The sequence below is a fragment of the Equus przewalskii genome, chromosome 2, assembly GCF_037783145.1.
Source record: "Equus przewalskii isolate Varuska chromosome 2, EquPr2, whole genome shotgun sequence".
Classification (NCBI taxonomy): domain Eukaryota; kingdom Metazoa; phylum Chordata; class Mammalia; order Perissodactyla; family Equidae; genus Equus; species Equus przewalskii.
This window is the reverse complement of record NC_091832.1, coordinates 76,188,662-76,477,019: the sequence shown is the minus strand read 5'-3', so window position 1 is coordinate 76,477,019 and position 288,358 is coordinate 76,188,662. Positions and strand designations below refer to the sequence as shown.

General features: G+C 36.4%; 2 long non-coding RNA genes across 3 annotated transcripts; one reads left to right on the top strand and one right to left on the bottom strand.

Annotated features, from left to right (window-relative positions):
- Positions 1-157,079: 157,079 nt before the first annotated feature.
- On the bottom strand, positions 157,080-278,046 carry LOC139081780 (uncharacterized). The gene is made up of 2 exons (XR_011537083.1): positions 277,777-278,046; positions 157,080-157,664 (listed from the first exon to the last, which is right to left on the bottom strand). It is a non-coding gene; the product is annotated as an uncharacterized lncRNA (long non-coding RNA).
- LOC139081779 (uncharacterized) lies at positions 175,860-252,511 on the top strand. Of its 2 annotated transcripts, none has more exons than XR_011537081.1 (3): positions 175,860-176,004; positions 226,429-226,542; positions 251,304-252,511. It is a non-coding gene; the product is annotated as an uncharacterized lncRNA (long non-coding RNA). The 2 variants fall into 2 exon arrangements; XR_011537082.1 differs by lacking the exon at positions 175,860-176,004 and adding an exon at positions 226,194-226,329.
- Positions 278,047-288,358: the final 10,312 nt, after the last annotated feature.

The window sequence follows — 288,358 nt, the reverse complement described above, 5'->3', positions numbered from 1 at the left end:
GACTCCAGACTCAGCCATCCTGGGAGGGGAAATCTCTGTATGACTCTCAATTATAATGAGGTATTAACAAGATAAAGGGAAGTAAATAACTATCTGATGCGTCTGTGGCCAAAATTTGATGGATGAGGGAGCAAAAAGGGGAGGTGCAAGAAAAGGAATGGGTTTAGAAAGTCTTGTGAAACAGCACATGAATCTGTACTAAAAGGAGGGAGCCATGTCAACTAGTGTAGATCTGAAATTGAATATTACCCCTGGGGTAAAACCAGGTCTTATCTTCACACCAAGAATCAGTCACTAAACTAGAACTTGATATCTTATCTTGAGAGACTATTATTATTTGAGGAGTGCTGTTAAGGTTATGCTATCCAAGAGGATGAAGACAAATGCTAGTTTTGCAAATCCACAAATCCAGAGTATCAATATCCTTATAATGGTTTAAGTGTCAATGTAACAATATTTGTAATCATTGAACTGTGTTGTGTCTATAAGATTTATTTTAAAAGGTTGAAGCATTTGAAAGATCTCCTGTATTAGATTCTTATTTTTATTGACATTCAGAACTTGCCTCGGGTTTAAGTAAGTTTTAAATGGTTAGAATATTGGATTTCTAAATGCATATGTTTATTCATTAGAAATTTAAGTAGTATATAAATGTATAGGGACTTTGCCTAATGATTTATGAGCTTAATAAATTGAGTGTTAAACAAAGCAAAAGGAGAAGTGAATGTTCCTTTCAACACACAATAGTCCTCCACACCTTACTGATGAGAAATGGCAATAAACAACAGTCCAGGTATTGGCAAACTTTGGCCCACAAGTCACATCTTGCCTGCTGCCTGTATTTGTAAAGGCTTGAGCTAAGAATAGTTATTGCCTTTTTAAATAGTTGAAAAAAATCAAAATAAGAACAGTATTTTGTGATACGTAAATTATGACAATCAAATTTATGTTATTCATTGTACTATTGGAACACTGTCATACTCATTCATTTATATATTGTCTCTGCTTTTGTACTATAATGGCAGAGGTACCTAGTTGTGACGGAGAGCATGTGCTGACGAAGCCTAAAATATTTTTTATATGGCCCTTTCCAGAAAGATTGCCAAGTTCTTGGGGTAGCAGTTATAACCTTGGGCTCCAGAAAAAGACAGACTGAGGTTGAATGCCAGATCTTCCCCTACTAGCTGTGATTTGGGGGAATTTCTTAAATTTCGAAGACCCCAGTGTCTCCAACTGAGAAATGGAGACAAATTTAGTGGCTACCTTGTAGGGTGGCTGCAGAGAGAAAATATGTAATACATGCAGAACACCTAGAGGAGTCCCTGAGTGAGGGAGTCCTTCAGAAAGGCTTTTATTAACACCAACTAGAACGGAGCTTACTTATTGCTACTTATGGAGTGACGGTGGAGGAGAGCATATGCTATCACCTTGGAACTGTGCAATTGCAAAGTTGCACACTTACTTACAATCATAATTTAAAGTTTATATACCTTCTAAATGTCAGACCCCTGACACAAAGCCAGTTGAACTTCCCTTGAGCTGGCCTTGGGTCAGAAGGAGTTGGTAGCAGAGGGGAGAATCAGTGTGTGGTGGAACCACATGGGCTTTGAAACCATACAGGCTTGGGATAAATTTTAACTCTTCTCCTAGCAATGTGGCTTAAAACAGCTCAGTGTACCTTTGTGAGCATTATTTTTCTCATCTACATAATGCAAAATATTATACCAACATCACAAGTGCCAACAGAGATCCCTGGACCTGCTGAATCTCAAAGGATGAGACCCAGATATTTGCAATTTTTAAAAAGCTAAACATATGCATTTGGTGTACATGCAGGCAGGGTGGACAATCACAAAATTAAAATGTTTACGTAAGATCTAAATGAAATAATCAGTGTCAAACTCCTAGCAGAGGACCTGAGACAACCAGTCTCCCCAAACCCAATACTTTCTAACATTCTGAACAATGTCCCTTTAGGGGTAATGGAAAACGTGAAGCTGGACTGGTTGGCTTCATCCCAGAAAATTAGGAAGGATCATTTCTGTGCACTAACAACAGGTAATGAGCAGACCTCGCATACAGATGTCCCCCAATCTCTGGAGGAAAAAAATATGCCTCTATACAAGAGTCAGCATTTTCTCAAACTTTTCATACTGGAAAACAAAACTACTCCCAGAACCTTACCAAGTCAGGTTAATGATTGATAGCATTAAAAGTTTGAATATAAAAAGGACATTCTCTGTAAGGGTGTTATTTTTATTAAAATTAGACCCTTTCCCCTTAAGCACCATTGTGAGCTTATTAACAATTTAAAATCACTGGAGAACCTGTAAGGCAGTGCTTACATAGCCCCGCTCTACTCTAAATGGTTCAACATCAATACGAAGTCTCATTAACCTTATCTCTTTCTAGTCCTTGAGCACAATGGGATCTGTCAGGCAGCTGCCACTGTCAGTGTGCTCCAATGCATAAACTTAATGGGGTTGGAGAACAAGACTTCCAACAGTGCCACGAGCTATTCGGAGGTACTTTTCAGCTGGCAATATGTTATTCTGAACCATCCAGCTATTATTGGAAGGTATGGAGTCTTTAATTTTGGTTTAATGATGTTTTTGTAAGGGAGACATCAATGAAACTTAGACCACATTTCAAAGTCCAAGAAAAATGAAAAGGGCTCTCCCTCCCGCACAGTCCTAGTGACATTAAACAATGCCGTGTGATGATGGCTTCACATTCCTCCTAGCTGCTGCCTACCTGGTTTTGAAAGATAACTTCACCTTGTGGGTTCAATTGTACAAAGTCTAAGTAAAAGTTCAAAAATAAACTCAATTCTCTTGGAATTATTATAAGAAAAAGAAAACATTTTTAACTGGACTTAATTGCTAGAGATGTCTAAAAGTTCCTTCTGAGAATAGAGAAAAAGACATTAGGGTATTGGACAAAGTATCATTATACGCAAGAGTCTAAAACCACCACCACCATCCCTATCCATTCCACACCCCTTAAGTATAAATCTCATTGATACAGTATGTCACACTTAAGATACGTTGAATATAAGAGCAAGAATAACGTTCTGAAATGGTGTAATCAAAATTTAGTTAGGAAAACAATCTTGTAGTTAAAATGATTTTGAAAAAAGAAAGAAAGGAAGATTTAAACAATCTACAAGATGAGGAAAGATATCTATTTTATGTTATTTATTCTCTTAGTGGTACCACTACCATTCTTCAAGGAAAATGAATTCTCATTTGTATAAAATACCACAATGCATTTTATAAATGGAATCAGACTGGATGTAAACCCAAAGAGCTGGGCCAGGGAAGATTAAAGCCAGGGTCAGTCCTAGACTGATTAGCTGCATTGTACACTTTGTTATTGACAAGTCAGTACAAGAGACCCTGAATCATCAAACAGCATTTCCCTTATTGACTAAATTGTAAAACTGGAAATGATTTTGGCTGCCACCTAATTGGGCTCTTGCCACCCTCTCCCCCATCACACATATACTGACTATATCTGTTTCTACTTTATCCCTGTCTGTGGGTAGTACTTGAGGACAAATAATTTAAAGAGAGTTTTCTGGACTTTTGTCTTTATGACTTTCTCCATATCCAATCAGCTACTAAGTCATCTTTATTATTATTTTCTTCTTTAAGTGTGTAGGGAAGGAAAAAATTTTTCTATACATTTCTAGATTTTTTTGGCTGGTCTAATAATTAAGTTGATGTAAGACAGATTAACAGGAGAAAAACAAATTTAATTTCATTTGTACTGGAGCCTCACAAAGACATGAGAGGCTCCCCAACAGTCAGGCAACTGAGGCTTCTATGCCATCCTGAGCTAACGACAAGGGAGTGGGGTCTAGAAGTTCACAGGGGAGGAAGACAATTTACAAAAAGATGGGAAGAGCAAAGATTTGGTAAACAAGTGTTTGCTATGCTATTCAGAGAAATGGGACACAGAGAAGACTTTGAACAAATAGGCCCTGCCAGATTTCCCCTAGCTTAGCACACCTAGCCCATGCTCTTTGTAGTTATCTCTGGTGATAGTTCTCTTCCTGGACCAGGCCCTCTGTCCAAATTCTTTTAGGCAGCAAAGGGGGAAGTAAAAAGCTCTTCCTGAGTCTTTTGGGCCTTGATTGACTTCAGCTCAAAGTAATCCACATACCAAAGTGGCACATTTTGGGGCGACACATTCTGAGTTGTCATGTGTCTTGTAAATTCTATTCTCTTCCAATCCTATCATCCAAGTGAAACTGGTAGACAGCCATTAATGATTAGGTAGCTAGTAACTCACGTTATTTTTTCCGGTTATTAATTGTAGTCTTTATTTGTTTGCCCACCCATTGTTAGCTGTGTTGCTTATTTTTAAAAGTTGCATAGATATGCAATATATTATGTAACGTCCACCAGGTTCCTCATAGATAACATCTCTCTGATGCTTGGGTCACCATGGTAATACGCTTGAATTGTTTTGCAGGAACTAAGAGTTGACCTTGGTCTGGTTCAGGCTGGTGGAGACTACTAACCCACCAACTGGACCTGTGCAGGTGTCCAACAGGCAACTTCCTGACATCAGAAGTCAAAAACTCCACTCTCAGATCTGTTAACGCCACCATTTTGTAAACATGCATCCTATGAAGAACCATGAAGATTGGCTATGCTTGCATGGACCATCAATTCCTCTCTTCTCCTTGCCTCCAATCATCTATTTCCACAGCTCAGACCACCCTGACCCCATAAGTAGCCCTAATCCCTATTTTGGGGGAGACGGATTTGAGATTTGTTCTCCCATCTCCTTACTTAGCTACCTATGGATAAACCCGTTCTCTGCTGAAAACTCATCATCTTGGTGATTGGCATATCATGCAATGGGCAAAAGGAACCTAGTTCGGTAATACAAGTGAAAACTCTTATTCTTTTTTCCCAGGCTAATGAAATACTCAATTTCTCTCTAATTATAATCTCTCTTCTACAGTACTCCTTAGTCAACGTTAAAACGTTATCTTTCTAAAATAGTACTTTGATCATTTGGCTGGGATATTCTGTCTTTGCCTCTTTGCATTCATTTTACCCAGTCTGCACTCTTCTCTGTGCCCAGAGAAGTTAACCTCTGCAGAACAGCATCAACCAGTAACCATGTTCTCTGGCTTTTCTTTGAGTTCACCCATGAGAATCATCAACAGGAGGTCAGGAAGTAAGAGGACAGAGAGGTGAGTATACCTTTTACCCTGGGCACCACCCTGTTGGGCTGTGTTTTGGTGGTAGCTGTATTTCTCTAAAGTAAGGACACAACTCTCGTAGGATGACAGTCTCCAATACCTTCAACTCTCTTCAAATTCTGGCAATTGCTTTCCCATCCTGCCTTTCCAGGTCTAATGTTGCTACTCTCAGAGTGGTTTTCCCTTAATTCTGCCCATAGTTTTCTAAATAGTCTCTTCAACTGTTTCCTAATAAGATTCTGACTGCTATAATCACACTACTTCCCAAACAGGTACTTTCCAATGTCTTCTTATGCCTGTAACATAAATTCTACTTTCCCATATCTGGTCTTTAACCTCACTAAATTTAGCCCTAATCTATCAGTCTTGATTGTTCTCTATTATTCAGTTACATGAACACTACTCTCTTGTCAGACTACATCACTCACTCTTTCCCTCCCATGTGTTCCCAAGTCCATTCTGTGATATAGAGGACATAATTTGGCTTGATTGATCAGCTCCTTTTCTCTGAGGTCAGCTCTCCATGTCCCCTATTAAACTACAAACAGTTATATTTCTGCCTTATGACCCTTCTCTCTGTCCATAAAAGATTGGGCCAGGCAAACACACAACGTCCAAGTTGGGCAATCACAGTCCTCTTCTCAGGAACATGGATTTCTGAACAGCGTTATTGGGACTAGATTCTGTGGGTACTGAAGTAGCATTAATAGGATTGCGATAAAAAAAGGTCCACAATCATCCACTCTGGGCCCCATCCTTGAGTTTTATTTGAAAAACTCTTCCGTGACTTCTATGAGGCACTAGAATTTCTGCTCTAATAAATTTGCTTATGCTCGCTAAATCTGATTTCTTTAACTGAAAAGCAAAGGAACTATCACTAACAGACTAAGATTCAACATTTCTTTCTCTTGGAATAGCAGCATGCCTCCCTCCATATATTTAAAGCAATGGTCTCCAAAGTAGGTTGTGAGTGCCAGAGGATGCACAAGATGATTAATTGGTGTAAAAAAAATATTGAGTATCTATTTTCTATCAAAATGATTTAAAATCAAGCTACATTAATATTTAATATGCAGATTAACCTTAGTGCCCTCACTCAACCTGTAGATCAGCAGATGAGGTGTCCTAAGGGAGAGATGCTGAGGGAAGAGAGGGAATTTTGTTAGGTGAAGAGGTTGACAGTGGTAGCAGCTCTTCTTCATTTGCTTTTTTGCAAAAGTTAAATTATAATTGTTTATGTATGTCTTTTTAAATTGGTTTAAATGCTAAAGTTTTTGCAAGACAATGACATGAGAAGGGAAGTGACCCTGATTTACTTTTATAACTTTCAGAAGTTCACTGTTTATGTCATGGCAAAGTACTTTAAAGAGTTGTGAAGCTTAAAGATAAATTAAGCATTTTTCTTTTAAAAAGATAAATGTTCCAAATATACTGAATTTTTGGTAATAAAAAGTTGCTATCAGCAGTGTTCTACCTAGCAGATTTTTTAAAGAAATTCGACCTCCACTGTACCCTTAAGTTAAAAATGATATTTTAATAATAAATATGAAAGTAACTTCACTTCGAAAGACTCTCCTTTGAATTTGGGTATTTGCTAGTTTCTTCTGAGATTTTATTGCAAAAGTAAATCATTTACATAAACTTTAATATTTGCACATTACAACATGGAAATAGATATTTCTAATCAGTTTCAAATTCTGCAAATGGACAGTATCATTGAGCTTTGAGCCATTTGCTTAAAATATAAAAATATAGCACCTCCCAAACAATTCAGGAATAACCTATAAACAGTGGTTAGGATAAAAATTTAATAGCTATATTTCAATTAAACATCCTTCATTATTAGAATAAAAAAATATGTAATTATCAAATATGGCCACTTATGAACTTCTCCAAGTAGATCTATATATCTTTCTCAGCTATGCCAGCCATCCCTTTAAACTCCAATATTGAAATATACTGAACTTCTAGCCAAAACTTCAAAATATTATTCAAAAACACAGGTTAAAATTTGTTTTTCAATATACTGAAATATTTTCAATAATATTTAGTAAGAGCAAAGAGGTTTGAGAATAACTAATAAAAAGAAATGTAATAATTTAAAATGTCTTTTATTTATCTTATATGAAATTTTTGTCTCATTTATATATACTATATAATTTATAAGTATATTACTACAGAAGTTCATGTAGCTGATTTATAAATGAATTATATAACTAATACAGCTTATTTATATATTGTTATTTTTATATTATTCATATAACATTTTTATAATAAATATGATTATATCTTCATAATTTGTATATAATTATATTCTGTAAATAGATAGTCATTGTTATGTAAATAAATCATACATTTATACTTATCTATACTTGCAGGTGTTCATTTTTTTTTCATGGTGAGGGAAATGGGATCAAAATATTTCAGAAATGTCGGAATTAAAGATGGAGTGTTAAAGACAAACACAAGACGCTCTGAGTTGGTAATTGTTGTATCTGAACCTGGGGTTTTATTTTGCTATTTTTTCTACTTTTGCATATATTTGAAATTTTTTAATAAAAACCTTCTTAAAGCAAGATATTCCTGAAATTATAGCTGTAATAAGTCAAATTTCTAAATGGGGGGATACTTTACAGATTTTTCAAATAAGGGGGAAAAATGCTTTGGGGGATCAGTAAAATGAAGATCCAAATCAAGTCTGTCCTCCACCAGGAAGGCGTCTGAACACAAACCATAGGGTTTCTCCCTTCACTGAATTCCATTCAAAACTCATTATGTAATTACTCTTAAGTTCCTTAATTTCACATTTATGTATTTTCATATTTTGTTATATTTTACAAGCATAGGTGTTACTACTTCAATTATTTTTCAAGGTCCTTGGGAGCAATCACTGTGTTTCCTGTATGTGTGTGTTCTACCTTCAGGCTGTCTCTTCTTTCTCCATTTTCACTTGGACTAAATAGACCCTGTTGGATTTGTAAGGGAGGAAGACATTTTCTCTACCTGCTCTCGATCCTTCTGGCCAGACAACAAATTAAATTCACATGAGACAGAATAACAGGAGAAAATTAAACAAAGCTTTATAACATGTATACATGGAAGAGGCTCAGGCAAACTGAGCAACTCACCAAAGTGGCAGAAGCTCTTACCTTAAATACCACCCTCAGCTAAAGACAAAGGAGGATGTTGGGGATGGGGGGAGTCAGTTATGGGAGATTACCAGATGAGTGCAGTAAACTAGAGTAAGATTATTATGCAGATTTAAGTGCTTGCCTTCTGGACTGATTAAGAGTTTCTAGAGATAAGGTCATCCCGCCTTCTTCCTGATACAGAGAGGGAGACAGCTTTACAGATGGAGATTTTCTTTACAAATGTAAACGTCTCTTAACAAAGGGTAAGTAAATTCCACTTTGCAGAGTTTCTCTCATGTGTGCAGTTTTAATTTATATGTAACCAGTCCAAAATAATCCTCATGCCAAAGAGAGGCATCTTGGGGTGGCCAATTCCGACACCCCACAAATTCAACTCTCAACCTGCACAGCTGAAAGTGGTTGGGAAGAACTATTCACGCAGCTGGTTGACCTCACTTTGAATTCAAGGTCACTGACCTCAAAGAGACTATGGTATATCCTTGGTCCTTTCATTATCCTGCTTTTCCTCATGACTATTTTATACTTTCTTTTTCTTTAGACTTTCAAAACCTCTTTGTTTATTCTCTCTCACAGCAGATGAACTTGCATTCTATTTCCTGAAGCAATCTGAAGAAAACTTCAAAACAAGTTCTAATAAATGCCTCTGCTCATGTTCCCGCATCTGTGACATCTTTTGCTCCTGTTGCTGTGGATCAATAGCCTAGGTCAACCCTTTCCCTCAACCAGATCACATCTTGTCTCATCTGCTCAAAGACTTAGCTCTCACAATGATCTCTTATCTTTCTCGCACCCTCAATCTCTTCATTAGCATATGAACAAGGCTCTGATTTCTCTCATCTTAAAAAGTGAGTTCTCTCTGCCTTCCATCCTTTTATTTCCTTAGGGTTCAAAGGAAGATTTCCTAAAATATTTGTCTATAATTGCTGAATCCTTTCCCTTTGAACTCTCTCAATCAGGCTTTACTTCCACTCCTACTAGGAAACTGTTATCAGTGTCACCAATGATCTTTTAATTCCCCAATTCAGTGTTCAATTCTTCAGACCTCAGTTTCCATGATCTATAAGCAATTTTGTCATGATTGATTACTCTATCCTTGTGAAACTCTTCCTGCATTTCCCAGAAGACATACTCTTTGGTTTTCCTCATTCCTCCTGGTTGTTTTTTTCTTTTTCTCCTTTATTTGTCACTGCCTATCTGGCTCTTAAACATTGGAGTCCTTTAGAGTTCTCTCTTCTGTTTTCTACATATGTGTAGCACTTTGGTGATGTCATCTATTAAAAACTATATATAAATACATATATAAATAAGAATATTTTAAAAATAGGAAAAAGAAAACAACTCATGTTGCTTTATAAGTAATGTATTTTTATTGTGATGTGGGCTTGGTGAGCTGAGGAATCAAAAGAAAGATTTCTTGGACTCTCAAGATCTGATGGTAGTGCTCTTTTATTCAGAGAATAGCATGGGGACAGAACCCATGGGCGGTGAAGAGCTGCAATGGGTTGAGGGTAGCGCTAAATTTATAAGGCATAGGTATTTGAGTTATTTTTTTACAAGACAAAGGAAAGATCACATAAAAAAGTCATTAAGATGGTGTCTGTGCAGGTGGGGTCTGGTTACTGTGTGGTCGTATAACTTCAGATATGAATCGGGTCACATAAATCAGCATGTAGGCCAGGATGCCTCAGGCTTCTCTCCCTGGGGCAGCCTTGATCCACATCATTATATATAATACCCTAACAATCATTGTTTACAAATTTTTTAGTATTTATTTCAAGTCTTTTTCAAAATAAAAATAACTTTGTGTTTTTATTGTAGAAATAACGTTCTGACTATAATAAGTGTAAAAATAGAGAAAAAATAGTGGTAAGTGAAGGCGTTATATGAAGTATCATTAAAGAGTAGTCATGTAAATGTAGACAGTAGTCTGTTATAAACATAGATGATTTTGATGCTTGCCAAATATACTCACCTTCCCACTGGCTACCATGCCCGCTCTCTGAAGCCAGAATATTAGAGACATTTCCTATAAATACATAGAACAGACTTAATGTGGAGCATTCAGTTGATTCACATGCTGTTATCACCCCAGTTTATTCATTAAAAGTATTTAAATATCTGTTAAGATTGACAGTGTTTATTGACTTAAGTAAATCAACTATTACTATATTTATATGCCAAATAGAGAAGTATATCATCAAAATCTTAATTTGATTGGACATTAATAACTTTCAAATATATCCAGAATGTAAGACCTGTTCCATGCTTGTACTCTTTCCACCATGATCCAAGCCACCATCATCTCTCATCAGGATTATTGCAATAACCTCTTGCTCTCTACTTGCTTCTCCCCTTGTCCACCCTTCAGTCTATCCTCCACAGGGCAACTGAAGTTATCCTAATCATAGCTGTCAGATTATGTTAAACCCATGGCCAAAATCTCTGAGTGGCTTTCCATCTTTCTTAAAGTTATAGTCAAATTTTTTTACCACGGTCTGTAAAGCTGTCTCCAATCTGGCTACCCCTTAGCTCTCTGACATATCTCCTACTGTTCTCAATTATTTCCTCTGCTCCAGGCATACTGGCCTTGCTGTTCTTGTCTGCATCAGCTTGCTGCTGCCTGCCTCAGAGCCTTTCTACTTGCTGTTCCCTCTGCCTGAAATGCAATTCCTTATGTATATAATAGGCATTCCTTAGCTACCTTCCTTGGTTTATTTTTTCCATTGCTTTTGGTACCATCTAACACACTATATATCTAAGTATCTGGTTTTTCCTTTGTCCAAAATTTTTATACTAAAATATAGGATCTACAAAGACAGAAATTATTTTATTTCTAAATAGAAAACTATTTTAACATCTAATGCAAGGCTTACAAGATCAGACCTTCCAAGGAAGGACACATTGAGCTTCACATATATTATTACAAAATGCTACATGAATATTATAAAAATGAATGATCCATTCCTCTTACATGTTCTCATGATCCTGTTTGTAGGGGAGGAAGAGAATTCCTCTACCCATTCTAAGTCTTTCTGGCTGGTCTATGAATTAAATTGACCATGAGACAGAATAATAGGAGAAAATCAAACAAAGCTTTATAACATACATACATGGGAGAAACCCAGGAAAACTGGGTAGCTCATCAGAATGGCCAAGCTGCCAGCTTAAACATCATCTTCAGCTAAAGAGAAAGGAAGGTGTAGGGCGTAGTGGTTCGGGGACTGCAAAGGAGAGGAAGGCAATTCACATGGAAATGGAAAAGCAAATATTTGGTAAACAGAACTTTGATAAGAGTGGTTTAGCAAGGATCCTATACTCAGAGTTATTTATGGTGATGGCCTGTCCTGGAGAGAAGCTTTTTATCTTAAATTTCTTTTAGGCAGTTATGGGGGAGGCCAAAATTTCTTTCAGAGTCTTTTGTTCTTGAAAATAATCAAGGCAAAGAGACATATTTTGAGGTGGCCAATTCTGATCCCTGACATGTTCATGCCTCTCTTACAACAGTCAGTGTGTTCACCGTAGTTGTGTTCATGTTTATCTTTCTTGATGCAGTAAGAGGTCTCTGAGTATAAGGCTGTGCTTTATTCACATTTGTGTGGCCAGATCCTAGCACAGAATTTGATATTCACTAAGTCAGAAGAATTGGTGTTTGATCCCTCTTTTGTTATTTTACTTATTTATTTATGTTTATATTTGGGGAGAAAGTAGGCATTAAAAAGTAAATGTTAAAAGCTACCCACGACCATGCAGTAAAGGAAGGCTGAATGAAGTCAAGCTTATGGTGCTGTGCTGGTTACACACTCCACTGAGTGAAGAGATCACTTCTGTCCTTTTTTCAAGTGTCTGCATGACTATTACTGACAATTCCCCCATCTTACTGTTTCTATATCAACAGGCCTTTCCAACCTCACTTCATTTCTCATAGACAAAAATACATAGAAAAGAGACACAGATAGGAATAAAAGAGAAAAGCAGAACAACTATGAAGTAAGAATAGAGAGATAAAGGGAGGGGAGTCCAGGGCAGAGGAGGAAGGAGGAAAATCCAGGTCTGGGGGCCTTTGCACAGGCGTTTGCACCACACAATTTTACTGCTGCAAGAGTCAGAACTACGTTCTGGAAAGTGATCACATTCAAATTGAGGTGCCAGGGAAAAAATGTGAGGGAGGTGTGTCATAGGGAAGAGGTATGCCATACAGTAGAGAGAGATGAATTCACACCTAATAGGTTTCACGACATCCTAAATCTTTTGGTGTATGTTTCTCAAAGCTTGAGTGACTGAATGGTAATGCTTTGAATAAGACTGTCACATTGGTGTTTTTTCTTTTTTGAGTGTGAATTAGCTCTGTTTTGAAAGATTATGTTTTTAAATACCTGCTTTTCTAAAACCTAAACTAAAACTTTCTTTATTTTGTTTAATTGCTGCTTTGTTTGTGAAGGGTTTCAAGGGAACAACAAAAGCTTATTTTAAGGAAGATCATTGTATTCATTAGTATTGTATTTTGATTTATTTATTAGTATTTATTTATTATTTATTAGTATTTATTAGTATTAATGTTAGTATTTATTAGTATTTGATTTTGATTTGAAACTTTGTTACATTAAACATTTAGTCAGTGACCTTGAAATGAGGCCAACTCCAACTCAAATGTCAGCCGAAAGAAATGCAGTTTTTTATGAAAATTTTGCTTATGAATTTTAAATGTGAGAATAATGCCCTTTGGTTTTTAAAAATAGTCCATTCTCTTTCACCTTTATTGTTATTATAACCTTTAATAGTTCAGACAAAGACTTTTCAGGTGTTTGAGTTAGTCAAATTCAGGTAGAGAGATCTTATGAATATTGATCATTAAAAGTTTACCATTTGCTATGCTAAAGTAATTTCTAGAACTAATTCTCTGACATTTAACAAAACTTCCAGGTGCACTCTCTGGGTTCCTTTATCATATGTTTTCCCTTGGAATTATTTATTAAATATTGTTTTATTAATAATCAGCATTATTAATTCAGTGTGATAAGGAAAAAACTTGGATTGGAAGCAAAAATCTAAAACATTCTCTCAACTTAATAAGTGTAGAATAGAAGAAACTCAATCACAAAATTCTTATAGAAGTGTGAAATAAAGGTGTGTGACCACAAGCTATTTATAATTTATTATAATTAATTAACCAGAAATTTTCTTCTGATTTTGTTATAAAAAAAGACATTGCATGCTCTCTCTTTTCAAATCCTTTCCCCGTCCTTGCTATAATATGAAAAGTAAAGACATATTATGTGAATTGCTAATGAATATTTAAAACTAACAGCTTCTATTAGTTTCCATTAGCCACTTGGGAAAATTTAGAACTACTATTTTCTTTCAAATATTTTACAGAATTTTATTATAATGCTAAAGAAACCAAAAGCATCAAAAAAAAATTTAAACAGAGCTTGACTATAATAATAGCTAACACTGGGTCTTTATAACTGTCTGGCACTATGCAAAGTTTTTATACGTATTATCTTGTTTAAATATTATAATAGCTCTATTAAAAAAGTACCATAGGGGCCGGCCCCGTGGCTGAGTGGCTAAGTTTGTGCACTCCATTTCTGCGGCCCAGGGTTTCACTGGTTCAGATCCTGAGCACACACCTAGCACCACACATCAGGCCATGCTGAGGAGGCATCCCACATAGAACAACCAGAAGGACCTACAACTAGAATATACAACTATGTAGTGGGGGGGTGGGGAGAAGAAGAAGGTAGGAAAAAAAAAAGAAGATTGACAACAGATGTTAGCTCAGGTGCCAATCTTTAAAAATAAATAAATAAATAAAAGTATCATAGAATAGAATAAAAACTGAGACCTAGAGAGCTCCACGTACCTGTTACACAGTTAGTTGCTGATCTGGGATTTGAATTCAAGTTTCTATGACTCCAGCAGTTGAGCTATTGACCATTCTGATAGGTGCTCTTATCTATTCAAAATATCTACTGCTCCTCCTGCAGGGGCCCTTGCTATGGGGGACTATCCCTTCCCAACCCAGTGACTTTAGACTTAGTTATGTGACTAGCTTTGGCAAATGGACGATGGAAACTGACATGTGCCGTTTCCAAAGAGAAGATTTACAAGCTATCATATGGTTCTCCACCTTCTTATTTTCCCCTTTCTCTTGAGCCTAGCAGTGTCCCCACTGGGGCTGTTCCTACATTCTAGGTCACAGGTGATGGAGACACTGAGTAGGGCCCCAAATAGTGATAAACTAAATGTTTATTGTTATGTGCCAGTGAGATCTACAGGTCATTTTTTGTTATCGCACAATTGAGACTAGCTTGACTGATAGCTACACTATTCCGTCTGTACCCCTATCTGCTTGTTCTTCCCTCTATGTAGAGAAGTGTATTTGTAATGTAAACTTTTTCCTTACTGCAAATAAACTACAACAAATCAAAATCTCTTTTCCTGTAAAACATTCTGAATACATCATAAAGTCTTTTGATAAACTCTGTAAATAACAACATAATTAAATTATGAGGGCATGAGAATTCTAAAATGCCCCCTCTGGTTGGATGCTGCATAAAGTGCATTTCAAGTAGAAGAGCAAATACTTTCAGAGATTATTTTCCATTATCCACTGTTAATAACACTTCTCTTGGTACTGGGTAAACCATTAAACTTTGTCTGCAAGCACATTTTAAAACAGATTCTGTTGACAGGTGCAACTTCAAAGACGGCTTCATTTTCAGTGAAATTATATTGCTTCCCCACTCATGCTCCTTCTTTTAAAGTGGTACTTACATCCACTGCCTCCCAGATGCTTTTATTGTAGAGGAAAGACTGAAGAGTGATTCATCTAGTTTTTAATCTCTTGGCCTTTTCAGTGGGATGCTAGAATCACAGGAATTAGGGATGAAAATGATCAATTGCTTTTGCATTTACATTTTTATACCCATGGTCAGCACCTTCCTAACAGTGTGGCTGAATAAAAAAGGATAGGTAGACCCACAGCCTCCGCTACAGATAATCAACTACCTACAGACCTAAGAGTGGGCGTGTGCTTTATTGAGAAGGATTACCTGATGGATGTCACTATCGTCTCATTTTAAATTCAGTCTCTTTTAGTTCAGCATGTATCCATTGATTTTGTTTTGGTTCAAATCTGCTAAAAAATAAGATAAACAACCACGAATTCCTCATTTGTAACCATTTATGTGTATGGGAAGTGACTTATGGATCTTCTAATTGAACGGTCATCGCTCACTCTTTATCAGACATGCCCTGCTATTTACCATTGTCCAGGTTCCTGACCTGATGTCCAGCTGTGAGCAACTCTGAAGACAAGGGTGCTGCTTCTGATGTTAGAGCAACCATATATCAAATGCCTGTATACAGACCAAACAGAAACTTCAGGTACAAAGTGAATATATTGTAAATGATTACTATAGCCTCTTCTTTATGGGTCTGACCTAGCAAAAGCAGTTTGTTACCTCCTGAGCCAGCACTTCTGGCCTCACTATCAATATTTTGGCAAATGTTTTTAATAAAATTGAAAGCAACAATAGTAAGGTCTAGATAATACAGGTAAATTGAAAAGGTATATGCCTCCTTTATATTAGCAGATTTTGGCATTTTTGAATGATTACTTCATGGTTAAAAGTAGTAAATATAGCAAATATGTTCTAGGAAATTCCACCAGAAGGAATATAAATTACAGCAATTGAAAAATATGTCAAAGGCTGGCCCTGTGATGTAGTGGTTAAGTTCAGCATGCTCCACTTTGGCAGCCTGGGTTCATGGGTTCAGATCCCAGGTGCGGACCTATACCACTCATCAGCAATGCTGTGGTGGCAACCCACATAGAAAGTGAAGGAAGATTGGTACAGATGCTAGCTCAGGGCTAATCTTCCTCAGCAAAAAACAAAGAAAAAAAAGAGTGTCAAGACTTACATTGATCATATACTCCTTCTTGGATATGGTGTAATGTGAAGTGGATTATTGAGTCTTCCATTAGAATTTTTCTCTTGCTCTGCTACTCATTTTACTTAGTTCTTCAAAAAAAAAACAATCTGTGTAGGCCAGCACTGTTCAATAGAGCTTTTTGTAATGACGGAAATGTTCTATAATTCTACATAATCCAATATATAGAGAGCCACTAGCCACATGTGCCTAATGAGCACTTGAATTCTGGCAAGCTCAGCCGAGAAACTGATTTTTAAATTATATTTCATTTTAATTGACTTAAGCATCTACCGGTGGCTAATGATTACCATATTGGATAGTCAAGTCTAGACCACACATAACAAGTTCTTAGAATCACAGAACTTCAGTGTTGAAAGCAGTTTTCAGAGAATCTAACCAAAGTTCCATTTTGTTACTCGACTCTTGGGAAGATGATTTCTAACATCTTTGGAAAGGCTCTGCTGTCAACTATAGTTGCTTGCTCCATCTAATCACTACAGGTGAGGCTAGAATCCAGTAGTTTCTCGGTTTCATTCTCACGAACCATAAAACTGTACTTGTCAACCATAAAACAGTTCAGATAAAATACTGTTATTAAAATACTGAATGATAAACATTTCTCAAAATGCTACAAATTATCTGAAATAATGTTGCTTGCCCTTAGAATTCACACACAAGTAAATACAAAAAATGAAGTTGGGTATGAGTGTGTATTTGAGGTGAAATGAAAGCAGAAAACATTATTTCTATTATTTCTGCAGAAACATTGAGAATTTTCTTTCTCTGCTGCTAGAAGCCATGCCATGTTTATCTTTGCCTCTTCCGTTCTGAGCACAGTTTGGTAGATGAACAATAAATGTGATAGTGATCTTTCGAACTTAAACAATCGCATTACAGAAGATGAATGGCATTCCAATGATTGGTATCCTGCCCACAATAGATTGACTAGTTAGTTTATCATTCCACTGCTTCCTGCCTCTGGCTTTGTATTTATATCACCTGGGAAATTTAAAATATGTCCAGCCCCAGCTCCAGAAATGGTGGGGGCTGAGGCATCAGGAGCTTTAAAAGCTTCCCAGGTGATTCTAAAGAGCAGTAAGAGTTGAGAACGATGGTTTACTTTGTAAATTATGGTAATAAGGCAAAGTTGAGATATATTTCAAAGACAAGATTAGGCTTGACTCTGATTTATAGCCGTAGAATATACCAAAGAGGATTTCAACTGGACTAATGAAAACACATTATCATTACTAAAAATAGGAAGATGAAGCTCTACTAATTTTTAAAACAGTCAAGCAAAAGACAATCAAGGACAAAATCAGCTAATTCTATTCCCATCAGGGCTTCACATAGCTATAGATATGGCTGAGAAACTGGAAAGGCGTACGCGACGGAATCAAATTTTAATGGCATAGGATGTGGGTCCTAAGACAGAAATCACTCTTGAAAATGAAACAGAAGGAGTTAGGCCCAATGAACTGGATTTCACAAACGGGCTTTGGCAGAAGGGAGGAAAAAGTATACATAGGTGTGTAGTTGATATTTGCATAGTCATATTTGTCAACAACTATTGTCACATATAGAACACCTATTCTGAGTCACACTCTACTCCAAGTTCTGTGAAGCCATTTTCTTTCTTATTTCGTGTAAAACTATTTCAGCATCAGGATTGTAAAGGACTGAACTCCTAGACAGCCGTGAGGATCAGCAGGAATCTATATGATAACTCTTCTCCCATTCTGGAGAAGGTAACAGAGTTTAGAGTGGTTGGTTTGTTCAAGGGAGAGTCTTTCCTCCATTATCTGCTTATCAAAAGCCTTTCTATCCAACGAGGACAATTTTGGAAATAAAATTCTCAACTCCATCAATAAAACTTTAGTTAAAATTTTAATTTGAAAACATGGGCCTCAATTTCCAAATGTAGTTAATGAAAATATTTGAGTAAAATAATTATTGATAGTGACTGCAAAGCACTAACGTAGGGAGGTTAGAAAATATCTACTTACTGCTTGTCATAAAATTTAAATAAAGACTATATTTATACTGTATCTATTCATTGCAAAGTTGAGTTTCTGAGTTGATCTCCTTTCCAAAAGAAAAGAGATTTACTGTAGTTTACAGAGATAGCTTTTAAGAGTCTCCTATCCTAGACTGTTTATTTGCTATTTTGAGATTATATTTTTATAGAGAAGTATATTTTTAGTAGAAAATTGTATTTGTTGACTTAAAGTCAAAGTAAGCATACTCTTTAAGCCCAGCTTAAAACCTTGAATATGTATGTGCATAGAATAAATATTTGCTGATTGACTGATTTAGCTGAAAGTAGGAAAGACTTTATATGGCAGTTGAATTTGGGGTGGCTTGGTAGCTCAGGAATATAATTCCCATATGACACAAATACGGGAAATTGTGTGTGTGTATTCACAGATTTTGGATTCAAAAAGAATTCTTAGCTTTGGAAGTAAGAAATCATATGGATGATAAATTTTTATTTTCTACGTCCATTTTTTTTGTATGTGTGTAAGGAAGATTGGCCCTGAGCTAACATCTGTTGCCAATCTTCCCCTTTTTGCTTGAGGAAGATTGTTGCTGAGCTAACGTCTGTGCCAGTCTTCCTCTATTTTATGTGGGGTGCCACCACAGCATGGCCTGACGAGCAGTGCTAGGTCTGCGCCAAGGATCCGAACCTGCAAACCCTGGGCTGCCAAAGCAGAGCATGTGAACTGAACCACGACACCACAGGGCTGGCCCCCTCTCTAACCATTTTGAACAAAGTAAACAGATACCAAACAAAAACCTTATAGAATATGACTATGATCTCTACTGAAACATTTCATGAAGGCCGCAGTCAACAAGAAAACTACAGGAAATTTACCAGATATAGACTGGAGAATTCTGAAACTGAAAAATAAAGGTTAAAATTGTTACTTATAATCACTAATCTTTTTATCATTTATAGAAAGGAAACATTCTTCTTAAAATATGGTCAATCGGCTTCCTTTCTGACAGACTCTGCAGTCGTTGGCACCAGTTTGAATACTGCATAACAAATGGAAGCTGCATTCCCTTATGCAGAGAAAGAGAATTTGATGAACAATTGTGAGAATTGCGGAGAGAATTACTCCAATCCCCGGATTCAGGAAACAAACTTGATGAAGTATATTTAGGTAAATGTATATAATTTTAATTTTAGAACTTTATTATTGAGGCAATATAATGTAAGATTTTGTATCCTTTCAAATAAAAACAAATGAAAATATTTAAAAAGAAACAACAGCTGAATTCTCTATATACATAAGAATAGATTAGAAACCACAGAGATCTATTTAAAACCCTGCATGTTGTTTTTATTTTCAGAGAATCAAAATAATGCCAGATAAATCTCTTTCATGTCTGATGAACAATATTATTGCTCTATTTGCATTTTGGATTATAGATGTAAAAGGAAACTATATATATATGCCTAAGATTTTCCAAAGAGTAAATGAAGAGCCAGGAATAAAACGTCTTTTATTCATGACTCCAAATCTCTTACTTCCTCTGCTTGAAAAGATGACAGCATACTGTTGAAAATCTGCAGAAAATCACATTCCGATTATGTAACTATCATGGGTTCAAATAACCAATGGTCTAAAAATGCATATATACTTAGTATTGAAAGTGAAAATTAAAAGCAGTATTATTCCAAAACCTGCGTTCATTTTTTGGAAATAACTTATTGGTAAAAAGTTATAAAAAATCAGACACAAATCAGACTTTTCTGAATAACCAAATGATTCCAGATGCAGAAACCACAGCCTTGATTAAAGAGCACACTCCAAACTTCAAATTTTCTTTGCTCTTAAATAACCTTCATGGCAATAAACATTATGCAAATATAGGCAATGAGGGAAAACCACTCGGAGGGAAAACTGCAATGTGTATTTAAGTAAACAGCCATTGAACAAGGAAATATGCTTTTCTGATTCTACTCAGTGATTTCTTTCTGGAAACTCCCAACTCAGGATGCTGATGCTCTTAAGAACTTTGATTGCAATTCAAAGTAAACAAAGGTAGGGCGTGACATTTTGTACAGATTTGTACAATTATAACCTAATAATTCACTATCATTTTAAAACGTACTTTTGGGACTTGTCCCATTTTTGGAAAAAAATTTGTAATTTTAGAGAATGAGATTATTCTTCTTGTTTTCTTGTGCAGTAAGTCCCTGTACAAGCCAGTCCTCATTCATCAGGGGCAAAAAGGTAGACCTCCTCACCCGGGAAGCTAAAGGATCTACTTCCTTCCATGGGAAGAATTTAAAAATCATGCGGGAGAGGCCTCCATCAAATTAGAACCATGGGTGTGCGCCCTCATCTGGCAGTCCTGCATCAAAGAGCTGTGTTTGCTTTTTGAGTGATTGCTCTACTTAAAAGTCTTTGCCTCTGGAAAAAAAAAAATTCCTTCTTTTTTTTGAGGCTAGAAAATCTGTTCCCCTCAATGGCACAATCATTGACTGTGTCCTCACAGTGAAAGTTAAATACTTGCAGAGCCTAGGCAGGTAAAGAACATATGATAAGCAGAAAGGTATAATCTTTCTGGAAGTGGTGGTTACAGGGTCGACACACCTAAAGCCATTCATATTTGGAAAAAATTAAAATTCTCAATCAACACACTAATTATTAAAAAGCTTACCTGAAAACTTTAGATAAAATGGATATAAATAGAAGTTTCCATATTTCTTTGCAAATCCCTCTATATCACCTCTATCTACACACCACATGTGTAAGCCATTGGGAGAACTCGGCCCCAAATTTCCCCATAAGGCTCGATATGCTACATGTGACCCTTTTTCCTCTGAGTAAGCCATTCTATCTTTGGAGACTATATCCCAAAGGGCTATAGGAGACCAATACAGCCATTTCCAAGTAAGGGCCCCAGGTAACATAACACAATTTGAAAATCGATATTTTACTGCAGGTCTCTGACCCAAGCAGTGATCTCTTTTCTTGTCTCCCCCAAATTCAGGGATTTTTGAGCATCTATCATCTATGGTAGATAATGTAACTATAGAATACAACTTTATTTCTTTTTTTCACTCTTTTTATCTCACTCCTTTCCTTTTATTTCCTTTATTCCTTGCTTCTTTTTGGGCAGAAGAGGAAGTCATGTTCATCAAATTTTCAATTTTCTATGTGGAGTTTGACTACGGCAAAAGAAACCTACTGACGTTCACATCGAATATAGTGTAAACTCAAACGGAGTTAGGCATTGTGATGTTACTAGAATGTAGATTTCATATTCTTTGTTATTAAAGTTTATAACATTTTTTAATGTATTAAAACATTTGAACAATGAGAAAATCTTCCAGGAATGTGTTTCCTTTTTTAAAAGAAACTTTCCACTCCATTCGATTGAGGAATTCTTTATACACAAGAAAATGTATGCATTTTAGGTGTACAAGTGGATGGGTTTTGACACTGGATACACTTCAATCAAGATATAGAACATTTCCAGGGCCAACCTGGTGGCATAGTGGTTAAGTTCCTGCGCTCCAGTTCGGTGGCCCAGGGTTCACAGGCTTGGATACCAGGCATGGTCCTAGCACCTCTCATCAAGCCACGCTGAGGTGAGGTCCCACATAAAGTAGAGGACGATTGGCACATATATTAGCTCAGTGACAATCTTCCTCAAGCGAAAAGAGGAAGACTGGCAACAGATGTTAGCTCAGGGCCAATCTTCCTCACACACACACACACACAGAAAGACAAAAACATTTCTCTTGTGCCCTTCAGCAGTAAATATCCCCAGCCTACAATCCTGGCCCCAGGTAAGTATCCTCTTCTTTCTGCCATTATAGATTAGTTTTACATGTTACACAATTTCATATAAATGAGTTTATACACTATGTACTCTTTTGTGTCAGCCTCCTTTCTCTTAGCATAATTTTTTTGAGATTTATGCATGTCATGTGTATCAGTAATTTATTCTCTTTTTATCCATGAGTAGCATTTCATTACATGTACCACAGTTTGGTTATCCATTCACTTATTGATGGATATTTGGCTTGTTTCCTTTTTGGGGTTAATATGAATAAAACAGTTAATCTATTCACCTGTTGGTTTCCAGTTCTCTCCTGGAACGTATATGCAAATATATGTTGTCACTTCACTTGGGTAAATACCAAGGAGTGGAATGGCTGGATTGTATGGTAAGCATATGTCGCCAAATTGTTTTCCACAGTGATTGTACCATGTTACCTTCTACCAGCAATGCACGAGAATTGCTAGTGTTCTGTGTCCTCTCCAATACGTGGTGTTGTCAGTCTTTCTAATTGCAACCATTCTCCTGGCTCTGTATAGGTATCTCATAATGTTTGTACTTTATATTCCCTAATAAATAATGATGTTAAAAATCAATTATGTTTATAAGAGCATACACGTTATTCTTCTAGGAAGCTTTAAATATAGTCTTAAAATATTAATGCAGCGGTATGACAATTAATTATAGGTATCAACGCCAAAAAAGATTTTAATTTTTCATTATTTTTCCATGACACAATAAAATACAGAACATATTATTTATGATGTATTAATAAACTATTTAGAGATTAATCAGTTCTGGTAATTTCTGTTTTTGTAATAATTTGTACATTTTATGTAATTGTCAAATTTAGGGGCACAAAATTGTTCATAATATTATTTTATATGTCTTGATAATTCTGTAAAATCTGGAGTTCTCTTTTTCATTCCTGATACTGATAATTTGTGCCTTCACTCTTTTGTTTTCTATCAGTCTAGCCAGAAGTTTATTCATTTCTGATCTTTGGAAAAATTCTTTGTTTTTATTGCTTTTTCTTATTTACTTGTGTTCTATTTCATTGATTTCTGCACTTATCTTTATTTTCTTCCTTCTATTAATTTGAATTTGTTGTCTTTTCTTTTCCTTGCTTCTTTAGGTGTTACTGTAGATTATTTTAGACCTTTCCTTTTTTCTAATATAATCATTTAAAGCCTTAAATATTCATCTAAGCATTGTACAAGTTGTATCTCCCAAATTTTGACGTTATGTTTTTATTTTTACTCAAAACAAAATATTTTCTAATACCTTTGTGAATCTCCCTTGACCCATGAGTTTTTAGAATTGTTTTGATTAATGTTCAAGTATTTGGGAATTTTCTAGATACATTTCTGCTGTCAATTTAAATTTCAGTTCTGTTACACGCAAAATATAATCTTTATAGTTTTAGTCCTTTTAAATTTATTAAGACATGACATAACTCAGTGTAGGACCCATCTTGATGAATGGTCCCTATGCTATTGAGAATGTTTATTCTGCTCTTGTTGAATAGACTGTTCCACAAATAGCAACTAACTTACATTGGTTAACACTGTTGATCAAGTCTTCTTTATCAGTTACTGAGAGAGACGAGTTGAAAGGTCCACACACAATTGTGGATTTTTCTATTTTGCTTTTCAGTTCAGTCAGCTTTGGCTTCATGCATTTCGAAGGTCTGTTAGTTGGGGCACCACCTTTAGGGTTGTGGTATCTTCTTAATTAATTTCCCACTTTATCATTTTGAAGTATCTTTGTTTCCAAATATAATTCCTTGTCTTAAAGTTTTTATTAATACATTAATTGATATTAATATAGTTATGCATGTTTTCTTACTATTAGTGGTATATTATGTATGGATATATATTTATATTTATTTTGTATTTATTATAAAGCCTATCTGTGTCTTGAATTTGAAATGCATTTCTTGTAGGTCATATAATTGGGTCTAGCTATCTTATCCAGTGAGATAATCTCTCCCTTTAATTGGAGTCTTTATATCATTTCCTTTAATCTAATTATAGATATTGCTGAGTTAAAATCTATCACTTCATTATTTGTTTTGTCTTTGTACCTCTACTGTTTTTCCTCTTTTCTCCTTATTTTGACTTCTAATTGATTTTTTTATTCCATTTTATTTTCTCGGTTATAGCAATAAACTTTCTATTTCATTTTTAACTGTTGTTCCAGGGTTTCTGAATGTGTCTTTAACTTACTACACTTTGCCTTCAGTTATTGTTACATCACTTCAGGTAAAATGTAAAAAAATCTTAACAACAATATAATTACATTCACCTCCCCCACCCATCCTTCATGCTTTCATTTTCATACACAGGAGTATAACATATGTTATACGTATGTTACAAACTCCACAATAAATTTTTTATTATTTTTGTTTTAAAGAATCATTTATCTTTCATAGAAATTGAAAATAAGAAAATCATGTTAATGCAACATTATATTTACTCACATCTTTGCCATTCTCAACATGCGGACTTTCAGTAAATCCAAATTTCCATCTGATGTCGCTGTTCTTCCAGTTCCTGAAGAACTAAAGCTCTTTAATACTTCCCATAGTGCAAGCCAGCTGGTGACAAATTCTGCTTTTGTTTGTTTGAAAAATCCTTATTTTGCTTTTATTTTTGAAGCATGTTTTTGCTGAGTATAGAATTTTAGGTTGATAGATTTTTCCCTCAGCACTTTGAAGATGACATTTCATTATTTTCTGGCTTGTCTTTACCATTCTGTAAATAATTTGTCGTTTGCTCTGACTCGTGTAAGAGATTTTCATTCATTGCTGCAACTTAACAAGTTGATTATGATGTGCCTAGGTATTTTTTCCTTCGTGTTTAGCCAATTGGGACTCACTGATCTTCAAGCAACTGAATATATGTGGCATTTATGAAATATGGAAAATTCTTGGCCACCATTTATTTACCTTTTATCCACTTCCTCCCCCTAAACCCTCTTTCTGGGACTCCAGTAACACGTTTCACTGTTTTGTATGGCTGACAGCCAATTGAGATACGAGGCCTCATAACAGGTCTCAGAGGCACTGTTTATACATTTTTAGTCTTTTTTATATTTTTCTCTAGGGGAGTCACTTTAGAAAAATTTTATTTCCATGTCTTCAAGTTCATAGATCTCTTCTGCAGTGTCTAGTCTGCTGTTAAAACCAACCAGTAAATTTTAATTTCAATAGTGCATGAGATATATAAAGCTCTAGATGCTCCATTTAGTTCTCTCACACGTATCTTAAATTTCTCTCATCATGAGGTTCATGTTTCCCTTTAAATACTTAAGTATATTTACCATAGTTGTTTTAAAGTCCTATCTATTTATTATTGCTGCATTTGGGAGTTTGTTTTCATTCATTGAATTTTCTCCCTTTTATGGGTCACATTTTCCTTTGTTTTTACATTGTTAGTGATTTTTGATTGGAAGTTGAGCACAGGTCTTGTGAATTTTACGTGGTTTATGTGGTTGTCTTTCTTTAAGGAAAGTTGGACTTTAATCTGCTGGTTTTTAAGTTATTGCTGATCAGCCTGATCCTTTTCAGGCTTGTTTTAAGTTCTGCTAACAGATCTGTAGTAGCTTTTACTCCAAGGCTAGTTTAGCCCTTATATTAATTATCTATATTTAGAGATTTATTATGGTAGCTCCCCACTTCCAGGTGGTTATCTATTGCTACATAAAAAATTATCCCAAAGCATAGATGCTTAAAAAAAACACACATTTATTATCCTATAATGTCTATTGGACAGGAATCTAGGCATAAGTTCCTCTGGTTCACTGTCTCTCTTAAGGTTGTAACAAGGTGTCACCCAGGGCTGCCGTCATCTCAATGCTTTGACTGTGGGAGGATCCTCTTCCCAGCTCACAAAAGAGGTGGTTCACAAGATTTGGTTGCTCATGAATTATTGGCTAGAGATCTCCCTCAGTTCCTTGCCACATGGTCCTATCCATAATGCAGCTCACAATACAGCACTAGCTTCTATCAGAGGAAGCCAGCAAGAGAGAAGACAAGTAAATTGCAAGCCAGCATCTTCTAATCTAATCTCAGAAGTAACATCTCATTACTTCTGCTGTATTCTATTAATTATAGGCAAGTCACTATGTCCCGTGCACACTTAAGAGGAGGACATCATGACGTCCCAGGAGGTATAGGTCATTGGAAACATCTTAGGATAGTAGCATACCCATACTACAGGGGCGTCACTGTTGTTAGGGATATCCAGAATGTTCCCTATGTTCAATGAGGACTCTTAAAGTCTGTGTGGTCAGACTCCATTATCTCCCACACCTGAATGAGCTCTGGGAATTGTTCACTTTACAGATCCCTGAATACTCTCTGTCTGACCTCAAGGCGTTAAGCCTCACACAGGTTTTGCTTAGTATTTAGAAACACGCTCAAAGGGACCCTTATACAGATCTTGGGAGCTCTATCTCTGCATAGCTCCCTTCTGTCTGGTATTATGTCTTCTGAATTACAGCCACCTCAGCCTCCCTGAGCTCTGCCCTCTGTCTCTTTCACTCAGTGAGACCCTGATGCTCTACTTTGCTTTCCCTTCCTGCCCTGTGATCTGGAGAGTGCCCCCAGGCAGAAGGCTGGGGCAATTGCAGGATTTATTTGTTTCCCTTGTCTCAGGGGTCATAGTTCATGCTGCCTGTTATCCCATATTTGGGCACAGATATGGCCTCTATTATGTTTGGTTTTATAGATACTTATGGAAGAATGGCAAATCTAGTCCCAATTACTCTATCATGTTCAGAAGCAGAAATCTTCCAGGAATTTTTGAACCAGATTTATTGTTCCTCAGATCCTATATGTAGTATAGTTAGAATATATTTTGTTTATACAAGTGCTAGCCCTATGTAAACAAACAACAAAATAAGACTTAGAGGTTGAAAAGAAACCAAATTAACAGGAGTATGAGTACCCCACCAAAGTGATTTCCATAGAGTTCATCAAGAGAACAAAGTATCTTTAAAATATAGTTTTAAAAAAATTTTCAGGAGCACACATTTTATCTACTTTAAAAAGTAACTGGGTGTGTGTGTCAATCTAATTGTGTCATAATTCATTAAAAATTCTTAAGTATGAAAAATTTAAGAGCTTCAAATCATTAGTTAATGTTGCCCATCTTTATACACTTTAAAATCCTAAAAATGTCTCTACAGGAATTTTTTTCCCCATGCTTCACTTTATGGTAATAGTACTTTCAAAGGTTTCAAGTGAAAAGTTCATCAGGTTAGTAACAGCTGATGCTGTACGCTGCTCCAGTTCCCAAGGTTTTCCGTTTACCGTCATACATTTATCACACAGCTACCCACAATGGCCAAGAGATTTGAGGCTAATTAAGCAAAAAGAGCACAATTTCCCTTTGCATTTGTTTGTTTCTTGCCTTCATGTCTAGAACATTATAGCCCTCTTCTCCCATCTCCCATCTGAGGCCGAAAGAAGAGGAGAGGCCTGCTCCCTCTGTTTCTGTGGAATGAAACCACTAGAGGATTACCTAGTTACTCTTACTTCTACACTGCTCACTCCACAGAGCCATTGCTCCTCCTCAGTGCAGGTTTGGAGTATAGACAAATTCAGCCTAAGTGTGTATGAAGTAGGAGAGACAGTTACTACCAAGAAGACTGTTGGATAGTTACAGATAGAAGACTAAAAAATTGCATATTCATCCTGTCTTCCCCTTACTATAATTCAGGCTGAGCCTGGGCAAGAAGTTCTAAAAAGTTCACAGGTTACACAGCCCCCAAGCTGCACCCATTAAGGCTTCTCAAGATGTATGTCACATATTTCATTCTAATATTGAAAGATTCAATATTAAGTATTTTGCAGTACATTTTTTTGCTGAGGAAGATTGTCCACTGAGCCAATCTTCCTCTGATTTGTGTGTGGGTTGCCGCCATAGCATCGCTGATGCGAGTGGTGTAGGTCCAAGCCTGGGATCTAAATCTGCAAACCCAGACCACCAAAATCAGAGCGCACTTAACTTAACCACTATACCATAGGGCTGGCCCCTACAGTACTTTTTAACACTGTTTTGTGTCCCTTTAAAAAATTAGTGGGGCTGGCCCAGTGGTGCAGCAATTAAGTTCACAGGTTCTGCTTCAGTGGCCCCAGGTTCACCAGTTTGGATCCTGGGTGTGCACCACTTGTCAAGCCATGCTGTGGCAGGTGTCCCACATATAAAGTAGAGGAAGATGGGCACGGATGTTAGCTCAGGGCCAGTCTTCCTCAGCAAAAAGAGGAGGATTGGCAGCAGTTAGTTTAGGGCTAATCTTCCTAAAAAAAAACAGAGTAAATAAAGGGTGACAAGTGCCAGGCAAACAATTATGCTGTATGTGCTACGACATTTGTAAATGGTATTTGCACTGAGCTATCATCAATAGCCCACTGCGACCTCGCTTTTTTGTATATCTGGCTCTTTCTGCCTGTCCTTCTGTGTCCTCTCTCTGCTGCCTCTGTTTATTGACCCACGTTCTGCTGGTGGGAAGAGATTTCTAAAATTTAATTTTTTGGTGAGAAGGCTAATTTTCAGATTGGATCTGAGTTGAAAATAGTTCCCAAATTGCCCTAAAGTTATAACTGTCAGAATGTCTCTATTGTAATATTTTTAAGCATGCTCCTGGGCTAGCATTGCTAAAGGTTTAACTGCATAATTGGCTTCCACTCACTGTCTAGAAGACTCCTGGAGTCTGTTGGCACAATCTCAGTGAGAAGGCACAATCTCAGTGAGAAGGCACAATGTCCAATTAATAAGGGTGAAAAGATGAGCAAAATTTTCTCACTGATGAGAAATAAGTACTATGTTTGGAAACTTGGTTTGATTAATAAATTCTGATGCAGTTCTTAATAAAGATCCTATTTTTAGTGAATGAGTTCAACTAGTAATGCTGGAATGCTAAACAGAACCTGTTTAGCTTCTACGTTCTCAGTGTGACTTATAATTGGCGATGTTTGCCTATTTTACGTATTTCAACCTTTTAGTGTTCCAAAGTGGAATATTAAAAAAATATCTGCTGCACAGAACTGGGCAACTGTGTTTGACAGCGAGTCCCTACTCCTGCCTGCTCTGGGAATTACTGAATTCTCTGCTAAATGTGTAGAGCGCAGGAAGCTACTTCTATTCCTTCTCTCTCCACAGCACAGCTACGAACTTAAACGCGCTGGTGGCATTTGAATACGAAGGCATATTCATTCTTCTCCTGACCAAAATTGAAGTACTAGCAAATATATAATGTTGTCTGACTTAATTGATTTTAATTTAATTAACCTGTTATTCTTCAAACTGGAAAATATTTGTTTTCCAAGCTAGAGTTAAATCGTCCTTTATAAATAATTTTTATTAGAATTTGGATTAAAACCATTTCTATCTCTACACAGAAACCTGGGATTGTAAGGTTTAAATTTGCTTTTCAGTTTACACAATTTAAAAAACACACTGGTAAAATATTTTAGTCTACTGAATACGGCTAAATTTCCAAATTTACCCAGAAGTTCTAAAAATATATCAGTTGCTCAAATGAAGATTAAATTTACACTTGGCCAGCTCATAACAGGAGTCTAGAGAAGCTAATTTCACCATGAAAGGTTTATTACTCATCTTGTTATTTTAGACAGATCTTAGTACGAAAAAAATGGATAGAATAATGGACTTTATAAAAATCCATCTTTAGCATCATTTTGGTAACTAAAATATTGAAAAGTTAGTTTCCTCTCAAAATAAATATCTATAAGTGACGTTGGAAATATATCATAAGTTGTTTCTTTATAATAAAGCATAGGATTTCTTTTTACTGTACTGGTATAGTGACATTTGTAATATTTTGATCTGCTATTCTATATTTATAAGCATATTTGCCAGTGGTTTCAAATTCTTCAGAGTAGAAATTAAGGCAATTCCCACAAGAGATCTGAAACAAGAAAATATAGTGTTCATTTGACGTAGTTCTCTCTAGACAACACAACGAGCAATTTCAATGGTTTGTTTTTACCTGAATTAACCAGTGTTTTTCATTTGGGTTCAGGTATGAGTTCTTGTAGTCAAAAAACAGAGAAGTCATCAAAAAGTGCTGTCTCACTAATTCATGCTGCTCTGAGACAGTAAATATCAAGCTTATGTCTGCTAGAGTGAACCTCTACAAACGATCCTTGACAGCCCTGTTCATCTTGCAATTAGCCCTATTTATATTTTCCATCTTGTAGAACTCTGAATTGGATATAATTGGGATTTTTCAATATTTGCAACTGTATGGCTCACGGTTAACCTCACATTCAAGAATAATTAGGGGCCAGCCCTGTGGCTGAGTGTTTAAGGTCCCAAGCTCTGATTTGGTGGCCCAGGGTTTTGCTGGTTCAGATCCTGGGCGCAGACCTGGCATCACTCATCAGGCCATGCTGAGGCAGCGTCTCACATAGCACAACTAGAAGGACCTGCAACTAGAATATATAACTATGTCCTGAGGGGGGGTCTTTGGGGAGAAGAAGAAGAGAGAAAAAAAAAAAGGTTGGCCACAGATGTTAGCTCAGGTGCCAATCTTTAAAAATAAATAAATAAATACAAGAATAATTAACCTGCATAATTCTAGCTTTCTGGTAAATTGACTTGAGATTGATTAGTTTTGTTTGTTTATTTAATTTTTTTTATTTATGCCTTCTTTGTTCCAATATGATTATAAATTGATTTGTAAAGATGCAAACAATACATGCATACATAAATAATACATACATACATACATACATACATACATAAAGATGCATGTAGAGATGCATACAATACAAGATAAAATATATTAAAACAAGAATATGGGGAAAAAGAGGCAGTGGGAGGTAAAAGCAGGAAAGCCATATGGAGCCAGGAGTTTAGCATGGAAAAATAATTCCAGAAAATAGTTTAATTTGGTAAATTTGAGTCACAGCATGGCTCTATGTTTATTTAACAAGCAGCATAGAAAAGGAAAAGGGTAAATTATAGAATTCCCAGTGTTTCTAGGATCAAAGCAAAGAAGCAGGGCAGCTGTGCCTAACTTGAACCTCTCAAGAGAATGTCACACAGTCAACATGCTGTGGAGGCCAGCAGTCTGGGTTCAAATTCTGCCATGTCACTCACCAACGATGTAACTTTGGACAGGTTACTTTACCTATCTGTGCCTCTGATTCATCGTCTATCAAATAGAAATAATAATAGCAATAATACTATTATTGGGTTGCTCTGAGAAGTAAATGAACTGATCTACGACAAGCGCTCTGCACAATGTCTAAAATATAATACATACTCAGTACCCAATGAATCGGATGATTCATAATGCTTAGTAATTTTCACATCTAAAACATGGGAATATTATTATGAAAAAGATTTGTTCATAACTGTAAGTTTACATTTAAAAGTGATCTTCAGATTATGAAGCAACAGCATTGGACCAAGAGTTAACCTAGTTACCTAGTTCTAATCCTCTTTCTTCTAGTACCTGATTGACAAGGGATCATTCAGTTAATATCTCAGAGTTTTAGTTTCCTAATCTCCAAAGATTGACTGGACAATATTAGCATTTGTGCCAGTTCTAGTATTTTCTTTTTAGTAAATCTTTTTTGCTGTTGCTATTGCGTTGTTGTAAGTAGATACTTTCAACAGGTATAATATTGATCAAAATCAAACTAAAAGAGATATGAAAAATGAAGATCACTCAAAATATTATTGAGAGAGGGAATTTGTAGTTTAATATTATAGATAGGGAACAAATTACTGGAAACCAAGAAAAGGAAATTAGAGCACAAACACAACTGAAGACATTGGCCTCACGTTAACAAACCTAGACATTGTTTCAATGATTACTATCTTCATATTTAGGAAAAACTCATAAACAAAGGGTTATTTTAAGACTCTAGAGATATTTTTTTCATGCCTTTCAGAGTAAAGTGGATCCATTGGAACAATGTAACTCAAAAATGAAAGACTTCATCTCTTATCTACTTTGCATCTATGAAACACAAGACCGAAAAAAAAAGAAGAAAATTATTACCTCATTGCAGATGCTATTAATGGAAACTCAAGGAAATTTGTCTACAATTCCACATAAAATTGAATGAAAGGTATTTTTTTCCATTCATTTTCTAGCCATTGTCCATGGACACCTTTAGTGAGTACATATTGTACTGATAACTAGATATATTTTACAGCCTAAATTTTTGCATATTTTTCCAGTTTATGATAGTCTCTTTTTGTGTTACAGAGATATCTGACCTTTTTATCTCACCTCCACTGTTCAACATTAATTGCCATTTGTGGATTCCCTACACTGCTCTCCATGCCTATACAATGTTTACAATAAAGACACGTGTAAAAGAAAAAAAAAGAAACACTTCAGCTTATGTTGCTAGAAAGGTAAGATTAGTTTAGCTTCTTTAGAATTGCTCAGGACTTATTAGACTCAGTTGACAAGAGGGTACCAAAACAAATGTGTCTGATGATATTTTATTCTTGAGGTTTGTTGTAACAGTCATTTGATAAAGGGAAAAATATTCACTAATATCTAATAAAACATGTGTCCACGTTGAAGTTTCTAAATTTTACATATTCACTAAATACTTCACTGCATTAGAGTCTCCATTGTGTGTTTCAGCATTATGAAAACTATGTGTGGCTATCATCAAACCATATTTTAAATATACCTTAGCCAGACCCTTTGAAATTATCCCCCCTCTCAGTATCTCTTTGTAAGGGTTTAATCAGTAGCCTGTCACATCAAGTAAAATGAAGGTAGGCTTGGCCTGTGCCTTCAGGAGGCCTCCTGTGGAATTGAGAGCCAGAAGTCTGCAATGAGATTATTGTGTGAGGGAGGTGCATGAACCATGGATGGATGTGGCGAAGATGCAGGGAAAACTGAAAGGGAACAAGTAGCAAGGAGTCACCAACTGATCTTGACCATATCGAGAGGAGATGCATAAGTTCACCTGCCATAGACATTGGCAGCAAATGTATACAAGGAACTCAGGAACAAGGCAAAAAACAAGGGCATCGATCTCCTCAAAAGCAGATTGAAGGATCCCCTCTCGATGGCAATGAGGATACAGTGAGGTACCCAATCCAGATGTCATCCTAGGAAGTACAGGAGGAGAAAGACAACTGGAGAGGAAGTTTGACTTTTAATTGACTGAATGTCTATCCCCAAAGGGACCACATAACTTGAAAGAATCCAAAAGCCATGCGTCTACAACATGACTCTAACTAGAAGACTGTAGACTCAGATAAATTTCTTGTACATCTAAGTTCGTAATATGCTCATTTTCAACCCACCACATGTTATGTTCTTATTATATCTAGGAAATATATACCATTAAACTAGGGTTAAGTACTTAACAAATAACTTAGTCTAACACATTTCCAGTTTCAAAGAGTATAGAGACATTAATTACTGTCAATGACTCCAGTGAGATGGCAGTTATATGCTGTAAGTACCCTGTTTTAGTTGACTCAAGTTGCCATAATAAAATACCATAAACTTGGTGGCTGGAACAATAGAAATTTATTTTCTCACAGTTCTGGAGGCTGGGAAGTCTAGGATCAGGGCAGCAGTATGATTGGTCTCTGCTGAGGACCCTCTTCCTGGCTTGAATATGACCGACCACCTTCTCACATGGTGCAGAGGAAGAAAGAGAGCAAGCTGTCTAGTGTCTCTCCTTATAAGAGCATTAATCGTATCTTGAAAGCCACATCCTCATAATCCCATCTAAACGTGATTACCTCCCATAGGCCCCATCTCCAAGCACCATCACACTGGGGATCAGGGCTGCAACATATGGGTTTGGAGAGGACATAATTCAGCCAAAGCATAGCCTGATCAAAAAAATACAGAAATTGCTGCATATCTGTGTTATCAGCAAAAATGAATAAGAAGGGAGAAGAATAATTTATAAAGGAAGATTAAAAGGAACTAAATATTAGGGACCCTGAACCGCAGGCATGTAATTGCCAAGGACTCTGACAGCTGCATGAATTCCCATGTGAAGTCTCGCGAGGGACCACTGAAGTCAGTCAGTGTACAAGAAGCAGCTCTGCTCACACTAGTAAAAGCCCACAGCATATTTAAGATATCTCAGGAGCATGCTGTGACCCACTTTATAAAGTACAGCGTTAGTTCCAGCGCTATCAAAATGAATGCTTGGCCAGTCTCCAAATTCTCAAAGAAGATACACAGGAATTTTAGCAGTACGATTTCAGCACTTTACCTGGATCTTGAATAGACTAGGAAAAACATGTTGGGAAGTAATCAGGAAATCTTGTGACTCATACTGCACTATCATTTTATATAATTTTTCTCATATTTGTTGCCATGATATTTGTGGAATATCAGGCATGGTTTTTATATAACGTCTATTTGAAAAGAGAAATATCCTAAGGGTAGGCTTAGTCAAATGATGAAAGTTAAGTTGCAGAGTCAGTCATACAGTGGAAAATGCACTTAGCTAAGAATCTAGATTCTAGAGTCTAGTCTCTCAGCTGTCACTAAATGCCGGTGCGACAATGACTTGTCATTTACTTTCCAAAACCATGAGTTTTACGATCTGTTAAGTGGCACTATGGCAACCCCTTTCCTTGCTTCTCTACTTGTCTTATGTGAATACTCAACAGGATAATGTCAGTTAAAAACAAAACCAGGACACAGTACTTAAGTACAAGGTGTTTTTTTAACCCTCTCTTTTTATTATACTACCTTGAAATGCTCTGATTGCTCTAAAACTGGGACAGGGATGGGGGAAAATACAGGTAAAAGTTAGAAACAAAGTGTACATGTGCCAAAGAACAGCTGGGTGTATATTGAATGGTCTGGGGTTACTTTAGTTTTACTCTTTTAGCAGTTGCTACAATGAACTTGTCACTGTCAAGGACTCCACCTTGTATTTCTGCCTTCTAAAATGCCAGAATATATCATGAAGGGCATACCTTTCTGGCTAGTAGTATTTCTGTCTGAATTATTTTACGATTTCTGGTGATCTTCCTTTATGCAAATAAGGAAATCCAATTCCATAGTGGATGCCTTGATGTCTTGAGATCAGCACCCTTAAAACATCAAGCTTGTTCGTCCTAAGCTCTCTCTTTCTCCAATGACTACAGCTTTAGTCAGTGGAACCCGAGCAAGCCCACTGTCCCTTAGCCCAAAACCTTTTGGCCAGTTATGCTTTCTAATTCAGAGTTTTTTGTAGATTTATAGACAGGCATACTCTGCACAAATTGCATGACGCGTTAACATTCTAGCCCCCCTCACCTTAAGGAGTGGATGGAGTACCTCATAGCCAAATACATTAATATTTTGGCAGCAAAGCAAAAGAATAGTCACAAGTGTGATAAATAAAGACTGGAAATGGTCTTCCATCAGTTTAGGTTAGTACTTGCAGCCAAATAAATTCAAGACAGGCCAGATTTTGCTGCCAAGTGAGTTTAAGAAGTTTTGGTTTTCAGAGTTGGTTGGATATCAGAACAGCAGATAAGAAAGTATACAGATCCACAGCAGGAAAGACCTGAGGTTCACTTTCTACACTCAGCCCCAAATCCAGCAGAACTGCCAACTTTTCCAAGGTAACAGATCAACTCTGAGTTTCCATATCCACTTCTCAAGTCTGTGGTTGATGGTAATCTTTCAAAGGTTGCTCATGGATTTCTTAAATATGTTTATATTTAATTTAGAAAGGACCTTAACGATCACTTGGTAAGTAGTTTTATTTTCCTAATAATAAACTGGGCTCAGAGAGTTGAGGTGAAGCTGCGTGCATAGAGAATCAAAGCATGAACTTTGGAGTCAATCAGATAGACTTGTCTTCAAATTCTTCCTCTGCTTCTTGCAGGTAGAATGAATCTGAGCAGGTTACTCCGTTTGCTTAGCCTCAGTGGCCTCATCTGTAAAGTGGGGTTATAGTCACTCCTTCACAGACCTGCACCTTCATTACTGAATGTTTACTGAGTGCCACGTTAGTGACAGGTGCTGTTCTAGGCACTGAGGATATATCAGGATGTTTTGAGGGTTAAGTGTCATGGTGAATAAAGAACTTAGCACAGTGGTGGGCACCTTATAGAAGATACCTAGTAAGAACTATTAATCAGCTATTATTATATCTAGTGGAAGAAACACAAAAAATCTCAGCCTGCTGGGTTCACAATCCACTTATTCTTTAACAAAAATAGGAAGAGGTTGTATAGAAGCACAAAATCTGGTTCCTCCAAGTCAATATGCCCCAGGAGTAACATTGGATGCGCAAGATTATGATATTAGTGTTTCAATGTTAGTAAGTCTCAGGTTCATGTTAGAGGGTTGCCTAGCTTTATAATGCCATTAAAATGTCCCAGTCTTGGGAAATGTCCTATGTAAAGGGGTGGAATCTCAGAGCCTGCCTGAGTTACAGGCTGCCCATGTTCGTTGGTTTGTCAGGATTATTCTTTTGATACACTTAGTCATTTATCTCTTCACTACTTGAGCCAAAATTGTATAGCTAAACGGAAACATAGCTATTTCTAATAATAACCTATGGTCCACAATTTTCATTACTGGCATAATGTGATAGCATTTTCTTGGGAGAGAAACATAATGTAAATATTTTGAGCGAATGAAAAGAGTTTTAATTGTTAGAACGGCATTGCTAACATCAATAAATTATTAGCAATCAGCATGCTTTGTTGGGTTAGGTGCTATACTAAATGAATCAGCAAGGTGTTATTTCTATTCTATATGAAATTGAATGCCTCTCCCTTATTTTTCTGCCTTTCAGTAAATTTTTTAAAATTTAACCATTTTCTGTGCAAGACAGTGTTATTTTAAGTTTAAGAAAGAAAGTATCAGGGACCAAGAGTACTTCTTACCCCCTATAGTAGATGAACTTTTCTTTTCACTGGAACTTTCCTGTAATTGAACAGTGGTTATGGAATTTTTAAAGCACGTGGGAGCAGACGGAGAGTCATCTTAGCAGAAGTATTCTCTGCTTTGACTTAAATCATAGAAACAAGTGGATAAACTGAAAGCATTTCCCTTCAATATAAAATAATGATATATTTAACATTCTGGATAAAGAGAATAAAATATCTGGGAGTCATAGGATTATGGTTCCTTAAAATGAAACACTACTCAATCAATGGATTTGAACTTTGTTTTTTGGTGGAAAATGACGTAAACTGTTTACTTTGTATTTAAAAAATTATTAGAATCCCTGCTGAGAAAATATGTTATAATATAACTGATACACAAGCTCCATTCAGTTCGCAAGATCCTATTTTTAAAAGGGCTCTAGTCTTTATATATATTGTTAAGATTTTAACATTTTTGAGGCATTTTTGTGGGATGGAAGACGTACAAGTAGTTTAGGGAAGTGCGTCACTTTTATTTTCAAAATTTTCTAACAATGTACTTGTTCTAAGTGAGTTTTGTTTCAGCATTGAGCAAGTGATATATTTCTCAGGGAATTTTTCAGAGATTTCTGAAAATTGTAAAAATTATCACCCCAGGTTTTGAAAACTTTGACAGTATGGGGGTCATGTTTTGAAAGATGGAAGGTTATAAAAATAGTCTGCAAAGGGGCTCTCAAATCATTCAGAATGTGAAGCAAAAACAAAAAGAAAGTCTAAGCCGATGTGTTTTTCCTTGGCCCTGTCTTTGAAAAACAACATTATGTATTGACTCTGACAAAACATTAGGGACTAGAAGCTCTAGAGGTACAAGAGACAGCAGCAGACTGCTGTAATACCCACTCTTCGAGCCCTCTACATGAGGCTGCATCCAGAGAAAATTTTAATTATAGCCACCAATTCCATGTTACTTAACATAAAGAGAGTCCATACAGGGAAGCATAGTCTAAATGAAACGTAGCAAGTAATAACCTCAGAAACCCAATGATATGATGACTTATCAAGGAATGCGTAATTTCTAAAAATATGTTGATAAATAATATTGGAGAGAATCTGCAAGTCTCTCTCATTGCAATTGCCTAATTTGAACATGTGCCCTAACTTTTACAATGTGAAAAATGTCATAAAATATTTTGGGTGTGATAACAACCTCTTTTTTTTCCACTTTGGTGATGGTGGTGGTGGTAAGAGAAGGTAGATAGTTGATGTAAACCTAGCTTTTTCATACTAAATAATGTTATTTACTGATTTAGATAAAATTCCCCAAGTGATTTTTTTTATTTATGTTACAAATTTATAGGTTTTCTTCTTGATGGTTTAGATTACTTTGAATATGAAAATTGAACTGTCACCACCTTAGATATTGTTATATTTACCATAGCTGCATAAAATATATAAATAGTATTTTATTCACTCTTGAAAACCAAGTAAGTGGTTTGAACAGAAATAGAATCACCATTTTTACATTCACATATTACAGCCTCTGAGAATACAATTTATGATTGTCTGAGACTCTGCCTTAATGCACAATTTCATCTTGTCAAACAGACCCACGAACTATTATATTAATGCATATTTATTTTTCTTTTCCAGTATCGTAAACTCCTATCAGCCACACTTAGAAAGCCACATGACAAGAGAAATTGTTTTTCCCTTTTTAAAGGAAAAATTGTAACGTTAACTGGATACAGTGGGAAACCAGCGTGAACCACACCCATTAATAATACAAACATCCCAAGGTGCATAACTAGCAGCAGTACCAGTAGAGTATAAATGACAAAAGCAAAATATTATTTCTAAAGATGTGACAGGAAAGTAGGTGTGAGAGAAGGAGGACAGAACCATCCTTCATACCTTGGTGGTGATACTTAACAGGCCAGAGGAAAATAAAAGAATCTGTCTCCAAGAATCAGAACCCTGCAAAAGTCCTAATTAGAATCTAGGTGACAGTGCTGAAGGCAAGTAATGGATTAAGTAACAGAAATGTAACAGCCCCTTTTACTGCAGTATTTTATTTTCCCTTGAGAAGTTACACAAATGGATTGAAAAGTACAGTGCTCTACTTTTAATATAGTTTAATAGACTGATCTTGAAGTTAGGAAGTTATTCTGGGCAGTCACTTGCAAATTATTCATGCCGCTGAAGATGCAGGTGTAATCAAGTCCTGAAATTTTTAAAAAATATCATTTGCACTTGGATATGGAATGTGTTAATATACTCCACTTAAAGAGAGAAAAATGACTTTCTAGGTGATCACTAAAAATAAAAAGGAAGCAAATGTTCAATATTGGTTGAGAGGGAGCTTAGAAGTCCACACTAACTCCTTTCTCTGAGCTCTTAACATTGAGCACGACTAGAAAATGGTCAACTCAGTTTACGACCCTGTGACTCCATGATGGTTAAAGAGCTCCATTCTCTTAAGGGGCCCAAGGAGGAGATGGAGGCAAATGCTTGTGGTTCTAAGGATGCTTCTCCCACATGAAAAGTAGAAATAAGCAGTCTGAAATATCAACAAAAGGTGTAATTTAATGCAGTAATTAATTACAATAAAAGTGATATACTTGTCACTATACTCAAGAAAATTGTAGAATAAAGACCAAGAAGGGTGTTCTAGATGATATTGATAAATAATAACTAAATTTTGTATTGGTTGACTACAGATATAGTCTGGAACAGAAGTTGTCAACTTTCATGGGACATTAAAAGTACCTGAGAAGCTTTTAAAATGTCGATGAAAATAACCCATAACCAATCTATAAATGAAAACTTGGGTGAGTTTATTCTGAGCTGAAATCTGAGGACCATGGCCTGGGGCCTTTCTTCCCGAAGGAAGAAAGGGCACCAAAGAAGTGAGGTATACAGAGAGGTTATATACCCCCATACAGGACATTTCACGTATGATTGAAATGTCCCTCCCACAATAGTCACAAGATCGCCCTGTTGGCACAGCGCTTGATGGACACAGCAGGTAGTGGGTCTGCTCTCTCGGAGGGCGTAGCAGGAGGCAAGTCTATTGTCTCGAGCTGGCTGGTCACAGGTTAGCGCAGCAATCAGTTCCTAGCCTAAGGAAAGATGCTTAATCCTTAAGGAAATGCCAATGTTGGGAGGGGGAGGGAAGTTGCACCTTTATCTCAAGGGCCTTTGTTCTTGCCATAGGGAATATCTAAAGCAGATATACAATGCATGCTCAACGGGCCTCGGTCAGGCCCTTTTGGAAAGACAAAGTCAGGCCGAATTAGGTTTACACCAAATGGCTTCCTCACAGACTCCAATATATCCTATTGCTTGCCATTTCTATTTTGTCAAAAACAACACCTAGATCACATGCTAGAATTTCTGAACATGAAACCTGGTGTCAGCATTTATTAAAAGTCTTCCAGGTGGTTGTAATGGGTGTCCTAGTTTGAGAATGACCGGTGTACACTGAGAATCCTTCTTTAACTTAATCCTGGGTATGTATCTTTTTGTTCCTAACTGAATCAAAAGTGTAAAAACTATCATTTATATGATTGGCCTTATATTTGAGAAATTATCTAGCTAAGATTTCTTCCAATCCTAACCTTTTTATTATATTTATGTGTAGGCATGACTTATTAGGATCTTTTCCATAAATGGCTGATGAACATATTAAACACAAAAAACTCTACCTCACAAGTAATCAATTGTGAATTGAAACAAATAATTTTTCACCTATAAACTTGCATATATATTACAGAAACGATTATATTTAGTGTTTCTTGGAGTTCAGGAAAATATCACTAAGTTCAAAAAAGCACTTTTTAAAAAAGAGTATGCCTAGTATGTTGTGATATTTGTTAATGAAAACTAGTCCATCGATTGACCTGGAAACCCATTTTATCACAAGATCTCAAGGACTTTCCTCCTCAGGTTTTTCTCTTCCTCTAATTTACTATTCCTGCTGAATCCTTAATCTTTCTCACGTATCATCTTCTCTCTCCACCCTGAATTATATCTACGGCACATCCTTGCTTCCTCGATTTCCCACAAACATTCTTCATACAGGCAGATTTAGCTAAAATTTCTGGAAAAGAGAGGGTACTGCAAAACTGCACCACAAAATAAACAATCAAACCTGAATTTTGAAAGCCCTGTTTAAATGCCTGAGTGACTACTACGTAAGTATGTGTGTATAACATACGTACTTTTGTTTTCTTATTTTGAGGATAATAATATTCAAAAAGTTGATAGTTTTAACTTCAAAATGAGGAAGAAGTAGAACAGTGCATATTAGGAACTATCTCTATCCTGACTAAGGAAAAAAATAACTTGATGCAATTTATTTAAATATAATATTACTAAAACTTTCCATGTTTCAGCTTCCTGATCTGTAAAATAAGCATAATGATGGATTTCTTGTGCAATTAAGGGTCAAGCACTTAGAACAGTGCTTCACACATTGTACCTACTCGACAAATATTAGCTACCATTCTTCTTTTCATTCTCCTTCTTCCATTTCAAACTCCATGATTATAAAGAATGTTCCAGAATCTATTAGCTATCCCACTACCCATGAATTCATCTAAATAATTCACTTTGCTTTTCCTCACCAATTTGGATTACAAATTGTCTTCCAATGTAGGTTTGTCAACAAGGAGAAAAGTTTCTGAGAAGCAAATGCAAGAACTGTCAATCTTCCTCATTATTCCGGGATACCATAATCATGAATTCACCTTCTTCGAAAATTTATTTGGAACCTGCAAATCAATACACTTTCAGTCATTTGTGGACAAATGCAGAGTGGGGAAAAATGTGTCACTGACATTCTCAAATAGGCTCTAACAAGTTGACCCTCTACCTTCTTGTTTCAGCTCTCCTGCTATAAAGAAGTGTCCTTTTCATGGTCTATTGCCATGATTTTCAATTCTTATGCTTTTTGTTGGTGATTGAGCTGTTTAAAATGACCCCCATCATAGAGCTGAAGCACTGTCTAGAGTTCCTAAGCATGAAAAGGCCATAGTGTGCCTTATGGGGAAAATATGTGTGTTAGAGAAGATTCATCAAGGCATGAGCTACAGTGTTGTTGGCTGCGAGTCCAATGGTAATGAATCAACAATACGCTACAACCAATAAAAAAGAAGAGGAAATTTGCCAGTCTGTACATGAGATCACTCTGGAAAGTGCTCAGGTAATATCTATAGTTCATAATAATGCTATAGAAAACATGTAAAAGCAGCTAAATTTATGGGTTCATGAGATGAAAACCCATTTGTAAAAAAAAGCATGATAAGCAGTATTGTTGTGAAGCTGAAATGCAAAGAAATTTATGGTCACATTACCCAGAGTCAGGAAAACGTTAAAGCCTTCTTGGCTACTACAGTCTGACTCACATGCTTCAAAGGAGAATCCTGCAGATCAAGAGGCTGTGGAAAATTTTTAAATTACCTGCTAAGTTTAAAAGGATTATGTGGAAGAGTAGGCTTTCAATGCTGATGAGACGGGAGACTGGGTTATTTTACAAGGACATTGGCAAATGAACCTGTATAATGCAAATGGCCGCCAAAGTCCCTGGCTGTAAATCATTCAAAAGCCATGTAATGAATTATTCATAAGAAACATATATTAAATAAGGTGTCTTTAAACAGAAGCAAACATAAAAAAAGATTATATATTGATTGGTTGATGAAAATTTTGTGACCAGAGGTTTGCAGGAACCTAGTTCTGTATTTCTCCTGGGAGCAAATGTTCTATATTTCCTAAGTTCAGTGTTTGTGGTGATCTTACAGAACACAATTTCTATCAATAATGAGAATCACTATGTTTGTCTTGATAGCTACATTTTAACTTTAAATTAGGGTCTGTCATTCTGTTTTTATTTTCACATATTTTTCTCCATGTCTTCATATTTTCTCAGTTCAGGGAATATCATTCATCATTCAATCCAAGGTTAAATCTTCTACTGCACTTAAAAAAATTTTTTTTAATGAAAAACATTTTTTAAAATTGGGACTTTTTTATTCATTGCTTTTATTGTTGTGGTTCTATATAAGCTTCTCAAATACTCATTTCCGATGTTCTTCACTCTTTCTCCAAGTTTCTATCTTTTATAATTCTCCTTCAGTCTAAATTACTTCCTTTTGCATTTCTTTAGTGTACGTCTGCTGGTCACAAATTTCTTCGTTTTCTTTTATCTAAAAGCATTTGTCATCATGCCTTCATTCTTGAGATATTTTTGCTGGATATAGAATTCTGGCTTGACAGATTTTTTGTTTCAGTATTTTAAAGTTATTTTTCGCTGTCTTCTGACCTCATTGTTTCTGATGCAAAGTCAACGATGCTTCAAGTAATGGTTCCCCTGAGTCTAATATACCATTTTCTATGGTTGTTATCACAATTTTCTCATTGTCTTTGGTTTTCAGCAATTTAAATATGATGTGGTTTTCTTTGCTATCACCCTCCTTGTGGTTTGCTGAACTTTTAAATTATAAATATTTATGTCTTTCACCAAATTAGGAAAATTTTCACCCGTCCTTTTTTCAAATATTATTTTCTTCTCATTCTCCTTTTTTCAGTATCCTAATTACACACGTGCTGGAGTTTATGGTATTGTCCCACTAGTTTCTTAGGTTCTTTTCATATCTCTTTCATTACTTTTTTGTCTTTTCTAATCTCTGTTCACCAATCTTCAATTTCACTGTTTCTTTTCTAAATTCGAAATTGTTAATAAACCCAGCCAGTGTGTGTGCATATATTCAGATATTATACTTTCAGTTCTAGAATTTTCATTCAGTTCTTTTTAAAACATTCTATTTCTTGACTAAGATATCATATCTTTTCATTTATTATGAGCATATTTTACTTTATGTCCTTGAATACAGTTAGTTAAAACAGCTGCTTTAAAATTCTTGTGTGCTAATTTCAATATCTGGGTCCATCTCCATTGATCACCTCTTCTCTTGATATTGGGTCAGATTTTTCAGTCTCTTCATATGTTTAGTGATTTTTATTCTACCTAAAACCTATGAATGATATGTTTTAGAGATTCTGGATTCCTTTATAGTCTTCTGAAGAGTATTGATTTTTGGTGTTAGCAAATAGTTAACTTAGCCATTCTCAAGCCCAGACTGTGAAATCTCAATTCAATTCTTTTACTAGGTGAGCTTCTTAATGCTCTGCACATGTAGAGTTCAGGGATCAATCGTAGATTTGGGTAGCACTCAAGCAAAGAAACTGAGGATCTCTCCTCTAGCTCTTTCCTTCTGAGATAATCTTTTCATTTACCAGGTGTAATAGTTGCCTTTCACTCTCTTTTCTAGTTCTCTTTATCTGTATTCTAGTCACTCCAGGTGGCACTGACTGTGGTCTAATCTTAACCCAAAAGCCCTAAAAAAAATCCAAAAAGTTTAAAATATGCTATTGCTTTATTTCAAGTTTTGATCCTCCCACCTCCAGTATCTTCTTGCTTTTGTTTACTCTCCAGTACTTTAGTCAATTGTTCTTTTTATATATGGTTCTCAGCTTGAAGTTATCTGTGGGAGAGTTGTTTCAATGGGAGCTACTCAGCCATAACCATAAGCAGAACCCTCATCTCTATATCCATTAATTTTTAAATGTATGTAAGTATATGTCAGCTTTTCTTCACATAAGCAACCACAAAAATATTAGTGGCATTCAACAATAAATCTTATTCCTTATTCACAAGTCTTCATGTTATCTGGGATAGCTCTGCTTTTGGATGCAAGTCAAATTCGGGTCTATTCTCTGTGTCTCATTTTGCACTTAGGCTAGAGGAGTAACAGCTATCTAATGCATGTTCTTCTCCCAAGGCAGAGGTTGAAAACATTCAAATGAGTACACCAAGTACTTTCCCAAGTAGTCTTTCAGGTTATTGTAATCCTTATAACATCGCTGAAATGTAGGCTAAGCAAATGTTTTTATCCTCATTTTAAAAGTAAAGAAACTGAAACACAATGAAGAAAAATGCAATGCTTCTTAAAGCCTAGACTTAAAACTGACCTACAGCCCCATAACCTCTTCCATATTCTGCTGATCAAGGCAAATCACATGACCAAGCCCAACAACAAAGGACAGGAATGTATAGCCTTTACACAGAGGAGGTAGAAGTTTATATTTACCAAACAATAACCTAATCTACAAATTAGCAATATGGCACTCAATTAAGCTATGAGAGGAGTAAGAGAATTCTAATCTTGAGGTCTGTTAAATCTAGTGAGAAAGGTGCATAGAAACTTTTTGCAATGTGGTAATTTTATGATAGTATATTGCACAATACTGGATCCTTTTTATTTTTATGAATATTCTTTCTATGCTTCTCTATCTGATAAAAAAAGAAAATGACATTATAAGAAAAGAAAACTACAGGCCAATATCCCTCTTGAGCATATCTGCAAAAATTCTTTAAAAACTATTCACAAATAGAATCTAGTCATGTATAAAAAGGGTGATACATAGTCACGATCTGAAGTTTATCTCAGGTAAGACATACACAAATGGCTACAATTAAAAATTATGAGAATGAGTGTTGTCCATTATAGGGAACAATTACATTGTTGATGGGGAAGTAAAATAATACAACCACTTTGCAAAATAGTATGGTAGTTTCCTATAAACATAAACATACATTTATACGTGACCCATTAATTTCACACCTAGGTATTTATCCAAGAGAGACGAAGACTTCTGTTCACACAAAGACATATAAAAATGATCACAACAACTGTATTTATAACACCCCAAAACTGAAAGCAACTCAAATGTTGATCAACAGGAAAATGGATAAGCATAATATAATATTCAGTGCAATGGAATACCATGCAGCTACAAAAGGGAACAAACTACTGAAACATGCAACAACATCGTGCTGAATGAAAGAAGATAGAAATGTGACGCTGAGTGAAAGGGGCAACACAAGAGTGTATACTTTATGATTCCATTTATATGAAATTCAAAAAGTTTCGAACTAATCTACAGTGATACTACTAAGAGGCATGGGAAATTTTAAGAGTAATAGAAATGTTCTTTATCTTAGGAGAGTGATTTTACAAGTGGATATCGCTGTCCTAACTCATTGAATTGCACACTGTCAATGGACACCAATTTTTTTAGTTAACAGAAAAGACTAAAGATCTGCAGCTTCATTTATTACTACCTATTTTGTGTCTTGAATTAACATTTGGTAATAATTATTAAACCCGTGTCAGGCATTGTAATAAATGCTTTATAAGTATGAATATTTATTAAAGTTGGTACAGGATTTTATTATTTGAGACTATACCAAGTGCTTTCCCAAGTAATCTTTCAGGTTATTGGAATCCTCACAACATCACTGGAATGTAGGCCAGGCAAATGTTTTTATCCTCATTTTAAAAGTAAAGAAACTGAAGCACAGTGAAGTTAGGTAATTTATTAAGTAAAGTCACTTAACTACTAAGGAGTAGATTCGGAAATCTAATTCTATCATGCTATCTGCTAATCATCTAATTCATCTGCAATTTTTTGAATTGTATAAATGTGTATTTTGAGTACTTTTCAAACTTGGAAAGTGCTGTTGTTTCATTTGTCCTTGCATTCTAGAGAAGGAGGCTTGCATAGTTGACTCATCACTACTTAGCTTTGTTCTTATTTAACTGCCGCTATTGTAAACAACTAGTCCCATTTGCAACCCACACATGAAAAGAACACTACCTCCCATGGACTGTGTTTGTCTTGGGTGGTTAATGATCCTGAATTCAACATCTACCAAGGTTATAGCTCAGGAAACTCTTCCAAAGCACCCCTTAAAGAGGGAAATTTTTTCCTCTCAGAAGCGAGTTCCATATGAATGTTGCTTTCTGACTCATCTGCCAAGTCCAGTACATTGCAATATGCCCCAAAGCCACCAGAGGAGTGAGGCAACCCATCAAATTCCTGCCATAAACTTAGCTTAAACCATGAAATTATTTCCCTTGGGAGGGATATTTCACACCCCTCACGCAATCCCCTGGATATTTTAAATATTTTTCTCTTTGTTTGAGTGCTTTCTATTTAAGACCAAGCAAGAATATATTTCTGAACTAGGTATTTTCTTTATCATTGAGTATTTGCTGTTAGTAGTAAGTAGTGAAGATTTGGCCGTGAGTGCATGCACGTGTGTGTGTGTGTGTGTGTGTGTGTGTGTGTGTGAAAGAGAGTTGGGACTGAAAGAGAGGGCCAGAGAGGAAGGGAGAGAGGGAGAGGGAGAAGAAGAGGAAGAGAGAGAAGAGGGGTATTTAAAATATATGTCTATTACTAGATATTCTGTGGAATAATTTCTGTGCCAATTAAGAATGTTTTCAGAACATTTTTTGCTTCTGAGACATTTCTGGGGGAGTTTAAAAATTAATTTATTTTAGAAAATAACATATGGCTATTAAATATATAACTTTATGGATACTACATTTCCAATCTAGATAGTTTTTCTGAAATACACAAGTGTAAGAAAATTTTCATATAATGTGGTAAGCGAGAAATGTTCCCCTCCAACATTTCCATATACTAATCCTTAGAACTTATAAATATGTTACCTTCCATGGCAAAAAGGATTTTGCACATGTGATGAAATTAGGGATCTTGAGATGGGGAGATTAGCCTGAATTATCCAGGTGAATCCAATGAAGTCACAGGGGTCCTTATAAATGAAAGGGGTGCAGAAAGGTTAGAGTCAGAGAGAAACTTGAAGATGCTGCTGGGTTTTAAAGGGAGAAGAGGCCACGAGCAAAGAGTGCAGGCAGTCTCTAGAAGCTGGAAAAGGTAAGGAAACAAATTGTCTCCCAAAGACTCCAGAAAGAATGCAGCTTGCCAAAAACACCTTGATTTTAACCTAGTGAAACCCATTTCAGACTTTGGAGCTCCAGAACTGTAAGATAATAAATTATTTTTCTTTAGTTACTTAATTTGTGGTAATTTTCTACAGCAGCAATGGGAAACTAATACACATCAGAATAAGTGTAGAAAGTACCTTGACCTTTTCATTTCACATCCCATTCTAAACCGGAGGTGACTCTGTTTTGCAGTCTTCATGGCTTGGAATTCTAATTGGTGGAAGATGGGATTGACTGCACCAATTTTTTTTTTTAAAGATTTTATTTTTTTCCTTTTTCTCCCCAAAGCCCCCCGGTACATAGTTGTATATTCTTCGTTGTGGGTCCTTCTAGTTGTGGCATGTGGGATGCTGCCTCAGCATGGCTTGATGAGCAGTGCTATGTCCGTGCCCAGGATTCGAACCAACGAAACACTGGGCTGCCTGCAGCTGAGGGCACAAACTTAACCACTTGGCCACGGGGCCAGCCCCTGACTGCACCAATTTTTAAGGTGACAAAACCGAGCTGTTTCCAGGAGAGAAGCAGCACTACCAAAGGGGCATTAGAGAATGTTACCTCACCTGAAATTTGAGACTATTTCCCAGGAGTGTCCTTCTATTGTATCTGAACTTTCAGGGTAAACTTAGGTTTCCAGTATAGAGTAAGAGCTTAATACTTTTTGAATTAATGGTTAGAGAAAATGGTTACCTATGAATAATTTGTAGTAAAGGGACTGGATAATGAGTAAAACCACCTCCTCTACTAGCTAGTCAGTGGCTGAGTGTCACTTTTTATTTCTGTGGGTTAAGAGAGTGCATTTTTGAAGAAATGCCAGTATAATAAGGAGCAATTTACATGTTAAGCCCATATGTTTTAGAGGCAAGTAGTATAATGATGAAGGGGCATATGAAAGAGACACAGAGTGTGGGGATCAAGGGTTCAGGCTTTGACATCAAACTGCATTGACTCTAACACTGAATCTTTTATTTATAAGCTATGTGGTTTCACAGAAGTTACTTAACATTTGTATCTCAGTTTCATCTTATATTAGGTGAAAAAATAAATCTGCTCCCCACACAATTTAACTGCGAGAAGTAAAAGACTGGGATGTAGTGGAGGTAGATGAGGATTCTCTGGCCTGCTGGCAGCCCTGTGCATGTGCACAACCACTCTCCCAGCTGGCACAAATGCCCATAGTACTGCTGTGGCCCCAAGGGTGGGAGTGCACCTTGGCACATCTGTGGGAAGAAGTGAGGGCAACCCTGAGCCCCAGGTAATCACTTTCCTGTCCGGTGGGAGAGCCCACAGTGCCACTGCCGCTGCAGGCACTGGCTCAAGTTTGGGTCCCATGGGGAGGACCCACCCACCAAGCACAGTGGCTGGGACAACCATAGGAAGAGGCGGTGGTAGATCTGCAAGGCTGGATGAATGATTTCCCAGCTGGCATGAATGGTCATAGTACTGTTGCAGTGTCAAAGGGGAGAGTGCATCTCGGTGTGACGGTAGGATCAGGCAGTGGCAGTGGCAGCCCTGAGCCCCTGTGTGATCAGTTTCCTATCTTGTGGGAGAGCATACAGTGCTGCTGCAGTCCCAAGGAGTGGCCTAGGCTCAGACCCCATGAAGAAGCTCCGCCCACCAAGCACAGTGGCTGGTACAACCATAAGAGAGGCATCGCAGATCTAAGTACCCAGGTGAACACTCTCCTGGCTGGCACAAGTGTCCATAATACCCCACAACTTCCAGCACACAGTGTGGGATCAGAAACACAGCTTTTGCTTCCCTCCAGCAGTAGCAGGTGGAACCTGCAACCTGATACTACCACAAATGCCCCAGCAAAAGATTAGTTCATCAAACACTGTATGAAACTACAGCAACAATTCAGAGCAGAAGGAGAATGATAATAATTCTCCAGAAACCAACCCTGAAATAACAGAAATTTACAATCTAAATGACAGAGAATTCAAAATAGCTGTCATAGAGAAACTCAATGAGTACACAAAACTCAGAAAGACAGTTCAATTAGCTCAGGAATAAAATTAATGAGAAGAAGGAATACTTCACTAAAGATATTGAAACTACCAAAACAAAAAAAGTAGAAATTCTAGACATGAAGAAAATAATTAATGAAATAAAAAATAATCTAGAATCCTTAACAAATAAAGCTGATGTTATGGGGACAGAATTAGTGATTTAGAGGATAGAAATATAGAAATACTTCAAGAGGAGGACAACAGAGAACTAAGATTTTTTAAAAATGAAGAACCTCTTTGAGAAATATCTCAGTCAACTAGGAAAGGCAACATAAGGATTATAGGTATTCCAGAGGGAGAAGAGAGGGAGAAAGAAGCAGAGAGCTTGTCCAGAGAAATAATAGCTAAGAATTTCCCAAACCTGTGGAAGAAATGAGACTCACAAATACATTAAGAAATAGAACCCATAATTACATCAAGGATAAAAGACCTTCTCCAAGGCATATAATAGTAAAATTGGCTAAAGTCAATGACAAAGAAAAAATATTAAGGGCAGCAAGGCAGAAGAAAATAATCTACAAAAGAGCCCCATCAGGTTTTCAGCATGTTTCTCAGCAGAAACCCTGCAGGCTAGGAGAGAATGTAATGATATATTCAAAATATTAAAAGAGAAAAACTTTCAGCCAAGAATACTCTATTCAGTGAAACTGTCCTTCAGATACCATGGAGAAACAAAAGCTTTCCCAGATAACAAAAGTCAAGGAAGTTCAAGGCCACTAGTTCTCCCTTACAAGAAATTATCAAGGATGTCCCCATACTTGACACAAAAATGTAAAGGTCTACAATACTTTGAGCAAGGAGATATAAATAGACAGACAAAATCAGAAAACTGCAGCTTTATTTCAGAACAGGGAAGGAAATACTTAATTATAAATTAAAAGATAAAGGGAAGGAAAGTGTCAAAAGTAACAATAACACTTCAACTTAGTCACACACTCACAACACACAACAGAATAATTTGTAACAATAATGATTCAGAAGGGGAAGAGAAAAGGGATGGAACCTACTTAGGCTAATGGAGATAAGAGGCTATCAGAAAATGGACTATCTCAGCTATGAGATCTTTTATAGAAACCTCAAGGTAACCAATAAACAAAAAATCAGAGCAGAGCCACAATTCATGAAAACAGAGAAAACTGAGAAAACCTCCACCCATAAAATGGCAGTCAGAAATGCAAGGAAGAAAAACAATGGAAACATAGAACAACAAGAAAATAAGACATAAGATGGCAGTATTAAGCCATCATATATCAATAAGCCCTCTAAATATAAGTAGATTGAACTTTCCAATCAAAAGACACAGAGTAGCTGGATGGATTAAAAAGCAAGACCCAACAATATTCTGCCTCCAGGAAATACATCTCAGCTCTAAAGGCAACCATAGGCTCAGAGTGAAGAGATGGCAGACAATACTCCAAGCAAATGGCAAACAAAAGAAAGCAGGTGTTGGTATATTTATATCAGGCAAAACAGACTTCAAAATAAAAAAGACAATGAGAGACAAGAGTCAATATATAATGGTGAAAGGGACGTTTCACCAAGAAGACTTAACACTTACTAATACAGGGTACCACAGTATATAAAACAACTATTAACAGACCTAAAGGGAGAAATTAACAGAAACACAATAATACTAGGGGACGTCCACATCCCACTTACATCAATGGATAGATCATCCAGATTAAAATCAACAAGGAAAGAGTGGATTTAAATGAAACACTTGATGAAATGGACTTAATAGATATATAGAAAGCATTCCATCCAAAACAGCAGAATACACAGTCTTCTCAAATGTACATGTAACATTCTCAAAGGTAGACCATATGTTAGCAAACAAGGCAAGCCTCCATAAATTTAAGAAGATTGAAATCATATCAAGCACTTTTCTGACCACAATGCTATGAAACTAGAAATCAATTACAAGAACAAAGATGAGAAAGTCACAAATATGTGGAGACTAAACAACATGATACTGAACAACCGTTGGATCAATGCAGAAATCAAAAGAGAAATTAAAAAATACCTAGAGACAAATGAAAAGTAAACATATCAACTCTTAGGGGATGCAGCAAAAGCAGTTATAAGAGGGAAATTCATAGCAATACAGGCCCACCTCAACAAACAAGAAAAATCTCAAATAAGTAATCTTAAACTACACCTAACGGAACTAGAAAAAGAAGAACAAAGCCTAACATCAGCAATTGGAGGGAAATAATAAAAATTAAAGCAGAAACAAATGAAATAAAGACTAAAAAAAAAAAAAAACCAGTCAAACGGATCAAGGAAACTAAGAGCAGATTCTTTGAGAAGATAAATAAAACTGGCAAACCCTTGCCAGACTCCCTAAGAAAAAAAGAGAGAAGGCTCAAATAAATAAAATTAGAAATGAAAGAGGAGAAATTACAACTGATACCACAGAAATACAAAGGATTATAAGAGAGTACTGTGAAAGACTATATGCCAACAAATTGGACAATCTAAAAGAAATAGATAAATTCTTAGACTCACACAACCTCCCAAAACTGAATCAAGAAGAAATAGAGAATCTGAATAGACCAATCATAAGTAAAGAGATTGAAACAGTAATAAAAACCTCCCAAAAAACAAAAGTCCAGGACCAGATGGCTTCTCTGGAGAATTCTACCAAACATTCAAAGAATATTTAACACCTATTCCTCTCAAACTATTCCAAAAAAATTGAACAAGACAGAATGCTTCCTAACTCATTCTATGAGGCCAGCATTACCCTGATACCAAAACCAGACAAGGACAACACAAAGAAGAATTACAGACCAATATCGCTGATGAACATAGATGTAAAAATCCTCAACAGAATACAGCAACACATTAAAAGGATTTGCACCATGATCAAGTGGGATTTATACCAGGGACACAGGGATGGTTCAAATATCTGCAAATCAATCAATGTGATACACCACATTAAGAGAATGAGGAATAAAAATCACATGATCATCTCAATAGACACAGAGAAAGCATTTGACAAGATCAAACATCCATTTATGATAAAAACTCTCAATAAAATCAGTATAGAAGGAAAATACCTCAACATAATAAAGGCCATATATGACAAACCCACAGCCAACATCATACTCAATGGTGAAAAACTAAAAGCTATCCCTCTGAGAACAGGAACAAGACAAGGGTGCCCACTATTGCCACTCCTATTCAACACAGTACTAGAGGTTTTGGCCAAAGCAATTAGGCAAGAAAAGGAAATAAAGGGAATCAAAATTGGAAAGGAAGAAATGAAACTCTTGCTGTTGGCAGAGAATCTGATTGTATATATAGAAAACCCTAAAGAATCCATCAGAAAACTGTTAGAAATAATCGACAACTACAGCAAAGTAGTAGGGTACAAAACCAACTTACAAAAACCAGTTGCAATTCTATACACTAACAATGACCTAGCAGAAAGAGATATCAAGAATACAATCCCATTTACAATTGCAAGAAAAATAATAAAATATCTAGGAATAATTTTTTTTTTTCTGTAAAGATTGGCACCTGGGCTAAAAACTGTTGCCAATCTTTTTTTTTTTTTATGCTTTATCTCCCCAACCCCCACCCCCCTCCACCCCGTACATAGTTGTATATCTTAGTTGCAGGTCCTTCTAGTTGTGGGATGTGGGAAGCCACCTCAACGTGGCCTGATGAGTGGTGCCATGTCCGCGCCCAGGATCCGAACCCTGGGCTGCCGCAGTGGAGCACGCAAACTTAACCACTCGGCCATGGAGCCGGCCCATCTAGGAATAAATTTAATCAGAGATATGAAAGACCTATCCACTGAAAACTATAAGATGTTATTGAAATAAATTGAAGAAGACATAAAAGAATGGAAAGACATTCCATGCTTATGGGTTGGAAGAATAAACATAGTTAAAATGTCCATATTACCCAAAGCAATCTACAGATTCAATGCAACCCCAATCAGAATCCCAGTGACATAGAACAAAGAATCCTAAAATATATCCGGAACAGCAAAAGACCTTGAATAGCAAAAGCAATCCTGAGAAAAAAAGAAGAAAGCTGGAGGCATCACAATACCTCACTTCAAAATACACCACAAAGATATAGTAATCAAAACAGCACAGTACTGGCACAAAAACAGACACACAGACCACGGGAACAGAAGTGAAAGCCCATAAATAAAACCACACATCTATGGACAGTTAATCTTCAACAAAGGAGTGAAGACATACAATGGAGAAAGGAAATTCTCCTCAATAGATGGTGTTGGAAAAACTGGACAGCCACATGCAAAAGAATGAAAGTAGACCATTACCTTGCAAGATGCACGCAAAATTAACTCAAAATGTATTAAAGACTTGAATATAAGACATGAAACCATAAAACTCCTAGAAGAAAATATAAGCAGTACACTCTTTGACATTGTTCATGGCAGCATCTTTTCAAATATTATGTCTACTAAGGCAAGGGAAACAAAAGACAAAATTAACAAAAGAGACTACATCAGACTAAAAAGCTTCTGCAAGGCAAAGGAAACCACAAACAAAATGTGCCACGGCCGGCCCAGTGGCACAGCGGTTGAGTTCTCACATTCAGCTTCTTGGCGGCCCGGGGTTCACCAGTTCGGATCCCGCGTGTGGACATGGTGCCGCTTGCCACGCCATGCTGTGGTAGGCGTCCCACACATAAAGTAGAGGAAGATGGGCACGGATGTTAGCTCAAGGCCAGTCTTCCTCAGCAAAAAGAGGAGGACTGGAAGTAGTTAGCCCAGGGCTAATTTTCCTCAAAAAAAAAGAAAAAAGACAACTCACTAACCAGGAGATTATTTGCAAATCATACAGCCAATGAGAGGTTAATTTCCAAAATATATAAAGAACTTATACAACTCAGCAACAAAAAGACAAACAACCCAATCAAAAAATGGGCAGAGGATATGACCAGACATTTTTCCAAAGAAGATATACAGATGGACAACAGGTACATGAAAAGGTGTTCAGCTTCACTAATTATTAAGGAAATGCAAATCAAAACTACAATGAGATATCACCTCACACCCATCAGAATAGCTATAATTAACAAGAAGAGAAATAAGTAGGGTTGGAGAGGATGTGGAGAAAAGGGAACCCTCATACGTTGCTGGTGGGAATGCAAACTGGGGCAACCACTAAAAAAAACAGTATGGAGATTTCTCAAAAAATTAAAAATAGAAATACCATACGAGCCAGCTATCCCACTACTGGGTATTTATCCAAAGAACTTGAAATCAACAATCCAAAGAAATTTATGTACCCCATGTTCATTGCAGCATTACCCGTAATAGCCAAGACGTGGAAGCAACCCAAATGCCCATCAACTGATGAATGGATAAAGAAGATGTGGTATATAGACAATGGAATACTACTCAGCCATAAGACAAAATTGTCCTATTTGCAACAACATGGATGGACCTTGAGGGTATGATGTTAAGCAGAATAAGCCAGACAGAGAAAGACAAACACTGCATGATCTCACTCATATGTGGAAGGTAAACAAACACATGGACAAAGAGAACAGATTAGTGGTCACCAAAGGGAAAGATGGTTGGAGGGTGGGCAAAAGGGGTAAAGAGCACATATATATGGTGACAGATAAAAATTAGACTATTTGTGGTGGGCATAATGCAGTATATATACAGAAACTAATAATAATGTACACCTGAAATTTCATAATGTTACAAACCATTCTGGCCTCAATAAATAAAACTAAAAATAAAAACAAAGAACTCTCGTCTGGAGCTAGTCCTGGGCATTAAAACAATCTGACATTAACACTATGCTAATTTAGGAATATTTTTCTTCTTTATCATCTCCCCATGAAGGTGTGGGCTTTTGATGAATTTTTACCTTTTTAAAGTCATAGATTCATATTATTGACCTCATTAGCAAGGGAAAAAGAGAAGTAGCATGCTTGGTTGACAATAAAATTTACTGCTGACTTCTAATGATCAAGTAATTGAAATAATATCTGCAAAGAGTTTAAAAGAAAATAAGCATGCAAAAAATATTGGCTGTTGTGAAATGGCTACTTGTGCATTACATCAAGTCAGAGCAGAGCTGCTCCTATCACAACATATTCTGTGTATGTTGCCACGGCCCTGATCACAGCCACAGTTTGTAGACAGTACAGCTTCAAGAGGCACATTTACATTATTTATGAAATGACTGTTAACATTAGATTGTCATTGATAAAATTTCTTTATTCCTTTTAATGTCCTTCTAATCCCATTTTTTAAAAAAACACTATTGATGTACAAGGTATGTAAAATGTACAGATTTCAGGTGTCCATTTTTATAGGTTTTGATCATTTATACAGTGTAACCACCACCAGAGACAAGATATAGAAAATTTCCATGATCTCAGAAAGTTCCTCCTGCTCATTACCAGTCAGTAAGAACTTGTCTTATCACCACCTCAGGACCAGAGTTAACCAGTTTATGATTTCTATTACCTTGCAATAATTGTTTGTTCTTGTACTTTATGTACGTGGAATCATAGGAATGTATTCTTTTGTGTCTGGCTTCTTTTGTACAAGATAATGCTTATGAGAGTCATCCCAGTTGTGAGTATGTCAGGAGTTCATTTCTTTTTATTGCTCGGTAGTATTACGTTGTGTGAATAAAATATAATTTGTTTATCTATTTCTTCTTCGTGGTAATTTGGTTTCCACTGTATGCTTATTATGAATAAGGTTGCTATGCATATTCTTGTTAATGATTTTATGTTGACATATGTTTTCATTTCTCCTCAGTAAATACCTTATTCAGGATAGATCCTAGGCCTAAATGTAAAAGCTGAAACAACAAAGCATCTAAAAGAAGCCTAGGAAAATATCTTCAAGCCATTAAGTGAAGCAAAGATTTCCTAGGTAGACACAAAAAGCACTAACCAGAAAAGAACAAAATTGAGAAATTGGACTTTGTCAAAGAAAATATTCTCCTTATCTGAAAGTATCATTTAAAAACATGAATTCACAAGCCAAGGAGTAAGAATAAGATATTTGCAATTTCTATAACTAACAAAGAATTTTTGTCCAGAATATATATATATATAACTAAGACAAATCAACAGCAAAAAGGCAAAGGTCCGGTAAAAAGGAGGCAAAACTCCTGATCAGATCATTGACAATGTAAGCATCTTTTAGGGGACTTGCATTACCTGATTTCAGGACTTATTTTACTCTACAGTATTCTGACAGTGTGTACTGGCCAAAAGATACAAAAATGAATGCATGATATAGAATAGACAGCCTAGGAATAAACTCAGACACATATTCAACTAATTCTCCTTTTAAGCCGTTCTTCTGCCACTTGTTGCCCCATCGTCTCTTCAACACCCCAGGATTCTCATCATTTTTCTGGTTGTATGAGCTCTTTCCACAATATAGCATCTTGGGCTCCAAAATCTCCACTTGCTCCTAAGTTTCCTCTTTTTCACTGGAGTATATGTTATCATCTATGTATTAAGAAATAATATTTTCTCACCAAAACAACTCATAACATGCCATACTTGGCTAGTAACTTATTTAATCCTATTTGTACATCAACAACTTATTTGTCAATACAAATATATGTCTCTTGGTTGGTTAAGGAAGGGTAATAAAGGGAAATAAATGCAAGAATGTAAGCTAACAGTAGAAAAGCTTCAGGAACGGTTTCTTGGTCTTCCTTATATCACACCAAATAGGAGACACTGACTCCACCTGCTGCTATTTCCAGACAATTCAAGCCTCAGACATCTCACTAGAAATGATAGGAAATACGAGATACACTACTTTATATCACACTAGAACCCACACAGGCCAGTCTTTGTTAACGTTAGATTTATTTAAATGGCCTCACTTTCTGATCTCAGTAATATGGTCAGCTGCAAATAGTATTTTTAATTACACGATCTACATTTGAGTATAAAAATGGAACTAAGCTACAGTAATCAGTAGTATCTGGAAAAAAATGAAAATCTAAGACTATAGGGTTATCAAATCTAATGCTTCAAAGTCATTTTTCAGGAGTATTATAAATCCTGATTTTGAGAAATAGTTTCAGTTCTACAGATTACTTCCAATAGTATGAATCAAAAAGGAAAACATCACTATGGGCAGGTTTCAAATGATTTTATTTGTTAAACTAAAGAATCCACAACTGGGGGCTTTCTGGGCATTTTTGAAAATGATAAAATGATAGTTCTTTAAGAGTTTTGCTTTTATATTTGAAAATTTATTGACATCATCTAGAAGCCTGAAATCAATAAATTAAAAGAAAATTTTGTGCAAAGAAAAACTGAAAGAAAAAAGACAGAAGGAAAGTAGAAGGAATAAAGAAAGGAGGAAGGAAAAAGAAAGAAAGAAGGAAAGATGCCATTTTCTTGGCCTTTTGGAGACAGGTGATTACAGCCACAGCAATAACAGTGAGAGCAGGGGCACCCAGCAGGAGGGGCTCTTCTTTTTAAATAGTACATTTAAAAATCAGCCAAGAGGAAAAGAATTAAACACTCACAATGACAGAGGCAAATCACAACATTGGAAGGGATGCTGTTAAGGCTTCTAGAATAAGACGAAACAATTCCCACTGCATGCATTAGCCCAACAATCACACCCCATCTGGTGTGTGTCAGGAACAGGAGAGGGGGTGATGTCCCCCACAGTGGCTGCCTCCCATTCAAATTGCAAAACGGAGAAAATACCAAGAAAAAGTGTTTCTGGTTTAGACATAAACTTTTCTGACACAGGAAGAAAAGTACTACCGATAACCAAGGACATAGTATGTCCTGATCAATATGCCAGGTGCTTTTATGTGTGACGCTACTTTTAAGCAACATGACAACCCTTTGCAGTAGGTATTATTCTGGATTGGTTTTGTATTTTCATTTATTTACTTATTTATTATCCAGTTATTTATTACAGTTGAAGATTTTAAATTTGAGAGAGGTTGAGGAATATTCTCCAAGTAACAGTCGGCACTGGAATTTGATCCTAAATTTGAGTTGGGTTAACTCAAACCCTGATTGTTCCCACTACTGAGGAACTATTGCCCCGTGGTTAAGGATACAGACTTGGTGGCAGGATTCCTGGGTGAAAATCCTGGCCCTGCCATTCATTCATTGTTTAAACTTGAACAACTCATTTGATCTTCCTAAAAATTACTTTTTTCATGTATAACATGGGAATAATAAAGAACCTATCTCATAAGTTGGTTGTGAGGATTAAATATGTCAATATATGCAAAGCCCTGGTAAGAGTTCCCTGCACAAAATATAAGCTCATTAAATGCCCACTCTTATTATTATGACATGCTGTATAAATTCTATTATATATGCATGTATTCATAGCATATTATAATTATTTCTGAATATCTTTTTTTTGGCTTTTTGCTGAGGAAGATTGGCCCTGAGATAACATCTGTTGCCAATCTTCCTTTCTTTTTTTCCTTCCCAAAGCCTCAGTACATAGTTGTATATCCCACATGTAAGTCTTTCCAATTCTTCTATGTGGGACGCCACCACAGCATGGCTTGATGAGTGGTGTGTAGGTCCCCACCCAGGATCCAAACCAGCAAACTCCAGGCCACCACAGTAGAGCATGTGGACTTAACCACCACACCACCAGGCTGGCTCCTGAATATCTTTTAAGTGAAATAAAATGTAATCTGTACTCCTCCTTGAGAGAGAAGCTTTACTTATTTATATTACACACTAAAATTTTTTGGAGAGAAGAGAAATGCTCATGGGACAGTGGAAAATGAGACCATAATTATGTTCTGACTGGATAAGTCATAGAACTGAATCATGTCCAGTTACTCAATTAGCTTGATCATCAAAACTATAGTTGCTTCCTTGGCATAACTGTTCACTTCTTTTGGTTGGAACATATGGAGTAACCATAGACAGCACTGTCTGATGATTAAAATCTGAATGATCATAGCGTTTCAAGATGTCTACCCACTAATTAGAAAAGTGATTGAAGAGGTATAATTTGTAAATTGGTCAGGATTAGGAATTAACTAATATTCTGCTATTACAGATTAAAGCTTACAGAGATTTATTTTCTTTCAAAAATTATTAGTTTCATCATCTGTTTTATAAGAATGAACTGAATGAACTTTAGAACACAAATCCTAAGCAATGATTTCTGTTTGTTAAGAACTTACTCCCAAAGTAGATGTTCAGATTTTTCCCTCAGAGCAATGTAAGTTCCTAGGGAAGCTCACTTCCAACAACGTCAGGACTGCATGAGTCACGTTTTTCTATCTTTTCCTTTTCCATTTCCATAAACTTTCCTTCTTCTTCCCTAACTATTCCACAGCATTAAAATGGCAGGGACAGCTTAGATTTTCTTTTATCCCTTGCAGTTCCTTATGAGGCTTTGAGAACACAGTTGCTAAGAATGTACATTTGATAAGCTTCTCAAATTACTATATTTTGGTTTTATTCTTTGCTTTAACCATTTTTCCTTTTGAAAAATACTTACTTTACTCCATGTTCTCTTTTTATATCTCTAGCTCAATTCTCCTTGGAGTTTCTTAATTCTTTCCCCTACTAGGCCAAAATACAGATCTATGATTCTTAATACTATCCTCAAAAAGCTCTTGAAAGTGAAACAATACATTAGGTATATTCATTCATTCATTCATAAAGAGTGAATGTCAACTATTTGCCAGGCTCTATTCCAGATTCTGAGAATACTTCAGTAAACAAAACAAAAAAGTGTCCTGTCCTCATGCTGCGAGGAAGACATGAAAATACATAAACAAACAAATCATCTTAACGAGGGATGTGATTGAGATCACTGGATAGGAGAAGAAAGGAATGGTGAGGATGGCTTCTTTGAAAGGCTGGTTCTAGAGCAGAGGTCTGAAGATGAAAAGAGTCAACTCTGAGAATATCTGTATTTGAGGCAGAAGGAACATCAAAGGAAGAGCCCTGATGTGGGGACAAAATGGCGATTTTGAAAAGACAGAAAGAAAATTAGAAAGTCTGGAATATGGTTCGCAATTGTGAGAGATTGCAAGTTCAGAGTTCTTTGCTGCAGAGATGAGAATCCATTCTAAATAACATTTAATAAATGATGAAAGGGTATTAGGAAGCTCAGAGGATCTCTAAGAAGGCTAGAGAGTTAGTCGGAGCAGCTTGGACCAGCAGACCAACCACGACCTGGAGGCTGCTTCAGTGAGAACATCACTGCCACTGCTGCTGAGCACAAGAATTGCAGCTCACATCTTTGAGTTTGGATACAGGGTTCCCGAAACTCTACAACTATCCCCACCGAAAGATAGATTCTGCGCTGTACCCACGTCCCCCATTGCTCACTTCCAAATCGAAAGTCTCACACAACTTTTGATTGACAGAGCCAAGGTCATGTAGACAAGAGAAAGGCTGAGAGAAAGCCTGAAGTTCTAGCATCTAACTTGAGAACAGGTGACTCATTATATCCCCTTGGAAAGGTGCTCAAAAGATGCCAGTTCATTGAACACGTGATAAATGCTCACTAGATCACGGAGAAAAGCTTGAATTTTTAAATGATAATGTAATTTCAAGTGTATTATATACGATTTTCATATTCTTCTCTAAATTCTGTATCAGAGAAATAAGGAAATTGAAAACTGCAAAATGTCTTTGACTTCCCCAGCATCACAGAATTAGTGAGAGAGAAGAAGAGCTGCAATGATCGGTAGCGCCAATGTGTGGCTTAATTTATGGAGTGCCTCTGAAGGATATTTAATCAGCAGGGCTGTCTCTGCCAACACGAGCAAAGGCTGCTCGCCACCATGTCAAATCTCATTAGTATGATCGACTGAAAGTGACGCCTGTGCCTTGAGAATAAGTACATCATTGCTGTAGGACTCTGAGGTGGAGATAATTGGCCACTGAAAATAAGCACGGATTATTAAGAGTCTGGCAGAAAATGAATGATTCTCACAAATGTCATTCAAATCTTACACTTCTATCGTTATGACTACCACATTGCTAACGAAGCCAAATTCGTTTCTAAAAAGGGACTTGAAAATGGAGACATTTAAAATTTATCAAATATACCAAAACCAGTTTTCTCTTTGTAAATTTAAAATGCATTATATTTACAAATTAACTGAACATGTTCAGAAGCCATGTTTTCTTTCTGTGACTAGACAAGAGTTTACCAGATATTTGTTACCAGATAATGTAATGAAGCAAACATCTGAATATTTTAGGACTCCATTTAATGCCTTAGATAAGAGAATGACACTTATTAGAGAATGATGAAAACCTTTCTCTCTGGGAAAGTCTGTAGAAAATTTGTCCCTTCCTTATACTCCTCTAACAATCTAAACACTTAGGAAAATATTTCAGCCTTTGAAGAGGTTACATAATGATAACAATAATAATAGTAATAACAAATAGGACAAAAAATAAATGAGGTTATAAAGTGATTGAAAAATTAATGAGGTGATGTCAAAAAACATTATGTCAATAAAAGCTAGAACCAATTTTTGAAAACCAGGAAAACAGACCAATCTCTAGGACACATAGTAAAAACGATAATCAAAATGAAAACAAAATTGGAAATGAGAATGGGACTATAACAATAGAGAGGATTTTTATACTGAGAATAATATTTATAATTATAGTTAATAAATACAAAATTCCATATGTTTTTTGAAAATGGATCAATTACCCAAATCAAAGCTGTGGAAAACTCAAGTCTAACTACACAAGAAATAGAGCAAGTTATCAATGGTTTGCTCCTTAAAAGAATTCTGGGTTATGTGGCTTTACACCTATAATAATAAAGCTTCCTATGCTACAGAATCTATTCCTGAGAGTAGAAATCAGCAATGATCCCTTCTGTAACAAAGAATCAATAAAAGTGATCAATAAAAGTTATTAGAAAGACAAATACTAAACCAAAACTGACTAAGGAAAAAAAGAAAAAGCCACAAATAAAATAAGGTACGCAAAACAGCATGTAAGAGATTGTTATGAACAACCTCATTGCAATGAATTGGAAACTTTAAAAATACATATAAGTTTTACATAAAAATACAAAATACCAAGGTCAACTCAAGAAAATATGGAATATATCTAAGTATCATCTAGGATTCGGTTTTTAACCAAAAATAAAAAAGGTTCCCCAACCAGGGCTCAAGTAAAGTAGAACTTTACTGCTTTTTCATGTAAAGTTCAGGCAGGTCAGGGCAGTGGCTGGCTCTGCTCCAGATCACCGCCCAGCCATTCCTAAAGTTTGGTCCTTATCTCTTCGATCTAAAATCATGTCTAGATCTGTAGCCATCACAACAAAAAAGAAGCAAACAGACAAGAACAGTTTTAGTTTAAAAAAACGACACGCCAATCAGGCTTATAAACTTAGGTGCAAATATCTTAAACAAAATATCAGCAAATTGAAAAAGGATCTATCTATACATATAGAAAACATCCACACTTGGAATATAACAGAAGTGGCACTAAAATCAGTAGGAAAAAGAGGTATTATGCAGTACATGGTCAGAGGCAGATGATGGTTGTCTGTTTTAAAAGCAAGTAAAACCAGATCATTTTTTCATATCATGTATCAATATAATAATTTCCATGTGGATTAAAGTTTGCAAAGCTAAACTTTAAAATGCTTAGGATAAAAACCATGTCTGTATGAATTTGGGACAGAAAATGATTTCCTTATTGAGATATATAATCTACAAATCATAAACCACATTATTTTGTAATAAAAATGTCTGTATTATAGAAGATATCAAAAACAAAGCATAGTGCTAAGCCACAGATTTTGAAAAGATATTTGCAGTAGGAAAAAAAGACGCTAACAAAGAGATAATATCTAAAATATATAAAGAATTTCATCAAATTAATAAGAAAAAAGAATAATAGAAAAAAGGGCAAAATGCTTGAGTAGTCATTTTATAGAAATGTTTGAATTGTCAATAGACATGAAAAGATTATCAATTGCCGTGAAGAAATACAAATTAAAACAAAATTGGGATTGACGAAACCCTTCAGATTGTAAACTCTAATACCAAGTACTAGTGAGAACAAGAGGGAAACAGAAACACACATGTTGCTCATGTGAGTGTAAAGTGGTATAAGCATTTTAAAAGAGAAATCGTCACAACCTAGTAAAATTGAAGACACATACTTTACAACCTGGCAATTCTACTTCTTTTCTTTTCTTTTAAGGTATGCTTTTTTGTGTGCATGTGAAGAAGATTGGCCCTGAGCTAACATCTGTTGCCAATCTTCCTATTTTTTTTCCTCTCCAAAGTCCGACCACCTAGTTGTATTTCTAGTTGTACGTCATTCCAGATGTTCTATGTGGGATGCCACCACAGCATGGCTTGATGAGTGGTGTGTGGGTCTGTACCCAGGATCTGAACTGGTGAACCCCATGCTGCCAAAGTGGAGCACGGAAACTTAACCACTCAGCCATGGGGCTGGCCCTCAGCAATTCTACTTCTATGTGTATACTATAGAGAAAAGTCCTGCTCATGCTGTTCAGACATATACAAAAGTATTCATCAAAGTTTTGTTGGTAAAAATAAGAAATTTAAACACCAATATTGGATAGGAAATTCTATTTTTGAATATTCATTAAATGGAATAACATATAACCATTACAACGAATGAACAACATCAGCATGCATCAATATGAAAATTCTTAGGAACCGTAGTGTACCTGAAGAGGTGCACCTTAGAGATCAGTCTGACCCAGTCCCCACCATACAGCCTAAAGACTCTAGGTTGTCTGGTATCTTAGTCTGTTCAGGCCGTGATAACAAAATACCATCAACTGGGTAGATTATAACAACAGACGTTTAATTCTCACATTTCTGGAGACTGAGGAATCCAAGATCATAGTGCCCACAGATTCAGTGTCTGGTGAAGACCCACTTCCTAGACGGCCGTCTTTTCACTATAATGTCACACGGCTGTAGGGGCTAGGGAGCTCCTTAGAGTCTCTTTTACAAGGACACCAATCCCATTAATGAGGACTCCACTATAATGACCTAATCAGCTCCCAAAGGCCCCATCTCCTAACACCATCATGTGACTCAGCCATTAGGTTTCAACATAAAAATTTGAGGGGGACACAAATATTCAGTCCATAGCATCTGGGGAGAGAGAAAGAATCTAAAGTCTGGACACAGCTGGTAGAATTCTTCAAGCAAAGTCAAGAGTTGCGTATCCATTTTCAATGCTACCCCAAACCTAAAAGCAGGAAATAGATCAACAATTTTAAAGACGTGCACATAATAGAAACCAATATGAATATAGGACTGCAACTCTAAAAATATTAAACCTATGAATAGATAAAAGAAAAAAAAGTATAACTGAATAATAAAAACCTGCATAATAAAGGGAAAATAATCTCTAATGCATAATATAATGTTCAGTTATAACTGAAGAAATGTAGAATACTAAAGATAATCATAAATGTTAATGACCCCAGTGAGACATGATTGGAATTGAGTACAAATTTATTCAAAGTAGGAAGCAGAAAGTGCAAATAGGATGCACATATTCAACAGAAGTTAATAGTAGAGAAAAACGGCAGTAGACATATAAAACTGATAAATTTTGAGAAATATTAAATTTAAATTTCTTATCTTACAACTGGAAAAGAATTTTAACAGTTTGCCCATTTGAAATATATCCATCTGCTGGGTTGACACAATGAGACAGTAATATGAATGGTAAAAAGAGACCAACATACACAGATCATGGCAAATGATGTGACAATTTATAGAGAGTTTTATATAAAGCAAGAGAAAACAGAGAGAGGAGAGGCTCCCGAGTCCCCATAAATTTCTGACAACCTACATATCCCTTATGATCTGGATCCTACTGAGCAAATAACCAGTGAAAAAGAACCATAGCCCATTTCTGGTGTTTATGGTGATACTGCATAGAGAGAATGTCAGTGCCCCAGGAGAATCACTCAGTATGTTCAGGCTTCAGGCTTGTCTCGTCTCTAACTGCATTTGAATCATTTGAATAGCTTAACATTTAACACTGAAATTTAACGTTTTTTTTTTTGTGACAAAGTTTGGTCCTTAGCTAACATCTGTTGTCAATCTTCCTCTTTTCGCTTGAGGAAGATTGTTGCTGAGCTAACATCTGTGCCAATCATCTTCCTCTATTTTATGTGGGATGCCGCCACAGCGTGGCCTGATGAGTGATGCTGGATCTGCACCAGGGATCCAAACCAGCGAACCCCAGGAGGCCGAGGCAGAGCACACAAACTTAACTACCACACCAGCAGGTAGGTCCCATTCTCTTTCCTTTTTTTCTCCATATCAACTCAACAGGTAAAATATTTTATTCAATCTCTCAAGCTCAAAATAGGTATTTGACATATCCAATTAAGGAAAGATGTTTCAGCAATGAAAACAAATGAAAGTATTCAACTTTCCTAATTTTTCTTATTTCTTACGATTTTTTACATAAAATGTTATATAAATCTGTTACTATGTAAAGCAACAGGTCTAATTCATGTCATTTCCACCAAATTTAAAATTCTTTGTTTTCTTTTTTTACTTTTATTCCTCTCATGGTCAGCATTTTAGAAATGTCTCCAAAGTATTCAGGTTCAGTATAATTTTGTTAGTTCTGTCTAACTACTAGCTGGTTGTGTGTAAAAGAAATCCCAAACTGTCTGCAATAGTCAGGACTTTGCTAAATAGAATAGAATCCATTCTAGCCATCTTGAGGAAGTAGTAAATGGTTACAGATTCTTTAGAAGGGCTAAAGATGTAGAACACAAAATGAGTTATCAAGAATACCTTGCAATGTCAAACTTTGCTGCCAAGAAAGCAGCTACATGTGACAGCTATTGAATTGAGAAGCTATTGGCTTCAGAACAGCATTGCTCCTGTCCTGATCCAGTGGCCACTGGAACTGGAAGCGGCCTGCTAAATTTGGAAGTTGGCTTCATACCTGCCTACTCCAGGACAATGATACTTCTACTGTGTTTCACAGCAACAAAATAGATCCCCAGATCCTGCATCTTGCCCCATATGACTCAGTTCCAAATCCAAATCTATCCAGTGTACCTCAGAGTAGCAGAATCTAAGTCTCAGCAAGAACTTTAGCCACAAGAGAGTCTAAGAAATGTAGCTTTAAGCTTTCTAGTCTCTGCAGGAAAGGAGTTTGGAATGTACATTGAAAAACCAACTATCAACATTGGCCTCACAAGCAGAAAACAGGCAGAAATGACTACACAATAAAAATGAAAGTGGGAATACTGACAAATATACTTATTTATAAATAAGAATATCATTTTTAATCTTTTACAAAAGCAGTTTAATATTGAATACCATTTTCTTAAAAGCTTTTGCATAAAGTAGATGTGTATTATTTTAATAAAGTATTAAAAGTCCATCAAGGTTGTCAAAAAGTATAGTCAAATTACTGTCAACAATAATTAAATAAAGTAAATATAAAAGGTTTTATATACACATATAAATATTTATAAATAAATATATGTTTTATAAACATATAGCATATATGGTATATCATGATCTTTTTTGTTAGATGTCTTTAAAAACAATTGAGACTATTGACTATTCTAGTAAAAATAAAAAATTATTGTGAGATTTTAGCCTATATAATAGTAAAATGTATGCAAACAAAAACAAGGGTTTGGGGCTGGGCAATAAATGGAATTGATAAGGTTTTTACACTGCACTCTAGAGCAACCAATAAAAACTAAGATGAAGAGGCATAGTCAAAAACACTAGTGTAGGAGATGAAATATTTTTAATTTTTAAAAACTTACTGGAATAAGGCAGAAATGGAGGAACATTAAAAAAGTGGGATAATTACAAAACAAATATGATGGGAGGCTTAAACTCAATCATATCAAAAACTACATTAAAGATAAGTGGACTAAACTCTCCATTTAAATGCAGAAGATTGTCAAACTAGATTTAAAAAAAGCAAGGTTCGAGTACATGATATTCACAAGAATCACGTTTTAATTAAAAAGAGAGAAAACTAGAAGTAAAGGCATGGGAAAAGACATACAATGAAAAATTTTAGTTTAAGAAAATTCATGTTGTTGTGATAACATAAGGCAAAATAGACTTCAAGACAAAGAAATAAAGGAAAGCATATTTTAATGATAAAAAAGATCAATTCATCAAGAATAGTAAGTATGCATATACCAGACAACAGAGCTTCAAATTACATGAAGCAAAATTTGAGAAAACTTCAGGGAGAAATTTAAAAGAATCTACATTGATAATAGAACATTTTCATACTTCTTTCTCAGAAATCGATAGTATAATCAGAGAAAATGCAGAAAAGATAAAGAAAAATTGAACATTAGTAACCAAGTTGAGCTAACTTATATGTATAGAATATTACAACCAAAAATCTGGTAAAAAAATTTTATTTCAAGTTTACATAGAATGTTTAACAATATAGATCAGATATTAGACATAAAATACATCTCAATAAAATTAAAATAATTGAAATCACACAGATTATGTCCTCTGACCATAACAGTATGAAATTAGAAATCAGTAAGATGAAGACATCTAAAAAAGAATTCCCCCAAAATTGAAGACTAACAACACACTGTGAATAACACACAGGTTAAAAAAAAAAAAGGAAATAGAAAGAAATCACGAGTAAAACTTGAAAATATTTTGAACTGAATAACAATAAAGGAATAATATATTAAAAACTGTAAAATGAAGCCAATGCTGGTTTTACAGTAAAATTTATAGCTTCATATGCTATATTAGAAAATGTTTTTTGAAAATAGTAAAATCAATGATTTAAGCTTCCATCTTAAGAAGATAAAAAGAGCAACATATTGCAAGCAGAATAAATGAAATAATAAACATAAATGTGAAATGAATGAAATAGAAAATAGATAAAAATAGGGAAAAATCAACAAAGACTGGTTCTTTGAAAAGATTTAAAAATACTGACAAACCCCTAGCAATAATAATCAATAGTAAGAGGGAGACAGACATGAAAAAGTTAATAAAAGAATATTTTGAGCAATTTTATCTTAACAAAATTAACTACTTAAATAAAAGAGAAAATTTCCTTGAAAAACGTTAATTTAAAAACTTCTAAAAATTTAAAAAATCTAAATAACTCTATATTTATTAGAGTTTTTAAATATGAACAAAAACATTTTCTAACACAGAACACTATAGGCCGTAATGGCTTTTTCAGTGAATTTTACAAACACCTAAGGAAAAATAGTATCAGTTCTTTTTAAATAGAAAAGTAGAGAAGTACTTTTATTAGTGCATCCTTATGCTAATACTAAAACCAGAGAAAAGTATTGCTCAAAAAAAAGATACAGAACTAAATAATTCATGAATATAAACGGAAAAACCTTAATGGGTAGAACAAAGCAAGACAACGAAATAAAAAGCGTAAAGTGTGGGGCGGAAGAGTAAAACTCTTATTATTTACAGACAAATAGTGTGCACAGAAAATCCAAAAGAATATACAAATTACTAGAACTAATAACTGAAAATAGTATGGCAAAGGATAAAAGGTCACTACATAAAATCATTTGTATTTCTCTATAGTTCAACTCACAATTAAAAAATCAAACTCAAAAAACAATTCTGAGTACAAAAACATATAATCAAATGCTTAAAAATAAGTAACAAAATATGTAAGACATCAAACAATACTATTAAACATTATGAAAGAAATTAAAGAAGATCTAAATAAATGGAGATATATAATATCTTCATGGGCCAGAAGACAATATTGGTAAGATGCATTAGTCAGGGTTCTCTGGACAAACAGAATAGAATATATAAAGAGTGAGAGAGACAGAGAAAGAAAGAGAGAATTATTATAAGTAATTGACTCACAAATTGTAAGGGGTGGCAAGTCTAGAATCCAGGGAAAGCCAGCAGGGCTAGAAACTCAGGCAGAATCTGGGTTGCAATCTTGAGACAGAATTCCTTCTTTGGGAAACCTCAGTCTTTCCTCATCAAACCTCCAAATGATTGGATAAGGCCCACCCACATTATGAAGAATAATCTGCCTTACTTCTAAAGTCAACTAATTTTAAACGTTAACCACATTCCACAAATACCTATCAAAACGATATCTAGACTAGTGTTTGACAAATAATGGCACTATAATGTAGTCAAGTTGACACATAAAATTAACCTTCACAGATGTCAAATCTTGACCTAATTTTTGGGTATGGACTGAGGTAAACGAGCCTTGACGCTCATGTCATTCCATACCCAAAACTTAGATCAAGATGGATCTTGGACCGAAGCATAAACTGTAAAACTTCTAGAAGAAAGCAATATTTTCACAACCTAAGGGAAGATAAAGAGTTCTAGGACAAAGAACAACAACACAACACAAATTCCAAAAGAAAACAAAGTTGATAAATTAGAAATCTTTAAAATTTAAGAATTTCTGCACCGCTCATCAAAAGATACCAACAAGAAAATAACATGCAAGCCACAAACTGGGAAAAATATTCCAGCTCCTGTGTCTAACAAAGCACATGTTTCCAGAACATATAGAGAACACTTACAAATTTATAATTTTAAAATGAATGTGACAAAAAGTAAGCAAAAGACTTGAATATACACTTTACATCGGCAGATCTATGAATGGACAATCAATACATGAAAAGATATTCAATGTCATTAGTTACCAGAGAAAAATAAATTGTAACCACAGTAAGACACAACTTCACACCAGCTAGAATGACTAAAGTCAAAAAGACTGACAAAATCAACTATTGGTCAGAATACTCCCACGTTGTTGGGAGTATAAAACGGTTCACCCCCTTTGGAGAACTGTTTGATGTTTATTTATAAAGTTGATCATACATCTAGTCTGAGATTCAGGCATCCAAGAGAAGGGTTATATATATACAATGGCATATTATTCAGCGATAAAAAGAATGATAAGCACGATAACTTATTGAGTGAAAAAAGCTAGAAACAAAAGAGTGCTTACTATATATTTTGTTTATATGAAATGTAAAAGCAAACTGAAGTGAGAGAAATTAGATAACGGTGTAAGGGGCACTGGAGAATAGAATCGGCTGGAAAGAGGCATCAGGAGACTTTCTGAGAGTTAGAAATGTTCTCAATCATGTTATAAGAGGTGTTCATAGGGTATACGCCATGTCAAAGCCCCTTGTAATGACCAGTTAGGATTTGTGCATTGTCTTGTTAAATATATCTCAATAAAAATAGAGGATTTTAAATATTTGGTGTGAAGTTTAAATGGGCAATTTATACAGCTCACAATATGTTCAAAATTGTGCATGGGTAACATTAGACCAACTAATAAATCAAACCTGCACTTTTGGATTCGGCAATTTTACTTGTGGTCTTATCAAACTTTACATTTAGAAATACCCCCAAATATTTGCAAATGACTTCTAATGAAAAGACATGGGAAATATGAAGAGACTTAGGGAGCACTGTGAAAAAGAAGGTTTATATCATGGTAGAAATAACTGATGATGTCTTTCAGAAATAAAAAAGAAAATCTCTCAGGAGAAATATTCACTGTAAAAATAATTGTGTTTCTCAAATATAAGCTTATCTTGAGGTATTTAAACAACCATAATAAAGGCATATTTATATTTCTAAAAGAACAACCATGCAACTCACTTTTGGTGTGAGAATTTGCATTCTAAGGTATATCACTGGATATCATATTTTGGTTGATTTATTAAAAACCTTTGAGATTAGAGGTTTACAAAGAAAATGCTGACACAGAATTGATTCTGGCAGTCAGATTGCTTGCATTATAATTAGATAAGAAGTTAATGATATTAACTGAAGCTGAGCAGGAAAGCACCTCAGATAAATTAGACAAACAGGATTTATGAGACTTCATTTCTAATGCAAAATCTACAATATGATTTAGTAACATGCCCAGTCCTTCATTATCAGCATTAAAGAAACATAGAATTGTTATCCATCTGGGGCAAGAATTTGAAAATGATGAGCTTTAAAATTCTAGAAATAACCATTGCTTTGCAACAGGATACAGATTTTAAATGAGTTCGCTTTCGTATCAGTCTTCACATCAGCTCCATCGAGACTGTACTGAGGAACAGGAAGCTTGTTAGATGAAAGACCAACGAGCTGCTCTCCAGAGGGATAAAAATAGAATGAGACTGACAAATATAACAGCCAAAAAATTAGTTCAGCAGTAGGTAGCAGTATAAAAGAATATTAATTGTCAGATATGCTGAAAAGTAATAGAAATTGAAGTGGGAGTAGTTTTATGGATTCGAAATAGCTAGGTTCACTAACAGGATGAGAGCGTGTATTAGATGAAGTGAGAATTATCCCAGGTTAATATTTTTTTTCACCTTTTAATCAAAGTAAATGTCTATTAGAAAATATCACTGATTAACCATGAATCAATTCTAAACTGCAGATAATTCTCCTGGGATTAATTAAAGGGAAATTAAAAAAAATGCATGCAAAGCCTCTTAGAATGGTACTGGCAGGCATTACTATCTCGTAAATTTTAAGAAAAATAATGAACAATATTATTATGCCAAGTAGAGGGAAAGGATTTAAATTAATTGTAAGTGATTTTTTGTTTGTTTCGACTTTAAACCTCCTTTACTCTCCCCTATAGCAGTACAATTTCATTTACTTTGGTAGAGTGAGAAGGAATGTTCTGGTTTTACAGTTTACTTCCAGGAAAGACTTTCTTTTCATCAACTTCATTTTTCAAACACAAAGGCACTTGACAAGTAGTTCTGTTGTGTAGAAATGAATGACCTCCTCTGTGGTGTTATAGGCCCCTTGATTATCTTCCTCTAAATTACTTTTGAGATTTCCAGAAGAGGAAGAGGTAGCTGAAACTCAGATATGTTCATTTTTATGTCGATTCTCCTGTTTTGTCAAATTATACAAATATACTCAAACTTCATCTAATTTTAAAGTACTGAAATAGTATCTAAAATATACCAATATATAATCCATTTATGTAGCAAACATTTTTCATAAAAATAAACAAATGCCTTCCAATGATACCTAATTTTGTTGATCTATCAATATCTACGCCTCTGGAGAATCCAAAACTTACTGCTCTAATCCAATAGAAAGCTGGCAATATTGTTGTCTGCAAAGTGGAAATTTAACAACCACCACCACCACCAAAAAGAAACACATTAATTTTTCTATGAAAATTATTTTATCAATATACCTATTGTCTATTTTTATGAGAACCTTGTTCATGGCAAATATTTATTTTTCTTCAAATGTATTAATGTAACAAATATTTCTTAACTAACTAGTATATACTTGAAATTGTTGAAGGAACAAAGCCAATGCCACACAAGAACTCATAGTTTAGTCACAGAGTCACGAGGAGAGATGTAAACCAAACACTAGGGCAATAGGAAAAGTGATGAAGTCAAAATATGGAAACAGAGGAGGGGGTTCTGACATGCTGGACGACGCCAGTAAATACAAATGCTGTTTTGTTTTCTCTTTTGTCTTTTTTTTTTTACCTAGAAAAGAGTTTACTGAGGAGATTGGAAAGGGAGAGAGAGGTGGGGAAGAGAGATATTCCAAGCAGAGGAAACAGCACCCATCTAAACAAGATAGACAAGAAGGAGACTCACACAGGGTAGACATTGGCAACTAACGACTCAGGCAGGGTTGTGCCATGGGAACCAGTGCAATGGTGAATGATGAGTCTGCCAGGGTAAAGAGGACCAATACGGTCTCATGTACTATGTTTATGAAATTGAATTTTATCTAGAAACACATAGGAAGCACCATTGATCAGAAGAGAATGGTGTAGTGGAATCTTTAAGAAGGGAGAGTTCCAATAAGTGGTAGAGTGGTCAACAGAATCAAATCTTACAGTGAGGTCAAGTAAAAATAGAACTAAGGGTTTTTTTCTTTTATAGTTAGGTAACTGGTAGACTTTTCTTTCAAAACTAGAAAGTGAACTAGATACAGACTGGTGACTGTCACTCTGAATTCAACCCTAGAGATGTCAGAGAAACAAAAGGGGAATCATAGACCTCTCAGCCACATACACGTGGAGAACATACATACACAGACATACACACACACACACCATACTCTATAACAAACTTGTGGGGATCCAGGAAGTGGTGGTATTCCTCCCGTGTATGGGGTGAGGAGGGAGGTGCCGGAAGCAGAAAAAAGTCAGGCAGGCAGATTGGAAACAGGATAGAGAGGGAAGAGTTTCTAGAGTGCCATGTTGCTCCTGTCAGATCATTGTCTGTCCTGAGCCCATGCAGCTTGGAACTAAACAGTATCTGAGCTTGGCTTTTGAGTCCACTCCTTCCCCCATGGATTAGATCATTTCAAAGAGGCAAAGATACAAGAAAGGGTTAATTCATCTGGTTTGTGTGTCTGTGTGTGTGTGGTGGTTGGGGACCAGGAGAGAAGACAACAAGAAATATAGGACAGAATTGTAACACCAGAAGCTCAGTGTCCTGAAGCACACCTATCACAGCCCTAGCCCCACTCCTTAAAGTTATCTGGAGAGTCAGCCGTTTGGACTCAGGCTTTTAAACTTCACCGCTTCCACAGTAACAACTATGAAAGTTGTTCGCCTCAAGGATATTCTGTGTACCAGACCATCTAAATAATCTAAACTACACACCTCCCTCAGTCTCTGCCAAATCACCTTGCATTATTTCCTCTTAGTCTTTGACTATCTGAAAATCACCCATTAATTGATTTTCTTGTTTGTTGACCATATGGTTCCCTCTACCACACGTCACTGCCACCTAACAGCTGGAGCCGTTTAGGTGATGTTTAACAGTACCATCTGAGAGTCCAGAACATGTTAAGAACTCAGTAACTATTTTCAACGAATGTGTAAATTAATGGAATGCAAAGTCTTTGAAAAATGTTGGGGAATGACCTGGAGAGCAACAGATGACAACAATGGGAAAGACTGGAAGGTGATGTAGCTGGTTATCATTAATCAAAAGAGAAGAGAATTTTACAGAGGCCTAGAAAATCAATATTTTAGAACTGACTCTCTTAACTCTATTAAAATTATCTATAGCAGATTCTAGCCTCTAGCTATATGAGAAATATCAATAGGCAAATAGGATTTTTTGTGAAGAGGTTAAGAGTTTAGGAATATTCATTGGAAATGTAAACCTAATGAGGAAAAATTGACAAAGGTGGATGAGCAGGTTAGTGCTGGGAGGATGGTGGGTAAGAGAGTTTAGAATTGTCACTGAGGGTTCTGCACAGGTGTGGAGAAGCTTGCATTTTGATTGTAGCTTAAGAATGACAAGAATCATTCATTCGTTATGAAAGAATCACTTATCGAGTACCTAGAAACAAAAGAATCAGTTATAAGCAAAAATTGGTATATTTTCAACTTTTATGGCCCTGACCATACAGTGGGATGGGAAAATTATCCCAGGATCACATTCATGAATGTCTAAATATAAACTGAGATAGGTGCCACACCAAATGAGGGGAAAGAACAAAAAGTACAAAAAATTTGTTTCTGTGAAAGCACAATGAGAAAGATATTTTGATCTCAGAGCTGAAGGGTAAGTAGGAGTTACCTATGGGGGGAAAGAAGGGAACAGTCAGAGGAAACATGCTCAGAAATACTGTTGATGTTGTTGGAAAAAGTTGGTGTTTAACATTCCAGAAGTTAAAAGACGGACAATACGACTGGTGCCAAGAGAATGGGCAGGTAGAGCCATGTGAGATAAGACCTGAATAAGTAGTCAGCGAGCACTAGGTCTTTCAGAGAAGTTTTGTTTTAACTATATTTAAAATTGTAGAATTTTTTACTCTGCAGTGAAAAGTGATTAAAGAGTTTTATAATCAAAAGTGGCCAAGATGTATATTTTGAAAATGTACCCTGGCCGAAATATGTAAAAGAATTGGAAGGCGGGCAGGATGAATGCACGGGCTCCTGTCAGGAGGCCAAAGTAGTGGTCCAGCAGAGAGGATGGTGGCTTGGGCTAGGATGCAGTTGGTAGAAGTATAGAAAGCAGCAAATTCAAAATAATATTTAGGAGAGAAAAATCCACAGGATTCAATGATGGATTTGACACAGAACAGGTGTGAGCAGGTAGGACAAAGAATGCACTAAAAATAATTCCTATTTCTGTCTTGCCTAACTGGATGGCATGTGTTGTGATTGTCTGAGGCAGAAAACCAGTCAAGGACCAGAGGTGGGAGGGAAGATTATGGGTTTGGTCATGGACATGCTGAGTTTGACATACCTTTGAAGCATCCATGTGGAGATGCTGCCCATCTCACAGAAGTCTTAGGTAGGGAGAGTACAAAGGAAGAAAAGCACAAAGGGCTTAGAAATCAGCTTTGAGAAACTTCAACATTTGACTACTAGAATAACATTAGCCATTAAAGGAGACAAAACAGCCGGTTAGACAGGAGAAAACCAGGGAATACAGTGTTGGAAATAAGGGAAGAGATTTTCAATAACGAATGAGTTGTCAGCAGTGTTCCATGCCACGGAGAGGTCAAGTAAATGAGTTCTGGAAAATTTCCAAAGCAGTTAGCTTCTTAAAAGTAACTGGTGCTATTAGTAGTCATAATGAAGGGGACTGAGGAAGTGTTAGGAAACGAGGAAAGAGAAATGCACACTCTGACCAATATGGGGGATTTTGGAAATAAGAAGGAAAAAAATAAGAAGTAGCTGGAATGAAAGGATTTTTCAAGATGTGAGAAATTTGAGCATGTTTGAATGTCTGGGAAAGATCCAAATCAGAGGTAGAAAAGGAAAACCTGGGGAAAGGATAGATAATTAATAGCAAGAGGGGTGGGAGACAGGAGCAGGGAAGGTTCCAAAGCATGGGTGGGGGATTTGCTATGTGTAGAAGGGATGCGTTCCCACATACAGATAAGAGATTTTAGCGTTCGTGCAAGGTTTTCTAGCAGGAAGTTAAGGAAGGTGTATGTCAAAGAAAAGCCGAGGTCAACTGCTTGGAATGAAGAAACAGGTGGTACCTGCAGCCATGGGAACCTCATGGTAGCCTGGTGTCCTCAAGGCTGCTCCCTAAGGCCCCACAGCACAACAGAGATCAGGCTGTAGGAGGAACACACTAAATATTTAATCTGAACTTAACATATACACATTCACAAGAAACAATATCCAGAGAAAAAAATAACAAGTTATAGGCATGGCTGCCATAATCCAGATTTAGGGAAAAAAATCCAACCCCCTAGGTCCCTATTTATGCTAATATACACACTTTATGCAACATGATGTCTCAGCCTTAAGCAGCTGCATAATAAAATGAGGTCAATAAAGTTTCCCATATCCTGTGGGCAACCTATTATACTGCACAAAATATATTAATTTAATTGATAAAATTCTGTAATAGTTCAGTTTTTCAGAATTTGAAATGGCATTTGAGATAATTTAATTTTATTTATATTTGCTTAACACACTGATCATTTTTTCACAGCATAAATAGGATGCAAGCCCCTTTTGTAGCTACATGTGTTTGATAATAAAGTAGAACTGGGCATACTTTAAAAACAAACAGGAAATATCCATCCAACCAAAAGTGTTATTGACTACTATGCCTGGTTCAGCTAGGTTATCACCAGAATAAACCAAAAAGTTTTTAGAAATGTAAGAAAATGTCCTGAAAAATTTTTTAAAACAATGTACAGATAGAAAAATAAAGGGGAGATTTCACTGATCTGGGAATAAAGTGAAATGTTAATAGATAACTGCAGGAGGACAATATCCAAACTTATATTTGCTTTGGTCCTTCTAAGCAAATGTTTACCATTTTTCAAATCAGAAAGGTGGAATAAACAACGTATGGAGGGACCTGGAGCCGGGGAAAAGACAATGGGACAGCAAGTGACCAACTGGCTAGTTCAAATGAATTAAAATCCAATCCCAGATGGAAAACACCTGGAGATAGAGGGAGAAAATATTTTTGTTATGATTTTCATGCTCTTAACAACTCTCTGCAAAAGATGAAGTAGGAGCAGTTTCCCCCTTTCCATCTCCCATCATCAGTCTCCACCTGACCCTCATTGCTCCCTTCCCAGAAAGAACCACAGACTCTCAGCTCTGGCGAAGACTTTGCAGATCACTTTCACGAATTCTCTTGTTTTACAGACAATGCAACTGACATCCTGAGAGATAAGAGAGTTGCTCAAGGACACCAGTTGATGTGAGTCAAAGTCACTGAAGAATGCAGACATCCTGACATTAAATGAAGAACGCTTTTAACTGTGACTTGGTATTTATGAAAACTGTTCTGAGCATGATTAACCAACATACTCCATTCCTGTTCCTCAATTTCTATAGCAATTTGAGATAATATAAGTGAAAATATTTTCCCATGAAACTAAAGACTGGCAAATATTGTGCATATTTAATGTGGATCACAGGTAAAAATTTAGAATAGATTACTAAACGTAAAAATAACAATCAATAAATTTTGAGGTGATTAAGGAAGAGTTTTACTTCAAGAAATCACTGTTGTCATTTTGTTTACACAAAATCAACCAAATTTGACATCAAAATTGTTAAGATATTAATGACTGTATGAATTTTCTATTGTTCTCACACAAATTACAAAATTTAGTGGCTTTAAACCCCATGCATTTATTTTCTCACAGTTCTGTAGGTCAGAGTCTGTGTTGACTCTGCTGGTTCCTCTGCTTTGGGTTTCACAAGTCTGGAATCAAAGTATTGCCTGCTAGGTTCTTATGGAGAGGGTCTGTAGGACCCTCCCTGGTTCATTCAGGTTGTTGGCAAAATTCAATTCTTTTGGTTGTAGGACTGAGGTCCCCAGTTCCTTGCAGGATGTCAACTAGGACCTCCCTTAGCTCCTAGGAGAAGCTTCTCTCCCATCTTTGCAAGTGAGCCCCTACATCTCAGAGCCAGCAATGGTGTGTCAAATCCTTTTTATGCTCAGAATTCCCTTTTTGCCATATCTCTCTTCTACTTTCTTCTTCTCGCTGAAGATTCTTCTCTGCTTTTAAAGTCTCATGGATTAGATTGAGCCCACACCAATAATCCAGGATAACTTCCCTACTTTAAGGGACACAAACCTATGTATATCTTCAAAGTCTCTTTTGTTATGTAAGATAACATATTCACAGATACCAAGGATTAGTGCAACAAAATCCTTGGAAGACCTTTATTCTGCCTACCATAGTTACCTAATTCCAGAACAAAATGTAATAGTCCTTCCGAAACTACGTTGTTGTGTAAGATCATATGTATTGGAGTCTATAGCCAGGTTTCCAGCTTCTCCTCATCCCAACTCTATTCTCTGCCTCTTCAGCTCTTACTCATGGATTTTCGTCAATTCTAGAGATTAGTTAGTCACAAGAAAACTAGGGAAACATGTTATGACTCTTCTACCACTTAAGTTTGGATAAAATAGTAGATAATCTCACTGCTGTGAACTGGAACTCGTGCAACCGACCCCAGTAAGAACTGCTATTGACGCCTGATCATCATGAAGAGAAGTCTAGTAAAGTGTCATAGAGCTTGACCTTTTCCTGTGCTGGCGCAATGAAAAGGAGAAAGGTATTCAAGACACACTCCTCATATTTGCACATGACCTAAAATTGGGCACAAAAATAATAGGGAGAAAATCCAGATTCAAGCTTATCTCAATAAGCTCGACTACCGAATAGAAACCAAATTAAATTCATCAGGAATGAACATTGTTATACATAATGCCATTCTAATAACACAAGATGGAGAAGATATATGATAGTAAAACTTGTGAAAAATCTTCAGAGAGTTTTAATCTGCTCCATATTTTAACCTTCAGAAGCCTTCAAAAATGATTTCTCATAAAAATCTGCTTCTCAGTAATGTATTTCTCTTTAAATGAAACTAAAAGAGAGAGAGAGAGAATGTGTTACTTTATATCTGCAGAGTGATGGGGGTGATGGACTCAAAGCACTTGCTTTTCTGAGAGTTTTATTTTGTGTCTTATAATAATTAGAGAGAAGTGAGTGGAGAGCTGTTCTTCACATCCTCTCTAATTACCACTACTTGAAGCAAATTAGAATGAAGCCGACTGTTTCTTACCTTGTCAAAGGCGATATTGAGGACAGAAATAATTAATTTTCAAATGGAATGAATTTCTACGGCTTTCATGTGGGTTGAATGCAAATTATATCAAAAAAATATGTGCTATAACTTTTCTATCAAAAATGCCATTTTTCATGACATTTTCAAAAAGATCAAATATACAGATATATGTAATTTTGTATATTTTTTTGCTTCTGTATACTAGGAATATGAATGATAAATCAATATGTAAACACATATACACAAGAACTATAGTTAGCTTCTTTTAGTTAACATTTTCCGTGGCAGATATCACCTACTTCAAAAACATATGCTCACTATAAAAAATCCATATTTACAAAAATGTATTAAATATTAAATGGTGATTATTTAGATTATAAGATGTCTCTTTTTCTTTTTGCTTTACAAAGTGATGCTCAAGAAAATATTGCTACATAATCAGCTTCTCCAATGAATGTAAAGTATAGTATCAGCTTATTTAAATTCAATTTATTCTATTTTAGGGCAAGAATCTACTTTTTCTCTTGTGAGGAAGATTGGCCCTGAACTAACATCTGTTGCCAGTCTTCCTCTTTATGCTTGAGGAAGATTGTTGCAGAGCTAACATCTGTGCCAACCTTCCTCTATCTTATGTGGGATGCTGCCACAGTATGGCTTGATGAGTGGTACTAGGTCTGTGTCCAGGATATGAACCTGTGAACCCTGGGCCACCAAAGCAGAGTGTGAGAACTTAACCACTATGCCACCGTGCCAGCCCCCAAAATCTACATTTTTAAATGATATATATCTCTTTGGGCTTACTAATCAAGTACAGAGATAACCAAAGCATGGAAAATTTGTGACTAATTGCTTTCAGGAATTTGCATTCATATCTAACCCGAAAAGTACTTGAAAAATCATTCAAAATTTGGACTTTTTTTCTAGAAATGTGGTGCAGAATGTTTACAAACTATGCCTTCACTTATATTTGATCAAGTCTCTTGCTTGTTTTCCCTCGATGACTATTCTGTTTTCCTTAAATTCTGACCTCCCCCACCCCACTCTCTATATCTCTCCTCATTCATAAGCACTCTTCTTCTTTCCATTGCATGTCTAAAGCAGAAGTGTCCCTCTTCCCAAATATACCTTACCTTCCTTCATTCTCCTCATTCTTAACATTGTTCAGAAATGAAAGAGCAGGGAAAGGAAAAGTCAGCCAAATCCATATCTAATTCCTGTCTATATTATTTATTAGTTGCTTAAACGTGGGCAGTTTATTTAAGGATTTTGAACATCTGGTTTCTCATTAGTTAATGGGAAGAATAACACTTACCTTGTAGAGTTTCTGCAAGGGTAAATAGTTAACACCTATACTTGCAGGCACAGCCACTGAGTAAAAATCAGCCCTCAGTTATCTCCCCTCTCCAAATACCCTCTAGACCTTTTTAGCATAAATCATTCATTTTCTCTCCTCTACAGTGAATCTCTCTCTCTCTACAAGGTCCAAATCCCCATAATATGTAAACATTACCCCTTCTAATCTTCAATAATAATAGCCAGCCCTCTCTTGATCTTGGGTATCATTTTGTCTCTTGTCCATTTTTCCTCTCTGTCTTCACAGCCAAGTCTACACATTTGAACAACATTGATTCATCTCTTCACAAATATTTGAATTCCACAAGATTCTGTCTTCAGTCCTCCTCTCGCTCAGTACACATTCATGAGTTCCAACACAATCTCTCAAAATGGCCTCCACATCTATATTACTTTATTAGAAACATCTATTGATTATACAAACATATAAATTCTCAGTTCCTGACCCAGATCCACTGAATTACAATGTCTGGCGACAAGATCCTGGAATCTATATGTTTTTAAAGATATTCAGATGATTCTTGGAATGGCACGGGTTTGGGGACAATTGGCCTAGGTATAACGCCCAAAGCCTTCTTTTCATTACTTCCCTGTCCTGAATTCAAAATCTATATATTCAGTCGCCCTCTAGGTCAATTCTTATAGTTCATAGAGTTAATAGTAAAACATTCCTCAAGACTTGAAAACAAGGGAAACAGGACTCCTCTGAGAGCTAAATTAGTTGCATCAATTTTTATTGAAACAAGATTTGTTATTTCTTGGAACAGAAAAATAGATTCTTGAGTGATCACCACTGCCTAACTTACCTGAAGAATATATGGAAGCAGAGTGAAGAAAAGCACAATTGCCGTTTTTGGTCATGACTAGTGAAAAGAGAGGCAGAATCTTGGTACACAAGTGTACTAATTGTTAGGGTTGTCTTTTCTCTTATAGGGGAGAGTGTTTCTAAATCTAGAAGGCTAACACTCTAGACTATGAGAAATTCATCAAAATCATGCTACTTAGTTGATTCTCTATCACAAAAAACAGCTGAAATTTTCCTGGACATAACCTCAGGCTCATGATCTTCAAAATGCCAAAAATCTTCATCTGGACCTGTCTTGGTAGCAATAAACTCATATTTATTCAGTTTCCTCCCTAAATGTTCCCATTATGCGTGGCTTATGGCTTCCAGTCCTTGAGGAATTTGTTTACTCCAATCTCTACTCCCCTTCCTAGACACACTCTTTTTCCCCACTGTTATCTATTCCTCACAGAGCATCACCTGCACCACATTTCTTTTTGTCACGACTTCAGTATTCTTATCTCCTTGTTTTCATGAGTTGGTAACTGCACTATGCCTGTCCTTACATCCTTCTCTTGTTTCCATGGAGGGGCATTCTTTCTTTCTACCAAAAACTAGCTATCTAACTGTGTTATTAATATCACTTCTCTACTTTTATATGATCGTGTTCCATCAATTATCCCCTCTCTTGTGTACTTTAAACCTTCCTTTCTTCCTCTTTATTCTGACTTCCTCCTAAGAATTTAATATGCCCAAGGCCTTCTGATCACAAAAGAAAAAGCAAATGAAATCAACAATGACAACAACAACTTGCTATCTCCCTGAGTAGCATGCTGAGTCTCCCATCCCTGTACAGCCAAACTTTCCCAGGCGATTTTCCTTCACTTCTCAACCAAGCTTGATAAGGAAGGCATTATCACCACTTTGACAAAACCACCTTCTCTGAAGACTCCTATACCCCCAAATAGTCAAATCTAAAGTCTGTTGGTAAGCCCTTAGTTTTATGAAAAATGTCAGAAAGGGCTATAGTGAAAGGATTAAACACTTTGCAGTCAGACAACTTGGGTCAAAATTCCAGTTCTGCCATTCATTGTGTATACAACTTTGAGCAAGTCACTTACATTTCTGAGCTTATTTTCCTCATCAGTAAAGTGCACATGAAAACAGTACTTCATGGTATTGTGAAGGTATGATACTCGAATAATGGCACCTACTCACCTGATACTATTATTGTTGAACTCCTTCTTTCCAGTACACGCACTAATACATGTATCATACCACGTGCCAAACCCTGCTGCATGTATGTATTGGAGCATAAAGATGGATTGTCCTTATATTGCCTTCTCCTGATTGTCTTCTTACTTTCCCCTAATCTCCACTCAAATACGGAAATACCTTTGTATTAGGGTCCCACGCATCTTTTCTTCTCACTTCTATGGCAGTCCACTATTTCATTCACTAAGTATTTATTGCATCAGGCACCAGGGACTATTCTGTCTGCTGGAAATAATGGTAAATGAGAGAGACCAGTTTCTTTAATATCATACCTGTTACATGCTAGTGTGAAGAAAGAGCAAATAAATAAGTAAACAGATGACTGTGATGATTTTATATTATAGGTGCTGTGAAGTAAATAAAGCAACACACTGTACGTCACAGTTATTAGAGCAGACTAGCCACTCTACCAGAAAAGGTCATGCAGACCTGATACTTTCATGACAAATAGTTCCTGACCAAGAAAACATTGGGAGCCCAAGCATTCAGGTAAGGAAATCAGCAAGCACAAAGGCCTTAAGGGAACAACGAAGTTCATATGTTGAGAAACAGAGAGAAAGCTAAAGAAGCTGGAGCTGGTAGATAAAGGAGGGAGAGTAGTAGATGAAATACGTAGAGATGGGAATTCATTCTGAGTGTGTAATGGGAAGCTGAAGGAAGTTTTTGTCCATGTAAATGTTCATGATTAGATTTGTTTTGACAACATTACATTTGCCTGCTTGCTGAAGCATAAAATATATAGGGGTAAGAGGAAGAACCAGAAGTCCTTGTAGGAGAATATGATGATAATTCAGTTAAGAACCAATGTTTACTTGGAATTGGGAAGTATCAGTAAGGATACAGAAAAATGGGAGGATACTGAATCTAATTTTAAACAGAGCTGAAATGTCTTGCTAATAGCCTGGATTTAGAAGATTAAGAAACAGGAGGAATCAAGGATGATTCCCAGGTTTTGAGTTTGAGCACCTGGAGAAACGATGTTGCCTGGAGGAATATGGTGAGGTGGTAGTCATCAAGAATTTTATTTGCTACGTTAAATGTGCAGTGCATATTAGACATCCAAATAGAATATCAAGTAGACAGCAAGCATGTGGGTTTGAAGATCAGTGGAGTTAAAAGGGTGGAAGTACACATTTCAGAATCATGAGCTTATAAAGTCATGTGATAGACAAGATTACAGATTAAAAAGCATAGGGAGAAGAGCAGTACTGAGTCCTGGGGCACTCCACCATTTATCAGAGCTAGCCAAGTAGAAAGAGATGTAATTGTCGATGTAAGAGGTCAACCCTCTTCTAAAGTTCAGATCCATTTCACTTCTATCTATGTAAAATTAAACACATCTTCATCTGAACCAAACCTGGGTCACCCTTAATGATGTCCTCTCTCTGACAATTCACATCCCTAGTCTGATCAATTTTACCTCTCAAATATCAATTGAGTATATCCTGTTCCTCCCTGTCTCTCTGTTTAACTGCCTCTGTTTTAGTTCCTACCCTCATAATGAACCCTGTGGATTAATCTTCTAAGTGCTGACTGTCTCCAGTCTTCCAGTCTTCAGGCTTTACTCCTTCCCTCCTCTGTGGTCATAATGGTGTTTTGAAATGTAAATTGGCTTTTACCATTTCCTTCTTAAAAGACTTCCAAGAACCCATTGCCCTTAGGGCTGGAAATTGCAAACTCTCTTGCATAGTTTTATGATGCTTTATAATTTGAAGAATGACCCTCTTTTCCCAAAGCATCTTATCAGTTCATACTTATATCAATAGAGCTCAAACTTACATGCCCCCTTCTATGCTTTTGTTCCTTTTCTAGAGTTTCACTTTGCAACATGATAGCTATTAGTCCCATGTGTCTATATAAATTTAAATTAATTAAAGCTAAATATTCAGTTCCTCAGCCTCACTAGTCACAATGAAAGTGCTTATTAGCCATCTGTTGCTAGTGGCTACTGTATTAGACGGTGTAAATATAGAACATTTTCATCATTACAGACACCATTCTATGGGACAGTAACAATCTAATACAACCTTTGGCCATTTTTCCACTAATTAATTCTCTACAAAATAAAGGCAAAATGTCACTGGAAGCAATACTTTATATCTTACCCACTCTCAACATCAGAAACACTAAATTAGATGCCACTCCTTTGTCGATGAAAATAATCCATAACCCATCTATAAATGAAAATTTGGGTGAGTTTATTCTGAGCTAAAATCTGAGGACCATGGCCCGGGGCCTTTCTTCTGGAAGGAAGAAAGGGCACCAAAGAAGTGAGGTATACAGAGTGATTATATACCCCCATACAGGATATTTCACATATGATTGAAATGTCTCTCCCACAATAGTCACAAGATTGCCCTGTCGGCACAGCGCTTGATGGACACAGCAGGTAGTGGGTCTGCTATCTTGGCGGCAGTAGCAGGAGGCAAGTCTATTGTCTCCAGCTGGCTGGTCACAGGTGAGCAGAGCAATCAGTTCCTAGCCTAAGGAAAGATCCTTAATCCTTAAGGAAATGTTGGGAGCGGGAAGTTGCACCTTTATCTCAAGGGCCTTTGTTCTTGCCATAGGGAATATCTAAAACAGATATACAATGCATGCTCAATGGCCTCAGTCAGGCCCTTTTGGAAAGACAAGGTCAGGCCGAATTAAGTTTACACCAAATGGCTTCCTCATAGACTCCAATATACCCTATTGCTTGTCATTTCTATTTGTCACCTTGGTGTTAATATAATGCCATGCACACACTGCTTTTACAGCATTTAAATTACTAACAACTAACTAACCTAACTTACTAACTTATTTACAAATTGTAACTGTCTTAATTTATTTTCTGTGTTTACTTCATAGAAATAAACTATGATATACGTGAAATCACTTCTATGTCTATAATGTTTTCATTGGACATTAAATATAGTAAGCATTCAATAATATTTGTCAAATAAATTAACAAAAAAATCAATGAATGAATGAAAGGAGAAATAAATAAATATGGAGTTTGAGACTTTTCTATTTATGGTATATTTTTATCAGTGTAAAACAGATTGTTCAAAAAGATAAATTTAAAAAGGAAAGAAAGATGAAAGTAGATTGTTCATTTTCAGTTTTTTAAAAATTCATTGGAAATAACTGAGCATAGAGTTTATAATGGTACAGAATAATAGAGATAGTGGTTGCTGATAGTAGTTGAAATACAAATTATTTATTTAAGGTAACAAGGAAACATTCCCAAGGAAAGGCAGTTGAGCTTATAGTCACAGATCTACTATTTGAGGATCAGTTAGAAGGAAGGCAAAAGGAGGGCACTATTAGGCATACATTATGCCATTAGTCTCTAACAAGTCACATCTTAGTTCAGTTGACTTAAATAACTTGTTTTTTTCAGTCCATTAGAAAAATCCTAATATAATATACTAGAGAATACAAAAAGCCAAAATTATCCTGAAAATAGTATACTATAAAAGGCATAAACATTGGGGCCAGTCCTGTGGCCAAGTGGTTAACGTTCTGCACACTACTTCACCAGCCCGGGTTCACAGGCCTGGGTACCAGGAGAGAACATACTCCACTCATCAGCCACACTGTGGAGGCATCTCACATACAAAAAATACAGGAAGATTGGCACAGGTGCTAGCCCAGGGCGAATGTTCCTCACCATAAAAATAAAATAAAAGGCAAAAATACCAGCAAAGTTTTTGTAGCTATTTCGATGAGTATATGACATTGTTTGTAAAAATATAATAGCAAGAATATTTAGTGGATAAGATGTTATGCATGAATAAAAATTCAAGTAAAAACATTATCTTTAATAGATTTTTCAATTTGGGAGGAATGGAGTATGAAAGACGTAGATATATTATTTCCCTAGGCTCTTCATACTGAGTACATAGCCCAAAATATAACTGGATATTTTGTGCAGCCCTGATAGTGCTATTCTTAAATATCAACCTTTACGTTCTTTGCTGAAAGTAACAGTATTCCCAAGGATTGGTTACTTAAACAAGGACGCCATTTAATAATCTTGTATCACAAAATGTCTGGAGATAGGTCATCTAAGGTTTCGTTCTTTCACTGAAGACTCTATATCCTTTTGTTGCACTTAAAGATTTAACGATTACTTCACTCAAGGCCTCAAAATTCCTGCTGCAATTGTAAACAACATGTCTTCACACAAAAGCGCCCCACATAGGAATGAAAGGCACAGGACAAAAAAGGTTTCTCTAAAGACAGCTCTCTTATATGTAAAGACAGTTTTAAAGCAGATTCTTTCTTATATCCTATTTCCCAGAAAAGAAACACAAGGCCCTTATCTATTCCTTCAGTAGAAAAATGGAAATGGATTGCTCTGACTCACTTAAACTAATCATGATTTATTCTCTGGGATAGGCTATCCTGCAATCCAAACAAAATTAGGGTTGGAGAGCAAGAAAGAATGAGGAAATGACTATTACGCAGACAACCAAAGTGTCTGCCACAATCACAAAAATTCTAATATAAAGCCATGGCAATTACTAAAACCGATATGCAATTATAAGTATAGGTACTCTGGGAAATGATCCTGGATATTGAAATCAAAAGAGAAGCAAAATACCCTGTTTTTCCTCTCTTGTATTATTGAAGTACTTCTCAGCCTTTCTTCAATGCTCTTATGTCTTCATGATGAAATTTTACCACTATAAAATGTCACTCTTTATATCTGGTAATAGTTCTTCTCTTGAAATTTGTTTTATCTGATATTAATATAGCTACTCCAGTTGCCTTATGAATGAGGTGCATGGTATATACATTTTCCACTCTTTTACTTTTAATCTATGAGTGTCTTTGTATATATTCTTGTCCAGCTTTATGGAGATATGATTGACAAATAAAAATTGTATATATCTAGCATATACAACATGATCTTTTGGTATACGTATACAATGTGAAATGTTTATCACAATCTATGTTGTGATAATCACTTCACATAATTGCCTTTGTGCGTGTGTGTGTGTGTGGTAAGAACTCATAAGATTTACTCCTTTAGCAAATTTCAAACACACAATAAAGTATTAACTATAGCCACCATGTTGTACATTAGGTCTCCAGAATTGCTCATCTTATAACTGAAAATTATGTTTACTCTGTGGCCAACATTCTCCCCATGTCCCAATCCCTGATAACTGCCATGCTACTCTCTCTTACTAAGAATGCAATTCTCTCATAGTCTACATATAAATAATATCACATAGTATTTGTATTTTGGTTTCTGGCTTATTTCATATAGCATAATGTCCTCCAGGTTTATCCATGTTGTTGTAAATGGCAAGATTTCCTTCTTTTTTATGGCTGCATAGTATTCCACTCTCTACATATACCACATTTTCTTTATCCATGCATGATAAACACTTAGGTTGTTTCCATATCTTTGCTCTTGTGAATAATGCTGTAATAAATATGCGAGTGCATATATCTCTTTGAGATCCTGATTTGATTTTTTAAAATATATAACATAAGTGAGATTGCTGGATCATATGGCAGTTCCATTCCTAAATTATTGAGGAAACTCCATACTGTTTTCCATAATGGCTGTACCAATTTGCCAATTTACACCAGCAGTGTAAGGGTTGCCTTTTCTCCACATCCTCACCAATGCTGGTTATCTTTTAACTTTAGGATAAAAGCCATCACAATGAGTATGAGGTAATATCTCATTGTGGTTTTGATTTGTGTTTTCCTCATGATTCATGATGTTGAGCACCTTTTTGTGTACTTGGTGGCCATTTGTATGTCTTTGGAAAAATGTCTTTTCAGGGCCTTTATCCATTTTGTAATGGAGTTATTATGTGTTTTGCTATTGAGTTGTATGAGGTTTTTAAATATATTTTGGATATTAATCCCTTATCAAAAACATGATTTGCAAATATCGTCTCCTAGGCAGTAGGTTGCCTTTTCATTTTGTTGTTGGCTTCCTCTGCTATGCAGAACCTTTTTACTTTGATGTAGTCTCACTTGCCTATTTTTGCTTTTGTTTTTGCTTTTGTTGTCAAATCCAAAAAATCATTACCAAGACTGATGTCAGGGAGCTTTTTTCCTATGTTTTCTTCTAAGAGTTTTATGTTTTCAGGTATTACATTCAAACCTTTAAACCACTTTTAGTTGATTTTGGGGTATGGTGTAAGACAGAGTGGTCTGTTTTCCCAACACTATTTATTGACAAGACTGTCCTTTGCCTGTTGTATATTCTTGGCTCCTTTGTCATAAATTAACTGGCCATATATGCATGGATTTATATCTGGGTTCTCATTCTCTTCCGCTGATATATGTGTCTGTTTTCATGCCAAGACCATACTGTTTTGATTACTATAGCTTTGTAATATAATTTGAAATCAGAAAGCAGGATGCCTCCAGTTTTGTTCTTCTTGCTCAAGATTACTTTAGGTTTTTGGCATCTTTTGTGGTTTCATACAAATTTTAGGATATTTTGTTCTATTTCTGTGAAAAACATCATTGGAATGTTGATAGAGATTGGTTTGAATCTGTAGATCACTTTGGTAGTATGGACATTTGAATAATATTAATTCCTCCAGTCCATGAACATGGAATATCTTTCCATTTATTTGTGTCTTCTTCAATTTCTTTCATCAATGTACGGGTCTTTCACTAAATTTATTCTTAAGTATTTTATTCTTTTTGATGCAATTCTCTTTACTTTCGATTTCCAACAATTTGACTAAGATATAGCTAAACATTCTTTTTCTGTTTTTTTAATCCTCTTTGGGCAATATTGAACATATTTTCCATGAAATTTGAAAAGATTTTGGCAATCATATCTTCACATATTTTTTTGTTTCTCAACTTCTCTTCCACCTCCTTCTGAGACTGTAATTATTTAATAGTAGACCACTTGATATTGTTCTACAAGTTACTGAGGTTCTTCATTTCTTTTCTCTCAGTGTTGCAGTTTCAACAGTTTCTATTAATCAGTCTTCAAGTTACCTGATCTTTCCTTCTGCAATGTCCAAACTTCTGTTAAGCCTATCTGATGATTAAAAAAATCATATAATGTTGTTTTGTAGTTTTTAGAATTTACACTTGGTTCTTTTTTTATTGTATCTATTGCTCTAATGACATCCTCATTTCTTTGATCATTATGCCTATCTTTTCCTTAAATTATTGCAATTTTTATAATAGCTACTTCAACATCTTTGCCATCTCTGGGTTTATTTCTATCAATTGTATTTTTCTCCTAGTTATAGATCACATCTTCTTGTTTCTATTTGTGTCTGTTATTTTTTATTGTATGATAGACTTGTGGATTCTACTCTAGCAGGAGTCTACTCTTTTCCATTAGAGGATGTTGAGTTTTGTTCTAGCAGTCAGTGAATTTACTGATGACTTTTTACTTATATTTATATCAAATCTGAAAAAAGTTGCTCGTGATTATTCAGTCACATAGACAAATCAGGATTGAAGGATAGTTCTTTGAAGACCTCAAGGAGAAGTACAGTGATTGATTTCCACTTCTACTAAAATGATGTCTTTGATGTTCACATGTTAATTGGTTTTTATCTGCTGAAAGTAAGGTGTTTGTTTTGTCTTGTTTAAAAGTAAAATCAGGAAAGAACTATCTTTGTATGCAAGTTAATTAATGATAAAGTGAATTATGATTTAACTAGTAAGAACGCACTCGAGCAAACTTTCTATAACTTTTTTTGTGAAAATAAAATATATATATAATGAGAAAAACAACAGGGTTTAGATTTAAGTTTTGTAAGGACAAGTCTAGATTAGCCCTTCCTTAAGGCTACAGCGGTCTACTCTTAAGGTTTGGTCTTTCTGGGGTCTCATTGGACACTGGAAATGTTACCCAGGATGTCTCCCTTCTGGCTGGTATTTTCCAGCACTCCGTGACTTCTGAGATCTCTGTTCAGCTCAGAGCCCTCTGGAGAATTTTTCTTCTTCCAGGTCACATGAAGTCTCACCCTGGGTTTATACATTTAGTGTTTGGCCAAAGACTCAAGAAAACACCTTTGCAGATTTCTGGGCTCTTTTTCTTGCAGAGCTAACTTATTTTGGTACCTTGCCCCATAAATCCAGACACCTCAGCGACTCTGACATCTGATCTCTGCTTTCTCTTCCCAGAAAGTCTACTGCTCTCTGTCTCGGCCCACTGCGCTGCGTCAGTGTTTGAAAAGTACTCCAGGCAAAAAGCTGGGGTGACTGTGGATCTTGCCTCTTAAGAGTTTCCTTTTCTCAAGGATCATATCCCTATGCTGTCCGTTTTCTCATGCCTAAAAGGAGCTGCTTCATAAATCTTGTCAAGTTTTACCATTGCTTACCGTGGAAGGGTAAGTATAATACCTTTACTTGGTAATAGTCCAATGCACTTGTCCAGTGTTCTAATAAATAATACAACTCCTTTGTCTTATATTGAGCAGCTTGTCCCAGACCTGTCACCTCACTTTAGTGAAAAAAATTCTGCTTTCCATTGTACTCTAACATCTAACTAGCTTTTATTTTAAAATAACAGACTAAAAATCAAAAGGATTCACAGGGTCTACGCTCAATGATACTTTAAGGGATTACCTTCCCACCAAAAGAAGCCACGTGGAACACGTGCAAAACACACATTTCAGCCATTGTCTTTAGTTGTATCACTTCCAATGCTATTGCTTCATCAGTGTCTGAGGCCCAGCAGTGGGACAGCTCACCAGTGACAAACGTGCTACGTTAAAGTCATTGTGCTTAGTTCCTGGGGAGCTCTGGTTTGTGTTCAGTGCTAATCCCCACCGCTGTCACATCGCCAAGGTGTCCTCTTTTTGCCTCGTTTACATTCTGATCCCTCTCCTCTTCCACAGAGACAGGGCTCAGCTCGGCCCTCTGCAGTTGGTGCTCAGCAGCAAACAGTGAGCACAGTGAAGAACTGCTAACTCGCAATTATTCTAAAAGAAAATAATTTGCCATTGCGATAATGGGGAGAATAATGACATTCAGGAATTTATATAATGTGCTGACTCTTTATTTTAGCCTACAATCCTCTGTTAGACTCCCTTGGGTTATATATTTATTTGTGAGTGTAATGCAGTTGCCCAGCACGATTGACAGGGAGAAGAACAAAGGGGAAAAATTGTTAGAGAAAAGGTAGCCATTATAAAATAGTCCTAAGACCAGTTACTCTGTTACCTTCATATTTCTTTTTTATCACCCAATGGTGCAACACATATTTCTTTTGCTTTCATACCTATAATTCATCTTCCAGCGGGTGACTGAATGGGTGAAAGTGGCTTCGATTTATTTCTTCCCTGCTCGCCATATCGCTATATATTTATTTGGCTGTTAAAGTTTTCAGCTACACTGTCAAAAACTTCAAGAGAAATTTTGACTGGATGGAAATAGCTTGAAGGATCTTAGAAAATATGATAGAAAGTCAAGACATAATTTAATGATTGCTTTCAGTTGTAGGGGGCTAGGAATTTAAGCGACGAAGATTTGACAGAACAAATTAAATTACTGTTAGTCTCATATATCAAAATGTCAATTAAATAAATAATACCTAACCATTGTAGTTAACATGTATATCTATTCATTACATACATTAACATGTCTATCTATTATTACGTATTCATATTATGATATATAAAACTCCTGAGTTACTAAATTTTCTTTCACTATGTATCCTTTATAATGTAAACATCTTAGCTCTTTACTTAATTCTATCTTATATTCTCTTTGTTCCAACCAATCATACTATTTTAAGTCCTTGAATACACACCACTCTCCATCTTGCTTTTTTCTCTACGTAGAAATCTTTTCCCATGTTTTCCATAGCCATTTTCTATTTATCTTCCAAGTGTCAATCTAAAAAATTTACTTGTTCATAGAATCATTTCCTGACTTCCCAACCAAGAATAGGGTCTATTTTTAGTTGCTTCATATACTCATAGGACCCTATGCCAAGTTTCCTATACGTTGATGTTCATCCTTTCAGATACAATAAAAACTCTTTAAAGGCAAAAAATATATTTATCTTGTTTACTGCCATATACTCAGCATCCACCATGTTGTCTTGCGTGTAATAGTCTCTCAATAAATACTTGGTAAATAAATGAATGGATTTTAGGATTCCTTTGAAATAATGATTCTGTAATTTCTCAAAAGATTCATTCCAAAAAAAAGTCCTTTACTATGGAACACTGGAAGCTCTAAGATAATATGTGCTGAGCCAGACCTGCTATTGACCTGCTTATCTGTGATCGGCCTACAATCATATTTAGGACATGAAAAAGCATCTGAATATAACCAAGCCACATACTAAAATATGAGAAATTTATTCAATCATCTATATTCTTATTCATATAATACTGGAAGCAAATTTGACTGTTTTTTCCTATGCATTCACTTAATTTATTGATTGGATTGGTCAGAAAATTCAGTAAGTTATTAAACCCATTGCAAGTATATATTTAATTAAAACTAAATGGGAGATACCAGCTTCAACGGTGTTAGAAGATTTTCATTTTAATATAATGACCTTTTTATTCTCTGAGGCTAATTTGGATCTTTAATTTATGTAAATAAAACTCTGACATTATTACGGGCTTTATTCTCTGCACACGTTTCCTAGTATGCATTACTATCACACTGGGAATTTTGCAGGACCCAAGCCTTGGTTAATATTTCCATGCTATCACATGAAGGGCAGTTATAGGGGCTAAGAGAAGACGGGAAAAAAAAAAAAACCCCAAAACTTAATAACATTTAAAACAGACCTTGATTCTTAATTTTGATTATTATACTGCTCATTTGGGGGGATTTCACCATGATTTGCCCCACGATCTATTTCCACTTTTGCACTCTAAGTCTGACTTAACACCTTGTAACACCTTGACTTTCCCTTTAATTTTCTTCTCTATAACTGTGCCCTGAGTTTAAGACAAAAAGTATCACGGGCCATCAAGATTCCCAGTAATCCCTCAGTTAAGATTCAAATGCTTATGTTTTCAAAGTGTAAGTTAGTCCTTTTTTCCCCCTATACCATTTCATTAAATAAATACTTTTTATTTATTGATTATTCACTATGAGTGGGATCATGTGGATTAAATATCTCCTGGATATATCCGATATCAGACAAATATTTACTGATATTTAGAAACGAATGGATAAATCAAACATTATAGTTTTCCCATAAAAAGAAATATATACATTTTCTTTTGGTACAGAACATACCAAATAATAATTGCATGCTTGAAATGAACACCTCTCCCAACATAATTTTTTTTCTCTCATGCCAAAAAAGGAATTAAATGGAGATGTCTTTCTAATTAAAATAAGTCCAAATGCTACTCAAGCAAAAATATTTGTATCTGATTCTAAAACATTCACAGTATGCTGCAAGTAACAGGCGTCTTAAATCTTTTTATTATATTGAGTCCTGTAACATAGCTTAAAACTTCTTCTAATGTTTAAGTAGATCCTATAAGGTATGACTGTGTAACTAATCTAGTTTAATGAATGCCATCCAAACACATCAACCTAATTGTTTTTCATTAAGAACATAATCTACCTTCCTATCTTCATTACGAAGAAGAAATGTTTCCAATGAAATATTTTGCCAAGTAGCTTAGTTCAAAATATTATAACTATGCATATGGAAAGCTGGAAACCCAAGTATTGGGGATTCTTTTTATATTAACTTTCAAATAGCCAGTGTATACACTGCACTTAGTAAAATCAAGGTTTAATTGTTTCATTGGTCCAATTAAAATAATCTTTATCTGAAGATATACTGGCAATGATATGTGCCTTAATTACAAATGCTTAGCATCACAAATCAGCATAATCTTTCATTCAAAAGCACAGCTCTTTGCCCAGTTAAATAATTAACTGGGAATTAGAAGGAAAATGTTATGATCCAGGGACTCAGGCAATGTAGCAGAAGTTCCAGGGCTTTTTTTAATCTCATCTTACCTGCAGAATGACTTTGGACAAGTCATCTAATACTAGTTAACTCCCCAAGTTTCATTATCGGAACATAACTGGAAAATGGGGAATCTTGTTTAACTATATGTTGTACAGAAGAAGCAAGTGTTAAGTCTGGTCATTACTGTTGGGAATGAACTCCGAGCCTATGCAAAATGAAACAGCAATATTATTTTCATCAATAACAGAAATATCGCTATTTTGCAACCAAAAGAACAACCCAGGGCCAGCCGGGTGGCACAGTGGTTAAGTGTGCACGTTCAGCTTCAGTGGCCCAGGGTTCACGGGTTCGGATCCCGGGTGTGGACATGGCACCGCTTGGCAAGCCATGCTGTGGTAGGCGCTCCACATATAAAAAAATAGAGGAAGATGGGTGCAGATGTTAGCTCAAGGCCAGTCTTCCTCAGGAAAAAGAGGACGATTGGCAGCAAATGTTAGCTCAGGGCTAATCTTCCTCAAAAAAGAAAAAAAAGAACAACCCAGGCATTGACATTGGCATCGGCAACTTTTCCAATGAGATAATTTTAGCTATGGGTTATTTTTTATTCATATACATTGGCCTAATTCTTTGTATTGACTCAAAATATTTTAAAATATTCATAAATAATCTCTACAATAATTACAATATGCCATGAATTAGAGGAAAAGCATATAGAACAGAGTCATGTCACGGAGAAAGGCCAGTACTTGGAGAGGTAAGATCTTGTTTCAAACCCATCTCTGTTACTGGTTGGATATTAAGCACGGGCAGCTCGTTGAAAATTTTTTCACGTTTCTACAGGTATGATATACAAAACACTTTGCCTCACTTACATCTTACAGCTGAGGGAATCCAATGAGAAAACATCTATAAATAGCAAAACCACTATTCAAACTCAAATTGCCATTATTGCCACGCCATATCCTTACCAATGGATAGCAACTAAAGGCAACATGGGGCCAGTTATGCCTAAATCAAGGATTCATTCTAACTCTGGGATTTGCTTTTATTATGGCCAACATACGAAACGTGCATAAGTGATTGTCTCATTCATGGTGAAAAAATATGGTTTCATAAGTGGATATGTGAGGATAGTAACAGGAAAGAGATAGAAAGGTTATAAATATTTTTCCTCTGAGATTGTCATAGCATGGAAAATGACCTATGCTTATCTGTTGGTGACTCTAAGAGTTGGTGTGGTTTTGTGTGACTCTTTCAGAAGAGGTGTCATTTTACTGTGGTCCACTTAGAATCACTAGAATTGTACTCCAATGTGGATCCCAAGACAATCAGAGTATTTTCCTGATTTTTGGAACATTTTCTATACTAGGTGCCTCTTGCTACCAGAATCAATTTCCTACAGACGTACGAATGATATCAGAAAAAGATTGTTAGTTTTTTGACTTAGATGGATTCTTAAGAGAGATTTATTATCCCATGAATAAATCTTTTTTAAATTGGCAGACTAAACTACTACGCAGAAAAAACATTATTTCAGATTTACCCTCACTTCATTGCTTTTCGAAAGATATTTTCATAATCAGTGTAAAAGAATACACCTCAGTAACTTAGCACCCATTTCCATTCTCCAAAACAATGCAGAAGCCATAGCAAGAACTCCCAAACACACTCAGTTAGTCATTAACTGAAATCTAGTCTTCTAATTATTTTGTATGTTTAGGTCATGAAGATTTATGGCTCTTTATCATTGTTACAAATCTCTCATTTGCCTCAGAGTTTTTTTAAAAAATTCTCTTTTTCCTAATATTTGTGTTAAATATCCATATTCTAGAAACCTCATCTGAACTTCTTTAACTGTTTATGTGTTTACATCTTTCGATTGTGGACACTTTCATACTTGAATTATAGATAATATAGTACATTTTATCCACTAACAGGTTTAAAATCCATGAAGACAGGAAACTATATCTTTGCAGCCTCTGCAAGAGGAAGCAGTGTGTCAGAGAATTTTGCACATCACAGAGTCACTAAGTGTTTTTTAAAAGAATAAGTGGATGAATAGATAAAACCAACCATTTAGAATTTGTTTCTAGATGTAAGAGTGTGTCTGAGAGATATTAGGTACTCATCAAAATAATATTTTTTGTGTATGTGCTTTTAAGCATGAAAACTTCAAAATGTTATTTTTTAAAAAACCCACAAAAACAGAATTCTAGGCCAAGGATTGATTGCCGTAAAATTTGCTTGCATAAAAACATGTTATTTGTGAAATACACATTAATTAAACAACATATTTCCAGGCAGATGTAAAGTCAATACAAGGAAACAGTTAAATGTTACTATTAAAAGCAATGTCTTTTTATAAAACAAAATGTTCTTTATAGTAATAAAAATGAGGCAGGTTTTTCTTCTCAAATCTAATATGTATATATTTTAGATTATTTTTAGTTATTGCTATCCATTCTCATACATGATAGAAAAATAAGGCACAAACCATCAATTTAGCTGCAGAATTCAACTATCTACATTCAAGAAAGAGAAAGAGAGAGAGGAAGGGAGGAAGGAAGGAAGGGAATAAAGAAAGAGGGAAAGAAGAAAGGAAGGAAACCAGGGAGAAGGGAGGAAGGAAGGAAAGGAGAGAGGGAGAGAGAGAAGAAGGAAGGAAGGAGGGAGAGAAAAAAAATTTTCTAGGGGTAGTACCAACATGCCCTAATTTTGACTCCCCATTAGAAAAAAAAAACCTCCCACAAATGAAGTAATTCTCAGACTTGACTCATCTGCATGTTAATGGAAAAGGATTTCAATTTTACCAGTATCTATTACAGACTGGGTAGACCCAGTTCCCTGCTATTTCAGAAATAGTCATCAGAATTGAATATTGCTGTGTGTTGCACTCACCATCTGAATATTTTAATACATAGGAGGAAATGATTCTGCTAGAGAGAATGCTTGAAAATGCTGTATTTAATTAATGCCCAAGGGAAGCCATGAAGAAGGAAAAAAACATTGTAGTTATCACATACTAATTTTAAACACTGTTTACCAGATTTACTTACATGAACTGCTCTAGCCTCCCACTCAGCAGTTTGATAATAGCAGAGCAGTTCCATGCAGAACAGATCCTTGGCTTCTGGAATTCAGTGTGAGTAATAGGGATCAAAGGATATTTGAAGAAGCTGTGTTTTAATGCAACTAAATTCTAAGGCTTAGGGCAGACCCTCAGTTATAAACACCTGCTCATAGACAAGCAGACGGAAAGGAGACTATGTGCTCAAACTGAATATCAGCTGTTTACATCCTTGCAAGGCAGTGAGCTATTTGGTTAATCAAATACAGTCTATACAGGCTTTATCAAACATTTTTAGTCAAATTCATCTTAAAAGATTAGTCTATAAATCTTTTTTCCTAAATAAAGAGACATTTTTTATAAAGAAAAAGAGAATGAAAAATTACAAGAGTTCTTTCTCTTTCAATCTTACTCTGTGGCTAGAAGAGACAGGTCTTATTTCCATCTCTACTCAGAAGGGGCAGTGACCCCTGACACTGGACCAGGTCAATGCATCAACATGCCCATATAAAAAGACGGGAAAAATAACTACTCTGGGAATTGCTTGGCTAGATGCCATGCACGAATGTTATTTCATTTTATATTCACAGTAATTAAAAGAGGTTAATTTTATTTATCCATGAAAATTCTTAGGAAAGCAATTTGCCAATCAGAATCCTAAATTAAATCTCTCTACTTCAAGCCAGTGTTGCTTCCACTCATCATGTGTCTCACGAAATTGACTCAAGCTTGTTGGAGGTAATTGTATTTATTATTGTTTCTCTTCCAAGTCTGCCAGCCAGTCCACAATTACATAATAAAATTGTGGTTATATATTTTCATGGCATCCTTCTCTCTCCAGGTCACTCTCTGATGCAGTCCTGAGTCCTGGCCTTTGACTTGTACTCTGCAAATATCCCTCTTCACAAAATTAGGCCATAAGGGATAAGATGCGGGGGTGGGGAAAAGAAAAGCAGATGTACTGGGTTGGATAATGTCCCCTCAAAATTCATGACTGTTTCGGAAGCTCAGGATGTGACCTTAGTTGGAAATATGGTCATTGTAGTTGTAACCAGTTACGATGAGGTCAGACCGGATGAGGGCAGCCCTAAGCCAAATGACTGAGGTCCTTGTAAGAAAAGAAGCAGCGCTGAGATGGACACACAGGTGAAGGCCACGTGAAGACAGAGGCAGAGATTAGGGTGACGCCTCTGCAAGCCAAGAAATGCCAAGGATTGCCATCAATCCTGAGAAGCTAAGAAGAGGCGGGTATAGATCCTTTCATAGAAATTTCAGAGAGCGTGGCCCTGCCGACACCTTGATTTCAGACTTCTAGCCTCACGGACTGAGAGACAATAAATTTCCACTGTTTTAAGGCTTGTAGTTTGTGGTGGTTCATTATTGCAGCCCTGCCAAACTAATGCACCAGGTAACTGGTTTTACCGACTGAGAAGCTTATTCCACATGTTCTCCTTTAATCTCTCCTGCTCTCTATGTATGCCTACCCAAGAACCATAACTTTTCTTCTCTTTTGCACTCTTTCTCCCTTCTCTTCCAAGAACAAATTCTTTCTTTTCTATGATAGAATTTCAAGCACTTTTGATCTTGTCTGTCCTTTGCCTCATCTTCCCTCAAACTTCTTGAAATCATTAATGCATAGATAATTTCTTCATGAAATCTCAAATAATTTTTCACAATCAGAAGAGTGGGAAGAGAGGCGAGGGACTGAAGACTCCTTTAAAGTTAGGGGCTCAGCATCCCAAGAGAGGAACATGCTCTCAACCCTTCTTGGTGTCTCTCTCACCACGGGCTGTCAGATGAGGAATTTGAATTTCAACTAGATGACCTCTCCGGACTGACTGTTCTGATTATTTATTCTTCTCTCAGGACACGCAGCATTTAGCAGAGAGAGGGTCACCTTTTGTGTTCTTTTATACTGCAATCGCTGAAATACCTTTCAGTCCCAGACCTGATAGGTGTTAAAACTGAACCCTATAACAGAGATTTGGCCGTCAATTATTTAGGTTGTTGACAACCTGCCCTTTTTGGACTTTTCATGGAAACAAATAAAAAGATGAACAAGAGTCACCTGCTGTCCTCTGAAGCTTCTTGTCAGGTAGGATGGTAACATGGGACTTTGTCAGTGGGTTTTGTGGCAGCACCATGACCCTGCTGAGGTACCATCTGCACTCTGAGACCTGGAATCGACAGAATTACCTGCCGCTGCCAAAGTCAGGGACAGTACAAGTCTCGCACTTATAGTGACAATATTTTTTACCCAGAAATCAGGACACAGTGCCCGACAGGTACAGCTATACCTATGGGAACAATGAAATGGGATATTTAAATGCAAGGCTGTCCTAGAAAATCTGAGATATATCTCAGCCTAAAGTTATCTGATCTGCTGGGTGCCTTTGGAATTGTGAGAGAAAAGTAAAACACGGATTCATTCGTCTTAAAATGAAACAACAAATGGGTAATTAAAATAATCTTAAATTACATCAAGTATTTTAACTGTGGTGTTAGAATGCTGAAAAACTATTTTTATATGAGATGGCATATATTATATAATTATATTTTATATAGATATTTAGTTATATCATAAAAATAATATTTCAAAAAGAAACAAAACTTAACATTGAGAAGCCATATATATGCCAACACCAGTAACTTTTTCATAGACTCTCTGTTAGTATTCAATTCAGATTCATGAAAATGATAATAATGATAGCTGTTAGTAGCAGTGGAGTGCATTCTGTGTACTAGGCATTGTTAGGTGAGATAAGACACGTATTGAGCATTCTACATGCATTATCTCATCTAATTCTCACAATAATTTATCATGTAAGCATTCTAACTCCACGAATGAGAAAATTTAAGCCCAATGTAACAGCTAAAAGACCACAGGGCAGGATTTGAACCCAGTTCTATCTAAATACAAACAATATGGCCTTTGCCACAATGGTAAAGAAGAAATTAGAGTTCACCTGAATATCACTTAAATGAAACTGTTCTCCACGTTTTTCTACTTGGTAAATAATGTCAATATGGCAGCCACTCCCCGTTTCAAACCCCAGAATGTTAGCCAGAGTTTCACTCCTTTCATCCCCACATAAAGAAGAATCATCAGAAAGTAAGGAAATGGGAATGAAATCAGATCAATTCTAAATCTGCTTTACTTGACAGAAAAAAAAAGATTTTTGGGGGCTAGCCCAGTGATGTAGTGGTTAAGTTTGCAGGCTCTGCTTCAGTGGCCCAGGGTTCACAGTTTCCAATCCCAGGTGCAGACCTCCACACCACTCATCAAGCCATGCTGTGGCAGCAGCCCACATACAAAAAAATAGAGGAAGATTGGCACAGGTGTTAGCTCAGGGCAAATCTTCCTCACCAAAAAAAAAAAAAAAAAAAGATTTATTTCACTTATTTGATTAAGAGATTATCTGAAACAAAAAGGATTAAAGAAATTAGTATAACACTTGAGGCATCTCTAACATGGGTAGACATTATTGCTTATGAAAGAGAATTAAAGAATGAAACAGATTTTGATCATGCACATTTTCATTTTCAGTGATGAGGAATTTATTTAAACGTGGTCAAAACATAAGAAATAAAAACATTTTATATTCAATATAGAGATATGCTATGGATCAGCACATGTATGTATGAAGGAGATTTTTGTTTCATGAACAAAACTGTAAATATTAAAAAGAGATAATCAGTTTTAGTTTTATTTTTGTGAGAACCTATTCTGCTTAATTCCTTTACCATACCCTCAAAATACATATAATTATATTAGTAACAATATGTGGTTGCTTTTTGACAAAGGACAATTTTACTGATTAAAAACCAAGCTGCTGTACTTAAATATGTAGCAGCTACCATGGAAACAATTTTACTTTGACTCAGAGCATATCTTGTTTTAGAGAGAGTAGCCTGTTGTTATGGCAATGGGAACTTGAGCATTCTTCCCAAGAGAAGAGTAACACAGCCTAGATAATAGGGTTGTCAGTTATGAAGCATATAGAAATACGAGCGTACTCACCTTCGATAGCTTATAGAAATCATAGCTGGTAAAGACAATAGATACCGTTCTAGTCTTGTTAGGAAAAGCTCTTGTCCCATGTGCCTCTCTTGTTTTATTTTTAACTGTAACAAATAATAATATCATAAGCTTGAAATTTTACTCACTGTAGGCAACAAATTCAAATTGTCATTTCTATGGGAACCATATGTGATAGTTTATTAAAACTTCAATAAGAACTACATTCAAGATACTATAAGAATCATAATTTGTCACCTATTCATGAAATTATGTCAATGATGATGATAATAACGATAGCCAAAATTTACAGAATGTTTGCCATGTGTCTGGAATGTTCTAAGACTTTTTGCTATGTTAACACACTAAAATTCTCTTAATATCTCTCTTTGAGTGGGACATTATTATTATCTCCATTTTACAGAAAACAAAACTGATGCACAAAGAGGTTAAGTAATTTACCCAAGGTCACACAGCAAAGAAGTGTCAGAGTCAGGAACCAAACCTGTGAAGTCCATTCTCTTTATTACTTTCTTATGATAGCATTTCCTAATTGCTAAATATACTAATTTTATTTTCTTATATTAATATCAAATCTCAATTTAAATTACTTTAAATAGTTATTTAAATAAATACTAAATTATATTTAGTATGTAAAGTTTTTCCAAGAATGAGTATAAATTTCGGACAGGAATTAACAATATAAAATTGAATTTAACTGAACCAAATAAAAATATAGTGACTTTTCTCAAGACTGACCCTATGATGTTGGTATATTCAATATTAGATTTAATTAATATTTAAGTAATTTGGGGTCATAAATATAAAAGCTTTATTCAGAATGAAGAGAGTAGGCTTCCTTGAGGAATTATTCTGAATATATTTGTAAGTCTGAAATGTATGTGCTGATATGAAAACAGCAACTTAAGGATTTACTGTGATAGAATTGTAATTAGAATTGCAAAATATTTCATTTCAGGGGCTTATGCTTTTTCTCATCAAAAATTTTCAGGCTTTTAAACCAAAACCATTTCTCTTACTAGTTTATATTTTGCAGATGAATCATGAATTCATCTCATTTTATTCTCTTAGGCAACGATTACATACGTATTTCAATAATACTTAACATTCATTCCACTCTGCTATTGAAAAAAGCTTGTGTTATTGAAAAACCTTGCTTTTCCTGCTACCTTGTTCTAGTGCAGATAGGTGAGTTTTTAACTAGTAAGTGGTTTCTAAAAAGACAATAGTTGGCCTGATAAAGGTTAGAGACACATAACAAAATCACTGCAATAAATATCCTCTAAATGTGATATTAAAAGTATTCCTTTTGAGCCAGAAGTAGGCCAAGAATGCTACCATGACCACCTCTATCAACGCTGCCCTGGAGACCCCAGCCAGGCAATTAACGCAAGCAAGAGTGGTTAGCAGAGGGTTACCAGATGTTCCTTTTGTGTTAACATTCAAAACACTTAATACTTGATATTAAGATGTTCTTAAATAAAGAGAATTGCAAACAGCAATTTGCTTAAATAGCAATGTGGGTTAATAAAAAGCCACCGCTTTAGCTAATGGCCTTTTCCATGCCTGTGCTTTGCTTAACTTGCCAATGCGCACGTCACAAACAAGTCCAGACACTCCCACCTCTTTCACAGCCAAAATTCTACACCTTCATTCTCCAGCTCAACTTGTACCTCAATTATTAATTGTTCACACTATGCTTCTGTCTCTTTTTTCACTCTAGTTTTTAGTCTCCCACTCACATACGCTCAGATCTGATTCACTGATAACATGAATCCAGCTTTGACCTTGATGTTTCAAACGGCGGAGGGTAATACAAGTTTTCTTCTGGGCATGCTCATTTCCTGATGACTGTGTAATTATGAGGTAGTTGGTAATACGGACTTGGACCTCAGGCAGAGGACAAAACTGGAGACATGAATAGATAGGAATCATTCACATATTTGTGTGTGTGTGTTAATGCTAGAGGGAGTAGATATAGGATGCAATGTTCTAATGCTATACCAACAGTAACTGCAATTTACTGAGTATCAATTAGCACATATATTGCTACATCTAGAAATCAGTTTTCAAAGTTGGAACTCTCTTCATTGAATAGATAATAACTGAAGTCTAGGGAGAAAGAAATAACATGCGTGAAGTGATACAATTAGTCAATTAGTAAGTGATGGAGCTGAGAAATGACTACAGGTGTCATCAAAAGAATTGTTCATTTCCCCATAGCACAACATTATTTTTAAAAAAGAATTCTTGAGTATATTGTGCAAAGAATGTTTTGTCTACCGAATTGATTGTTATTTTAGAAAATGTGTTTATTTTTCTTCATTTTCCCGCAAGACATTTATAACATCTCACTGCAGTTTCATTTTCAATAGATCCTAAGACTTTGTCTTCTTTGCTTCATAATCTTTATCTCCTAAATTGTATTTCTTCACGTGTATCAAATCTTCCCATGCTTTCTATGATGCTATTTCTGAAGGAAACAACAGCTTTATTCCAACCTTAAATACATTTACTCTGTCTCCATCTCTCTTTCTGCCCTTTCTTTTTCTGTTCATACTTCTCTTCTTCTATCTATCTATCTATCTATCTATCTGTCTATCTATCATTTGCTTCACCATCACTTGTGAGCAATGAAAATGGATAGAACACACTGTGTGTTAGTCATGTAGAGTCTCTATCGCCTGATACAGAATCTCCTCTTTACTTCATTTAAAAGTATTCTGTCTAGGTTAACAGATTGATCAGTTTCTCAAACCAAATATATTTGTTCTACAACCACCACAGCTGTATATTATAGCTGAGAAAACATCATATAAACAGTCTTGCAATATATTTTTTGTAATTATTTCTTCATTCATTCCACATTTATTTGAGCCTCTTCCGAGAAAGGCACTGAGCTAGGATTTGGGGATAGGAGGCAATGACACAGGTCTGTGCTTTTAGGGAGCCCACATCCTGGGAAGGTAAAGAGATAAATAAGTAGTACTTATAACAGAGTATATGTGCAATTATAGAGATAGCCATTACTTCTGGTTTCTGGTTATGCATGTAAGGAGCTTGGAAGTCACCATTCCACCCTAACTACAAGTAAAAAGCTGAATGGATTGAAAAATCAACAACTCTTCTAGGACATATAATAGAGGGGAGGACACAGGGCAAACTGAGGTCCCCAAGATTAGAGAGACAGACCGTTGAATACAAGAAGTCACAGCTTACTAGAGCAGAGACTCACAAGTAGAAATAGCCACTGGAACCAGCGACAGAGTAGGAAAGCTGCATTGTAACTGATGAATTGCTAGAGGCTCAGTATGGACAAGTCAGAGAATTAAAAACTCCACAGGGACTGAGTCATAGGGGGTTTCCACAATTTTGTGAGTTTTACCTCCAAAAGTTCAACCAGATTTCACATGAAATATCAGAGAAAAATCCTCTCATGCTTCCAGCAGGAGGAGAGGAAAAGGAACCATTTTGAAATGTGCCAGGGTACTCTGTTCTTAATAAGACTTTCCCTCAGGAGAAACTAGCTAACCAGAGCCTAACTTGTTGAGGTTTCATCAGAGCCTAACTGGCCTAAAGGAAGGAAAATATTCAACTCCAACCAGCTCGAGCCATCCTGTCCCACCTAAGGCAGTGGGAAAAAAGGCTGGGAACACTTGTGAAGTCCACGGTCCAGAGGCATAGGCTGCCTGGAAGACCAAGACCTATTCGTAGGACTATAGAATACTTCCCCTTCCCCACACCTCACCACCACATTGCCTAAGGTCTACTTATAGCAGTTCCCTTTATCAAATACATCAAGAAAAAAATTATAAGGCCTATCAAAAGAAAAAAACCCCACAATTTGAAGGGATGCAGCAAGCCACAGAACCAGACTCAGATACGGCAGGGATGTTGGAATTATCAGACCAGGAATTTAAAATAACAATGCTTAATATGCTAAAAGCTCTAATGGATAGAGTAGACAGCATACAAAAAGAGACAGCAATGTAAGCAGAGAGATCTAAATCCTAAGAAAGAGCCAATAAGAAATGCTAGAGATCAGGGCCCACTCTGTGGCCGAGTGGTTAAGTTCGTGCACACGGCTCGTCAGGCCACGTTGAAGCGGCGTCCCACATCCCACAACTAGAAGGACCTGCAACTAAGATATACAACTGTGTGTGTGGGGGGGTGGGGTGGGGTTGGGGAGATAAAGCAGGAAAAAAATAAAAGAAAGAAATGCTAGAGATCAAAAACACTATAACAAAAACAAGACTGCCTTTGATGAGCATGGCTGAGGGAAGAATTTCTGATCTTGAGGATGTCTCAGTAGAAACTGCCAAAACTGAAGAGCAAAGGAAAAAAAGACTGAAAAGAACAGAATATCCAAGAAGTGGGACAACTACAAAAGGTGTAACATACACATAATGGGAATTCCAGAGGAAGAAAGAGAGAAAGGAACAGAAGAAATGTTTGAAAAATAATAACAGAATTTCCCCCAAATAAAGTCAGACACCAAACTACAGATCCAGGAAACTCAGGGAATACTGAGCCAGACAAATATCAAATAAACCACACCTGGACATATCGTTTTCAAACTACAAAGAATCAAAGATCAAGAAAACTCTTGAAAGAGGCCAGAGGGAAAAAATATCTTACCTCTAAAGACGAAAAGATAAGAATTACATCCAACTTTTTCTCAGGAACCATGCAAGAAGAAAATGGAGTGAAATCTTTAAAGTACTGAGAGAAAAACTGAGCAACCCAGAATTCTGTATCCAATGTAATTATCCTTTAGAAGTGACGGGGAAATAAAGACTTTCTCAAAGAAAAATTGAAGGAGTTTGTTGCCAGTAGCCCTGCCTTGCAAACAATGTTAAAAGAAGTTCTGTAGAGAGAAGGAAAATAATATAGGTCAGAAACTCACATCTACATAAAGAAAGAAAGAGCATCTGAGAAAGACTAAGTGAAGGTAAAATAAGTTCAATTTTTTTATTCTTAATAACCTGTAACAGTTTGTTCAAAATAATAATAGCAATAATATATTCAATTACATATGCTTATGTGTATATGTATGCTTAGGTATAAGTGAAAATGAATGACAACAATGACACAAGGGATGAGGCTGAAATCAGCATTATTTTGTTATTATCATGTACTCACACTTATTATAGCATTATTTGTCATAACACTTGATACAATGTTATTTGAAAGTGGTCTTGGATTAGTTATAAATGTCTATTGCAAACTCTAGGACAACCACTAAAAAGAAACTATAACTGATAAAGCTAAGAGGTGAGAGAAAATGGAATCATATAAAATGCTGAATTAAAACCACAAAAAGCAGAAAAAGAGTGGAAGACAAAAATAGGAACAAAGAAAAAGAGTAACAAATAGAAAACAGTAACAAACGTGGTAGATATTACTCTAAGTATATTAAGAATCACTTTTTAATGTCAATGGTCTAAATGCATGAATTAAAAGACAGATTATCAGAGTGAATCAAAAAGCAAGACCCAATTATATGTTGTCTACAAGAAACCCATTTTAAATATAAAGACACATATAGACTAAAAGTAAATGGATGGAGAAATATATACCATGCTAACATTAATCAGAAGAAAGCAAGAGTAGCTATATTAAATTACATTAATTTTGAAGAGGAGTCTTCAAAGCAAGCGAAATTATCAGGGGTAAAGAGGTGCATTGCACAACCATAAGGTCGATCCTCCAAGAAGACATAAAAATCCTTAACATGCATGAGCCTCACAACAGAGCATCAAAATACATGAGGAAAAACTGATAGAACTGCAAGGAGAAATAGATGAATCCACTGTCACACTGGAGACTTCAACATCCCTCTCTCAGAAAGGAACAGATCCAGCAGGCAGTAAATCAGTAAGGACATAGCTGAACTCAACAACACCATGAAGCAACTGGATAAAGTGGACATGTATAGACTACTTCATCCAATCACAGCAAAATACACATTCTTCTCAAGCTCACATGAAGCATTCACCAAGATAGATCACATTCTGGAACATAAAACACACGTTAACAAATCTGAAAGAATAGAAATCACAGAGATATCCAGAGAGGTTTAAAGGGGTACAAAATATGAGCCAGACACTCAGCTGAAAAAGGAAAGTAAGCCTGTTGATGAAGCTTAGGCTGTCTTTTTTTAAAAGGTAAGGACTCCTCACGGTGGAGAAGAGGATGAGGACTTTTCATAGAGAGGGAACTGCATATACAAAGGTACAGAGGTATGATCCAGCATGGAATTTGGGGGAAGCCAGTCATTACTCAGTGTGACTGTGAAGCAATGGTAAGGGACAATAAACAAAAGAAGCAACGGTAAGATTAGGATGTAAATTGTGTACCTGTTGGATAGTGAAACAAGCCAGAACTGATGAAGTAGAAATGTGTGCTTTTAAACTAACCTCTCTTGTTAGAAGCTTCCTGCAAAGGGAACAAGAAAGAGGATGGTTAGATAGGTACGTGGGGTCAATAACTTTGTGTGTGTATATATGTGTATGGGTATGTGTGTGTGTTTGGCTTGTTTATTTAAGATGGGAAAAGTTTAAATGTGTCTCTTTATCAAAAGGGAAAGAGGGGTGGGTTGATAAACAATGCTTCTACCACTGGGAGAGAATGAGATTCAGGCTATAGTCAGAGAGATGTCTGTTCCACTATGAAGTGAAAAGCATGGATGCAGAGGTTTGAAGTGGGTGGTAAATATTTCTCTGTAGGCAAAAGAGAGGACCACTCACATATTAGATTATTTGATATTTGAGTCAGATATTAAATTACCTCTTATAACAGCATAATACAATAAAAAGCAGTACATATGCATCTTCATGCAACTCACTCTGAAGCTTTTAATACATTTATATTAGATGATTCTCACTTTACCATTGTCTGCTTTAATTTATCAAAAACTAGCAATTTTTGACTGTATACTGGAGACACTTTACTTTTTCATATTCTAAGCAGCAGCAGGAGGCGGGGAACATTCTGTCTTGCTTATCACCATATCCCCCTGTACCTTAAACACGGTGGTCACTCTGTACGCGCTGTTGATGAATGAGTTCGTGAGTGTTTACATTATTTAGGGGAACACTTTATTCCCTGTTCCTCGTGTTCTCCCATTTAGCGTAAGACCGCTGGTGTCATTCTGCTCTTTTGCTCTTTCCTCTCTGGAGGCAGTGTCTTTTTTAATGAGTTTTGAAGGAGAATCTTGGCACGTGATGCTCAGCCCCTTCCTCTTTCCCTTCCATAATGACTAGCTGGGGTACAGCTCAGCCTAAGTGGGTAGATTTTTCTAGTTCCGAAGTTAAACAAGCCCCCATTCATGAATTTTGGCTTTATCACAAATAAAGGAAATATTTTGGTCTAAATCTGTCAATTCTCTATCCTATCTCATTTGGTTCAGAACTTGAATGGGGAAGTTGGTATTATTCAGTGACCTCTTTCAAAGTCTGTGATGCATATAGTTCAGCAAAGCAATTAGAAAGTAGCTTAGTTTCAGTAGGTTCTTAGAAAAATATATATTTCTTTATTAGAATCCAGAGCAAAGTCTTAGTCAAGTTTGTCCCTCCCTTGCTATCTGATCTTAAAAAATCATTTATACTTTGTGTAACTCAATCTCTTCATTTACAGTATGAAAATAATCCCTGCCCTGCATACGACATAAATATAGCGATATTAAAGTGAGATTTGACCTATGTCCCCCCCAATCATTATGTCACCTCCTGCCTTCTAAAGGTCATCATTAACCAGACTACCAACACCAGAAGTTAGTTTGATCTGTTTTAGACTTTATACAAATGGAATCATAGAAGAAAAAGATTTATAAAAACAAAACATAACACTAAAATGTTTACAATTTTTGAGTATGATAAAGCACTATATACATAGAAGACATTATTTTTCTCACAATAACCAGTGCATGTGCTCCATCCCAGCTAGTATTACATTAGTTAGGACCAATATCTTGATCGTATTTGCCCTGATGATGACAATAGCCTCCAAAAAGCTCTTCTTGCCCCTCTAGAACTATTTCTGTCCCCCAGTGGTCCTCAAACACATTGAAGAGGAGAGATCATCATTAAGGGAGAGGGTTTAACCTCACAAGTGGAGCCTGAGAAAAAATTTGTGTTCAGATTGTTTATATGGGAGGAAATCCCCAGAGATCAGGAGTACAGGAAGAAGGATAAGACCAACGCTGTGTCATTATCAAGGGGATCACTGATGAGATGGGAGCTCATCTGTCTGGGACCTAATGGGGAGCCTACAGAATGCTCTAAAAATGAACCACCTCAGAATCAGTGGGAAGACAATTCGATTGATACACTCCTCTTGTTGAAATTGTCCTCAGGGATGTTATTTCCTCGACACGACAGAAAACTAAAGACATGTGAACCCTGGGCTGAGACACCGTCAGTGTGAAGTGACTTGAACCCCTCATGGAACTGCCTGCTGTGACCAGAGCTGAAAGCAGGAAAGCCAAGAGGCTGTGAGACAGAGCAGCAGTGGAATAGGGCAGAGGACTTTGAACGTTATTTTTATTCTGTGGATATCATGACACATTTAGAGATTTATTTCAGCATATAAAATGAGGAATTTTTAATAATAGAAAATATAATATTTTATATCATAAAATATAAAAGCTCAACCACAGATCATTTTGCAATATATGCAAATATTGAATCATTATGTTGTATACCCAAAACCAATATAATGTTATATGTCAATTAAACTTAAAAAAAACCCACAACCACACAGTATGGTTGCAAAAACCAAAGTTAAAACTAAGCATGAATGGATGCTTCAGTTAATATAGTTATTTGTTTTTGTCAAATCAATACTACCTGTTTTATTTGTTTTTGTTATCTGTGGTATTTGTAGGCAAATAAAAGAGAGATTTTTTTTTTAAGTGAAAAGAAAATATGAGAGAAAGTCTTATAGTTGAGAAACTACCAATTTTCCTGGTAATTAAATCACTGTTACTTGATTCGAGCTGCTGCGACTATACCAATATTCTTCAGGTGTATATTTGAAGACTCGCTCATCCATTCTACTTTGCTGCTAGATTGATTTTTCTAAAACTCTAATCTGATTAAGTGACTTTCCTCCTTAAACTCATTGGTCCTTTCATCCTGCAACTTGTAGTTCCCTAGGCATCCTTCACTTGTTCCTGCCACTTTGCTTTGGGACACATCTTCCCTTCCTGGAAATGCCCACCATCGCTTCTGACTGAGTCTCCACTCGTCCTTTAAGCCCAGCACAAGCCTATTCTTTGGTATCCTCGCCAGCCCCCTTCAGGTGGACGTTTCCTGCTGAGGTTTTCATGCATCCTTTGCAAATGCTCCAGTGGCACATTCCTTACATTTGTGGCTGGATAACCTCTCTGAATAGCAACTAAATTCTAACCCTGTCCCCAAACACACATGCACACATTGGCTGGAAGCTACTTCCATGCAAGCAGCAGTTGGATTCTCTCTGTTCATGACCCAGGGAAATTACATGAAATAATCTTTCAACTTCTCCTCCAAAACATGATCTTCTTTTAATCACCTTTAAACTAAAAATTATTATGGATGTGGTACCGTTTCCTTAAAATATATCATTCACTGTAGGAATAGCATGATTTTGAATTGAGAACTGTTTTGACCACTGATTCTTAAGAGAAACTACAAAAGAATGAAACCTTAGAGTAGCAAACTGAGACTCTAACTGTGGCAGATGGTGTGGGGGGAACAGAGTGCAGAATCATATGCTATTTGTGACAGGACGTAGCCTAAAAGTATTTTGGTTTATAAATTTCTTGTTCCCTTTCTTTATCCACCCATTGCAAGCTTGTTCTTAATGTTCTCTGTGTAAAGCACCACCATTAAATATTCATTGAGAGAGCCAGGGGAAAGACAGGGAAGGGAAATGAGAGACAGAAAAGTGGAAAAACAATTATAGTTTCTAGACTTTCTGTGGCATAGAAGAAAACTTAAGCATTGTTTCAGCAGGAGGTGCACATGAATGGAATGAAGTGTTAGCTTACCTGGAGGGGAAGTCATGACAACCAATCCAAAAGCAAACAAATGTAGTTAAAAAGTAAAACAGTGGGGTCCACCGGGTGGCACAGCAGTTAAGTTCGCACGTTCTACTGCAGCAGCCCGGCATTCACCAGTTCGGATCCTGGGTGCAGACATGGCACTGCTTGGAAAGCCATGCTGTGGCAGGCATCCCACATATAAAGTAGAGGAAGATGGGCACGGATGTTAGCTCAGGGCCAGTCTTCCTCAGCAAAAAGAGAAGGATTGGCAGCAGATGTTAGCTCAGAGCTAATCTCCCCCCGCCCAAAAAAGTAAAACAGTAGGCTAAAATGACTTGAAATCTGAAGATAGGTACTTATATTTGATCTGATCAATGACAAGTATCCAATAGCAAAGCACTAGGATACCTTGAATCACTACAATGGTTGTACATCTTAGGCTATGGTAAAAATAGACTATCAAAGATAAAAACCCAGAAAGTGAGAAACACATTTAAAAGAGTTTAGTAATCCAATCATGAGTTAACAGGAGCTTGAACTAAGTGATATATAAAAGAAAGGAGTATGGAAAAATCATGCAGGAAAAGTTAGAGAACATATTGGAGAATGAAGACTTTGATGTACAAGACGCAAAAATGGATTTGAAAAATCCAAGCTAGGATGGTGTTATAAATCTATGAATCAAGCAAATGGAGAGGGGTAGGTGGAGACTCTGAGATATCTATCTTTTGATGTTGAACTTCAGAATTTTCATTTACATATGATGTGGACACAGAGAAAGATGATGAGCTGTATCAAAGATGAGCTACACCAAGGGTACATGTGGGAACCCAGAAACCAATTTAATTCATAGGTTTGCCCTTTCAAAGAATGTTGTAATCATTTACTTTTCCAGGGATAACTATTATTCTCACCTGGGGAATAGGTATGTTTTTAAAATATATGTTTCTAACTATAAGATAGCATCCAAACATAGTTAGCCAAACCTAGGAAATATTTTAAGTGATGGACAAACAACAAGTAGTGATTTTTCTCTGGGTAGTTAAATATCTTCTGACTACTGCTGAAAGTTCCGTCGCTGCTGATATGTTTGTGCAATGTGAGTCAAGCTGGGTCAATAAGAATGCTTGATTTAACAGAAAATTAATTCTCTTTTCTCTGGCCTGAGACATCCAGGACTGTTTGAAGAGAGAGAGCTCAAATGGTGTCAGATGCATCTCTATTCCGTCTTGTGTTTGTGGGATGTTAGCATATGGTATAGCATTTGGATACTGGTCTGTGCTTCAGGGGGTAGTAGACAGGCTGAAACTTGCAGTGTTTTTAGATGTCAGATTGGAAGGATTCTTTTTGAAAAACCCTAAGGGAGTTATTACCTTGACAAATAATATGTGACTATCAGGCTGCATTTTTCAGACAACTTTGCTTGTCAACCCCAATCGATGAAATATTGAACTGGGAGTGTGGGAGGTGTGTTAAAATGGAAAACTACTCAGGACACCTTCCCCAGGCTTCATCCTCCATCTTAGAGGCTCAGTGAGCCACTGGAATGGTTCCCTGGGAGGCCGACCGAGTAGCTTGACTGCCAATTTGTTGGGTTTACTTCTGAGTAGTCTAGGCTAATAAAACTAGCAAAAACAACCAACCAGAAAAATTTGAACAACATTCATCTATCTGATTGTCTGACCCTGGGTTCAGTAAAGAACCACCATCAATCTGATAGATTTTTTTCTGCCTAAATTTTCTCCCTTCTCCTTGCATATGATCTTAGGCAAACCTGATCCAGGGTCACTCAGAATAATACACACTCAACAAAACACAGGCTGCTCCTTCTCAGCAGTCTTGAATGTTTGCTGCAGGAATTACCTTGGCTTGCAAATATTTCTCACGCTGTGCAACTGACAAGCTAAAGGATGTTGTAAATATCTGGCCTAGATCCCCTGCCCCTGGTACATGAGGAACTTTGCCCAGTGCCTCTATAGGCACCTGAATACTAAGCTTTTCCCTGTAAAATCATTTATGGATTAGTCACCACAGAAAACTGAACTTCATTCTTTTCTTTCGAAATAACTCTACCAATTTATCCTTCACAGAACATCCTCTTGAGCATTTACAGATGCCCTTTCAGATGCCAGATCAATATCAGGCTTTTGCGTGGAACCATCAGTAAGCAAAGCATTCTGCCTCAAGCCTGTCTCAAACCTCTTTATTCAAGCAGTGAAGGTATAGCAGAGCTTTATCATGATGCCACTGCCCGTGGAGGGCCTTCCGAGCAATGCCTAACAACTGGAAAGCTAATTCCCTTTTTCTCCTTTCCTAGCTGCGATATTTATAAATGCCCACACACGACAAAATAAACTTTCTTTATGAATTTGGTTTTCAAATGTGTCCACAGAGTGCTTGTTTTAAAAATGAAGCATGATCCATCATCGTGAGTCACTCCACAGCACTCCTGAGGTTTAGTCATTTGTAAAAAAAATCACATTTATAAAATAAGGAAATGGATTTGAACTTTTTAAAAAAGTTACCATTGAGGAAAATCTTTATGAAAGCTTTACTTATACTGTATGAATTGAATGTGCCTTTTATGGTTCAGTAATCTTACTGTCCCTGTAAAACAAAGCAGTAGACTTCCGGTTTGGGGTTTTGGGGTTTTTTTGTCTTTTCTCCTAAGCAATGATGATTGGCTTGTGCTGACTCAGCTATGCTCACTCGACCTCCAAATTGATGAAGAGCCCCCACTTTTCTAGATAAGGTTGACCCTGGCTGTATCTTCTGGATAAGCTTGTTTGGCTTGTCTACTACACAAGACCACTCGGCTGAAGGAGTGAGAGTAGACTGAAATCCACTTTACATCCTGATGGGGCAGTAGGGATCACCTTTTCTAAATCATAAATGGGTGCTACACAGGTTAGCAGCTGCCCCAAATCTAAAGCAAGGTTTACAAACTTAAATGGCTATGTGCTCAGGTAGGTTAACAGAAACAAGAAGCATGGGCTGAGGAAGGAGGGGGGTGGTACGGACAACCATCCAAAGCCAGCAGCAACTCTTCTGCTCTGGTCAACTGGTCCCATGTGGGGCAAATGCATGTGAGCTCGGACAGACCTGATTTTTTAAGAAAAATTAGAAATCGAGATTTTTCTGTTGCACCTTAGCAACAATAAACTTTTAAAAATGTAGCCCCAAAGAGACACATCTGAAAGTTAGATCTGACCTGTGGGCCACGAATTTTCAACCTGAACTAGAGTTAGGAATACATTCGGGTGCACAGCTTCTACGAGTGGAACTGTAAAACTCACCTAAGGATGGAAGTCAGCCTTACTCGCCTCCAAGGTCACCATGCTCTAAACAACTCTGCACTCTACATATTTTATGGCATTCAAATCAATCTTGAAAATAGGAAAAACATTTATGGCTCTTTGCCTTGTCTCTTCTGAGTCTTAGAGGTAAAAACAAATTAAAGGTGTCTCCTTCTATTGACCGCACTTTACAAATTTGCAGGGAAGCCGTAGTTATTTTGACAAAATGCCGGAACTAACTCACTCTGGTATAATCTGTAGCCGGCTCCGCAGACCTGCTAGGCTCAGAGAGGGACATCTTTACCTTGAAGCTATAGAACACTTGAGCCTGGCATGTGTGAAAGGGAGAGACTGATCCACTATTTTGATGTAAGATTTTTTTAAAAATTTTGAAGAGTGTCATTTTTCAATAAGACGAAGTTTATTAACAGAATAGAAAACATCCATAAACTCATAAATTTACAAGGTTCGCTAACTCAAAATGGTTTCCTATCAAATGCTTTGCAAATAATTATTTATTAAAGAAGTTATGTTTTTCTCTAGAACTGAAAGAGACAAGTTCCTGAACGAGCAAACAAAAACATATAGAAGAATAATATAAGAATATTCGTATTTTCTGGTTTTGAGCTCTTAATTTTCTCAGAAAATGATTACTATACCAATGAAACTATAGTGCTGTTGAGTTGCTACGGTAGGATGGAGTATAGTATGTGAATTCACGAAGATAACTGAGTTAGACATGATAAAAAGATCATATATGTCTCTCCGATATCAGTCAGATAACAAAATTAAAACATGATAGATCCCTACCTTCATTTTAATACGTTTATTTTTACTTTTAAATTATTAGAAAATACTAAGTCTCTACAAACCCTTCCCTGTAATTTTGGTTGAGCATTTACAAAGCCGATAATGAGTAGAAACTCAAATTGGAAGCAATACTTGGCCTATTTGACTTCCTGTATGATTCCCATGTTTAGATGGCAATCTTTTTAACACTGTAGTCGACATGAGTACACATGACATTAACAAATTGACTGTCTGTACTCAACAGTGAATTCATGCTTGAGGTAAGGGATGGACATCGGAATGAGAACTAGTTCTGGTAAGTTTCCCTCCCTCGCTTCCTTCGTTCCTTCTGTCTTTCATTTCTTCCCTCCTCCCTTCCATGAGATGTGTTCCCAGAAGTTGGTTTCCGCTTTATTCAAGCTCTACAAAGGAAAGCCTGCTGGTCTCTGCAGTAAATAACATTCCAGGCCCCTCACAGACAGAATAAATTGGCACAAGTGTATACACACTTGTAAGCAAGAGTGAACAAAAAAAAAAAATGCAGTTGTATTAATTAGTATATGCCAATTTAGCAAATGGCCGCTCCTACTCCACATCTAGTAGCCTCCGTTGTTTATGATACTTCTGACTTGTGAAAATTAGCATACACCCTAATTTCTGCCTCTCTCTAGCACTCAGTAGCTTACATTACTAAATATTTTCAATGCGTTTTGTAAATTTGAGGTTATTTTTGTCCACTTGAAAATGGCTAAGTCTCACCCATGGGAGGGAACTGTAAATGGCTAAGTCTCGGGAATAGTAAATATAGAACAATCTTAAAACTTTTAAGTTAACAGAGACTTCTAAATAAATACTTGTATATTTCTTAATTTGATAGTAATGACAGTAGTGGTGGAGGAGAGTGATTTTGAAAATGACATTTTCACAAAATCATTTTCACTATAGTAAACTATGAATAAAACCTACCACTGTTTCTCATTTTTGAATATGAAGCCTAATGTGCAACTAGGGTGAAATTGGAATGTTTTGTTACTATACAATAAAAAATAAAAATGCCCCTTATTATAGTAATGAGAAAGATAATCACATCTCCCTACACAATAATGCATTGCTGATTCTTTCCTGTGTATTTAGCCCGAACTTATTTCTAGTGGATATAACATAAATACATCTGTCTTCCTATTGCTATTAAGTCATATTTTAAAAACGTATTACTAAAAGTGCTATTTCAAATTTCGTAGAATTTGGAAATAGAAAGAAAGGAAAGATCAAAAAGGAAGTTGTGGCATATTTTGGTACACACCTAGGCACGGTCCAGTTAGAAAATGGGATGCATTTCCTAAAGGTGCAAAAACAAGGAATTTGGCCCTATCCTACAAGAAAAACATAGAGATTCGTAGATCTGAGGACAAACCACAGGCATTGAAAATTCCAACATGTAAAAGCAGAAGTGTCCCCTTAGATTGGGCATGATGAAGGTGACTCTAGACACAGGGGACTTGGACAATCTAAGCAAGCAGGTGACTGCAATCAGAGATGCTTGTCCACCAGTATTCCGGCTGGGGTTCAGTAATAGGACTCTGGCCCCTGAAAAGGGGACTGGAAAGCAAGCCATCTCCTAGAGGCATGGAAGTACCAGGCAGATTACCAAAATACGTATTCAGTTACCATACTGATACATAAGAGGGAAATAGATAATAGAGTTCCATTATTGAGATAGAATTAATTATAAAGTATTAAACATGTGCATTTATATCAACTTCCTCCAAAAACATTATTAAGTGGATAATAAAGGAACAGGGGCAGCTACTTAAATCCATAAAGATGAAAGAATGGGAGGGGCGGGCAACAGCAGCCAAAAGATAACCAGATTTTGGAAAGATTGAAAGTGTATAATAAATCCAAACACTTATCAAGCATCTATTATATGCCAGGCACTTTTATAAATGCTTTCATTGTTGTAATAGCCCTATGGAAAAGGTACAATTATTATTCACAAATTACAGGTGAGCAAGGCCCTGAAAGGTTGAAGGATTTACCCAAGACGATACACTTAATAAGTGGCAGAGTCAGAGTTTGAACCAAGGAGGTTTATCTCCAGAATTTGGACACCTAAACTCTATTTGCTCTATCACTCTGAGTTGTAAATGATTTCGAAGAATATAGAAAGTTCTGCTTTGTGTGTCTGCCTGGGAAGAATATTGTAAGAATGAATCTGGTTTGAGCCACAGAATCTCAGAAAGACTCAGAAATTGGGGTCATGTACTTTTGAAAGGGGTGGGACTAGTAGGCTGTTGGGGGTAGGGGTAAGCTGAAAGTGGTTAAGGAGGGCTGGTTAAGACCACTGCCCTTTCTGTACATGAAGGAATTAATCCTACAGACACAGAGGCAAGTTCAAGGAGAGCTGCTGTGCTATACTGAAAACCAGGAATTAAGGGAAGTCTACAAACTGAATGACGAGATTTCCAGCCTCCTCCACACACTAGCTTGCAGAATGCCACAACCAGGCAAGAGCCTAAATGAAGAAAATGGAGAGACCAAGATAAAAGACTTAAAGATATTCACAGTTGGAAGTGGGTTTCCCTTTGATATGCCTTAATGTTAAGCCCAGCTTATGCTTTTAAAGCTTTCATTCACTCTTTGATATGAATGTACAACCAATGAAGAACAGAGAAAACTTTGTAACATTAAAGATAGAAACCAAACAAAAAAAAACACTAACGATCTCAGAGGAAAGAGAGACAACATGGGGTGGGAGGCAGATGAAATTTTCAGAAAACCTACAATTAATATTCTCAGAAACATTGGAGAAAAATAATTTTTCATGACATAACCCAAAAATAGACGTATTTTAAGCAGGAAATGGATCAGATGGGAAGAAAGGCAGGCTGTGGAGAAAGGAAATGGGCAGGGCGTGATGAGAAACGTCTGGGTAAAAGCATAAAGCGCTACCAGGACTGTCAAAGAAGGAATGCAATAGTAACAGATAGGAGAATCTCTAACTCAAAATCTGCTATCTTGTATGAGAATATTTTTCTTCTAATTGTTTACCAAAAAAGGAAGTAAAATCTATAGGTATTTTTTCTAAGGCTATTTTTGCAAGGAAAAGAGAAGGGAAGTGCTAATTATCACTTGAGAAACAGAAATGTTATGTACAAGGATGAATATAGAAATCATAATTCTAGCAGCATGTATTAATAGAAGGAGCACAGATTACAGAGAGAGATTGGGTTCACATTACAACTCTACTTTGGGCATGTTGCTTTTACTCTCTGAATTTCAGTCTCCTCATTAATAAAATGGAGATAATATCATACACTATATAGTGTAGACTATACACAACAATCAGAAAATATAAAATCTCTCATGTATTTCAGACATACAAGAAAGATTATCTCTCCTCCATGAATACCCCAGATAGCAACCAAACAAAAATATGAGAAATTGCCATTTCCCCATTCATTCATAAATGCACTCATTAATTCAATATATTGTTGAGTGCCTACTGAAGCAGGGTACCTGAGGGTTACTGTAAATATTCAATAAGAACATGATTACCCTTCGACCTTGTTCCCACTACCAACAAAGATGAAAAGAAGTTAATCTTGTTAATATCCTGTTTTCTTGTTTAACCTGAGGGCTGACTCAAGGGTCACAAGGATTTATGAGCTTATTTTGCAGGAGAAAAAGAATGCCTTTAAGGAAGTTATGACCAGCAGATAACCAGCCCCCAGCTGCCTTTGATGTCCAGAAGTCTGGTTGCCCAAGGGCTTATTGGGAGTGAAAGAAACATGGACTTCCTTTTTGTTTCTCTGAAACTCCTCCATCCAAGACCCTTAGCTCTATTAAAAAACCCTGCTTTCCTCTTTTGTTAACAGGGATGTGAGAGAACCTATCCTCCTGCCTTCTCGCTTTGGCCAATTGGAATAAAACTTTCTCCATCTCCAAGCACCGGTGTCTCAGTGATTGCCTCATTGCACATCATACACAAGAACTTGAGATTTAGAGGTTCATTATCACTACCAAATGCCAGGCATCTTTCTAGATAGTGAGGACACAGCAGTGAATGGATCACTCCAAAATCTGCATTTGTGTAGTTTACCTTCTACTGGTGGCAAAAAGAATCAATCAATCAATAAACAAGACAGATAGTGTGTCAAACCCTGATAAGTATTTTGGAGTGAAATAAAGTAGGGGGCAGAGATAGAGAGCTCAGGGTGGAGAGGGTACAATGTTAATAAGGTGGGAAGGGAAGGCCTCACAGAAAGGGCAATATTTAAGTGAAAGCTTGAAGGAGAGAAGAATGTAAACATCTTGGGAAAGGAATTTTCAGGCAGGAGGAAAGTAAATGTAAATGCCCTGAAGCACAGTCTTGTCTAGCTTGTTAAAGAACAGCAAAGAGGTCAGTGAAGCAAGAGAAGAACAAGAAGAACCAGGGGGAATAGTAAGAGATAAAGCCAGAAGACCTTGAGGACATTATGCTAAGGGAAATAAGTCAAATAGAGAAAGCCAAAGACTATATGATTTCACTTATATGTGAAAGATAAAACAAGAACAACAAACAAACACATAGATACAGACAACAGATTGGTGGTTCCCAGAGGGAAAGGGGGTTGGGAGAGGGCGCAAGGAGTAAAGGGGCACATGTGTATGGTGATGGATGGCAACTAGACTTTTGGTGGTGTGCATGATGTATTCTATACAGAAGCTGAAATATAATGATGTACATCTGAAATTTACATAATGTTATAAACCAATATTACATCCAAAAAAATTTTAAAAATAAACTTTTGCTCTTTCTAAAGGAAAAACAAGAAAAAAACAAAAGGAAGTAAAGGTGAAAGGGATAGATCTTGTGAGCCTTATAGAGCATTGTAAGAGCATTGGCTTCTATTCTGCATGAAAGGGATGCCAAAGGAGAGTTTTGAGCAGAAGAGTCAACAGTCTGAATTATTTGTTACAAAGATCTCCCTAGGAAATCTATCGAGAATAGACTATGGAAGGATCCAGAGGTGAAGGAGGGAAACTAGAAGTCTATTGCAATGATTCAGGTGAGAAATGACAGGGACCTGCTAGCGATGGAGGTGATGAGAGTAGTGGACTCCTGGATCTATTTTACAGGTAGAGCCGACACAACTTGCTGACTTCATATGAGGTCAGAGACAAAGAAAGTAGACAGAGATAGTACTGGGGGCTTTGGCCTGAGCAACTGGAAAAATGAAGTTGCTGTCAACTGACATGAGATATACTGTGATCAGAACAGGTTTGGAAAGGGGGGGTGAAATCAGGAGTAATATTTTAGACATGTTAAGTTTGAGCTACCAATTAGAAATTCAAGTTGAGATATAAAGTGGACTGCTGGATATATGAGTCTGGAGTTCAAAGGAAACATAAATTTGGAGTTGTTAGAATATATAGAGAATTTATAGCTTTGAGACTGGATGAGATCGGGAAGAGAATGAGTGTAGAGAAAGCAAAGAGATGCAATGACTGAGCCCTGGAAACTGCAGTGTTATGATTACTAAATCAATAGAGAGAGAACCACGGTAAGACAAAATGAGGGAGATTTGAACCCATGAATAAGTAGAGAAAACCTAGAATGGTTCCTGGCTGAATTATTTGCCTATGTTGAATGAGCAATTAATATTATTCAATAAGTAAATAAAACCAGTCTGCAGGGAGAAAAATAAAGATGTGCAAAATCAGGTTGAGACAGAGAGATGCAATTTGCCTAACAATTTTCCAATTCCTGCGTGACCCAGGACATTTTATGCCCTGCACTTTTATGGTTCCTTTGTATCCTTTCCACTAAATCCCTATTCCCTCAGTTAGAGTGGCCTTCTCCTCCTTATCAACAAATTACCCCTGAGTACAAATTACTTTGCTCGCTGTACCCAAAAACCCTTTGAGCTTAAATTGTCCTGCCTACAGCTTCGAGAAAGTTATAGGCCTAACACTGTACTGCTTCATTTTACACCCAGGCTACAGCTTAATATCTGCCCCAAGGAGAAGCATGGAGGTTAGGCCAAACATTTTTTCCCTAGAAAATTTAAATGAAGGTCATAGAAATATAAATTAATGGTCACAATTCCTGTGACCTGTTAACTCTTATGGAGCTATGGTGGGGATAAATCAAAACAAGCCAGAGGCATATGCAATTGCAAGTTAGGGGAGCAAAGTCCTCCATGAGCAAAGAAATTGGGTGGGCATAGGGAAGTTAGAAAGGTGGCCTAGATGCACAGAGAGGCAGGGATGAGCCTTCATGACATCACAGTCTACGAAGCCACAAAGGAAAACACTTGGACTCAGCCTCCAGCCTCAGGCTCAGCGGGCTGACTGTCCTTTGTGTTTTGTGCTTGGATCTTCACGATACCCTTTTTGCAACACGTCTTTGTAGGTGTTGCTGTTGGTTTAATTACAGCCTTGACTAGGCTGAAGAATCCTGCAAGGAGCTTCACAAGCTCTGACTTGAAGGAGGGACTTTTTCTTGAAGGATACATTTTTTGCATTTGGAAAGGGAAGGAAAGGACTAACAAGTATATCAACATTCTCTCGTTTATTTCTTACCACATCCCCATGGAATAGGTAATATCTTATTATCCCGATGGAATAGGTCTTCATTTTACAGATGAGAACTGGAGAAGTTTAATGAATCCTTAGATCGTGGAGGCAATAACTGGGGTAGCCCAGGAGTCACTTCTGGTCCGTCATACTCCTAAATTCTGATAAACATTCTGCTATTATGTTTCCAAGTTGGGAGAATAACAACAACAAAAAAAGTAGGAATCAGAGATTCACAATGCTTATGGGATAACCAGTAGGATAGCTGGCTTAATCTGAAGAGTGGTTATCTGCGTGCTGGGAAGCAAGGGAAAATAAGGACGAGTATGAATATGCCAACCTCTGTCATACTATAGGGTACCATGAAAGCTCAGCAGATGAGGTCTCACTTCATATTGCATGCTGTTTTGCAGAGTTATTTTAAGTCATTAAGTAAAAAGATAATTGGTGCTATTAAAGTAAATTTTTAAAAGTCTAGAGTGGTGCAATAAACATAATGCCTTATTGGAAAAATGGACTAAATACAGCCTATGAGACTACGTTTATATCTCTGCCCTTGACTTTGCCCCTAAGCTTTAGAATTAATTAAACTTGGCATCACCATTTAAATAGCTAATGGCTGTCTCAAACATAAAATAATCAAGAGTACCTTGATTTTCTGACCAAATATGTGTGTACTTCAGCCCTGGCTTCCCATTCTCAGTTAATGTTACTACCTGGGTTCTCAACGGCCAAACCTAGGAGTTACACTTGATTCTTCCTTTCTCTCCCCATCCCCTACATCCATGCCAAAAGAAATGCCTGCGGACTCTATCTCCAAATAGTTTAGAATGTCAAGACTTCTCTCTTTACTGCTACCGTGCTAGTCCAAGACGAAACGGTCATTCACCTGGATCACTGCACTAGCCTCTGTGGCAAATATTTGTCACCTTATTAGCTATCCAGTATATGAACCCTTTCTCATATTTAAAGAGTGTGCCATGCAAATCTTGCTTCCTGCTGTAGAAGCTGAAATCCCAAGACACATATTTCCAAATTTTTCTTCTTGCAGAACCTCAGCAAACCAGAGACAACTGCCTAGCACCTTGAGTCTGAAGCCAGGGACCCATAGAAGTGGAGCGAGCAGAACATCCTTTGGGGAGCAGTGAACACGCAGAGTCTGGAAACTGAGGGGCCTCCAGGTGTTCGGCGCTGAGTGAAGCCGAAACTGTGGCTCTATCAACCAGATAGGTGATGGAATTCTAGCTGTGTTTCTGTCTGTGTCTCGAACCTTCCTGGTGACTCTCCAGGCTAACCAACATGCTGAGCAAAAACGACTTTCTGTTTAAACCAGCCAAAGCAAGTTCCTGCTTGCAAGTGGGGACTCACTGAATAAAGCTTTCTTATTGGTATCCATTCTTCACAGAGGAGCCCAAGTACTGGTATTAAGTTTGATCCTGTCACTCCTTGACTTAAACCAACCAAAGGAATCCAGCTCACCTAGAATCGGGGAAAACTCCTTAAATGAAATCAGGTAGGGCCCACAAGATCAAATATGATCTTACCTGTACAGGCCCTATGACCCACTGCTTGCCCCTCTGCCCTCTCTTTCCTATGTGCCATCCGCACTGGCCTCCTTTATATTCCTCAGACACAAAGGACTTATTCCTTCTATAAGGTTCCTGCATTCGCCCTTCATTTTAGATGAACGCTTCTCCCACAGATTTTCACATACTCAGCTCCTTTGCATGAGTCAGGTCTTAGCTTATATAACAGCTCCTCAAACAAACCTTCATTGAATATGCCATTGAATTAGCCTCCCTCCGACTCAGTCGCAGTCTGGAAATTGCCCAGGTTTCTTTCTTGACACTTACCACTATTGAAAACTATCTCATTTGATATTTGTTGACATAGTTTTGTCTGACCCCCAACACAAACACACATAAGCTTAAAGAGCGAAAATTTTGTTTACCTCTATATTCCAGTGCCTAGAACAGTGCCTAGTGCATAGATAGGCACTCTGTTAATAAGGAGTAAATCTGAAAGAAGTTTTGAAAATCAAAAAGAAAAAATAACAAATTTAATACTATTTGACAAAAATTTCTTTAATGCTTACTTTTTGCAAGGAGGGTAAGCGTGTAGGTGGAATAAAAGATGTTCCATGGGGGTGTAGCTCAGAAGAACTGGGATAATGGTGCCATCATTTTTAAAATGGACATTTGGAGCTCAAAGACTCTCAAACATTAACACTATAGTTCAAGATTTTATTTGAGTGTATTACCTATCAGAATTCATAACATGTGTAAAGGAAATCATAGGAAAATTTTGATGAGAAAAAAATTTTAGAAATGTATGCAGGGCCAGCCCCGTGGCTGAGTGGTTAAGTTTGTGCGCTCCACTGCAGCGGCTCAGTGTTTCGTTGGTTCAGATCCTGGCGCAGACATGGCACTACTCATCAAGCCATGCTGAGGCGGCATCCCACATGCCACAACTAGAAGTACCCACAACTAAAAATACACAACTATGTACCGAGGGGCTTTGGGGAGAAAAAGGAAGAAATTTTAAAAAAATCTTTAAAAAAAAAAAGAAATGTACACAACATGAAGAATTTCAGATTGTCAACGAGGAGAATCAGTCACAGTTGGTTACATCTTTACAAAGGAGAATTATAGACATCTGGGTCTAAATGAAGAACCCAGATCCTTAGAGAAGCTCACAATGAGTGAAGTAAGGGAGAGTCATACAATTCCAGGCAAATTTTCTTGCTATTTATACATACATGCAACTCTTGAATTGAATAAACATATCTGTGCACATACGGTTAATCACCCAGTAAAATACTCAAAGAAATCTTCCCTCTTTCTCTCCCCGTCTCTCTCTTTCTCTGAAGAAGCAGTAGTAGTTGGAGGGGGAGGAGGTAGGGAGGGGAGAGAGGTAGGGAGAGAGGGAGTGGGAGGATGGGAGGCAGTGGACATTGTTGCTGCTCTCCTGGTAGGTGCGTACTTCCTTAAACCCAGGGTTACAACACTAAATTTCTTCCTGTTCATTCTCTTTCTCCACTGGAACACTTCTTTCCCTCTGTAGTAAGCACTGTGATTTCCCTGTATTTCCATCTGAGCTCAAAACTCAAGAAAATATTTCTCTTTGCCCACTGGCTCTTCTTGTTTTCCATATGACAAAACACAGTGTGCATCTTATAACATAAAGGCATAAATATTCAACTTAACCTAATGGGATAAATATAAAGCATTATCTTCGTTAAGTAAGCAATTTCCTTGATGAATTTCAAATATTGCATGGGTTGCAGATGTTCAACCCGTACTGCAGAGATTCCATATGTCAGCTTCCATTCTGGGCTCTTTAGGTAATCAAGGATAGAGTAAAGAAAGTAAAATTAGCAGCTAATAAATTAAATGTGACTAATATCTCATCTCCTAAGACAGACTAAACAATATTCTCTGTCTTGCATTAATAGTAGAAGTAAAGAAAGAAAATAATTTTCAGGATATATCACATCACAATTGTGAAAGCCAGTACCCAGATTTATGAGATGATTTCTTCTGTCCTTTATTTATGAATCAAATTCAGAATGGATGAAGGAATTACTTGGTAGGGGTGGGGTGGAGGCAAATCTGAGCTTCTTTTGTACTACTATCTGCCCTAAGCTAGTGGAATGAAATAAGCTTCATATAATAGTGGGATAAACAGATCCATCCAGCATATGCAACTTACTGACAACAAATCAATATGCTTTTTGGATTCAGGTCTGACAAAGCCTAACAGCAAACAAAAGATAATATTTCTCTGAAACAATTCTATACAGCAGTACAAAAGATCTCTATCAAGCTTTTCTTTCTAAATACAATTCATATCCTACCTCTTTCAAAACTGCTGACACTCTGCAGATGTCTTCCGATATCATCTCCATAGGCTCCAAATAGCTTAAATTTACTTGTGTATTACCAAAAAAAAAAAGGTGTCATGCAGGCTTCAGAAAACTCTGCATGGAATTGTAGAAGGTTACATGGATTTTTAAAGATTCCTGCATCGGTTTTTATTTATATAATTCTTATTTGAGAATCCATATACATAATTACATTAAATGCTGCATTTTGCTAGATTCTGTTACATTCAAAGGAAGAGATTTTATGCCAAATGTATGCATTTGTAGTTAAATCACAGATAGACTTAAAGTGTCTGGAAATGCATTATAAGTAACATTGTGTTTTATTTTTGCCAGTGAGTACAAGGAAGAACTTGAAAAAAAAATCCCCTTGCAAAGTATAAGAAATGATGCCTGGTGTCATTTGTTAAAACTCCTATGTCGTATAATGCAAAATATCATAAAATATCTTATTAATATCAACCTGTCCAGAAGTCCTCAGAAAGGCCCATCTTTATTTTTAAATTTCCCCGGAGAAAAACAACCTTAAACGTTACTGCATATTTTTATACCACCTGCATGGAGAGGGTCCACAAGCACCTCAGTCTTATAAATAAATAAAACATCCCTTCTGGGGGGGAACCCAAATAGGAGTTCCTTAGATTTAATTGAAATTTTCTTTGAAACCGGCACTATGTCATGACACTTTATTACACCCAAATGTACCTTACAAAAGTAGTAAAGGATATTTTCTAGTATTAAAAAAGAAAATGGTTTTGTGGTCAAAAACATTTATAGCTAGAGATTGAAATCATATAGGTGTAACAGAAAATTACATCGAAAACTGGGGTTATGGCATGAAAAAGCATTATAACACCAGTTAAAATGAAGTCAAATGTGCAGGAAAACGCAAAATATATACCTTGAGGCAGGGAGAAGAAAGGTTTGTCACAAGAAAGAGAAGTAAACCCAACCTGTCCTCACGCAAAGAACCTCCCGGGTAAAGGCATAGGGGAAGAGAGTCTATCTACCAGTAAAGCTAAATGAAAGAAAGATCTAGTTTCCACTTCTCAACAGACGCTGTTTTCCCAAACACTTTTAGACAGGCAAAGCTATCCTGGACCCATTCCCATTCAGTTTATAGACCTTAGGTGCCAAAACTTCTAATCTACATTCCTGGATTCCCATTTCACCTCTTCCTCCCCTCCATGCCTGTATTGTTGGCCCTGACTCTTCTTGGACCCAAATTCCTACCACCATTCTCCTGGCTTTGACATCTATCTGTGGCTCAGTTTAATTTGATGACTCTCTGAACTTCCCTCTTTTGTTTCCTTATCTTTCCTGTATAGATTTTTGTCTCTCAACACCTTGAATCCTAGCACCCCTCAAATAAGAAATTTCTGCTCCAACTTTTAGCACCAAGGAACTTTATATGCATTCTGTCGAGTCTCAGGTCTCAAAGGGTTTTACACTTTTAAGATATTTACAATAACATTTTGTATCAGTTATGACACTCTGTAGTCAGTCTGGCTAATTTATGCAAAAGGCATTTGACTGGAAGCATAGTGGGATCCCATTAATCAATGGGGTAAACTAAAGCATTGGACTTGGAAATTCATGGAAACCAAGACCCAAACCTCAGGACTAGAAAGTAAAAACTACAGGAAAGCTTTTATAGCACATAGAGTCTAGTTAGCATGTAACTTCTGGAATTGATGAATACCAACCTTTTTTAGTCTATTTATTGCCCTGTTTAAAGTTAATGTTCCATAGTGGGAGCTAAATATGTCCAAAGGGAGAAAATTAAATTTATAAAATGAAACTGAAATGCAACTTAGAGCAGAGAAAAGGAAAAAAGGAAAGATCAGCCAATACTATTACTACTAATAATAATAGTCTATTAGGTTTTCCAACAGAGCAGTGACTTGACCAAAGACTGTATCTAGCATATATAAATAACTTGAAAATCATGTTAGTGAACTTTTTCTTCTGTGTTAGATATACAGTTCTATTAGGATTCCAGAACCACTTAACTCTCCTGAATTAATATATATCCTAGTTAATCAAATCCCAAAAATCTTACAGCTACAACAAGACATTCTCATTATAGAGGTAAAGATTAAAAATATTAAAATGATAATGTGTGTGATTAAATTAGTCCTTTAATGTGAACAAAATTCTATTATTTGGGTTAGGCAGTTCCATATACTTACCACATTTAATTCTCGTGAAATCTTTGTAAAGCAGGTATTAGTAGACATTTTTGAAGGTGAGAAAACTGAGCTTAGAGATCTAAAATACATTTAAATTCCTGAAGGCAGCAATATTTGAACCCAGATATGTCTGTCCCTAAAGAAAATATTACGTCCTGTGGAATGAAATAAAAAACTGTGGATAATGTTAGTCATGGTGTGGAACTGACCCAAAGGTGGCTGGAACATGGGCTGATAATGGGACTGTTAAGAAGATTTAAGAAAAAAGCTCTTGCTTGGAAATTTGAATTGAGAAATATGGAGCCTATCAAGCAGCTGGTATCTATGTTTCCAAATGCCTATTTGATTTCCCCCTTGCACGTCAAATAGGCATTTCAAAATTAGCGTGTCAAGAATCAAACCATTTTTACCCTCAAACATCTTGCTCTGAAAATCTTCCCCATATCAGCTCAGTAAATGTCACCATCATCAACCCTCCTGCTCAAAAAGCATCATCATTAGGGGCCAGCCAGGTGGTGTAGCAGTTAAGTTTGCACGCTTAGTTTTGGCAGCCCAGAGTTCACAGGTTCAGATCCTGGGCATGGACCTATGCACCACTTATCAAGCCATGCTGTGGCAGCATCCCACATGTAAAGTAGAGGAAGATGGGCACAGATGTTAGCTCAGGGCCAATCTCCTCAGCAAAAAGAGAAGGATTAGTGGTGGATGTTAGCTCAGGGCTAATCTTCCTCAAAAAAAAAAAAAAAAGGCATCTTCATTAAGCATTAAATATGTGTCCTTAGTTTTTTGGAATTATTCTTTCAAAATAATAAGTTCTGAGAGGCTTGAGATGTTTTCTATCTCAATAATCATTTTACCCTAGTTCCTAATGCATGGCATAAGGTGGGTGGTAAATAAATAGCTCTGAAATGAATAAGAGGTCATGACCGAGCTTATAACTAGAGCGTGTCAAACATGAAAGTCATCAGAAGCTAGGCAATAAAGAAAGTAGAGTAGAAAAAGTGGTCGTGAGGACTTCCAGTTTCCCATCTGGCATGTTAGAAGCTGGAAGTCACTACTCCATTCTAAGAACAAGTGAAAAGCTGAACAAACTGAAAACTCAACAACTCTTCCTAGGTTTGTCAAAGTGAGGTCACAGGGCAAATTGCTGCCTCCAAAATTGGAGATATCAATAGGATGATACAGAGAATCACAACTTACCAGAGCAGAGACTTGCAAATACAAACTTCTGTGGGAACCAGTGCAGAGACAAGGACACCTGAACTATAATTGGTGAAACGCTGGAGACTCAACATGGACAAGTCTTGAGAGATAAAACTACAGGGGGACCCAGTCATTGGGGTCCCCTATACTTTTGTCAATTTTATCTCCAGAAGCTTAACTAGGTTCTCACAGAGAAAAACCCCTTTGGACTTCCAAAAACAGGAGAAGAAAAAGAAAGCATGTTGAAATATGCCAGAGCACTCAATTCCTCTTAAAAGATCAGCGCACAGTAGAAACTAATTAACCAGATCCTCACCTGCTGGGGTTTTATCGGAGCCTAACTGCCCTGGGGGAAGGGAAATACCAAACTCCAGCCCACTCTAGATATACCGGCCCAGCTAAGGTGGGGGTAGGAGGAACACTAAGAAGCATGTGTGAAGTTCACAGTCCAGAGGCACAGGCTCACCAGAAGACTGGAACTTAGTCATATGACTACAGAACACTTCTCCTCCCCTGCATCACCACCACAGAACTAAAGGCCTATTTACAGCAGTTCCTTTCACCTAGGACATCAAGTCCGGCAATCGAGGAAAAATTATAATACACACTAAAAGGCAAAAAACACAGTTTAAGGAGACAGAACAAGCATCAGAATGAGACTCAGCTATGACCGGGACGTTAGAATTATCATACTAGGAATTTAAAATGACAATGACTGAGATGAATAAAGAAGACAGCATGTGAGAACAGATGGTCAATGTAAGAAGAGAGGTGGAAATGCTAAGAAAGAACCCAAAAAGAAATGCAGGAGAGCAAAAATACAGTAACAGGAATGAAGAATGCCTTTGAAGGCTCATTATGACACTGGACACAGCTGAGGAAAGACTCTCTGAGTTTGAGGATATCTCAATAGAAACTGCCAAAACTGAAAAGCAAAGAGAAAAAAGACTGAAAAAAAATCAGAGTGTCCAAGAATTGTGGGACAACTGCAAAAGGTTTAGTGTATGTATAACAGAAAGTCTAGAGGACTAAAAGAGAGAGAAAAAAAAAAAAAGAAATATTTGAAACAAGAGAGACTGAGAATCTCCCTCAAAAAAAGTTAGAAACCAGGGGCCAGCCTGGCGGCACAGAGGTTAAATTCTCACATTCTGCTTTGGTAGCCTGGGGTTTGCCAGTTTGGATCCCAGATGTGCACCTACGCACCACTTGTCAAGCAATGCTGTGGCAGGCATCCCACATATAAAGTAGAAGATGATGGGCACTGATGTTAGCTCAGGGCCCATCTTCCTCAGGAAAAAGAGGAGGATTGGCAGCAGATGTTAGCTCAGGGCTAACCTTCTTCTTCAAAAAAGTCAGACACCAAACCACAGATCCAGGAAGCTCAGAGAACATCAAGCAAGATAAATGACAAAAAATATGTAATTTCAAACTACAGCAAATCAAAGATAAAGAAAAATCCTGAAAGAAGCCAAAGAGAAAAACCACCTTACTTATAGAGAAGCAAAGAAAAGAATTCCATTCAACTTTTCCTCAAAAACCAAGCAAGCAAGAAGAGACTGGAGGGAAATATTTGAAGTATTGAGAGAAAAACCCAGCAACCCAGAATTCTGTATCCAGTTTAACTATCCTTTAAAAATGAAGGGGAAAGAAAGACAAGCAAAAATTGAAAGATTTTTGCCAGTAGACCTGCTTTGCAAGGAGTGTTGAAAGAAGTTCTTTAGAAAGAAGGAAAATGATATAGGTCAGAATCGACCTACATAAAGAAAGGAAGAGCATCTGAGAAGAAATCAGTGAAGGTTGAAAAAAAGGCTTTTAATTTTTTATTCCTAATTGATCTAACAGAGTAGAGTTTGTTCAAAATAATAACAATATATTTGATATATGCGTATGCTTATGTACATATGTATGCTTATGCATAAGTGAAACAAATGACAGCAAAGATACAAGGGATGGGAAGGATAAATTAGCATTATTTTATTATACTATACTCACACAACCTGTGAAGTAGTACAAAGTTATTAAAATGTAGACTTGGATTAGTTGTAAATATATACTGCAAACTCTAAGGCAACCATTAAAAAAGGAAGAAAAGAAAAAGAGGGGCCAGCCCCATGGCCGAGTGGATTAAGTTCCTGTGCTCCGCTTTGGCAGTCCAGGGTTCACTGATTTGGATCCTGGGAACAGAACTATGCAGCTCTTATCAAGCCATGTTATAGTGGCATCCCACATAGAACTGGAATGGCTTACAACTAGGATATACAACTATGGCCTGGGGCTTTGGAGAAAAAAAAAGAGGAAGACTGGCAACAGACATTAGCTCAGGGCCAATCTTTCTCACCAAAAAAAAAAAGATCATACAAAAAAAAAAAAAGAATTGTAACTGACACATTAAGAAAGGAGAGAGATAGAATCATATAACTAAAACTATAAAAAAGCAGAAAAAGAAGGGAAGACAAAAATAGGAACAAAGAACAAGGGCAAAAAATAGAAAAAGTAATAAATACGGTAGATGTTAATCCATCTATACCAATAATCACTATGAACTCAATGGTTTAAACACATCAATTAAAAGACAGAGATTATCAGAGTGAATCAAAAACAAGACCCAACTATATGTTGTCTACAAGAAACCCACTTTAAATATAAAGACATATATAGATTAACAGTAAATAGAGAAAGATATACCATGATAACATTAATCAAAAGAAAGCAAGAGTAGCTATTATTAATTTCAGACAGAGCAGCTTCAAACCAAGGGAAGTTATCAGGGATAAAGAGTAACATTACATAATGATAAATGAGTCAATTCTCTAAAAAAGACATAGCAGGGGCCAGCCTGGTGACGTAGTGGTTAAGTTCACCCATTCTGCGTTTGCGAGTTCAGATCCCGCATGCGGACCTATACACTGCTCATCAAGCCATACTGTGGTGGTGTCCCACATACAAAATAGAGGAAGCCTGGCACAGATGTTAGCTCAGAAACAATATTCCTCAAGCAGAAGAAGGAAGATTGGCAACAGAGGTTAGCTCAATCTTCTTCACCAAAAAAAGAAAAGACATAGCAATCCTTAAAGTGCATGTGCCTAGCAACAGAGCATCAAAATATGTGAGGCAAAAACTGATGGAATTGCAAGTTAAGATAGATGAATCCACTGTCACAGTTGGAGACTTCAACACCTCTCTCTCAGAAAAGGACAGATCCAGGAGGCAGAAAATCAGTAAGGATGTAGCTGAACTCAACGACACCTTCAGTTAACTAGACATAATGGACATCTATAGAGTACTTCATCCGAGAACAGCAGAGTACACATTCTTCTTAAGCTCACATGGAACATTCACCAAGATAGACCATATTCTGGGCCATTAAGTATACCTTAAAAAACTTAAAAGAATGGAAATCACATAATTCTACTCTCAGTCCAAAATGGAATTAAAGTAGAAATCAATAATGGAAACATAGCTGGAAAATCCCAAAATACTTAGAGATTAAACAACATACTTCTAAATAATACATGAGTCAAAGAAGAAATCTCTAGAGAAATTTAAAAATGTTTTGAAGTGAGTGAAAATGAAAACACAACTTATCGAAATTAGTGGGATGCAGTGAAAGCAGAGGGAAATTTATAGCATGAATTGCATACATTAGAAAAGAAGAAAGATATAAAAACACTCATGTTAGCTTCCACTTAGGAAATTAGAAAAAGAAGGGAAAACTAAATTCAAAGTAAGCAGAAGAAAAAAATTAAACTTGAGCAGAAATGAATGAAATTTAAAATAAGAAATCAATGGAGAAAGTCAATAAAATCAAAAGCTAATTCTTAGAAAGGTCAATAAAATCATTAAGGCTCTAGCCAGGGTAACTAAGGAAAAAGAGAGGACACAACTTACTAATATCAGAAATAAAGAGGGGACATCAGTATACATCCAAAAGACAATAACAGAAATATAAAAATACTATGAATAATTCCATGCCTACAAATTTGATAACCCAGAGAGGATGGACCAGTTCCTTTAAAGATACAATCTGCCAAAACTCGTATAGAATAAATAGACAATCTGAACAGGCCTATATCTATTACAGAAATTTAATCAATAATGAATAACTTTCCAAAACAGAAAGCACCAGGCTCAAATGAGTTCACTGTCAAATTCTGCCAAACATTTAAGGAAGACGTTTTACCAATTCTCTATAATTTCTTTCAGAAGATAGAAGTAGAGAGAATACTTCCTAACTCATTTTATGAGGACAGCATTACCCTAATAGAAAAACCAGATAAAGACATCACAAGGAAAGAAAACCAAAATCTCTCATGAACATAGACGAAAACTCCTCAAAAAATATTAGCAAATCAAATCCAACAATGTATAAGAAGAATTATACACCACAACCAAGTGGGATTGTCTCAGGTATGCAGGCTAGAGCAACGTTTGAAAACAAATTAGTGTAATCCATCACATCAACAGGCTAATAAAAAAATCATATGATCACATCAATAAATGTGGAAAAACCATTTGACAAAATCCAACACCCATTCATGACAAAACTCTCAGTAAACTAGAAATAGAGGGTAACTTCCTAAACTTGATAAAGAATATCTACAAAAATGTACAGCTAACATCATACTTAATGGTTTGAAACTAGAAACTTCCCACTAAGGTCAGGAACAAGGCAAAGATGTCTCCTCTCACCACTGATTTTCAACATCATACTGATAGTCCTAGCTAACACACAAGAAAAGGAAATAAAAGGTATATAGATTGTGAAGGAAGAAATAAAACTGTTTCTGTTTGCAGATGGCATGGCCATCTATGTGGAAAACCAGAGTCAACAAAAAAAACCTCCTGGTATTAATAAGCAATTATAGCAGGATTGCAGGATTCAATGTTAACATACAAAAGTCAATCACTCTCTTAGGTATCAGTAAGGAATAAGTGGAAATGGAAATTAAAAACAGTATTAGTTACAATAGCACCCCCAAAAATGGAATATTTAGGTATAAACCTAACAATGTACAAGATCTATATGAGGAAAACTACAAATCTCTTATGAACACAAACAAAGAAGAGCTAAATAAATGGAGAGACATTCCGTGCTCTTGGGTAGGAAGACTCAATGTTGTCAAGATGTCACTTCTTCCTAAACTGATCTATAGACTCAATGCAATCCCAGCCAAAATCCCAGCAAGTTATTTTGTGGATAAACTGATTCTAAAGTTTATAAGGAGAGGCAAAAGACCCAAAAGAGCCTACACAATATTGAAAGAGAAAAGCAAAGCTGGAGAACTGACAGTACTTGACTTCAAGACGTACTATAAAGCTACAGTAATCAAGATAGTATAGTATTAATGCAAGAATAGACAATTAGATCAATGGGACAGAACAGAGAGCCCAGAAACAGACCCACACAAATATAGTCAACTGATCTTTGACAAAGGAGCAAATGCAATCTAATTTAGCAAAAAACAGTCTTTTTAACAAATGGTGCCAGAGCAATGGGACAATCACATACAAAAACATGAATCTGGACAAAGACCTTACACCATTCACAAAAATTAACTCAAAATGGATCACAGAACTAAATGTAAAACATAAAACTGTAAAACTCCTAGAAGATAACATAAGAGATAATCTAGATGACCTTAGATTTACAGATGGCATTTTAGATGCAATAGCAAAGGTACAATTCATAAAAGAAAAAACTGATAAACCAGACTTCATTAAAATTGAAAATTTCTGCTCTCTCAAAGACACTGGATGATGCTATAATGGTACATATATGTCATTATACATTTGTCCAAACCCATAGAATGTAGAACACCAAGAGTGAACCCTAATGTCAGCTATGGTCTCTGGGTAATAATAATGCATAAACATGGGTTCATCAATTGTAAGAAATTGTTGGGGCTGCTGATAATAGGGGAGGATATGCATGTGTGGGAGTGGGGAATATATGGGAAATCTCTGTATCTTCTGCTCAATTTTGCTATGAATCTAACACTGCTCTAAAAATAAAGTTTTTTTTTAAGTGATCATGAGAGAAGTTAGACAATACACCAAAAGAATCAGAGGTTGAGAGTACCTGCCTTGTAAATGGAGGAACCTTATAAAGGAGATCCATAAACTCCTATTAGTAAGGTTCTGGATCTTTCAGTTTTAGTGTCCATTAGACCTGGAGTTCCCACATTTGCTGTCCTAGGATTTCCGTGATTTTCTACATCCCTTATTGCTTCCTATATTTTTGAAGCATACCCTGCCCATAGTACTTGAATTATTGTGAGGAAGCCTCTGTTATTTGCAACAATAAAAATTTTAAGGAAGATGAAAAATAATAAGGAGTGGTGAGAGAGGAAGAGAAAAAAGTGGTAAGCATGGTATTTTGGATGTGAAAGAGAGATTTCAAGAAATAGAATTTGTTAATGTTGTGATATCTCACAAGTGTAGTCAAATGCAAAAAAATTTTAAGAGTGCCTGATGGACATACAATTGGAAAGCCATAAATAAGTATGTGTGTGTGTGTGTGTTTGTGTTTGTGTATGGTAAATGTGTGTGTATTCACATATGCGTATACAGCTGTAGTGGTGGTAGTAAGGGCAGAAATAGTGGAGGGGGGGACAGAGGAGTGGATGACAGGTGGCAGCTAGTTTAAAGACAGGTTTTTAACCCTTACAATAGATTGAACACACATGAATTGAATTTTGTTAAGTTTTGCCATAGCTTTAGGAATGTAAAACTTTAAATGAGATATCCACAATCCTCTCTGAGATCTGTTTACACTTTGCCTGAATGTCACTAGTAAGATCACTTTTGCAGATTCCTGTAAACTTACTTACTCATTGTATTAGTTTTCTATTGTTGCTGTAACAATTTATCACAGATTTCCTGGCTTAAATCCACACAGTGTGTTATCCTACAGTTCCGTAAGTCAAAAGTCTGACGCAGGTCTCACGTGCTAAAATCAAGGTCTCCCAGGGCCATGTTGCTTTCCAGAGTTTCTAAAGGAGAATCCATGCACGTGCCTTTTCCAGCTTCTAGGGGCTGCCCACACTCCTGGACTCCTGATTCTGCATCTGTAAAGGGAGCAAAGGTGCATAAAGGGGCATTGAGTCTTTCTCACAATGCATCCCTCTGACCTCCTCTCTTGCCTCCTTTTTACACTTTTAGGGACCCTTGTGATTACATTGGGCCCATCAATTAATCCAGGACAATCTCTCTAATTTAAATTAAACTGACTAGCAACCATAACTCCACATGCAAACTTAATTCTCCTTTACCGTGAAAGAAAACATATCCCAGGTCCTAAGGATCCTAATCCTAGGACTAGGAATGTGAACATCTTTGGGAGACCACCATTCTGCCTACCACACTCATGTCTCGCTCTCCACCTTCTAAGGTGTTGCACCAAGACCTCAACTTCAATCCATTCAATGTAATATCTAACGTTTACTGAGTGCTACCTGTGTGCCAATCAATGTGCCAAATCCATTATAGAACCATATAGAAAATGGGGGGGGGGGGGTGGGAGGAGTAGGGAAGTGGGCATTCATTTTAGTTTTCGTATATTTGAAGCCTCCCATCCCCACTTCATCTCAGGCATGAGGTTCACTTAGTCCCCCTCCCAGCCATACAGATTTTTAGCCAAAAGAAAATATTTCTCTTCTGCAAGAGAATCTATGGGACTACAGTTTCTTTCCCCAGTACTTCCACATCCTGATTGCATGAATATGCCACATTGTCACTGCTGCTGTGCTTGCCATGCCTATAGTCAAATTTTTAAAGAATAATTATTTTGTTCTATAATTAGATAGAAAAAGTTTTAACATGCTGGAATTTACTTCTTAGGAATGAACCCTGTTGGAGCACGACCATGCTTTTTGAAGGTTTTTTTTCTATTTCTGATTCTAGGTAAAACTTTGCTATTCTTATTGCTGTTGTTTTTGAAGAGGCGGGAAGCTAATCTTATGACAAGATGTAGATGTCAAATAAATTTCCCTTCATTGCTCTCACTCTAACTCCTCTTTCTTTAGTTTTCTTTCTCTCTCACCCCCTTTTTCTCCCTCCTTTTCTTCCCTCCTTCAATCAAAACATTATCAAGCCTCTCATATATTTAAGACCTTTTGGGGCTGGCCCCGTGACCGAGTGGTTAAATTCATGCACTGCGCTTCAGGAGCCCAGGGTTTCCCTGGTTCCAACCCTGGACTAGACATGGCACTACTTGTGGAGCCATGTTGAGGTGGCATCCTACATGCCACAACTAGAAGGACCCACAACTAAAAATATACAGCTATGTACTGGGGGACTTTGGGAGGAAAAGGAAAAATAAAATCTTTAAAAAAAACCCTTTTTTGTACTCTTGCTTCTTTTCTATGAATACTGTGAAAGTAATGAGTACATTTTGTTATACAAGTTATTAAGACAATAGTCACTAGGCTAAACAAAGTGGTCTACAAATATTTTTCTATAGCTTCAGATTATGGTCAAGATGGTGTTTTAAATTTAAACATACATGAACAAACACAGTTCCAGTTCAAAGGATGTAAGAAATAAATATTTTATGTAAAAAAAGATTAAATTTTAAAAATGCATATTTATGGCCTATTACTTGAAATTCCTACTTAACGAAAGAATTGAACACAAAGACTAAAGATTAAAGCTTTTACCATTCTTTCTGGCAACAGAATGTCCTTGTCCTAAAGTAACCACAGTCTTTTCCATTTTCTGAGATCAAGTATTCCACTTAAAAGGAGACTTCTTTATCCCAAGAATGTTAATTACCAAGGCTGTAAAAGTTATCTACAAATCAAGGTACACATTGGCCCAGAGGATAAAATTTGACGTCAATTAATTAGAGATCAAGAAAGTAACAACTATTTAATATTTATTTGTTTTTCTAAACAAAAATGGAATTGGTATTATAAGACAAAAATCCATTCTTTTATAGCAACCAATACAGGACAAGACATTAAAAAGACTTCCATTTAATTTGATACCTAGGGGTTCTTTCATTCTGTGGTACAGTCAGTTACTATGATATATCTATTTCTGGAGTTACTCTGTATTTATCTTCCCATCATAATGCATGGAATCCCTGTGCTCGGCTAACCACTCATGTCTGCAGAAGCCGACTTTCACTGATGCTTTTGTGCTGCCTGCTTCAAATGTCCCACTTTCTGTGACTTTTCTCCCTCCCACCATCTTTCCCACAAACTTTTATTGCTTATCTGATCCACCTCAGGAGCTATAATCTGAAGATCCAAACGTAAAAAGGTCTGTATAAACATCTAGTTCCTTCTTGCACAGAGTTAAGTGGGGAGAGAGACATATAAGCAAGGTGGTGAAAGGTCTAGTACAATGTCTTCCAAACTTTTTAAAACATTCTCCATAATAAAAAGATACACATTATGTATCAATATAGTAGATATATATGTCAGGGGAAAAAATGATTCACAAAGCAATACTTACTGTTATACGTTGATGCACTCTGATATTTTCTACTTTATTTTTTCTATTTCTTTTCTTCATGCTGATCAAGACCTATTAAATTGTTTTAATGATCCACTATGTTAAAACTCAAAGTTTGAAAAATGTAGCTCTAGACAATATATGTAGACAACAAAGTTCCAAAAGATGGGTACTTAGTATTTACTGTGGCATCCCCAAATGCTTAGCAAACTCTCCAGCATAGGTTAGTCAACTTTACCCAACATAAGCCTGTTGAATGGATGGATGGATGGATAGATGGATGGATAGAATGTTTCCATCAGTCCCTAACTCTTCATAAGTAATCAGGAAAAGCTTTGCTGAAGAGGGAGGTCTTGAGATAAGATATGAAAGATTAGATGTATTTTTTCAGAGAAAAATATTATCTAACTGCTTGCAAAGGTCCAAAGGCATGGGGAGATCATGGAATGTTTGCGATATAACAAGTAAATCAGAATTACGACTATGTTCTTTCTCAAGGCAATGAATTCATTTACTTCATTACTGAGCTTTACGTGTTATCCATATACTGATGATGCCCAAATTTATATCTTCAGTCCCAACCTCAGCCTGAGCACTGAATATTTATTTTCAACAGTCCTCTCAAACTCTCCACTTGTATAACCAATAGGCATGCCAAGCATAACATTTCCCAAGCAAAAATCCTCTATTCCTATGCTCCCCAACTTACTTCCCTCTCATCTGGTGTTAATGGGATCACCATCCACACATTCAGTGAGCCAAAATTAGCAGTCTTCCTTGGTAGCCTTAGTTCATAATCTCTACTTCTCACTGGTCAACAACTCTCTTGTCTCTATCTTCAAGATACCTTCCTTGCTTAATACTTTGCATTAGCTTCTCATTGTGCTTAGAAACAAAATACTTATTCAGTCTTACAAATTCCTACACATACCATAGAATGGTGGTTAGATTCTAAAGCCAGACTGCTTGTGCTAGTAACAGAGTTCACCACTTAAGAGTTATAATTTTTCTACATGATGTTGAGCAGGCTATTTGTTTTCTCTTTGCTCAGTGTCCTCATTTGCAAAATAGTGATTAATAATAGTACCTTTGTCATATTGTTAGGATTAAATGAGTTAATGTTTGTTTGAAATACTGTTTGGTACATTGCATACATTGTTATTATTGTTATTGCTGTTTTTGCTAATAGAAAAGTTAGTAGTATACACTATCTGGCCCTTCTGGCTTTTTAAAAATTTTACCTTAAAACAATCCTCTCCATCCACTCCCAGCTCTGTTCCAGTCACTCTGGCCTTTGCCGTTTTAGGGGTTTTACACTTGTCCTTCTCTCTTCTGGGACTTTTCATACCCCAGCTCTTTGTATAAATGGGTTACTTCAAGTCTTAGCTCAGACCTCACTTCCTCTGGAAGCTCCCCTCACCGTTCTATCTGAAGTAACTCTGTTCCCTCTCCACACTTTAGTTACTCCATTCCATACCCTTTTATTTTCCTCAGAACATATCACCATCTTCATCTTTTTAATTTGATTTTTTTTTTTGAGGAAGATTAGCCCTGAGCTAACATTCATGCCCATCTTCCTCTACTTTACGTGTGGGACACCTGCCACAGCATGGCTTGAGAGACTGTGTGTAGGTCCACGCCCGGGTTCAGAACTGGCAAATCCCAGGCCTCAGAAGCAGAGCACTCAAACTTAACTGCTGTGCCATCGAGCTGGCCCCTAATTTGAGTTTTTTAGGGGAGGGTTTGTTTATTATTCATCTTGCCACAGAAATGTAAGTTCCTTTAATGAAAAATATAGTGGGTACTCAGAATGTATTTGTAAAATGACCATGCATGTATACATATATAGGTATGTATATGTATACACACACATATATTCGTATATTTATATATACTCTTACATATATATTATATAACGTTTGTGTATATATATTCAATTCAAGAGAGAATTGCAAGAGTCATGGGTAGACAAGTTTTTATGGCTCTTGGAAAGGAATTTCATTTTATTTTGTAAGCCTGGGGTACCACTGAAGTAATTAAAGCATTAAAGTAACCTGGTCAGAACTTCAAGTTATAAAGGTAATTCTGGTAGCAGAGTAGAGAATGATTTGGAGTGGACAAGACTGAAGGACGTTACATCAGTTAGGAATCTTTTGAAAAAAATCCATTTGAGATAAGTATTTGAACTATAGCAACGTCAGTAGAGATAATAAATGAGAGTGAGTAGTCAAGAGATACTTAAAGGCAATTGCTGTGCCCTAGTCCTCATTTGCCAGTGGGATTCTGTTGGCTCACAGGAAGTAGTATTCCCAAATATACTCACCTGAAATCCAGAGGTTCAAGAGTGCAAATGGTGACTAACTATATAAGTTAAATGTAACCTATCAATTTTACAGTCTTGGGTAGGGGCAACTTTCCCTTTCAAGACTTGAAGGTGATAGCATCTCAATTAACCTAAAGCGTCCGCCTTTTGCATCACTTCCTTCAGCATTGTTGAACACCATGGTTCTATTTGGTCTACGTTCTGCCTCCTGTAAGGAGTGAGAAGGTTGGTTGAGCAAGGAATATGTTAAACACTTTTCACATTATATCTGGGTCTATGACTCCTTGCAACATTCTGGTCTGCCTCTCACTGTAACACACGTTACCAAGGTTTTAACTTATTCGTGTTAACCTTCTTTCAGAGATCCTCATTTCTGCCCTCGACTCAACTTCCATTAGGCTCTCCCCATCTATCAAACAGTTCTGAAATCCAGAGTGTATGATGTTCGAATTCTTTTTCATTAGGCTCTGAGTCCCAAATACATGAGTGGGCTTAGCTTGTGTTTTGCTTTTTATGTCAATTAATAAGCTACAAAATTTAAAAGACCAATTGTTCCAGATTAGCTTAAGAACCTTCAAGGAAGGCAGTGTTGCCTGACTCTGCATGCTGACCTATCAGATTCTCAAGGCAGCTGTGTCAAAATACTGTTAGAGTGGATTTAAAAAGTGGGTAACACATTGGATAGGATTTCCTTATTTTGGGCTTGGATGACTAGCTGGATGGTGAAGTCACTCACCAAAAGAGGTCATACTAAGGCGTAGATTTGACAAGGTTTTTTTTTTAATATTTACTTTTAGGAGCCCTTGAGATTTCTGTGATATTAATTACACATATATAAAATATATATTCTAAAATATCCTAATTATATATACATATAAAATATGTATCCTAATTTGATATAGATATAGATCCTATCTCTTCAAGATAGATTTACAGACATGAGATTTGTCATTTACAAATCTCTATGATATAGGTTTCAAAGCTGTTATGTATCATCTCTATTGTCAAGCCAAACCAAATGTCGACAAGCTAGGTAGTATACAATTAAAATTAGAAATCAGATCTTTTCCTTTCTACTGTAGGTTTTTTGCTTCTGTTATACCATACTACCCACATCTAACCTCGTATACCTAAATTTCAGAGTAATTTCTCCATACATTTTTCTCATTTGCATTCTCTACAATAGAACTTCTAATTGTCCTCCATCATGACTTTTTCCATCAAGAAGACTTATGTGGCCGGCCCAGTGGTGTAGTGGTTAAGTTCACACACTCTGCTTTGGTGGCCCAGGGTGCATGGGTTCGGATCCCAGGCACAAACCTACACACTGCTCATCAAGCCATGTTGTGGCAGTGTCCCACATACAAAATAGAGGAAGATTGGCACAGATGTTAGCTCAAGGACAATCTCCCCCAAGCAAAAAGAGCAAGATTGGCAACAGATGTTAGCTCATAGCCAATCTTTCTCAAAAACAAAAGCAAAAACAAAAACAAAAAGAAGACAATGGATGCAAGATCAAGAGAAGGAATAAAGTGCAAGAAGAACACAGGTAAAAGATGCTCAACCTCACATACTCCCTGAGCTCTTTAAGTTCTGTCTGTTGGTTTCAGGATACGCTATGAAATATCCATTATTTCAAATCCTATATTATAAATTCTACTTTTCTTATCTCTATATTCACAATTTCTTTGCTATAATCATTTTTGTGTAATATTAGATAATGCAAAGAGTTAAGAGTTTTATAGTTATTTTTGTTTTATTGATATTTTGACAAAATCCTAATAATGGGTCATTTAAAGAAATAAAAGAGATTTATTAGCTTCATTTCACTAGACATATATTTAGAAATGCAGACATTTCCTACATAGTCCCCTAATATAGAATTGGAAAGAGTAAGTGCCAGGCCACCATATGTCTCTCACCTTCCTCTGGCAGTCACTGTTAAGGGATGATCTCACTCTTAGAGAGTAGTTCCTGGAAACCATCAAACTCAAAACCTGGCAAAGAAGAGACAGTGCGCACACATCTGACAGAACAGAGGAAGCAGTTTAGAAGAGTCTATGAATACTATTTTATCCCAGTGTCTAGACTGACAAAATTAGGTTAGGGTTAGCAAAAATTATGGTTATTTGCAAGTTATTGCCAAGACATCTGGAAACTTTATAGAAGTTCCAGAGGCCTTTGACCAAACGTGACCCATTTTAACTATAAAAAGCCTACCATAACCCTTTCTACATGATATGTTAGGCTGACCTTTAGCAATAAAAAATTAGGACTGGTTGTGAAGGACCCGAGCTCCTTTCTATAGAGATGCGCATCTCTCCTCATAATATCCGGCTGCTGCTTCCTCTTTCTGCTAAATCCGCTGTAAATCAGTGCAGCATATAAAGGCTGGAATTTAAAAGCTGACTAAATCAACTGACCTTAAAGTCCATGTTTCTTATTCTCAAACATATGTTTGATCATTATGAATCTCAAATTTCACAGCTTTGTCTGTATGTGTAAAATTTTTTCAGAGGATGTTAACAAATGTAGAGAAACCAAATTTGCTTTTTCTCTAGGAGAATACCTTCTTGACTTAGTTTAGAAGTTGTAAGAGTGGTTTGGGGACCAGGCAAAGGAGGGAAGAAGTAATAAAAACTATGTTTTTACAAAAATTTACAATTTAAGTTACCTCAGATCATGCATATTAATCTTATACACTGGACAAGAACGTTCTTATTATGCTCATTCTGTTGACAAGGACCCTGAGGCTCAGTGGTTGAGAAATTTCCCAAGTTTATTCTAAGAGTAGCCAGCCTTGGTGCTCTAGTGGTTAAGAGTCAGCGCTCTCACTGCCACAACCCAGGTTTGTTTCTTGGTCAGGGAACCTCACCACCCATCTGTCAGTTGTTATACTGTGGTGGCTTCGTGTTGCTGTGATGCTGAAAGCTGTGCCACCGGCATTTCAAATGCCAACAGGTCACCCATGGTGGACAGGTTTCAGTGGAGCATGCAGACTAAGACAGATTAGGAAGAAGGACCTGGCCACCAAATTCTGAAAAAATTGGCCATGAAAACCCTATGAATAGCAGTGGAGCATTGGCTAATATAGTGCTGGAAGGTGAGAGGATGGTGCAGAAAGACTGGGCAGGGTTCCATTCTGCTGCACACAGGGTCACCAGGAGCTGGACTGAACCATTTCAATGGCACTAACAACAACAACAAATTCTAAAAGTAACAACACAAAAACTATCATAGAAGCCTTCTGACTCCTTCCCCAGTTTTTCCTTCCTTTTAATATTAAATTTGTTTATGTATAATTTACACATATGAAATACACCCATTTTTAAAGTACACTTTGACAGATTTTGAAAAATGGTCACAATGGTTTAACCACCACATTGTCAACATAATATAATATTTTATCACCTCAAAATGTTTCCTTCTGTTCCTTTCTAGACTACAAGCTCCACTCCAGGCTCTAGGCAACCACTGAACTGTTTTCTAGTACAAAGGATTAATTTTTTCCCAAGAGCTTTATATAAATGGAATCATACATTTTGTAACGGCTTCTTTTGCATGGTATAATGCTTTTATTACAGGTATAGGTAGTCCATTCCATTTTATTTCTGGGTGGTATTCCACAAGATGTGCCACCGTGTGTTTATCCATCTTTCAACTGTTAGTGGACAATTGGTTGTGTACAAGACCTTGTGTGGATATATTTTTTCATTTCTCTTTAGAAAATGCCTGAGAGTAGAATGTTTCCCAAAGTGGCTGTACCATTTTACATTCTCACTGGCAGTGGATGAGCACTCCAGTTGAGTGAGGACATGATCTGTGACTTGCTTCTGGTCCCAAGTTTATGTTAGTTATCTATCACTGTATAACAAGATGACAACAAATTTAGCAGCTTGAAACAACACGCATTTATTTTCTCACAATTTCTGTAAGTCAGGAGTCCAAGAACGGCTTAGACTGGTCTTTGGGCATTAAAAAAATCTTATATAATGTAGCCATCTAATCCTGTACAGGTAATCTCGTACATTCCATCATCTTTGGTATATTCTTAAGTCAGTATTTTTAACTTTAGCTATTTGAGTGCATGTGAAATAGTATAATAATAGGGTTTTAATTTGCATTTTATGTTGTTTTCATTATAAATTTTACTTTTATGTACATTATAACCTCAAAATGCCTGACTACTATTTTTACTTTTGACAATCTACAATGTTAATGAGCATATAAAAATAATAAAGAATGCCTTTTATTTTTTTATTTATTTTTCTACACCTTAAATATATACAATTTTTATTTGTCGATTATACCTCAATAAAGTTGTTTAAGAGCGCGATTCCCAGTCCCGCTCTCCACAGCCCAGTCCTCACCAGCCCCGTCTCCCAGCTGACGAGAGGGAGGTCCAGACTTGATAAGTAGGAATTCTGGGACAGGAGCAATTTCTAGCGGACTGCTCTGCTTTCACTGTCCTTCTCTCAGATCTACTATGGTAGCCATCGAGGTAAAATGAAATAATTGCAAAAGAAGAGGGGAAAAATGCAAGTCCTAAAAGGAAGCGACAAATTTAACCTAGCATATATATAAATAATATACATCATATCCGTAGCTATTTGTGCCTTATTACTGATAATAGTTTTTTTATTTTTTAATTGTATTTATTTTTTTTTAATTGCAGTAACCTTGGATTATAACATTATATGCCTTTCAGATGTACATCATAATACATATCAAATTCTGTGTAGATTATATCATATTCACCACCCAAAAACTAATTACAGTCCAATCCCTTATATGTGAGCCTAATCACCCCTTTTGCCCTCCCCCCCAACCCCGCATGGCAACCACTAATCCATTCTCCATTGCTATGTGTTTGTTTGTCATTGCTTTTATTTTCTACTTATGAGTGAGATCATATGGTATTTGACTTTCTCCCTCTGACTTATTTCACTCAGCATAATACCTCAAGGTCCGTCCATGTTGCCACAAATGGCCGGATTTCATCATTTTTTATGGCTGAGTAGTATTCCATTGTGTACAAATACCACATCTTCTTTATCCATTCATCCCTTGATGGGCACCTAGGTTGCTTCCAAGTCTTGGCTATTGTGTATAATGCTGCAATGAACATAGGGGTGCATGTATCTTTATGCCTTTGCATTTTCAAGTTCTTTGGATAAATACCCAGCAGTGGGATACCTGGATCATATGGTAGATCTATCCTTAATTTTCTGAGGATACTTCATACTGCTTTCCATAGTGGCTGCACCAGTTTGCACTCCCACCAGCAGTGTACAAGGGTTCCCATCTCTCCACATCCTCTCCAACATTTGTTGTTTCCTGTCTTGTTAATTATAGCCATTCTGACCGGAGTGAGGTGATACCAAAGAATGCCTTTTATATTCATCTTTATTTTAATTATTTTGGGGGCTCTACATTTCTTTGTGTAGATCCAGATTTCTGTCCGGTCTCATGTTCTGTATGACTGAAGAACTTGCTTTAACATTTTTTGTAGTGAAGATGTGCTAATAATGAATTCTCTTAACTTTTATTTCTCTGAAAATGTCTTTATTTATCTTTAATTTTTTGGAAGATATGTTCACTATATATATCTAAATTGACAGATTTTTGAAGTTTTTTTTTCAGTAGCTTAAAGATCCATCTTCCTGTTTCCTAGGTTGCATAGTTCCTGATGGGAAATCTCATATGTTTATATTTACTCCTCTATGTGTAGCAATATGTCACTTTTCTCTGGCTGATTTTAAGATTTTTCATCATCATTTGTATTTAGCAAATTGATTTTGACATGCCTTGGTATTGTCTTATTTTTGTTTATCCTGCTTGTAATGAATCAAGCTTTTGAATCAGTAGTTTTATAGTTTTCATCAAATTTGGATACCATTTGTGTATTATTTCTTCAAGTAATTTTTCCCACAACTTTTCCTCCCAGAACTCAAATTATATTTATATTAGATTGCTTTATATTTTCCCAGAGGGCACTAAGGCTCTGTTAATTTACTTTTAGTTATTATTTTTCTTTGTCATGTTAATTTTGGATGGTTTCTATTTCTATGTCTTCAAGCATAAGAATCTCTTCTTCTGCAGTATTCAATTAGCTGTTGATTTCATCCAGTCAAGTTTTTATTTCAGATGGTGCTTTTTAACTCAAAAATTCTATTTGTTTCTTTTTTATATTTTTAATTCTTCTTCTGTTTGTTTTTTCCCATAAGTCTTTGAGCATATTGAGTATATTTATAGCATCAGTTTTAATATTCTTAATTATACATTACATTGTCTCTGTCATTTCTGTGCCTGTTTCTATAGACTGAATGTTTTCTTACAATTATGGGTCATGTGTTCCTACTTTTTTGCAAGTCTAGGAACTTTTGGATTGCACATTTGATCTTGTAAATTTTATGCTACTGAGTGCTAGCTTTTGTTTATTCTTTTAAAGAGTTTTAGACTTTGCTTCAGCAGGCAATGAAGTGGCTTAAGATCTGTTTTTATCTCTTAGAGGTTTGTATTTTGGTGGGTTGTTTTTTTCTTTTAATTTCAGTATTTATTATATTCAGATTTAAAGTGAGATCTGATATCATTGGGTTTATATTCAACATGTTACTTTGTTTTACCTTTGAATTAATTTTTTAAATGTATTTAAAGGGCACATCTCCAGTTTTCTTTTCAGCTTGTTTAGCCCCAATAAGGCAGGTCCTCTTGGGGATCTGTGCTGAAAACTCCACATTATCCAACAATGCCGCTCCATTCTAGCTGGTGGAAACAGTAATGATTCTTGTTCCTATGAGAGCTCTTGACGATTTTCTATTCAGTGGGCCCTCATAATTGTTCTTTCCTTGGAAACATCTTTTGAAGTTGTACTCTACACATGCATAGATTGGTACTCAAAGACTCAACAGAACTTTCTATGCAGATTCCTGGAACTCTTTCTATTGGTAGCTTCCTCTCCTTGGTACTCTGCCCCACAAATTCTAGATGTTTGAGCCTCTCTGAACTCTGATCTATGTCTCATACAATTCCTGAGAAGAGTAGGCTCTATTTGGATTCCCTTTGTCTGTGTCACAGTACCAAAGTTGTCTCAAAGCCAGTAATTTAAGGCAGTTATAAGACAACTTATTTGTTTCCCTTCTCTCAAGGATCACAGGCCTGCACTGACTGGAAAAGTAACTCCTCATTTTGTGCAGTTTTCTATTTGTTGACAGTGGGAGGATAATTCTAGCCCTTATTACTCGCTTGTGTCTGGAATTCAGTCTCCATCATTTCTGTCAGAGGCAGTGAGGTGTACTGGTAAAGCACACAGACTCTGGAGGAAAACAGTACATGCCACTCAGTATCAGATCTACAAGGTATTAATTTTATAAGCTTGAACAGTTTATTAAGCTTCCTGTGCCTCAGTTTGTTCCTCAGTAAAATAAGGATGGTGATAATGGTACCTACCTCACAGATTGGTTGTTATGATTAAATGAGTTAAAATGTGCCACACTCTTAGAAGAGAGGATGCATGTAGTAAGCACTACATAACTGCGATTATTACACAAGTACTCCATACGTCCTTTGACCTAGATTTCCAGAATGATTGTGTCTCTCAGATTAAAGAGAATGGAGTCAGCAAGAATTGACAAACTTCTTACTGCAGTTACATCTGGGGGATGACTGGAAGAAATTGTGGTAGTGATCAAAGAGAAGTTTAACATTTATCTGCAATGTTTTGATTATTCATAAGGAGATTATATTTTTGTGTGAATTTTGTAACTAAATATGCTTTAAAAAAAGAAAAGGCAATAATATTTCTTTATGGCAGATATGGTGAGCTGACTACCAAACTCCATGTTCCTGCCTTCTTTTCTGTTTACACATCTAGATTCTATTTCCCAGCCTCTTCTGTTATTAGATGTAGCCACATGACTAAGTTTTAGCCAATGAACTTTTACTGCACAAAATAAGGAGTAACTGTTTCCAGGCAGTGCAGGCCTGTGATCCTTGAGAGAAGGGAAACAAATAAGTTGTCTTATAACTGCCTTAAACTACTGGCTTTGAGACAACTTTGGTACTGTGACACAGACAAAGGGAATCCAAATAGAGCCTACTCTTCTCAGGAATTGTATGAGACATAAATCAGCATTCAGCGAGGCTCAAATATCTAGAATTTACTTTTACTTCCAGACATGGCCGATAAAAATGCCCCACATGTGCTCTTTTATGACCATGATCTTCTCAACTTCTGGTTGACTGGAAGAATATGACCCTTAGAATGGCTTTGGGTGCCACGTGGGAAAGATGATCAGTCCCCTTCAGTCTGCATTCCTTGAAGGAGGGCCATCTGGACAACTTGTTCTCGAAGTATTAAATGTAATTTTGTGTAAGTTGTTTTGCAAGCTAGGAGGGGCATCCATGGCCATCTGACCCAAAAGTTTTGTTCTTTAAGTTACTCACTTCATTGATTTACCTTTAAAAAACATGGAAATTTATAAGAAAGTAGAACTTGCTCAAGGTAAAAGAATTATTTTCTAAAATGAGACTAGAAAGGGCTGCTTAGTGTGGACAATATTTCTAAAAGTGTTTAAAAGAGAAAAATAATCAATGAAGTTGTAGAGGGTGCTTTTATACTGGATAGAAGTTACCAGATGAAGGCTAATCTCTAAGATTCTATGACAAAAGATTCAAGTCATTCACACTTGAAGCCCCAACATCCAAAATATAAATTCAGAGTAAGTGATCTGCATTTTTCCAACGAGCTTATTGAAAGAAATTCATTTTTAGTAGGCACCATGGTTAGAAAAGAGAGCATTGATCAGTTCCCAGGCTCCCTGCCTAATCTTTTGGGTAGGAAAACAGAGAGCTTCACCTCAAAGAGGCAAATTGGACCTGGGCTTTGGATAGAGTCATATCTGAGGACCTACCGCCTACTAGCTCAGTGTCCTTTCACAACTTACCAAAATCTCCCAGGCTTTAATTCTCTCATTTGAAAAACAAAGGCTAAAAAAACCTTCCTTATTTAGAGGACAAACATAAAAACAAAAAATGTCCCCATACTTTCAACACCTCTTTAGCTCATACTGTGCAGGACTCTAGAAGACCAACTGTCCTCACATGGAGAGAAAACCTGGGTTGATATTCTATGTGTATTTTAAATGATCTGTAATTTTGGGAAAGCCTGCTGTCTCTTTGCAGAGCACACAGTGAAACTGATGTTTCATATACCTTGCCAATATATTTCATTTAGCGTCTTCGACGAAAAAATGGTGCTTGAATTCAAGGGCATATATTTTGTTTAGGGCTAAAGAGGCCTAAGGCAATGTTTGGTGACATAAGATGGGAGGGAAACTTTGACTAAAGTTATGACCCTATCTGGTAAATCCTGTTAGTGGAGAGTTTGTTTGAAAAAAGATTTGTCTTGGGGCTGGCCCAATGGTGCAACGGTTAAGTGTGCACCTTCCGCTTCAGGGGCCCAGTTTTCGCCGGTTTGGATCCCGGGTGTGGACATGGCACTGTTTGGCAAGCCATGCTGTGGTAGGCATCCCACATATAAAGTAGAAGAAGATGGGCACGGATGTTAGCTCAGGGCCAGTCTTCCTCAGCAAAAAGAGGAGGATTGGCAGGAGATGTTAGCTCAGGGCTAATCTTTCTTAAAAAAAAAGAAAAAAGATTTGTCTTTAGTCCCCACTTCAGAGTTAACACTACTGCTTCAATCATATTGTTAAAACTTCGAAAACAAGGACAGCATTTGTTCTAATGTTCTTGATACTCTTGGTATTTGGCAAAATGTCAAGGGCATCAAAAGCATTCATATAACCTTCATGTTGTTGTTTTTTTATTTCTCCACATATAGATTTCACTAAGAATGAAATATTTTTACATTATTTTGTTGTTATCCCTCTTTATGTATAAACCTAGGTACTTAAATTCAGCCATACTCAAAGGATAGCCTGCTAACAAATCCCCAACTGCTTCAGAATCTCAATTGCATATATTTTTCATTTTATTTGTTTGACACAAGTTCAATAATCACCACGTAAGCATGTCCTCCACTAGAATAACAAAGTACCTCTGTTGGCCAAAAAGAATTCCTCTATCGTTAGAGATGGATAGGAAGACTCGCATATAAATAAGGGAGATTTAAAATTCTGTTTAAAAAATCAAAATCGCTTTCCATTTCTCATATACAAGTAATGCATTTCCCCATTGGATTCTTGCAATCAATAGGTTGACACAACAGTAAGATAAGCGGTTGCTCATCTAAAGACAGAATATTATCATAAAATTTATGAGAACACAAAGTAGAATTAAATAATGGATTTAAAACATTCAAAACAGAAGGAACATAGGGGACATTAAAGGAGGAAAAAGAGGAAATGTGTTCTCCTTATTTGTGTTTTAGAGTTTTAAAATGGATGTACTTGTTCCAAATACAATTTTCAGTTTCCCCAGAATTTTAAAATTCCAGTAAGGCCATAAGAATTGACATAGTAAGAAGACATATCCTTTGTGGGGTGGGGAAGCACTATTCCTTAAAGAAGAAATATGTGGAGTAACAACATCAAGACTTCATTCACGCAAAAAATGGCCAAAAGTTAATCCATGACGTTCTTCATGTGATATTGTGAAACACGCTAAAATCACAACAATGACAATATATTACTTGACCAGGAAAACCAACATCAATAGACTTGGACAAACATTGAATATTTCTACCTTTAAGGTCGCCTTGACACCTATTTTAAATGCTTTTGTTTTTTACAAAATGTATCTGGAGTTTGATTCTGCCTTTAGATTCATACAACCAGCCACCCTCAGAATAGATAAAATTAGCTAGAAAAATGGATCAATTATCTGTCTGTCATTTATTTACCAGTTTGACTGTGACCCTAAGTGTTTCTGCTGCATAAAAGTTATGAAGAAAACAATCATGCATTGACAAGTGAAACTAATTATTCTGTAGATCAATAATTTATTACAAAGTTACAGTAGAAAAAATCGTGTCATATATATGGAAGCCATTCTCATTGTCAGTGCTTATTCTCACCTGGAAATCAGATTGTCACAATTTAAAGGGCCACTATAAAAAATAATTTTGGTCTAATATTGGTGACCACAGTTAATTTTGACTGTGTTACAGTCTGCTGGATGTCTGCCAACACCTGTGCCTTCCCTTCTATGGCAGAGAATTTTTGCTTGGAAAGTAGTTGTCAAGCCAGGAACTACATTTCCCAGCACCCTCGCTTTTATGAGTCCTCACATGGAGTGTGAGTGGAAGTGATATGCATCATTTTCTTTCCAAAGCTTGGAAGAAACACACGTTCTTTCTTCCTGCTCTCTTTCCGTTTTGGCTGGCGGCAAATGACATCGCAGGTCTGTGGAATAGCGAAGCCATTAGATGAAAGAAACATCTCCGTACAAATCGCTAAATGGAGGAGAGTCACCTGCTAACCAGAAACACCTGCTTGAGACTGTAAATAAATTCCTTTTTGTTCAGACCAGAAAACACTGTTAGATATTCTTATTATAGTGTCAAGCTATTTGTTAAAGCAGAAAGAGTTGCCCTAAACAATACAGGTTTGTTACGATAGTTGAAAACATTGAAACATGATGTCTGTTTTCCATCTGTGTGGTAAGAGAGGGCATCTGAAGAAAGGTCTACAGTGAAATAAGAGACCAAGCTGACTCTAACACTGTCACCAGCTAATTGCCAGATTTCATTGATGTCCTGTCCATCTGGGTAGACAACTCTCCCTGCGTGCTTCCTACTCCAAACTTTCCTACCACAAACCTCCCGTGTTGAAGATGTTCCTTAATAAGGAAAATACCTCATTGGTGAAGAATATAGAAAGAGTTAAGTCCACCTGTTAGAACTTTCAAGGCCACAAAGCACACGAAATAACAGTATAGAATAGGAGAAATCAATCCTTGTTAACTAGAATTTCATTTGACTTTATGGAATACAAGGCAAAATACAGTACCACAGACAAAAACAGTTATTATTATCTCATGTATAAGGACATTCAGATTTAAATGTCAAAATAACATCACTGCGGAGGAAGCTAAAGACCTTCTCTCTCCCTGCTCTGCCGTCTTTGTCTTCTGATTGTCGTGTGATTGCTCCACATTTAGACATCAAGGCATTCCCAAGAAAAAGAAGAAAAAAGGTCAAGGCCAAAAGACACGTCCCTAGTCATTTCATGTCTTTATGATGATGATGACAATAACTTTTCTGGAAACTTACCTGGTAAACTTCCACTTACATCATACCAGCCAGGACTGAGTCAGGTGGCTACTCTCAGCTGTAAGGAAGACCAGAGGAAGAGCTACGGGCACCCCCTCTAGCATGTCTTTTCAGGTAACATTGTCATGTGTATCACTTCAGTCACAAAGCTCTTAGAATGCAGGATTTTAATATGCGGGGTTCATTGGATGTATATATCTCTCAATATGTTTTTTAAGCTAAAGCATTTATTTTTTAAATTTTATATACCAAAAATGTGTGGGAATAATTTTGATTTAAAACGCAAATACAGTTTGGAGACTGTAGGAATCATGTGCAGACATTTTAATAAGTACACTGAAAATTAATAAATGGATCCCAGAATCTAAAAGATGTGTATCACATATTCTTGATCTGAAAGATTCCATGTTAGTGTATTAAAAAAAGCTGTTTCTTCACAGCATTTATTTTTGAATGGAATGATGTTCCAAACATTTTACATCCCACCATGATAGTTTGTTACGTGCACCCATACACTCATATATACAAATGGATGGATAGGCATTTTACTGTGTCTTAATTACATTTAAGGTATTAGTTGGGTTTTTTAATGTAATGCATTTAAATTTGTCTTATTTAATAGCTTTTCCTCACAGAACATTTTGTTTCAGCAACAGATTACTGATATTTGTGCAAATGGATTTTTTTTAACGTTTTTAACTCCACGTTACTATACTGAAAAAAAATCAGGTTTCTATTACTAAGCAGGGCAAAGGGATATTGAGTACTTAAATGGTAGCAGGGATCACACAAGACAACTGAAATCTTATGTTTTCCAAAGAAATCTCATACAGGGAATTTATAATTACACAAGAAAGATCATTCCAATCAATAACCTAGAAATTGTAGATTTTATCAGTTTTCTAGTGACATTGACATACAATGATGGAAGTTATTTAACCATAAATATAGCTTTAAAATTGTGGAGTCAGGGTCCGGCCCGGTGGCCGAGTGGTTAAGTTCGCGCGCTCCACTTCGGGGGCCAGGGTTTCACTGGTTCGGATCCTGGGCACAGACATGGCATCGCTCATGAGGCCACATTCAGGCAGCGTCCCACATGCCACAACTAGAAGGACCCACAACTAAAATATATAACTATGTACTGGGGGGATTTGGGGAGAAAAAGCAGAGGGGAAAAAAAAAAGATTGGCAACAGTTGTTAGCTGCGGTGCCAATCTTTAAAAAAAAAAACAATTGTAGAGCCAAATTAGTGTCAGCATAAAAGTCTAAAGTATGCATCAGCAACAGTATGTTTTATTTATATTGGTTCCGATGGCCAGTTACACAAAGTATAAGAACTGTGTCCTTTAAATGATTTCAAGTTGATGTGTCCTAGTCACACTAATGACTGTCGAAGACAAGGAACGATAGAGTTCCAAATATTAGTTTATAACATTTTAATGCCAGTCCAAGATTCTTTCATTCCATCTTTTATTTAGCACCTACCATGTAAGTCAGTACATGAGCCAATATTAATAAGAGCCAATATTAATGCCAGACATTGTATATTATCTGTTATTTTTCACAGCAATTGTGCAATCCACTTACTCTTATCCATGTTATATATTTAAAAGTGTTAGATTGTCTTGTCCTAGTTCACAGAGCAGAAGGCACAGCTCTTATGTGCTACAGAGAGGAATCAAACCTCAGTCTGTATAATTCTAAGGAACTAAAATGATAGAATCTGCCTTCATTAAACTTGCACCCTGAGAGGGTTGACAAGACATAGTGAGTCAAAGAGACATGACCCATAGCATAAAACCTAATCTTATGTAAAGTTTGCTTTGAAAGCAGTTATAAATTTAGTCCCTGAAGTCTTTAGTCCTTGGTTACTTTTTATTTCAAAGCTAGGAAAGGAATCTGATATAGAGGTTGACTAACTGGAAATATTAAATAACATTTTAGAAATTTTCAGAATATAGGTAAATAAAAAAATAAAATAAGGTACATAAGCATTAGATGATATAGGGCCTTTTTAAAAGATAAATCACATGTTACATAATAAATATTATTTCTGAAAATGTGTTTTTAAAAGCATATTTTTTCCAAAAATATGTAACTTCATGGGGTGCTTTTCCTCAGTGATCAAATCTGCACGGTGAACCATTTAAGAAGTATAAAGAAAAACATAGGTTAAAAAAGAGAAAACAAACGAGAGAAAAAGAGTTCTAGCAAGGAAAGTTAAAAATTGAGACTGGACAGGACATGTTTAAACAATGACAATAATTTTTACACAGGACACGTAAATACATCTGGACATGGACTCTGGCTCTATAAAATCTTAAGGTTCCTTTCAGCTCTGTGTTCTATGTACAAATCCCCCAGTCCAAAAATTGATTCAATTTTCTTTTAAAGTAAAGATTGGTCAACAGGTTTTGAAGATATTAACCAGATACACTTTCCTTGTGGGAAATCATCTCCTTTTGAAATATAAATAATCAAGGACCCAGGAGTGCCTATTAAAACTAATGAAAGAGGAGAGGATTCTGGGTTATAGGCAATCTGAAGATAGCTCCCCTCTTCTGACTCCCAACTCCAACTGTCTGCTACTCCTGATTAAAGCTGCTATTGGGGTCTATGAGCAGTCGAGCACAGGAAAAGGTGTAGCCTCTGGTGGATTCCAGTGGAGAGGACTGGAGTAGGATTTTTCTCTGATGGGCTGGGTAAGTTTCTAGAGAACCAGGTCAAAGCGTTGGGAAAGGATCATAAAAAATTATTTTCCAAAAAAAAACGCAAAACCATCAATTTCACACAAATTTAAAATGAACATGTCAAAGTTTTAATCAATTAATAATTATTACTGTTTAATTAATTAATGAGGAAAACAGAAAAATGTCACATAGTTAAAGAGGGAACTCAAAGTAACACACGTTTATAGTTAAAACAGGGATGCTGAAATGAATTTACAGAGAGATGAGAGACTGGCAAAACTCGTTAATATTCTCAGGGAAATATCTAATTGCATTCCATCACACACAATTTGCATTTCTATTGAAAGAAATTATTTGCATTCCTCTCAGTTTTCTACAAATGAACATCTCTCTCTGCAGAGTTATGAAACAGCCTACTCAGAGACAAAGACAGAGATAACCCAGATGGAAGAGCTTGTCAGGGTACCCAGTACATTTCAAAGTCTTGCCCAGTTTTTGCTTATAATGAATAAATACAGATAAGTAATCTTAAAAGGACAAGATAGGGGCTGGCCCCGTGGTCCAGTGGTTAAGTTCGCGCACTCCGCTGCAGGCGGCCCAGTGTTTCGTTGGTTCAAATCCTGGGCGTAGACATGGCACTGCTCATCAGACCACACTGAGGCGGCGTCCCACATGCCACAACTAGAAGGGCTTTGGGGAGAAAAAGGAAAAAATAAATAAATAAATAAAAAGGACAAAATAGACTATCTTGGATGGTCAACACAAATTTAAATAAAATCCTTGACACAGATGAAATATAGTATAGTGGAAATTCTAATGATGTTATAGAACTAACAGTTTGGAACCATTTAAGCAAAGAAAGGACTGGGGTCAATGGTGGGGCGGATATATTAACTTTCTAAAGCTCCCCTCAGGAGAAAAGGCAGGGAGGGTAGGAGATATAAGTGAACATATTCTGAAAATCTCATGCAGAGTTGGGAGCAAATAAGGAGGAAATGGGACATCTTGCTTGAGAAATTACAAGCATCTTGGTGGAGTAGTTGCTATTTTCTTTCCAAATGATAGTAGGAAAATATATTTCGGATGCTAAGAGCAGGGAAAATGACGGAAACTAAAAGCAGCACAAATTGACGATCATTCCAACTTCTCACTTTTCCCCATCACCACGCTTGGACCACCATGTAGCCATCTACGGTTACCATTAGCCTTAGCTTTAATTTACCGATAATCTTCACGGAAGAGACTAAAGGAAAAATTTGGATCTTGGTTTCTTTTATGAAAAACATCTGTCCTGAAGTGTCTTATAGTGAGACTAGAGTTCTTTGTTCGATTTGTTTTGTTTAGGGCCCAGATATTAAAAATTGTTCTGAGAGGAAGAAAATGAATAAAGTATGGTGGTCATATTATGTCTTGATGTTGTTTACCTTGTGCTTACAACTCACACCAAGAGATCTCCAGGTAATTTTAAGAGTTAGATCTCAGGAAGTGAGACTAATCAGGGAATAAAGGCCGTCTTACAAAATAGACAAGGTGAGTTTGTTGGATGTACATGGGGGAGTTCGGGAAACAAGCTTAGAAAAACTCAAGGAATATAAATGATGGCTTTAAGTTTCTAGCTAATGCAAACTGCTATAATTTGAATATTGCTTCTGCAGTTTAAAAGATGCCAATATTGGGCGCTATGGCATTTAACATCAGGGAAATGAGACTCAGGCACAGATGGGTTTTCAGGCTTCAAGGGAACAAATCCTTACATTTAAATAACTGTGAGAATAATTACATAGTTTTGTTGCAAGTTACAAGCAATACATCACATTCTTTCAAAGAGAGCTCTTTGTCTGCTATAATTACACCTTCCAGAAGAGGATGCAAAAAATGCTGAAGCATATCTTCCTCAATCAGCATCAGCATCATCAACATTGAAGTATATTTATTAATGTTCTTGTGCATGCTTCTGCGAGAGAAACTATTCAAAGCAACCCAAATAGGAGCTCTCAATGTTTGATAATCACTATGTAATTATAAAACAATATTTAAATCTCTAAACAATGAGAATGACCATAATTTATATAAATTAAGTATGTAGTGCATCTTATATATTATTTATATGTAAATTATCCATATCAATCAACACACACCAGCTCTAACATGCTTCTGTCTCTATTTCAAAGGAACAGGGGCAGAATAGGTATTAACTTGCCCTGGGAAAACGTTGAGGAGTGTGCAGGGGCATCTGGAACCCAGACATGCGGTCAAGCACTGTGTCACACTGTCCCTAAGCAAGGAGAAGGGAAACTTCTTCTGAAACTGAAAAATTGGAATAAGCTTCTTCACTACAGTTTCATCGAAACAGCGCAACACGCCCCCCCCCCCCCCCCCCGCCAAACTGGAGATCAAATAGAATACCTCCTTAAGTATTTTTTTTTTCTGTTTTAAACAATTCTATGTTAAAGAAAATACTTAATTTTTAATCCTCTCAAAAGACAAAGAAGAGCAAAGCCTAGGAAGAGAGAATCAGAGACGGAGTCCACAAAGAGTCTGGAAATGTGTTCAGGGCTGTTTGGGTAGGAAATTCCAAGATCCCAGAAGCTACAGCATGATCTGGGGGATGGGGATGGTGATATCCGTGTGGGCACATCCCTATGGCCACGCAGACTCCTCAGCCTCTGGAGTAGGTTGTGGCCAGTGAACCTCCACAATGTAGGGCTCAGGGAAGGAGCCCTTTTTACAGAGTCCAAGGATGGCACTCTTTAGCTACAGTTCCTATTGGATTCAATAGGCTCTATGCAAAATATTTTTCTATTTTATTACAATTCAACTAAACTACAAAAAAATTAAAACATTAGAACAGATGTCATTTTTATAATTTATTATCTATTTTGCAAATTAAAAATAAAAACCTTATTTGAATGAAAAAAATACATATGGAAACATATTCTGCCCTATATCTGGACATTCTTGAGAATATTACATTGGTCAGCTATATCATGCCAATCAGATTGGATGAGCAAGAAGGGGCTAAACATTAAAGGCCTTGATAAGACACAAGCACTTCAGAGGCTGGGAGATGAAACATGTGATGATACAAAGACACACCACATCAGTGAAGTTTTAGGGGTCCAGTGGTCTGGGACGTACCCAAACATTCATTGCAAAATAAAGGACAAATTATTGCATATGCCACTTCTACCTTGAGAAAGAAAGCACAATGCCTGGTAGTCTTCCGTTTCTGACCCATTGACTCAGTCATATGGAAGACTGTTACATTTCAGTGAGCTCAGAATAGGAAAGGTCTCTTTAGCAAGACCAGGTTGTGTCGCAAGTTGCCCTACTGCTTGGTCAGAAGACATGGAAGAAAATATGGCTTTATGTGTCTGTGATAGAAAAGATGTCATGTAGAGATTATGGCAAACCCCAAGAGGAGAATCACAATGTAGACACCTAGGATTCCTTAGCAAGGCCAGGAGATCTACAGCAGAGAATTACACATCGTTCTAAAAGTCAAGTCTTGGCCTGCTTCTGGGTCTTAGTAGAAACAGAGCACCGTACCATGAGATATCGAGAGATCATGCAGTCGGACCGGTCCCCTAGCAACTAGATTCTACCAAACTTATAAAGTCTTATGGTCAGGCAGATCCAGCAGAAGTTGTACAAATGGGAAGAGGTACAAGCCGTAAAGTGCAAGAAAGCTGCATGAGCAAGTGACCCAAAGCCCCTTCTATCTCCATTCAGTGCACCAGTGCCTCTCCCTCAGCTCACACTCATGGCCAATTGGATGTCCTTAAAACTAAATGATGGAAAGCCTAAAAGTCTTATTTGGATTAAGAAATGAGTTGGCTTGGTAAGTGAGTACAAATCAAAAATGGACTGTTGTAGCACTATGGTCTCCTTCCCCCAGGGTGACCCTGAAAGACATCAGTGAAAAGAAATCTTTCAATAGGCAGAGCTTTTATTATTTCATCTAATCATTCACTTTGAAAAAGAAAATAGCCTGCAGGAAAAATATATATTGTCCCCAAGTTAGTGGTTAATGGTTTGGCTAGTTGGACAGGCTCCTGGTAGGAGAAGATTAGAATATTGAGACAAGGAAATATGGAAGACACATAAGAATGGACGTATGCAAGTGGACATGAAGTGTGGAGATCTTATATCACCGACCAGAGGGCATCCACCACTGAAGAGGTGTTAAACAACCAAGTAGATAGAATGACTGGGCCAGTTGTCATCACCCAGCCTATATGATGGCAGCTCCAATGCTGGCACAATGGGCATATCATAGAGTAGACATAGTGGCAGGAAGGGAGGCCATGCATTGCAGTTCAGCTTCTACATTTGCCCAATCTTGCTCTTCTCACTGCCTCACTAGTGTTCCTGACAGCATTCATCAGTGAACTTTTAGCAACCAAATCTCCATCTCAGAGACTGTTTCTTTGGTAACCTGGACCAACACAACGCTCTTCTGTTCCCTCTTCCTTCATTTCTCTCCACCTCCCTTCTTTCTTTTCTTTCCTCTTTCTTGTGTGCAGGACAACACTTCCAGATTATAGGAATGGAAGCCTATGTGGAAATGTTTAGTCTGTGCCCAGCAGTTAATGATATCAACTGCTTGGTGATGCCATGCTATGCAGAAAAATTTTATTCTTTCAGAGCAGGAGGGGGGCAAATTTTTTTCTGTAGTGGGCCAGTCAGTAAATATTTTAGGCTTTGAAGACCGTATGGTCTCTATCACAATTACTCAATTCTGCCATATTATTGCAAACATAGCCATAGATAATATGTATACAAGTGAGCTTAGCTGTGTTATAATAAAAGTTTGTTTACAAAAACAGATGGCAGGCCAGACTTGGCCCATTAAACATGGACTTGTTTTAAAGCACTGGAGATAGAATTGAAGTTTTAGTGCCTTGTGGGGGCTGGTTGGGGGACTACATCTAACATTTAAGATACAAGTTCTAGAAGCTTCTGTACATATCATTAGACAACACTTTCGTGGTTTCTTCCTCTCTCTCTAGAACTCACGGCTGTTAAATTGAGACTATTTCTCTATTCCCTTCACTTCTTATAACAATGCCCTGACTTGAGGCTCCTACATCTGACCATTCAAACTCTCTTCTGTGTTGTAGGCAAAGTTGACACTTTTCTAATATCACTAAGGTTATGACTTAGAGCAGTCCCATTGTCACCATTGATCAAGACACAGAAACTGACATCCTAATGTTTCACAATATTGCAGTTGCAAACAGAAGAAACAGCAGGCTAAGGAAAGAGAAGATCATGTCTTGTCAGACAGTTTATGCTTTTTTTATTTCCTTTCAATTTTTGAATAGTTAATACATTCATATGGTTCCAAATCCAGACAATATAATCACATACATGGTAAAAATCCCTCTGCCATCCTTGACCCTCTCTGCCTGGTTCCCTTCCCAACATTCCACTGGGAAACGACTGTTCCCAGCTTTCGAAGTATCCTTCCAGCGTCTCTTCATTCCGCTTGGGTTTTAATTAGTTTGACGACTGTACCCTGTGTTCACTATTTCTAAGATGATGAGATTTTCCTTCCTCTCATTATTGAGGCTCCATTTTAAATTTACAATGTGGAAGTGCTTTTTCATTTACTCTCACAAGAGATTCTAATGTGAAATAAGAACTAAATAACTGTAGAGACAAAATGCATATGTTAGAGGGAAACTTTTAAATTTTTATATTCATCAGTCATATCTACATGAAGACAACAAGATCATTTGACTTTTATGATTATGAAAAGATTTTACTTGGCTCTAGATATGTGGAGAGCCTAGCTGAGAAAACCCTATGTGAATAATGACAGCACAGACAGCTGTAGGACCATGGGTTCAAGATACAGGTTTACACCGCAGGGTGAAATGAGTCAAGGCAAATGATGGAGAAGAAGAAAGGCAGCAGTGACTGTTCAGATGGAGGGAAAACACAGGAGATAAGGGTCTCAGTGATCACTGAGCTCAAGTTTAGGCAGTAATCAGGAAAGGAGGAGCATGTACAACGTCTTCAGTTAAACAGGACCTTGAAAAGGAGGAAAATCTTGCCAATGACTGGCATCTCAGTGTGGGATTAGCCCAAGATCTGCAGACTTGAGGGCGACTGTGCCACCGAGTATAGGATGTTTTTTGCTTGTACTACACTTTCTAAAGTCAGTTAATTAATTACTTCATGGAAAATATCCAAATGAAGTAAATGATAGTTGATAGATATTATTCATCTCTCTTTTGGGTTTTTAAGTTGTCTTCTCCAAATTCCTGTTTAAAATACCTGAAAGTCATACTCTGGTTCTGAGAAAATAATAAAAGAATGAAATGAATGGACTAAAAATGACAATTTTTAAGAAAGCCTGTAGGAAAATGAGGCTTACTTTTTTCTAGAACCCAACTCTTAGATCTTGACGTCAATCAGGATTTGCCTTGTTGAGGTGGCAATGGAGGTGATGAGCCTGATCGGGGAAGTGCGTGCACTAATTCAGGCAGGCGCTGGCCAAGACCAAAAGAGAAAAATGTGTATGCCATATTTCATGCAAGAAAAGATGATACAATTGGATGACAAAATGAACTAAATTAAGGTGGTCAGGTCTTTTGTTTTGTTTTTTTAAGCACAAATCAGTTAGTTAGAGTGGTATCTAAAATGTCTCTTCTCCCCATGAAGATTTTCCTGAGAGTGTGTTAGGGAAATAACTTAGTAGCCAGTCAATAAGAAAAAAAAAGTCTATAATAAATTGCCAGATGTGAAAATTGGGTTATCTATCATTATTATAGATACATACAGAGAGATTTGAATATGAGATTTTTTAAATGTCTAATTTCTCTTCCATGCTCTATACATATTCCTATATTAAAAATAGAAAAGAATGATAAATCATTCTAAGAAAATCAAAATATGCCAACTGAATTTAATTTCATTCATGTTTCCTGAATCGAGTTGATTTATTGCTCTGTGCTCAGAAACATCAGTTGATTGGCACTTACAGGGTGCAAAGAATTTTGAAAATCATCTTAAGACTTTTTCACTTTGCTCATATTTGACAATTCAGGAAAAATATTTTATCTAGCATCTCAAAACCATTCATGTAATTGCACATATCTGATAACACAAAAATTTCACACTAAGTTCTGTTACCAAAAAAGTTGATTTAGCCTTCTGAAACTGATTAATAGATCTCTCTTTTCATCTGGAAAGTACTGTGTATTTGGAGATTAGATAATAAATCAAGGCTTCTTTAATTTCTGGCCTTCATGACACACCATTGGATTTGGAGGGAATTTCCACAGAGTTTAAATATGTGGGGGAAAAGGAAATCCTGACTCAACCTTTTCCTTATCACGTCATCTCATGTTCCTCTACACTCTTCCCGAAGATAAACTGGCACCAGATTGAATTACTATAAATGCCTTCCCACACACAATTTGAGTGAAATATATTCTCCTTTCAACTAGCACTGAGGAGATCTGGGCACTTGTGTTTCCTTCCCAGCTGTCTGATCATCTTCTCTCACTTCCTAAGCAGCTTCTCTTTCCTTTCCTTCTCTAATTTGGTACTCTGGGTGCTATAAATCCTTAGCTTTGCTAGTAAAACTGTCTCCATACTAAGTTGTGGGATAAATTAATCAATTAATTTCCTTTAAATATAATTGATATAAATGGCAATTCAAACAACATGCACCAGGGTACATGGTCAACATAATGTATAATATTTTACACTAAATATCTCTATATGTTTGCACCAACACTAATAACATTATGTAGCCAAAGTCATACATGCCATATTAATAGCATGTCCTTGCTTAATTAAGAAATGCACAGTCTAATGCACCTTCTAAAAAGGGTTATGGGTTGAATTCAAAATATAAGAAAAATGAGATCATTTAATGTGTTGGGATCTCCTCAGTTCTTTTATGAGGCCAGGATAATAACTATAAAATAAGTAAATAACTATATTAAAATATTTAAAGTCAAACTCTTTAATACTAGAGTATTGATTTAAGTCTAGGAAATGTCCTCTAATCACACAAGTTTAAAAATGTTATTTATTGAGTCTCCTCCTGGTTTGTTGTACTAAATTAACATTGGTTTGATGTTTTTGAACTGCTCTTGGCAAAATTAATGATTTGGGTGAAGAAATTCCAATAGATATCTCAAGGCTAGTGGAAAACAGTACTCTGAAAACTACTACAGTTTTCATATTTAAATTTTAATTAAAATTAAATTCCCCAGTTGTACTAGCCACATTTCATTGGATAGCATAGATATATGGACATTTCCATCACTGCAGAAAGTTATTTTGGAAAGGGCTAGTCTAGAGTGTGAATAGTATAGAAAGTATGGGTTATATAGGCTTTATGAAAGTCCTGAAAACCACACACCGTGAATAATATTATTTCAGGGGGAAAATATACTCCAGCTCCCACACAACTTGTCCATGATGAGGATTGCCTAAACGATCCATTTTTAATAATATTTATTGGTGGGATTGCTGAATAGAACAATAACACATATTCAGTCTAGAAAATGTGAATATAAAAATAGCTGCGTGTTCTTTCACCATTTTTCACTTAACAATGTAAGGTCATTTTCTCACATCATTAAATATTAGTAATAATTTTTGAAACATTATATCATCAGTTAACTTAGCTTAGAGTATCTAAAATAATCCATAAAAATAACTTCACAATATTTTCACTCTGAGAAAACCAGGATCAGTTTTGATCATTTCCGTTTCCTTCCAAACCTACTTCTCCTAAAAAACAAACAAAAGCCATATGTATAACCTATCGATATTTTTTTAAAAATAAAATCCTATATGGAATTCAAACAGACAATAACATTATTTATCCAGTGCACTGCCAATAGTAAGTATCCCATAAATTTCTGCTAAACTAAAGTGATCTTTTGAATTTCAAACGCCATTTTAATAGAACCAGAAATCATATCTTTTCCTAAAGCCAGGTACTTAGCGAAATTGCCAGTTTATTATTTCTGACAAAAGCAGTTATTTTAAAATTTGCTTAAGTTTCCCCCAAAAAGCATAATCATTTTCTATAACCTATATAAATACATTAATTTTTAGTGATATAGACAGAGTAGCATAATTATGCATTTCACTATTTCTTACATCACAGATCATAGTGAAAGTAAAGTGGAAAATTAAAGCAGGTATCAATGTCATTTGAGAACAAAATAAAAAACAAATAATTTTATTTATATGTACACAAATTTCAGTGAAAAAAGTGTGCAGTGTATTGGTTTTTCATCTCCTCATGTATACCCTGCATCTGTGTGAACAAATTGTACTGGACAGAAGAACTTGTTTTGAGGTACTCCCTCCCATTAGCCTAAACTGCAGACAGGCACCAAATGGGAATAAATAAGGACTCTCAGAGTCCTGCAATTGCTTTTCTTGAATTATGTTGAAATTTATAACTAAATCTATTTTTTACCTGTAAAATCTGAAAGAGATAATCTATGAGCCTACTCAGGCTGCCATAGCAAAATATCACACACTGGGTGACTTAAACAACAGAAATTATTTTCTCAAGCCTCCAGAGGCTGGGAAGTCCAAGATCAGGGTACCAGTACGGCTGGTGTCTGGTGAGAGCCATCTTCCTGGCTTGCAGATGACCACCTTCTTGCTGTGTGTTCGCATAAAAGAGAGAGAGAGAGAGAGCAAGCTTTCTGTTGTCTCTCTTTATAAGGGCGCCAATCCTATCACAAGGGCCTCATTCTCATGACGTCATCTAAACCTAATTACCTCTCAAAGGCTTCATCTCCAAATGCCATCACATTGGGAATTAAGGCTTCACCATGTGAATTTGAAGAGGAGACAATTCAGTCCATAGCAGACAACCAAACTGAACCTGGGGTGGTTTCAGTCATTTTTTTTATAAACATGTGCTGTCAAGTATAAGAGTGTGTGTCTATGTCCAAACAGCTTTTTTTTTTTGTTAAATTGACTTTAGTGGAGCCATTTTATTTTATTTTTTTAAGATTGGCACCCGAGCTAACATCTGTTGCCAATCTTCTTTTCTCCTTCTTCATTTTCTTCTTCTCCCCAAAGCCCCCCAGTACATAGTTGTCCATTCTAGTTGTAGGTCCTTCTGGTTGTGCTATGTGGGATGCTGCACCAGCATGGCTTGCAGAGCGATGCTAGGTCCAGGCCCATGATCCAAACTGCCGAAACCCTGGGCTGCCAAAGCAAAGCGCACCACCTTAACCCCTCGGCCATGGGGCTGGCCCCTCAAAGAGCTTTTAATGACCTGAGATAATCAGGATCAATGATTGGTTCACTAAATTAAAGACTACATTGCTTCCTACTTCTAGCCATCCACACTAATATTTTGTCTGTCTGAGTCATTCAGCACTAAAATTTATTAGAGTCTAACTTCTAGAATTATACGAAAATAATCTAAATTAACATGTAGAGTAAATTGTTTACAGTTTATGACCTTGTGCAGGAACAAATGCCTGAACAGATTTTTCACCTGGTGAAAATCTGTAGAAACCACTGGAGGGCCCAGGTTTGTAACCTTTCCAAGATTAGATTCAATCTGAATTATAGTCATCTTACTTGGAGGACTCACCTCCCACACTGACTTGAGTGGATGAAAAATAAGGAAATTAACTAATAAGTACTAATATTATACCCACAGAAACTTCTATTTGGGATATTAAATTTCCTAACACTACTGGATAATTATTTTGAGCAGTAAGCACTTGAAAGTTTTAATTTTCATTTCCAATGGATGGATTTATTTTCTCCTTGATTTTAACCAGATGTTGAGAAATAAATTTCATTATTAGAAACTATTAGTATCACTTGAAAAAAAGTTGCAAAACGTAGAAAACTAATTTTAATATTTAATTATAATTTATATTAGTTTCTTTACCAAGGAAAACCAACTTTCTTTTCCTTAAATTGTGTAGTGTTGACCTTTCAAGGTCTGTTCACTGATTTGTGTGTCTCATTACTGTTCCTTGAGACTAAAACAACCATACATTACAATGGTGCCAAATCAGTCAGGGCCTCACCTAATTTCAAAAACAGATGCTAGGTGAAAAGAATACCATAGGAAATATGAATAGTCCTTTTCTATTAAGAAATCTGGTAGGATGCTTTGTAAAACTTTCATGTTACATGGTTTTCGTACTATATGATATAAATCTACTTTTGAATATGATATGAAATCAATCATGTGGCTTTGGAAAAAATTAAAAGAAAACTAACAAGTTTCCAGAGTTTATGTCATTGTGAGAAGAACTGATTAAAGTTAGCATATAGGACCAGCCCTGGCAGCCTAGTGGTTAAGTTTGGTGCACTCTGCTTTGGTGGCCCAAGTTGGCTCCTGGGCATGGACCTATGCCATTCATCTATTACTGGCTGTGCTGCGGTGGTGGCTCACATACAGAAAGAGGAAGATTGGCAGCAGCTGTTAGCTCAGGGTGAATCTTATTCAGCAAAAAAAAAAAGTTAGCATAGAATTTATGTCAGGAGTCAGAAAATTATGGCTCAAGAGCCAGATCTGCCTACTGCCTGTTTTTGTACAGCTTAAGAGCTAAAAGTGGATTTTGCATCTTTCAGTGGTTGAAAAAAATAAAAATAATATTATTTGTGATGTGTGAAAATTATACAAAATTCAAGTTTCAGTGTCCAAAAGTAAAGCTTTGTTGGAACACAGCTATGCCAATTCATTTACATATTGTCTATGGCTGCTTTTGAGCTGTAAGGACAGAGTTGGGTAGTTGTGACAGAGACTGTATGATCCTCTAGGTCTAAAATATTTAGTGCCTGATCCTTTAAAAAAAGGTTTGTTGATTCCTGAGTTAAATAAAGGCTATAACATATCAAGATTTTTTGTCAAAGCACAATTCAATAATGTTATTTTATGATGTGGCGTTTAATATTCTTACATTTCAAAAAATGTGTTTGTTTCAAAATGAACAAAAAAATCGTGTTTGTAATATTTATGTGAATTTTTCTTTTTAGTCTAGTTAACCATAATTTTCTTTTGGATATATGCCAGTTTTTCAATTAACATTATTGTCAGTGGGTCCAACCACATCAACTATGGCAAAATGTATTTAGAACCTTGTGTTGAGGATGATGTCACAGCATATTGAGTAAACCATTTACTTACTCAAATTGGCCATTTAAACAACCAGCAATCAACCATAACAAAACCAATGTTTTTTTAAAATTATTCATACATGGATTTGTGTAAGAGAAATGTAAAGTAAACAATCTATATATGGATGGGCAATTTTTTTTATTTTTCCAAAGCATAAAAATAATCGTTGAAAAATGTCCCCTTTTGCTTTTCTCTGAATCTAGCTAGTTTAATTTATAGTAAATTATATTTTAAGACATCAGAGCAGTCTAATGCATAATATTTGCTTGGAAAATAAGAGGATTCTATATTATATATTAACAGAATTGGACTATTAAAAGGGATTTTGTTAGTATTTTTAAGGACTAGAACCATATTTTCAACTACGTACCACCATAAAGGTGCTTTATGAGCTGTGGAAATTATGGTCACATTTGCAAAGATTAAAACTAGATTAGAATGCCACAATTAACAAGAAAAGGGCAGAGAGATGGGGAAAAAAAAATCAAAGCTGTCTCATACGCCCCTCCTTTTTTGTTTTTTTCCAAATTTACTTTACTTGAAAAGAAAGATCATCTAGGATATTCTACAGAAATGGTCCCTACTTTGGTTACATAGAAATAAGCACAAAAGGGCTTCGATGTGATTACTTGGCTAGATTTCCATGTGGATTATGATGTGCATTGAGTCCTGATCTAACTTTAGTCATTTGCACGGTTCATAGAATTGAGCAGTATTTAATGCACGGGTCTGAAAAGTTAAGTGAGCTATTCACTGTATGTATGCACAAAGAGGAAAAAATAAAAATGAAAAAACACTGAGTCAGCCAGGGTACAAAATTTTCATACGTCCGGGCATCCTTCCCATTGAGATAGATGCCACTAAAAAAGACAATCTTTAGGTTCACCCTGGACAATCACAGTCTTACCAGAGTCTTCATTGCTCTTGTTCCCAGGTGAACAGAGGAGTGATGTTGAGCCTCCAAACTTCATCTTAACAGGATGTGTGTAACATGCCAACAAGACCAGCCCCAATCTGACCTCAAGGCTCAGATCTTTTAACAACACAAAGCTCCTGTCCAGAGTAAAGCCAACTTTTCCCTCTCTGGTCCCTCTTCTGAGGCTTGAGCTTATCTTTCCTTTGCTTATAACCTGCTTAGAGTCAAGCAGAGGAAGTGTATATGTGTATGTAACGTGTGTGGGAAGTGGGGATATCTAATTATTTTTAGTTCCACTTTTCTCTTACTGAGGAAGACAAGCTTAATGACTTGGCTGTGTCATGTCGCCAGTGCAAAGTAAAGTTACCATTTGACTCATAATATGTTCATGACTAAGAGTAAAAACAGACTAATTATCTGGACCCTAAATTTAAATATGGACTTGGTTTTGTTTTCAAGAGCAGAAAACCATCTTCAAAGAAAAACTCCTCAATTTTCCTATTTCTTTCTATTTATTTTTCGTAACAAACTACAAGACTAATCACAAAACAATTCAAAATATCTTCCATGATACAAAAGCTGTATTTTTAAAAATTATTAAAGTATGTTCATGTAGAATCAAATAACCAGAATTTTCAGAAATAACACTAAATTCAGACATTCATAGAAACGTATTTCATTTAAACAACTAGATATTCAGTGGAATATCATTAATCTCTCTTATTTTCTCAATTGTTAGTTCATAAACATAAAGTGTAGGCATGAAGACTTGGCTATTGAACATCGTTCTGTCTGTGGAGGGATTTTTATCCTACTATTTATCATGAACCTATTCCATGCTCAGAATTACACTAGATAATTTAAAGATCTAAGATCTATGTTTAAAAGGTTACTAAGGAAAAGCCGAAATCTGTACTGCCTGGCCCATAGTGAGTACTCAATAACTATGTTAAATAAATGAATGCATGATTGAATGGATATTCATTGAACAAAATCTCACTTCTGTTATAATAACTTAGTCTCTCTATTTTATTTTCATTCTAGGGATGTGGGAGATATGAGGATTAAGTGTTTTTTCAGATTAACTATGTTAAAAAAATGCAAAGTACATTTTTGAAAATATTAAAACTACTATGAGTCAGTGAAAATGTCCACATGAAAGAAAATGTTTTATATTTAATAGTGGGATCACATGATGACCCAGTGAATATCACATCCAAATCTCCTCCTCCTTGACCATGATATGTGGATCCTAAAAATTTAACTCTCAGAGTCCAAGTGAAAATTTATTGTAATTAACATACAACAGAAAGTCTGAAATTGTCAAACAATTAGTAACAAGAAGTAATCATGAAATTTCATGAGTAATACAATTATGAAATCTGATTTAGAAAGGGATAGAGAGTTTTAGCTACAACTTTAAGACTCTCAGCCTTCCCTGGACTCTCCTTATTTAGACTAATTGAATCAGAATGCTAAGGGCTAGTAAATGAAGAACAACAATGTGTTCTTTCACATGTTTTTTATTTTACTACGGACATAAGGTTTACTAAATTAGGCAAGTAGAGTCAAAGACAGTCAAGCCACACTTCATTCCATAAAATGGGCTTGAAAACATCTACAAAGATTCAGAGAAGAATGGGTATAGCAGGATCAGAGACATTTATGTGCTCAACCTTGCTTTAATTGAATTTATTTTTTAGGTTTTTTTTTTCTGCTTTTTCTCCCTAAATTCCCCCAGTACATAGTCATATATTTTAGTTGTGGTTCCTTCCAGTTGTGGCATGTGGGACACTTCCTCAACATGGCCTGACAAGCAGTACCATGTCCACGCCCAGGATCCGAACCAGTGAAATCCTGGGCCACCAAAGCGGAGCACGCGAACTTAACTACTCGGCCACGGGGCCAGCCCCTATTTTTTAGATTTTTGAATGTTCCTTATTTGATCTTTTATGACAAGGTATCTTGGCTGTCTGAGGGGTTTTTATAGGTCAAATTTTCCTTTGGAAATTGATTCTGAAAAACATTGTTTAATACTATTGCAAATTTAATTGTCTCGTGTTGATTGATAGTTGTAAGCTCAAAAGCATTATTTAAAACACAATTAATTTAACATAAAAATATTTTTGTATAAAAGATGATTAATTTGAATTTGCAAAAAATGTAAAGATTCCTCTGTAAGATACTCAGAAAATGTTAATCTAGTTTCATTTGTTTTCAAGACTCATAAACACATATATCTAGTCATTCTCACATTGAAAGATCTGGGTCAAAAAGCTGCAGAAAATTGTGAAAGTCCTACTTAGGAGTCCATGTGATAGTTCATCAAAAAGCATTTTATCAAAAGGAAAATAGACAAGGAAACTGACATTTTAACTTGTCTCCTCTAAATATCCTTTAAAATTCATGTAAACTGCAACAGAATCATTTTTAGTTGGTTTATTTAGCTGACTTAAGAGTTGTCCAAAGTCACAGCAGGGTAGCATGACTCCTATATTATGCTATCTTTTGAAAATTGAATTCATGCCTAAAGCGACACAGTCAGTGAAGCATGTGCAAGTCTGAACAGTGCATCTCGTTAACAATATCTTGATATTGTGGCCAAAAATAAGAATACTCTTGAGATACCAACTGAATCCTCTTTGTCATCAGCCACTCATATAACATGACCCTCTGGTGGTTTGTTACCATTCGGAAAATATGTCTGTAAAATGTCAGTGTCACCAAATTGTAACAATAGTCTGTAATTTGAAAATGACATTGGTATAATCAGCTAATTTTCCAATATTAAGGTATAAATATACTCAGGTAAAGTGATACAATGAATAAAACATCATAATTAAGCCATACCAGGAAAATGATCCCTTATCAGATTGTCACCTTTCTTTTCTGGTTGACATTTAATTGGAGTTTGTAGGTCACAGCCATAAAAGCTTATTAAAAACTCAAAGCATTCTCATGAATTTCTACAGAGTTTTTAAATGAAGAATATCTTGAAGGAGGCGGGAGCTACATTTGTTCCTTTTTATTGGTTTCTAAAGGATACTTCAAAGTTAAGGAAAGGGTTGGAGGGAAAAAGGAGACAACACCAGAGATATACTGGAAAGACTGGAGAGGACTGGCTGAAGAATTACAATCATCTTGGATGACTAAGGTGGACATGACTAAAGTTATGGAAGAAAGAACTTAGAAGGATTTTTAGAGAAATGAATTATAGTACACGGTAACTCGGGTGTCACAGAAAAATCAGTGTCTGAGAAGGTCTTAAACAAGGGTACTTGATAGTAATGGTACTATACAAAATGGGTACAGCCCAATTATTGCCTGTAAAACCCCTGACTACAGAAAGAGAAAAATTCAGCAAGTAGCATGGACTACACTTTGCCAACAAGAAATGGTGGAGCAAAGACAAACGTCCCACTGAAATGACTCATCATTCACATTAACACGTAATGGCTATGTGTGTTATTATCAACCCACTGTCTTAGCTCAGGCTTCCATAACAAAATACAATAAACTAGATGGCTAAAGCAATAGACATTTATTTTCTCACAGTTCCGGAGGCTAGAAGTCTGAGATCAGGGTGCCAGCATGGTGGGTTTCTGGTGAGCACTCTCTTCCTGCTTTGAAGATGGTCACCTTCTTGCTATACACTCTCATGGCCTTTCCTTTGGTGTGTGTATGTACAAAAGAGAGAGATCTCTCTCTCTTCCTCTTCTTACAAGGCCACTAATCCCATCACAAAGACCCCACCCTGATGCCTCATCACCTATTCTTACTCTAAATACCTCCCAAAGGGCCCATCTCCAAATACCATCATACTGAGGGTTAGAGTTTCAATATATGAATTTTAGGGGGACACAAATATTCCGTCCATGCACCCACCTTTGTTTGCTGGAAGTGGCGCTTATTGATTGAAACTAAATTAGTCAACCTAACATAGTAAAATACAAATCTTTCTAGTTTGTATTTCATGCAAGCTATTTAAAACTTTTGTTTGGCCTCTGGTAACGTAAATACTGTTATCTATGTCAGAGAATTTTAGGATTACAAATAAAAATTCCTACCTTAAATAAAAATGTTTAATTGAATTAAATAGTATTATTTAAATTCTTATTGCTAGCAATTTTGTAAGGACCATTGTCAGGCATGTATAATTGCATTAGATTACAACACAGAAGCTAGATTTGTGTCCTATTTAAACAAATCCGCCTTTGAAAATATACGTATTTCAAGAACATTCTTTAAAGCTCCATAATGTCTTTATAATAGACTTTCAAACTGTAAATTTAAAAAGTCTCTGTGTATTTAGAGCATGCTTCATTTATTCATGTCTGACCAATTGGAGGACACAAATAAAAAGCAAAACTGTTCTAAAGTATTAACTACTGTAAAACAAAACTTCTTAAATAAAACAATTTTTAAAAGAAACAATGACTTTCAAACAAAACAATCTTAAAGTATTAATTAAGATTAGTTTCAGCTGTGAATAACAGAAAATTCAAAATACAATAGCCTTAAGTTAGAATTTTAATTCCCCCTCATGTGTCTAAATCTGGATTTTGATAATTTCAGGGCAGGCAAGGCAGCCTGCAAAGTCCTTTGTCATCCTACAAAGCCAACAAAGGAGCTCTACAAAGACCTCAAATGCCCAGACTCCTTATAACTTTCTCTTCCCTTATTTCTAGGTTTGGCCCACAGGAACATAGACCAAGATGGGACTCCAGCCATCACATCCATGTTCCCAGTGGGGAGGAAAAATTTTCCCTTCTTCCCTTCTGGGTTCTTTGTCAGGCCTAATAATTAAATTAACATAAGACACATTAACAGGAGAAAAAACTAATTTAATTACATACATATGGGAGCCCCACAAAGACATGGGGCTCTCAGGCACTCAGGCAATGGAGGCTTATATATCATCCTGAGCTAAAAAAAAAAAAAAAAAAAAAAAGGAGGTCTGGGGAAGGGGTCTGGGGCTTCAAAGAAGAGCAAGACAATTCACAGGAAGATAAGAAGAGCAAATGTTTGGTAAACAAATATTTGTCATGCCATGCACAGAAGTCTCTCTGATAGAAAATGTTACCTCCAGTAATAGCTCTCTTCCTGGTACCCACCCCCTCTCTAAACTCTTTCAGGCAGTGAAGGAGGAGGTAAAAAGCTCTTCCTGAATCTGCTGGGCCCTGATTGTCTTCAGCTTGACATAATCCACACACCCAAATGGCACTTTTTGGGACAGTTTGCCCTGAGCCTCCTCATTCCAAACCACAGGATGGAAAGAGGGGAGACCAAGGGCAAAAAGTGTCCTCCAGGTGTTTCTCAGGGTGCTTCTAGAAGCTGTCACAGATCACTTCCACTTATACCCCATTGGCTAGAACCCAGTCATCAGGCCTCACCTAGGTAGCAAGAGGGAATGGAAAATGTCATCTTTATTCTTGAAGGCCATGTGCCCTGCTAAAATTTTTATGTCTATGGAAGGACACAAGAGATACTGCAGGACAACCAGATTAGAATGACTTTTCCTGTGTTTCCCACTGAACGTTTTGTCCTGTTGATAAGACCATCATTTCCTCACTCAGAAATGCAGTCTTAAGCAGAAATAGGAACATCACATTGCTGAGCTGGACAAAGAAGTAGCACAAGGAAAAAAAAGATAAAATTAGCCTGATATCCTGTTTTAAACAAAAACAGCTCAATTGGCAGTTTCGGCCTGCAGGGAAGTAGGCTGAGAGCCAATACTGAACTACCTTTCATCTATGGAAAAGCTGGCCTTCGCTCAGGGCACAGCTTTGGCAGCTTATAACCAGATTCGAAATCACATTCCATTTCCTTTTCTATCTGCCAGATCTCTCGCACTGGCTAACACTATCCTTCCAGAGAAGAGCACTGAGGTGAGCAAGGAAAGAGAATTTTTAAGTGTGGAGGTTGCGAGGTCTAGAACCTTGGAAGTCACTCATAGATGCATTGTCAAGGTAAGGCCTAATGAGCAGACAACTTCAGCTGAGCAATTAAATCAGCTATATTTTTTAAAAATTTATTTATTTATTTTCGGATGTGCATCATAATATATTTCGAATTCTGTGTAGATTACATCATGTTCACCACCCGAAAACTAATTATAGTCCATCCCCTCACATGTGAGCCTAATCACCCCTTTTGCCCTCCCCTCTCCCCGCTTCCCCTATGGTAACCACCAATCCAATCTGCAATGCTATGTGTTTGTTTGTCATTGTTTTTATCTTCTACTTATGAGTGAGATCATATGAATTGAGCTACATGGGCCAAAGGCCAAAGTCTATCACTTTGGGGATAATTATCAAAAATCATTCGCCAGCTTCTCTCTCTTCCTTATGCATTGATTTTCAATGCAATTTTAAAGCTCTGGAGAAAACATTTCTTCTTTGATACGATATGTAGATTCCAACCATTCAGCCCTTAATCTGTATTAATCCTTCTGATCAGCTTTCAGTGTCACTTAATTAACTCTCAGTAATGGCTTCTATAGAGTGTCTATATTCAGCAATAAATGGCATTAATATTTAATGACACCTAGGTAGAAGTGAGGTGGAACTGTATATGTATAGGTACTTTCTTTTCCCTTCATCTTCCCTGCTGTGGGAACAAGAGCCAGACTGGCTGTGTTCCCTCATTACTTTCCCATCATAACTGCACTAAGCATCAGAATCTGTCATTTGAATTTAAAAATATTAAACTCTACTTCCTAAATACATCCAGAGGAAGGCTGATAGGAAAAAGAAGCTCCACAGATCCAACAAGGGTCCATGGATCTGTATTTAGGCAAGTATTTAGAAAACAAAATGGGTTCTAACCATGAACAAAGCAAATTAAGTTTTTTCTTTTGAATGGTTGAGAACCGTTATCTACGACAATCTCAAGGATTAATTGGCAAAGTGGGAGAGTTTGATCTACTCAAAAGCAAAACATAAATTGAGATGTTAGAAAAAAAAGAAAAGCTCCCATAAAAAAAAACATACAATAGGAATGGTACTCAAAATTCCTGAAATCAAGTATATGGTTTCACCTGCACTAATAAAACAATTGGGATCAAGAAGGGTAAGATTTGTTAGAAAGATGATAAAACTTACTACTTGTGGATATTTTACTTTGCCCTAGATGAAATACTTATTTTCCTTTAAAGTCATGCATGCTATCCATAGTCTCATGAATCTACTGAATTATTTAGTGAGGATTCAAAACATTCCAGCTTGAACTCTGACATGCCTTAGTCTTCTGTTTCTTTATTTTCCTCTCATATTGTCATACAAGACTCAAAAGGCATATGAAGTTGAATAAAATATATTTTCCTTTTAATTGTTGCTTAATCAGGTTTTACATACAAAGTTATTTTGCTATTTTCTCATAAATCAGTACTTTTCATCTTTATGATATCAAGAGCAGTGTTCAATTTATTAAAGTATATTGAGCCAATCTTGAAGGTTTATAATTTGACACTATTTCTATGAGAAACCAGTATGATCTATTGAATCCTGTTTTGCAAGGACCTGAGATTTTAATAGTAGTGACTAAATGAAAATATAGTACCAGGTTAATAATGCTCTGGGCTTTTTCCTGGGGCGATTTAAAATGAGAACATTTATTTTTATTCTCCCTGCTGGGTCCAGAATGGCATTAGGTAAACAGCTGCAACTTTTTATTCTCTCTTATTCTGACAGGGGGCTGACAGTGGCTACTTACCTCCTAAGCAAACAATATTTGACTAGAGACTAATGAGGTGATGAGGACTTGCTCATCAACACCTTTCAGCCAAGTAGAATCAACCTGACATGGCCTGATGAGCCAAAAGTTGGGTAGGAAAGAAAAGTATGCCTTGGGGAAAGACAAAGCAAGCACTAATTTCTACCCAGCACAACCACCTTGAAATAACAAATGTAAGCAGATTTCCTTCAAGAAATAAACAAAGATAAAACAAAGCATAATTTTTCTAAAAAAGAAAGGCATTTGCCAATCATTTATTCAACTTTTACTTTCATTACTTTTTTTTCTTAAAGATTGGCACCTGAGCCAACATCTGCTGCCGATCTTCTTTTTTTCCTTCTTCTCCCCAACGCCCCCCAGTACGTAGTTGTATATTCTAGTTGTAGGTCCTTCTGGTTGTGCTATGTGGGACGCCACCTCAGCATGGCTTGATGAGTGATCCTAGGTCCGTGCTCAGGATCTGAACCAGCAAAACCCTGGGCCTCCAAAGCAGAGTGCACAAACTTAACCACTCAGCCATGGAGCGGGCCCCTATTTCATTTTTAATTTGATGATGATGATCAAAAGATGCACACTTACTTCAAAGGATTCTTATGAGAATTAAGTAACATAAAATTTTAAAGTTATTTACGATATTTAAAGTACTATACAAATGTTAAATTAATGCTATTAAGAATCGGATAATAGAAGGTTTTTGCCAACACTATGGACATAACAAACAGTCAACGTATTTTTAAACGATTAGATGGCAGAAGGGCCTAATTTGGATGCTTTCCTGCAAGTTCTACTGTTCTTTGTTTTGGGAAGATCAACCATGACCTTGTGATATTCGTCTTAACCAGCCAGAAATACCCCACTTTACTATCCCACTCGACTGTTCTTTACGTGTACTTCTATTGTTTCCTGTGTTTGTATTTGGGTTCCCGGGCCTTATAAACGCTCCTCAAAATCAAGAAACATTGATCCCTGTATCATTTGACAGCATAGTAGTCACGAAATCAATTCACATTCTGTCAGTAAAAGCTGCTGCCTGAAAGATTTCTTTAAGTATCCATCTTTATTCCAAAATTCAAGCAGTGTAGCAAAAATATAAGTAAGCTGTAAATGATTGTTCCCTGATTCAGCCTTAATCCACGATTGGTTTCTATTGTGCAATCTTGATTCATATCAAAAGAGAATACATGATGTTTCTAGAGAAGTTTTATCTTTCCTCTCATAGAAAGACACTCTTTTAGTATGATAAGTGGCTTTTAGTAATGGAGAAACAATTTTTAAACTACGTCATAACACCATTCATATACATAAAACTCACTCCCATAAAACCATAACTTTAGGGAACAGGCAGGAGACAGGGCAGATGGATTCTATCTCTTCCTAACTCTACTCCTATTTCCCATGTAATTTTAATGGTCTATTTATGACATGCATTGTGTCTAGACAGCTTTTCCATGAACTAATGAGACCCTGGCCACCTCAATCCACAGTGACTTTATTTCCATTCAATTCTCATCATCACATTCAATAGCACTTACAATATCATAACTTGTTTGACATTTATTATTTACTAGTATGTATTCTGCATATATAATAGAATATATAATAAATATATAATGTGTATTAACAGCCTGATTGTCCAACTAGATTCTGTTTATTGAAGTAATAATGAATTCCAGGACATATAGTAGTAATCTTCACATAGGATATACTCAGCAAATATTTATTGGTAAAATTCATGATGCTGACAATATGTTTAAATTCAAAGAGAAATATACTAATTTAAGCAAAATCAAGTAAATAAACACACAAATTAGTCCTGCCCATCCATTTTCTACATAAATTCAGGTTATATGTAAAAATAACACATGGATATTTCAGCCTCCTGAAGTCCTGTTACTAATTTTATTTTCTCTTTAATAATATAAAAGACACACAATGTCACCTTATCTGCAGCTCTTTTAGAAGACTACACAATTTTGACCTTTCTACCTTGAGTGAATATTAAATAAAGAGTTTAACTAAGTCAAAGACAAAAATACTTATCAATTATATTGAAATGCATTCCACTTTTGGAATGAGGGCTCAAATATTACCTGCTATCATCCTTTTCCTATTCCGTTAGTATCAATATTTTTAGTGTCTAAGAAGCAAATACTGCTTTATTTCTTTTTCTATTCCCTCTATTTCCCCTAGAGCCACAAATATAATAGATCAGAATGTAGTTGATTCTGTCAAATTGCCCTCAAGTAAAAGAATCTTTGTGAGTAGAAAAGCCTTCATAAAAGGCTTTATGGCCTGGAAGGCACCTGAATACTCATTCTCTTCCATATATAGCGATTAAATAACAGATTCCAGTCATACATTATCATACCTAAAATTTCACTGTTTGTAATTGGAGATTAATTTGTTCAGCTTATTCACTGCCTTTTCCAGGCAATTCCTATTAGGGGAAACAAATTAAGGTATGATGTTATTTCTTCTATTTCCTCAAATAATGTCAACTTTACCACCTTTATGTCATCCCTAAAACAAATGAATTCACCTTTAACTGTCACACTAGAGACCTGGACACCAAGCCTAGTTGAGAGAGTAAAATATCCAATTGTGCACTGCTGAAATATTATCAAAATCCAGCTAGCAATAGTAATAGGTATTGGAGTTCTTCAGAAGACTTAGAATCTATGTAGACTCAATGATTTTCAGGGCTCCAGCTGAGCTATGAAAAACTTGCTTAACTGAACCCTATTATATTGGCCTCTACAGAATTACCACACAGTAAGTTGTGTTTCAAGGTAGGTTCTGGATTTCATCAGGAAAAAATACCAAAAATACCCTATTAGAACTGATATCTTCATTTGCTGAAGAATTTTAGATCACTTCTCCAGGATTGCTTCACATAAAATCTCCTTAAAAACTAAATCAAACAGGGGCCAGCCCAGTGGCACAGCAGTTAAGTTTGCACGGGCAGCTGAAGGTGACCTGGGGTTCGCTGGTTTGGATCCAGGGTGCGGACTTGCACACTGCTTGTCAAGCCATGCTGTGGCAGGCTTCCCACATATAAAGCAGAGGAAGATGGGCACAGATGTTAGCTCAGGGCCAGTCTTCCTCAGCAAAAAGAGGAAGATTGGTGGTGGATGTTAGCTTAGGGCTAATCTTCCTCAAAAAAAAAAGAAAAAAAAACTAAATCAAACAAAAACACATTAATTTAGAATAAATACTAGAAAAGACTTTCTTTCCCTTGAAGAATGGTATACATTTTATTCAAAGACATGGAGAACTACATAAGTAGTCATTTTTTTCTTACTGCTTTAAAACTTCATGGACGATGAAAGCCAAATTCTCAGGGCAGTAATAACACCTGTATGAAAACTTACATATTGAATAAAAATTCATTCCACTTTCTTCCATGTCATCTTATTAATCCATTCTACTTTATATTTTCCATGGTTTTGTTACTTCAGGTATTATCAGTCACCTCATATTCTTTGTAGAATTAGGTAAATCATACATTTTTAAAAACAGACAAAACAGAATTATTCATTTATTAATAGGGATTATGTGGCCAGTTTTTTTTTCTCATGAGGATCCAGCATATAAACAAATAAGGAAGCGGAAAAGTGGTGAATGCAGAGAAGGGATTGAAGAATATATCTTCCAGGATATCCCCCAATGATACCTCTCACCTCCTGGCATTCATACCCTTGTGTAATATCCTCCACTTGAGTGTAAGTGGGACCTTATGACCTGCTCCTAACCAATAGATTATGGCAAAGATGGAGGGATATTATGTCTGTGATTAGGTTACATAAGATAGGGACTTCTGTCTTGCCAGCAGGCTTTCTCTCTTACTGGTTTGATAAAGCAAGCTGCCATTTTAGAGAGGCCCACATAACAAGGAACTGAAAGTGGTCTCCAGCTAACGGCCATCAGGAATTCAGGCCCTCAGTCTCACTATCTTTGGGAAGCTGAATCCTATCAACAACCATAGAGGAAGCTTGGCAGCAGATCCTTCCCCAGTCAAGGCTTCAGATGAGACCTCAACACTGGTCAACATCTTGATCACAGCCTTGTGAGAAACCCTGAAGCAGAAGACCCAGCTAACCCATCCCTCAGATTCCTATCCCTCAGAAATTCTGAGATAATAAATGTGCATTGCTTTTAGCCAATAAGCTGGTGGCAATGTGGTATGCAGCAATAGGTAACTAATATGGAGAAACACTCCTATAGTTTACTTATTTTATAACTTAGCTCAGGACCAATCTTGCTTTATGGTTATGTTAACTCATTGGGAAATGTGCTCAGTTGGTTACCAAGGGCATAATTTACCTTTGTCTGTATATTTTTCTATCAGGTGAGTATCAGGTGAATAAATTATTATTTTATCTATTCCTTTACGTAAATAATAGGAAGATTATTCCTTTTCTTTTTGATCATTTGTAAGGCTATGTCTTATAGTGGACTGTCATTCTCAAAATCATGTTTATAGATAAGCTATTGTTAAGCTAGCAATAGAACCTTTGAATGCCTGGGTAAAAAGGAGATAAAAGCCATTACCTGGTGGCCAGATGCCAGGAGGATAAAATGTAAAGGAACATGAAATGGATTGATGGCATGCTTTTCTTCCCTCTACTATCACAGACTTTCCATAAAGCAAATCAGAGAGTTTTTTGTTTCTTTTGAATGAAGATGCTACTCTATCCAAATAATTATATTTTCTTGATGACTAATACAAGACTTTGAGTCTATAAAGTCTTTGAGTCCTATCTAAATGTCAATAAAGTCTTCCAGTCTAACTCCATCACTGGAAATTGTTTCATTTTTACAATGCAGCATAACTGAAGAATGCATATTCTTAAATCCATATGAGGCTAGTTATTTTATTATCCAGTACAGTTCATCATACACAATATACTGCCAAACAATAATGGTTATGTTTCTTATGCTTGTCATACTTTTCCAGAAGTAGCCAAGACTTCTTCAACTATATTCATTCCATTTAGCCCCCTGTGTGTGACAGGAATCCTACTTTCCAACTAGTTCATACTGTTTTACTGCTTCTGTCTGACTTTTTCAGTCTTTTCATAACAGACCTCAGATTACAATGCAGTTAAAATTAATGACTTAGCTAAACATGGTAAGAGTTTGACTTTATGTTCTTTGCTCTCCTTTTCAGCCTTTGTGGGAGATTTGCGTACTTTCTGTGCTCTAGAAACTTCTAATTGAGTATGAAGAAGCCTGGTAAATCACCATACTGCAGCCACAGCAATCCAGTGTTTTCTCTGCCTAATGATCCTAAAGCACATTCAATATATGTTCTTCATCTGAAATCTCAGCATCGTTCAAGGCATATTTATTGGCATTTGGAATGAGCTTGCACAAATCCCCTTTGCACCATTTCATAGTTCACTTCAGTTCCTCTCTCTTTATATAGATCAGGGGAACTCTAGAAGATTTACTATGAGAAAACATTCTAGATATAGGATTTGCAGGATTTTAATACCAGGCACCTGCTTGTCATATAATTGAGATTATCTACAGTGAAGTAGAAACGGGTTTACAAGTTATGTTTTTTTATGGTCCCAAAACTCATACTCATGTATGTCACTAGTTTTGCTAGCTAGCAATTTCTGCTACTTATTATTTCTATCTTTCTACTTTCATAAACGTTTTGAGTTTACCTGAGAGCTATTATGCAAGCAAATAAAATCATGCATTGCTTAATGATAGGGTTATGTTCTGAGAAATGCGTCATTAGGTGATTCTGTCGTTGTCGAGTATACTTACAACAATCCAGGTGGTGTAGCCTACTACACACCCAGGCTGTATAGTACTAATCTTATGGGACCAACATTGTATATGCAGTCCGTTGTTGACCGAAACAGCGTTATGTAGCGCATGACTGTAATCATAAAATAGACATACGTACTTTGGACAGGTCATGAGGCTGGATATACTCACTGAACTCTCATAGAGACTTAGCTAGCCCTAGCCCTCCAGTTATTCGCTATAGAACACCTGTAAGTTTCTTTGCTAGCACTTTTCAAAACTGATGTTTACCTTGTTACTTATTTGTTTAATTTTCTATCTCCTCTCTTCAACATAAGCTTTACAAGGACAGGACTGTGTGTGTGTATGTGATTCACAACTACAATGGGACACAATAACTCACTGAATAACAGAAGCTCAGCAAATATGTTATTAAATATTTAAATATGGGGAAATAGAAGAAGAGAAGACTATCACCTAGGTAAATGTCAGTGTCACGATGATGGCCTGCGGCAGCTGAGTCTGTTGGTGGGAGTTCCATTGAATTCAGCCTTTTTAAGGTTTGGTCTCAGCACTTGGAAAAGAAGTCCATTGAACAGGACTCAGTGGTGGATTAGCTGCTTCCAGAGATGTCATTGTAGAGCTCGCAAACAGCAAACCCCACCACTGAGGCATTAGTGTCAGATGTTGCCTGGCACTCAGATTCCATAGAAGTGGATGAGTGACAATAAAAACCCCTTCATAAAATCATATCTATAGTCTCGAAGGTTAGTAGTGAGAGGTGAGGCACAAGGTGGAAGTTAAGATTTTATTTTCACAGTGGAAATTCTGGAGGGAGTTCTGGGGTTGATGACATGTTCTTAAGAGACAGATGAATGTCTGTGAAAAAAAATCAGGGACTTTGAGACTCATCTACTCCTCCTCTCTCCACTGCAAGGCTTGAAGATTAAAATATTTAGGAAGTAACCAGATTTCATAACTGTGACTCCTCCAGGCCCATGAAAGCAAGAGGCTCTGAGGGATAAAGAAAAGGAACAAACTACGTTTTTTGCATCACCTCGAGGTTTTTGTCTTCAAGCCCCAATGGGAGCTTGAATTAGAGCTTAAAAAATATCAGTGAGCAGGGCTAAGTGTTGTACTCATCCTCATTTGCACCCTGACTATACTGGTGAAGCCTGGAAAATATACCTGTTAGAGAAAAAAAGAAGTAAACCAACCAGCATGCTAAACAAAATAACAGAGAGCCAGGACAGAGAGCAGGTGAAAGTAACTTGTTATGCTATATCATTCTATGGTTGCAAGGCAAATCCATCTCTAAGCTGCCTATCAACCAAAAAGAAAAAAAACTGGATTTCTGAGAAATAAAAGTAACTTATAAGAAAAAATGCTTCCTCAGTACTTAATTTTATGTAAAATATTCATGGCATGAAACAAGAAAAAAAAATCTTACCCATGGCTTCACTTACTGACCCTCAACTGCTTGTATAATCCTATTTTTCATCCAATTATTCAACATATAACCGAAGCAAATTGACTGTTACTGCACAAAAATGACTTACATGAAAGCAATATATGCTAACAAACAACTACATCAAGCTTTCTTTTTATATAACTATACCAAATAACCACACCAAACAATACTTCATATTGTTGATGGAAGTTTTTGAATGAGTGCGATTTCATCATTAACCTTTGACATGCACAAAATTCACTTGAGCAATGAAAAAGCCACTATCATGTTATCTTTAGACAGTGACTTAAAAAGTCAAAAAACGTCTACCTTTACCTTTTTTTTGATTAATAGGTAGACAAAAATCAAGATGGTTTTTCTTCACTATTTTTCACTCAGTGAAAGCTGAAAGGCTTTCCCCCTTTTTTACAACTATAATAATAATTGTCTTTCTAGTCTATCTAGTTAAAATGCCAGGCAATGTTAAGTCCTTCTCAAAATGGGTAGATATGAGAAAACTCAGAATTTTTAAATTAGCTTCAATGAAAAAACCCATAAATTCCAAGCAATTTATTTAACTTAATGCCAATTAAAGTTGGGGCAGGAGTGGGCATGAAAGAAAGTCACTATGAATTGTTCACTCAAATATTAAATCAATCGATTAACCATATTTTGATAATGAATATTACTACTGCTACCTTGACGCAAGCCCATGACCTTGAGTGTTAGTACCACTCCTTCTGGCATTTAATCACACAGAAAGAGGCAGTGTGGTACTATGATGAAGAGCACAAGCCACGGGGACAAAGTGTCTAGGTTTGACCTCTGGCTTCTCTACTAAGTAGCTGTGTTATCTTGGATAATTTAATCAATCTCTCTGTTCCACAGTTTACTCGTTTGCAAAATGATGATAATATCAGTAGCTTAGAAAGCTGTTAAAGAAGTCAGCACTTATAAAGCCCTTAGAACAATGCCTACTTCAATAGATGTAATCATTACTTCTTCTTTCTTGCCTTTTCTCTTAGTTTGTGTGTATTGCATGTTCCCAATGAAACTGAAACTCTTACACAATACAAATGTATTTTAAAATGTTTGTACTCCCTCAGTACAAAGGAGCACAATTAAAACTTCTTGAATTGTATAAACACAGTGTTGTATAATATGTGTCCATATGATTTTTACTTGTAGAAATAATATTAGCACAGTGGTAAAAAAATCATATATAACTATTGACCTATCACACGAATATATACATTATTGCTCATCTTCCTCTGAGCCAATTTTGTAGAGAGCCCTACTTCCAACACACACACTCACTTGTACCATCTTTGAGGCCATCTAGGTAAAGGGAACAAGAAGACTACTAATTTATAATTGGTTCAGCTTTAATAATACAATGATTCTATTCAATACCTGACATTTTTTAATCTGAATATAGTATACATACACTACTAGGCTGAAATTTTAAATTCATAAAATTTGTTTCATGTTTCAAAAAAAAAGTTAGATTGACATTTGAAAATTGTAGAAGCTGTATATTTAAGGCAATTTTATCTAGAGGTGACTTTAAATATAGATGTGACTTGACTATTACATTCCTTCTGTATATTTCAATTAATTTGTCATATCCAGTGTTTGGATATTTCAAATTCTTTGGAGGGACAAGCATCAGTGAACAACTAGACCTCAAACATTTCTGTTTTGCCCAATAGCTTTGAAACTCAGCTTTCCTTTTTTTAGGTAATAGGTTGCTGTTTTACAAATTTAGAACAAATACACTAAAGTTTGAAGATTTCTCTTCCAAACCCCAAACGTCTTGGTCCTAGAAAATGTACTATTGAAAAACAGCCTTTGCTGTCCTGGTAAAATTATTTCAACAATAAATTTCCTCCCTACTAGCGAAAAAGAGTAGAATAGAACAGAATCCAGCTGACAGTCATTGAATGGACAGCCCAGGAAATTTTTCACCTCAGAAATTTCCCCCATTTAAACAGAAGAGAACTATGACATTGTTCAGAAAATTAAGTCTTGGAAAATATAGCTCTTAAGCATTCTTTAAAGGGAGAATGAGGGTATTGTATGTGCTATTGTAATTAAGACTTCCTTTTATATTTAGTCATACCTTAGATTTATTCAGTCAGTGTGATCCTTAACTGAAAAGTACAAAAAACAAAGGTAGACATTGTTTCCAGAAAATTAAGAATGGAAGCCTACATTTTACAAAAGAGATATATTGGGATTATTTTTTTCATATTGCCAAATGATTTTTACTTTGAAAGTCATTTTCCAGAATTCTTTTATTAAATAGTAACTGTTTGGTACATAGGAGAGTTTTTAGATTGTTTACACAGGCACAAAAATCTCAAGGCTAAATGTTAGAAATCACTGACAAATAATAAAGATAAAGCATCTCTGAAACATTTATATGAGTCAATAAAAAAATATGATTCCATTTAGAAAAAAATCAATTGACAGACGTCTTTTGAAAAAGACAGCTATTACTTAGAGCAAGGACTATATATAGTCAAATTCCTTTCTATTCTTATTTCTTTGTAAATTTGAAACATACTCTGAGAAATCTATTAACACTTTGTTTTCAGTAGTACCCAGCAATATCTTAAGTGTTAAGTACTGGTTGAATAAAAAATGCAAACATATAAACATCTTAAACATCAATGATAGGAACTGATATTTCTCCTTAACACTACAAGTCTTTTTACCAGACTCCTTTCCAAACCCTAACAAAATTTCATCTTTATAAATCTCTCAAACATATGCTGTACTAAAAAACAGATGCCTTGATACTGAGAATACATTTAGAAACTGAGACATTTCTGAATTTTAAAGATGATACAGCAAAACCTATCAGTCACAAAAATGAATTGTACCTTGAAAAAAAAGCAAAAAGGGAAATAAAGCATTTCTGTTAAGCTGTGTAATCTCATTTTGGTTTATGTGGTGAATTAAAATAAAATTACTTGAAACAGTAGAAACTCAGTCCCTGTTAGTGACCTGCTCAATCTAGAGGAAAATAATTAGGTCTTTGAACTATTCATCAGGGGGAAAAGGCAGAAGGGGAAAAAAAGGCTTCAATTATCTAAGTCCCATACCTAGACTCTTATTATTAATATAAAGTACCAGAAGAAAGAGTTCAAAATATAGGAGCTATGTGATTGCAAATCTGTGATTGCAACCCATTTCACTACTTATATATTCTCAGACATTTTCTTACTTTCAAAACTCCATTTTGTAGAGTTGAGCATTTACCTAAAAAGTGGGAGGAAAATCCTTATAATTCTCAACTTAAATAAATTGTTGCAGTTCTATAATTCAGTCTATAAAATGTGAGAATTTCCATTTCAATTCTTTTCAGGCTAAGTTGAAACAGTCCTTCCTTTTTTCCTCTATTTCAATACTTAAATGAAGTGTCTCTTTGCACCATAGCGTATTTTCTTCTATCCTGATCTCCCTGTGTCTTCTATCTTTCTTTTTTTAATAGTGTGTGACTTATTGGGGAGTACGGGGTGGTGAGAGAATGTTCTTTGTTAAAGACTGTTTTCTTCCCGGTACTCGACTGCCCTCTGGTGGTTCAGAACTAAATGTTTGGAGGCTCCCACCATCTGGAAAGCCAAAGACACCATTTTACGCTTCACTGAGAGACTAGGGATATTCATGCTGAGTTATCACAGTGATTTTGTCTCACCGCGAGAAAACATAGTCTCTGTATTTAGCCAAATTTTTTATGCTTCCTGCCTGAAACATTTAAAAGTATTTGGATCATTTTATCACGTGCCTGATTCTTGACTTTCCATTTTTCTTCCTCCTTTCTCCCTCTCTCCGTTCTTCTTTCCCTCTCCTTCTTCCTCTTTCCTTCAACAGACAACTACTTGTGTTTAGTGAAAGGAGGACTTGTGGAGTGTGGATATTTAAAATCCGCAATCAGCTACAAAATTCCTTTAGTAATTTCAAATTCTTCCCCATGAAAATTTCATTTGGCATATTAAATCTAGACATTAGGTTGGACAAAGAGAATGCAGTGCCCTGAATGATATTTTTAAAGACCATGAGTCACTCTTCTATAGGAAAATCATATTGTGCTGATTATTTCCATAGAAGTAATCGAAAGACCAAAGGGTAAAAATGCACCCCACATTACCAAAGAGAGACTCAGTTTAATCCTCTTGCTGTCTTGCTACTTAAATCCTCTAAAAGCAAACATAGTGCTTTCCCTTTCTTCCCCTCTGGGCATAATTAACAAGTAGCAAAAAATACTAAGACAAAGAGAAAAACAGATTAGCAACTGTCACCAACCATGGTCGTTTAATTCATTCTTTACTGTTCTATATTTAAATGCTCATTATGAAAACATTCTGCTACCTTAGGAGAAAAGACCCTAGAATTCACACTTTAACAGTATGTAACATAAATCACTATCCTATTATAAGCATCATAAACTTTCATCTATATAAATCAGTGCTCTATTATAAGCACTATAGATTTTCATCTTCACGCCCTTCTTTGCAGCAGGCATGTTTGAAAAGATGAGAGTAAGAGGGGTAGGCAGGGCCTAGAGCAAGCCAGCCTTTATAGCTGGTCCATATTTCTATAATGGCACCAATGTGTCTAAGTTCAGTTGACTTGGTGTTTACACGAGAAGCGGACCATTTCTCATTCAGTACCATGTCACCTGCTCCTAGAAGTTAAGTGCCCCCAGATAACTGAGAGTTTAGAGCAACATTTGAAAAATAGAATCTAAATATTTTGCCTCTTAGAGATACCTGCCTACTGATATATCCCCTCCACACTGCCACCATCTCTCCGTTAATGAGAAGGCCATACTTGTATTAAATCTGAAACATTTACTGGGAAGTCACCTTCACTGGGAACCACAAACCCACAATTATCAACAGGATCTTCTCTGGTCTCTGCTGCATGGTGGCACATGTAGTCTTAACCCGTGACTTCTGATGGTTTGGACCCTTTCTGGTCTCTGAGAGTGATCTGCTGGCTGAGGCCATGCTTCCAGCCATTTGCTTCCTTTTCTAAGCTTCCCATACACTCCTTTCTCCTCATTCCCTCTCAAGCCTCTGCCTCTTCATTGATTGTCTCAGCGCTTCTTATGCTCCCACTGCTAATTGGAAACTTCTAGAATCTCTGCACTGTTCAAGTAAGCCATGGAATGCTAGGAATGGGCTGCCTCAGCTTCATTCATTTAGGCCACCCAATCCTGTATCACCCCTTCCTTTTAGAGAATGTAAAGCATAATTTTTTAACAACAGAGAGGAAGTAAATCACCAGTTAGCGTATCTTGTATTTTGCCTTGCAGATTTTTGTTAACGTGTGTGTGGAGCTATGAAATTTGCTATATAAGAAGACAATAGAAAAGAAGAAGAAGAAAATGCAAATCAGAGGGCTAAATACTATAGTTTGCAATCCAAATTCATTTTGCTGTTTGGAACAATTAATTTGAATGTAAAAGTCTTTGAATATGAGTTCAGAATTGTTTGCAAGTACATTAACTCTTCATTATATTCCACTTATTAATATTTGTATGAGTAAGGAAAACAGAGAATTATGTTCTTATGAAATCAAACCTGACCAGGTTTTGTGCCTTCAGATAGACAAATATGAACTATGACAGCCAGAGAGCCGAATGAAATTAAATTGAGTTAGTGGAGGAGAAAGCTCTTCATAAATCCAATAAATAAATTAATGGCAAGAATGGTGAGCGTGCCAATATTGAGTATGTGTCAGGACTGACTTTTTTTTAACAAAAAGAGACATAAATTTGTTTAAGATGTCTCTCAAACTTTTCATCTTAACTGGTTTTAATTTGTTATTAGGACAAATCGTTCTTACACTCATTATACTCTTAGCCCTGGAAAGGAATTTTTAAAACACATTCTCTCCTGGGTTAAAAAATCAAGATTTGGAGACTAAGTGAAAATAAGACCTGTCTATCTGTAAATGAGAGCACATTTTATATCATTATATTAAAGAAATAATACGTTTTTATGCAAACAGCTATCTAATAAAACTTCTATTTAATGTATAAGTATTCAGTTGTCTTTAAATATTATATATATTTTTTCAAACTATAAAGTAATAATACGGACAACAGATGGCAAACAAGGAAAGCAGTAATTATTTCTAAACACTTTCGTGTTTCTTCCTGCCTTGATATCTAGAGCTGAGGCAGCCATTCTCGAACTTATGGAAAGGCCCAGAAACACTGGCTGTGACACACTGAGTCCCGAAGCAGAATCAGGCACAGCCCATTTCCAGGCTTCTTGTTATTCGGGGAAAAAAATTAAAATGATTTCTATTTAATCTGCTTTGAGACTTTTCAGTGACTTGCAGCCAAACCCATTCTTAAATGACACCCAGCTTCAGAGTAATTTGGCAAGGGGAAATGGAATTTCCTGGCTAGCTGATATTAGCATCAAAACGGCAAATCCAGGTCTAGGCCGTAATCAGAAGCCCAATCAAGAGAGCAGTTTGACAACGAGGAGTCTGTCGGCAGAGACCCAGACTTGGGCTTGATCAAAGCAGCATATACATCCTCCACAGGGAGAGGAGGAAACAGGAGCAAAGGACACAAGAGCTGGCTCTAGAGGAAAATGCAAAAGTAACTTGGTGATCAGATCCACGCCAAAGGTCAGAGTCAGGTATGGAGAAAGAGTGCTTCATGTTGAGCCCTGTGTTTGGTGGCAGAAGCGCTCAAAGCCTTCTAGGACCAGTGAATTGACAGGGGACAAGAAAGAAAGCGTGGTTGCTGGGAATTCTGAACCATATATACTATGGAAGTGATCAGTAATATAAAACATAAATCTTACTAATTTGAGGTGCAAATGACTAGAAATGATGGCATTGGCATTAATTTGGTTTAGATTATCTAGTAGTTTCATCAACTATTAGCAGTCCGTCTTGCCTGTTAAAGAAGAGTCATCACTTTGAGTTTTCGCTCTGTTTGTTTGTATTGTTTGTGGAGTGGGTGGGAGACTTGACACGGAATACAATTCTCTAACACCTCAGTAATTTCACATCTTCGGTCATTCCTCACAATGTTGCTTTCTTACAGATTGGTTTCCTACTCTACCTTCTACAAATGCTCACATGCGCTCCATCTGACACAGATACATTTGGATCTATTCATTCTCTGAATAATTTTAAATGAATCGCTGGTATGCGGTAGGAAATGCAGAAGCAGTTGTGAATAGCTTTGATAAGGCCTCAGCCCTCCCAGAGGGTCCTCTTGCTTTTTCACATGTGGCCTTCAATCGCTCTTACCAAATCTTCAGAAAAGAGCCTACTACTGTTAGCATTTCTAGCAGCCTAAAAGAGAGGAAATTATTAGAGGTGTTGAGAGCGTTTTTCTTCAGTGGAATGTTGTACCGCAAAACTGAAATTGCAATACAAACTATATAAAATAGCTTACATTCTACTCTATGTGTCGGAAAACAAAATAAGATAGACAGTTACATGATGGAGTGGCAAATGCTACAATGTAGGGGCTCATAGTGGTGGGAATTCATAATCATAGGACCTAACCCAGCTCTGAGGGTTCAGTAAAGATTTATGGGAAAAATAACATCTAAGCTGAAAAAGGACACACTCATTGAAGCTAATGACATCAAAAGGGATTGAGAGCGGGGAGCTGGGTGGAGAAATCTGTTCATGCAACGGCTCAGGGTCAGAGAAAGTATAGCATATTTGGACAACTTAAAGATGCAGGGAACACGGGCATACTCAGCTTATCTCAATTAATGGAAATTTACTCTAAGTGTCAACGGAAAGTGAAAAAGATAACAAATATTCTAAAGTGTCACAGAGCCAGGTCTCATGAAAAATATATAAACCATGGTTTAGAAGGAAACCTCATAGAGAGCTGAAATGCATTTGAACAGCAAAGATTTATTGGGAATTTAGCATGTGCCTGTCCCTGTTCTGAGTGCTAGGGCTACAATGATGACGAAGGCAGACAAGGACTCTTTCATGGGACTCTCCTTCTATTAGCCAGCAACCAAAAATACATAAATCACAAAAACAGAAAAAGAAAGTGAACAAAACAAAACAAAAATGCCCATCATGCCATGGTGGTATGCCAGACAATGAGTGGTTTCTTAAGACTGGGTGTGAGTGAAGGAAACTCTGAGGGGTGACATTTAAGTTGAAAACTAAATGCCAAGATGGATCCAGACATGCTAAAATTAAAAGGAAGAACAATCCAGATAAAGGGAATGGGTGTGCAAAGTCCTGGTGGCAGAAATATTCTTGGCAAGTTAGAGACAAACAGTAGGCCAGTGTGGCTGGTCAAAGAGGTCCAAAGTAAGACAGGCCAAGGCTGTGTGGTGAGGGCAAGGAGTGTGGATTTTATTCCAAGTATGATTGGAAGCCTTTAGAGGGTTTTTGAAAATGAATAAAATAGCATAACTTACATTTTCATAAAGATCACTTGGCTACTGAATGGAGAATGAATTGGGAGTGGGTAAGGATGAGAGTAGAAGCAGAAGTTCTAGTAATGCTTCAGGTGGAAAGCTATTGTGGTTTAAAAGAGTGGTAGTAGAGAAGGAGAGGCGAAGGGGTTATGAGACTTGGGCAGAGTTAGCACTGATAGGTTGGATGGGATAGGAGAAAGAGGAACAAAAAGTCCATGAGTTTAAACTTAGAAAATTGGTGGTTTTCCCTGGGATGAACAGAATGATGGAAGAGCTCAATGTGGAATGGGGAGTGAGAGACCATTTGCTTAGCTTTGGCTATGTGATTATCTTAAGTTACTGTGTATTTAACTTGAGATTCTCTTAGTCATCAAAAAGATGTCTGTGCAACTGTAAACCCACGGTCATCTTGTAGATATGGTTCTAAGGTCTAGTGTTTCATGACTTTGATGATTCAGCCACTCTGAATCTTCTGTTGTTACATTCTTTTCAATGAGCTCCTTCCCACATCTCTCTGCTCTCTCTGTTTTATGATACCTAATTGCTCATGGCTCATTTTGTCCTGTGACTTCTACTCAATACCTTTCTGTCTCCTTTCTTCTTCTCTCCATACTGTTTGTTTGAGTCCATTCTGAAAATCCTTATTGTAATTCTTTGAATGTGAATTTGATTTGTGATAGTCAGAATCCCATATAGAGAAACTGCATGGGACAGAGAACTCATAAATGGCAACCTCACAGGCAGTGCCCTTTGTTTAGAAACCTGACCTCTGGTTCACTCATGTGTACCCAAGGTAGTGAAGATAGATGGTAGAACACATGGCATCTTATGAGAAGCCATCAGCTGCTGCTTTCTCAGAGACGTAAGATGTGCAAGTGCCAATCTCTAAGAGCATCAGTACAATTAAATCCTATCACTCAGCTCAAAGGACCCTTCCTTTCAACCTCTTGTTCCCAGGTAAAAATTACCCCTCTCTCTCCCTCCCTCTCTTTCTCCTTTATGCACCAATAACATTTGATTTGCCATTTATGCAATAGGATGCTGAAATGGAACTAATTTAGTCAGCTTCAGCTGAAGCCACAAGACATTGATTCCCACTTTCCTTGTGAGACATCTGTAGTTAGCCAGAAGAATGCATCACACACACCAGAGAACTACAAGTTTCCCAAGAGAGGTAAAGTGAGCTTTAAACATCTCACAGGCCCACTCTACATAATGCCAGCTCACGGTCATTTTAACTAACTGAGACATTTCCTGCTCTTTCCTCTGTCTCCCATGCTATCCTCACCCACTGGCAAATGCTGGAGGGATTAGAAATGGCAGTTTCTATGTGTGTAGGGGGAGAAAGATTGAAAATAGAAAAAGAAAGAAGCCCAATTATGGCCTCTTTCTCACTAAAGGAAGCCAAGTTGTAATTTGCCTTAACTGGTAAAGTGGAGTCAGTTTACCTTTGAATAAAGATTAAAGTTTTAATTATTACTCTGGACATATTAATTATTCATTGAGGGATTTTTATTAATGAAAATGACTAGGAGACATGGTGACACCCTAATTTTGTCCAGTAGAAGGCAAGACTAGTCCCATAGAATAAATTTAAAGGAAAATAAAGATAAAGTTGGTTTATGATAATATCCCTTGAGTCCTGTTTATTCGACACAGCAGATACATGTGTGTTAGCCCTGATCATATTCAGCCTGGATTCAGTACGTTCCTCTGTGTCCTTCACCATGTTTTAAACTCCCTGAGAGCATGAAGTTACTACCATGCTTCCTATGTTACTGAGAAAATATAAACAGTCAGAAGAGAACTTCCACAGACTCCTACCTCCACGTCTTCCCACCTAATTGCAACTGGGCATATCTAACCCTCCACCTCTCTTTTTTTTAGGTGAGGAAGATTAGCCCTGCACTAACTTCTATACCAATCCTCCTCTTTTTTCTTGAGGAAGATTAACACTGTGCTAACATCTGTGCCAATCTTTCTCCACTTTATAAGTGGGTTGCCACCACAGCACGGCTGATGAGTGGAGTGAGTCTGCACCCAGGATCCAAAACTGCAAACCTGGGCCACCGAAGCAGAGTATGTCAAACTTAACTATGCCATAGGGCCAGCCCCCATCTCTCATATTTTGAGAAAAGAATTTTATAAGCTTCTTGTAAATGCTAAATTCTGCGTGAGATCCCAGCATCTCTACAACTGACTCAAGGATATGACATTGGCAATCCTCCTCTCCTCTCCATTTCTTTCTCTTTCTGTTGGATAATTTTCATCAACATAAAAATATACTGTTACTTCTTTCTTCTTAATTCCTCCCTTCTTAGTCTCTCTTGAACCCACACCAATCAGACTCTTACCCTCCCCTCTCAATCAAAATTACTCTTGAAAATGTTACCAAAGAGCCCTCATTGCTAAATCCAAGTCAATACTCAGTCTGCATCTTACATGACCCATCAAAAGCATTTGGCACAGTTGATGACTCGACCTCGTGGAAACTCCTCCAGGATGCCACACTGATTTTCCTCCTCCCACACTGACTTCTCCATCTCAGTCTCCTTTGCTAATTTCTCTACCTTCTCAAACTCTCAACGTTGGAAAGCCTTAAGTCTAGGAAAAAAGAGACAAGCCTTTTCTCTTTTCTAAGTACACTCCGTCCTTTCGTGATATCATCCAGTCTTAAATATTACACAAATATACAATTCTCAATTATGGTATTTCCAGTATAACTCTGGCTCAGACCTCTCTCCTCAGCTCCAGCTTCATACATCCAACTGCCTGTTCTCCATTCCACTTGGAAGTCTAGTCACCATCTCAACATGTTCAAAATCAGCCTCCTAATCTTTGTCTTAAAGTTTGATACATTCATGTCCTTCTTCATTGCTATTAAAGGCAACATCATCATTTCAGTTGCTCAGGCCCAGAAGCCTAGAGTTATTCTTTTTTTTTTTTTTTTAAAGATTTTTTTTTTTATTTTTTTTTTCCTTTTTCTCCCCAAAGCCCCCCAGTACATAGTTGTATATTCTTCGTTGTGGGTCCTTCTAGTTGTGGCATGTGGGATGCTGCCTCAGCGTGGTTTGATGAGCAGTGCCATGTCCGCGCCCAGGATTCGAACCAACGAAACACTGGGCCGCCTGCAGCGGAGCGCACGAACTTAACCACTCGGCCACGGGGCCAGCCCCGCCTAGGGTTATTCTTAATTTCCCTCTTTCACGCTCCACATCTATTTCATTGGGAAATTCTATAAGGTATACCTTCATCTGTTACAAAATCTGACCATGTCTTACCACCTTCACTACCACTTTGGTCCAACCCAATATCAACTCTTGACTGAATTATTAATAGCAGCATAAATCATCATCTCCTGCTTCTACATGTTCTTCTTCTTGGTTTTTAAAAAACTTTAAAATGAATCAATCAGAAGAAAACATCCACAAGCTCCCACTTCATTTTCTTGTTAAAAATTAGTCAGATTATGTCTCTCCTCTGCTTAAAGCCTCCACTGTCTTTCCATGTCATCCAGAATGAAAGTTAAAGTCCTTACAGTGGTCTATAGGACCACATGATCTACTCTCTCCTTTTCTCTTTGATATTATTCTTGTTACTTTCCTTCTCCCCAACTCTATGTCAGCTGTATTGCCCATTTTTCTGTACCATGAATCTGGGGCATGCTCTGGCCTCAGGGCCTTTGTACCTACCATCTAGTCTGCCAGATATCCTCATGGTTGGCTCCTTCACCTCTTAGGTTTTTAATCTTATGTCACCTTCTCAGAGAAGCTTTCCTTGTCCACTCTGTTTGGAATTGCAATTGTTACTCTCACTCTGCACTCCCTATCTCCTTGCCTGCTTTGTTTGTCTCCATAGCTCTCATCACCATCTAGCATGCTATACTTACTTTTATCGCTTATTGTCAGTCTCTCCACTAAAATGTGAGCTGCATCAGAGTAGGGATCTTATTAACTGATGGCCTGGGTATTCAGTAGAAGGTCAAGCATATGGTCAGCACTGAAAAAATATTTGAAAAAGAAATCTATGCATTCCCCTACCCCTACTTGTCTCCCATGGACATACACACAGCTACACAAACAGGTTTCCTAGCAGAATATTTTACACTTAACAGGTGCTTACTAAATGATAGCTGACTTGTATATTAAAAGTAATTACATACTAGAGATGAAACATATTATGTACTTCATTCATTGAATGCATACTGAGAGTGTGAGCAAAATAGCAGGTCAGAATTCAATGACTATGATTTTATTTCCTAGGTTCATACCCCTCAAAGTATTGAAAATTTTGAGGGTCTTATACATCTTTCAAAAATAATAAATTATATAGCATCAATAATAAATTACATAGAATCATGAAGTCTTCATGTTTACTCAATTTTGGTAGACTTTTTGGTTTAATTCATCAAGAGGTAGTTTAATCATTATTGCACATCATTACAGGACAAAATTAGGAAAATTTCTACTACACTTGGTTCTTCAGAGGGTTTGCCAAGGATTTGTAGGCAGTAAATAACAATTTTCATCACGTTTGCAAAGGAGCCTTAACTATTATATTGATCTATAGCAGTCAATGCAATGAAAAGATGGAGAGGGGGAGAATACCTAGTTATTCCTTAAAATTGAAGTTGTGGGTGCCGGCCCAGTGGTGCAGCACTTAAGTTCGCGTGTTCTGCTTCCATGGCCCAGGGTTCACCAGTGTAGATCCCAAGTGCAGACCTACACACCGCTTGTCAAGCCATGCTGTGGTAGGCATCCCGCATATAAAGTAGAGGAAGATGGGCATGGATGTTAGCTCAGGGCCAGTCTTCCTCAGCAAAAAAGAGGAGGATTGGCAGCAGATGTTATCTCAGGGCTAATCTTCCTCAAAAAAATAAAATGAAGTTGTGAAGGAGACTAGGCAAAGGAGTGAGTAAAAGCAACCCATGTATTCAAAATACATTTCTTGTTTATACTCAGAGTCACAGTGTGTTGTTACTATGGAGAAGCAGAGGTCTTTCACTCTCATCTCTTTCTTAGGACTTCTTTCTGTAGGTTCTACTCTCTGCTGATACATCAACCTGCATGAATATGTAAATTGTTGTTCATGAATTACTAAGTCACTCCCCAAGTTGCCTCTTTTTTTTTTTTAGTGGTAACAGGTGCCTCCTGAAGACTCAAACACTTGGTATAAAAAACTGAAAATAAGAACATTTTCAGACCTATTGTCAGGGAGATGATTGGAAATTCTGTGGGAAGGATAATCTTTCAACCTTTCTTTAATTATTGCCTCGTATGACATTATCAATAAGAAAACAGGAAAGTGTCTTCTATAGAGTTGTGGGGAAAAATAACTCCCAGGACTCAATCGGAAGGCACTTATTCATTTGTTCATTTCAATTAATACCTGAAAGCTCTGTGGTTAAAGTGTTTCTGTGATCACAAAGTATTTTCACATACTTCTTATCTTATCCACACAATCATCAAATTTGCAAGGAAAACTACCTTGTATTAACAAATGAGAAAACTGAGACCCTAAGAGGAGAGTGAGTTGACTAAAGTCACACAGTTAGTAGATAAGATGACTGATACACAAACCTGTATATTCTGATGCTAAAAGTATTGTTTTTCCCACTATACTTCAGCTTAGCATTTCCAAAACATTAAATATGGTGGAGCATCAGAGAGGAGTAACCGTGGTCCCTGCACTCCTACAATTATACACAGGTGGAGTTTTTAAGGCATAAAAGAGTATAACTTTACAAAATCATAGTCAATATGAGGTTGAATAATATAAAAATCCAAATGTCTTTATTTTTGGTGAGGAAGCCTATCCCTGAGCTAACATCTGTGTCAATCTTCCTCTATTTTTTTGTATATGGGACACTGCCACAGCACGGCTCCACGAGCCATGTGTAAGTGCACATCTGGGATCCGAACACCTGAACTCCAGGCTGCCGAAGCAGAGTGTGTGAACTTAACCACTACATCACCAGGCTGGTCCCTCCAACTGTCTTTATAATTAGAATCAATAAAGCAAGACTATTGTGATTAGACATACGGAAGAATTTATTTTCCTTATAAATTTAACTTAAAAACTCACAAATAGCAGAAGTGACCTTTTTAAGTATATCGGATATACTTAAGTATATGGAATCTGTCCTTGAAAATCATTAAGAGAAGAATGTACAACTCTTCCTGGAATGACAGTGACATCCACATTCTGGAGTAAAAAGCTTCCTGTGAAGTTTAGAGAAATCTCGTCTTTCCCAGCTCTGAGTGTTTCATTAACTTATACTCGCTTCCTTTTGCAAATGCTGGACCACTTGGCACACAGGTTCAACAACTCTTTAAGCTTCAGGATCAACTCTGTCTGAGATAAAGGCATATGAAGACTCCCTTAAGCAACTCAATTAAATTCTGTTTCAGGTCATCTTGCTCTTAGTCCTGCTCTGACGTCTTGGCTTTTGACTGACAAGGAGACGATGTCCTTATTCTTCATCCATTTGTGGATACCATTCATAGACTTGGTCCTTATCATATTTTCATTTCCATAAGGCTTGAGATGAGGCTTGCTTTCATCCATCCTCTTGGAAACAGGAGTTCGCTTTCTAAACTCCAACTGACCCCTGGGATCCCACTCTCAGCTTTCATTCTTTCTGAAATGACTGCCTACATACCTTTGTCTTTACCTAAAGAAAGCCTGAAGAACTTTAGCACAGGACCTGGCACACAATAGATACTCATTATTTATTGAAAATGGATATACATCAATAAATATGTCGAAATCTTTGCCTTCAATGTAACTTAAAGTCTAGCGGAGAAAGATAAAAATATAAAAACTAAGCGTGACAGATGTTATAACGAAAGGAAAAGAGTGTAAAGCTGGCATAAAGAATTTTTTTTTCTACTGGCAGGATCAGAGAAGACTTCTTGGAGGAGATGAGAAAAATAAATAAGATTAAATGAAGAGAAAGGATAAAGTCTTTCCCAAAACAGTGAGAAGACAGATGTACATTTTCCATAGACGATGAGTAAACCTGTTTCTGTGAGGAAAGTATTCGTATTGAAGCATGGTAGAAGATAAGCCTGGAAATTTAGGTAGATTATGGATGGGTTGGAGATTTACTTTTTTAGTCATTTGAAAATATCTAGAATTTTTTGAGCAGACAAATGATATAATCAGTCTTAGGGCTATTTCTTTGGTGGCGATTAACAGGATTTACTAGTTGGAGAAAAGAGCTTGAGGGAAGGAAACTTGTTAGTTAGGAACCAATTTGATTATCCCAGCCTTAAGGGATTAAGGTGTGGTTAAGGCAATGGCAATGGGATAAAAAAGGGAGGAACTGAATTTTGGTGAATCATGTAGAATTATATTCTCACTTCTCCTTACATTCCACAAAAATTCAGCACAGAGATTTTTTTTTTAAAGATTTTATTTTTTCCTTTTTCTCCCCAAAGCCCCCCTCCCCCAGTACATAGTTGTATGTTCTTCATTGTGGGTCCTTCTAGTTGTGGCATGTGGGACGCTGCCTCAGCGTGGTATGATGAGCAGTGCCATGTCCTCGCCCAGGATTCGAACCAACAAAACACTGGGCCGCCTGCAGCAGAGCACGCGAACTTAACCTCTCGGCCACGGGGCCAGCCCCCAGCACAGAGATTTTTAAAATGCATAAAATTACAAAAGAAAAATCAGAAATGAGGACAACAAAATTGAGATGCAAAGGAAAAATGAGAAGATATAAAGCAGAAAATGAAGACCAGAGGAAGAAGAAAGCTAGCGTCTGCAAGGTGCTGGAGTGAGGAGTTAACAGGCTAGCGGATTCGTGTTCTGGAATCCAGGAAAGACCCACGAGTTAGAGGCGCCAGGTGCCTCTGAAGGCTGAGGTGTAGAGCAGGCAGACAGCGTGAAGAGTGGCTGAAACTCTCCTTAAGAAGCATTTAGACCTTTGCATTCTCTCAAATTCTATCTGAGAACAAGTCAGATCCTAAAATTGTCCCCACTCAATAGAAAACTGAAGATTATTCTCTAGAAAGACTTGGAACCCAGAGACACCAGACATAGTTAAGAGTGAGAAGCCTTGGGGTAGGAGACAATCAGGGGACTTCCATGGAGGTCTACACCCCAAACTATGAAACTCATACAATCCTTTCCTCACTTTTCTACAGCTTTAACAACCAGGCCGACTTCACAGGTAGAGGGCTAGAGCGTTCATCTCTTTGAAGCCTCAGAGGTCAAGAAAAAAACACTTGAGAGTTGGGAAGAGGGAATGACCTCAGTAAAAACAACTGGATTCCTCTCTAATTACCCTACAGGAAAGCCCCCTAGTCCACCAGCCCTGAAACACCAGCCTCCACAGCTTCTGATCTATTCTTGGACTCTACTCTTAAACATCAAATAACAGCCAAAGATTAAGAAAGCCATGCCACTAAGTAGAAATAAAGAGGACAGAGAGAACGAGCAATGCAGAAGAATGGGGACAGTTTAGGAAATACGGGAAAGTGTTTGAAGAAACCCTATAATCAATAGCCTTAAAGAGATAAAAGTATACCATATATCCACAAAATTAGAATACTGAGGAGATCATGTTAAACTGGAAGAGAGGCATTCAAACAATAAAAACTCTTAGAAATACAGAGCAGAAACAAAATTAAATAGAAAAGTTGGAATATAAAGATGAAAGAATCTTCCAGAAGGCATAACTAAAAAGCAAAAATGAAAAATAAGTAAGACTAGATAAAATTTTAGAGGTTTAATCCTAAAATTCAAATAGTCAAATAACAGTGTCACGGAAAGAGACAAAGAAGAAATTGAAAGAAAGGAAATCATAAGGAAAGAAATAAGAAAACACCCAGGACTGAAATGTCTGGATTTACAGATCAAAAGTGTTGATTAGTGTCTGCCACAATGAAGGAAAAGATTTTCACAGCAAAGCACAGTGCTGTAGAATTTCACAGCAGTGAGATCCAGAGAAAAATAGGCAATCAGAATGGTACCAGACTTCTCAACAGCAACTTTGAAGATGAAAGAAAAAGGAACTATGCCTTCAATATGCCATGAAAAATAATTTTCAATCTAGATTTTCAACCCAAACAAACTAACAATCAAATGAGAAAGGTAGAATAAAAGCTGTTCAAGGCAATTTCTAAAAACAATTATCTCCTATACATTTCTTCTAAAGAAACTACAGCAAGATGAACCTCATTAAAATGAAGGAATAACCAAGAATCAGGAAACCTGGAATTCTGAGAGCTGGGAATGTTGACAGTTGTGCAGCAGCTCTAGAGAATGATCTGTCTAGAGCGGAGTCTAGTACAGAAGTGAAGGAAGTCTCGAAGAATAAAACAGAATTGGGACATTTTCTGATGTGTTTAATGTGCTGAGGAAGGAGTCACTCTTCTCTCCAAGTGTTTCTAGATGAAGCATGGTAATAGCTACACAGATATCTTAACAGCTATTTTGAAGGTTCAGATCCTGGGCGCAGACATACACACCACTCATCAGACCATGCTGTGGCAGCATCCCACATAGAAGAATTAGTATGACCTACAACTAGGATATAGAACTATGTACAGGGACTTTGGGGAGAGGAAGAAAAGGCAGATTGGCAACAGATGGTAGCTCAGGGCCAATCTTCCTCACCAAAAAAAAAAAAAGAGAGAGAGAGAGAGAAACAGATACAGATGTTATTGCAAAGAAGAATCAATGGATCAATGGAATGAAACAGAATGACTAGATTCTGGAGCAAAGAAGGAGAAATTTTAAAATGCCCCTATGATTTTAAGCCTGTATGACTGAAGAGAATTTAGGAAAGAAGCCTATAGAAGAGGAGATCTGAAATTAGCAGGAAAATGAGGAGCTTGGTTTGGGAGGACATGTACTACACTGGTTGGCAGTCAGAGGGTGATTTCTGATCCTCGTTCCAACACCAATTAATTTGTGAGCTTGGTCGAGTAAACTTACTTCTACAGCCTCAGTTTCTCCATCTTAAAAGGAAGGGATTGAACTCCATGATCTCTAACATCCTCCCACTTTGTTTGAGAGGAACTTAATTTGACATTTGCCTTGGAGGTGACAGTGAAACAAGCAAATGACTCATGTACAGGACTAGAAATAGATTGGGAATTGAGAAAAGCAGTAAAGGCTGCACAGGCTGATTGTAGAGGTGTCGACGTGAAGATCATTTAATTCTTGAGGTTTGAGAAAGTCAGAATGTAGAGATAGAAATGGAATGACAGAGGACGAAACTTTAGAGAATGCCCACTCTCAGGCAAGAAGACAAGGAGGCAGCAATGAATCATAGATGAGGATTTCCAAGAGAGAAAACTAGAATAGTGGAGGTACGAGTTTCAAAAATTAGAACAGGATCGTTTCAGCTATTCATCCATTTGGCTTTAGAATAATATGAAGAGTGTGGTGGTGTTATGAATTCAGTAATGACCTCTGAACTTAAACAAATAGGAAAATTTTGATAATAGACTAAAAGTGTTTTAGAATTCACCAAAGATAAGCTTTTTTCCTCTTTTTCACTAAATCACTGTAGGCATCCTAGTATAGATGTTACCATTTGGGGCATCCACGGGAATAAAGGTGGGCTTTTTATTTTTCACCTTTAGAATTGTGGCAGTGATTGAAATCTTGCCTGAGACCATGAATTTTTCATAACAGCCAGGTGGTTATTCAGCCCAGTGCTCTAAATCTATAAGCCTCAGCTGTGATCCAAGCAAGGGGAAAGGGAAAGAATATTTGACAACATTTCACTAAGGCCTATCGTACACGCACATGCACTTCCTTTAACTTATTTTTCATGCATAATTATTCATCCGTACAGTAAAAACAAACCAGTAAACTTGCAAAAATACAAATTCACTTTTTATTTACAAGTGGTAAAACCCCTTTCTGAATTTTATTGTTCTTCATTTTTACATACTAACTACAGTATTTTATACTCTAAATTCTATATTCTATACAGTTGAGAGTATCATGTGATTAAATAATCTGTATAATGGCAACGTGATGACACACAATTTTATTATATATATTTATATATGTAAAATATATACACACACATAGAGGGAGATATTTATATGGATACACACACATACAGAAAGATATGCATATATATACCCACGTGCATACTTTTATAAGAATTTCTCAATTTTGACCATATGATACATTCTTAATTCCTAATTTTGTACTATTATTTATATCAAGTTTACTAATACCTTTGTAAAAATACTTGCTTATATTTTAGTTTCTACTTTTCGGTTGCCTTCTTAGGTACTAATTTTATCTAATATGGCATTACTTGGCATAAGATGTGAAAGTTGTGTATGACTCTATTAAGTACTCTTTTATTTCCCCCAAAAATAGTATGCCAAATTACACTTTAACTTCTGCTATTTTAATAACTTGAAATAATACTTCTCTTTTCAACGATATTGTCAGTTATGGCGATTCAGCCAATTTATTCTTTGAGACCTCTGGAGTTAACCTTAAGGAAAGGTTAATGTCTTACCTGTACATTGGAAATCTTAAAACATTAGCTTTCCATAAATGTTTAGCTCAACACAATAATTACAGCATTAATTAGATATAGATTAAGGAGATTTAAACAGAAAAAGAAGTGTAACATGAGTCACTAGAGGGCAGCAAAGATCAGAGAAAAGACATGAATTCAAATGCTGATTCCTAATCCAGGCTAAGACAAGGCTGAAAATTCTAGAGATACCAAAGGACCAGTGCTCTCCCCAAATATGTCTGTGAATCTTAGTCTTGGCTCTGACATCATCTCGGAATAAAAAGCTACACTACCCTGTCATCATTTGGAAAGTTGACTCCTCTTTCATTTGGTTATCAGTGAACAAGGAAAATTCTCAAGAGATGAAAAACTACACTTTCATGGGTAACTTCCCAACAATTATGATAGTTCCAATATTTTAGAGAAATAGTTATAAAATAGGTCAGTTGAAAATTTCTGTGGGATTACAGCTTCTTCCGAGAGACCAGATGTTTCCTAATGAATTTTGTTTCCCCATTTAGAGCAATAAAAATGAAACAGATTGGTACCTTTTTAAATATGGAGTTATTTTTCTGGGTCTTTAAGAAACATAAATGTTTATAAAGGCAAAAATGTTATATAACATAACGTCAGTGTCTATTACTACTACTAGAAAATACTTAAAATTTTTTTATTTTTAAATAAATTAATAAGAAAATTTAATCATAATCTACTTCTTCCTCTATTAATTCTCAATTTGTTGTATATGCATATTCACCAATTTATTAAATGAACATCCATTCTTTTAACATTGGAAGAGGATTCTGAATTTATAACAAATTTTGCTTCAGCATGATATATCCTACTCTTATTCTGCGTTTTGAAATTCATATTAAAAATACATTGGAAGTCCTAGTTTTTAGCATTATATCAGTATTTACTCTAGTAGGTTTTAACAGCCCCCCCAAAACATCAAATTTTGTAGGAGTTTCTTTGGAAATAAAACATAAAATAACAGAATACTAGAGTTGTCTAGTGACAAAATAAAATTGTGTTCCTTTTATAATGTCACCCTTCTAACATTATCCTTGACTGTGTAATGTTGACTTTACTTAGTGCCTATTGAACATCCTGACAATACTGTAGTTTGTTTCCCTGGAACTTAGAAATTAAAGGAAAACAAAGAGTACTTATCAAACAAGTAGATGTGTTTGAGGCTTAGAAGTTGTTGATCCATTTAGAAACCAAGAAACACATAAAAATTCAAAAATAAAGACCTCTGGATATCATTATAGGCTTCCCATTTATCAGCATGAGGGAAACAATAATATTGGTTTGAAAGCTTCTTAAGTAAGACATGAAATAGAACACAGAGAAAAAGAGGGCATGGTGCATGAAAACCCATTTTCATCATGACTGCAAAACTTGACATTTTCACCTAAATGCTAGGACTCCCAAATCTACTTTTCAGCCTGCATTTTTCTAACTAAATGGCTGTTGCACATTTCCACCAGGGTTTAAGTACTCTGAAGTACCTCAAGGGCAGTGTGCTCAACAGGGAGCTCATCATTAGCCCGTCTGAACCTGCTCCTCCTCTGATTCTCTCTGCTTCAGACTGTGGTGTCAGCTTCACCTCCTCATCCAAGCTGAATAACTGAAAGTCATTCTTGACTGCTTTCTCTTCCAATTGTCTCCGAATAAACAATCACCAAGCCTACTGTTTTTATTTTGTAAATATTTCCTCAATCTTTCCTCATTTTGAAAAGACTTGATTGTCACCTCCAGCAACTTTCTAACAGTCCCCTCAAAAACATTATCTATATTGCTATCAGAATGCTAATAGTAATACCATTATTTCACTTCATTGCTCAAATACTACAATGATCTCCGTTAAACTACAGAATACGGTCCAACTGCCAGAATGCGGCATACGAGATTACCATAACTTTTGTATTTATAGTATACTCTTAATAAATATTTGTTGAAACAAAAAGAACTCAGTGCCCAGTATTCCTGTGTTGAGACAGAGTGTTGATTCAAAACAAGAATTATGGTTGGGGATTGCATCAAAGGATTTAAGGTGAGAAAATTAAAATATATATAATGTCGGTTTACCATATTTCTTAGCATTGGAGGAAAGCCTAGAGAAAAACAAGCAGACCAGGCAGGGGTCATGACAAAAATTGATGAGGCAAATATTGCCCAAATTTTTGTCAGAAGCAACACAGAGAAGAATGAAATCGTATTGGAGATTTGCAGATTTAAATCCAACAATACAGCCCAAATACAGTATTTTTGTCTCTTAGCTACATTCCTTTTTTCTCACATTTCCCTTTCAAAAAAACAACCATGAATTCTGAAAAACACAAATTCCTTAGACTTTTATAAACAATGAACAGTCGTGGTTGGGCATTTCCTCTGAAGAAAAGATGGAAACGAAAACAAAGACGCTTTCATCCTCTGTTTGCCCTTGGTAAACGAGCAGAGTTAGGAAAGACCTTTCATTTGTTCATTCCACTCCTCATGTGTCCACGCACCCACAGAAAGTGTTTACAGAGCAAGACAGTTCATTCCTATCCCAAGAAAATCACGCCGTTGCAACTGGTAGAGATTAATTAAAACAGCGTGAGTGTGGAAAGGGAAGGAGCTGTTAGTCAGGAAAGGGATGAGGGCAAATAAGCCAATCTTTCACTAAATATAAAAAATGATAAAGGTACTTGTCTCCTCGTGGATCCTGGACTTCCAAATACATGTTTTTCTGCCTTGCTTGATTTTCAATTTGCATGAAATCGTATTCTTAATGATAGATGGCTTTTAATTGGTACACTGTAAAAAACTTTTCCTTTCTGTTATTTTAAATATTTAACCGAACAGGCTTTGTTTCCCTTTCATTTTGATCATTTGGTATCATATGTGTCTATTTAATTCATGATATATCCAAAAAGTTACTGATTTTGACTAAATTTAACATAATCTGTAAAAGATATTAAAATGAATCAGTAAATAATATTAAAATGAATCAATGTAAAAAGTCCCCAGGCTAGGTATAAAATAGGATAAAGAAAATACATGATGAGGTACTGGACTTCAGTAACGTAAATATAGGTAGTATAAAAAGAAATAATCACAAGAAAAATTGAATAACTCTACAAAACACCAATATAAAATGTCATGAAGCAGTGGAACATTAGGTGATGGAAATTCTGTTCATACTGAAAATTAGTACTGAAATCTTGAGTTCAAACCCATGCCATGCACCAATTTTGTCTTTCTCCTACATTTAGTTTACTCAATCAACACAACAGTAAATGATCTCAGCACCTTATGCTTATTTCCATTTAAAATGTTATCATTTCCCTTTCTTCTATTGAACATGAGATGACTGCATTTATTCATTTAATTTTTTTTGTTGAGTAAGATTTGCCCCAAGTTGTCATCCATGCCAATCTTCCTCTGTTTTTTAGTGTGTGAGCCACCAGCACAGCATGGCCGCTAACAGAGCAGTGTAGGTCCTTGCCTGGGAACCAAACCTGGGCTACCAAAATGGAACATGCTGAACTTAACCACTAGCCCACCGGGGCTGGCCCTGCACTCACTTTTCTTAATAAGTACATAAATATAAACTAGACACATGAAGAATTTCTAACCCCTTATGTCTCCTAGTTTTTAATTTTTATCCCTAAAACAATTAAAGAATTTGGGTTCCTGTTAGATGATTTTTGCGAGGTTTTGAAGAAATGGAGCTTTGCTGTGGATTAGATGCTGGCAGGAAGCAGGCGTAGTTCTATGATTGTTTATCCCAATAACTCTTATCTAGAAGGAGGGAAGACTAGATCGAAACTAAATGTTAAGTGGAAAAGAAGCAGCAGGCACTCCTCTTAGCCAAGACAAGGGAATGGTTTGGGATTTTGTAGCTTGGATAGCGTTTATGGTCTGTCTCTGTTGAGACATGATTATAAGTGGTCTTGCTCTTGGCTTGATTTATCCTGGTCACAGAGTGGCCATGTCTGATGTTGATGTTCTGTGAAACTGTCTGTGATCAAAAGAAAAACAGAAGATCTAATCACAAGTATCAAGCCAGCTCGTCTTACCAGCCTACCTGACAGCACTGGGCCAGTCCTGATGTCAGGGACTACTTTTTCTCAGATTTCCCTTTGGGCCAAGTGAGATTTTCCTGATCAGGAGGTTTTCCTACAGAACACAGTCTATAGTCACACTATCGCAGTCTATAGTCACCTGCTCTTTCTGTTCCAGGACAAGTTGTTGAACACTGTAACGTGACAATTGCCATACAGCAGCATCTGAAACTCAGGACCGAATACATGTGCCAACTGCAACATAAGCAATTATTCAACACCAACTGATCATTAATCCTTGACACAAATCTTGAAGCCAGGGTTCTAGATTAGAAACCCCAGGCAATAAATCCACCTGTGTTTGTTTTAGAAAGTCAGATAACCTTTTTTTTCTTACCTTAGTCACGGGTTTATGTATTTGTCTCGCAGCACAGAGTTGCAGCAAGAAGTTTGTCTTGTGGGATCAATCTTAGCTAAGTAAGAGGAGAATGAAGATGATGCAAATTTTCCACAATCTTTGCTAATGAATTCCAACCAGTTTTCTGGGCATTCAGTGTAGAAGCTGTATTATTTATGGCTTTGCTAGAGTCAAAGTCAAGTTCTGCACCATTTGCCAGTTATACTATCTCAAATGTGAAACTTGCAGCTCAGGTAATGTCTGAGGGAATCAGTTATCCTTTCTGAGAATTTTTTAAAGAAGCTTGTATGTATCTTCTTTCAGAGGTTTATGGGCAATTTTTTTCCAGGAAAACATAATTTGATAGACAGATAATAGTCTTAAATATCTAAAAGTCTCTAACGATGATCTTGAATACACTATACAAGAGAGTGTGTGGCAGGTTGAATGAAGTCACATAGGGAGAGAGTGTAGCTAAAGAAGAGAAAAAGACCCAAGGACATTACAACATTTGAAAGTCAGGCACGGAGGAAGCGACAGCAAAGCACACAGAGAAAAGGCTCCTAGTGAGTTAGGTTTAAAAAATCTGCAGAATGTCATGTAAAAGAGGCCATGAGAAGAAAGATTGTCAAAGAGGACGGATAGGGTCTATGGTCAAATGCTGCTGAAAATCAAAAGAAAGAAAGAGAAATGACCACTGGCTTCTGCAAAAGAGAGGCCAGGGTTATCTTGACAAAAACATTTCAGTTACTGGTAGGGATAAAAGCCACTCTTGGGTGAAACAGTAATTGGAACAATAAGCAGCCATAAAGTATAATTTTTTTAAATTCCAGATAGCCTCAAATTATGAATGAGTCTAACAAGAACCCCACAAAATCTATATTAATAAAATATTAAGTAAAACTACTCAAGTTATAACAGCAAAATTAAACAAGATGAAATTTCTCTTGTGGTTGTTCTTTGACAAAATGACTCATCATAAACATATTAATTTTACCTAAAATAATTTATTCATTTAACTTGATCCTAATAAATTTGTTCTGGAATTTTTCAAGTTGATTCTAAAGCCCATATAGAAAAAAATAAACTTGCAACAGTATCCAGGAAAATCTGAAGCGAAGAATAATAAGCATAGATTAGGCACGCAAGATACTAAAAAACGTTATAAAACAACAGTAAGTATTAGTACTGGCCACAAATAGTCAACATAACAGAGAAAAGAGACATAGTCCTAAATATACGTGGACTGTTGGTCACTGGTGAACGTGGCATTCTAAATCAGCGACCAGGGTGGGTGTTGATTAAATGGTGCTGGGATCCTTGGAAAGCATTTGAAGAAAATAAATGAGCTAGAGTACCTCTCTCAATCCTTACGCTAAATAAGCTTCAGAAAAATCAATGTTTTCAAAGCAAAAAAATTCAACCATAAATATGAAAGGAAAACACTAGAAAATTCTTTCATATTCTTGATTTAAAAATGTCTTTCTAAGCATGGTGCAAAACCTTTCCAAGCAAGGTGCTGAGTCTATTAAAGAAAACATTGAATAATTTGAGTTTGTCAGAACTAAAAGATTCTCCATGGCAAGAAAAATAAAAAGCAACAAATTACAAATTTAGTAACTCAGTAACTTAAATATTTTAGTAACACATATGCTAATATTCTTTTTACGTACACTGCCTATACAAATCAACGGAAAAATTATCAACAACCCAACTTAAAAATATGTGTAAAGACATGAATTCACAGAAAAAGAGATATTAAAAACCTTTTAAATATGGAAGGTATGATCAGCCTCAATCATAACAAAATGGAAGTAAATTAAAATTTACATTCTAACTGTATAACTGAAACTTTATACGCATTGAACAACTCCTGTGTGCTGTAGGACATGGCACCTATAGTTAACGACACAGTGTTGTCCACTCCAAAATTCATTAAGAGGGTCAATCTTATGTTAACTGTTACTACCACAAAAAAAAGGGGAGATACAAGGAAACTTTAGGAGGTGTTGAGTATGTCTATCACCTTGGTTGTGGGGATGGTATCATGAGTATTTCCATATGTCCAAACTCATCAACTTATACACATTAAATATGTGCAGTTCTTTGTATAGCAATGATACCTCAAGAAAGCTGAAATAAAATAATTTCTAAAAATTACATTTGGATATCAAGTTTTCAATTAATGCTTTTGACAAAAAGCAAAATTCTCTTAATACACTGTATTAACGAGGGTGTCGGGAAACACTCTCATACAATGTTGGTATGAGCATAAAGAGGTATAACCCTCTGGAAGGCAATTTCGTAACATCTATGAAAATTGTAAATAAGCATATCCTCTATTTGATAATTCCACTTTTAAGAGTTTGTCATATAAACATATGCCATCAAAATATCATTACAAAGATTTTCAGAGTGGTATTTATGTTACAGTAAGCTATGAAGTTGTTACAAGGAATGAAGCATACCTATATACACTTCCATGAAAGACTTTTTTAATAAATTGTTAAATTTAAAAGCAAAATTTGCTGTAATTCATGCAAAGAAAACAAACAAAAAATCACTTTAAGAAAGAGAAACCTGAGTACCGGAGATCAATGATAGAAAAGTTGTTTACTTTTTACTGTTTCATATTTTGTACTGCTTGAATTTTGTGCCACAGTCTTGCATTGCCTTCTTAAAAAACATTGTATTAAAAAATGTTTGGAGGAGGTAAAAAAACGTGAATGTGAGGTAAAGAAATGATGGCAGTGAGTGAGGACAATTATTTGTAGTTTACTAAGAAGGATACAGAGCAACTAAATTAATATGGGGTCAAAGTTTTGTTGTTTTTGTTGTGACTGTGGTTACTATTTAAAAACAAATAGGAGACACTCTGAGGGTCTCATTGTATACACATCGGAATGAAGCCATTGGAGGCGGAGAGACTGATGGTTCACGTGGGAGCAGGTAGAGGAGGCCTTGAGAAGGCCCCAGGGATTACATTGAGGTGAACAGAAGAGTCCACCTGTGCTTGGAGCTTCCATTTTAACAGGTAGAATGAAGCAAGTAGTTGGATGGGTGTGTATGAAGGTGACAAGACTCTGGCGGAGAAGTTGGCCTGGTGGGAGTGGGGACACTTCTCCCATTTTAGCAGGTGGAATGCAATGTTATGAATACAAACACAGCCAAGGTTTTACATTTTTAGGTGGGTAAAAGAAGAGGTTCTGACACCCTGCATCTAGTTAAGGCACCAATTATAAAACTAAATCATCTTCTGAGAGTGAGGCTTGCTGGTGGTGGTGGGAGAACTTTGAGGCAAGAAGATCAAGGGAAACATACTCCTCTCAGTGAGAAATTGCGTGGGAGTATCAGACAAGGTTAAGTGTGTTTTGAGGCTTGTGGTCAACTTAAGAGTTAAATGAGTTACCCTTTTTCCACGTTCAGCTGTTCCGTTGCAAGTATGGTGTAGGTAGGCAGTCTGGTTAATTGCGGTGAGGATATTGACAATTATCGCAAGGAGAGAGTAACAAAGGAGATGGATCTGCTGTGAGGGAGTGAGTGTGATGATTCACCCTGCAATCTAAATGAGGCTGAAAGGTAGATGGGGGGAGGTGAAAAATGATGCAGTGGTAGGATAAATGGATTAAAGACCTGTATTAATTCAAACAGAAGCCAAGAAATTGAACCAGAAGGATAAGATATAAGACCACAGTGGGATGTTTGAAATAAGAGAGTTTGGTGACAACAGAGCATAGGGTAGAACCACAAAAGTAGGTAGCTGGTGTGGACTGGAGAAAAAGACTGGACTCAAAGAAGGATTTCTCTATTCCGAATTTTCTACGAGCTTTGACAAGAAGTAGGTATTTAGTGTTATGAAGTATATTTTTGGCCCCCTTTGGAATGAGCTCTTCTTTTCTTATTGGGCATACATCTGTGCTATATTGTATGTTTCTCGTATTTAACGATCTTCTCATGGAATAAAATTATGTGAAAATAGTGTCATTTTCTTAGTCTGTTTTATGCAATTTGCTAGGGTTTTATTTTGAATTTTCATTTTTACAATCGTAAAAATGGTTGCTCTATACTTTCAGAACAATATTACCTTCAAAGACTGAATTGGGTAACTTTCCATCCTTTTCTATACTCTTGACACATGATTTGGCTTGAAAATGTTAAATCTGTTCCTTGTAAACTCATAATGTCATCTGTTTTTATTTAGAGCTTTATGTGGAAATAATATTTCAATATGTATTTTTTTCATTTCATTTCCTATTTCTTGGTATACTTTTAGGAGCTTATTATCTTACACAAAATCACGTATTTTATAGACTTTTTCAAATGTATTGGCATTGAGGAGTACACAGTACAATCTTATAATCTCCTACTTACATGTTGTGTTCCTTCTCTCTCACGAAAATGTTTTTCATGATTACAGTTTCCAGAAATTTAAATTTCCAATTTTTCCCAAAGAATCAATTCCTACATTTCCTTTACAGTTCTCCTATTTTTTTCTATTTTTTTAATTCACTTATTTTAGCTCTTTCCTTTCTTCCTTTTTCTTCTTCCCTTCCTTTTTTCAGGGGGGAGGGTGTAGCTTTATAATTTTTTCTGACCATTCTAAGTTGACGGCTTAGTTCATTTTTGTGTTATGGTTTAATCATGGAATCACATCTGAATTTGGCTTTGAACCAATTCTATCAGTTTTGTAATGTAGGGTTCTCATTTTTATTATTTTTCTGATAGTTTAGAATTATAAATTTTAACGGCTTTTTTACCTCAAAGTCAGGTCGATAAGAGTTTGAATTTCTTGTTCACTGCTTTTGCTTGACGAACTGCTCACTTTTTGAACTCTATCTTACAAAGCAGCAGAGTTTCACTTTGACACGTATGTTAGAGGAACTGAGCCGGCAATCTTGGGTGGAGAAGAGCCCGAGAGCTGCTGGAATTCCTTTGATATCTTCGGTACTGAAGTATCTCACTGAGGTTATCTCAGTTCACCGACAGTCTCTAACTGCTAGTTTATAGTCTCTAACTAGCAGTTTACCTTTTCTTTGAACTGTGTTTTATCATGGTGGGTTTTTTGGTACGTTGTTGGCTTTTTTGTTGTTGTTGTTTACAAAAATTTATTCAAAGAAATAAAAAAAATCTCTGGGAATTGGTAAGTTATAATACCTTGGGCAGAAAGAACAAAGGCTAGATAAAGGTCTATCATCACCGAGGAAGGCATTTTCTTACTAAAGGGATTTAAAATATATGTGGCATGGCAATAATTATTATGCATACGTGCTGATGTTCTGAGAACAAAACAATACTGCTAATATCTGTATAATGCTTTGAATTTTATAATTGATACTTGACAAGTACCAATTTTATGGTTGAAATTCCTAGACCAATCATGACATGATATGTTTTTAAATGTATATAATTATAGAGTCAAGCCATGAGAAAATAGCTCACTAGATCCATAAGAAATAGACAATACAAAGACATTACACAACTTCGTGCTATCTTCCTGAGAGGCTGCAATACAAACCACCAGGCCTGAATTTCCCTGATGTTCTCCGTTTAGGCGGTGGCCTCGGTTAAATGAATACTCAGGAACTAATTTAAAAAGATGAATTCTAAAAGTCAGAAGTGACTACAGAAGAATAGCAAATTTACTTACGATGTGTGTGTTTCTTGTTAGGAGACATTTGAGTGTTACCAATAAGTAACAAAGTTGGAGTATCCCAGAATGTTACGGTACTTACTGAAAATTAGACTCATGTGGACATCCTATGATAAACTTGGATAAATTGTCAAATCTTTGTGTAACTTTTTCCCTAAGAACAGATTACTTTTTACTCATTTTCTGTTTTTATAAAGTTGTTCGTATTTTTAAATAAAATAATGTCCTGTTATGTTTGGTTATCAATGCAAACATATTTCCTTCCTATAAAAAAATCTGTTTCTCATTTACTTCTTCAGAACCATGCACTACCATGAATGCATTCAAAAATTGTTTAAGCGTATAAGCATTCAATTTTCCTCAGTGCTAGTCCATATACTAGCCAAACGAAGTCACGGAAAGGACTTACTCCAGTTTTCTTTATGCGTTTTTACTGTTGTTTCTCAATCTGCTTTATCTTCACTTCTTCCTTTGTGCATAAACATTGGTGTAACCCAGAATTCCAGCCTGCTGTCCTTCTCTTTTCATCTGTATCTTCTATCTAGGTGAGTCCATAATTCTGTCTCAATTACTTCCCACTTATCTATATTCCATATCATATCTGACCATCTTTCAAAAACATAGATCATATTATTCAACAATCTGATCATTTTTTGAGCAAACTATGTTGCAGGCACAATGCTAGGATAAAGAAAACAAAACCAAATGAAACATGGTTCTCAGAATTGGGGAGTTAGAAGTCTACTGGGCCATATCAGTCCTTTACTTTTAGAAATCTTCAATGACGCTCCATTACTATAAAATAGGTCTGGACTTTCAACACCTCCACAGATTATAGTCCACCCTGGAATGAATACTTTGTGTTTCCTCTCTCTCAGGTAGCAACATCTTGAACTCTTTTGGAAATCACCTGCTTCTCACTCAGGATACCTACTTTTTTAGAATAGGATCATGTGATTCACGATTGGCCCTCAATGCATTTCTTAGACAACAGTGATTAATTTTAGGGGGCACATCTGAACCAGTCTTAGCCCACAAGCACAATTTTCTCTTCCTGGTCACAGAGATGATAGAAAATTACCAGATGACCCAAGTTGATCCAATAAGAAGGAATCCTTGGACTCAAAAAAGACACAAACTTTTTCCACTAGACTTGAACTTGGGAGGATGTCAGTTGCAGTTACTCTTGTCATATTGCAAATACAAAAAGAACCTATCTGTGTTAGTTAAAGTTTGACCAAGGAAATAGAACAACAATGAGCAATATGGAATAAGTGATTTATTACTAAGATAAGACTTTATCTAATTGTGATGGCTACTGAAGAAATCCATGGAAAGACGTCCCCTCCGTGTCTGGTAATAGCCTTGAAATTGACAATCAAGAAGTAAAAGTAGGCCTGAAAAGGGGGGAAATTGAGAGCAAAGTGGAACCCATGAATTCATGTAGGGACTTACAAAGAAATCTAGAACACATGAGGACAGAGTGGAACCTGAGCCTGTCTCTCCCCCGCTTCAACCTTCATATCACAATAGTGCCACACACGTGCTTTACCTGGACCCAGAGGAGCTGAAGGACAAGGTACAGCAGGTGATAGAAGAGTTACAGGCCACATGGCTGTCTCATATCAACAGGGTAAAACAGCAGCTCAGTATGTGAAGGCTACACCACTTGGCATCCTACACAGACTTTCAAAGCTTAATGCCTGCAGCTTCGCTTCCTCTTTCCAAATCTTACTAAATTTCACTTGTGGCAAGCCAGAATCATGGAGAGAAGGGAACCATGGTTCCAGCTTAGCAAAAATACCACAATACAAACCAGCACAGTATCTGAAAAAGGAGTCAACACAGAAGACATGAATGTAAAATGTGAATGAAGGGAAACTTGACCCTGTTAACAGGCTCCAAGATCAAGCAAGTCCTAGACTTTTCAGCTATATGAGTCAAAGTACTTCATTTGTGATAAAGTCCTTTGGATGGTGTTTTCTCTCACTTGCCATTAGAAAATACAAAAGCGAGGGGCTGGCCCAGTGGCATAGTGGTTAAGTTTGGCGCACTCTGCTTCAGTGGCCCAAGGTTCATAGGTTTGGATTCTGGGCACAGACTCACCGCACTCATCAAAGCTATGCTGTGATGGTGTCCCACATACAAAATAGAGGAAGACTGGCACAGGTGTTAGCTCAAGGCCAATCTTCCTCACCAAAAAAAAAGAAAAGAAAAATAATTACAAAAGCTGGCACTAAAAATGGAACATTGCAAATGACAGACACCAAATTCAACATTGGCAGAATCAAGGAGTGTTCTCACACCTCTGTGCTGAAGATGATAATATTGGCAATTTGGTTACAGAGGTTTGAAATAGGTAAATTTATGCCTGTTTTAGCTTGGTGTTCAGAACTTATCCTCACTGAGGTAACAGCACTCACTTCTGGCCTTGATATGAAAAATTTAAGATTTTTGGAGTATGGTTCTTGTTCTTATGGTTCTCTATAAGTCCTATAAGAAAAATACAAGCTTATGTTGAAGTTGATTCATCTGAGTGCAGAAAGAAAAAAAAATGTGGCTTTACTAAGAAACATCTTTCTTGCCTGAGATTTATTCAAGGTCACTGAGAAATTTGAAAGAATAGAAAGCTGAATTCGCTCCTCCAAACTAAAGTTATTGCCAACCAAAGCAGGGAAATAGGAACAATAGCAGGAAATAATATTAAAACCTGTGAGAAGCCATTTCATCAGACTCCGCCAAAGAAACTCCTATTTTAAACTACTTAGAAAGGAGGATGATTCCCTTGCCTTGAAGTTGCCACATACGTGTACCTGGGAACAAGAGTCAGAGTGGTTGTATCTCCACCCCAGTCTATATGCTAAATTGCCCCAACCTGAAGGAAGGTTTAGACAATTTGGATGAGGGGGTTGGACACGCTGATATGGCTAGAGGGTATTAAGAGAAAAATATGGGGCCCAGTTCTAGTTCAAAGACTGGCTTAAGGAAATTTCCGGCCTTTGGTACTAGCCCATGGAATTGTCTGGAACACACAGATTGAAAGTCTACTTAAATTTTAAGAAAGTTGTCCCACGAACACTGGAAAACAACAGGCTACAATTACAGTCACTGTGCTATATCTCAAATTCCTAATCCTGTCACAACAGGCAGGAATGGGGCATACTCCACACACACATCTCCAATATGACCAATGAAGACAAAAAATAAGGGAAACCACCCAGAAGATCAAAACCAGGCAACTGATTCAGGTCTGCTGACAAAAGAACTCCTTTTAGCACCAGAGAAAAGAATCCTTACTGTTTTTTATGAGCCAGATGTTATATATGGTATGGACCCTTGTCTGCTGTGTTGTATTTCCCACTTGTCCCATCTAATAGAAGGTTTGTTGCCAATATTTCTATTCTCCATCATTGTGTTTTGCATATGATAAGTTATTGTGTGGAGTTAAACTTTCTGTTGGTTTGCTGGACCATGAGGAGCTACATCCAGACCTGATGGATAGGAACTGATATTAACCAGAGACAGACACTTGGAGCTGGATATAGTAAATGGGAATAAGGAATTTAAGAATAAGGTAGTGTTTGGATGTTAGGTGGGCAAAGGGATGGACTGTGGTAGACCTTTGTTGTTTTTAAACTTTCATGACCCATGCCACCAATGTTATTCAAGTGGGGCTCTAGCCTCAGAATAGTACACTGCAGTGTTGGATCAGGTATGGGCAACTGGCCAAAATGACCCATCAGAATGAATTATAGGTCAAGCCTGGGAATGACCAAAGAGAGATTTGCTCTCGTTTGCTCCAGATCTGAACTGGGAAGGACATAGGGTAGAAAGCCCACCCCTTGATGAGGAGAGCGTCTGGCTAAATATGAACCTAACAGAGAAGAAGCTGAGCTCAACAGTACAGAGAAAGAAACAGTCCTGCTCACTGAGAGAGGCCCTGAATTGAGGAGAGACTGAAAGCTTACATTTATCTAACCCTAGATTTTTCAATAACATAAGCTAATTAATTATCTTTTCAGTTAAATGTACTTTAGATTGAATTTGCTTTCACTTTTAACAGGAAAATAAATCCCAACTAACCTTTTCAATTTATTCCTCTCTCCCCAATCCACAATTTGATACCATAGACATACAAAGCATGACAAAGACACATTTTGAAGATTTGGCTCTTTGCAGAATTCTGACTGGAATGTCCATCTTCCTTTTCTGCCTGGAAAACTTCTATTTATCCCTTAAGGCTTACCTATCTGTTCCCTCCTTTGTACAAGCCGTCCCCAACATTCTAAATGGATTAATGTGTTTCCAAAGCCACTATCATTTCTAAGATGACAACTAAAATGCCTGGTCTATTTCTTGTGTGTGTCTCTTAAATATAACACAAAGTTTTGTCCACCAGTTGATGAGTTTCAGTTTTTCTCACCCTATTACATGTTTTGGCTTTCTACAGAAAATTACTATACAAGATTTAAAATAACTTGTAGCAAGATCCTGGCAGTAACTCTTACACCATCATTTCCAAAAAGTATATTTTTTTGTAAAATCATTTTTTAAAGTATACCACTTCTTTTCTGAGTAGGAAAGTTATAATTCTTGAATATCACCATGCTTATTTGTAATATTTTTGCACAGAGTAGAGATTCAATGAGTGTGGACTCCTAATTATGTTCACATTTTGTGCTCTTGTCTTTGTTGAGTCTCTCCAGAATTTTTGCTTTTCTTTTCATTTACTCTCATTTCAGGAAATACTTGAGTTGGCTGAAAATAATACTTTTCCAAATGTCCATAAACAAGAGTATTTTAAGGCTGACAACACTCTATTGTTAAGGTTTATGTTTTAAACGCCTTATTTTATGTGGTGTGTTATCTTATCTAATGCTCAGGGGAAAAAAATGACACAACTACACACTGTGATTATCAAGACTATTTTAAGTGTTATCCCGGTGACCAAAACAGAGAACATTTATTTTTAAGTTGGGATGTTACAAAAAAATATCATATCCTCTGTTTCCTTTAGTTCAACAAGTTCCAGATTGGTGTTTTATAAGCGATTTTTCATATGTTTATGACACAATGTCAACTGTTTTTATTAGGAAGTGGCCTGCTGGCTGAATGCCTATTCATTGTATTACAGCATTTTCCCTCAGCTGTATCAGGACAACAAACCGAGAAGTTCACACTTCCTCATTAATTCTGGAAAACTCATACCATGAAAAACATAGCATGAAGCCTTTTATGTCTTGACAATTGCTGGAAGTGTCTTATTTTATAACAGAATTCAAGAATATCTGAATTAAATAGCAAACAGTGGTTATTGTGGAAAATGAGTCTATAAATCTCATAATAATCTTTAAGGATAATCATTGTCTTTCAAAATCTTATGAGTTAGGTACTAATAACACAAGTTGTTTTCTTTTTCAATGGTTTCTCATTTTTTAATAAATTATCATAATTTTTGACTGTGAAAGGTAATATAAAGGATTACTCTTAAAGTCTTAATGTTTCCTACAATTTATGGAAACAACTCAAATCACTCAAGTCTTACAGAGAAAACTGAAAAGCTTGTGGATATCAGCATCCAAGAGGGACTGCTTACTCACGTTCAGGACAGAAATAATATCAAAAGACGGAAAAGAGTGGATTAATAGAAAATGGAGTTTTAACCTATTAATATTTTAGTTTCCATCCATTTGCTCCATTTTCTGCCTTTCTATCAATTAGAATCTCACTCTTTGTACATTAAATATTTACAATGCAATGTAAAAGAATGACCTTAGGCCCTGGACACAGACTAATTTGGGTCTGATTTCTGACCTCCTGCTTACATAACTTAGTTCAATTAATTTAATTTGTCTAAACCTCAATTCCATTGTCTATAAGATGAAAAACTGACTTTGTTTACAAGTTTGTTATGACTATATTAGAGAACATGAATAGATGGCACATAAAAAAAATAAAAAGACTGATGAGACTCAACAAATACTTGGCATTTATGACAGGCCCTCAGCTAACATCAATCACAGCAGTATTTATCAACGGTGAGTACTTACTTTGGGCAAGACATTTTTACAAATGCTATCTATTTTAGCCACCATGCAGACTAGCAAATACCTTATTGATGTTGCTGCTGCTTTGTTATTTTGCCATTATTGCCCCAAATTTACAAATAATGTACTCTACTCAAAAAATTCTTATATTGGGGGAAAAGCCACTGATATCCTAGAAAGAAAAAAACAACAAAACTTGAGTACCACATATGTTCCCACCCCTCCCCTCAAAAACAAGCTTTGCAAAACGAGAACGCTCGCACACTGCTGGTGGCAATGTAAATTGGTGCAGCCACTATGGAAAACAGTATGGATATTTCTCAAAAAATTAAGAATGGAACTATCATATGATCTAGCCATTCTACTTCTGGGTATTTATCCAAATAATAAGAAAACATTAATCTGAAAAGATATATGCACCCCTATGTTCATTGCAGCATTCTTTACAATAGCCAAGACATGGAAACAACCTCAGTACCCATCAACAGATGAATGGATAAAGAAAATGTGGCATATATATGCACAATGGAATACTACTCAGCCATAAAAAAGATGAAATCTTACCATTTGCAACAATATGGATGGACATTAAGGGTATTACGCTAAGTGAAATGTCAGATTGAGAAAGACAAACACCACATGATTTCACCCATACATGGAAGATAAACAAACAAATACGTAGAACAGATTGGTGGTTACCCAAGGGGAAGAGGGGCAGGGGGAGGACAAAATGAGGAAAGTGGGTTATTTGTACAGTGATGGATGGAAACTAGACTTTTGGGGTGAACATGATGTAGTGTACACAGAAGTCAAATTATAATGATATACACCTGAAATCTATATAATGCTATAAACCAATGTTACCTCAATTAAAAAATAAATAAATAGAATTCTCTACTCATAAGCAACTGTCATAGTATCTCCATCTGGCTCTGTATTCTTCTCTTTCTCTAAAAGTTACACATTTGTCTCTTTGTCTTCACTATGCCTCTTCTTCATGCCTTTCAAATCTCATGCAGCTACCCTTGCCTGATATGTCTCCCAGATGAGAATCAATACTAGTTGTTCTAGATATATATTTGTTTGTTTGGGCAGAAAAAGCCTCAGCTTGACTATTAACCAAAGACTACAGAGAGATTCATTGGCCTTCTCAGGACCTGCCACTGTGGGCTTTGGGTGAGGTCTGTTCAGTCATTTTGCCATTTTCATCCATCAATCTCATCTATTTACTGCTGACCTACATGGCCATATAGCCATGTCAGAGGTACCACAAGAAATATTTATCCTTGGAGACCAAGAAGAAAAGCAGAGAACTTTTTTCTTTTGAAATTGATGAGTCCCGTTTTCGGTTCATCAGTTTTGAACTTGACACAGCAGAGAAATAGAACAATGGCTCAGTTTGTCAGCTGCATTCCCGCCACTTGACAACCCATGGGGCACGTTCGTCCGCCTCACTGCAAGGGCTTGTGCCCTATCCTTTATCCATGTTGGGGATTCTGAAAGCTCTCAGAGAATCCTTTGTACCATAGGCACCAATCCTCACGTGTGGCACAATATGATTCTAAATATATGGCAATGATCTCGTCTGTAGGGAAATTAGGAAACAGTATGTCCATAAAAGTAAGCACACATAAAACCAAATTAAATAATAACCAATCTAATTTATAAAATCAAAAGAGGAAGTTTTGTCTAAATTTGCCAAGGGGATAAGTTTATGCTGTCGTTAAGAACAAGTTGGTAAGATTCATTCCAGGCTCCAAAACTACTCTCTTTGAGACCTTGGTCAAGTTACTTAACGTCTTTGTGCCTCATGATCCACACTATAGGGGTAGTTACACTCAGAAGTTTGTTTTGAGAATTAACTTTATTGGTATGAGCTTAGAACCTTTTTTGGAAAACATGCAATAAGCCTTAGCCAATATTACTTTAAAAATATCCAGGAAATTATTATTATTCTGCACTAATTTACATTGGCCAGATTCAGAAATTGAAAAAAATAGTATTTTTAATTTTAATAGATGACAGCATTTGACTGTAGCATATATAAACCAAATGTCTGAATAAATGCAGAAGTCTTTTTTTGGGTTTGCATTTGAATATGTTAAAATATGACAATGCATTCAATCTTCCAATAATTCATTCAAATAAACATTTATTAAGCTGCACACACATTGAACTTCTATTTTTTATATGTATAAATCTTGTTTCCAATTCAGATTTTCTGTAGCTGGTTTCTTTTCATAACTCAGATATCAACTCAGATTTCACCTCTTCAGAATGACCTTTCTTGATTACCCTATCTAAATTAGACCCTTACTCCTAAGAAATTCATTGCCCTGTTTCATTGTCTTTGTAACCTTAATTACAATCAGAATATATCTGAATTATCTGCTACTTGTCTCAATCTGTCTCTCTCCACTCTTGCTGTTTTTGCTTACCACTGTATCACCAGAACCCAGAATAGTGCAGGACTAGCAGTAGTAGTAATAATAACTTACACTGATGCATTTTGTGCATAACTTACTTGTGCACTTCACTTGTATTGACAATTTAATCCTCACAACTTTGTAAGATACATGCTATATTGAACTCATTTCGCAAATGAGAAAATGGAGGTAAAGATTAGTAAAGTAAGTGCCCATAATCACACAACTAATGAATTCTTAACCACTACTTTCATCTAACTCTGAGTAGGCGCTTAACACACGGTTGTTAAATGAGTGACTAGATGTGCTAGGTTTGGGTCAAGGACCTGGATGTGTGGAGGTGAATAAGACCTAACCCCTCAAGACATGGGGCACAGGAGTCCATGTGAAGGAAATAGATAGAGTAAGTTAATAAGCAAGATAGAACCTTAAACTTATACAGTGATGGATGTCAATTTTATCTCAATAAAACTGGAAAAAAATATGCAAGATAGAGATGGATAGATTCCATAAATCACTGTAGATGTTTTGATAGAAGCTTTTACAGGCACAAGGAGAGTATAAACGAAACACAGCATTCCGGTGGTGGTAAGGTTCAGTTTTCTCAAGGGACATGCTGGCTGACATCTGTCTTGAGGGAGAAGAGTGAATATGGGGGTCTTAAATGATGCAGCATTGGGAATCTCTAAATGAAACCTCTTGTAATACAGTAGACAATTCTTGAAAAATATAAACTCTCTTAACAACCCTCAAAAAATGCTGCATGAGGTTTGTTTATATTGCAGCTGTTACCATGGTTATGTGAGCAAATGACCAAGTGGAGGCGGAGTCTGGAACCATCGATAAACTCTTAGAGAATAAATGCCAACTATTCATTTCTCCATTATAAGCGATTCTATCCTTATAAAAATTAAGCATAAGAAATTGCATCAATTATTTCAAGAAAAGTAATAAATTTTAGAAAATATAACCATTGGTCATAGCTGTCACCAGATAGAATTTAAAATATTCATTTATTGTTATTAAAGTCTGCAAAGCCGCTATAATCAACGGTTTAAATATTGTTTTAAAATTTGGGGTTTTGGTTTTGGTAATTTCAAATAACATTAATAAATTGTCAAATTTTACAAGGTAAGTGACAATGAAAAATGCATATCTTCAGTTTGAGAATGCTAAGATACTAACATATAACAACCATTTGAGAAAGAAATAAGAAATATCAGCCTGGTAAGTCTCATTTTCTTTTCAAATTTTATTTTTATTTTCTATTTTTTAATTAATTCTTAAGCTCAACTAGGGTCACATCCTTTAAGAATATTATTCTCAATCTTTGGAGAGGATTTAATTTGGTTTGAGGGCTCTCTGTTTACAGATTTATGATCCTTCTCAATTTCCTTAAGAGAATGAAAACCTGGAAAGCTTTCATGCACACTGTGAACTGCATACTTTATTTCATAGTTAGCATCTGTTTAATTGGTTAGAATATGTTGAAGAGAAGAGGCCTGTCTTTTTCATGTATTATAATTTATTAGATATAAAGCTGGTGTTTAAACTGTCCAATCATGTATACGTATGGACAAATATAAATTTAACATGATTGTCCTCTATAATTCTTGAGAAACACTGAAGTAATCTTTAAGATACTTGGAGCAAGAGAGAGATTTTTCCACATGAATGTTGTTGCCTTCCTATCATTGGTAATTAGTGTTATAGCTTCATAGCTTCCTTTTTTGTCTAATATATTCCTGGAAAATTTTCATTCTCTAACCAATCAATCAGAAGAAATTCTTAAGAGTTGAAGGATGGGTTCTTTTTTTCTTTTTTCTGACATAAATCAAAGTGGCACAGCAAGTCAGATTATCATGCTGAGTTTGGCAAGGTTGATGTAAGATTTCTTGATCTTAGTAGGTAATAAAAAATTTATTTTTTCTGTTGGAAACTTTCTCAGTTAACATTAGGATAAAGGAATAAACAGACTTTAGAATGTACTTCCAACTAGCTCCATGGTTTATATTATATTAAAGTAAAAATTCTCTGGAAAAAATCAAACAAATATTAAGAATACATGTGATACCTTGAAAAATATGCTGATAAATTTTATTTTGATTCCCTTAAATAACTCATTTTCTGCCACTTAATAGCATTTGGAAGAGCAGGAGAACGAGAACAAAGAACACACAAAATATGAGCAAAGAGAGAGGAAATTCAAGGACCCATGGTATCTATTCCGAAAATGGGGAAACCAAATTCTAAGGATATTTGATATTAAAATTAAGAAAAGAGATAGGAAGAGAAATAATGTTCTCAATGGATAGTGGTCAAAAAGAAACAAATGGTTTGATTTGGCTTTTGTAAAAAAAGGAATTAAATTTTCACACAAGCTCCTCATTCAAATTTGCTTAAATGGGTCTTCTCTATCCTTTAAAATGAAACATGTCCTTCAGTCACTTTAGGAAAAAAAAAACAACACCTTATAGGACATCTTTTAAATCTATAGTATTGTTCAAGTTACCATTAGCAGGAGGAAATAAAAGACAATTGCTTATTTGTGAATTTTTAGTGCACCTTCTTTCAGAAAGCATTAGAAGCATCCTCTTGATAGGCATTTTCCAGTCCCTGAGGAATTTTTCAGTCTGAAAGGAGGTAATAACAGTTCTTTCAAATCGAAAACAATAAAACAGGGCCAAGGAGTTAATAGAGGAGAGCAGCCACCAGGAGCAAATGGTCCCCTACAATGCGGGGAGCGCTTCGCAGGGCAGCACCACGCCCACACTGCTGTTGGATGGTTGTTCTCTCTTTAGATTCTAGCAACAAGAAAAACAATGCCTCATGTGAGACCCAGTAATATACATCACCCGATTTGGCCCTAATTTAATCTAAAAAAAGCTATCTTTGCGCTAACAAACTAAACACTTTGTCATTCATTTAAGGGCTCAGAAGAGGAGAAAGACTGCCGTGGCTATGAAGCAGAGAAGGAAGATACCCAACCCCTAAAAATAAGCCAAAGATGGCTAGGAAGTGTTATTCAGGTTGGGTTGACAAAGGTAAGGGTGAATAACAGAAAACTATATTTATCTTAGCTATTTCTTTCTTTTAAAAGACACTCTAAAATATTTTCACTTTATTCTTTAACTGAAGCCATATTTTTAAATATTTTAATTGATGCTTATTTTTCCTGTCAATATATTTTATTGATCTTGCTTTTTCACAAGCACAAACAGAATCCTTCTCCTTTTTCTATTTTTTCTTTTGCAAATTAGTCTTCTTTATTTTTTAATTTAATACATGCAGAAGGTTTTAAAATCCCAAAGTCAGTGCCCGCTTGACTCACTGATAACACTTTTCAGAGATAACCACTCTCAGCTAGCTCTTTCTATTTTCCTTTAGTTACACTCGTGGTTGCCACAGATGACATTTTTGATAGACATATAAGTCATGTAAAGTTGTCAGCCACAGCTCCGTAGGGGATGATTAGGGAGATATTTGTGGGATCATATCTAAAGTACCAGCCTTAACATTTTTAACACTGTATTTCATTCATTTAACAAATATGTATTTCATGCTACTCTGTGATAAGTATAGTTCCAGGTACTTTGCCTCCAGAATGTTGTTTGAATAATAAATACTGTTTATTATTGTATCCCCTTACCTAGAATAAGTATTTATTATTGCTATTTATTACTGTATCCTCAGTAATGAACAAAAACTGAAAATGTGTAATTAATAATGCTATATGATCCACCCCATAACATCACTAGGAATAGTCCTAAATTGAAAATAATTTATTTTGACAGGTAAAAAATTTCTTTTAAGTTGAAACATATGAAATTTATGAAAGGACGACAATATCACATATGTATTGTTTTCAGTTCTTTACGCCATTAATTCCCCTATCACTAGGCTAAATTTTTTAATTCTTGGGAACTACCTTTGCAAAACAGAAAATAAACAACCTAGTACATATTCACTCAATTATTGAATTTCATTGTAACCACAAACTATTAACATTAGAAAGTCAACCCTCAAAGTAACCTCCGTGTTTAAACCTTTATTTTCACATGAATTTCTTAAAAGAAGTTGCAACTTTTCCAATGTCACTCAGCAATTGACAGAAATAAAAAAGAAATTCAGGTCTCCTGGTTTCAGGACACATCCTCTTCATTGAAACTTTTCCTCCATCAAGCGTTTTGGTTAAAAAGATTTTCCCACAGTGCCCACAATATGAAATAAAATTGTCACTATATTGTAGATTTAAAGCAATGAAAATGAAGGAACAGGGGTTGACTGCTGGGCAAACCCACTATTTCCGGTATCTTTTTAAACTTACATGCTCTTAATATAACTTTTCTTCTGAAGGATTGGTGCTAGCTAGAGATGGCTAGTTGTTTGCCAAGGATTCTGGGTAAAGTCGGGTATTTCTGTGTATGGAAGAATAGAGTTGCTCCAGGAACTGGCTGCCCGCGCCACCTTGCATCCAGCTGGAATGATATTACTGGGTTCTGCCCAAGAGAATGTGAGTGGCCGTGATATGAAGTAGTACTTCTCAAACTTTAGTTTGTGTTAAAGTCACCTGAAGAGCCGGTTAAAATATACCTTCCTGGGCTCTACCTATCGAGTTTCTACCTTAGTGGATCCGGAATAAGGGCTGTGAATTTGCGTTTTAACCATTGGTAGGTGGTGTTGACGCTGCCTGCCTGTGAGCCACATCTTGAACACAAACTCCCTTTGTCCACCTTGAATAATTATTACATAGGAGCGTTTAATCCTTGATCTCAAGGTAATAATGGGGAGCTACCTGAATGGGTCTGATTTGCAAGTTTACAGGTTTAAGCAGATACAGAGGATCAGGAATAGCAGGCATGCTGTGAAATAAAACATCGCTGTAGGAGTACCTGTTTTCCTAAGGATGTTGAGATAATGGGTTGAAACCATGGAGACTGAGGGAGGCATTCGAGAAGCCGTTTCCGCATTGTACCACAGGTGAAAAGAAGGCTGCCTGCCTGTGAGCCACATCACTGCTGCTTTGCTCTTGTCCAGGAAAAAAAAGAGTTTTTGTTTATTGAAGTCATTATTTTTATGTTACGAACAAACAAAAAAGTAACTGCCGTCTATTTACAATTAAACACATGAATATATTCTCTCCTTCCATCAATTATAGTTGTAGAAGTTGTGGCCATTTACAGATTCAGCTTTTAACACAGACATTTCAAAGGACGAAAATCCTGTTCAACCAGGGGATAATTATACGGAAAAACATGTAGGAGGGATATGAAAAGTAAGAGCTATGAATTATAAGGCATAGTTTGCCATCTCTCAGTTATTTCCAAAAAAGCATAGAGGAAAGAAAAAGAAAAAGATACAAATAAAGTGATAAAAAATACCAGCACGTATTTTAAGGACCTTGTAAGATCTCTACGAACCACCATGATGATATTAATTATTTTCTGCTGTAAACTACAATAGTTAAGCCATTCCAAGTACACCTGATCATGAGCTTCAGAAAATCACAAGCACATGAACACCACTAAGCAACTTTAATGTAGACTCCCATTTTCAGCGTAAAAACAAGATGCTCTACTGATATGCTAGGAAAAACTCTTTGGCTTAGGAAACCCTCCTTCCAGAGCTGTGGTTGTCACTGATCCTTCAGTCCACATTTTGGTTTATTTGTAACCTGCTTACGGCCCAACACCCTCACTCTTCACCTTCATCTTTTCACCTGTGGCACAATGCGGAAACGGCTTCTCGAATGCCTCCCTCAGTCTCCATGGTTTCAACCCATTATCTCAACATCCTTAGGAAAACAGGTACTCGTACAGCGATGTTTTATTTCACAGCATGCCTGCTATTCCTGATCCTCTGTATCTGCTTAAACCTGTAAACTTGCAAATCAGACCCATTCAGGTAGCTCCCCATTATTACCTTGAGATCAAGGATTAAACGCTCCTATGTAATAATTATTCAAGGTGGACAAAGGGAGTTTGTGTTTCTCTTCTTTGCCCTACCACAGAGCTGAGAACTCTACTAAAAACTTATGTCATCATTTTCCCCAGCGCCTGTGGTAGGTATTATCATCATTTTGTAGAAGAGATATTTGATGTAAAAACTAGTTGCAACTTGCCTAATCACACAGTCAACATTTTTAGCAAAGTTAAGGTTAGAATAAAATCCTCATAAACCTAATGTATTATTTTTAAGGTATTTAGCCTTATAGTAATAGTTATGTTGTAAAATTTAAGGTGGACCCAGAGGACCCAGACCTGTGTTTGCAATGCATGGAACATTGATAAATGATTTGTCTTTTGTGATCTCTCCGGGTTATACGTTCCATGTGGCAGACACTTTGTGTATCATTCATCATAACACCAGTATAGCACCGTACCTTGAACTTAGAAGGCATTTAATAAATATTAGTTGAGTCAATGTTGGAAGTACTAAATGAAATCATAAAATATGCTTAAAAAACAATTTATTTCCAGCTTGTTTTTCTTTTACTTAATATGCTTGTTAAGAGGATAATTTCTGGGGGCCGGCCGAGTGGCACAGGGGTTAAATGCGCACATTATGCTTCGCTGGCCTGGGGTTCATCGGATCCCAGATGCAGACATGTCACTGCTTGGCAAGCCATGCTGTGGTGGGCGTCCCACGTATAAAGTAGAGGAAGATGGGCACGGATGTTGGCTCAGGGCCAGTCTTCCTCAGCAAAAACAGGAGGATTGGTTGCAGATGTTAGCTCAGGGCTAATGTTCCTCAAAAAAAAAAAAAAGGATAATTTCTGGAATCAGACTATTCACCAGTACTAACTTACCTCTTTGTTGCTCAGTTTCCCCAGCAGTAAAATTGTATACCACCACCACCTGACTCACAGAATTTTCATAAGGATAAAATGAGAAAATTCACATTATGCTCTTAGATTAGTGTTGAACACATTGTAATCACTTAGTAACTATTCATTATTACAGGACTTTCCATTTGATATTGGTAAATAGCTGCTTCTTTTAAACTCATGATAAGTGTACTAGTCATAAAGAGATATAAAGGGTGGAAGATAGGAGAATATCACAAAAAGATATATTCACCGTAAAACAAATAAAGGGCCTTATTACTATTTTTTAAACAATTTCTATAACGTTGTCTAATACACATTTCAGCCTGATAAAGGCCTTAATAGGTAAATGGAGTTTTTTAGTATTCTGTTCTTTTGTTCCAAGACAAGAAAATAAAGATACGCTATATTTCAAATTTGCACAATCTCTAAGGGAAATACCTCAAATTCAGCCTTCAATCCTCTGAACCACATGGTAGACCAGGGTAGGCAATTTATTCAGTTAATATCAATGAGTAGAATTTCTTCATACTCCTCACTATATAGACTTCTTGCATTTCACTTCCCTTTTTCCTCATTTGCTCTCTCCCTTCAAATTCATCTGTTCTGCTATTGCAGCTGGATTTGGGGGTTTTGTTTTTGTTGTTGTTGGTGGTGGTGGTGGGTTTTGGAGCAATTGCTTTTCTTTTCTCACTATTTTTTTACTTCTCTCTCTCCTTGACCTAAGAAATAGAATACTCAGTAATACACAAGAACCTTGCTTTGCTAGCAAATCTGGAATGTAAGCTACGTGACCTCTATAATCACTTGTTCTCCAGAAGCTTTCTTTAAAGAATCATCTGGGAACAAGCCAATGCTTTCAGACATTCTCTGGTGACTGGCAGCATTTGCCATCCATCTTTAAACGGGTAGTTCCCCTGTCAAAGGCCTAGTCTCCCAGATAATTATATACAGTGCATCATTATTTATTTTCTCCAACAATACATTGGAATCATACCAAATAAATCATGTGCTGTGATATTAAAGACTGTTGAAACAAATGAACATGAAGCTTCAGGGGGGCATGCCCTTGGAATCAAAATACTTACGATTGGACACATTTACCTCACTTGTTCAGGAGCTGACACTGGGTTCAGAAATTGGAAAGTAGCATCATAATATTACAAAGGACAAATATGCACCCAATTCCATTGAGATTCCCTCTTTAGGAAGGTGTTCACTTATTTGGAGAGATTTGGACTGCTCCCTAGATACAGAGAGTTTATATAGTTTTTGAACAATAACTTGGGTTTTTCTGGACCATCCTTCCAGACATGTTAGAGACAAGAAGGACACATAAACTCCCAAACCACCAGGCTGGCTCAGGTAAATATTGTGTCTGGATAACATTGATATCAAAGGATCATATGGAAGAGAATTCTCTTCTCAAAAGATGGGATGAGGAGCTGTTTTTGAAAATATGGTTTAGAAATAACTTTTTATGCCCTGAGATATGTTTATGTTATAGTAATAGATGCAATGAGTTTAGAATACAAATTTGATTTATAATCACTACAACATTATCATAATTGTGTATGTAAATTGCACACATAGAAAAAGAACAGAGAGAAATAAAACACTTTCTTTGGATAATGAGCGATTATGGATCACTTTTTTTCTTCTTTTTACTTTTCTATATTTCCAATTTTTCTACAGTGAGTACTAATTATTTTTATATTTAAAAAAATCAAACATGCTACTAAAAATATTTTAAATATTAAGGCACAGCACATAAAGTAACACTTTCTTCTTATCCCTTTATTGATTTTCATTTAAGTTTTCTGGCTGTCTTTTCTCTCCTTAACTCACACTATTGCTTCAGATAATGAACACCAAAGGCTTCTTGTATTAAAATTACTTGAACTAATAAGCTCTTTCTTAAAAAATTTAATGAATATCTAATAATTTGCAACACTAGCCCAAGATAAGCTCAAAATTTAAACAGGAGCCAGACGATCTGGAAAGAAGAGAACCTCAGCTCCGACACTTGCTAGCTGGGTGACCCTAGGCACGTTACTTAGCCTCTCTGTGCTTCATTTTCCTCACATATTGAAGAGGGATATTAATAGAATCCACCTCAGAGATTCTCATAGATTAAATGAGTTAATCTTTGCAAACATTTAGAACAATGTCTTGCACATGTTAAGTTCTATATGAGTGTATTCTTCTAGATTTTGGTGGACCTATCCATACTGACTTTATAACGATATAAATAATAATCATTTCCTCTTGGTGCTCCTCTAATCCTCCTAATGGATCCCAGGATGGCAGAGAACTTGCTGGTCTTGTTCACTCCTAAGTCTCAACTCCTATCACGATGCTTGTCACCTAGTAGGCACTCTATCAATATTTGTTGAGTGAATAAATCCATAATGATTGTTACCGTCATGAGGCTGTGTCTAAAAATAAAATCTGACATTTGAGTAGAACCAGTTCTATGAAAATTTCAAGACTACGTGCTTTTTGCTAAGAACAACTGGAAAATGTTTCAGCTGGACTGTTTTTGTGGGCTCTTACACTATTGTTTGTATATTTCAAGTGAGATTCTGTTATTCTTTAATGACCTTGCATTCTTTCTTGATATAAAGCTTATGTTGAATCTAAGGAGAGAGTCATGCTTTCTGAATGGGATCCACATGTGTTTCCCATCTGACTTTTCTCCATGTTGCTTTCAAAGTCCATATATTGAAGGACGGTAGAAGCCTTTTTATGCCACAGGAAACATTTCACACTGAGAAGTTCCACTGGCCGGGTCCCCTGACTATGAGTCATAGTTAGTCAGAACCTTGGTTGAGAATAACTTTACAAGGAATTAAAAGCACAGAGATTGTAATGACTGGCCCAAAATGGTCTGGAGTTGAAAATGCTTTCAAGAATACATGGATATGTTCTTCCATTCCTTGCACTTGATATTTAGAGGCTTGTGAGTGGTACACATCATTCTTTTTTAACTCGTAGAGATAATTTATAACTGAGTATGATAGTAAGTTTGAAGCTCAAATTTGCCTGTTAGTCATATTTAGTACTTCTTAGTAAATTTTAATTTCTTAGCATTAAGTGTATTGTGAGAAAGAAAATAAAGAGTATGATATTTTAACCCTTGGATCAAGCTCAGATTGTTGAGATATTTTCAGTTCTGATTTAGTACAATTACAGGATGTGGGAGGGCATTTCAAAATATTTAAGTGGTTCTATAAGCCTGAGACTGGAAATGAATCACAGAACCATTTTTCATCTCGTCAGTTGCCGATGTCATGCTTAAGGAATTCCTATAGCAAGACAAATGCCTATTCAGAGTTATTAGCCATTCTGTTCCCTGATATCAAGTCAAAGCAGTAGTCCCTACAAAGAAAGTTTGAAGATCTGCAATCATCACTTCTAAAGTGTGTACATGTGTAAAATTCATTATTAGTCAGGATGTGCATATCTCGCAAAGATAGCAGTACAACAACAAATTTAACAACCCACATACTCGGGGCCAAAGAGGCATTAACGCAAGCTTGAACAATGTTAAGATTACAAAGATATTATCTATCTGGATTTCATCTAGCATAAAAGGAGTTGTAAATCTAAGTGGAGTGGTTTTGGTATATTATTGCTGATTTCCAGATATTCTGAAGAAAAGCCAGAAGATTTAGTGGTAGACAAGCCTTTATTTACTGCATCTAGTCCAGTATTTCTTCAGCTTTGGCTGTACTTTAAGATTAACTAGGGAGTTTTTATAAATCCCTACACCCAGGTCAAACTCCAACCAACGAAATAAAACACATGAAGAGTGGGAACCCAGGCATGAGTATTTTTTATAGCCTTCCAGTTTTTCCTATATAAAACCAAGGTTAAAAACCACTGCTCTAGTTGTATTTTGCTTGTATCTCCAAGAGCTATCTTTGGGCACGTCTGTAAGGGGTAGGTGACTAAAGGCAGCATTTACTATTAATATATGCTGGCACTTTCTTAAGTGCTTTCCCTGTAGTAACATTTAATCCACACTAATGGGTAGAAACTATTATTATTACCACCAATATACAAATGAGGAAACTAAGAAAGAGAGAAGGCAGGGAACTAGAAATGGTGGAATGGGGATTCAAAACCAGATATATGATTACACATGATATTTAACAACTATTTTTAAGTTCATAAAATCTGCCAAGACTGTGTCAAAACACTTGTTGGAGTCACCAAATGCTTAATACAATAAACAAGGAGATGCATTCTATCAATAAACATCTAATTGTCAGCAACTGCCTTATCACATGTGCTGGAATTAAACATGAAAAAAATAATCTTGCCCTCAACAGTATTCTGGAAAAATTGTTAATACTAACTAAACTAACAGATAAAACTGGCTAAAGATGGCCAAAATTCTATTTCCGTTGACTTATATCTGACTTCCAACAGGTCAGCACAGCAGAATCACAACCACTGTGATTCCAGCAACATTGAACCAGACTGTAATCATACTATTCACGCATGCTCAGCACCCAAATGAAACAATGCTCACAGAACAGGATTCATAAGAACAGAGCACACATTCCACAGCGCTATTCAGTCTCTCTAACCCTCTGGAAATGGAGTACTGTTTAAGATATGCCTTCTGCAAGGGGATCCCCAGGTATGAGGTGGCTACAGTTAAAATAACCTCCTTTATGTGCAGTATAAGAAACACATTTCTCCACATCGTACATACTGATGCTGACTTTCCACTTTCACGGAAGGCATAAGAAGACCATTGAAGACTTAAACTATATTTTACACCATTGCTTACATGAATAACATTTTCCATATTTAAGAGAATCCCATAGGTTGAAAAGCAACAGTTTGAAAATATCAGATACATTCTGCCTTTTATGTAGAGATGAACAAACCAATTTAGACTCAAATATGAATAAAAATGATCTTATATAAGTAAATGTCAGAAAATTAATAAGTGTGAGTTTGAAAAAACCAATTCTTCAATCCAGTGATCACCTACAAGTGTTATTTCAGGATCATTAAGGAGAGCTAATGCCACTTCCAAAAGCTTTCACCGTCCACTGGTAAAGCTACAATGAGGTCTTTATTTCTTTAGCTGTTTTACCATTTAAAAGAAAGTATTTCTGAAGGGGTTAAATGTATGCCACTAATCGTCATTTATAGTTTAGGGTGAATTAATGATTTAAGAGTAAACTTTTCTATGGTTTTAGGAAAGAGAACATGTGGGTCCTGAGACATGAAAAAGGTAGAGAGAGAAGCTGATATCCAGAAAGGAGAAAGAGAAAGTGTGCAAATTCTGGGAATGCCAAAGGCAAACTTCAACCATTTCATAAGTTTATCTTGGAACCACTTTCAATAAGGAAGCCAGGGACATTTAAGAAGGGAAATGAAAAAAAATTTCTTTTCTTTTGTTCCTTGATGTTACACATTTCCTAAGGCTAATTAAGATGGAATTTTACAATATACAAAGAGAGTAAAGATATTTTAATCATAAGTAACTCCTGTGGCACTGAACAAAATTTGAAAACAATTATGTTGAAATCTGTTAAAAGGAACAAAGAGGAGCCAGCTCAGTGGCAAAATGGTTATGTTCGCATGATCTGCTTTGGTGGCCTGAAGTTCACAGGTTCGGATCTCAGGCAAGGACCTACACACCGCTCATCCAGCCATGCTGTGGCTGTGTCCCACATACAAAATAGAGGAAGATTGGCACAGATGTTAATTCAGGGACAATCTTCTTCAAGCAAAAAGAGGAAGATTGGTAACCTATGTTAGCTCAGGGCCAATCTTCCTCACCAGAAAAGAAAAAAAGAATAAAGAGCAGAAGAAAAGAAAGAGAAAGAGAAGAATCCGCATCATCCACCCCATCATCATCATCATAATTTGGCTCATTAAATAACCAGAGAGATTATGTCCTGCAAGAAGTTTGGTCAAATGAAGTAAGATTACAAATAAGGATGATATTAGCATAAATGGAAAAGGTCATTGAACATGCTAAAGTTCAGAGAAACCACACTGCAAAATATATGAAGGTTCAACCATGTATGAAAATTAGGTCAAAATAATAAGATTTACAGAAGTGGAGAATAAAACTAAAATCACGATTATCTCCAAATGGTAGAAATACTAAATACTTTGAGGATACATTATGCATAGTATAAAGGTAACGTCGAGTAACCTTATGTTGAAGGAAGATATTGCTGATTCTAGTAACCGCACTGATCCAGAAAGTAATGGTTCGTTCATCCTCTTGCTTTCACTCTCATTCATAAGATTCAGATTCATTTCTCCCAAAAGAAATGGAAATCAGATAGAGAAAAAGAAGTGAGAATTATAACTCTCACAGATCAAAGAAAATGAATTTCTAGCAGTAAATATAAGGAGGAAAATAATGTCACCTCTAGAAATTAAATATCTTATTCTTAAGACAATAAATGCAATGTAACTAAACATAATCTTTCCATTTATTGAGGAAATCTTTTAAGAAATAAATTTGAGCAAGGCTGGAAAAACCATCATATCAGTAACTAGTGCTGTAAAACAAGTCTCCCGAAAACTTAGTGGCATAAAACAATAATAATGCTATTATTCTCGTGATTTCTATCTGTTAGGAATCCATCAATAGCTTGGCTGGGCAGATGTGGCTCAGAGTCTCTCATAAGTTGCAGTCAGATTGTAGGTGAAAATAGAGCAGCTGGGAGTTGGCCAACCATCTCTCTCTCTTCGTGTCTCATAGCTTTTCCACGGACTGATCTCTTCGGATGGAATTGTTTGGACTTCCTTACAGCAGGGTGACCACAAGGCAGTAGAGCTACGCATATTGCAGCTCAGGACTCCTGAGTGAGTGTTTCAGTGAGCAAGGTGGAAGATCAATCTCCTTTTAGGACCTAGCCTTGGAAGGCATCGAACAACGCTTCTGTCAAATTGTGTTAGTCAAAAGGGTCTCAGAAGTCTTCTCCATTTCAAGCGCATGGGACACAAATCTAATCTCTCAATGGAAAGAGCATGAAAGACATATTGTCAGAAGATCACACGTGGGATGGGAGATACTGTTGGGACCATCTTTGAAGACACAACCTGTCACAACAGTATCTCCCATCCCACGTGATCTTCTGACAATATGTCTTTCATACTTCCCCCGTTGAGAGGTTCAATTTATATCCCCTGCAAGCTTATTTTTCATTAGACTATAGGAATGATAAAGACAATAATACGATAATAAAAATAACAAAGTATCTCATTTAATCCTATCGTTCCTCTCATTGTTAGCTGCAAATTGAGCTTCAGAGAGTTTGTTTAGCACGTTCAAGATCACACTGCAAATAGCATAGCCAGCATTTAAACAGAGAGCTATTTCGAATTCTAGTTGCTTTTCATTACACTACATCACTCCACAATTACTTTAATATTCACATAACTAATCACCCTCATAAGACCACTTAGTCCCTGAATTCTTATTTATCACAAAGCCCTACTTCTCAATAGCACTTTTAAGTGGAAGCTCAGAAACAGACCCACCAAAAATGGAAAAATGTTCAGGTTAGCCTGGGGAAGGGCTTGCCAGGTCTCCAAACAGCAGACCCTTGGCTTACCCATCAGGACTGCCGTCCAATATATTATTTAACTTTACTCATCTCACTTTCACATTCCATATCAGTTGTCACAATTTTATTTTTACTTTATTTAATCTAAATGTCAGTTTTCCCACTCTTGACAGCTAACCAAGTCTCCAATGTAAAGAAAAAAATAGTCAAATATAGATTCTTTCAAATTGCTTCTCCTCCACGTCGTTTATCTTGAACCTTGTTTATCTCTTTCATGCTATTCCTACTTGTGTCCAAAGCTACTCCCTCTCCCTGTTCTTTGGGTCCCCTCCCTTCCTGTCTGCTGTGGGAGTTTTCATTCTTAATTATGTCCACTTATTTCACCTTCTACCTCCCTTCTCTATTGGCTCTTTCTCTTCCTTTGAAAAACAAACTACATTCCTTATTCTGGAAAAAATAATCCTCCCCTACTCTGTTCCCCTCTCATTTAAGCTGCTCTCTTCCTGGTTTCCTTTCAAGTCTAAACTGCTTATCAGAATGGTTTACATTGGATACACTCACTCTATCTCCTACTCCGTGACTCCTTTTGCTCTGGTTTCAGCCTCTCATTGCCTTCAGCTATTCTTTCAAATGACACAGCTCTTCAGTACAACTCTATGACTAGGGGTATGATAGTTGCATACGCATTCTTTTGTAGTAAATGTCCTCATAGCATTCATCCAAAGGTCAATATTTACTACGGATAAAGATTTCGCTTGGTCAATTTCATCAGCTCCTCATTAAAATTATTTATTCTCTCTTCTTTGCGTATGTAGCCACAAGTCGAATTAGTAGTTCTATTTTCAATATTTTGAGAAACCTTCATACTGTTTTTCTTAGTGGCTCTCCCACATTACATGCCCACCAATAGTGTACTACGGTTTCCTTTCTCCATATCCTCATCAGTATTTGTTGTCCTTTGTCTTGGTTTTTTTTGTTGTTGGTGGTGGTGAGGAAGATTAGCCCTGAGCTAACATCTATGTCACTCTTACTCTATTTTTTGTATGTGAGATGCCACCACAGCATAGTTTGATGAGCAGTGTGTAGGTCTGTGCCCAGGATCTGAACCTGTGAACCCTGGGCCCCCAAAGCAGAGCACATGAACTTAACCACTACCCTACTGGGCTGGCCCCTATCCCTTGTCTTTATGATAACAGCCATTCTAACAGGTGTGAGGTAATATCTCATCGTGGTTTTGCTTTACATTTGCCTGATGATTAGTGATGTTGAGCACCTTTTCATGTACCTGTTGGACATTTGCATACCTTCCTTGGAAAAATGTCTACTTAGGACCTTTGCTCGTTTTTCAATTGAGTCATTTGGGTTTTTGCTATTGAGTTGTATGAGTTCCTTGTATATTTTGGATATTAACCCCTTATCAGATATGTGGTTTGCAAATATTTTCTCCCATATTATAGGTTGCCTTTTCATTTTATTGATAGTTTTCTTTGCTGTGCAAAAGTTTTTTAGTTATGTATAGTCCTACTTGTTTATTTTTATTTTTGTTGCCTTTGCTTTTGGTGTCAAATCCAGAAAATAATTGCCAAGACCAATGTCAAGGAGCTTGAAAACCCCCTGTGTTTTCTTTGTGGAGTTTGATAGTTTCAGGTCTTCCATTCAAGTCTTTTAATTCCTTTTGAGTCAATTTTTGTGTATGGTGTAAGATAGTGGTCCAGTTTCATTCATTTGTATGTTGCTGTCCAGTTTTTCTAACACCATTTATTAAAGAGACTATCCTTTCCCCATTGTATACCCTTGGCTCCTTTATCAAAAATTAATTGACCGTATATGCATGGTTTATTTCTGGGCTCTCTATTCTGTTCCATTCTGTTCAATTGATCTATTTGTCTGTTTTTATGCCAATGCTATCTTCTTTTAATTAATATAGCTTTGGAATATAGTTTGAAATCAAGAAGTGTGACACCTCCAGCTTTGTTCTTCTTTCTCAAGATTTCTTTGGCTATTCAGGATCGTTTGTGGTTCCATATAAATTTTAGGATTCTTTTTCTCCACTTCTGGGTATATACCCAAATGAAACAAAATCATTATCTCAAAGAGATATCTGTGCTCCCATGTTCATAGCAGCATTACTCACAATAGCCAAGGAATGGAAACAACATAAGTGTGATAGATAAAATGTGAGATATTATATATATAACGGAATATCATTCAGCCTTAAAAAAGAAGGGAATTCTGTCATTTGTGACTACATGGATTGATAAACCTGGAGGGCATTATTCTAAGTGAAATATAAGCCAGAGAGAGAAAGACAAATACCTCATGGTGTTGCTTATATGTGGAATCTAAAAAGAAAGTCGAACTCATAGAAACAGAAAGTAGAAAAGTGGGTGCCGGGGGCCAGAGGGTGGGGAAAATAGTAAAAGTATGTGAAAGAATACCAACTTTCAGTTATAAGATGAATAAAGTCTGAGAATCTAATGTATAACATGGTGACTCTAGTTAATGGCACTGTATTGTATAATTGAAATTTGCTAAGAGAGTAGAACTTAAATGTTAACACCAAAAAAAAAAACCCAGATAAATATGTGACATAGATGGATGTGTTAATTAATTCTATAGGAGAAATTATTTCACAATGTATACATATATCAAACCATCATGTTGTAGATTAAAGAACAGAAATTTACTTTTCACTGTGCTGGGGACCAAAAAGTTCAAGATCAAGCTTCCAGTGGATTTGGTTCTAGGTGAGAGCTCTCTTCCTAGCTTGCAGGCAGCTGCCTTCTCACTGTGTCCTCACAAGGCCTTTCCTCAGTATGTGCACACAAAGAGAGAGAAAGAGAGATTTCTCTTTCTTCTTCTTATAAAGCCACTGATCCCATCATGAGGATCCCACCCTCATCACCTAATCTAACCCTAATTACCTCCCAAAGGCCCCACCTCCACATGTGATAACATTGGGTGTGTTAGGGTTTCAATACATGAATTCGGGGAGGACACAAACTTTCAGTCCATAACAACTACCCTATAGTTGATTCCAAAGCTACCAAAAATAATAAGTGATTTTGCGAGTGTATTCCAATTCAGAATTGTGAACTTTCTCATGAGCTCTTTGATGGGAATCATAAATGGCAATTCCTTGTTCCAAGATTAATATTTGGTTTGTGGTAGCCGCCTACATTCTCCATCAAACATGAGTAAGTCTCTGGGATCACTATAATCTTGGGTTGTGATGAATCTTTATTAGCCATGGATATTCTTGTGGACTCCAGATTAGAATATGTTCTAGGAATAGCAGCCAAAGAGGTAGATGGCCAGGTAAAGACTAAACATAAACATCTAATTTTGGCCCGTCCTGAAACTATATTAAGACTACAATTAAAATGTTTTTTTTAAAAAAAGTATACACTGGGGCCAGCCCAGTGGCATAGCAGTTAAGTTCACGTGCTCTGCTCCGGCAGCCCAGGGTTCGCCAGTTCAGATCCTGGGTGTGGACCTAGCACCCCTTATCAAGCCATGCTGTGGCAGGCGTCCCACATATAAAATAGAGGAAGATGGGCACAGATGTTGGGTCAGGGCCAATCTTCCTCGGCAAAAGAGGAGGATTGGGAGTGGATGTAAGCTCAGGGCCAATCTTCCTCGGGAAAAAAAAAAGCATACACCAAAGAATATGGACAAGTGAAGAAGACATCAGCAATGTTTTCTGGAATCTAGAAGACATATGGATCACAGATTCTTATTTGTTACACCCTAGGAAACCAACTCAATTCTCACTTCAAAAATCTTCATAAGGCTAGGGTACTGTTAGGACCTAAGACCTTTGTAAAATGGGGTAAAGGGAGTATTGAAATAAAGAAGATGCACTGAAGGCTGTTTAGTAAGTACTTAGATACCTAGATCCCCTTTCCATTCTACTTTCCATTCCATCCCCAAGCCCAGGAAGACTAAATGTTTATATGGACAAGGAAAGACAGAGGGTCTGTAAATTGGGAGAAATCAGTTGAGAGGATGAGCACATATCAAAAATAAGGGGGTTAAGTGAACACAGGAAAACTGAGTGACAAATTATGAGACCTTATTTTTCTCCAACTAGCTTCTTAGAACATTGAAGCCAGGGCTTCACTTTCCAGGAAGATTTAATTTCCCAGAACTTAACTCGGGCCTATCTAGGGACTCTGAGCAGCTCTGGAGGGGAAGACTCAAGGAAACGGGCATTGAAGGTTTCCCAACAAAGACCCAACCAGTTGACTCAACAGTGAGACCTAAAAGGAAGAGAATAGCTTTACATCTCTGGACCTGAGAGATGAATCTTAATTGTGATTCTAGGAGTTCCTCAAGTTTACGCAGATCCTTCCCAGATGGAGAGAACTGGGGTGAAGAGTGTCTAAACTAGGCTTCTGGGTAACATGAAGGCTGCGAATGTGTAAGAAATATGGATCCTCACGGAGCGAATCTCATTTGGTGCCTGTGGTCCACAGATCATGCTGCAGAAGAGAAACAGTTTATGAGCTGATGAAGGTTGTAAAATGGTAGCTGATAAAATGCTTATAGACTGCTATCCCTAGAGCAATCTGGACTTGACAAGACTAGATTTCAAAGTAGGAAGTTTCAAGGTCTCACTTCCATGACTGCAAACAAGCATCTTGTGGCCACAAAGCCTAGGCTTGTTTCCAGGAGTCAAACAAACTGCTTAATTCTCTAGTGGAAGAGCTAAGAAAAGAGAAAGGCGTTTCCTCCTGCATTTCAGCTCTGTCTGTTAATCCTCCCTCTTGGACTAGGAATTTGTAGGTCTAGGTTCATATCATAAATTGAGGTCCAGTCCAGATCCATATGGAGCTCTGCATGATGCCACAGTTTAGCATATGACCCAATTTACCAGCTCTGTGGGGCAAGCTAAGAGGGCCTTGGACCTGGCACTAAATCACCCCCTCAGAGTAGGATGTGGTAGGTGGGAGTACAGAGAATCAACTGTGATTTCTGGGAAGTACACCAATCCAGGAAGTAAAGAATGGCAGACAAAAGGTAAGCCATCAATCGTAATGTATTACCAAGCAAACAGACAGATCAATGCAGAAGATGAGTTTCCAGCCGTGGCAAGGCTAACACCTAGAATGAGCTAACACTTGGAGGGTAAAGTTATATAAAAGATAAAGAAACCTTAAGAATTATTCTCTGAACAAGGAAAATTGGAAGCTTAGTTCAAATGCTCAGCAATGAATTGTGTATCAGACCCTGAGAATGACAAAACAAACTGGACCTAAGCAGATTGAAGAAGAAGGAATCAGAGAAGCAATTATGAATGTAAAATACTTAAATGTTTGTTTTATGAAAGAGGAATTAGAATTATTTCTGGGATTGATTATTTTTATAGCTGAGTATAACCCACTGAATCTGTGCTGTGATCAATCCACAAAGGCAGGATGGATCTCCACCCAAAATTTGGTTCAGATGTAGAGATGGTTTGTCACTACACACACATGAAGAGGGTATGGTAAGGTTTATCACTCACATAACGAGGCTTTCCGGGGAGAGCAGTGCAGGCTGCCAAGCAGGTCTGAGGATGGCTTGAGAGACAGCAGGGAAAAGAGACTGGCTTAGCTTTTATTGTAATTAGGCAGTGGGGCTGGGGTGAGGCCTCCCGTGGGCAGCCCAGGGCTTGTGTGGTTCAAATTTCCTGTTGGTGCCAAAGGAGGAAGAATCTGGACTCTCATGTTAGCTTGCCCAGATGGAGGGCAAAAGGGGAGGGTGATTAATGGGGCTTGAAAGTTGTCAGCAAACATCAATAATGAAGTCAGATTCTTTATTACAGTCTAACACACTGAATTTTGGAATGGCAAGAATTATGCTTAGGAAGGAAAATAATATTTTTGGAGATTGCAAATGTTAAGACGATGAAGAATTCATACAGGGCTGACTGTTGTCTTCTTGAAATTCTATGGCTATATTCTTGCATGATCAATGAAACAACTTAGAAACATCCAATTATCTCAATTCCTAGACTAACCAAAGATGGTCTCAAATGCAGACTTTGGAGGAATATTATAATTTGCTTTGTACAGCAGCTAATACAGCATTAATGTTGCGTGTTAAATAATAAGTAAATCAGATGAATATTTTTACCACTATTTCTGTTCCAAATCAGATAAATCCACAAGGAGTTGGAAGAATAAGTGAATGCGAACTTGGTTTCAGTCATGTAAAACCAATCTGGGTAATTCAGGAAATGCACTGGATTCAAAGATGTCTTTAAAGTTGACAGTTCTCAGATGTCAGTTTTAAGGGAATATTGCCCTTTCAATCCTTATTTGATAATAATGTTTTTAAATTACTGCTCATTTTTGCATAATATTTCACATATATAAGAAAAAAATTATAATTTCTTATAATTATAATCTGGTTGACTAAAAGGTTTGTGTTAAAGAATACCAGTCAGTACCCAGTACTTCCTTCTGAGAAAAAAGGAATCACACAGATATGCCAGAAATAACACCTCCTAAGTGTTAAAATAGAGGCAAATGAATAAATATGCATCTTTACTACTATTCTTGCAAGTGCATATATATTTTTAACTTTGAAAAAATGTTTTTTTAATTTAAATATTATGGCTAAACAAACATTAACCTATGACTGTCTGAAATCGTAGAATTGAAGGAGATTGAAGTGAAAATTGACAATGCTCCAAAATAGTGTACTGAGATCCAGCTGGCGGGATGATCTTCTAGATTTCCCAATATTTTCTAGAGAAGGATCAAATCAGGCACGTGTGTGCTATATCCACAAAACTATTTGGTACATTGCCCCCTACCTCCCCAATCTTTATAGCAGATCCAAAATCACTTAGGCAGAGGGGCCTGACTTCGCTGATCCGTCATTCCCACGTCATTACACAGATGGCTCCCAGGTGAGTTAACGGTTTAAGGCTGTGTCGACTTGTGACCACGAGATCTCCTGTGTTGTCCTGAAGTAATCAATCTGTCCAAACACGTGTGGCTAATAAAGCACTATTATACTACACTAGTACACCTCAAATTGAGATGGCACAAGGACCAGCGCTAACAAATCTTCAGACCAAATTGTTTCTAGTAAACTCAGGAGAAAATTCTCACCACATTAACATTTTGGTTAGACAATTCTATAACAATACCGATCTCCACTTAATTTTCAATTTATATTTTTAATAAAAAGTGCATTTGAAGATTAAATCCTTCTCTGTTTATACTTCATTGCAACAAATGTACCTAGTATTGTTTTTTTGTGATTATTACTTAGAATTATATTTACACTTTTTCTTTATTCTCCATTTTTCGGCAATATGGCTACTTAAACTTTATGGAGGGACACTGAGTCTTTCTTCTTTCCAACTTCACACGTGATGCAAGTGCTTTAGAATAAAGTTTGGATCTAATCCCTGGGAAAGAAGGGAAGAAATGAAAAGCTAGATGCTTGAATCTGTAACTGATCATTGAAACTCTGTATTATAATATTGAATGCAATAAAATGATTATTGGCTCATTTGATAATCTTGCAAAAATGATTGGTGATAAATTAAAATTAGAGATAAATATGGGGCCGGCCCGGTAGTGCAGCAAAGTGCACACATTCAGCTTTGGTGGCTGGGGAGGTTCGCCAGTTCAGATCCTGGATGCGGACATGGCACCACTTGACAAGCCATGCTGTGGCAGGTGTCCCACATACAAAGTAGAGGAAGATGGGCACAGATGTTAGCTCAGGGCCAGTTTTCCTCAGCAAAAAAAAAGAGGAGGATTGGCCATGGATGTTAGCTCAGGGCTAATCTTGCTCAAAAAAAAAAAAAAATTAGAGATAAATAAGAAGTGTGAAACCTCCTCCAATAAAAATCCACAGTTAAAATTTTTTCTTACATGTACTTAGTGAGAAACTGTGGAAATACTTAAAATATAAAGAGAAAACTAAAATCATACAATCTTATCATCTAGTAATATCTACTGTTCACATTTTAGAGTTTTATTTCCAATAATGTCAGTTCTTATGCATGTGGATTAAGTGTGTTCCTTAAAATATTGCTGGATGCTTTGTGTCGATACATAGAGATAAACAAGCAAATAGAAGTATGCTTCTAGCTGCTATTTTACACAGTGTTATGCTGTCTTTTCCATGCTGTTAAATTTTCTTCAAAAATATTAATTCCACATGGCTGTATAATCTCCCATATTCTCAATATGCTGCAATTTATTGAACTTTTTTCCCTAGTGTCAAACATTGAGTTTGTGTCCAGAGAGAGGGTAGCATATTTTTTCATAAATAATATTTCAAAGATTATACTTGTATGTAAGGATTCATACTAATCTCTAAGTATTTCCTTTGGATACAAGAAGTGCTTTACTGGGTCATGGTATTTTGCCCTTACATATCCAAATTTCTTCACCAATGGGTTGCACCAATGCAGAATCTCACGAGAAGACTATCATAATGCCCTTTGCACCATACTCTCACCGTCACTAAACATTGTCATTTAAAAAAGAACTTCAGTAATGTTATACAGGGACATGATGCACCATTTCCAGGTTATAAGAGATTTCTATATGATCATAGGCCAGATATACTTCCCTTCTGTGAATTTTTATGTCCTTTTCATATTTTTATATTGAGTTTCTAAAGGGTTTTTAATTATTATTATTCCTTTGTAAGCACAAAGTTTTAAAAAACTTTCTTAAGTATTTTTAAATTCTATGTTCAGTTTTCAAAATCAAATGTTTGCTTCAAATAAGCAAGAGTCACTCTCCAATATTTCTACATAAGCACAAGATCAGGCATAGAAAAAAACCATACAAAGAGCATTTCTTGCGTTCTTTCACCATGACCTCTAGGCATATTTTTTAATTTCCATCCTTAACTTGAGTAAAATACATACATCTTGTATGAGGTCAGGAGTCATCGCTTTTCTCTGACATCCCCTTCATCTTTCTGAGCCCTCACTGTGCATAATAGATGTGCCCACTTACACAAGTACAATGAAATTTGATGAATTGTGGAAAAGCATTCTTTTGTGGGGAAAGAGTGCCACACATGTCTTTGGAATGTAAGGAATTTGACCCTAAGTAGACAGGAGTCACATTCTATATAAATAGAGCTCTATGGCAGTAACTTTCATCATCTTGAACTATTATGTTCATTTTAAAGGAATAACAAAAGAATTGCTAAATTTTTTATAAGCTTCCATTGGAGAGAGGAGGATGTTGATGAAGCAAGAATCGGTGTTGAAATCACAAATGTGACATTGTGTGAGGAATTCCATGTCCAGAATCTGCCCTCTTGACAACAGGACAGTTTTTTGACCTTTGATTTTTAACAAATTGTGGTTAAGTTAAAACACTATCTGGAAATCCTCCAGTTAACATCTGCATGATATTGCAACTATGTTAAGAAATGGGAGAGAAAGATACTAAAATGTGAAAATCATATGATCAAAATCATTTCAATTTTGTAAAATGGAATGAGATATTTATTATATAACACATTATTTAAAAAACTTCACTAAGCAATCAAAGACAGATTACACAAATAAAAAGTTAAGTAAGAATAATGAACTAAACAATATATTTTTTAAAAGTAGGTCTAATGCATACATGCAAATATGTTCCCTGATAATAGGCACAAGGACCTGTGGCATATACCTAAAAAAGATTATATTTTAAATCATAAAAAGATCTCATAAAACCAAAAATGTAGAAATAATACAAAAAGCATTTCCTGATAATACTATGAGTTCCTAAATCAAATACAAAATAAGAGACAAAAAGCCCTTTCATTTGGAAATAATTTTATTTGTTTAAATTTTGAAAGCTAAAATCTTGTCACAAAAAACTTTTAGATCAAAGAAGAACTGTAAACCAAAAATTCAAATTATCCAGAAAGTAATGATAAGGAAGATACCGCATATTTTGTATATAGAACATAAAAAAGAAGAAGAAATGAATAAATATGGACATAAAAGCAGAAATAAATGAGTTAGAGCACCAAAAAGGAAACAGATAAGAACTAACAATAAAATTAATTAAAATAAAACAATACAAGTAGTAAAAATCAAACCTTGTTATTTTTTAAATCAATAAAATAGATCAAAACCTTAGCTACTATAATTAAGAAAAAATAGAAGAAACCTATGTGCACATAAAAGATCCCAGGAACGAGATAAGTAAAGGAGCAGAGTAATTTCAAAATATTAGAAGACTACTTCTCTTATTCTAAGCATAACAAATTTAAAACTTGAATGAAATAAGTATTTTCCGGGAAAATATAATTTACCAAAGTTGGCCATAGAATCTATATAAATCCCCCCGCCAAAAAATTCAGTCTACAAGTTAGATATGAAAGAGCCATCTCCCAAAGTAAAAAACACTAGGCCTTGACAGTTTCACAGAGAATTTTTCTAAACTTCAGAACAAATAATTCAAACTAAACTATTCTACAGCACATTGAAAACTAAGATCACAATTTGTTTCAATAAAGTGTGTTACATTGATATTAAAACATAAAAAAAAGATTGCAAACAAATAAGCAAAAACAATTGTTAATTTTCAATATCTAAGAAAATCTTAAATAAAATCATAGCGATCCCATCTAGGAGCATATTAAAATAACAATGCATGAAGAACAAGTGAGATTTGTTCTGGCCGTAAAAAGATGGTTGAATATTAGAAAATCTTTTATTATATTTAATTCTCTTTATAGATCTAAGGTGACAAATCACATGATCATTTTCCTGCGTGTTGAAATGGCATTTGATAAATTCTATACTAATTTTTTATTTACAAAGAAAAAAAAACCCTCAAAAAATCAAAATTGGTGAAATATTCACTAACACACATGGATACACACTTGTGCTCACCCACTCACACATCAAGCCCAGAAACTAGCATACCAAATGGGGAAACAATGCTGGAGCCAGGAATAAAACTAGAATGTTCACTATTACCATGACTAATGAACAAGGTGCTCTTGAGGTATTAGCCATTGCAATCATAGTATAAAACATTTTTTATTAGAAGTTTAAAAGTATAAAGAATAAAGTAAATATTAACACTCTTTGCAGATGATATTGTACAATTGGAAAACCCAAGATGAGTTATAAACGGAACAAAAAGGAAAAACTTCAAAGCATGAAACCATAAAGGTATTAAAGAAAATGGAGATTATTTTTTTATAATATTAGAGTGAAGAAGGAAGGCCTTTCTAATCAAGACAAAGTGCAGAGGTCATTAAAAGCAAGATTGATGAAATTATCAGTGAGACTTTTTTAAATGCCACTATAAGAAAAAAGAAACACAAAGATACTATAATCAAAAAGACAGACTCAAGTGACAAACCTGAAAATAAAGAGAACTTGGTTGTAGGCAAAGAGGAATCTGCCAAATATGTAAATACCTAGAAATCAAGAAGGAAAAAAGTCAACAAATGAACAGAAAAATAAGCAAGGACAGAAACAATTTATTGAAAATCAAATAAAAATACCCCTGAGAAATAAAAAATGTGCAACTTCATTCATCATAAATGAAATGTTAATTGAAATATGATAATATTTTTACCTAGCGTGTTGGTCCAAACCCAAAATGTCTGACAATACACTCTGTTGTTAAAGTTACATGAAAAAAAGCATTTTCGTTCATCCCTTGGAGCACAAAATGCCACGACCTTGTGGAGTGCAATTTGACAAAATTTAAAATTCATTTACCCTTTTATCCAGCAATTCTTCTCATGAGAATTTATCCTGCAGGAATACTTAAAATGATGTACATGGAAGGTTATTTTCTTACAGTACTTTTTTGTTAGCAAAAGATCCAGTGACAACTAGTCACATCCATCTAAAGGGCACGATTGAATAAATTAGGGTATAGTTACAGATGTGAAGATGTGAAAAAAGAAAGACTGAAGGTTTCTATACCCTGATATGTAAAATTCTCCAGGATACATAGTTAAGTGAAAAAATATATATTCAAGCTCTATAACGGTGCATATCTTTTGTATAGCGAGGTAGTAACATGTGCTTACATTTGCCGATATATTTACGTAGAGAAACACTGGAAGGTTACACAAGAACATAATAAAATATTGTTCCCTAAAGGAGTTCAGTCACTACAAGGTGGCCAGGGACAGGGGTGATGACTAGATATCTAAATGCTTAGCTTTGTGTATATCATTTGGATTTTTGAACTCCATGAAAACACAGCAATTCAATAGGTATAAAATATTTTTACAACTATAGAATATTATATAATAGAAAGGCTGCATAGCAAGTACTCAGTGGATATTTGTTGAGAGAATAAATGCATAAGAATAAAAAATTTTTCTTACATAAACAAATGAAAGGAAGGAAAGAAAGGAGGAACATAAGGAGACAGGAATGAGGGAAGGAAAAAGAAATTTCACTTGACTTTTGTGTCCACACCTTCTATTTCCGTTTGAGATTAAACCTTAAATATAAGATTTGTTGTCTTATCAGTGAGCATTTCGTGTGACTGCTGAGTTTAAGTAATGCTGAATCGAACCAAAAAACATTATACCCTTTTACGAATGAACATTGTATGATTATTGAGATACTGTTCAAATATATGTATGCACTATGCATGCAAGTACGTGAAGTGCTTCATTCAAAAGAAAATTGGGGGTGGGTAGCACTATGACTTAACTTGGAATTTTCAATCAGAATAAAACTTGATTTAAACTTTTTAAATTAGTTTTCAAGAGTTGTATTTCCTTTCAATTTGGCTGTATGTGTGAAATTTATTTCATCCTCATTTTTCATGTGATCCTTAAGAAGATATTAGAAATCTGTTACATTTTTCAGATTGGCACTATGTGTGCTTGTATGTAGAAATGAGAATTATTGTATTTTTATTACTAATACCAAAAAATCATGTCCCCAATAGAAATGGTAAATTCCAGCCAGTATAGTGCAGGCTGAGTGAAAGATTCAAACAGTGAAAAATTAGACATTTTTGAGAAGATGGGTAATTCCATGGATGCTGCATCCCAATTGTGAATCTTTGCTCAGAGTAGCTTCTGTAAGTAGTTCCTGACTGAGCTTTAATCACACATATTCAATTAATTGTTAAATGTGTCCAGACGGAGCCTGTAGCTCCAGAGGGTATAGAAGCCCATTCTGCAGACGCCACACTTTGCCCACAGAGTGGAGCAGTAGGTATGGCAAGCAGTAACATGCAGACCACAAGACAAGTGAGTGTGCGAGGAGTGGAAGGGCAGAGGGTTCTCAATAAGTTGCCCAGAAGGACGTCATCACTGTGTGGAGAAGATAGCTGTGTGACTGCCGTTCTTCCCCTTTCCCGCCACAAGTGCTTACTGTGTTTGTCCTGAACCTTATCAGTTACTGTATATTGAATATATGCAAAGCAAATAACTTTTTATGTTCACAAATCTCTGTAACAAGAGGTGCCACAGCTGGACTTCACGGAGAGAACCCCAGAATCACCCCGGAGATGAAGACTACCACACACCACCAGAGACCTGAGCTTGCTGCCGTGACTGGGTCCAGCTCTTGGATGGCTTCCCTTAAAGAAGTGCTGGATTTTTAATATTGATCTTCATTGATTAAAAGCAAATAATGACATTGAGGTCCCTCACACTCTGATTCTTACCCCAGGGGTGACATGAGGAAAGTCAGGTAAAATGTCCTACTCTGTATAACTTCAAAGTCTGCATCTCCAAAGGAATGGAGAACAATGGAATTTCTCTATTTATGCATGGTAGAGAGACTGCTGTCTGCCTCCCCTCTTGAAAGGAAAAGGAGAAAATAGTAACTTTTGCTCTTTTGAGAGGAGAATAGCAAGGATCCCGGATTCCCACCCTAAACTTCTGGAATGTAAATATATCTTCCCAAGGGCCAGATAAACACTGGACGTCTCCTGCTTTTGTGACCTAGAGATGTTGCCAAGGCCTGGACTTCACAGATTTTGGAATGTAAATACCTAGAAAGAGAGTTCTCACGTCTTTCTGTCACCTTGGGCTTAACCTAGGGACCTAGTCCAAATGGCCACATACCTAATTCTCATGAGATGTAAAGAGCAAAATGCTTCCAGGAAAACTGAAAACAAACATTTCCTATCTTTGTATCCTTTACATTACCCTGTCCCAGAAAGCTAGGGCTTTTTACGGTAACGCTCAGAAGTACAGGGAGTTTTATTTCCCCACAAAAGTAAGAGAGTACATTTTTATGCAGGATGGAGAATAATAAGCTCAATATTTGTGATCAATAGTCTAGGCAGTCATAATCAGTAGTTTTCATTAACATGATTGTTACCATTTCTTGTTCTCCCCTTTCAGTCATGTGGTAAAATTGTGTTTAACTGCCTCTTGAAGTTAGGCATAATCATGTGACTTGTGTCAGCCAATGATACAGGAGGAGAAAGACCATGTGTCATTAGCAGGTAGAAAGAGAAACCAGGGCACTGTGATCTCTTCCCCGAACGGTAGACACTCTGACGCCTGGCATCCCTGAATGAGGACGATGTGGCATAGAGCCCAAAACGAATTCTTGAAGCGCGTATAGAATGAGCAAAAACTAAACCCTTGATGTTTTCAGTCATTGAGATACTGTGGTTGATTGTTATACAGCATCCATTAAACTATCATTTGTGACATATGTGCATATCAAGTAATTGAAACATTTCTATTGATCTCAAGTTCTGGAAGCTGATGTGCTTTGAGCTGTTTTCTCTTCTAGGATATGTCACTCCCTCCCCCCGCAAGTGACACGAAATGCTCAAGAATTTAACCTTCCAAAGATTGCATCTCTGGTGTCAGCAACAAGCCATGGAGTCTGATCCATTTCCCATCAAAACATATTGAAGTTAAATATATTTTAAATGTATTAAAAATATATTAGATATTAAAGTTAACAAGATTTGAATTCTGTAAGATCCCTATGTCAACCAATTTCCAGTCATAGTCTACAAGTCCACAGCAAAAGTTAACCTCTGGGTAAGAAATTTGCTTGGTTTAAGGAAATCAAACTCAGTTCATGTACATATGAAATTTGATGACAAAAGTATTTTTAGTTTACTGAGATACAGTTGGGATTGGTTTCAACAAAACAAAGAGTGCATTTGAAGAGCACACAGAATATTTCCTTGGCTTTTTAATATTCCACAAACATGGTCATTCCAAAAGAATGATCTGAAAATTACTTAGAAAAAAAATTGTTCTGTAAATTTTCTTTACTCAAGATTTTATTTGTTCCCCAAAGTTAATCCTTCTTTATTGAGGTTCTCATTGAGGAGTTTTACTTACTATCTTGTGATGTCATATAGGTAATTATTCAAAAGAATCCTTTTAAATGTCTATCACATACCTACATTTCACACTTTGAGCTGCTGAAATCCACAGACTATCGTGGCGATTCAAGCACTGTTTTGTATTAATAAATTGTATACGTGACACACTCTAACTAGAAGCCAGGAAATTTAGTGATAAATTTAACATCTCATTTTATAATCTCAGGTTTAAAACTAGTGGTTTTCATTTAAAGAAACGGTTGTACTGTCAATTATATATCTGAATTACAGTGTGGAGAAACAGATAATTTACCGTCTTTAAAATTATTATTTATTAAAGAGTTTAAGATTAACTGTGCCCACAAAGTAGGCAATCTTTTATACAACTCAACACAAACAAAGATACTTCAGTAAAATGCCCAGCTACCGAATCTGAGCCTGAAGCGTTTGGGAGATCTCCACCTATAATATCACCGTCTGCCTTGGCTTTGCCTTTTTTGTTTTAAATGAGTGAAACCAGATCTTCTTCTTGACAGCATCAACTAAATAAGCAAGTTTTGTTTCCTTTACCTCTGTCCATGAAAAAAGTGCTATTTGAGATCTTGTTCGATTTAAGCCCTGATTAAATTAATCCCTTTTGAAATCATTATTTTTCTAAAAGTATTTATTTCCTGAATGTATCTGCAGAGTCTGAAAGAATAACTTTATTAAAACTTAATGACATGAAAAGAATAAATTGTTCCTATCTAGAATGACTTTTAATAAAGATTCTAAAGTTTTCTAAAGATAGCGATAGATCAAATCAAGAGTTTTTGGTTTGTAAATTGGCTTTTCTTATTAAATCACAGATAAATCAAAGTGAGGAAGAAGAGACAAAAAAAAAAAACTATTTTAAAAAACAGACCAGGGCTGGCCCAGTGGCGCAGCAGTTAAGTGCGCACGTTCAGCATCAGTGGCCCAGGGTTCACCAGTTCAGATTCCGGGTGCAGACATGGCACCGCATGGCAAGCCATGCTGGTAGGCGTCCCACATATAAAGTAGAGGAAGATGGGTACAGATGTTAGCTCAGGGCCAGTCTTCTTCAGCAAAAAGAGGAGGACTGGCAGCAGTTAACTCAGGAAACTTCCTCAAAAAAAAAAAAAAAATAGACCAGTCAAAGACAAATCTATTATCAGAGATGCAAAGGGGGAAAAATTTAACTTTGATGTTCAGTGTACTATCTATTGCTATTTTTAAAACATTTATTTTAATGCAAGTCAAGATCAATTCACCTTCACAGATATATTTAGAAGTAAATTAGGATTTAGGATATTAACATTAACTTAAAAATTTTTTTGTTTATTGCAGCAACATTGGTTTATAACATTATACAAAATTTGAGTGTACATCATTATATTTTGATTTCTGTGTAGATTACATCATGTTCATCACCCAAAGACTAATTACAATCCATCACCATACGCATGTGCCTAATCACTCCTTTTGCCTTCCTCCCACCCCACTTCCCATCTGATAACCAACAATCCAATCTCTGTCTCTACATATTTGTTTATTGTTGTTTTATCTTCTACTTATGAGTGAGATCATACGATATCTTACTTTCACCCTCTGATACCCTCAAGGTCCATCCATGTTGTCACAAATGGCCAGATTTCATCATTTTTTATGGCTGAGTAGTATTCCATTGTGTATATACACCACATCTTCTTTATCCATTTGCCCCTTGATGGGTGGGCATCTAGGTTGCTTCCAAGTCTTGGGTATTGTGAATAATGGTGCAACATATTGACTTTTTTCAGTATTTACTTCTTTTAATCACTAAATAAACCATCTCCTGGATTAACAATAAATGACATCAGTGAATCCTTTTCTTTTTGCCCAGGTAAATGCTACCCCTTTGCTCTTCTCCACTTGGATCTAATTGGACCCACTCTCAGGCAACATATACACCAGTCTGTTAATGAACAAGGGGCTATCAGTTGACAATTAAAAAATAATAATGTACCAAAATAGAATAAATATGCTTTTGTACATAAAAGCAATTTAATTTGGGAGTAACAAAGATACTCTGAATGTTAGTATGAACCTCATCTTTGACTTTAAAATAATCTAGCTCAGACCAAAAATATAGGAGAGGGAATTTGGTGTTTGCTGTCTAAAAATCATAGATATGGTACTGTGGAGACAGCTGGAGAAGAAAGACTGAGAGATGCCAGCACTTTGTTCTTTCAGAAAAAGATAAAACCCTTCAGTATCAGCATGAGGCTAAGAAGGAAATGGATATCGCACTAGAAAACTCTGTTACATAGCTGTCAAAATCTAAAAAGACAGCTGTTTAAGTTCTAAATAATTCTCAAGAATTAGAATGCAGTTGGCTAGATATGTAATTTGGGATAATCCATTTAACCTCTTCGGTCCTCTATACATCATTAGAAATTAAACAAACAAAAAAATATGTAACACTTTAACTCTCTAAGTAGGTATTTGGAACAACCTTTTAAGTTTCTTCTTTATATTAGATCTTTCATTTTATAAGGCACAAGAAAGCAAAGGAGTTCTTTTTTCTTTTTCTCTTAACCTCTAAGCTGTCCTTTTTTAAATCTCAGAAAAGTGAGTAAGAACAGACACAAAATTGAGTTCCAGCTTTTTCAACTCTGGTTCTCACACTGTCTCTTGGGAAAGAGTTCCCTCCCTTACTGTGAAAGCTCAATGAATCAACTCCCCCAAAGGCCTTGGGATTCAAGAGGAAGTTTTGCAATGCTACTCTGAGGTTTTGGCTCTGAGAAAGAAAGCAGGAATTTTAAGTTTGACATATTATGTATAATTTTGTCCCTGTTCTGCTCTAAGTTTAAAAAAAACTCTTCAGCAGAAATTTTTCCTGAATACCCTGGCACCAAAGGCATCATGGACACTTTGTAGGGAACTTTAAAAGAAAACTCGTCCCCGAGCCCATCCCTGAGATGGTCTCATGAAACCTGCGTTAAAGAGCGTTGGGAGGGGGAGAACTTTAAGGTGACTCAACACTTTTGCATTTCAGGCATCTGGGACCTGGAAGGGGGCCCCATTTCCTCACAATGTTGCGAAACTGAACCACTCAACCTTCTGAGGAACTTTGGATATTCTCAGTTATTTCTGTTGGCATCATACAGCACAGAATAGAAGGTCTATAGTAAGAAAAGAGAATAACTCTGTCCTCTCCTCACCTCCTTTCCTCACTACTTCCCAAACCAAGAACAAAACAGCTTTGGTGATATTCCAGAAAAGGAATGCTGACAAGGCCTGTTTCATTTTAAAACAGTAGCTATTGAAGTTATTTCTTTCGACTGAAGCATCATGACGCTGCGTTGCATTCCTACCAAACAAGAGAGGCTAATATTGTTTGTTTGTTTTGGTAATCCACTAAGTTGCATCTGTGAAAAGAATTTATTGAAATAATGGGCACCAAAATATCTGGAATAGTGCCTGGCATGTAGAAGCCAGTTAATAAATGTGCATTTTATAAAGGCTAACTGACACTACTAAGTTCATTAGTAAAAAACAAAAATCCTTATCTAATAGATTATATATACTTTAAATTATTTTGCTTCTCAAACCTAGGTGAACATCAGAATCACCTGGAGACTTAAAAAGTGGTATCATGCTTTGCTTAAAGAAACAACCTCTGCTCTCATCTTCGGGCAAAGTCAACCCTGCCATCCTCAATAGCTAGGATATTGAGAGTCAAGGCTTTATAATATCATATGAACTTTACATCAACAAAAGAATATGAAAATATGATGCATTTGGCTGCTGATTTATAGAGTGAAAGTGTATATGACTTGTATATGGTAACTCTTCCCTAAGAGTTGTCTTCAAGTCCTATGAAAAATTAAAATATTTTTAAATAAATGCTTTCCCATTACACAAATTTTTCATCTGAAGTATAATTGCAATAAATTAATGTGCTGCTATTTCCAATAATTTGTTCAGGAACAAAATGTGTTTATGTAAAGACCTCATAAGAACCTGATTGTTATAAACATGAACGCCTATAAATGTGAATGAAGTAATTCATTCATATATCTGTCAAATCTAAGTTCTGAGGATGAATTAACAGGTTAAAGTGTAATTTAATGAATGATGAAAATATAGCTTACATTGAATTATATTTTATAAATAATTTACTGCTTGTCAACATTAACAATTTTACCAAGATAAATAAAAATATAGATGGAGGACAAAGAATATATAATAGAAGTTTTGCTATACTGTGCTTCTCTTTCTCAGGATAGCAGTGATGACATGAGTCTGCCTGTGTTATTTCAGAGCCCACCACATGTCAGAGTGCTCTCTGTGGCATGGACTGTAAGGGCGGTAAGTAATCATGTCTGTGGTGTGAGTCAAGGATGCCAGGCAGACCAGGATGCTCTTCCAAACCTTCTACATGTGCTGACCAACACCTGACATTCCAGAATGCTTTATCCTTCAGATCAAAGGTTTTAAGCAAGGGTGTCCTTCAGTGTTTTAAAATACTCTATTTAAAAGTACATATGTCCAGGCTTCACCCTGAATTACCGAATCAGAATATTTGGGAGTTGGATAAAGCATGTGTTGAAACTTTGATCTCTGCTAAATACTAAACCCTCTCCCCATCCCACCCACACTCCTAGCAGAGCTCTCACCTAAAGCCATTTTCAAGCATTTTTATTCTAGTATTCTAGTATTCTAGTATGAATTACCTGAAAGCAGGGTTTGAGGAGGTAAAGAAGAGAAAAGTCCATCAGTGTAACTGTGGAAAGACCAACGTACAAATTGCAGAAAAGGGTGGACTTAATCTAATGTGTTAGGTCTAGCAGAAACTTATGAGAAAATAAAATTTTACAGGACTTAGCAAAATGAACAAGCCCTCAGTTTAATTTGTTTTTTACGGAGAAACTATAAACCTGTAAACTTCTGTACTAGCTTGAAAGACTTTCAAGAATTTGCAAACTAGAGGAAAAATAAAAGTCAAGTAGAAAAATTACAGAAAGGCCCCATGCCCACAAGTGGACAACAGCAATTAATATATAGAAAGATAAATATTATTTCCCAGTGCTTATGAACATTTACAAAGCACCTGTCACATGTTTCATTTCACTTAAGCATCAGAACAACCTTATTGTTTTGTGGAATCTGGTGTAAGTAGATAGTGATTAATACTATTTTACACACGAGGAAACTCAAAGAGGTTAGGTGGCCTTGCCAAGGTCTCATCACCAGGACCCAAGAGCTTGTGCTTGAATCTGTTTGCCTAATGTTAAATAGTCTACCTGCTAAATCACAGGACTCTCTGAAAAATAAATAGAATTTGATAGATTAAAATACAATTCCTGTCTTTGCAATCTAATAATGAGAATATATGGTCAATGTCTTTCTCAAAGGAAATACATTCTTCTTAGGTCCCTCATCAAACCCTACAGAATCCTCCTGTTAATTATTTCTTAGCTAAGTTCCAAACCTTTCTTAGTGGCCTGGAGAATGTTTGGATGCTTTTCCGAAACTCTTTGGCATTGCAGGAGGGGAGGGTCTGTATCAGGCCCTTTCTTTCTACTGCTTCCAGGTCATTACAGCATAGAGAATATGTTTTACTAACATCACTTAGTGTTCCAAATAAAACATGGGACACTAATGGCCTCGAATCTTGGATTTCCATATTTATCTTGGGAGTTCCACTATCTGCAATCTATATGTGACAGAAGAGAGATCAAGGTCAACATTTAATGTTTGACTTTCCTTTTTCTGCTCTAGCTTTTATCTCTTCCTCTTTTATTCTTATCAGGCTAGCAAAATATCCGTTGACTGTGTTGATCTTTACAAAGAACTAACCTTTAGTTTCATTGATTTTCTCTAATGTGTTTCTCTTTTCCCTTTCGTTAATTTCCACCCTGATTTTATGATTTCCATCTTCCTCTTACGGGCATTGGATTTGCTGCTCTTGTTTTCCTAGCTTCTTTAGGTAGAAGCTGAGATTATTGATTTTAGATCTTTCTTCTCTTCTACTGAAAGTGCCTAAAGTTATAAATTTTCCTCTAACCACAGACTTCTTTCTGTTGTTTATCTCCAATTTAATTCTGTTGTGGTTGAAGAATATACCTAGTATGATTTCAATCCATTTGAAGCTGTTGAAACTTGTTTCATGTCCTAGGATAGGGTCTATCCTGGAGAATGAGTCATGTGAACTGAAAAGAACGTGGATTCTGCTGTTGTTGGGTGAAAAGTTCTCCATATGTCAGGGCAAGTTGGGTGATAGGGTTATTCTGGTCTTCTATATATTTACCGCTTTTTTCATTCTAGTTGCCTTGTTCATTATTGTGAGAAGAGTACTGAAATCAACTATAATTGTTGAATTGTCTATTTCTCTTAAAATTATGTAAGATTTTGCTTATTTAGGGACTCTAAGTGCATTTACAGTTGCCAAATCTTCTTGATATGTTTGCCACTTTATCAATAGGAAAAGTCCCTCTCTGTCTCTAATAATATTTCTTGTCTTAAAGTCTACTTTGTCTGATATTAACATAGCTACTTCAGGTTATTTATAGTCACTGTTTGAATGGTATATCCTTTTTCCATTTTCTACTTTCAGCTATTTATTTCTCTGGATATAAATAAAGTACTTCGCTTATAGGGTTAGATCTTGCTTTTTTATTCATTTTGGCAATCTCAGCTTTTTGATTGGAGTATTTAGTCTATTTACATTTAAAATAATTATTGTTAGCGTTGGATTTAAATTTTGCAATTTTTTTCTATATCTCATATATTTTTTGTTCCTCTTTTTTTCTTTTTAATAGTATTTTATTGAGATCATAATGGTTTTTAACATTGTGTAGTTTCAGGTACACATTATTATTTATCAGTTTCTGTATAGACTACATCGTGCTCACCACCAATAGTCTTACTTTTAGTGTCACCATATATATGTGACCCTTTACCCCTTTTGCCCACCCTCCAACCGCCTTCCCCTCTGGTAACCACTAATCTATTCTCTTCATCCATGTGTTTGTTTATCTTCCACACATGCATGAAATCATGCGATATTTACCTTTCTCTGTCTGGCTTATTTCAATTAACATCGTACCTTCAAGGTTCATCCATGTTGTTGCAAATGTCACAACTTTACATTTTTTATGGCTTAGTAGTATTCCATTGTGTGTGTGTATATATATATATATATATATATATATATATATCACATCTTCTTTATCCATTCATCCATAGAAGGGCACTTGGGTTGCTTCCATGTCTCGGCTATTGTGAATAATGCTACAATGCAGATAGGGATGCATAAATCTCTTTGGGTTGTTGATTTCAAGTTCTTTGGATAGATACCCAGTAGTGGGATAGCTGGCTCATATGGTATTTCTATTTTTAATATTTTGAGAAATCTCCATACTGTTTTCCATAGTGGCTGTACCAGTTTGGATTCCCACCAGCAGTGTATGAGTGTTTCCTTTTCTCCACATCCTCTCCAACATTTGGGTTTTTTTTGTCTTGGTAATTATAGCCATTCTGACAGATAGAAGGTGATATCTCATTGTGATTTTGATTTGCATTTCCCTAATAATTAGTGAAGTTGAACATCTTTTCATGTGCCTGTTGAACATCTGTATATCTTCTTTGGAAAAATGTCTGTTCATATCCTCTGCCTATTTTTTAATTGGGTTATTTGTTTTTTTGTTGTTGAGTTGTGTGTTCTTTAGATATTTTTGAAACTAACCTCTCAGTAAATATATAATTTGCAAATATAGATCTGCCACCACCTCTTCTTATGGTCGCACCAGCTGCTGTGCTTGGTGGGGCTTCTCTGCGAGGTCGGAACCTGGGCCCCTCGCTGGGACTGCAACAGCACAATGGGTTCTCCTGCTGGCTTGGAAAGTTTTCACATGCACACACAGGGCTACCAAGGAAGGGTAGGGGAGTGCTCATGTATCTCCACTAATTCCCAGGGAGCCCATCCCATCCACCTTCAGATGTATATCTGCGTGGCTGTCTCATGTGTCTTGTTGTGCTGGATGGGTGTCCTCCACGGGTCAGTGAATGTCCATTTAGTGGTAGTTCAGAAGAGGAGAGGTAAAGGGAACAGTTCACTCCACCATGTTGCTGATGTCACCCTTGTTCCTCTTTTAGTGCCTTTCTTTGTGATAAACAGACACTTTTAGTTTACCATATTACTCTCTCTGTTGATTTTTAGCTTTACATATAATACGTACACATACATCTAATATTTAATTTTTCATTGACTTTATTTACACTTTGAATATGTCATTCCATACTACCTTTTTGGTCCCCATTGTTTCTGATAAGAAATTAGTTGTTAATCGTATTATTGCAAATAATTTTTGCTTTGCTGCTTTTAAGATTTTCTCTTTGCCTTTGGCTTCCAGCAGTTTGACAGTGTATAGGTGTTGTTCTTTTTGTGTTAATCTTACTTATGTTTCATTGAGTTTCTGGGATCTGTGAGATTATAGTTTTCATCACATTTGGCAACTTCTTAGCCACTATTTCTTCAAAAATGTTTTCTGATCCCTGTCTCCTAGCTAGATAGGAGTTAGTTGGAATGCATGGCATTGTCCCACAGGTCTCTGAGACTCCCTTCATTGTTCTTCAATCTTTATTCTGTTCTTTGTATTGGCTATTTTCTATTGATCTAACTCATGTTCATGGTGATTCTTTCTTTTGCCAACTCAAATCTATTGTTGCTGTCCTCATTCCAGTTATTGTAATTTTTGTCTCTGAAATTTATTTCCTTTTATATAGTTTACATTTCTCTACTGATATTCTTTATTTAGTAACTCCTTGTCATCCTAGTTTACTTTTATTCTTTGAACAGTGTTTCCTTTACTTTTTTGAACATATTTATAATGGCTGCATGTAGGTCTTTGCTAAATCTAGCAAATGGACCCACTTAGAGTCAGTTTCTACTGACAACTTCTGTTTCAGTAACTGAGTCTGAGCCATACTTTACTATTCCTTTGTATGTCATAATTTTTGTTTGAAAGTGTTTATTTTAGGTTACCTATTGTAGCAACTCTGGATTCTTTTTTATTTTTCTGAGGTTTATTGAACTTTTTAAAATGCTTCATCTGTATTTAAATTTCAGAATCTATTTGCTCCATGGTAAATAGTCACTGATGTCTCCGCTCAGGCTTTTCATTCTTATGTTTATTTTTTAGCCTGGCTTCCTAGGTGTTACCTCTTGTATCTGCCTAATTAAGAGCTTAGCTAATGCTTTGGACGGAGATTTTGCTCAAATGCCTTGAACATGTAAGGTTGCCACCCTCTGCCAATCTATCTGAATGTGGTATGAGAAATGGATTCAAAGCTGCAGCCTGTTCTCAAGTCTCCCCAGGGCTCTGTTAGACCTCTCCTGCACATGCATAGGTTCCCACTCAGCCAGTGGGCAGGTGGACAGCTTATCTCAACAATTCTATGTCTCCCACATTTTCAGAATCTCCCCAGGAAATTTCTGGCTGGAAAGTTTTTCTTGCCCATTCTCAAATGAGTCCATCACCACTGTTAATAAGCAAACCAGGGATTTTTGCATCCTACTCTGAATTGAGTCATCTGCCCCCTTTGGCAACAAACACAGCCAGAGGTTTGTGCACCCAGCCACAACTTGTGAAACTTGAGTTCTAGCCATCCAGCCAGGGATTGGGGATGTAAGCAGTTCCAGGGAGCTGGCCAGAGACTCCTGCTGTCCTTCCTCAAAGCTCCCACAAGTTTTCAAAAATTAATAGTTCTCCAATTGTTGTCTGCCTTTGGTCAATTTCCAGTGCCCTTAAATGATTGTTTTTGACAATTGTGTCCAGTTTTATACTCTTTTATATGGAGACGAATTGTCTAGCTATTCACACAGCTATTATCCCATTGCTATGTCAATCCAGAAGAGGCAAAATCATAGAGACAAAAAATAGTGGTTTCCAGCCACTTGGGATGGAGAGAAGTCCTGACTACAAAGAAGGTACAAGGGAACTTACTGGAGGAATGGAAATGCTTATATCCTCTTTTTGGTTTTAGTTACATGACTATATGCATTTCTCAAAACTCGTAAAATTATGTACTAAAAAAGTATGAATTTTATAGGTAATTGATACCTTAAGAAGCCTGGCTTTATAGACGATCTGAACAGACATTTTTCCAAAGAAGATAAACAGAAGATACAACAGGCACATAAAAAAATGCTTGAGAGGCTGGCCCGGTGGTGCAGTGGTTAAGTTCTCACATTCCACTTCTCGGTGGCCTGGGGTTCACTGGTTCGGATCCCGGGTGCAGACATGGCACCGCTTGGCCAAAGCCATGCTGTGGTAGGTGTCCCACGTATAAAGTAGAGGAAGATGGGCATGGATGTTAGCTCAGGGCTAGTCTTCCTCAGCAAAAAGAGGAGGATTGGCAGTAGTTAGCTCAGGGCTAATCTTCCTCAAAAAAAAAAAAAAAAAAAGATGCTCCATATCACTAATTATTAGGGAAACGCAAACCAAAAATGACAAAGAGATATCACCTCATGCTTGTTAGAATGGCTAGTATTGAGAAGATAAGAAATAACAAGTGTTGGAGATGCTATGGAGAAAAAGGAACTCTCATACACTGCTCGTGGGAATGCAAACTGATGCAGCCACTACGGAAAACAGTATGCAGATTTCTCAAAAATTTAAAACTAAAACTATCATATGATCCAGCTATTTCATTTCTGAGTATTCATCCAAAGAACACGGAAACACTAATTCAAAAAGATACGTGCGGCTCTATGTTTATTGCAGCACTATTTCACAATAGCTAAGACTTGGAAACAATCTAAGTGCCCATTGATGGACGAATAGATAAAAGAGATACGGTATATACATACAGTGGAATACTACTCAGCCATAAAAACAAGATGAAATCTTGCCATTTGCAGTAACATTGATGGACCTTGAGGATATTACGCTACGGCAAATAGGTTAGATGGAGAAAGACAGTTACTGTATAACTTCACCCATATATGGAAGATAAACAAACAAATGGATATGGAGAACAGACTAGTGGTTACCAGAGGGGAAGGAAGGTGAAAGGGGTAAAGGGACATATTTGTACAGTGATGGACGGCAATTAGACTTTTGGTGGTGAACATGATGTAGGCTATATAGAAATTGAAATATGATATACACCTGCAATTTATATAATGTTATAAACCAATGTTACCTCAATAAAAAAATAAATTTTAAAAAAAGAACCCTGGCTTTTCAATAACAATAATATAGTCCGTGGAGTCAGACTACTCAGATTCAATTCCTAATTTTGCCTCTGAATCCCTATGTGACCTGGGACAAGTTACTTAACCCCTGTTTCTTATCCCAATACTGCCAAATAAGTATGATAATTGCGATCATTTCCTATTGCTGCCAGAACAAATTACCACAAACTTAATGGCTTATAACAACATAATTTATCATCAGAAAAGTCTAGAGTTCAGAAGTCCAAAATGAATTTCGCTGGGCTAAAATAAGGTGTCACCAGAGCTGTGTCCTTTCTGAGGCTCTAGAGGAGACTCTGTCCCTTGCCTTTACAGCTTCCAGAGGCTGCCTGCGTTCTTTGACTTGCATCCCTCCCTCTGTCTGCAAAGTGTGCAGCAGAGCATCTTCAAATCTCTCTCTGACTCTCACCTTCTGCCTCCCTCTTCCATAGTCAAAGAAGACTTGTGATTACATTGGGCCCACCTGGATATTCCAGGATGATCTCCATATTTTAAGAGCTGATTAGCACCCTTTATTCCATCTGAAACTATCCCCCTTGCCATGTAGTATAATATGTAATATCACCTATTCACAGGTTCTGGGAATTAGAAACTGGACAACTTTGGGATGTCTACCACAATAATAGCATCTTCCAAATGAGTTTATTGTAAAGATTAAGTGAGTTATAAGTGCAAAACACCTAGAAGAATACAGCACACAACAAATAGTACGTTAGCTCTTTCATTAGTATTATTATTACTATCAACTCTTCATATTGGGGTCACGCAAGGAGTAAACAGGGAGTGTGGGAAATGATGGGGATTTATAGATCGACACAATCTTGCCATACTCTCAATGAAACTGAATGTGGAAATTTCAGCATAGCTTTCACACAAAGACAACAGTTGTCACATAGCCCTATATATCTCTGGCTTACTTTCCTAATTTCAAACCTATATATAATCAAATCACACTACAAATTAGCCAACTAAGTATACAAGGGAGAGAAAATTTAAAAGCCTATCAATTTCCAGATCCTCAGGCCATCACCAAGGTGAATAAAGTGATTATGTATCATGAAAAATGGGCTTATTCTCAGAATTCCCATAAAACTCAATTTAACTATCTTTTTGTGAACCCATAGACATACACAGCCTTCAGGCACCACAAAGTTCTCTGTTATACCACAGCAGAATACATCATTCTCAAGCTTGTGGATACATGTAGACTGGAACAGGAGCAAGCCAGTTGTATTTTTCAAATTTCTAAGAGGTTGGTTAGAATAGAAGTCATTATTCTCCGTCTATGGATACGCAAACCAGTTCAGCAAAAGGGAACATTAATCATGCAGACATAGAACCTTCATTGATTCATTTCTATATTATTGCTGTTCCACGCAGTAAAAATCTTTCATTCTTTAAGACGGAAAAAAGCATATTCCCTGTGTATATATTTGGTACCCTATTATGTTAGGTAGATACATTTTTATTTAGTAATTATATAGAGCCACACCAAAGTAACTAAAGTACTTTAAAGTTAAATTTGGATCATTAAAATCAAGTATTAAAAGTATATTTGGCATAAGGAAGTAACTTCTGAAAGAAATGCAACTTCACTCTGGAGTAGCAAGCTTTGAACAAACACATGGAATATGACTAAAGCTCTGCTCAGAGGAAAATCCAAAGTTTTAAGTATCACATTAACACATAAGACAGTAAAATTAATAAAGTAATAAAATGAATGCTAAAGCACTTATCTTGAGAGGTTATAAAAATAAATAAGACTGCAGCAAGTAAATGGAAAGAATTAATAAATATAAAAATAGACTTTAATAGATTACAAATCATTAAATTATGAAATAAAAAGTAAATCTAAGAATTGCTTTCTTTAAAATACAACAAAATAGGTAAGCCATTAATAATTTAATCAGGAAAAAAAGAGTGAAGTATAAATACAAAATATTGAAATGTTTTTGTGGAAATAAACATGGATAGAGAAGACACTAATAGAATTAGGAGAGAATATTTTGCTTATTACTCTACTCAACGACAACAAGAACTTGCATGAAATAAATTATTTTCTGGGAACATATAAATTAAAATTAATCCTCTGTACCTTCCCCCTCAACTTTGCTGTAAACCTAAAACTGTTCTAAAAACAATAAAATCTGTTTAAAAATTAATAAGAGGGGTCTTCCCTCATCCAGACTGTGGAGAGCTAAAAAAAGGTTTGTCCCACTTTAACAAGAAAAAAACCAAATAACTACAAAAATCATAAATTTTCTTGAACCTATCAAAGAGCAGATGTCACAGAGTAACATCAACTAGCCTGGAAATCTAGTAAGGGGCAGGCCCTCAGGAGAGAGAGGGCAAGTACGGACTGTCTCGCCCACAGCAGAACATTAGAAGAAGACAGGACTATCAGACGAGATGGTGAGAAGAGATCATCTGAAATTTTATTAAGTTGCTAAAGACTGATATGGGCTAGCATAACAATATAAAACTGCTGATAGCCCCAGACAAAAGAGGAATTTGCATTTACCCACAAACTCTTTTCCATAAACTTCCAAGGGGTGCTCAAGTGAAAGACTGGGGGCGGGGCGGTGGAGAGAGAAGAGAACAGGCTCCTGAGGTGAAGGCTTGGAGACGGGGATTCGCTGCCAAGGCGGGAAAGGCAGAAACCCTGCTTCCTGTCGGCTCCCTAGTCTCAAGAGAAGTAAATGCCTTTGGCGGAGAAAATGACAACCCTAGGCATAAGTAAAGATCTGTTGAGGAGCTCCGTCAGCAGGCTCAGGCCCAGCTGAGGAGAGAATCAGTGAATTTGAACAGAGGTCAACAGAAATCATCAAAACTTAAACCCAAAGAGAAAAAAAAGAATGAAAGCAAACAGAACGGAGCATTGAAGAGCTGTGGGAAAATATCAAAGCATCTAAATATTTGTGATTGGAGACTCAGAAGGAGAATAGACAGCACAACAGAGAAAAAAATTTGAAAAGAGAATAACCATAAATTTTCCAAAAATAACAACAGACATCAAAACTGAGATCCAAGAGGCTAAGAGAACCCAAAGCAAGATAAATAAATAAATATATATATATATATCTCATATACATAGACATATCACATTCAAACTGCTTAAAAAAATAAAAAGAAAATTTCAAAGGCACCTAGAGGAATAAAAGATCCATCACATGCAGAGGAACAAAGACAAAAATTACAGCCACCTTCTCCTCAGAAACCACACAAGTGAGAAGGTAACAAGTGGCCTTGTTAAAATTCTGGAAGGAAAAACCAAAAATCTGTCATCTCATATATCTATATGTAGAGAAAATATTTCTCAAGAACAAAAATTAAATGCTTTTTCAGACACATAAATGTGGTGAGAAATGATGGCCTGAAGAGTCTACTGGAGAATAGCTGTACTGGCTTTAAGTATTTGTGTTAGAACAGAAGAGTGTCCCAAATCATTGATCTAAGCTTCCACCTTAAGAAACTAGAAAAAGAAAAGCAAGTTAAACCCAAAGCAAGCAGAAGGGAGGAAATGATAAAGAGCAGAGCATAAATCAATCATACTGAAAACAGAAAAATAATAGAAAAAAATTAGTGAAATCAAAATAAAATAAAAACTGTGTTGAGGCCAGCCTGATGACATAGTGGTTAAGTTTACACACTCTGCTTCACCGGCCTGGGGTTCGCCAGTTCAGATCCCAGGTGTGGACCTATACATGGCTCATCAAGCCATGCTCTGACAGGCATCCCACATATAAAATAGAGGAAGATGGGCACAGATGTTAGCTCAGGGCCAATCTTCCTCAGCAAAAAGAGGAGGGTTGGCAGTGGATGTTAGCTCAGGACTAATCTTCCTCAAAACAATAAATAAAAATAAATAAATAAAAACTGTGTGGTATGAACACAAGTCAAATTACGAAATGGAAAAAAGAGAACCTTAAAAACTGACATAACTAGATAGATCAATATGGCTATGTAGGGGAGGAAGACATTTCTTCTACCCACTGTGGGTTCTTCTGGCAAATTAAATTCACATGAGGCAGAATAACAGGAGAAAATTAAACAAAGCTTTATAACATGTGTACATGGGAGAGGCTCAGGCAACCTGAGAACTCGCCAAAATGGCTGAAGCCACCACCTTAAATATCATCTTCAGCTAAAGACAAAGGAGAATGTTGGGGGTGGAGGGGGAGTGATCATGGGAGATTACCACACAAGTACACTAAACAAATGCAGATTTAAGTCCTTGCCCTTGGCATTGATTAAGAGTTTCTAGAGATAAGGTCATCCCTCCTTCTTCCTGGTACAGAGAGGAAGACACCTTTACAGATGGAGATTTCCTTTACAATGTAAATGTCTCTTAACAAAGGGCAAGGAAATTCCACCCTTCAGAGTTGCCTTCCTGTCTGCAGTTTATTAAAAGTAACCAGCCCCAAACAATCCTCATGCCAAAGAGACATATCTTGGGATGGCCAATTCCAGGCCCCCACAGCTACATATGGGATCACAAAGTGGTGGGCAAAGTAGTAATTATTTAAGAAACGGTGTTAAGAAAACCAGAATCTTATGAAAAAAGAGACTTGGATTCTTTTTCACACCTGGCACAAGTAAAATTTTGATGCAAGTGTATGAAGATATGAAAGGTAACACTCTAAAGTTAATTTAAAAATATATATACAAGAAAGCATCTAGCTTAAGACGAAGTGTTGATGGATGTGAGTACATCAAAATTAAGGATTTTTGCTCTACAAAGAAGGTTTGAGAGAAGACTAGGGAAAGAAATTGCAAGAAAAAAAAAACCCAAGACAATGTTGAATGTAAGAGTCTCTTACAAATTTGAAAAACACTTGGATCTCAAGTGATGATAAATAGGCAACATATATGAATAGGAAGTGAAACTCCATAGACTGAAAGACACATGAAGATAATTCAAATCTCCCTAGTCATCAGAGAAATGCAAAGTGAAATGATGTTTACCACTTTATATCCAACAAATTAAAATAATTAGAAAGCTATATGATACCAACTGTGACAAGGATGTGAGAAAATAAGAACCCCGTGCGTTTCAGGTGGAAGTTTAACCTGGCAAAGCTCATGTGTGGAAAACTGCTAGGACCTAGGAAGCCAGAGTATGGCCCAGAAATGCTATATGTGGATGCAGAACCATTCCTGTATAGGTCCAAACAGGGGTATGTGTGCCTATATTTATTACAGCATTATTTGTGGTCATGAAAGCTGAAAGCATCCTTTGCATCTATTTCTTGGAAATAAATTAGGAAAAAATAATAGACATGTTAAAAAATATCATGCAGCAATTCAGAAGTAGTAACCACGGAGTATGGAATAGAGCCATATCATAATACCATTAATATAATTTCTAAATACACACACACTAAACAATATTTTACAGTTTACAAAAATACACACATAGCCAAGGAAAAACACACATTAGAGTGATACCTATGGTGGAGGAGGAATGAGGAAATGCACTAGGTAACCAAGGGAAAGGGAAGGGAACAAACAGAGCAAAGAGGAGACGTACGCAGTTCAATAGGATAGTATGATTAAATAGTATGATTAAATGAAATAACATCACCTCTCTGTTTGAGCCCCCCAACACACACTCATACACACACACACATACTTACACAGACACATACAAGTACAAAAAATAAAACAGAAAATTAGGTAAAACTTTGGAATGAGTCATAAAAATATTATGACACATACATACAATGGAATATTATGAAGCTTTGAAAAATAATGAAGTGTTGATAGAAAACCATCTCAAATGTATATTATTAACGTGAAATAGCAAAGGTCTGAACTGTGTGAAGAGTATGGTACTATTTGCATTATAAAAAATAACATATAAGTAAATGCTTACATGGAAGAAAATGGTGTAGGGGAGGAGGACATTTCCTCTTCCCAAATGGGGGTTCGTCTGGCCGGAGAACGAATTAAATTCACATGAGACAGAATAGCAAGAGAAAATTAAACAAAGCTTTATGAGGAACCATGGCCCAGGGCCTTTCTTCCCGAAGGAAGAAAGGGCACCGAAGAAGTGGGGTGCACAGAGTGGTTATATACCTCCAAACAGGGTGTTTCACATATGATTGAAATGTCCCTCCCACAATAGTCACAAGATTGCCCTGTCAGCTCAGTGCTTGATGGACACAGCAGGTAGTGGTCTGCTATCTCGGTGGGCGTAGCAGGAGGCTAGTCGATTGTCTGGAGCTGGGCAGTCACAGGTGAGCACAGCAATCAGTTCCTAGCCTAAGGAAAGATGCTTAATCCTTAAAGAAATGCCAAAATTGGGAGGGGGAGGGAAGTCAGTTACAGGAGGTTACCAGACTACACAATAAAATGCAGATTTAAGTCCTTGCCTTTGGTATTGATTAGGAGTTTCTGGTGAGAAGGTCATTGCCTTTCTTCTTCCTGGTACAGAGAGGGAGGCACTTTTTACAGATAGAGATTTACCTTACAAATGTAAACATGTCCTAACAAAGGGCAAGTTCCATTCCTCAGAGCCTCCTTGCCTGTCCCAGTTTATCAAAAGCAATGAGCCTCAAATAATCCTGATGCCAAAGAGACATATCTTGGGGTGGCCAATTTCAGGTCCCCACAGTGGTAACCATGATTGCTTCCAGGAACGATGACTAGAGAGCTGACAGACAGCAGTGGGAAGAGATTGACATTTTACAGCACAGCATTTCTTTAAATTTTATATTCTATTTACCTTACCAATATTAAACAAATAAATGAAATGCATTGTTAAAGAAAACTTACACCAATAAAATAACTGTCAATAATTTGAAATCAGCAGTGAGCCTGTCATAGGCTAAATTATTGGCAAGAGTAAAAAGTTTCAATACTTGTGATGTTTTGATGGAAATAACGGAAGCCAGATTGCTATGAAGTTGGAAAGTCTAAAAGTGCCCATGCTTTACTTAAAATTTATTTTATATTCAAACACGGCAACCTTTATCCATGTCTGCTACTCTATGCTTTTATAATATTTACTATATTACAATCTTTGGAAATAAAGATATGCCTTTGACGAGTCAGGATTTTATTTAGAATTCAGATTAATCAGTAGGATGCAAATAATCCCTTTTAGGACATACACCAGCACTTTCTATTTTAAATAGCCTAGAATCTCTGAACATTAAGGGGCTCACAGAATTCCCCATGACAATGCTGACTGCATTGATCTGCAGATGACCTGAGAAGCCTCATATAAAAGCGCCTTACCAGTGTGCGAAGCAATTCCAATTCCTCTCTCTCCCTTGAGTACTTTCATTCAGATATTCACTTTAATCTCAAAAGCCATTCACTTAAATTGTCCCTAATATGTCGCTACTCATCGCTCTCTGGTACGCTCTCAGACTTCCATCAACCTGCACTCAAAAAGCTCTGAATTGTTAAATTGAGGACAATTTCTTTCCTAAATCTCTCTATACACCTCACTTAACTGATAGGGGCTAATTCTATCTTGCAACAATCCTACAAAAACTTCATACATATGGTTGGTATGTCTAGAGCAGAATCTATAGTTAGTGGAGCCTTCAAAGATCGCCTTATTCAGGAATCGGACATTGACTTATTTTTATCATATCACAGTCTTGTTAAGGACAATAATATTCCCTGCTATGCTCTTAAGGAAGAGTACAGGAGTAGGAGAGAATAAAAAAACAAAAATTGAGAACAACTCTAATGCAGACTTATACTTCCCCAGATCTGGCTACCAGAGAATTAAAATTATTAGAAAGCTTAACTAAATATTCAGCTAAAAGAAATGAACAGTTGGGTCTGGCCTGGTGGCACAGCAGTTAAGTGCGCACATTCTGCTTTGGTGGCCCAGCGTTTGCCAGTTCAGATCCTGGGTGCAGACATGGCACCACCTGGCAAGCCATGCTGTGGTAGGTGTACCACATATAAAGTGGAGGAAGATGGGTGCGGATGTTAGCTCAGGGCCAGCCTCCCTCAGCAAAAAGAGGAGGATTTGTGGCAGATGTTACCTCAGGGCTAATCTTCCTCAAAAAAAAAGAAAGAAAGAAAGAAATGAACAGTTTACTTACTCTTAAGATGTTAATAAAGATATTCAAATATTTCCTTAGTTAATAATTGAGAAAATAATTGATAACATGGATACTAATTAGTAATGTGATTTATATGGCATTTACAGAATTAAGGGGGACAATACTATTAACTTTGGTGATATTTTCAAAGGAAATACTCCCAAAGAAATATTCTCATATGCTTAGGTAGATAACTTTGAAACACAGTGTTATTCCCAAATTTGGTACACAATAAAAAACAACAAAACTTAAAATATAGCCAGATAAACAAACAGGAACGAACCAGCATCAATTTTTCTTTCACATAGAAGGGAGATGAGGTGAGCTGTTGTGTTGCTTGTTTGATTTTTAACTGTGTAATTTATTTCAGGCATCAGCAAGGGTTTTTTCTAAAGGGAAGGGTAGTAAATATTTCAGCTTTGTAGACCACATGTTCTCTTTCACAAGTACCCAACTCTGCCATTGTAATGCAGAGGCAGCCACAGACAACAGGTAAATGAACGGGCAGGGTTGCGTTCCAATAAAACTTTATTTACAGAAACAGGAGAGGGGCCAGATTTAGCCTGCAGTGTATGGTAGTTTGCCTACCAGTGATCTATTTGATAGAGATAAATAATTCTTAAAAGTATAGTGAGGAGCAAATAATAATTCAAATCCCAAATCTCATCAGTCGTTGCCTTTGGTGACTGAGATGCCATGAATCCATGAATGCATCCATTGTGATACTGTTTGACCTCATTTTATTACCACATATTAATCCTCCTCTCCCTTCAGATACACATGGGTTATAAGTAATAGAACTGGTGGATTAATTTACTTTTTTATTTCACAATTTATTTTCTGATCTATTGTGAAGATTTCACAAAGAAAACCATATTGTTTTAGCAAATATTCTATAGAATTATAGTCCCATTATTAGAATATTATAATGTGAATGGTAAATATATAATAAAATAGCCAAAGGGAAAATTTGTAGAAAGGAAAAACTTTCAACATGGTTAAAGAGATATGTATTAAATAAATCATTGAATTGGATTTGAGCCAATAAAATTCAATTCAATTCAATTTCTAATTGCTCCGTGCTTGTATGAATGAATGAATGAATGAATGTTTAAAGATAGCACGCTGAGATCAAAGAACTAGTACTAGCTGTAGGAAATGTAACACATTTTTTTTGTTTTCCTCTCTTAACAAATTCTCTATTTCAGTTTTTCAGGGAAAAACATTAAATGTCATGAGTGAGAAAGAACCTTAAATCTATCCCCTCTTTCTTTTTTCACTGCTCAAGTTAAGAAGAAGAAACACTTAAAAAAAATCAAACAAGTGAACAAAAGCTCAAGGTCCAGATTCTGTACTTTGAATTTGATTCATAAGCCCTTTTAATTCTGTCCTCTCTTTTGTGATTAAACACAACACACAAATTGTCTAGGTAATAGGCTTGTGAATGGTACATAATAGACACAAATACATGCTAGTTTTATTCTGCTCTTCCTATTTCTTCACCTATTTCTTTCACTCTCTATAACAAATAGCAATCTCTTTGCTGTTGTTTCCAAACCAGGTTCGTTTTCGCCTGTGGCCCAGAAAGCCAAACACTGAGACAGGCGAGACTGCAGCTGAGAGAGTTTACTCACAAGGCAGCCACGTGACGAAGCAAGAGCATGAGCCTCAAATTTGCTTCCCTGAAATAGGGACTCAGGGATATTTATGGGATGCGCGCAAGGTGGTCTGAAATGCAGAGAGAGGTGATTGGAGGTGAGGAGAGGTGAGGTAATTGATGATCTGCGCAAGCGCAGTCAGACTCCACGCCTCTTCAAAGGACCCATGTTCACAAAATGGCGGTGTTAGCATGACCTGAGGGTGGAGTTTTTAGCCTCCTGACATCAAAAGGTGACCTATCGGACATCTGCACAGACCCAGTTGATGAGTTGGTGGTCTCAACCAGCCTGAGGTGGGCAAAGAGTTCTAATTCCTGAAAAACAGCTCACACACCCATTACCATGGTGACCCAGGCTCCAGGGAGATGTTATCTGTAGGAGCCTAGTGGAAGTCAGATAGCATATTGCCTAAGTAGCGCAGTTATCAATGGGTGGGTTAAACAGACAGAAGCTGTAATCAGTAATTGCAAAAAGGAAAAACCTTTAGAACCTAGATGCTTAATCATCAAGGGCTGTTTGCCAGTTTCACTATAAATGTGCAGTTACAAAAGTTTTCTCTAAGCCCAGTATTGCTAATGAACATATCTAGATGGTTAAGGGATACATTGAGAGAATTTTAGACAACTCATTTATTGATTAATATTTTGTGGGAAAAGATCTTTTAAATATAGGAATAAGCATATGGCTTAGTACATTGCATTTAAGACCCTGTCTATTCTAAACTATTGCAAGATAACTGATTAGTGGTAGAAATTTCAGTCGTATTTACATAACATAATATTTCCAAATACCTTTACCATTATTAACGTGTTTTATCCTTCAAAACTCTCTGAAGCGGTTAGAGTAGGACGTAATATGTTCACTTTGCAGATACAGAGATGGACTCCCAGGGGCTAAATGATGCATACAAAACTAGAAAATTAATAATCATAGAATCTAAATTAGAACTCAAATGTCCTTCCGTTCTTATTGGATGTATAGTCTACTGAACTCTGCTACAATTAATAGTTTTAAGATGTGCACAGCACAGTGCACACTATAAGTGTGAATCTAAAGAGAGCAAATTGAGGTATCTTCCAAGAGAGGAGAGGAGCCTCAATTCAGAATAGCTGGATTGGGGCACAGCTTTAAAGTCCAGGAGTGGAAACGGTAGAAACATAGTCAAAAAGAGATCTTTTAAGGCAATTTATCTAATGATGATTTTAAGGAGATTTGATAAGTCTGTCCTATTGGTCCTTTCTGAAAAATATGGGGCTTATAGTCCCCTAGTGGGAGAAAAGTCCAACATTTTAGCTCTACTGTCTCCTGGGCAAAGAAGTAATGGCATCAACACATACACGCCACCTCGCCTGATTGTGCAGTCCCGAGAAAAGGCAAGATAATTTGCCATTGTTTGGAGATTTACTCCTAACAATTAAAAGGGAGCTATGATAATGTTAAAAGCAGAAACGATGTTTATTAATGTCATTATTAGTCTTCATGAAAAAGATTTCTTCTTTGAAATAGTGTTAAGTAGCATAAACTTTTCAACCAAGTTATCACCTTAGTGTGTGGTCATTCTTCACCCAACACTAAAGGACCATTTGATTGATTAATTTATAGATTTAGCAATTTCTTTAAAAGATCACTCAAAAATCAGTTTTGAGCAAACATTGGGTCCAATTCTTAATCACTATTCTAAATCTTTTACATCTATTGTCTCATTTAATTCTCATGAAAACCTTATGGTTACTATGATTGTGCTCATTTTACAAATGAGGAAACAGAAGCTTAAAAGAGCTTAAGAAATTTCAAGATTTTACAGCTGTAAGCAGAAGAGCAAAAATTCAAGCCCAAGTCTATTGAGCTCCAAAGCCCAAGGGTTTTGGTCATTATTTTGCAGAAGACATATTTAGAAAGTCAAGGTTTAGACACAGAAAAAGAAAACTAACAGTATAAGGCACTACAGTTGTCAAATAAGTAACAACAAACAGACAATAAGTAGTATACAATTTCTGAGTAAGGAAGGATGACTGTGAGTTTAAAAAGTAGGAAGTTATGGCAAAATTTATCTCAGTTAGATCTTGAAAGTTAAGAAACCCACAAATAAATGGAGAGAGTTGGAGCATTTACCCCCATGATATGTGGAGAGGAGGTGGGGTGAAGAATCAAAAAAGACAAAGAGGTAGGAATGCTCAAAACATGTTCAAGAACAGAAAATAGGTCAGTTCAACGGAAATAAAATAATAAAATAAAATGTGTATGTACACATACACATACAATGCCAGAATACCTATGAATGAATATAATCAAAGTTCCCACGTCACAGTAAAGATGCTGTGCCTCACTACTTATAAAGCATCTGTTTCTCCTATGAGTGTCCAGAAAATAATAAACCCTTCCTAGACAAGACCAAAGAAGAGAATGCACAGGTACCAAGCTAATGTAAATGTTGAATATAGCATAAGAATTAAAACAAATATTATAGTCATAATGAACTATGCTGGTGCATCACAGCTTATGTCATCAATAGAGTCCAAGTTAAGCTACAAGATAGGAGGGAAAAAGTTCAGAGAGGGTGAAGGCAAGAGATCAGGGCTGGTGTGAGAATGTCTACATGAGCACAAGGCTTCTGGGGCCTCCAAGTTCTTGGCAACTCCACTTCTAGTGTTGGCCAAAGCACAGACAGTAGGGCTCTCAGAAGAATATGCTGATCTTCATCAATGTACTTAAAAAGGGAGATTATTACCAATCCTAACTCAGTATCCTTCTTCCCTCTGATACCTCCTGTGTTGTGACTCCTTAGGTATTCACGGCCTACCTAGGCACAGATGAGACAAGAATACTGCACTTCGTTCGCATAACTAAAGGTGGCCATAGAGAAGGGAGGGGAGAGCAGAGTCAGGGCATTGACAATTCTGGTAAAAGCTGTCCTCTCTCTCAGTGAACAGAGAATCATTTCTGTTTCAAACAAGGTTTTCCATTGTCCATGAATGTTTGTTTGCAAGAAACAAGAGAAAACATTTCCTCTCCATGTACAATAGGAAACTATAAGCGAGAAAAATAAAATCTATTCTCCATGGAAAGAATTTTAGCAACAATAGAGGTTTGATTTCTTTCCAGAAAAACATGTGTGTGTGTGTGTATTTCCCTGTGAATAGGGGTGGGAGTTGGACACTGAACTGTGCTCACTCCCACATATTATATTTTCAGATATCACTCAGGTCTTATAGGGAGGAAATGGAAAAAAAAAAAAATAGAGTTCTTTACAGATACCATGATGCATTATTACAAAGTGCCTTTGGTAGACCATTGACTTTCTAAAGCCTAGACATTTAGGTTGTTCTATTCAAGCATGTGAAACATAAAACCAAGACCATAATGCTTCAGCTTTGGCAACTAGTTTAACCAAGAAGAAGCCTATAAGCACCAGCATTTGTTCGTGGCAGGCCTAGCTGTGTAGGCTCAAGGAAAAGAAGATGGTTCTGCATGAAGCAATAAAATGAAATAGTCAAGCAAACCATTATCTCAACACCTAGGCTGTATAGTACCCTGTGTTTTCTCTCCATGGTTTTATGCTATCACATTGTGCCCTACACCTCTCTACATGGATATAACACAATAGCTCACACTCAACAGTTTCATAACCAAACCATTCATCCTTCCCCTAAATCCATACCTTCTCTGTTTCCTAGTTCAGATCATGGCAGCAATATCCTCCAAGGCTTTAAAGCTCAGCAGCATCTTTACCTTCTTCTTCTTGTTCATTCTCCAGATTCAGATGATGGCCGTCTCTTGCCATTTTCTCCTGCCCCAGCCATGACCCTAATTCAGACTTTCAACGTCTCTTACCTGGAAAATCACAATAACCTCCTTACATAGTCATCCAACCTGCAGTCTCCCCACTGTATTACCTCCTTCACACAACTGCCACAGCCGGCCTCCTACATCTTAGGTTTGATGATGTTAATTTGCTGTTTGGAAGCTCTCATCGATTCCTCACTGCTCACAGCACCATTTCCTTGGAAAATAAGCTTTGGCTTGTGCTAGAAGGCTTTCAAACAGTGGGAAAAGAAGGAAGGACGGGGACATAGGAAAGAATAAAAACATTTCAAAATCTACAAAAATATTTTTACTTCAAATTTGGTTTTGTGTTTTATTTGTTTATGTTTAATGGACTTATTGTACAAAACAATCCTATTTAGGAAAATAAGACAGCATATACCATGGATCTGCTTATTTTTGGAAAAAACAAAGAAAGAATAAATCAGAAACTAATGTAATTAGTTACACACGGGGGAAATGTAGATTAGATCAAAACGTTAACTTTCCTGAATTTGCTAACTGTACTGTGGTTATGTAAGACAACACCCTTGTTCTTAGGAAATACATACTGTAATGTTAACAGATAAAGGAGCGTGGCATATGCAGCCTACACTAAAATGGTTCTGATTAAAAAAATTGTAATAATGTGTGTATATGTGTGTGTGTGTGTGTGTGTGAGACAGAGAGAGAGTAATAAAGCAAATTTTGCAAGATGTTAAAAATTAGTCAATCAAGGTCAGAGTCATTTTTATTTCTTGACAGATTATCTATTACTCCTTGCTTCTGGAAGATTTTCCCCCAGTCCTAACACCTACTTTTCATCAAGGATGAACTTGGAACCCTGGTAATTTGCTAATAATTCTTTAGCAAGAAAGACTGGCAATGTTGAGTGAAGTTCTCTGTCTTTTGACCAGGGATTTGTGGCATATGTTTAGCAAGTGGTTATTTTTTTTTTTGCACATTTTCTCTTTGGTAGCTTTGCTGCAGATAGTTCATTGTTACTGTAATTTATTTTCCGATTTATTGCCTGATGTCGCACATATTCTTGTGAAATGAACATTCCTGGGCTTAAATTTCCTCATCTACAGAATAAGAACAGTTGGGTAATCACTGGATTACATCTCTAAGGTCCTTTCTCCCAAAACATCTCTTCCATATTTTTCTTCCTCAACTGTCTTTTTAATGCAGAAGAAATTTCATTATCTCACCCACAGCATTTCTGTATCACTAGGGAGGAAAAAGTGACACATTCATTCATGATTGAGGTAAAGTGAGATCTGTTGTCATGCTTGTTCCTTTCTACATGATTTTAATTTCTTAATTGAGCCTAAAATTAAAAGAAGCTTGTTATAACTAGGACTCTAAAGATACTAACTCGTACCAAGGATTGCTTGCATTCTTACAAGTAAAAGACAATTGTTGGAATAATTGATTTGTTCCCAATTGAATGCCTTCCATTTTTGCTGTTTGTCGGCACTGGCTCGTAGAGTCATTGTTACACAGCTTTGCGGCAGTGCTAATCCGACATTTGCTAAAAATATTCAGTATCACAAAGGAATGATGTGCAGGATAAGTGCTTTATAGTCGGCTCCACTCTTACCAATGGTAATCAATGTTTACTTGTTTTGTAAATCATTGGCTAAATAATGTAAAAGGAAAATGTATTTCCTCTTCGTTTTCTTTCCCAAGGAGAATTCGAAAGGAATTGGATGGAAATGCAGCTGAGAAGCTGCCTATGAAGTTGGCCTGTAACCTGTGACCCACACTGGGTCTAGTTGGCACTCACAGGTTAGATGGCAAAAAGCTCAAAGACCGCTCCTCCAATAGCTGCAACCCTGCCCGGAAAATCCATCGGTAAGAAAATCCTAGGTGATCCAGAGATCACTACACCCTGGCAGAGAAACTGGGGGACAGCGCTGACGTCTCCTGGAGGACAAGTCTTTGTCAGCCCCCTCTAGCCCCCTGCCTGGAGCATCTGGCAGCCCCAGACCTGCCCACGGGGATTGCAGGCTGCTCCCTTCCTCTCAGACTGCAGGAGTTTGGGCCATCCCAGCAGCGGGAGGCCAATCTCTTTACCCTCGTTACCAAATAGTCCTCCTCCCCCTGGAGCTCCTCCTCCCTCCATCCCTGATTGTTCTGGGCCTCCCAAACCACTTTAAAGCTTCTGATTCCTCTTGGGCTGAAGCAGACCAAATTCCCCCAGGTATCCCAGTTGGGGGAAAGGGGTGCTTATTTTATAAAGCGTACAATCCGGGTGGCCCAGTGGCGCAGCAGTTAGTTCCCACGTTCTGCTTCTTGGCAGCCCAGGGTTTGCCGGCTGGGATCCCAGGCAGGGACATGGAACCGCTTGGCAAAAGCCATGCTGTGGTAGGCGTCCCACGTTATAAAGTAGAGGAAGATGGGCATGGATGTTAGCTCAGGGCCAGTCTTCTTCAGCAGAAAGAGGAGGATTGGCAGTAGTTAGCTCAGGGCCAATCTTCCTCAAAGAATAAAAATAAAAAAATAAAGTGTACAATTATATTGATACCTTTAAATAAAATCAACATTATATATTAGGCTTACGTAGAACAGCCTCTACATTAAGAGTGGAAATAGTTTCAATAAAAGTCAATTAAAACTCACCAATTAAAAACTGGCCTTAATGCACTCATTCAATAAACATATATTAAGTACTGTCCTTACTATATGCCAGATTCTGTAGTCAACAGGACGGGTCTCTGCTCTCGAGAAAGTTACAGGTAAAAAATGTAAGAAAACTTTTACCCTTTAAGTATGAATTTTTTTATAAAGAAAAGGAGATATTAACCTGTGTGGTTGAAATGTTTTTAATGTGTGTTTTTATTGTGACAGATATGTATAAATGATAAAAATGCCAGGAATATAATTAAATTTTTTTTTTTTACAAATAACAAGTGATATTATTCTTGGAGACTCTTTCAGAATAGTCTCAAAAAATGTATTGATAATGCTGCTTTCTTTTAAACCATGTTCTTAGTATTTTCATATAAATTATAATTTACTTTGCCACTCTGCAAACAGCTTCCACATTAAAAATCGGCAAATATTTCCAGGAATCTGTAGGATCAATATGCTAGAATACTCCTGTTTTGCAGAAAATATTTTTATTTCCTGCTATGACACCAAGCCAATTTCGAGCTTTTAGGATTCAGACATGTAGCTGGTGTTGACAACGTTGTTAATCTTCCTACACAGACATTCAGGGGAAAATTACCAAGGCAGGGTAAGAAAAAGTTGGCATCATTAAAAAAATGACTTCTACTCAAACAGTATTGTCATTGTCTAAATGCCAAAGTCTTCTTGGAACTGTAAAAGTTTTCACTATATCAAGCCTTACTGTTTGTTAACCAATACGCAGTTCTTACTTTCTGAAATATTCTCTACGTGCTTCTTTCCAAGAAATGTTATCTTCAAAGGAGAAGATGGGATTATTTTAAAACTATTGCTTAATGAAATCATTTTGCAGCTATTGATTTTTAAATAAAGTATAAAATTATATTAATACTTTTATATAAAATCAATGTTATACATAGGCCTAAGTAAAACAGGCTCTACATTAAGGGTGGAAATCACATTTTTTTAAGTTCGTTAAAACTCACCAATTGAAAAATAGCTTTAGGGAGGTTACTTTTATTAATTAAAAAAAGTCTATAGAGACCATAAAATGACAAATAAGTCAATTAAAAGCCAGGCAAAGAATCTGAACAGGCGTTTCTCCAAAGAAGATATACAAATGGCCAATAAATACATGGAAAGGTATTCACCTCATTAGCCATCAGGGAAATACAAATAAAAACTGGGAAAGTCTGCTCCCCACCCCCCTACTAGGATGCTATAATCCAAAAGACAGACTATAACAAGGATTGGCAGGGCCGGCCTGGTGGCGCAGCGGTTAAGTTCTCACGTTCCTCTTCGGCAGCCCAGGGTTCGTAGTTCGGATCCCGGGTGCAGACATGGCACCGCTTGGCAAGCCATGCTGTGGTAGGCATCCCATGTATAAAATGGAGGAAGATGGGCACGGATGATGTTAGCTCAGGGCCAGTCTTCCTCAGCAAAAAGAGGAGGATTGGCCACAGATATTAGCTCAGGGCTAATCTTCCTCAAAAAAATTAAAAATAAAAAAGGATTGGCAAGGATGTGGAGAAATTGGAACTCTCGTATGTCTTTATGGGAACGTAAGATTGTGCAGCCGCTTTGGGAAACAGCCTAGTAGTTCTTCAGGAGGTTACATATTGAGTTACCATATGACGAGCAATTCAACTCCTAGGCACATGTCTACAGGAAATGAAAGCACAAGTCCACACAAAGACTGGTCAGGAATTTTCATAATAGCATTATTCGTAATAGCCAAAAATGATAACTCAAATGTCTATCAAGTGATAAATGGATAGTTAAATTGTGGTATATGCATACAATAGAGTATTATTCAGCAATAAAAAGGAGTGAAGTATTTATACACGCTACAGTATGGATAACCTTGAAAACATTATGCTAAGTGAAAGAAGCCAGTCACAAAAGATGCTGTATTATATGATTCTATTTATACGAAAGTTCCAGAAAAGGCAAATCTATACAGACAGAAAGTAAATTAGTGACTGCCTCTGTCTAGAGCTGGGGGTGAGATAAAACGGTGTGTGATTGCTAATAGGCATATGGTTTCATTTTGGAATGATTAAAAAGTTCTAAAAATTATTGTAATGATGGTTCTACAATTCTGTGAATATATTAAAAACCGTGGAATTGTACACTTTAAATAGGTGAATTATATGCTAGGCTATATCTCAAAATTATTTAAAAATATCTGAATTGTAGTAAACATTCAAAAATTTCAATTCCATTCGTTTCTAGTACATGTATTATCTCAAAAAATAGTTGGAAGAGTTACTACATAGAAGTGACCATTGAAGTTGCTTTAAAATGTACAAAATTCGGGGGCTGGCCCCGTGGCCGAGTGGTTAAGTTCGCGCGCTCCGCTGCAGGCGGCCCAGTGTTTCGTTGGTTCGAATCCTGGGCGCGGACATGGCACTGCTCATCAAACCACGCTGAGGCGGCGTCCCACATGCCACAACTAGAAGGACCCACAACGAAGAATACACAACTATGTACCGGGGGGCTTTGGGGAGAAAAAGGAAAAAATAAAATCTTTAAAAAAAAAAAAAAAAAAAAAAATGTACAAAATTCATTTGTAATTAATACACTTACTGAATAAAAAACTATTCTGTTGAAATCCAAAAATAAAGTGATTTTATCCTTAAATAACTTAAAACATTTCCTAAGTTAAGGGTATAAACTATTAATTTGTTATATGCATTTTTTTCTCAGAATCATTAAATAATTATTAATTTAAGCCAGATTTAGCACCAATTTTCATGTAATGTAGTCTTTATTACTGGAGCTCTATCTGAATAAATTTTTTAAATTTTTATTTAAATATTAAATTTCTAGTGTACCTATTCTCTAATATTAGTGTTACAGCTTTGCAATTAAAACACAATAATTAAAATTATCAAAAGTGTTAGAATACCCCTATATTCCCGGATGAAATTATTTTTTTTGTTTTAAAGATTTTATTTTTCCTTTTTCTCCCCAAAGCCCCCCGGTCCATAGTTGTATACTTTTAGTTGTGGGTCCTCCTAGTTGTGGCATGTGGGATGCCGCCTCAGCATGTCTTGATGAGCCGTGCCATGTCTGCGCCCAGGATCCCAACTGGGCATCCCAGCAGTCCTGGGCTGCTGCAGCGGAGCGCGGGAACTTAGCCACTCGGCCACGGGGCGGGCCCCTGAAATTCTATATATATATATGAGTGATTATATATGTTAACAACATGTTAATAAAGATAAGTAGTGTGAGTTAGAGAAGTTAATATTTTTAAATTCTTGATTGAAATACTTTGGTTATGCCTCATAAATAAGAATGTCTGCCAACATTTCTTCATTAAAATTTTGCTATAAAGGGAATAGAAGGAAAATTAATTCCATTCCAAAAATTATTTTAGAAAGAGAAGAGCATCTTAGCCAGATGTGATGTTGAAAGCATATTTGCCTATTTGCAGCTCTGCATTGGATGAAATTTTGGATGGAAAATGGTCACTTCCAAGGCAGGCCATGACAGCCATTCACTAACACTGCATAACTGAAGGAAGAAACAGGAATTTGCAAAGAGCAGGTACCACAGGCAAAACAAAAATTAGAAGCACACTGGTAACTCAACTAAAGAAATTGAAACTAACTAAACTAAACTGAGCATTGAATGTTAGGGGAAATAATTCTGAAATTATCACACACACAAAAATGGGACATAAAGGGATTTATTTCATTGAAAGTTTGCTTCATCCAGGACCACAAATCATTTACAAACATTTAAGTCATGGATAGTTTCCATGGTGACACAGAAGGCCCAAAATGGAAACAATTTTTATAGGTTCTTAATTCACATAAGGCCAAAACTGTCTAGAATAGTGGTTATAGACCAGGATATAATGGCTGCAAGCAATTTCGTAGAAAAGTAATTTTATTCACAACAAAGAAATGATAAATCACAACATTCTAAAGCACTAGGCCACAAATACTGAAACATTCATGAGTTGCTGTACAAAATAACACTTCCAGATTTCTTAAAGTGCAAACTGTATTGATAAAATTGTTGATTCTCTTTCTTCCCTTTAAAATATTTAATATGACCTGCTGTGGTTGAATAAAACCAACATAAACTGTTGCTATGGTATTTATACATTCAGTACACCTTCCCTGCAAAATAGTTTATGAAACTAAATTTACATGAAGACGTTTTTACTTAAATGTCTGGCTATATGCACAAGGAATAAAAGGTATTATTACAGGGCGCTGATGAAATGCTATTCGACTTGAGCTGCTCCTAACGTGCATTAGATAATCAGCACTACTCTTTAGACTTCCCTTCTCTTTCATTTAGTGGAAAGAAAATTGCTGGGCTATTTTGTGCCACCAACATAGCCTTTCCTAGATGGGAGAATTGCTACAATTATTTTGCTTCAGCTTTGGATTTCTCTAGCCTGTATCTCCTTTCTATAATGAAAAGAAAAGGCAGAACATAAAAGACAGATTATTTGAGTTGACACACTGTGCAATTCTTTTTATTGCCCATCTCACCTCTAATACCCCTGCATAAATTAAGAGAACTTAAATGCTTTTTATATTTCTTCATAAAAGTCCCGGTATACTAGTTATGAGCAGATACGACCTAGTAGTTTATTTCATTCTTTCTTGCATTAGCCATGAGCGAATAAAACCCAAAGATTTAAAATCATGAAGTAGGTTACCTTTTCCCCTGTCATTCTTCTATAGTGCTAAATATAATCAAGATTCTCTTTATCCCTAACTATTTGTATTAATTAAAAGGACAGTGAGTTCAGTCTATTGTTACTTAGTACATATTAAATGTTGGGTTTCTTAATATAAAAGCTGGTCAATATGAAACACCTTTAATACAGTTTCTTGAAAGCAGGCACATTCTTTTAATCTGTTTTTTGATAAATGTCTTCATCCAAAAAATATTTACTGGGTTTATTTTTTAAGTGAGAGACTATCACACTATCCATTGCTTTCACTGACAAAAAAATTTAGTGTTAGCAAAAGCAGTAGACTTTCATAGCAACAGGGCTGCATTGTTAGAAATAAGAATAAAAAATGAAGTTGAAAAAAAAGCCCTCATGAAAGTAAGAGGACAAAAAAACAAAACCACTGAAGATGGGAAGAAAGGTTCTAACTGTGAGAAATTGGGTTGAAATTTATAAAATCTGATTCAGGAAATAATTTAATTCAGGCATTTTGTTAATATTTAATAATTACGAGCACTTATTTTTTATCACACTTTTTAGAGCTTTCCATGTATAAATGCATTTAATCCTCACAGCCCATACTGAGTGACATATGACCACACTCTGAAGCCCATCACCACAATCAAAACAATGTGTGTACCATATCCATCACCCCCAGATTTGTCATTCTTTTCTCCCTTTCCCCTGCTCAGGGAACCATTGATTTGTTTTATGTTGCTATAGATTAGTATGCATTTTCTAGAGGTATATATAAATGGAGTCATAAAGTATATGCTCTTTTTCCATCCAACTTCTTTCCCTCAGCATAGTTGTCTTGAAATTCATCCATTTTGATGCATGCGTGAATAGTTCATTACTTTTTATTACTTAGTAGTATTCTATTGATGGATATTCCTCCTCCTTTTTATCCATTCATGCATTGACAGACATTTGGATTTTTTCCACTTTCTGGTTATTACTAATTACTATTACTAATTACTATTACTAATCAAGCTTCTAGGAACATTTGTGTGCAAGTCTCTTGGGTAAATGCCTAAGAATGGAATAGCTGGATCATGGGATAGTCATACACATAACTTTTAAAAATACTGCCAAACCATTTTCCAAAATGATTGCGTCATTTTACATTCCTGCCATTGGATTATGGGTGTGCCAATTCCTCCACATCCTTGCCCACATTTGGTATGGGGAGCCTGTCAAATGTCAGTCACTTTTGCAGTTTGTAGTGACATCTTGTTGTGGTTTTAATTTTCATTTGCCTCATAACTAATGAGTGAGCATCTTCTTGTATGTTTATCTGCCATTTGTAAATCTTCTTTTGTAAGGTGTCTTTTCAGATCTTTTGCCTATTTTTTATCAGTTGGTTCTTTTCTTAAATTATTGAGGTTTTAGGGTTCGTTATATATTCTGGATTCAAGTGCTTGAATTTTCTGCCTGTATATGGCTTGTCTTTTCATTCTTTAAGAGTATCTTTTGAGGAGCAGATTTTTAAAATTTTGATGAAGCCCAGTTTATCAATTTACTCCTTTGTGGATTACACTTTTGGTAATGTATCTAAGATATTTTTCCCTAACACAAGATCACAAAGATTTTACCCTGTTTTCACATCTAGAATTATTACCATTTTAAGTTTGATATGTAGGTCTATAATCCACTTTAAGTTAATTTTTTATATGGTGAGATACAGTAGGGATTAAAGTATTCTGTTTTTTGTTTTTGTTTTTACATATGTATATTCAATTGTACTAGCACCAGTTGTGGAAAAGACTATCCTTTCTCCTTATCCTTTCACTTGTGTCAAAGCTCCATTGTCCATAGATGTGTGGGTCTATTCATGGACCCTCTATTCTTTTTGTTAATCTGTTTGTCCGTCATAATGGCAATACCACACTGCTTGATTGCTGTAGCTTTATTGGAAGTCTTTAAATAAGTTACGTTTGTCCTTCAAATTTGTTCTTTTTAAAGTCACTTTGGTTATTCTAGATCTTTTGTACTCATACGAATTTTAAAATCAGCTTGTCAATTTTTGCAAAAGCATCTACTGGGATTTTGGTTGGGATTGCACTGAATCTATTCATGATTTTGAGGAGAATTAACACCTAATCAATATTGAATCTCTCATACATGAACAAGGTATCAGGATATATCTTTGCCATTTATTTAGATCTTTAATTTCTCTCAGTAATGTTTTGTAGATTTCGGTAAATTAGTCTTTCACATCTTTTGTCGGATTTACCCCTAGGTATTTTATATGTTCTGATGCCATTGCAAATGGCTACTTTTTATATGAATTTCTGATCATTTGTTGCTAATATAGAAAAATAATCAATTGATTATTTTCAGCAATCGATGAATTTATTAGTTGTAGTAATTTGTTCGTAGATTCCATTGAATTTTCTACATAGATAATCATATCATCTGCGAATAAAGATAGTTTTACTTCTTCTTTTTTAATTTAAGTACTATTTCTTTTTCTTGTCTGATGCACTGGCCAAAACTTCTCATATAATGTTGAATAGAATTAGTAAGAACAACATCCTTCTGTTCCTGATTTTGGGGAAAAAGACTTTATGAGTGTGAGGAATTCCCTTCTTTGCCTAGTTTGCTGATAGTTTTTATCAGGGATGGATGATGACTTTGTCAGATTCATGCATTTATGGAGATCATCACACAGTTTTTCTTTTGTAGTTTTTAATATGGTTAATTGCATTGACAGATGTTCAAATATTAAATAGCTCCTCCATTCCCGCAATAAACCCAACTTCATCATTATACGTTATTTTCTTTATGTATTGCTGAATTCGATTTGCTAAAATTTCATTTAGAAATGCTCTGGCTATGCTATTAAGGGATACACTGTTCTGTAATTTTCTTTCATTGTAATATCTTTTTCTTGTAATTGTTTTAGAGCGATGATTTGCCTCAAAGAAGGAATTGTGAAGTATTCCCTTCTCTTCAATTTTATGGAAGAAGAGTGGGCTTGTGTGGAATGATATTTTTCCTTAAGTAGTGATACAGTTCATCACTGAAACCATTTGGGCCTGGAGTTTGCTTCATCAGAAAAAAAATTTGCTACAAATTCTACTATTTGAATGAATATAGG